This window comes from Xenopus tropicalis, chromosome 4 (assembly GCF_000004195.4).
Source record: "Xenopus tropicalis strain Nigerian chromosome 4, UCB_Xtro_10.0, whole genome shotgun sequence".
NCBI classification, from domain to species: domain Eukaryota; kingdom Metazoa; phylum Chordata; class Amphibia; order Anura; family Pipidae; genus Xenopus; species Xenopus tropicalis.
The window spans coordinates 10,674,651-10,963,008 of record NC_030680.2 but is presented as its reverse complement, the minus strand read 5'-3'; the positions used below and the strand labels follow the sequence as shown (position 1 = coordinate 10,963,008).

Sequence of the window (288,358 nt, the reverse complement as noted above, 5' to 3'; positions counted from 1 at the left end):
ATGCCCCCCCCCCCCCCCAGCAGAATAGTCTGCTCCAGTTTATGAGTTCTGGGTTAAGCAACAAAGATCACAAAGTTTAAACCAGGTCTAGTAACCCATAGCAACCAGATGTTCGTTCTAGACAGCTAACCAGTAAATGATTCCTGCTGATTGGCTGCTATCTGTGACTTCTATTACATTACTCTTGCCATAAAGCAAACCAGTTTTGCTGCAAAATGACACAGGAAACCTCAGTTGCAAAGAGACACCAAACACAGAGTAAGGTTGGAAAGGTCCCAGAACCCTCTCTGTCGGCGCCGCTCCATGGCGGTCACGTCCCTATGTGGTGTTTTTGTGCAACGGTCTCTAACACTCACGCCCGTGACTCATCTCCCATCTGCCCCGTGGGGACTGGAGCTAAAATCTGATTAGGCACTGGGCCCCGTCTCTTCCTCGTGGTTTGGCAATGGGCCCCGGGACATGTGACATTCCTCTGCCGGAATTCCCAAACAACTGGAAAATAAACACGGCCGGCTCTGTGTTTTCTGAGTCGCCATGGGAACCAGCGAAGGCACCGCCAGAAAGTGTCACGAACAACATGTTATTCCATTGTGTAGCAACTGGGGGGCAAATTGCATTACAATTTATTGAAATGGCAACTCCCAGGACAACACTGGGAGTTGTAGTTCAGCTCTAGGCCTAAGGGCATCATTCCCTGATGTAAAAGGGTTTCTTTTTTGCCAAAGCAGAGCTTACCCCCCAATATTATTGGGGTGCTCACTATTCAGTCTGTTTCTATCCAAATTGTGGCTGACAACTGAGGACACACCCTCCAACATTCTTAACAGCCTAGACCACTCCCCTAATTCACCCAGTTACAACCACATCCCAATCTGCACTTAAACCCCTCCCACTTCCCAACAAGCCCACCTCTTTTTGGGTCTGTGAATTTGGACTTTCCAGTTATTAATTATTATTATTATTATTAATATAATAATAACAATAATAACAATAATAATAACAACAACAATAATAATAATAACAATAATAATAATAAATAATAACAATAATAACAATAATAATAATAATAATAATAATAATAATAATAATAATAATAATAACAATAATAATAATAATAATAATAATAATAACAACAATAATAACAATAACAATAATAATAACAATAATAATAATAATAATAACAATAATAATAATAATACCAATAATAATAATAATACCAATAATAATAATAATAACAATAATAACAATAACAATAATAATAATAATAATAATAATAATAATAATAATAACATGTGTATTTATGTATGATTAATGATTACATATTTATTACTTATTTATTATTATGTATTTAATTATTATTATTAACATGTATTTATAAAGATCTATAATCTATAAGATTATAATATCTATAAGATAATGTCTATTTTTGTTACATTGGCGCTACGGTTCAACAGAACAGGAGGCGTGGCTTATCATAAAATGGGTGGGACTTATTTGAGTTGTGGGCGTGGCTTTGTGTTACAAAGGGCTTAATGGGAAGTGGCCTACAATTTTTAAATTGGGGATGTAGAAAAGTATAAACTCATACAAGTTGATCTGTACATGCTCCATGTTGATTGGTTGCTATGGGTTACTAGACCAGTAGAATAGTTTGCACCATTTATTCCCTGGCCGAGGGTAAATCTCTAGTCTTTTCCACTATGGCGTGTGCCTGAGCAAAGGATTCTGGGAGAGAACAGAATTCTCCATGAAGCAACGGGGTCAGAAAATACTTTCTAACAATAGAATCTCTGATATTCCATTGGCTGCCCCCCCCCCCCACGTTCTTGCTCTCTGTTTACCCCCACAAGAATTTTTCGGCAGCCTCGGTGTGTGTCTCTCGTTTCCATGGCGCTGAGGTTTTGCTTGAATCTCTTCCCAGATATGACACCATGGAGTATTCAGACTCCGGCGCTGCCATAACGCTCTGCCCCCGGGGGGGGGGGGGGGGGAACAGCCTAGGCAGCCAAATGGCTCACTAGTCAGACAGACTGGGAGAAAGGGCAAGTAAAACAAATCATAAACATTCTGGGGAAACTGATGTGCCAAAACCAATTAGAATGCAGGGATTGGTCACATGATTCACCGCCCTGTGGGTGAATGGGTGAGAGGTGACAAATAAGGGTGACGTTAGGCTTGATACGTCTGCTTTTGGGGCTCCAGGTTGCCACTTGTTCATTTTTGACCCAGATCGCCTGGTTTTCGGGAGGGTTGTCCGGGTCAATGTCGATGACATCAGGGGCAGGGTTATGATGTGGCGATTGGTCATTGGCTGATCATCACATCAATCTAACGGAGCCCTGCTCGGTTTCCCTAATTTTAAAAACCAGGCAGGGCTCCAGTAGATTGATGTGGTGATCGGCCAATCACCAACTGCCACGTCATAACCCTGCCCCTGATGTCATCGACCATGCCCACAACATCACCCCCATGATATCACTGCCCTGCCCAGGGGCGGGCCAAGCCGACCGGGCGCCCTAGGCAACGTTGTGCGCGGAGGGGGGGTTGCGATGTGATGGGTCATTGCCCCCACCACTAATGACAAGCGCCGGGGGCAATGGCAAAGAAGGAGGACTAGGGGTAGGCAATAAGGCTCCTACCTGGCGCCCCCTAATCGTTGCGCCCTAGGCAGCTGCCTCCAACCTGGTGGACCTGGCCCCACCTCCCACCCAGGTTTCCCACTCCATGAAGATGGCAACCCTACACCCGCAGTGGCTTTACTTAATGTTACTGGGCCCCAAAGCAAAATAGTTTTAGGGCCACAAAATAGTTTTTAGGGAGGTCCATTCTTATGTGAGGAGAGACAGCGGATTGGCTGCCCTTAGGAATACCCACAGGAGAAACAGTTTATGGGGGGGGCGGACTGGCAATCTGAGCCTTGTTTTCATTTACTCCCTCCCATGGTTTCCAGTTGGGATTAATCATGTGTATTCTATGGGTCACTACCATTACCAACACCCCACACAATCCCGCTCCCTAAACGGCCTCATTAGGTGTTTTGTCTTCCAGTATTGTCCCGTGTTCTGCACTTTGGTTATTAAAGTAATAAAGCAAATTTAAACTCTGAAACCAATGAACATAAAATTGCTCAGAGCCGCTCTTATGAGTACTATTGCAAGATATGAAGTTTTTACACTGCAAATATAATGAAAGTGAAACAACAGAGCCCCCTGCTGGTCATTTTGTCTGACGACGCAGTTGAAGGAAAATGAAGTTAGTGAGCAGGGAAAAGTTATCTCTGGTCAGTTCTAAGCAGAGCGGCATCACAAGACTTTCCTCTTCTCACTGTGTATAAGGACCATAGATTGTAAGCTCCTCTGGGGCAGGGGCAGATGGGAATGTGATAGGGACCTTAGATTGTAAGCTCACTGGGGCAGGGACTGATGGGAATGTGATAGGGACCTTAGATTGTAAGCTCACTGGGACAGGGGCAGATGGGAATGTGATAGGGACCTTAGATTGTAAGCTCACTGGGGCAGGGGCTGATGGGAATGTGATAGGGACCTTAGATTGTAAGCTCACTGGGACAGGGGCAGATGGGAATGTGATAGGGACCTTAGATTGTAAGCTCACTGGGGCAGGGGCTGATGGGAATGTGATAGGGACCTTAGATTGTAAGCTCCACTGGGGCAGGGGCAGATGGGAATGTGATAGGGACCTTAGATTGTAAGCTCCTCTGGGGCAGGGGCAGATGGGAATGTGATAGGGACCTTAGATTGTAAGCTCCTCTGGGGCAGGGGCAGATGGGAATGTGATAGGGACTTTAGATTGTAAGCTCCACTGGGGCAGGGACTGATGGGAATGTGATAGGGACCTTAGATTGTAAGCTCACTGGGGCAGGGACTGATGGGAATGTGATAGGGACCTTAGATTGTAAGCTCACTGGGGCAGGGACTGATGGGAATGTGATAGGGACCTTAGATTGTAAGCTCACTGGGGCAGGGACTGATGGGAATGTGATAGGGACCTTAGATTGTGAGCTCCACTGGGGCAGGGACTGATGGGAATATGATAGGGACTTTAGATTGTAAGCTCACTGGGGCAGGGACTGATGGTAATGTGATAGGGACCTTAGATTGTAAGCTCACTGGGGCAGGGACTGATGGGAATGTGATAGGGACCTTAGATTGTAAGCTCACTGGGGCAGGGACTGATGGGAATGGGATAGGGACCTTAGATTGTAAGCTCACTGGGGCAGGGACTGATGGGAATGTGATAGGGACCTTAGATTGTAAGCTCACTGGGGCAGGGACTGATGGGAATGTGATAGGGACCTTAGATTGTAAGCTCACTGGGGCAGGGACTGATGGGAATGTGATAGGGACCTTAGATTGTAAGCTCACTGGGGCAGGGACTGATGGGAATGGGATAGGGACCTTAGATTGTAAGCTCACTGGGGTAGGGGCTGATGGGAATGGGATAGGGACATTAGATTGTAAGCTCACTGGGGCAGGGACTGATGGGAATGGGATAGGGACCTTAGATTGTAAGCTCACTGGGGTAGGGGCTGATGGGAATGGGATAGGGACCTTAGATTGTAAGCTCACTGGGGCAGGGACTGATGGGAATGGGATAGGGACATTAGATTGTAAGCTCACTGGGGCAGGGACTGATGGGAATGGGATAGGGACCTTAGATTGTAAGCTCACTGGGGCAGGGGCTGATGGGAATGTGATAGGGACCTTAGATTGTAAGCTCCACTGGGGCAGGGGCTGATGGGAATGGGATAGGGACCTTAGATTGTAAGCTCACTGGGGCAGGGACTGATGGGAATATGCAAGTGCTCAGTAAATGAATGATAATGACACCTCCCAGCTCCATGGGCCTTTAGTAACTGCAGGCTGCCAGTAAACTGCCTTTGAGTGCCCAGAATTAGAGTGTAAGTTCTTGGAGACAGAGAGACAGAAGCTGCCGCCACACGTAACGGCAGAACGACTCCATGAAAGTTATTTTGGTCCCTTTGCAGGGAGAGAGAAGTGGCCCCTAGAGGGAGCCAGACCCGCCCCCCGGCCCCGGGGAGTCACCGCGCATCTGTCACTCAGCGGTCAGACTGCGATTGGGGATTCTCTTTTATAGTTGAACTGCTGCTCTCTGGTTCAGCGCTGTGTGTCACTGTGACCAGCTGGTGGCGCTACAGGGCCACGCAAGCCTCCGGCTCAGCCACGGAACTGACACACTTAGAAAGTATTAGGGGGGACATTAAGGGACAGATGTCTACCTTAAAATTACCCACAATTCATTGGAACACACCAGTGGCTCATTGAATACAATAAGCTCTGTAAGATTGGCACATAAAGTGCACTGTGGGTTCTCCCCGCTGGAAAAAGTTCCAGAACTCGTCAATCACAAAAGGTTTATGTTCTGCTTCATCTCCCCATCTGTCGTTAGAGAAACCCTCGCGGGGGCGGCCTGGGGGGGTGCAATTGGCACCAAGCCCGGACTGGCAATCTGTGGGTCTGGCAAATGCCAAAGGGGCTGCTGTAAGGTGCCACAGACACTCACTATTTATTGGGCTGGGGGGGGGCTGTTTGTGCCTCTGGGTACTGGGAATGCCAGGGGGGCTGTAAGGTGCCACAGACACTCACTATTTATTGGGCTGGGGGGGCTGTTTGTGCCTCTGGGTACTGGGAATGCCAGGGGGGCTGTAAGATGCCACAGACAGCCACTATTTATTGGGCTGGGGGAGCTGTTTGTTCCTCTGGGTACTGGGAATGCCAGGGGGGCTGTAAGGTGCCACAGACACTCACTATTTATTGGGCTGGGGGGCTGTTTGTGCCTCTGGGTACTGGGAATGCCAGGGGGGCTGCTGTAAGGTGCCACAGACAGTCACTATTTATTGGGCTGGGGGGGCTGTTTGTGCCTCTGGGTACTGGGAATGCCAGCGGGGCTGTAAGGTGCCACAGACAGTCACTATTTATTGGGCTGGGGGGGCTGTTTGTGCCTCTGGGTACTGGGAATGCCAGGGGGGCTGTAAGGTGCCACAGACAGTCACTATTTATTGGGCTGGGGGGGCTGTTTGTGCCTCTGGGTACTGGGAATGCCAGGGGGGCTGTAAGGTGCCACAGACAGTCACTATTTATTGGGCTGGGGGGGCTGTTTGTGCCTCTGGGTACTGGGAATGCCAGCGGGGCTGTAAGGTGCCACAGACACTCACTATTTATTGGGGTTCAATCTATAAAGTGGGCACTTAGTGCAGTGTAATGCCCCCTTGAGCAATTGAAGTCAATGAATGAAAACATTTTGTCCCTACAAATAATCCACTGTCTTATTCTGTCCTTTGTACTTGGGTCCCGTGGGCAGGGTCGGACTGGGCCGCCGGGCAGTTGCGGTGCCCCAATCCCTTTGCCAAGTTTAGACTGGCAGTTGCGGTGCCCAGATCCCTTTGCCAACCTTATACTGGCAGTTGCGGTGCCCAGATCCCTTTGCCAAGCTTAGACTGGCAGTTGCGATGCCCCAATCCCTTTGCCAAGCTTAGACTGGCAGTTGCGGTGCCCCGATCCCTTTGCCAAGCTTAGACTGGCAGTTGCAGTGCCCAGATCCATTTGCCAAGCTTAGACGGGCAGTTGTGGTGCCCGGATCCCTTTGCCAAGCTTAGACGGGCAGTTGCGGTGCCCCAATCCCTTTGCCAAGCTTAGACTGGCAGTTGCGGTGCCCCTGAGTTTCTGGATTGGTTGGCTGGGAATTAAAAAGAGAAGAAGCGCAGCAGCAGCGCCGCAACACCTCATTCAGGGAGATCACACACTGCAGCTATTTATATATCCGGATGGGTAAAACTGATAAATTAACGAGAGGAACTCAGCAGCCCCTGCCCATAGGGAATAACACAGCCGAATCTAATTGGCACTGCCACCGGTACCCTGGGCATGATACAGGAATGAGGGATTGGCTGGGAGTAATAGGCAGATCTATACAGGGAGTAGGAATGTACAGATATTGTTCATCCCCGTATCCGGCACTGCTTTATAAATATACCCCTACAGATGCCCTGTGATTGCGCTGATTAAACCCGACCCAAGCACATATCTCCCTGCCCCACACAAGCTGCAGTTCCTACCTGTGGGCAGAAGGGGGAGCTCTTGCTCTCCTAATAGCTCTCCTAATGGCTCCTAATAGGGAAATAATAAAGGAATGTGCAATAGGAGATCTGGTTATCTGTACTACAACTCCCAGCACTGCCCAGCAGCCAATGAATGAGCCAGCCTGGGCTGAACTACAAAACAGCACTCCCAGTCACAGACTGCAGGTACCCATAAAGTTCTGGGACAGCCATAAAGCGCCCCCATCCTGATTGGCTGAGCTTTTAGCTACATTTCCTATGCCAAGGGGCAGGAAGCCTGGGCTGATGCCCTTTCTACCCACTTCCCCCAGTTGTCACTATATGAAAACTGTGCCAATAGGGTATATGGTGCCCGCAACACCGACCCATTTCATTAACAGCAGGAGGGCTGCGGATAAAACACCTCTGTATTAGATTGCATGCTCACATGGAGAGAATGCCTCTCATGTCTGTACTGTAGAGAGTTACAGAACAATGTTACCAATAAATGATAGCAGGTACCATAGAGTGTAAGCTCTGTGGGACACAGGATCTCCATCCAGGTGGGAGTGCTACCAAAGAATAAATTGGGTGTTATAATACATGTGAGTGTGAGTGTGAGTGTGCTACTAAAATGATACAGTAAATGACATTTCCCTGACCTGCTTGAGCTGCAGTTCCCCTTGGGGGGCAGCAGGGGGCGCTCCTGTCCTCCGTTGCTTCCATGTGCTCGGCTCCCCCAAACAAATCCAGGGTCCTTATAGGGAAATAAAGAAGAAAGGGGGGTGGGTTGATTGGGAGGGAGAGTGATGTGCAAAGAATAACCTCTCATTAACCCTTTCCTGCAGCAGGGGAGGGGGGGGGATATATCTGCATAAATCAGTCCCTCTCCCATAATCAGGCACTGTATATACCTATAGCTGAAAATACCCACCATGGGGGGTAACAGGGCAGGTGTATAATCCCTAGGCCTTTGGCTGCCCTGCTCCTAATTGCACATCATCATAAGTATTATTAATATTATTCATTCTATATTTAGTGGAAACAAACAGAATAACCCTTGCACTGCCAGACTGAAAGGGTTTATCTATGCCCTGATGTTTGTGCCCCCCTCTTCCTGGCAGGGTAGGGGTTAACGATGCCCCCCACACCCCCTGGAGTGTCGGAGATGAAGTTCCATTATTACAGTAAGTGACAAAAGATTTGCCCCAGACTGAGGGCCAACCACGTGTAGTTGTACTGTCCCTTTAAGGGGCGGGGTCGGGGTGCTGGGGGGCTCGGGGGGGGGGGGTGTGGGAAGGAGCTCCATACCGAGGATGCACTGCTCAGCCCCGCACAGCGGCTCAGGGAGGCAGGGGAGCCGGGAGAGAAAGGGCATTGCGCTCTGAGTCCGGCCCCGACTCACGGAGGGACGCACTGGGACTGGGGGGGATTGACAGGCAGAGCCCCCTCAGCATCACCCCAGGGTGGGGTACAACAAAGGCTTCCATCCCCGGCAGGGGCAACCGGACTACAAAGCTCCATCCTAAGGATCCCCGGCATAGTGCAGAACTGCCTTTCTAAGGATTATTTACCCCAGGCTGGGGGTTATATGAGATCCCATCATTGTCTGAAGGATTTATCTGCCCCCCAGGATGGGGAATCTGGGGTAACAAGGCTGCTGTTTCAAGTATTGGCTGCCCCAGTCTGGGGCATATTAGATACGGAGAGAGTCACTTCTAAGGATTATTAACCCCACTTTGGGATGTATGGGACGCTTGTCTTCTAAGGATTATCTGCTCCGGGCTGGGGTATATTTAGATGCCACTGCCAAGTCTTATCTACCCCAGGTAGGGAGATACCAAGACTGACGCTCCCAAGACTTTAATGGGGCAAATGACATTCAGTAACCACTTATCTTCCCCAGGGAGGGGTATATAACACCCAAAGGCTGCGATACCAGAGGAGTACTTACCCCAGGGTGGGGTATATAACACCCAAAGGCTGTGATACCAGAGGAGTACTTACCCCAGGGTGGGGTATATAACACCCAAAGGCTGCGATACCAGAGGAGTACTTACCCCAGGGTGGGGTATATAACACCCAAAGGCTGCGATACCAGAGGAGTACTTACCCCAGGGTGGGGTATATAACACCCAAAGGCTGTGATACCAGAGGAGTACTTACCCCAGGGTGGGGTATATAACACCCAAAGGCTGTGATACCAGAGGAGTACTTACCCCAGGGCGGGGTATGTAACACCCAAAGGCTGCCATACCAGAGGAGTATTTACACCAAGGAGGGGTATATAACACCCAAAGGCTGCGATACCAGAGGAGTACTTACACCAAGGAGGGGTATATAACACCCAAAGGCTGCGATACCAGAGGAGTACTTACCCCAGGGAGGGGTATATAACACCCAAAGCTGCCATACCAGAGGAGTACTTACCCCAGGGAGGGGTATATAACACCCAAAGCTGCGATACCAGAGGAGTACTTACCCCAGGGAGGGGTATATGACACACAAAGAAAGCCATACCAGAGGAGTACTTACCCCAGGGAGGGGTATATGACACACAAAGAAAGCCAAACCCAGTGATTACCTGTTATACCCCTGGGAGAGGTATATGAAACAAAAGAACTGCTCTGCCCAGCACTTCCTACCCCGCAGAGGGGTATATACGGCTATGGATCACACACAGTAACAGCCCTCCCCCAGGGAAACAGATGGATAACAAAGGGGCACGCCTGGGCAGGGAGTTGCCCCCACAATAGGGGGGTATTTAGGTGCCAGCGCTCAGACACAATGAGGGCTGCGCTAACCCTGATCCTTTCCGGCTTCCTCCTCCTAGTGGGGGGCATGTTACTGAGCCGGAGGGAACCCCACCCCATTGAGCACCCCAAGGACCCTCCTCATCGATTCCCCCGCTCTGTAAGGACTCCCCCCACAGTAGGGGCCACTTTCCATTCTGCGGGTTCCCCTCCCCTTACTACTGGATATAAACCTACAGATAAGAGCACAAGGGCCCCCGCTGACTCCCCCCTGGAGCAGGGTATCTTCTGGCCCCCGGCGCTGGAGCAAGCCCTGCCCATGGGGTTCCCGCTGGAGGCTGCGGAGCGGTGGAAGGAGACTGCTCGCTCCGCGGGTGTCGTGGCTTTAGAGAGAGGCTGCGGAAGGAGCACTAACCGTATGGCGACCCTGTCCGACGGGAGTCGGGTGTGTGTGCGCTACGGGATCAACCCCGAACAGATCCAGGGGGAACTACTGTCCTACTACCTGTCCCGCCTACTGGGGCTCCGGGGGGTCCCACCCTGTGTGCTCTCACGGGTGGGCAGCCCTCAGTGGGCTCCTGTACAAACAGAACTAGCGGCCACAGGGTGGACCCAAGGAGCCCTGGTGAGCTTCACCCCCTGGCTGCACAATCTAAGCTCAGTATTGCCCCCTATGGCTTTACGCGCCCAGGATGGAAAGCTCCGCCCCCTGCGCACAGAGCTCGGCAAGGGCGGTGCCACCATGCTGGAGTTGGCGCAATGGGCAGACCTCATTTTGTTTGACTATTTGACTGCCAACTTTGACCGGCTAGTGAGCAATCTGTTCAGTCTTCAATGGGACCCGCACATTATGCTACGCGGTACCAACAACCTACACCGCACCCCGGATGGGGCCCTGGTACTGCTGGACAACGAGGCTGGCTTTGCTCATGGTTACAGGCTATTGGGTACCTGGGACAAATACAACGAGCAGCTGCTGGGCACCGTGTGCGTGTTCCGCCGGAGTGTGGTGCGCAAAGTGCGCGAAATGTATCTGGCGCGGAACTTTGCGCAGGAGCTGCAAGCGCTTTACCTACAGGAGGAGCCGCTGGCCGCGGAACTCGGTCTCCTCTCTGAGGCCCAGGCTCAGACTCTACAGGGCAGGGTGGGACATGAGTATAAACACATGCTAAGCTGTCAGGACAAGTACAGCTGAATGGGAGAGTGTGCGACTTACCCTTTAAAAACCAGAGGTAGCCAGTGCCAAGCCCATGTGGATAATGCTGGGTTACTGAGACATTTGTGTGGGTTGTAGGGCAGAGTTGCCTAAATGCTGCTCACTGTGCTATAGGGGAATGGTGTTAAGATGGGAGTAGTTAGTACAGAGAGGATACAAGGGCCCCTGGCTGGTATGTTGCCCAGACTAGGGTATTACAGCTGGGCAGACACTGATGGTATTTTGTGTAAGAGGGGTATTAAGGGTCCTGGAATTGGATGACGTGTGTCCAATCACTGGCAACCATTCAGGAAGGGTTTCAGGGGTCATGGAGCTGGATGAAGTCCGACCAATCACTGACAGCCATTTGATAATGATCTGAGTTAAAGGCAAAGCTATGCAGGGTGTTCGCCAGGGCATGCCCACATCAAAGACCAGCATTTCATACACAACATTACTCCCACTTCCTGTGCAATTAGCCCTGTCCTTTTCCCACACTCCCTTGGGCTGGGGGGGTATTAGCTAAATAATATAATTACAGGTCCAACCACAACAAATATGGGAGAGGGGTCAATTAACTCGGGGACTGGTACAACTGGGCAAGATAGGGTAGAACTGTGCCAAATAACGTGCCACTTGCAAATTAAAAAAGGGCGCAGCTGCCCCAGAACCTCTTGGGAGAGCAGAGGTGCCAACTTATTTCTGCTGATAAACAACAGCCCAATGGCTGCTCAGTGGCCTCTAGTGTTGTTATTTGTTTTAAAGGGGAAGCTAACCTAAGACATAATAAGACAAACAATTAGTCCTCATCTATATTGCATTTTTAAAACCTTTACATTTTTTCATGCACCCCAAGGATAAAGGCAAATCCAGTTGCTTAGAACTTTTCCACCTGCAACATATAATTATTTGATCTATAGGTAAGTTCCCCTTTAAATCGTTTAACCAATCCCTCCCTCTATCGCCTGCTCTAGGGGGCATATTGGGCTTCAGATGTTCCATATTATTCAGGAAAGGGCCCAGTAGCGAGTGCAATTGGACAGACAGGTGTAAGGGGTAGGGGGTTTGCTTTATCATCCACTTATTGTACAGCGCTGCGGAATATGTTGGCGCTTTATAAGTAAATGTTAATAATAATAATAATATCCAGAAACTGGGCAGCCCAGGGGGCCTTCTGACCCTCCACCCATTCCCTTGTCTCCCCATAAGCTGCTGTAGCACAGCATTGCCTTGCCATCTCATTTATTGCAGCAGGGGATTATGGGAGCTGTAGTTCTATAACAGCCAGAGCAGTAAACCTACCATAATGCTCCTGTATAAAAACCTAGGGACCAATATGACGGCGCCGGTACTCCGGCTGCGTAGTTTTATAGGCAATAAGCAGATTGCCTCAGGACCAAAAAGCCCCGTTAGTGCAAATGGTACTTTCCAAGGGGAAGTAAAATGTAGCATGATATTGATATTAATATATGTGTTAGATAGGGAAATCTTTTAAAGCTCCCATTGCTCCTTCTTTGTCCAGGGCTGGAGTTTGAGCCTCTCAGGTTCCAGGCTATGTAGCTGCTGTTGAACTGCAACTCCCAGCATCCTCAGCGCTGCAGTTCACCAATAGCTGGAGCATTGTAGGTTTAACATCCACTATATACTGAAACTATCTTATTAAATTGATATATAGTATAATATATGTCCCTAGTACTGTACATTCCCCCCCCCCCCCACTCTTTAGTGCCAAGGGCAAGTACCCTTTCTGCCCTACCCTAATGCCCACCCTGCCCAATACACAAATGCTGTGACAGATAATAATAAAGTGATGGCGTCGGTACTCCGGGCCCCTGGGGGACGTCGGTTGATGGACAGACGCAGGCTGCAGCGCAGTGTACAAGTTATTGACATTCCAGATCTCTGCGGCACAAGGGCAGGCATCTTTAAAGGGCAAGAACAAACTTTCCCTTTAACCCTTCAGGTCCTGGTGCTGTAATCCCCCCAGTAGCCAGAGGCTGCATCTGTCAGTTCCGAGAGTTGCAGTTCAACAACTGTGATTTCAATCACACTCAGCTTGCCTTTATAATGGGGGGGGGGTATTATAAATGTTTACTTCCCCTTTATCCGCAGGGCAAGATTATGTGCAGATAGGTAGAAAACACTGGATCGCTTACTGCTACACGGTGGCGACAGGTTGTGTCAGAGAGTTGTGGAGCCGAGCACAATAGGAACTGGATTTTTGCTCCCATCGCTATGCCGACAGGCTGTGGGGGTCCTGCCTTCAACATCATCCTGGGAATTCCCAAGTGTTGTTGGGTAAATTTGTTATCATTGTTTCCTATGGAGAAAGCCACACTGCCCACAGGAAACAATGAGAGCTACTTTTACATTCTAGAAATGTTTGTTTTTTTTGAGTTTCCTCCTTAACCCCTTAATAGGGCATATAGTGATGTAACTGTGTCACAGGGAGGGGCAGAAGGCAAGACCCCCAACTGTCAGCTGTATGGTTTCCCCTCCCCAGACCCTTTAAATAGGGGAGGGAGTAATTGGCATGCCTCAGGTTGTGAGTCAGACCACCCCAAAGCATTTTATTTTGCAGGGGGGGCAGTTCTGTTTAGTTATGCCACAACCCTAATCCACCCAGCCATGCCTGATTATTCCATAACCCATCCATGAAACACCCAAATTCACATTTTTGTGTCTCTTTGGGCCCCCCCGTCACATTAATAGGGTTCCCTTTACTATCAGCCACATATGGAATCTACATCCTGCATGGCTAGTTAGCAATTATATTAAATGCATTCTGCATGGCTGCATATAAATCACTTCAGTCTGCAGCATGAGTCTAAATTGATTGCTAGCCATGCAGGATCTGGACATGGGCAGCCTGCCAGGGAGCCCTTGTTGCTGGTAATTGTGGGGGAACAATTTTCCTTATGCAGCCACTGGTAATCTGTGCACTATAGGAAGTGATATGTGCACTCACAAAGCCTTCCCCGGGGCTGTTACACAGAAGCTGTAACAATGTAACTGTCTGAAAGTTTTCTTATAAAACAAGGGAAAGTGCCAGCAGCTTCCCCCCCCCCCCCCCATGGCCAGCCTGGGCTGGTATAGACCTAATAAATAGCTGTGTGCCCATTAACAGCTGTTAGTGCCACTGACCCCGGGGGCTGGCACAGGCTCGCTGAGTACAGAGACATCATTCATCTCTATGCGGAGCAGGTTACTGGGGTGATTTATGGAGTCTGCTGCGGTCAGGGAGCCGTATGTGGCGCAGAGAGCTCTGTCACCGGCTTGTCAGGGGGCTAATCTCTATGGGAAGGTGCATGGAAAGCATTAGCCTCCCTGCCCGAGGCTTTAGAGCTGCACCGTGACTCTTATTAACCCCTTACCATCATCTACTCCGCACACCGGGTATATAATATTATTATTAGCCCTTAGCTATATAGCACCGACATATCCCCCAGCACCGTACAGAGCTTACCCATCAGTCCTTGCCCAGCAGAGCTTACAATCTTAGGTCCCCATTAATAGGGGCAATTGTATCAGGAGCCAACTAACTAGCCTGTACGGTTTTGGAGTTTAGGGGGAACCCATGTACCAACAGGAATCACCCCGTGCCCTGGCTTTAGTGGAACCAGCGCCATTTTGGCTTTAGGTGGCACTTTACTAGGGCCCCAGGAGGCAGCAGATCCACTGTTAAATATGACCAATTACCTAACAGCTTAGATATTTTCAGTATATACTGAACTTGCCCAACCAACACTTGTCAACCTGTAAGGGCCCCAAATGTCCTGTATCCATAACGTAATATCAGCCATGGGGTAGAAGTGGCATGTAGGCCGAGCTGGCAGTGAGATTAATATGGAGATATATGGGGTTATGTAATAAAAGGCACTAAGTTTGCCCAGGTGCAGTAACCTATAGCAATCAGCAGGTAGCATTTACTGGTCACCTGTTTAAAAGCAACCATGTTATTGGTTGCTATGGGTTACTGGTCCTGGGCAAACTTAGTGCCTTTTATTAAATATGGGGGAACTAGCGTCGGCGGCTCGACACATACTTACACTGAAAGCCAATTTGCACTTTTATTGCGTCCCGACATTTTCTACCCGCGTTTATGTACAAAAAAGAACTTATCTGGGTCGGTTTATCTGGAATGTGCGGAGAATGTGCTGTGAGACCCGGAATAAACTCTGTGAAATTTGAATACAAATGAAGTCTCTGTTATCTGTCTCCTTCCTGGAATGAACACGAGAGATGGCGGATTTCATATCCGCTCCGATGGTGACGCCAAGGCCCTCGCCTGGCTGCCCCCGGCCACCGCCGCCTCGTGGGAAATCTGCTGTCGCAGCTGCAATTCTCTGCCTCGCTGGGTTATTGCTGAAGGGCTGGTTGGCCAAATGTTGGCCATGGGTGGATTATGAGCCTAAAATGGGGCAGCAAAGTGGGAGTAGAGACTTGGATCAGTGCCTGCGTATGGGGAAAGAGGCCAACGTTTGGTGACAGGTAGCTGATACCAATCTTCCTATGGGTCATAAGACTTAGCCATACATAGGCCAATATCTGGCCATAGGTCTCTGACCTAAACCATGCATAGATTTAGTCCCCCCCCACCCCCAGAAGAGCAGTAGTTGTAGTTAGAAGAATAGGGAAATGTGCAAAAGAAAGTACAGGTATGGGATCCCTTATCCGGAAACCCGTTATCCAGAAAGCTCCGAATTACGGAATGCCCGTCTCCCATAGACTCCATTTTAATCAAATAATTCAGAATTTTAAAACTGATTTCCCTTTTCTCTGTAATAATAAAACAGTACCTTGTAATTGATCCCAACTAAGATATAAATACCCCTTATTAGGGGCAGAACAGCCCTATTGGGTTTATTTAATGGTTAAATGATTCCCTTTTCTCTGTAATAATAAAACAGTACCTGTACTTGATCCCAACTAAGATATAATTACCCCTTATTGGGGCAGAACAGCCCTATTGGGTTTATTTAATGGTTAAATGATTCCCTTTTCTCTGTAATAATAAAACAGTACCTGTACTTGATCCCAACTAAGATATAATTACCCCTTATTGGGGCAGAACAGCCCTATTGGGTTTATTTAATGGTTAAATGATTCCCTTTTCTCTGTAATAATAAAACAGTACCTGTACTTGATCCCAACTAAGATATAATTACCCCTTATTGGGGGCAGAACAGCCCTATTGGGTTTATTTAATGGTTAAATGATTCCCTTTTCTCTGTAATAATAAAACAGAACCTTGTAATTGATCCCAACTAAGATATAATTACCCCTTATTGGGGGCAGAACAGCCCTATTGGGTTTATTTAATGGTTAAATGATTCCCTTTTCTCTGTAATAATAAAACAGTACCTGTAATTGATCCCAACTAAGATACAAATAATCCTTATTGGATGCAAAACAATCCTATTGGATTTAATTGCAGTTTTATTGATTCTTTGGTAGACTTAAGGTATGGAGATACAAATTACGGAAAGACCCCTTATCCGGAATACCCTTGGTCCCGAGCATTCTGGATAACGGGTCCTATACCTGTACCTATTTTTTTGCACTTTACACTCTGCCTTCCACGTATTAAATGAACCCCCCCCAGGCTTTTAATTAGCCTCCCCAATGCTACTATCACCTTGCACCTATGGCAATTGTGTTAGGAATTGAAAAAATATTAAATTAGATTAGCCTTCTCCTTTGTACAATGACTCCTTCAGCAGCTAATACAAGGAACAGGGGCTGCCATCAGGGGGTGGGGGGGGGTACTGCAAGACATGTAAGACTGCAATTTATATAAAGAAGGCAAGGCATGCAGGGAAGTGGGTGGAGTTTGTTGAATGGTGGGTGGGATTTACCGTATTTTGGGGCGTGACTGGGTGGATTAGGGGTGTGGTGGTGTCAATTTTTATTTTTTTTAAATCTGGGCCCCATCCTACTTATTGGCCTTGACCTCTGCCTATGGGCCTAGAGGGCTTATGGGTTAATATTTAGGGGCTTCCAAATGGCAGCCCTGAAGGGGGGTCACTGCTTCTGGACTCGGACTGTATGAGGTGGGTCTCACTATACAGAGCTCAATATCTCTCTTTGTATTAACTCTATTACTGGTTATCTGGAAATGGAATAGAATAGAATGCAAGCCCTTCGTCCAACATAGCAGTTCAGCGCTACGGGACAATGAATTCTCCCTGGGAACCCAACGGTTAACCTCAAGCCTTGCTCTCCCCTCTCTTCCTACACAATCTGTACATTGCATTTCATCATTTTATCCGCTCCTGGCAATCTCCCAAACACCTTCACCTCAATGCAGTCACTGGACGGGATGGGGGGGGGAACAAGTTCTGAATTTATTAGATCATTTGACTAAAAAAATGTCTGGATTAAATGGAAAGATTGGGTTCAATAAAACAAAAATGTGTATATGGTATTGCCACGATTCTCTTCTTACAGGGATCCATTCATCTCCATGTACCGAGAGGCAGTGACACATTCTAGCAATGTAAATATTACCCCCCCCCACCCTCGTACAAAGGGTGGGGGGGGGAAGAGATTAATCTGTGTGAGTCGGGAATGCATTATTTATATTCATAGCAATAACAGTTCCGAGTATTTATCCTTTTAAGAAGCGAGGACACGGGCGAATGACCGCACATTAGAGATGGGGATGATGGAGTTGGGTTTTGGACTAAAGACTCAGGGAAATATTGGCAGACAGATTAATAGCATTTGGTTTCATAGCCGGGTAAGTAACAATAGAACTGACACTTCAGTACTGACGAATCATATGCCTTCTCTATAGATATTCTCTGCCCCCCCCCCTCGTTTTATCTACCCACGTATAATAATATATATAAGTCAGACGTGCCCATGAATTTCTGTATTTCCCAGCAAGGAGGGTGCTGTACTTACCCTTATGCCTTGACTGCCTGTTAACTACCTACCTGCCGGCACCATAGATTCTACATTTCGGGTTTTCCCTTTAATGTATATGTAGGTTCTGTTATATAGTGGGAATAGGGGTTACTCTATGCAAAATCAAGGCAATAAGAGTCCTGTCAGGGGTACAGTGGCAGAAGGGGGCCTGGGCAGACTGGACCGCAAAAGAGGTGGGTCTTGTGGTGGGAATGGGTGGGGTTTGTAAAGACAGGGGGTGTGTTTTAGTGTAATGGGACATTGTCAGGCCTGCGCTCAGTGGCAAAAAACGTTGCCCCCTCCATGCTATGTAACATGCCAGTGGGAGCATGAATCTGACAACATGGGTGCAGGCAGGAAGCAGGGTCAGACTGGGCCAGTGGAAAACCATGAAAAAAATTCCCCGCTGCCATTGCTGCCCTCCGTCCCCAGATTGCGGTATGAGGTATGCACATTGGGGCTGGCTGTGGGTGAGCAGGCAGTCAGGGGCCCCAAGGTAGTAGCAGGTAGTAGTAGGTGGGCCTCACACACCCCAGTCCATACCCCCCAACTGTCCCGGTTTTTATAGCGCATCCCGCTGTCCCGGATAGTTCAATGAATGTCCCGCATTTCCGTAATAGATTACGGAAATGCGGGACATTCATTGAACTATCCAGCACAGCGGGATGTGCTGGCTGGAGCCAGGCGCTCTGGCTTCTTCTGCTGCTCTGCTTCTTATGCCGCAACTTGTACGCCGGCAACAGGCCGACAGGTTGCTCCCTGTGGGTAAGTGTGACGTCAATACGCACGGGGCGCAACCTTATAAAAGGGCCTGCCGCTGCCGTGCAAGGAACCGCATAAGGAGCAGAGCAGCAGAAGAAGCCAGAGCGCCTATGGGGGCTACTGTCTATGGGGGCTACTGTGTATGGGGGGTACTGTGTATGGGGGCACGGTGTATGGGGGTACTCTCTATGGGGGCACTGTGTATGTGGGGTACTGTCTATGGGGGCACTGTGTATGGGGGGTACAGTCTATGGGGGCACTGTCTATTGGGTCATTGGGGCACTGTGTATGGGTGGTACAGTCTATGGGGGCACTGTCTATTGGGTCATTGGGGCACTGTGTATGGAGGTACTGTGTATGGGGGGGCAAAACTGGTACATAGTTATAACTCACTTATAACTGACTGTCTTCTCTCTATATTTGTATTTTATATGTAGGAGTTGCTATATTGTTTTCCTTAGGCAGTACAGTATGAGGGTATAGCACATTTTGTGTCTGATCCCGCCATTTCAACTATATAAAAGGAGTATTTTTTTTTTTAATGGGGTGTGGTAATTGGGGAGTGGCCACAAAAGTGGGCATGGCCAAAACATTTTCAACTGTTGGGAGGTATGCCCCAGTCCAACCAGAGCCAGATTTCAAGACAGCGTGCCCCTAGGCTGGCTGCACTTTGCGTAAATAGGGGCACGATTATCAGTGTTTTAAAGGTGAATTAAAGTTGGATATAGCCCATAAGAACCCAGCACAGGCCACTGCTCTTCAACCACAGCCCTGTCCCTCTGTACCGGAACCCCTAACACAGCACAATGCAGCAGCTTCACCCTCATTCCCTGTTCCTGGTCATTCTCAGCAATGAGAAACATCAATAAACAGGGAATAAAATGCAATCTGCAAGTGAAAAGCTATTTCTTTTCTCAACCATTTTTCAACCTTTAATAAATCACCCCTGTAGTGTTAGCACCCCATTAAGCACAGCAAACAGGACAGGCTTTGAAGCTTATCGTATTGGTGTGCAGCGGCGCATCACAAATTCCCCCCAATATTGGGTCTGACTAGAGCACAGTCTCTGTCCCGCTCTGTTATTCCCATTCTACATTCTGTCTGGTTACATTATTAAATAGTGCAAGGCAATTGTTATCCGGCTCTACTGGGACTGGCTGCCCTTTCTGTAAGCAGTAATGGAGAGCGATTACAGCGATGAGCTGAATGCAACAAACCGTGCCAAAATGTCTAACGGTTTGTTAAAGGGGAACTCCACCCAAAACTGTTTTCTGCATAATGAAAGGAAATTAAATTCTAAAATTTGCACCAGGGCTCATAGGGCTATAGTTATGCTACTAAATTCTACAGTAATATAAATAGTGGGATTCAGAATAAGATCTGAGAAAGAATGTTCTGTGATTAAGATATCAACAATCTCAGCCATAAAGCAGGGCAGGACTGCTGCTTACAATGGGGGGATCAGATAGGATCTGTGCCACTGTGACAGAATGCTCTGTTATACAGATAGCTAGAATCTCAGCCATAAAGCAGGGCAGGACTGCTGCTTACAATGGGGGGATCAGATAGGATCTGTGCCACTGTGACAGAATGCTCTGTTATACAGATAGCTAGAATCTCAGCCATAAAGCAGGGCAGGACTGCTGCTTACAATGGGGGGATCAGATAGGATCTGTGCCACTGTGACAGAATGCTCTGTTATACAGATAGCTAGAATCTCAGCCATAAAGCAGGGCAGGACTGCTGCTTACAATGGGGGGATCAGATAGGATCTGTGCCACTGTGACAGAATGCTCTGTTATACAGATAGCTAGAATCTCAGCCATAAAGCAGGGCAGGACTGCTGCTTACAATGGGGGGGTCAGATAGGATCTGTGCCAGTGTGACAGAATGCTCTGTTATACAGATAGCTAGAATCTCAGCCATAAAGCAGGGCAGGACTGCTGCTTACAATGGGTATCAGATAGGATCTGTGCCACTGTGACAGAATTCTCTGTTATACAGATAGCTAGAATCTCAGCCATAAAGCAGGGCAGGACTGCTGCTTACAATGGGTATTAGATAGGATCTGTGCCACTGTGACAGAATGCTCTGTTATACAGATAGCTAGAATCTCAGCCATAAAGCAGGGCAGGACTGCTGCTTACAATGGGGGGATCAGATAGGATCTGTGCCACTGTGACAGAATGCTCTGTTATACAGATAGCTAGAATCTCAGCCATAAAGCACAGCCCAGGCCAGGGATATCACACACACAGTACATCCCTGCTGTAGTTGATCATGACACATATTTAGATATATTAGCTTTTGGCTTTACATTTTCTGACACTGCTGCACTGGGGTCTAACAAAATATTTTCTCACAGTTCCATGCATCTCCCGGTAATTATTTCATAGCAATGCCTGGGATGGTTTGTGGTGCTCTGCGGCCCGGCATTTTTATATTTGTGCGTTATTCCGAGGGGAGATGAAAATCGCAGTAACAAGCTGATTCCGTGACAGCAGAAGCTAATAAACACCCAGCCATTAGTCGTTCTGCTGGAGTCAGGTGAATGCACGGAGAGGGGCCGGGAAGCCAGACTTTATCACATAATTTACATTATCTCTGGCTCGGAAACTCAGAAATTGTAACTGGAAATAATATCCTTGCAGAGTGACCCCCGGGGGAACCAACACACGTTAACAAGGGGTTGCCATACTGTTATGCACAGTTTATAAGCTTATTTCCCCCCCAGATGGGTGGACAGGATAGATGGATGAGTGATGCTGAGGAATGGGAGCCAGATCCCACATCTGCCCTGAGACCCCATACTTGCCCCCCATACTGATCCAATAGAACACGCAGGAATTTGAAGGGCAGGATGGGTGAGTTCCGCCACAGCTGTTCCTCATACACCTCCATGTGGGTTAAGTTCCCCTTTACAGACAAGTGGAGATGCCCCTGTTTGTTTATGGATGGTGCCGGCTCCAGGGGGAGTCTTTGATCTCCACCTTTGACACCAGCACCTGAATTCCGGGCATTCCTGCAGCTCAATTTATGATATTGGGGGGGGGAGAGAAAAGGGGGTGACAGTATGAATCCTTCCATGTGTGCGGAAGTGTGAACACCCTCCAGATGTGGGGAGAGAATATTCCCAGCTTTGTGTACATGATACACTGGCCTATGGGAGATAGTGTGGGTCTGCAGCTGGGGCCATAATCTGATATATGGCAAATTCCCAGGACGCAAGCGAAATACTCCCAGTGACCTCTGTCACTCCTGCCTCACACTATTATCTCTCGCTCTGAGAGTTGTAGCTCAGCAACAGCTTGAGGGCCACATGGTGGAGGTCAGCAAAGTACTGACTCCATGAGAGCACATGTAATTAAAGGAGAACTGAACTTCAAAAAGGAATGAGCCTAGAAATGCTACGAGCCCAAGGCCCCCACAGCCCTTTAGCAGGGAAGAACTGTGCCCCTGAAGGTGCCCCCAGTAGCCCCCCATCTTCTTTTCTGGGCTGCTGGCACTTAGGGACCCATTCACAATATACAGTATATATACACTATAACTGTCACTATATACAGTATATATACACTATAACTGTCACTATATACAGTATATATACACTATAACTGTCACTAAATACAGTATATATACACTATAACTGTCACTATATACAGTATATATACACTATAACCGTCACTATATACAGTATATATACACACTATAACTGTCACTATATACAGTATATATACACTATAACTGTCACTATATACAGTATATATACACTATAACCGTCACTATATACAGTATATATACACTATAACAGGCACAATATACAGTATATATACACTATAACCGTCACTATATACAGTATATATACACTATAACAGGCACAATATACAGTATATATACACTATAACCGTCACTATATACAGTATATATACACACTATAACTGTCACTATATACAGTATATATACACTATAACTGTCACTATATACAGTATATATACACTATAACCGTCACTATATACAGTATATATACACTATAACAGGCACAATATACAGTATATATACACTATAACAGGCACAATATACAGTATATATACACTATAACTGTCACTATATACAGTATATATACACTATAACTGTCACTATATACAGTATATATATATATACAATATCTGTCACTATATACAGTATATATACACTATAACTGTCACTATATACAATATATATACACTAAAACTGTCACTATATACAGTATATATATATATATACAATAACTGTCACTATAAACAGTATATATACACTATAACTGTCACTATATACTGTATATATACACTATAACTGTCACTATATACAGTATATATACACTATAACTGTCACTATATACAGTATATATACTCTATAACTGTCACTATATACAGTATATATACACTATAACTGTCACTATATACTGTATATATACACTATAACTGTCACTATATACAGTATATATACACTATAACTGTCACTATATACTGTATATATACACTATAACTGTCACTATATACAGTATATATACACTATTACTGTCACTATATACAGTATATATACAATATAATGGGCACTATATACAGTATATATACACTATAACTGTCACTATATACAGTATATATACACTATAACAGGCACTATATACAGTATATATACACTATAACGGGCACAATATACAGTAAATATACACTATAACTGTCACTATATACAGTATATATACACTATAACAGGCACTATATACAGTATATATACACTATAACTGTCACTATATACAGTATATATACACTATAACGGGCACTATATACAGTATATACACTATAACAGGCACAATATACAGTATATATACACTATAACCGTCACTATATACAGTATATATACACACTATAACTGTCACTATATACAGTATATATACACTATAACTGTCACTATATACAGTATATATACACTATAACCGTCACTATATACAGTATATATACACTATGACAGGCACAATATACAGTATATATACACTATAACCGTCACTATATACAGTATATATACACTATAACTGTCACTATATACAGTATATATATATATACAATATCTGTCACTATATACAGTATATATACACTATAACTGTGACTATATACAATATATATACACTAAAACTGTCACTATATACAATATATATATATATATATATACAATAACTGTCACTATATACAGTATATATACACTATAACTGTCACTATATACAGTATATATACACTATAACTGTCACTATATACAGTATATATACACTATAACGGGCACAATATACAGTATATATACACTATAACTGTCACTATATACAGTATATATACACTATAACGGGCACAATATACAGTGTATATACGCTATAACTGTCACTATATACAGTATATATACGCTATAACTGTCACTATATACAGTATATATACGCTATAACTGTCACTATATACAGTATATATACACTATAACTGTCACTATATACTGTATATATACACTATAACTGTCACTATATACAGTATATATACACTATAACTGTCACTATATACTGTATATATACACTATAACTGTCACTATATACAGTATATATACACTATTACTGTCACTATATACAGTATATATACAATATAACGGGCACTATATACAGTATATATACACTATAACTGTCACTATATACAGTATATATACACTATAACTGTCACTATATACAGTATATATACACTATAACTGTCACTATATACAGTATATATACACTATAACAGGCACTATATACAGTATATATACACTATAACGGGCACAATATACAGTATATATACACTATAACGGGCACAATATACAGTATATATATATACTATAACAGGCACAATATACAGTATATATACAATACAAGGCTGATTAAAATTTAATTCACAGCCACAATACATGGCAACCCAAAAATCAGTGCCTTCTGCATCAGAATTTAATACTGAGCCCTTTAGCATCAGCTTCTATGTCAAATGTAACTTCACTTTCTGCTTGATGATTTCTCACCCCCTCCCCCCTAAGCTCAGCTCCTCCCCCAGCAGCCCACTGAGCATGTGCAGTGCCACTGACACACAAAAGATGGCCTAACAAGAGGCAAGATGGGGAGCTGCTGGGGGCAACTATGAAGACCTGGATCATTACGTTACAGGGCTGCTAGAGTACAGTAGGTATATTCTAAATTCTATATTTTAAATACAGCATTTCTACCTATTTTAGTTCTCCTAATTGCTAATCAGATCACCCTATATAGGGCTTTGTTCACACATGGGTTGGAATATGTTACAGTATTTTCTTTCTCTGGCTATGACACTATCTCCAGCACCCTTCCCTTAACACACCACAATCCACTCCTTAGAAATTCCTGGGATACCTGCTCCTCTCCCACATCGCTGGCTATCAGTCTCCCTCCCTGATCCGAACTGAGCGCAGCCAGCAGTGCATCATGGGAAGATCTCCTTGTGTTCAGACTTGTCTATAGAAAGACACATTCTTACAGAGTGACGGCACAATGGGGTGCTGACCCATAGCGTGTTGGTAAAAGAAGACTTGCTATATTGTTATTGCCCCAGGTGCCTATTGTATGACTGAATTCCTGGGTGGGGGGATGTTCCCAGCTATTCACTCCCTGCGCTGCTCATCTGATATCTCTTTCTCTCTATTATCTCTAATCTCTGCCGACTGTACAGTGATATATACTGTATATATATTTTTTTTCACCGCAGGCGATTCCCATGCATTGGTGGAGATAGATACATGAGACAAGGGAAGATTACTGCCTGTAGTCTTATCCCTTACTGGGGGAGGGATTATTATTGACATTTAAAGGGGAACTCCACCCAAACATAAGTAAACATCATTTGAAGCAACATCATATTCAGCCATTTCATGACTTTTAATGTAATAATATGGTTTGAAACAGTTCCCTAAGCCCCGCCCCCTGTTCCCCTGCTGATTGGCTGACTACTTTGAGACTCAATAAATTGTAACAGTAGTCGCCTTTCCTCAGCCTGCCTTCAGCCTGCCTCCTCCCAATCCCACAATCCCCTGCTGCACACGTGATGTCAATAAGGAAAGGAACATCACAATGCAATGCATTGTGGGTTATGCAGTTCCTGCATGCTGTCTGCAAGCTGTGGAGAAGGTGTTACAATATGTAACATCAGTGTTTTAGTCCCTCCTCCCCTGCCAGGATTTGAAATAATGTAGAAAGAGAAGAGCTGTTTTGCAGCTGGATTTCAGCATATAAAAATGGTGGTTTCCCTTTAAAGAACAACCCCACACTGTGGAGGGGATGTGGGCTCCACTGAACTGTTGGCAGTTTGGTGAGTAGGGTTGCAACCTTAGCCAGTAAAACACCAGCCAAGACCAGGGCCAGTATTAAAAATTCAATTTCAATCCACCATCCCACCCCATATCGCTACTGCCAGCCTCTTCCTGCCTGCCCCTCTATATCTCTTCCCTACCCTCCAAATTTCCTTCCATTTAGCTCTGATCTGCCCTTTTATGTTGATGTCCTACCCCGTTTTAATGCCACTGCCCCTCTCCTGTTATGTCACCGCCCCCATTCCAGCCCTGCCCCTTCCCCTCTTGGTATGGGCAGAAAGGTGGCAACCATAATAGTGAGGGTGAGGGGAATTCATTATTAATATAGGGGTCATTAAATAATCCGTAACTGTTTTAAATGTATTTAAAAATCTGAGCTGTCAATCTTATATTGCCTGCCCCGCCTCTATGCCGCAGGCGGGGCATAGAGGGCAGGAAATCCATTTCTCTTAGGGTGACAGTTTCCCTTTAAACACCTTTGCAGCCAGTCACAGACTATACGCTATGGTCATTGTGTTCCTGGGGTCACCTCAATTATATCCTATGCCAGCGTTGTTGTCATACGGCCAGCATTTTAATTTTTTTTTCCAATTTTGTAATGCTTTTTATAATAGATATCCCTCATACACTGGCATCACACAGTGCACAAGGAGACATTACACCCCCCCATAATGCTGCTCTTGCTGCAATTGCTCTTTGCATCTACAGAGAAGCAGCTTGTGCTACATGGCTACACTGAGGGACCCCCACGGTGCCTTTGTTTCTGGGGATTGTTCAGTAAGCGTGAGACAGAGGCACCCAGCGGGGGCAGTAGAGTACGGAAGGGCTGACATCATTAAGGGGGCAAGTCCTGAGCACTACTGGATTTATAGCAGAACTGATAATGCCCTTCATATCATAAGTGCCACGGCTTGCTTTAAGGGGGTGATAAAGGCCAAAAAATATAATTTTGCCCAATGATGAGTAATGAATGTATAGAATATATTTTTATTTCTTTGGCTTAAATTCATGTTTGGATTAGAGTCCAGTGGTGTAGCTATGTATACAGCAGGTCTGTTGTGCTGTAGCCCCCCTCTTCCCGGCATGGTTGGGGCCAGGAAGTGCGGCGCAGGAGGGCCAGGAGGGGCAAAGGGAGAGGAGGGGCTGGTTGTGCCAGCCCCCCTCAGAAGATATTTCTGCAGGGGGGCCCGGCTTAACCAAGTTATGCTGCTGCTAGAGTCCCTAATTTGGCCACAGGCTTTGGGAGCAGTTCCTGTATATTAGAGATCATTGTCCCATTGGTATGTGCAGGGCAGGAGGCTGGAATGTGGGCCCTCCTGCTCTAACCCCAGCTGATTCCATCCTGGGTCGGACTGGGGGGTGAAGGGCCCACCAAGGCTCCCGCCCCAAGGGCCCTGCAGGTGTCCCCTAACCCCCCCCCCCCCCCCGACGTCCTACCCTGAGCGTGTAAATTTAACGTGTCAGGGGAGGAGCGGTCAGGCAGGGAGATCGCTGAGTCGGGTCTGGGTTGCCAGGGCCCACCGGGATTTTTCCCGGTGTCCCAGCGGCCCAGTCTGACCCTGAATCCATCTCCTATCTCAGACTGGGCTGTAGAAAACTCACTGGGGGAAATTCACAAAAGTGTCGGTTAGCAAATTGTAAAAATGTCATAAGAGCGGCAAATGTGGTTTAATGGATTTGTTGCAATGCCACCAAATTTTGAAAAGCATCATATACCCGGTACAAAAATTCTTGTTATTGCGCTGTGAAAATGTCATTTGTCTGCCAAAAAGTTTTCTTTATATAGACTTAAGCCAAATTAACCTATAGACGTTCTTTCCCAACATTTTCACTATGGCGGAGACGTTTTGGCATAAAAAACATCAAAACTGTGGCTATGACTACGACTAATTCTCAGAAAGGTCATACACAATAGCCACGCCCACTTTGTGACAACGTGTTTTTGGTAATTGTTGGTAGAGGCAGAAAAATGACGGAAATTTAGTCTGCGAATAAGTCGGCGCACAAACGACATTTTTTTTACGACATTTTCCTTTACCGACATTTTGTGAATTGCCCCCTTTGAGTTTGGCTTCCGAGTTGGTTGTACTAAGAAATGAGCTTTACATTCTGCGGCGGTGACTTTATTTCTTTATGTGCCGCTGTGGGAGACGCGGAGCCAGCCAATCGTACCAAGATCAAGGCTGCGTGGTTCCAGCATCTGAGCGCAGAACAGAACATTTGTTTGTATTTACTGCAGAGACGTTCGGATTCTGCAATGTGATTTCTCCATTATTCACGCCGCTCCACTATTACACCCACATGTCTCTGTGATTTCCTGACTTCCCTGGCCCACTCACTCTCTGTACATCTGCAGCAACTCCGGTACAGGATTCTGATACTGGGACCCCCTAGGAAATTCTATTGTTGTGACCCCCCCAACCCAATTCACTCACCACCTGCATCCCTCATACGTATTTATTTAGTGCTACTTGCACAGGTCCATCAGAGAAAATGGGGTGCCATATTATTTAGGTGGCAGAGCCCTCCGCCCCAGGGAGCTATTAAGACACTGCCCACCCAGCAGTGCATAACTACTCTGTGCCAGAAAAATCTTTAGAAGTGCGCAACACTTGGGGGCCGATTCATTCATCAATTACGATTGAGTAGGAATGCTAAAAAATCATATTTTTTTAGAACTGTACATATTTTCTACGATATTTTCATTACTTAACGAGTACGAAAGTTTTGTTATTCATTCAAGCTTCGGTATCGTGACTTTCCTTGGGCCAGGTTGGAGCTGCAGGGTGCCATTGAGCCCTATGGGAGACTTTCCTTGGGCCGGGTTGGAGCTGAAGAGTGCCATTGAGCCCTATGGGAGACTTTCCTTGGGCCGGGTTGGAGCTGCAGAGTGCCATTGAGCCCTATGGGAGACTTTCCTTGGGCCGGGTTGGAGCTGCAGAGTGCCATTGAGCCCTATGGGAGACTTTCCTTGGGCCAGGTTGGAGCTGCAGAGTGCCATTGAGCCCTATGGGAGACTTTCCTTGGGCCCGGTTGGAGCTGCAGAGTGCCATTGAGCCCTATGGGAGACTTTCCTTGGGCCGGGTTGGAGCTGCAGAGTGCCATTGAGCCCTATGGGAGGCTTTCCTTGGGCCGGTTGGAGCTGCAGAGTGCCATTGAGCCCTACGGGAGACTTTCCTTGGGCCGGGTTGGAGCTGCAGAGTGCCATTGAGCCCTATGGGAGACTTTCCTTGGGCCGGATTGGAGCTGCAGAGTGCCATTGAGCCCTATGGGAGACTTTCCTTGGGCCAGGTTGGAGCTGCAGAGTGCCATTGAGCCCTATGGGAGACTTTCCTTGGGCCAGGTTAGAGCTGCAGAGTGCCATTGAGCCCTATGGGAGACTTTCCTTGGGCCAGGTTGGAGCTGCAGAGTGCCATTGAGCCCTATGGGAGACTTTCCTTGGGCCGGGTTGGAGCTGCAGAGTGCCATTGAGCCCTATGGGAGACTTTCCTTGGGCCGGGTTGGAGCTGCAGAGTGCCATTGAGCCCTATGGGAGGCTTTCCTTGGGCCGGGTTGGAGCTGCAGAGTGCCATTGAGCCCTATGGGAGACTTTCCTTGGGCCGGGTTGGAGCTGCAGAGTGCCATTGAGCCCTATGGGAGGCTTTCCTTGGGCCGGGTTGGAGCTGCAGAGTGCCATTGAGCCCTATGGGAGGCTTTCCTTGGGCCGGGTTGGGGTGCCATTGGCTGCAGGCATTGAGCCCTTGGGAGACTTTCCTTGGGCCAGGTTGGAGCTGCAGAGTGCCATTGAGCCCTATGGGAGACTTTCCTTGGGCCAGGTTGGAGCTGCAGAGTGCCATTGAGCCCTATGGGAGACTTTCCTTGGGCCGGGTTGGAGCTGCAGAATGCCATTGAGCCCTATGGGAGACTTTCCTTGGGCCAGGTTGGAGCTGCCAACCATTGCCATTGAGTCCTATGGGAGACTTTCAAAAACATGCACTGAAGGTTCAAAATCAGAACGTTTTTTGCGCCATTTACGATTGTTCGGATACAAAAATTTTGGAACTTTCGGATGGTACCACAATATTTTCGTACGACCACGATATGAAATTTTCGCGCTTTGGCGCACATCAGAAATTATCGGATTTAATCTGAATTTTTCTAATCGTACTTTTAAATGTCCAAAATTTGGATATATCAGCCCCATAGTAGCAAACGTACCCAGCCTCATCCAGCCCCCGACACATGATCCCAATGCATCATCCCTACACTATGACTAATTCCCTGTCCCCTCCTACACTCACCTGTAAATCCCCGGCCTGCCCACTTTATACCTGGGAGCCGACGTGGAGCAAGGATTTATATAAAAAATGGAGGAGGCAGAGTCCGTGGATCATCTCCCCCAGGTCTGTTTCCTCGCTTGTTACACCACTGACCCCCAGGCCCCCTGGTGAACCCTGCCAAACAGATTGGCTTGTGGCAACCTTGGTGTAGGCTGGGGCCCACTGGGTTATTCTCACCAGCCCAGTCCGACACTGCCCTTGAGCACACCATGTGCAATTACCCAATGACTGAATATCCCAGGCACAGGGAGAACTGAACCGACTCTATTAAATGTAAATTATTTGCTTTTGTATTGAAAATAGCACATGTGTCTGGTAAGGGAGCTTGTGCCCAAGTGTATAAATGTAGATGCATATTGCCTCCCTGCAAGTTGTGTCTGCATAATTCCATCCTTGCAGTACAGGTCACAATGTAATTGCAAATATGACTTTCTCCTTCTGGTTTTTGGCTGTTTCCATCTGTAACGTGTCCCCTACCGTGTATCCACCAAGTGACTTCTCTGTCCCTGCCTGGCGCCATTAAGTCGAGCTACCCGGCCGTCCCTAAATCACTTATTGAAACTAAATGAAGTGCAATCTATTTTCTTTTCCTGAAATGAAATGCTGTTCCGCTGCCTTCAGAAAGAGCCCGGCGGCTACAGATTTCTCATTTGTCGTTACTCGTATTATGTGACCTATTTAAGATACACCCTGTATACTCATATCAAAGGGATCCCATTAGAAGTGGAGCTGGTTTGGCAAAGATGAGAGAAATTGCTTTTTCTGTGCTACGTCAGTCTGGCTATTTCCCGGAGACAGCAGACATTAAAGGACATTTAAAGGGGGAAGATGTTATGTATTGTATAGGCAGTGTTTGTAGGCACTGAGGGGAGGTTAAAGGCCTTTGCTTCGCTGCTTACTTGGAACTGTTCTTTGGGATGTCAGTGGGAGTGGTATTATCGCTTGCCTTGCTTTAGGTGAAAAATAAGGGAAATAAACTGTAACTCCCAGTGGTTTAACTTATCTTTATCTTGCCCTGCGATCTCCATCTTGACCCATTGGTGCCATTTTGTCTTATTGCCTCCCCCTTGATCCACTCTCTCCATCCTGCATTACTAGGTCCATCTTGTCATTTTGTCCTACTGTCTCCTCCTTGAGCCACTCACTCTATCTTGACCCTGTTGCCATCTTGTGCTACTCCTTTCACCTTGACCTGATGCCTCCATTGTTTCCATTTTGTCTTACTGTATCGACCATTACCTACCACATTACTACTGTCTTCATCTTAAAGGTGGCCATACACCTTCAGATCCGCTCGCTTAGCGATGTTGCCAAGCGAGCGGATCTTCTCCCGATATCCCCCACCTACGGGTGGGCGATATCGGGAGAATCCAGGCTAAATCGATAGTTTGGCCCTGGGACCAAACGATCGAATTATAACGACGGGTATAGGCAAAGTCGGTTCGGGGACCACATCAACGAGACGATGCGATCCCCGATCCGACTAGATTTTTTAACCTGCCCGATCGATATCTGGCCAATTTCAGGCCAGATATCGGTCGGGCAGGTCCGTCGGTAGTGCCCATACAAGGGCCGATTAGCTGCCGAATCAGTCTAAGTGACCCATATCGGCAGCTAGAATCAGCCCGTGAATGGGGACCTTTACTTATTATCTTTAGTCATGCCCTGCTATGTCTATCTTGACACACATTTTGTACTGTACACATGAACTGCTACTGTCTCCATCTTGCTTTGCTGTCTTCTATTGTCTTTATCTTGCCCTACTATCTTCATCTTGCCCCACTGTCACTATTTTGCCTACTGCCCCTACCTTGGTCTTCTGTCTGCATTTTGCATTACTTCTGTCTTCACCTTGACCTGTTGTCCTCCTCTTTCTCTACGTTCTCCATTTTCAATCACTATCTCCATCTTGCATTACTGTCTTTACTTTGACCTTCTGTCTCTGCCCTATTGTCTTTATCCTGCCCCACTCCCTCCATTTTGACCCACTGTTGCTATTATTTCCTAATGTTTCTCCATTACTACTCTCCATTTTAACCTATTATCATTACCGTGCCCTACTACATACATCTTGACCCACTCATTGCCATTTTGTCTTACTGTTTCCCTTGATGTGCTGTGTACATCTTGTATTACTACTGTCTCTACCATGACCCACTGTTTCCATCTTGCATTACTGTCTTCTTTTTAATCTACTGTCTCTCTCTTCGCCTTCTGTTTTTATCTTGCCCTGCTATCTCCATCTTGGCCCACTGTTGACATTATGACCCACTTGCCATTTTGTCAAGTCATCTCCACCTTAATCTACTGTCTCCATTTTTACCCACTGTTGATATCTTGTCTTTCTCTTTCCATCTTAAACCTGATGTCTCTATTGTTTCCATTTTGACTTACTGTCTCAACCTTGATCTACTATGTCCTGCATACTACTGTCTCCATCATTACTTATTGTCTTTGTCATTCCCTACTATGTACATCTTTACACACTGTTGCCACTTTGTACACATCAGTTACTACTGCTTTGCTGTCTCCATCTTTACTTATTGTCTCTGTCTTGCCCTACTATCTTTATCTTGACCCACTGCCCCCATTTCGTCTCACTGTCCCCACCTTGGCCTTCTGACTTGCATAACTGTCTTCTCCTTTACCTACTGTCTCTGTCCTCACCTTCTCTTTTAGCTGACCCTGCTATCTCCATCTTCGCCCACTGTTGCTATTTGGACCCATTTGCCACTTTCTCAAGCTATCTCTACCTTTATCTTCTGTTTCCATTTTGACCCACTGTTTCCATTTAGTGCTTTTCTTTCCCTCTTGACCTATGATCTCCATCTCCCATCATGTCCCCATCTTGCCCTAATATATTTCTCTCCCATACTCTGACTAGCTCTTTTGAGGGGCCCACTACAGTCACCCCAATGGGCACACCCTAAAAAGAACTCTAATTGCCCAGATGCCTCTATTCATATCTGCCCAGATAACAGTTGGCAAATGGAAGTTTCCCAGAAAACTTTACGACAAATAAGCACCATCCAGACGTTGTCCAAATAAGCCAACTCCAGCGTTAATGCAGCTCATTACTGGGAAAAATCCCTGACTAAATAAGTTGGCTCTCTTTCCAGTAACTAATCAGCGATAGCTGCGCTCGTGAGAGGCAATTTTATTGTTATTGCTGCTCGTGAGCCGTAGGTAGCACCGGCAGGAATAGATGAGGAGGCATCTACAAGATTTGCTTTTTAATAAAGGAGTAATGATTTTCTTCTCCTTCGTGCTTCCATGTTGTGTTGCTTTGCTGGCAATAAAATTAATGCTGGTTAAAATGAAGATTATTACATAGATATTACCTCTCCTTCATCCATATTTAATAATGGTTTTTTTTTTGCTTGACAATATCAGCAAATTGTCAGCATGTTGGAATCCCGCCTGTTGTTGGACATCGATTTCAATGCCAGTCCTTTGCATCAGATGCTGAAACAAGGAGAACAGAAATAATTTACTGGTGATTGGGTGCCAGGAGTCCCCAGGGGCATAAACTTTGTGATGCTGCAGTTGGGGGAGATTAGAATACAGGGGGTAAAATATGCTTATAACCAATGGCTTAGGGGTAAGGGGGCGTCCTTTAGATTAAGGATTGAGTGGTTGGATATGGGGGTGACCCATCTATAGTGCCAGCCTATGGCCAACTTTATGCAGGGATCCCACGGCATTGGACTATTTCATAGCAGTACAGCCAGGCACCAGGGTGAATAGCAATCTTCTGCAAAAAGACAGGACTTTCACTTCTAACAACATATTTAAAAACACTGTCGCTTTAAAAAACTATTCATTTATATCTATATGTAAACTAGCAAATGCCAACTGGTATAAGTAGGGCTACAGCATTGATCTGGAGCTGGGCAGCATTGGTACCAGACACTGAGGGGTTCTGTGCCCATATAAAGGCACAAGGCTGCAGGCTGAGTTATACAGGGAACTCTGAGTATCACTCATGTATTATAAGGGATAATGTACCCCCCTACTGTAAATGATAAGGATATTAGCAGTCACTGAGGGGTTCTGTGCCCATATAAAGGCACAAGGCTGCAGGCTGAGTTATACAGGGAACTCTGAGTATCACTCATGTATTATAAGGGATAATGTACCCCCTACTGTAAATGATAAGGATATTAGCAGTCACTGAGGGGTTCTGTGCCCATATAAAGGCACAAGGCTGCAGGCTGAGTTATACAGGGAACTCTGAGTATCACTCATGTATTATAAGGGATAATGTACCCCCTACTGTAAATGATAAGGATATTAGCAGTCACTGAGGGGTTCTGTGCCCATATAAAGGCACAAGGCTGCAGGCTGAGTTATACAGGGAACTCTGAGTATCACTCATGTATTATAAGGGATAATGTACCCCCCTACTGTAAATTATAAGGATATTAGCAGTCACTGAGGGGTTCTGTGCCCATATAAAGGCACAAGGCTGCAGGCTGAGTTATACAGGGAACTCTGAGTATCACTCATGTATTATAAGGGATAATGTACCCCCCTACTGTAAATTATAAGGATATTAGCAGTCACTGAGGGGTTCTGTGCCCATATAAAGGCACAAGGCTGCAGGCTGAGTTATACAGGGAACTCTGAGTATCACTCATGTATTATAAGGGATAATGTACCCCCTACTGTAAATGATAAGGATATTAGCAGTTACTGAGGGGTTCTGTGACCATATAAAGGCACAAGGCTGCAGGCTGAGTTATACAGGGAACTCTGAGTATCACTCATGTATTATAAGGGATAATGTACCCCCTACTGTAAATGATAAGGATATTAGCAGTCACTGAGGGGTTCTGTGCCCATATAAAGGCACAAGGCTGCAGGCTGAGTTATACAGGGAACTCTGAGTATCACTCATGTATTATAAGGGATAATGTACCCCCTACTGTAAATGATAAGGATATTAGCAGTCACTGAGGGGTTCTGTGCCCATATAAAGGCACAAGGCTGCAGGCTGAGTTATACAGGGAACTCTGAGTATAACTCATGTATTATAAGGGATAATGTACCCCCTACTGTAAATTATAAGGATATTGCAAATCACTGCATGCATGTTGTCTTACTGCAAGCAGATATATTACTAAGCATTTGTATTTCTTGACACCATGAATCATAACTTCACAAGAGGACTAGGAAGCAGTGTGTTGGCAGCAGGGACATGCGTTGGCACAGCGTTGGTGCACCTGTTGTTAAAGGAACTTTATTATTATTATTAAAAATAACACAAAACTGTAAGGAAACCACCAGAGTTTCTGCAAATCTATACTTATCACATTCCCTTGTATCTATCCGCCTCCCACCCGTCACAGTACGGTTCTTCTCTCTCTTCACGCTGTATTTTAGCAGCCCAATTAGACTATTCTAGGAACGCAGCGGTACCGGGATGCGCCGCTCAAACAGCTGAATAGGGAAGATTGGTGTTTAATCATCACCATTGTGGGAAATAAACCCACCCCTGAAAAACCATTTGCACCCCCCAGGCTTCAGGGTGTAACAATAGGGGGAGCAGACCCATTGGTTTTCAAGGGCCCCAATAAGGTCCTCCAACCCCCCCCCCTGACAAATTTATAGGATACGGGGCGGAGCATAAATATTTGATGCTGGTGGAAGTTGCATTTTGTCCCTTTTCCACTATGTACACCCATACTGGGACTATCTCTGCCCTCCACATTGTACCCACATATTGGGCAGTGCCATAACTAGAAGTTATAGGACTCCACATCAGACTCTTTAACATACCCCCCAACTGTCCCGCTTTCCGCAGGACAGTCCCGGTTTTTAAAGCGCATCCCGCTGTCCTGGATAGTTCAATGAATGTCCCGCATTTCCGTGTATGGCGGGGGGGTTACTGTGTAAGGGGGCTACTGTCTATGGGGGCAATTGGGAGCACTTACTATGGGGGCATTGTCTATGGGGGCTAGTTGAGGCACTTACTATGAGGGCATTGTCTACGGGGGCTATTGTGGGCACTGTCTATGGGAGCTACTGTCTGAGGTTAATTGGGGGTGCTTTCTATGGGGGGCACTGTGTGTGGGGGTACTGTCTATGGGGGCACTCTGTATGGGGGGTACTGTCTATTGGGCCATTGGGGGCACTGTGTATGGGTGGGGCAAAACTGGTACATAGTTATAACTCACTTATAACTGACTGCCTTCTCTCTATATTTGTATTTTATATGTAGGAGTTGCTATATTGTTTTCCTTAGGTAGTACAGTTTGAGGGTATAGTACATTTTGTGTCTGATCCCACCATTTCATCTATATAAAAGGAGTATTTTTTGAAAAAAAAATGGGGTGTGGTAATTGGGGCGTGGCCACAAAAGTGGGTGTGGTCAAGAAATTTGCCGCGCTGCACGCACCAAATGTTTTTGTCCCTCTTTTTATTTTTAAAATGTTGGGAGGTATGTCTTTAAGGTGCCCCCAAAACTCTTGGAGGCACAGGGGGTTTACACTTTGACACAGGAGCCATCACTGGGACTTGAACCTAATTCTCTCTGGGTCAGATTTAATGATTATGTAATTTCTTCATCATAACTGGTATCATATATAACCTAAGGCATGAGCATCCACAAATAGGGGCAAGGGGGGCAAATGCCCTACCTCAGAGCTCACAGCCCCCTCTCCCAAATCACTGTTTAAATGTCACACATTGCCCTGCTTGTACTCAGTTCTTCCAAAATAGTTGTGTGTTCCACTGTGGGATGCACGTCCATCTTGGATTTTATACATGAGCCAGGGAGAGGGAGGGAGAGGGAGGGAGGGAGAGAGAGAGAGAGAGAGAGAGGGGGAGAGACAAGCAGCGAGAAAAGAACTCTGTTGTTGGGATTCTGCCTGTGCAAGTGTAGGTGAGGGAATGCTTTCAATTTATCTAGTTCTGCATTCATCTTACTGGAATGGCTGAAGTAGGGTTGCCACCTGGCCAGTTTTGACCCGAGCAGTCCATTCAATTTTGTATTTATCTTACTGGAATGGATGGAGTTAATGGAGTTCTCATTGGCCATTTCTGGGGTTAATATGCAGATTAACCATTTACTGTAATAATTATACTGGCAAGTCTCAGTTAATATTCTGTAGTAATTATACAGGCACATCTGGGGTTAAAATGCTCATTATCTATTTTATGTAGTTATTATACTGGCTATTGTGTGGTTAATATGCTCCCTATTCATTTTCAGTAGTAATTACACTGAGGGGTTCTGTGCCCATATAAAGGCACAAGGCTGCAGGCTGAGTTATACAGGGAACTCTGAGTATCACTCATGTATTATAAGGGATAATGTACCCCCTACTGTAAATGATAAGGATATTAGCAGTCACTGAGGGGTTCTGTGCCCATATAAAGGCACAAGGCTGCAGGCTGAGTTATACAGGGAACTCTGAGTATCACTCATGTATTATAAGGGATAATGTACCCCCTACTGTAAATGATAAGGATATTAGCAGTCACTGAGGGGTTCTGTGCCCATATAAAGGCACAAGGCTGCAGGCTGAGTTATACAGGGAACTCTGAGTATCACTCATGTATTATAAGGGATAATGTACCCCCTACTGTAAATGATAAGGATATTAGCAGTCACTGAGGGGTTCTGTGCCCCCCATATAAAGGCACAAGGCTGCAGGCTGAGTTATACAGGGAACTCTGAGTATCACTCATGTATTATAAGGGATAATGTACCCCCTACTGTAAATGATAAGGATATTAGCAGTCACTGAGGGGTTCTGTGCCCATATAAAGGCACAAGGCTGCAGGCTGAGTTATACAGGGAACTCTGAGTATCACTCATGTATTATAAGGGATAATGTACCCCCTACTGTAAATGATAAGGATATTAGCAGTCACTGAGGGGTTCTGTGCCCATATAAAGGCACAAGGCTGCAGGCTGAGTTATACAGGGAACTCTGAGTATCACTCATGTATTATAAGGGATAATGTACCCCCTACTGTAAATGATAAGGATATTAGCAGTCACTGAGGGGTTCTGTGCCCCCCATATAAAGGCACAAGGCTGCAGGCTGAGTTATACAGGGAACTCTGAGTATCACTCATGTATTATAAGGGATAATGTACCCCCTACTGTAAATGATAAGGATATTAGCAGTCACTGAGGGGTTCTGTGCCCATATAAAGGCACAAGGCTGCAGGCTGAGTTATACAGGGAACTCTGAGTATCACTCATGTATTATAAGGGATAATGTACCCCCTACTGTAAATGATAAGGATATTAGCAGTCACTGAGGGGTTCTGTGCCCATATAAAGGCACAAGGCTGCAGGCTGAGTTATACAGGGAACTCTGAGTATCACTCATGTATTATAAGGGATAATGTACCCCCTACTGTAAATGATAAGGATATTAGCAGTCACTGAGGGGTTCTGTGCCCATATAAAGGCACAAGGCTGCAGGCTGAGTTATACAGGGAACTCTGAGTATCACTCATGTATTATAAGGGATAATGTACCCCTACTGTAAATGATAAGGATATTAGCAGTCACTGAGGGGTTCTGTGCCCCCCATATAAAGGCACAAGGCTGCAGGCTGAGTTATACAGGGAACTCTGAGTATCACTCATGTATTATAAGGGATAATGTACCCCCTACTGTAAATGATAAGGATATTAGCAGTCACTGAGGGGTTCTGTGCCCATATAAAGGCACAAGGCTGCAGGCTGAGTTATACAGGGAACTCTGAGTATCACTCATGTATTATAAGGGATAATGTACCCCCTACTGTAAATGATAAGGATATTAGCAGTCACTGAGGGGTTCTGTGCCCATATAAAGGCACAAGGCTGCAGGCTGAGTTATACAGGGAACTCTGAGTATCACTCATGTATTATAAGGGATAATGTACCCCCTACTGTAAATGATAAGGATATTAGCAGTCACTGAGGGGTTCTGTGCCCATATAAAGGCACAAGGCTGCAGGCTGAGTTATACAGGGAACTCTGAGTATCACTCATGTATTATAAGGGATAATGTACCCCCTACTGTAAATGATAAGGATATTAGCAGTCACTGAGGGGTTCTGTGCCCATATAAAGGCACAAGGCTGCAGGCTGAGTTATACAGGGAACTCTGAGTATCACTCATGAGGGATAACGTACCCCCTACTGTATATGATAAGGATATTAGCAGTCACTGAGGAGTTCTGTGCCCATATAAAGGCACAAGCCCCCCCCCCCCCTCCGTGTGACTAAACAGGAAAGAGATGGGGGACACCAAATTTGTGAGGTAAATGTTCCCCTCAGCCCATGGTGTTTCTGTACTTCCGGGGTTTACATGACAGGCAGGCCATTTGCTGCGCTCCAGACTCAGGAAGGATAACAGGGCTGGGAAGAGAAAGCAAGAAGCCTGTTGGCTGCCCGCTGCTTGGGAGGGGAGGTAGGAGCCCGGGCTGAGAGGCAAGCCCAGCTGAGACTGAGAGAGGAAAGGGGACGGTGCTGCCGTCGGGGGCAAAGGCTGCAGTTGTGGGTGGCACCTCCAGTGAAGCGAAGAGACAGAGGCGGCGGAACTACAGGTGCAGCGAATAAACTGACCGGAATTTCCTGGTTCCGCTTATTCGAGGGAGGTCCTGAATAATTGGATCAGTCCGGGACACTCAGGAACTGACAGTGTCTGTGCGGCACCTATACTATCTGACAGGAGCCAGGGGGCAAAGAAACTCTAACAGGCAACTAGTTGCTGGTTTGGTAACTAGGCCCAAGCTGTGCTGGTATTATCAGCAGTAGGTAATATATAAACAACTAGTAGGTTATAGTTATTCTGGTCATAAAATGACCAATGGCATTAAAGTCAGCCTGGACTCTAAGTAGCAGATCTCTCTTTGGGGGCCAATAAGTTGCAGCTGATCATTGAGCCATTATTTTATATACAGTATACACTAACAAGTGTTAAATCTGACTAAATCACCCCAGTCAGCTGAGCAACCAATCAAAATCCAGCGCAAGTTTCAGTATGGCTTCTGAGAGAGATGAGGTGATCCAGCTGCCTCCCGATGGGACCTGCGACGCCTGCGAGCCCGACGAGGCCAAAGAAGCGGTCCGAATCTGCGACGACTGCCATTTCTCATACTGCGGCCCCCATGCTGAAGAACACCGGCGCAAGTACCGGGAGCACCGCCTGAAGGAATTCTCCCAACAGCCCCCTGTGCCGGAGAAAAGCGAGGAAAAGCCGGCAAGCGAGGGAAAGAAAAAGGAATACACAGAGAAGAGGTGCCAGATTCACCAGCAGGAGCTTACACTCTACTGCCAGGAGGACCAGAAAATTATCTGTGTGCTCTGCGCTGTCATGGGGGACCACCGGCAGCACCAGGTCATCACCCTCAATCAGGCGTACCAAGAAATGAAGGTAAGTCCGCTGTGCGCTGGGGCATGGGAAGACCAGACGATTGGATCCGAACAATCCGATATTGCCTACGGCAAGGTGGGCATAAAGGGAAAGATCTGCGACCTTGCCAAATGAGCAGATCTTTAATGTATGGCCAATGTAAGTGGGAGTTTCCCTGCTACCTGGTCACTAGGGCTGAACTACCCTAGCAACCAGGCAGCAGTTGGAAAAGTTACTAGTAGAAGACCTGAAAAGAAAGATCAGCAATTAATAATTCGAACAATCGGACACTCGTGATTGATCTGTTCTTTGGTTTCCAGGGTCAGTGACCCAGACAACTAGTAAACTATGTACAGGTATGGGATCCCTTATCCGGAAAACCCATTATCCAGAAAGTTCCGAATTACGGAAACCCCATAGACTCCATTATAAGCAAATAATTCTAATTTTTAAAAATGATTTCCTTTTTCTCTGTAATGATAAAACAGTACCTGTACTTGATCCCAACTAAGATATAATTACCCCTTATTGGGGGTAGAACAGCCCTATTGGGTTTATTTCATGGTTAAATGATTCCCTTTTCTCTGTAATAATAAAACAGTACCTGTACTTGATCCCAACTAAGATATAATTACCCCTTATTGGGGGCAGAACAGCCCTATTGGGTTTATTTAATGGTTAAATGATTCCCTTTTCTCTGTAATAATAAAACAGTACCTGTACTTGATCCCAACTAAGATATAATTACCCCTTATTGGGGCAGAACAGCCCTATTGGGTTTATTTAATGGTTAAATGATTCCCTTTTCTCTGTAATAATAAAACAGTACCTGTACTTGATCCCAACTAAGATATAATTACCCCTTATTGGGGGCAGAACATCCCTATTGGGTTTATTTAATGGTTAAATGATTCCCTTTTCTCTGTAATAATAAAACAGTACCTGTACTTGATCCCAACTAAGATATAATTACCCCTTATTGGGGGCAGAACAGCCCTATTGGGTTTATTTCATGGTTAAATGATTCCTTTTTCTCTGTAATAATAAAACAGAACCTGTACTTGATCCCAACTAAGATATAATTACCCCTTATTGGGGCAGAACAGCCCTATTGGGTTTATTTAATGGTTAAATGATCCCCTTTTCCCTGTAATAATAAAACAGTACCTGTACTTGATCCCAACTAAGATATAATTAATATTTATTGGTGGCAAAACTATCCCATTGGGTTTATTTAATGTTTAAATGATTTTTTTAGCAGACTTAAGTTTTGGAGATCCAAACTAGGGAAAGTTCTTATCCGGAAAACTTCAAGTCTCAAGTATTCTGGATAATAGGTCCCATACCTGTATTTGTAATATTTGCAGTTGCAGGCTTGAAACAGAACATCAGAATTCAACAAATTGGATCAGAGTTCCATCAGATGACTGATACGGTTGATACTGTAGCTTTGGCCCAATAGTCCATGTTAAACTGGATGGTCCAAACTTGCATCTGACATTAATAGAACTCGGTGGTACTGATCCGTGCAGTGTGTTTCATGTGATATCAACAACACCTGGTCCAACTGTAATCTTCTTAGCACTGCTGCTCTTGAGTCCTAATGCACAAACTAATCTCTATCATAAAATGAGTCTCTGTCACAGACACTGTCTAGAGTGGGCATTCTATAATACCTACTGGCTTCTAAAGGATTCTGGGAGTTGTAGTACAATAGCAGGAGAACAGCAGACACTTAGTTGCTCTGCTTGTAAACTAGTGATCCTTTGCGTTTTCAATTCAAGGAAGTAAGTTGTAGAGCTGAGCAATCAAGGCCGCATAAAGGGGAACTTCTGCTCCCATTTCAATCCAGTTACACCAGTTCTTAAAGGGCCAGTTTAGCTTAAATGAGATTAATCATGATGTAGAGTTTTATTCTGCAGGTTTTGAATAATTAAACATAATTATTTAAACTGATATTTTGGTTTCTAGGGTCCCAGTCCCCCAAGCAACCAAGCAGCAGCTTGAAAAAGGCTAAAAAGCATGTAAAAGGGGCTTAATCTGAGCATGCATTTGGGGGTAGTGTAAACGCCCAGTTGGCTGGATCACTAACAGTACTAGTACCATTGCTATGACCTTAACAAGAAGTGTTGTAGTCTGTATATCTGGTTGCTAGGGGCCAAATTACCTTAGCAACCAGGGAGCAGTTTGAATGAGACTGATATCTGAATATGAGAGGAACTGAATAGAGAAAAAAAAGGGGTCAGTGACCCCCATTTGAAAGCTGTGAAGAGTTAGAAGTAGATGGTTAATAATTTAGAAACTATAAGCAGGGTCGGACTGGGGGGGTGCAGGGCCCATCGGGGCTACCGCCCCAGCCTGCAGGTGCCCCCGCTGGCCATATCCCTCACACCCCCTAGGGGCCCCTGCTGCACCCCCCTACCCCCCCCCCCCCTCGCTGAGCCTCCCTAACCCCCCGACGTTCTCCCCTGAGCGCACGTAAATTTAACGCATCAGGGGAGGAACACCATTGGCCGCGGGAGTGCCAGCATGGGTCGAGTCTAGGCTGCCGGGACCCACAGGGTTTTTAACCAGTGTCCTGGCAGCCCAGTCCTACCCTGACTATAAGAAGAAAACAATGTAGGCCAATTGAAATTTGCTTAGGATTGGTCATTCTATAACATACTTAAAGTTAAATTAAAGGTGAACCACCCCGCTAAATGGAAGTGCACACTGAGCCGTGGTGTATCTCTGCCATTGTATGTGGCGCAGGTTATAGGGGCAAACTCTGGGATACTCTGCAGGGCATTTCCCATGGACTACAAGAGTAGGTGCCATTAGCGGCCCGCTGCACTCATTATGCTCTAAAAACAGAAATGAATGTGATTTTGGGTCGTGAGAAATGACCCCCAAAGGGCTGACAAGCTGTGTTATTACCCCCGCTGTTTGATGATCTCTATGTCTGCCTGACCCCTTGCTCTTCTTCTTTCTCTAGAACAGAAAACCTACTGACCTCAGACTGGCCATGGGCGATATGGTAGAGAGGTTAAAGGCAAAGTGCGTTGACCCCAGGGTAAGTGAACATTTGTCCTTTATTTCCGTTTTAATGTAATTAAAGGAAAACTATACTCCCAGAATGAATACTTAATCAACAGAGAGTTTATTATGTTAAGTGACCTATTAAAGACTCTCGCCAAACTGGAATATATATTTCAGCAAATATTGCCCTTTTATATCCTTTCCCTTGAGTCGCCATTTTGTGATGGGCTGTGTGCTCCCTCAGAGATCAGCTGACAGGAAATAATGCAGCTCTAACTGTAACAGGAAGTAGTGTGGGAGCAAAAGGCAGAACTCTGTCCATTCATTGGCTGATGGGGCCTAGCATGTATGTTTGCCTAGGCTTGTTTGTGTGCACTGCTATCCCAGGGGGCAGTTTTCTATTTAGGATTACCCAATAGCACATACTACTAAAAAAAGTATATTTTATGAAAATGGTTTATTTAGATGAATCAGGGTTTTACATATGAGCTTGTTTATGCAATATACATACCTCCCAACATTTGAAAAATTAAAAGAGGGACAAAAAGATTCGGTGCGCGCAGCGCGGCAATTTTTTGACCACGCCCACTTTTGTGGCCACGCCCCAATTACCACACCCCATCCATTTTTTTTTTCAAAAAATTCTCTCTAGTAGAAATGGCAGGATCAGACGCAAATGTGCTATACCCTCATACTGTACTACCTAAGGGAAACAATATAGCAACTCCTACATATAAAATACAAATATAGAGAGAAGACAGTGAGTTATTAGTGAGTTATAACTATCTACCAGTTTCCCCCCCATACACAGTGCCCCCAATAGCCTAAAAGACAGTACTACCCATACACAGTGCCCCCATACACAATGCCCCCCATAGAAAGTTCCCCCCATACACAGTGCCCCCAATTGAGACAGTGCCCCCCTTACACAGTGCCCCCAATTGAGACAGTCCCACCCCATACACAGTGCCCCCAATTGAGACAGTCCCACCCCATATACACAGTGCCCCCAATAGAGACAGCACCCCCCATACACAGTGCCCCCAATAGAGACAGCCTGGGGACTGGGGAAGAAGGAGCGCCAACGCATCGCGCTGTCCCGGGTAAGTCAATGAATGTTCCGCATTTCCGTAATTTATTACGGAAATGCGGGACATTCATGGAACTATCCGGGACAGTGGGATGCGCTCTAAAAACCGGGACTGTCCCGCGGAAAGCGGGACAGTTGGGAGGTATGAATATATACATTGTTTGGGGGGTATAGTTTTCCTTTAAAATATAATGTACTGTTGCCCTGCACTGGTTGACGTTTAGTTACGTTTTCCAATTGCATGGGCGGGGGGGGGGGGGGGGGGTATATTTTCTATTTTTCCTGTCGCTGCTTCCTTTCTGGCTAAAAAAGCTGCCCCACCTAATAGGTAGTACTGGCTCCATTTGACGCCAACCCAGACCTGATACCCTGCTGCCCCCTCCCTCAATCGCGGCAAAAGTAAGAATAAGGTGTGTATGGGGGGTGGTAGGGCTGACGGTGAGTGAGCAGGAGGGCAGTGGGGGCCCCAGACAGGGGTGTAGGGGCCTCTGGGTTTGCAGGTTGCTGCCCCAATGAGCCTCACACACCCCAGTCCGACCCTGCCCTAGTGCTTAGCCCTTATGCATAACCCCTTACTCGTCCAATATGCCAGCATCCCCTCCCCCCCAACCAGTGGATCACTAGCGCCACTTGCACCCCTCTTTTGCCTACTCCTTATTCCTGCCCTGAGGTCCGAAGTTTGTGCCAAAAGTGCTTACTTGTACCAGTGTTTTCTGACACCCTGTGCCAGTGTACCCATTGCACCTATCTCTGTGGCTGGGGCACAAGCAGTGCCCATTTTAAAAACAAAAGAAAGCTTTCTGCCCGCGTGGGTCATTGTGTTGTCTGGGTGATTAGAATATCAATGAGCCCAGGAAAAAATGTTGGAAATTGGCCATTGCCAGCGCGCCAGAGAATAACACCGTTCCATTCAAACTTGTTAAGCAATTAAACCACATTATATAATGGTGGGAAGGGGCAGCTATTATATGATGATACTATCCCTATAATTCTCATATTGTATGCTGGATACTATCATCCCATCCCTGCTCCTCCCACCCGCGGATATAATACTCAGGGTGTTTAACGCTCTTCTGCGTCCCTAAATAAGTGAAAAGCAATGCTTTTAGCGTTTCCATTCTCTTCCTTTTCACTTTGCTGCAGTTTTTCTTTCCCTCTGTATAATTAATGGGTTTAGTGGGGCATCGTTAATGCTGTCGCTAAGAAACAGAGAGGAGCCCTATCCAGCTGCCAAGAAATTCAGAATCCACAATGAGAGGAGCCCCGGCTGCTGCAAAGAGAGAGGGAAGCAGTTCGAACCCTATGACGAGCCTTACTTCTCTTAAAGGGAAAGATGCCAAGTTTATAAGTTGGCTTTTTCCCAATTATTTCCTTCCAAATGCTCAGCAGAGTGATTGTTGTGCACAGAGAGCTTTATGTAGCTACACATTTATGTTTATTGTATATGAGTGGGAGCTGCCATGCTGCATTTCTTTCTCAAAGAGGTTATCCACCTTTGAGTTAACTTTTAGAATTTGCAATTGGTCTCCTTTTTTTATTATAGTTTTTTTCACTTTTTGTTAAGGAGCTCTCCAGTTTGGAATTTCAGCAGCTATCTGGTTGCTAGGGTCAAAATTACCTTAGCAAGCAGGTAGTACAGGTATGGGATCCCTTATCTGGAAACCCATTATCCAGAAAGCTCCAAATTACAGAAAGCCCGTCTCCCATAGACTCCATTTTGATCAAATAATTCAGAATTTTAAAAATGACTCCCTTTTCTCTGTAATAATAAAACAGTACCTGTACTTGATCCCAACTAAGATATAATTACCCCTTATTGGGGCAGAACAGCCCTATTGGGTTTATTTAATGGTTAAATGATTCCCTTTTCTCTGTAATAATAAAACAGTACCTGTACTTGATCCCAACTAAGCTATAATTACCCCTTATTGGGGCAGAACAGTCCTATTGGGTTTATTTAATGGTTAAATGATTCCCTTTTCTCTGTAATAATAAAACAGTACCTGTACTTGATCTCAACTAAGATATAATTACCCCTTATTGGGGGCAGAACAGCCCTATTGGGTTTATTTAATGGTTAAATGATTCCCTTTTCTCTGTAATAATAAAACAGTACCTGTACTTGATCCCAACTAAGATATAATTACCCCTTATTGGGGGCAGAACAGCCCTATTGGGTTTATTTAATGGTTAAATGATCCCCTTTTCTCTGTAATAATAAAACAGTACCTGTACTTGATCCCAACTAAGATATAATTACCCCTTATTGGGGCAGAACAGCCCTATTGGGTTTATTTAATGGTTAAATGATTCCCTTTTCTCTGTAATAATAAAACAGTACCTGTACTTGATCCCAACTAAGCTATAATTACCCCTTATTGGGGCAGAACAGCCCTATTGGGTTTATTTAATGGTTAAATGATTCCCTTTTCTCTGTAATAATAAAACAGTACCTGTACTTGATCCCAACTAAGATATAATTACCCCTTATTGGGGCAGAACAGCCCTATTGGGTTTAATGTTTTATTGATTTTTTAGTAGACTTAAGGTATGGAGATCCAAATTACAGAAAGACCCCTTATCCGGAATACCCTTGGTCCCGAGCATTCTGGATAACCGGTCCTATACCTGGTACTTCTATATTTAATTGTCAGTGTTGCTGTGTAGTAATGAGGAATGGCTAAAGATAGGGCACTGTTGGAAGTCACATATGTCCTGAGAGTCTTAATTATATAAAGCTATAAAACTATTGAAAGATTTAATTTGACCCCGGTTCTGCCCAATTCAAAAGATATTTGTTAAGCTTTTTTTCATATCTCATTTTTCTGTATTAAGCGTGTATTACAGCACAGAGTACAGGTATGGGACCCATTATCCAGAATTCTTACCTTAAGTCTACTAAAAAAACAATAAAACATTAATTAAACCCAATAGGATTAATCATATCTAAGTACAGGTACTGTTTTATTATTACAGAGAAAAGGGAATCATTTAACCATTAAATAAACCCAATAGGGCTGTTCTGCCCCCAATAAGGGGTAATTATATCTTAGTTGGGATCAAGTACAGGTACTGTTTTATTATTACAGAGAAAAGGGAATCATTTAACCATGAAATAAACCCAATAGGGCTGTTCTGCCCCAATAAGGGGTAATTATATCTTAGTTGGGATCAAATACACAGCACTGTTTTATTTTTACAGAGAAAAAAGAAAACAATTTAAAAATCTGAATTATTTGATTAAAATGGAGTCTATGGGAGACAGGCTTTCCGTGCTTCGGAGCTTTCTGGATAACTTGTTTTCGAATAATGGATCCCATACCTGTACTTAAGACCCACTTACTATATTTTCAGTTTCTTATTTTTCCCCCTTTCTTATCACGTCCCTATTCTGTTATTACCCCATGACAAGAAGCTGTATTGGCTAGCAGACCAGGGCTGTGGTATGATGTTACTATGGGGGTGGTTAGCTAAACTGCCCATTGACTTTCTCCTAGTAATTAGAATTAAATACCATTAAAGCAGCATAGAAATTTCCTGCTGGGAAATGTAAGAGCTGGTGGCTATTTAACTGCATTACTGGGTCAAGTATTCGCATTATCTGCGCTCAGGCTGCGAGGAATGTTGGCGTTCAACTTAGTGTACGAGATTCTTCCGTTCCATTTAGTTATTGTTCAGTCATAGCTTTTATGATGCCCAAGGGCACATATAATGTGATACCCCCCTTTATGGAATCAGGAATCGTCCTGTGTGGCTGCAAAGCTTATATTAATTGGTAGGAAGATCTTCTACGGCTTAATTATTAAAGGGTAAATTAACCGTAAAATAAACTTTTAGTATGATGTAGATATTGATAGTCTGAAACAATTTGCAGTTAGTCTTTATTTTTAATTTTATTTTGTTTGTTTGGTTTTTTTTTAGTCGTTTAGCTCTCCAGTTTAATATTTCAACAGCTATCTGGTTACTAGGGTCTTATTTACCCTGGAAACGTGGCAGCGGTTTGAAAATGAAATTGGAATATGAATAAGAAAGGGCCTGATTGGAAAGATAAGTGATATAAAGTAACAATAATATTGTAGCTTCAGAAATCAATAGGTTTTTGGCGGCCGGGGTCGGTGACCCCCTGTTTGAAAGCTGGAAAGAGGCTGAAGAGGAAAGCAAATAATTTAACAACTATATAAAATAAATAATGAAGACCATTTGCAGAGTTGCTAGGAATAGGGCATCCTATAACATACTAAAGCATAAAGGTGAACCACCCCTTTAATACTACTGTATGTTTTTATGTTTTAGTAATACACCCTGTTTGTTTCCTACCCACAGATTACCCGCAGTGAGCTTAAGGCCTTTGTACAGAAGGAGTTTGAGCTCATGAGGCACCTGGTGCAGGAAGAGGAAATCAGGGCCCTTCACTACGTGGACCTACAGGAGGCCGTGGCCTCTGCTCACGTGACGGAGGTCTTGGCCGAACTTAACGTCCATATGGCCAAGCTCACGACAGAGATGGCGGAAATCACGCGGCAGCTGAACAGCTTTAATGACCTTGCAATGGAGAAACCAGAGGTACAAGAAGTCAAGCAACCGTCCCACCTTCTCTTTTCGGGGTCACCTTAGTAATTCATCCTTACCCCATGGCTTTCTTAAAGGAAAATTAAACCCCCAAACCATGTAGGTCTCTTTAAAAATATATTGCATAAACAGCTCATATGTAAAACCCTGCTTCATCTAAATAAATCATTTTCATAAAAATATACTTTTTTAGTAGTATGTGCCATGGGGTAATCCTAAATAGAAAATTGCAATTATAAGAATTAAGGGCCGCCCCCTGGGTTCATAGGATTCACAGTGCACACAAACAAGCCAAGGCACACATACATGTTAAGGTCCCCATACACGGGGCGATAGTAGCTGCCAATATGGGTCCCTTGGACCGATTCGGCAGCTAATCGGCCCGTGTATGGGCACTACCGACGGGCCTGCCCGACCGATATCTGGCCTCAAATCGGCCAGATCTCGATCGGGCAGGTTAGAAAATCTAGTAGGATCAGGGACCATATCGGCTCGTTGATGCGGTTCCCGGACCGACTTTTCCTATACCCGTCGTCATAATTTGATCGTTTGGCCCCAGGGCCAAACGATTGAATTACCCTGGATTCTCCCGATATCGCCCACCCATAGGTGGGGGATATCAGGAGAAGATCCACTCGCTTGGCGACATCGCCAAACGAGCGGATCTTATGGTGTATGGGGACCTTTAGGCCCCATCAGCCAATGAATGGACAGAGTTCTGCCTTTTGCTCCCACACTACTTCCTGTTACAGTTAGAGCTGCATCACTTCCTGTCAGGTGATCACTAAATGGCGGCTCAAGGGAAAGGATGTAAAAGAGCAATATTTACTGATATATATTCCAGTATTCATTCTGGGGGGGGTATAGTTTTCATTTAACGCCCCACTAAACTTACGCTACACAACAAATTTAATAAAAGCCACAATGTTTGCCCCAGGTCTAGTTGCCAATAGCAACCAATCAAATGTTCTCTTTCAAACAGCTGACCAGCTGCCTGCTGATTGGTTGTTAGTGGCTACTAGACTTAGGACAAACTTTGCACCTTTTATACATTACACCCTAGATGCTGAAGGCTAAGTAGTTCCAGTAGTCATTAATATATTACTGTTCTTCCCTCCCCAGCACCGAGAAGAAGAATCCAGGTAAGCAAATAATATTTTCATTCATTTAATTATGAGTTTAGCTAATTGTTGCTATGGGTTGCATTTATCCTTGTAAATATCATTACCTCCCTGGTGAGTTGTCCTTATGTTAGAACACCTGACAGATATATGGTATCTTTTACTCCATGTTTCCCAGGTAACCATATATTCAACATTGATTTTGCCCAATCCTGCTCTATTGTAGTGAAGTTGCTGGATGAATATATTCTATAAGTCTTGGTTGTTTAAAGGGGTCGTTCACCTTTAAATTAACTTAGGGGGGTAGAAAATTTACAATTGGTCTTCAGTTTTTATTATTTTGATCTTTAACCTATTAAGGTTTTTGTTCGACAGCTCTCCAGTTTGGAATTGTGGCAGCTATGTGGTTGCTAGGTTCCAATTTAACCTAGCAACCTGGCAGTGATTTGAAAAAGACACAAGAATGAATAGAGGAGGGCCTAAATAGGCAAATTAGTAATATAAAGTAACAATAACAATAAAATGGTAGCTTCATAGAGCAATAGTTATTTGGCTGCCGGGGTCAGTGACCCAATTTGAAATGATCAGAAGAGGAAGGCAATTATTTCAAAAACTATTTAAAAAATGAGGCCATTTGAAAATTAGGCTGTTCTATAACATATTAAAAGTTAACCTAAAGGGGAACAACCCCTTTAACTTGCAAATCTCCAGCCAGTGGCCCAAGGGTGGTGAAGTTGTTGGCCAACACAAGGCAGCACCAGATTTGGTATCTATCATTTATTAAACTGAGGATATCTCATTGTGGCCCTATTGGCAGCTCTATGGGTGGGGGTTATGTTTTCTAAAAGATGGGGGTGAGAGGACAGACAAGAGCTTGCTCATAGGAGCACCTTTTTTTTTAAATGCTCTGTGGGAGCTCCTGGAAGCTCTAAATGCTAGAGATCATGAGGTGAGTGGGGCAAAATATTAGTGCATAACTGAAGGGAGAGGGCAATAAATCAGTGGCCGTTCTCCAAGTACTATGCACCTCTCTGTGCTCATCCCATTCTTTTCTTTTCTAAATCATGTTTCTCAGAATTCCAGCCTAGAACAACTCCTGTCTGTTGGCTGAAGGTGCTGGGGCCAAAGCTGTGCCCATAGGAAGATCCTGCAGTTGTGGTTAGGAAGAGTATGAGTTATAGGTAGGGATGGATAGGATGGCATAGGCAGGAAAGGATAGGATAGTAACAGTAAGACAAGATTCCGTAAGAGTCTCATTTAATGTAACATCTTTAAGCCTGAAGAAGAGTAATACTATCATTTTGAAAGCTTGCAATTCTTACTTATTTTCAGCAATGTCCACCCTTCAAGGAAAAGTGAAGTTACAATGACTGGGGGATGCCAAAATGTTAGGCACCCCCCCCCCCCCCCAGTGATTGTAATCGCTTACCTTATACCTGCGAGACAGCGATCCTATTCTTTAACAAGAAAGTCTGCATTTTCACTCTACTCTATGTATGTGGATTCAAAAGAACAAAGATGGACAGAAGTGGATGGCTGTCTCACAGTTACCCCGGGCTGGTGCGGTTTTCTCCTAATAGGGGCACCAAGCTGGGGTATAAGGTAAGCGATTACAATCACTGGGGGGTGCCTAACATTTTGGCACCCCCAGCGATTTTACCTTCTCCTTTCAGCCCCTTAGCTATCCTATCAGCTGCTGTGGAGAATTTGCCCCTGCAGGAAACCTCCGACCCCGCAGCCCAGTAATAGTATCTCCAGCTGACCTATCCGTTCCCCCATCACCAGGACACTCAGAGCTGCGCTTTCCTCCTTATCAAAGTCTGTGCTAATCCCACTCGGTATCAAGCTGTGAGCTGTCAAAACCCCCGGGAGACACAAATTCTTGGTCTATATTTGTATCCCAACAACTGGACCTCGGCCAAAGCCGGAATCCCACAGCCAAACATGGGCTCGGAAGTGGGACCCGTGGAACTTTCCAAGGGTCGCTCTGTGCTAGCTGTTTAAAGGGACCGTTTTTATTTCTAGTTGTCCTTTATATCCTTTTGTCATGCCCAGCAGAACAATTCTCTTTGAGATTTTTGGCCACCAGTGGAAATCATGGAGCCACATACTACCTACCTATCAGGGCCTGCCGGCACAACTTAAACTAGCTTCTCTTGCGTCATAGTTAACTCCAAAGGGCACGGCTGCATAGTGAGTGGGACTGAGCCAGGTAAGGGGGCTGCCTAACCACATTGGCACCCTCATACATACATATAGCTAGCCTAGCTGTGCACAGGACCACCTGTAGGGGGCATACCCATGGGTTGTGGCAGGTTCACTATGACAGTCAGATGAATGCAGGGCTTATAGGGTAGGGCACAAAGGGCATTTGCTCAACCCCAGCATCACAGTAATTCTTTGGGATTTGGGCAACTTGGTCAAAAGAACAAAGGGCTTATTCTGTATCCTGCAAGGAATAGGGAGGTAGCCGAGAATTGTGCCTGGGGTATAAAGGCAGTTTGATGAATGTATGTTTATACTATGTTTTGAGGTATTTCATATTGTATGAGTGCAAATATGATTAAGATTCCAGCAATTGGCACATTGGCATTGGCAGTGCCACACAGGGAGATTGTCAGTGCTTGCCACCCACATATTTTCCAACACTGGAAACTTCCCCTCCATTGACTTTAAGGGGCGATTCACCTTTAAGTTAACTCTTTGTATGTTATGGAATAGCCACATTTTCAATTGGTCTTCATTTCTGTTTCAAATTATTTGCTTTCCAAGGGGAGTTACTGACATTCAAACAACTACTCCTCTGTGAGGCTACAATTCCATCATAACTGTTACTTTTTATTACTCATCTTTCTAATCGGACCCACTCCCATTTCCCATTTCAAACCACTGCCTGGTTGCTAGGGTAATGTTGACCCTAGCAAACATATAGCTGCTAAAATTCAACCTGGCGAGTCGCTAAATAATTAAAAAAAACCACAAGTAATGAAAAATGAAGACCAATTGCAAATGGTTTCAGAATAGCACGCTTTACAACATACTAATAGGTGATCAACCCCTTTAATGGACCCTGCCTGAGCAGTAGCCGGGCACAAGCGATCTATCCAGACAAATAAGGGCAGAGTGTGCATTATTCCCCTGCCCGCGTCTGACTCCAGCTAACTATGAGCTGTCAGTGAGTTTAATACCCCTTAGGTGAGATGTCCGGGAACCACGCAGACAGCGAGGAAATAATGCAAATGCGTCCAAGGGAAGCCAAAATGCCAGCGCGTGGATAGCTTTAAGGGTAACGCTTTAACTGCGGCCTTCGGTGACATTTCCCAGCCATTATTCCTCCTAAATGACAAGTAAAGGGAGAGCCGGCCGAGCGATGATTAATGCCACGTAGGTTGAGTTTTGATGGGGCCACGGGGTTGGTATCCGCGCATTCTGAATGAGTTCGGCTAATTACCATGGCACTGCTACTTGACTCTCAGAAACGTGCCTTCTCCCTGCTCGTTAGAGATGCCACGATACCAAGGGGCTCATCCACCGATACGGCTCTTCTTAACGAACCAGGCTTTTTTTTTATTTTTTTAATGAGATTAAAGTGGGTCATCAGTGTGAGGCTTCTGCTTTCTCTCTCTGCTCTTACACAGTCCTTATTTCAATTAATGTTTCACTAATTATTCTTTGTCTCTTACAGACAAAGACTTTCATCCTGACCTTTCTATTTTTTGCTTTTATTTAATACATTTATTATCAGCACCTGTTTTCTCAAATCATTGTAAGGATGAAGGTTCCTGGTTGGGGGCCCCCAGTTGACAGTTAAAAAGACATTTTGGAAGAGAAAAAAAAAGTACAGAGAAAGACAATTTATTTAATAAAGGGGACGAGGCTCTTTCTCAAAGCTGCTTGGCAGACGATATTGCATCTTCTTTATAAAACAGTAACTGTTGCCTTTCATTGGATCACGCTGTTACAGTCTCCTACTGGTTGTGGTGGGAGAGGGTATTGGGGTGGACCAAGGGCATAAATGTGCAGGTAAGTGGGGAATAACTGGGCAGAAGCACCAGGATTAACTAGCAGGGGCATTTCTGGGGCTGCATTATCTGCATTAGGGTTGCCACCATTTTAGAAAAAAGTTACCAGGCTGCAGAGGGGTGGTCTGTGAAGTCAAAGGGGGCAGGCTAATGATGAAAGGGGTGGAGCTATTATGACCCTGGTGACTCCAGGAGGATTGGGTAAGAGAAAATGGGTCTTCAGTTTTTATTACTGGTAGTTTCTTAAATATTTTACTTTTTGTTCCACAGCTCTGGTTTGGAATTTCAGAAGCTATCTGGTTGCTAGGGTCCAATTTACCTTAGCAACCAGGAAATAGTTTGAGAGAGTACGGTAACTAATATATGTATATTAGAGGGGCTGAATAGACAGATAAGGAATAAAAAATAACAATAAAACTGAAGCCTCACAGGGCAGTAGTATTTGGCTGCCGGGTCAGTGACCCCCATTTGAAAGCTGGAAAGAGACCGAAGAAGAAGGCAAATAATTCAAAAACTATAAAAGATAAAAAATGAAGACCAACTGAAAAGTTGCTTAGAATTGGTCATTCTATAACATACTTTAGTTAAAGGTGAACTACCCCTTTAAAGTTACCAGAGGGGGTTAATTTGCAACAGGTTGTTACCTTTCCTTATTATCGTAGCGACCCTGATAACCAACCATGGCCTTAGCAGGTTCTGACCCATAACCTCTTACAACCCAGTTATAGACAACTTGCAGTTGTTGAACTACAACCCCCATAACCGCACTTTCGGACTCTTTTAGTTTCTAGCTCAGAGCAGCTGTTTTGCAGCTGCAACAAATCCAGGGCTACAACGTTGCGCAGCTTGACACTTTATGCTTCCAGCTAACGTATTGCCGCCATTAGTCCAGTTTGGCCTCCGCAGTCCCGACCTTTTTATGTCCTCTAGCCATTAGCCGACGGAGGAGCTTTTGTGCCTCGGAAAGAAGACAAATAGGGTCCAGTAAATGAGAGAGGAATACGCTATTGTGTATCCCGGGATTTTATGACGCGAGGAAAGGAGCAAATCGGTTTCCCGTAGAGTTGATTTACGCTGGCGGTGCCGTGTATTCCGCCGCGCCATAAATAATATATACGGGATCCTTCCCATACGGAATGGTAACTTAGTGCCGGCCTTGCCACTAATGGACTCATGTTTTCTCCTTACTGTGACGGCGTTGTCAAAATAAAGCTTTTTTTTCCCTCTCCCAAATTGAAGACCTTGAAATGAATGGGCCGGGGAACTGCTCAGCCTGCCTCTTACTGTGGGAGCTAGAGAAATAGAACAAAAAGCCGGGAACCTGTTGAGGGGAAAACATGTATTTTTTTCAAAACCCATCAGTTAATAGAGCTTCTCCAGCAGAATCCTGCATTGTAATCTGTTTTTCCCATGGGGCTAGCCATATTCTTCATTTCCCAGGGTGCCACAGCCATGTGACCTGTGCTCTGATAAACTTCAGTCACACTTTACTGCTGCGCTGCAAGTTGGAGTGATATCCCCCCCCTCTCACCCCCAGCAGCCGATCAGCAGAACAATGGGAAGGGAGCAAGATAGCAGCTCCCAGTAGGTATCAGAATAGCACTCAATAGTAAGATATCCAAGTCCGGCTTGGGACTCCTCCAGTTACATGGGAGTAGGAGAAACAATAGGTTAGCTGAAAGCAGTTCTAATGTGTAGCGCTGGCTGAAAGCTCACACTCAGGCCCAATGCACTGAGATGGCGCCTACACACCAATATTACAAGTAAAAAAAATTAATTCAAGAATAGTTGGGTGTGGCCAAAAAGCAGCGGGTTTTGGTTCCCGAGAGGTTAATCTCTGTGTTATTTTCTTTCCAGGCTACAAGGTTGCAAAGCAATAATAACTAAGGATTCCGCTACGGACCAGCGATTACTCCTTTTTAACAGACATCTAGAAGCTGAAAGGGGCTCTCCAGATGCAGTTTTTGCTGCAGATTCCCATTAGCTCAAGCGTCTGTAGGGCCCCAAGGGGGTGGGGACCAGGTGCAATCGCACGCACCCCTGGCAGTTCCACACCTCCCTGTGCAGGGGTGGAACTGCCAGGGGAGTGATTACACCCAGGCCCCACCCCCTAGGAGCCCTCTGGACGCTTGCATTGATGCAAATCCACAGCAAAAACTGTATGTGGAGGGTCCCAAGGGGGTGCCTAGGTGCAATCACACCTCTGGCAGTCCCACCCCTGTGCAGGGAGATTAGTTGCCTGCGCTTAAATCTCACCTACCGTGGGCAACAAATCTCCCCAAAATGCCTTCCCATAAGAATTAAGTGAATTGCTGGTGGGAAGACATACGCAGTGCTTTGTTTTCCAAAAATCACCCAAAGTTTCCCCGCACATGAACTTAGAAATGAATATTAATACAGGTATGGGATCCCTTATCTGGAAACCCGATATCCAGAAAGCTTCGAATTACGGAAAGCCTGTCTCCCATAGACCCCATTTTAATCAAATAATTCAGATTTTTAAAATTGATTTCCTTTTTCTATGTAAAAATAAAACAGTGCTTTTTTATTTGATCCTAGCTAAGATATAATTACCCCTTATTGGGGGCAGAACAGTCCTATTGGGTTTATTTAATGGTTAAATGATTCCCTTTTCTCTGTAATAATAAAACAGTACCTGTACTTGATCCCAACTAAGATATAATTACCCCTTATTGGGGGCAGAACAGCCCTATTGGGTTTATTTAATGGTTAAATGATTCCCTTTTCTCTGTAATAATAAAACAGTACCTGTACTTGATCCCAACTAAGATATAATTACCCCTTATTGGGGCAGAACAGCCCTATTGGGTTTATTTAATGGTTAAATGATTCCCTTTTCTCTGTAATAATAAAACAGTACCTGTACTTGATCCCAACTAAGATATAATTACCCCTTATTGGGGGCAGAACAGCCCTATTGGGTTTATTTAATGGTTAAATGATTCCCTTTTCTCTGTAATAATAAAACAGTACCTGTACTTGATCCCAACTAAGATATAATTAATCCTTACTGGATGTAAAATAATCCTATTGGGTTTAATTAATGTTTTATTGATTTCTTAGTAGACAAGGTATGAAGATCCAAATTGCGGAAAGACCCCTTATCCGGAATACCCTTGGTCCCGAGCATTCTGGATAACAGGTCCTATACCTGTACACTGATTTCAATACTAATTCTAATTTATTAAACATTACAACTTGTTTGAAGGGGAAATAAGGATAAAGCCTCTTTATAAACAGAGTATTAGGAAAGGGTTGGTTTCAATGGGCTCAGGTTCTGGGAAAGCAGGATTTATTGCACTGGAGGTGGCTGCCGGCCGGCCCGCTAAACGTGCTGCAGATTGTCTCGCCGGTGCTACATGCATCAAGCTGACGTTTTCCTGAATCCGAGCTATAGATCATATAGTCACTCCCCATAAACGCCGTGTCCTTTAACTACGCAAGGTGACAGCGCCATTTAGCAAGATGGATGGAGACAGTAGAGCCAGTGCCGCGCCACCGGGGAAGCGCAGACTTCCGACCGCAGCCACCAAAATGCTTCTCAATGCAACTTTGTCTCACAGGGGATGCTGGGAATCAGAATCGCTGAGAAGCAAGCAGGGTTGGACTGGGGGGTGCAGGGCCCACCGGGGCTGCTTCCCCAGGGGCCCCACTGTGGCCCCCGCACCCAACATGGTGGGTTTTTGGGATGATCTTGGCTAGGCACTGTTATGTCCTGGCAACTACCCCAATTTTGCCCCCCAGCTCTGTTGTAAGTTCCCGGTATCTGAGGTCCTAGGGGGACTTTGGGCCTTTCCAGTTGCTGGAGGGGTGGTTCTCCTTTATGTTAACTTTTAGTAAGTTACAGAATGGCCAATTCTAAGCAACTTTTCAGTTGGTCTTCATTATTTATTTTATATGATTTTTTTTTTAATTATTTGCCTCCTTCTTCTGACTCTTCCCAGCTTCCATATGGGGGTCACTGACCCCGGCAGCCAGAAACCTATCGCTCTGTGAGGCTACAGTTTTATTGTTACTGTTGTTTTTTTATAACTTATTTTTCTATTCCCGTCCCTCTCCAATTCATATTTCCCTCTCATTCAAACCACTCCCTGGTTGCTAAGTTAATTTGGACCCTAGCAACCAGATAGCTGCTAAAACTCCAGACTGGAGAGCTGTGGAACAAAAAACAGAAATAATAAAAAGTACCAATAATACAAAATGAAGACCAATTGCTAATTGTCTCAGAATAGCACTCTCTACATCATACTAAAAGTTAACTCAAAGGCGAACAATCCCTTTAGCAACAGATCACCATCCCCTGCTCCCTGGTTACTTACACCAGGCTAGTTAGGGAGCGGCCGGGGAGGGGGGGATTTCTTAAAACTATAGATGAAGCAGACCCCGTGGTCTGGGTGCCCCCTATAGTTTAGCCACTGTGCCGAACTAATATATCACCTGATGCATGCAAGGGGTTATTGGTTATTTGAGGCTTATTGGTTTCTATGGGTTACTAGAACTGGGGCAAACACTATGCACGTTTTTATATTCCCCTGTAGTGTGACAATGTTTCTGGGCAGGGTCGGACTGGACCGACCCAGACCCAACCCTTGCCGGCACTCCGCCAGCCGACCATTCCTCCCCTGATGCGTTAAACTTACGCACACTCAGGGGAGGACGTAGGGTGGGGGATCCTGTGGGGGGTTTGGGGGGACGTGGCCGGCGGGAGCCCCGGTGGACCCTGCAACCCCAAGTCCGACCCTGTTTCTGGGTTATAGAAGATGAAAAGGGTTGCTTCATTCTGGGTAGATTAAAGTGGGTTGGGTGGGTAGGGGCGGGGCTTAGCAGATTAGTGGTCAAATGGTAGCAGAGATTGGGGAGGAACTTTTATATGAAATACTAAACAATATTCCTGTCTCCTTTTTAGGCTTTGAGTTTCAAAACTGTGGGAGGCACAAAACCCAATTGTGTTGTGTATAATCTGCTTATTTAGGGGCACATTTATCAAAATCCCAGAAACTTTGTTTTTTTCTTGATTCGTCTCAATGTGTGAAAAATCCCAAAGTGCCCTGTCTCTTGTTTTTTTTCTTACATTTACTATCACTGCGTTGGGTTTTCCGAGGTGCAAAGACGCCTAAGGTGGGCAATATTGGGCTGATCCGATTGTTTGGCCCTAGGGCAATTTTTGAAGTCCAAAACCGGACAGGTGGCAACCCTAGAGCAGGTAACGGGCGGACTATTTGTCGACCCTCGTATCACTACCTCAAACAGTCTCTTTGCTTTACCAGCTCTCCCTTTTGTCTCCTGAACTGCCGCAGACTACAATATATTAATATTATATGCAATGTTATTAATTATATAATATACAGTTTGGTCATTTCCCTATGGGACCAAACTGTAAATGATATCCTTATAAACTGTGCTTAGTGATGTCATCAGTTATAATCAGAGCTTAGTGATGTCATTTGTCACATGACTTACTGAAATTTGTATATAAAAATAAAGTACCCCCTGTTGTAAAACATGAGGATATTAGAAGTCACCTCGGAGTTCCATGACCTGTATAAAAGCACGAGCCCGAAGGCATGTTATAGTGCATAGCGTATTTCCACAGGGCAATTATAAATGGAGGACCCCCTAAAGGGATTTGCCAGAAACAGGGTGGATATAGGGGAGATTGTGTCCTAAATTGTCATGTGTGGGTTGGGACACAAATGCTTGGAGGTAATAGGCTAATGGTAGATTTTAACCCTAGGTGGTTGTTTTTCATGCAGTGTGTGCTTTCTGCTCTGTAGTGTGCCTGGGGGTGTGGCTGGAGTTTCAGGGGGTGTGGCTGCAAGGAAGGAATCTCTGGAGAGTTCTTCATGGAAAGGAGCACTGACAGAGTTAATATGGACATAGTATTGCCACATAATATATTAATAATAAATTACAGGGTGGCCTCTCCTTCAAACCCCCCTTTGCTATCACTTCTCTCTTACAGACATTTTCTGAGAGCAGTTCCAATAAATCTATATTTATCAAATTCATTTGGGGGTCTAAAAATCTTCTCCGTGTTACGCAAAAGATGCCCCCCCTGGGTACGGTCTCATAACATTTCAGTTCCACCCTCTCTTCACCGTACAGATTAGATAAATAACTATCAATTTCCCGGGAACAGGGGACGCTGCGCCGAAGCACTCGCTACAATATATATGTGTGCATATTCCCATGCTGAAGAGACCTCAATTACATGTAATGGAAACATTAGCAATTAGTTGGAACATCAGAGGATCACATATCTCCAGGGGAGAGGAATATTACTGGCTCTCAGAATCATTTTACATAAATGAGAGGGACCGCCAGTTGTGTGTGAGTTCGTCTCGAACAGCGAGTGCTCTCAGGGCAGGGATAGAGAAGGCAGATGTCCAACCTGCAGCCCTCTAGCTGCTACCCCTAGCCACCTTTTAATTCTGGGGGGTATCTAAATCCTTTATTTTCTGCCCCCCCCCCCCCCCCCCCCCTTGTTCTGTGTCTGTTTGCAGAGGTATTATACATATACAGGTATCGGACCCCTTATCCGGAAACCCGTTATCCAGAAAGCTCCGAATTACGGAAAGCCTGTCTCCCATAGACTCCATTTTAATCAAATAATTCAGAATTTTAAAACTGATTTCCTTTTTCTTTGTAATAATAAAACAGTACATTGTAATTGATCCCAACTAAGATATAATCAATCCTTATTGGATGCAAAACAATCCTATTTGGTTTAATTAATGTTTTATTGATTTTTTAGCAGACTTAAGGTATGGAGATCCAAATTACGGAAAGACCCCTTATCCTGAATACCCTTGGTCCCGAGCATTCTGGATAACGGGTCCTATACCTGTATATAGTTTTTCATTTTCTCATGTGTTCCGAGAAGTGTGATAGATTTATAATTGCTGTTTGGAAATGTATACAATGTCTTCAATGTTTTCTGGGGTATTATACATGGAATTGGCACTGTATTTATCCTGCCGTGTGTTCTGGGGTATTATACATGGAATTGGCACTGTATTTATCCTGCTGTGGGTTCTGGGGTATTATACATGGAATTGGCACTGTATTTATCCTGCTGTGTGTTCTGGGGTATTATACATGGAATTGGCACTGTATTTATCCTGCTGTGGGTTCTGGGGTATTATACATGGAATTGGCACTGTATTTATCCTGCTGTGAGTTCTGGGGTATTATACATGGAATTGGCACTGTATTTATCCTGCTGTGTGTTCTGGTGTATTATACATGGAATTGGCACTGTATTTATCCTGCTGTGTGTTCTGGAGTATTATACATGGAATGGGAACTGTATTTATCCTGCTGTGGGTTCTGGGGTATTATACATGGAATTGGCACTGTATTTATCCTGCTGTGAGTTCTGGGGTATTATACATGGAATTGGCACTGTATTTAGCCTGCTGTGGGTTTTGGGGTATTATACATGGAATTGGCACTGTATTTATCCTGCTGTGGGTTCTGGGGTATTCTACATGGAATTGGCACTGTATTTATCCTGCTGTGGGTTCTGGGGTATTATACGTGGAATTGGCACTGTATTTATCCTGCTGTGGGTTCTGGGGTATTATACGTGGAATTGGCACTGTATTTATCCTGCTGTGGGTTCTGGGGTATTATACGTGGAATTGGCACTGTATTTATTCTGCTGTGGGTTCCGGGTTATTCTACATGGAATTGGCACTGTATTTATCCTGCTGTGTGTTCTGGGGTATTATACATGGAATTGGCACTGTATTTATCCTACTGTGGGTTCTGGGGTATTCTACATGGAATTGGCACTGTATTTATCCTGCTGTGGGTTCTGGGGTATTATACATGGAATTGGCACTGTATTTACCCTCTCATGTGTTCTGAGGGTATTATGCATGTATTTGGCTTTGTATTTATCTGACGTGTTCTGGGGTATTATACATGGAATTGTCAGTGGGATACAATGAAGGAATCTGTGTAGGCAATGTCTTTAGCCCCCCAAACACAAAAATAACCCTCCTCCTGTCATATTGAGCCCCGCAGTGCTGAGATTGCTTTCCGCTTGTTCTGTCCCACCCCGGCACGCTCGCTTGGTTCTGGTTAGTTCCTGCCCATGGCTGCATGGCTCTCACTCTGTTATTCCATCATTCTGCTCCTATGCACCACACTATTTTCCCCCCTATTAACTACTACCTAAAGAGCGGTCTCGCATCGTGACTGCCCAGGCTTGCTGTGACAGCTCAAGCAAGCCTCTTCTGCTGAATCAGAGCCAAAACACCAACCACCCACAACCCTCATTTTCTAAGACTTTTTTTTATTTTGTGTGATTTTTTTAATAATTCCACTTTTTGTTCAGCAACTCTCCAGATTGGAATTTCAGCAGTTATCTGGTTGCTAGGGTTTAAATCACCTTAGCAACCAAGGAGTAGATTGAATGAGAGACAGGTATATGAATAGGAGAGGCCTATAAAGTAGGAATAAAATAGCTGCTGCCTCACAGGGCAATAGTTTAATTGGGCTGATGGGGTCAGTGACCCTCATTTGAAAGTTGGAAGAAGAAATAATTAAAAAAAAAAAATATTAAAAAGATAATAGAAAATGGAGGCCTAGCCTTGCCACACTTCTACTTCTACTACTTAGCCTCCCAAATCTACTACATACACTGGTGCCTTGCTCCCAATCCATATAATCCCAATACACAACTTCAAGCGTCCATCCTCCACTCAATAGAAGGCCTAAGCACCTATCCTTATAGACACCACACAGACATGACCAACCTACCACATACGCTACTGACTCCACATAAAGCATGGACCACAGCCTTGAAAAATATGCACCATCCTTGGCCACTCCTCTCACCCCAACTTCCACTCTGGGCCAACTCGCTCCTACCCGACCTACAGGAACTACAGGACTACACCTATTGGCCACGACTGGGTTTTAAGAAACTTGGAGACCTAACACTTGGTCCTCAGTTTCCCACATACCAAGACCTACAAGACAGAGCTCTGGGAAAGCAGATACAATTTTATAGATACCTCCAACTTAGGCACGCCTTTCACGCACAATTCCACACCCTTCCTCCCACAATAACCACAGTAACCCTAGAGGACATCCTGCTCTCTCCATCTCCAGCCAAACTACTATCTAGGCTATACAAAGAGATTATGACAACAATTAAGCCACCCTTTGATCGAGCCTACCGTCTTTGGACGCAAGACATCCCAGAACTAGCACAAGACCAATGGGAGGAAGCCACAGAAAATGCCTATGATTTCCTAATCCCAATAAAGGATAGGCTCATACAGTACAAATTTCTGCACCAAACCTACATAACACCCCTCAAACTGATGAGATTTGGGAGAAGACAGGATGACCTCTGCCCAAGATGTAAATCCCCCGGGGCCAATTTCTTCCACATGATTTGGTCCTGTCCCCCCATACACGAATTCTGGTCCAAAATAATGGAAACACTAGCAAGTGAACTGGGTACACCGCAGATAGTAGACCCAATAACTTGCCTATTAGGAGTCATAGATGGAATAATATGCACTAACGTGGCCAGAGTCAGACTGCGTACGCTCATGTTCTACGCCAAAAAAACAATAATTATGCACTGGATGGGAGACACCCTCCCCTCCCAAACATTCTGGAGAAGGCTGGTGGATGGAGCTCTCCCCCTTATCAAATTAACCTATGAAACAAGGGGTGCTTATGACAAGTTTGACAAGATCTGGGAAAATTGGTATAATCAAGACAATCTGGACACATAACCTACCCCTTCACACTAAATGTGACTGATCTGACAGAACTAAACACACTCACCTACACTGTGATAACTACAACGCCTAGTAATAGCACCCTTGACTGTATTGGCCTAAACCTGACTCGACACCATTTCAATCTTAATGTCAATATATTATACACTGTTTTGTATTTTTGTTTTGTGATGTTGTAAAACCAATAAAAAATTTACCTATAAAAAAAAAAAAGATAATAATGAGGAACAACTGAAAGGTTGCTGAGAATTGTCCATTCTATAACGTACTAACAGTTACCATAGAGGTGAACCACCCTTGAGTTAACTTTTAGTATAATGTAGAATTTATTATTCTGAGACAGTTTGCAGTTGGTCTTCATTTATTATTACTTGTAGTTTTTTAGTCATTTCATTTTCTGCTCAGCAGCTCTCCAGTTTTGATTTTATTCAGTTATTTGGTTGCTAGGGTTCAAGTTACTTTAGCAACCAGGGAGTGGTTAGGATGAGAAACTGGTATATGAATAGGAGAGGGACTGAGTAAAAAAGAAAGTTACATAAAGAAACAATAACAATAAAACTGGAGCCTCACAGAGCAATAGTTTCTGGCTGCCGGGGTCAGTGACCCCCATTTAAAAACTGGCAGAAGAAGGCAAATAATTCAAAAACTGTAACAAATAAATATTGAAGAACTGCCCCTTTAAGAATTCGGCAGGGGGTTGACATGGGGTCTTAAATGAAACTTTCCAACATATATGAGGGGCCCAGACGCGGCCCCTTGCGCGGCTCTATGTCAGCAGGAGTACGGGTTGTGCAGAGAGAGGTTTATATATTTATATTGTACATCAAGGCGAGCGCTGTGGCTTCTCTCAGATTAAAAGCAATGGCCTGAAGAGGATTAGACTTTGGTGCATCTTCCCCTCAAGAGGCAGATTGTGGCGGCTGCTTTTTTATCTGCGCGGCGCGGCACGTCTCCGGCGCAGCTTGATCTCGCCCATCTCATACCGACACTGAATGAAAGTAAAGCCCCATGCATTTCATTCCCCCATTAACAATTCCCTGTCATTTTCCTCCTCCTCGTGTCACAGCGAGAGCCAAGAGCGGGAAAGGCAGCGCTTCTGCTCCCTGAGATAAGATGGAAGGCGGCCGGGCAGGGAAAGGGCTTCGCCGCGGCTAAGAAATCGCCCCTCAGAGTATTCATTGTGCTGCGGCTATCAGCCCCGTGCAGGGTTGGGCCCATGGCCACTTCTGGGCTTGGTTATTAAACTTATTATGTGATTAGAAGTCTGTGGGCTATTGCATGTTTAAAGAGACATAATGCAATTTCCCACATTTGTCATTAGCAGCTGGCTGTCTTATACCTACCGGAGGAGCAATGGGGGGTGCATCTCCCCTTGGGCTTCTCGGACCCCCTGGCAATGCTCCGTGGAACCCTACAGATTACATGGTTTCTTGCATGCAGGGTAGGACTTGGGGTTGCAGGGCACACCGAGGGGGCATCCCCTAACCCCTCCCCAGCAGGGGCCCCTCTAACCCCCCCACAGGGTCCCCCACCCGATGCCCCCCTTGAGCGCACGTAAGTTTAACGCGTCAGGGGAGGAACGGCCAGGCAGGGGGAGCACCGGCAAGTGTCGGCTCTGGTGTCCCGGTGGCCCAGTCCAACCCCGCTTGCATGGGGTGACCCGGAGCAAAGGTAGTGCCCCCCTGGGCCCAGTTGCCTCCTCCAAGTGCCCCCCCTCCCCATGGCTTTGAGCAGAGAAAAGATGGCAGCAAAACACAGTGGAGCAAAGTTTCCTTTTCTTTTCACTACTTGGCTGGAGTTGTATTTTTTTTTTTTCACCCCCGCAGGCAAAATGTTTTGACAAATAACCGTTAATTGCAGGGAGAGGAATGTTGTTTAAAAAAAAAAACATAAAAAACAGGAAGGGATTTATTTTTTGCCCCCAAGGTGGAGAATATTTTTCCCAGGGTTAGAGTGTCCCCAGCGGCCCCGGGCTGTCATACTCAGCACGGATATATTTCCTGATCTGCCCGTGACACTGTTATAGAAAGGGATCGCGTTACCTCGTTAAATCCCAAATTAACATTTATTAGTGATTTCCATGTTCACCCTGGTGATCCGACCCCTGTTCCCTCCCTGGCTCTCTTCCGCTTTCCCAAGGCATTCCTTTCACTCTCCCTACCTGCAACTGCTGCGCTCTGGGGCCCCGCCCTCTGTGGAACAGTCTGATGGAGTAAAATGTGCCATATTTGCTCAGGTTTGGTCACTTTGGCCAATTTTGCCCAAAGAGGAAACGCATATCTGTGGCTCCTCCTCACTTCCTAATGTTTTATACTTCAGAGGGCCACATCTGGCCCGCAGGCCTCCAATTGGATAGCCCTCCATTAAATGATCTGCTCATTTGATATGGTCCCAAAACAAGTAGATCTTTGCCCGATTTGGCCACCTATGCATGGAGCCAAGTCATGCAGATTGGCCTGGGGCCACTGATTGGATTACTCCAGGCCCATTGGGCAAGGGCCACATCACTTAGCAATGCAGATTCCAGCAGGATTTGCAACCCGGCCTGATAGATATCTAGCTGATTTTCGCCCACGTTTATATAGATCAGGGGTGGGCAAACTACGGCCCGCGAGCCAAGTCCGGCCCGTTGGTCTTTTTTAATCTGGCCCACCGACTCCGCAAGTATCATAACGCAAGACTTGGTGTCTGGGGACTGACAAGCGGAAACGGCGTAAAGTCAATGTGGCCCCTGAGCCAAAAAGTTACCCCTGATATAGATCATCAATCCAAAGCGTTCCATACATTGGCCAATAACCATCTTTTATTGGCCTGTGTCTGGCCAGTTGTACCGCTGCTTTCCAATCAGAGCCGATTGCTGATTGGTTGCTTTTATATCATATCCTATTATCAGTACAATCATTTTAATTGCATGCTGTTCAATCTCGACTGTACTTTCTCTTTGAAGGGAGGACACGAGCCCACCCGATTCCGCAGCCAATAGCAACTCCAGCTCCCGATTTCACGGCCTTCCAAAAGGCAACGGGCCCTGGTGAGGAGGTGCGGATTACAGGACTGACAACCTTACGGGTAAGTTTGAGACCTCAAACCTTCTGAGTAGAATAAGGATAGCCTACTTGCCGGCCATTGGCAGCCACGCGGGTCACTAATTTCGAGATGGAGACCTTCTGTGTGATGTCACTTTGCTCCTGCGAGCAAGTGACATCATGATCGATTCTCCATTACAATTGTGCTGATGGGCTCCCTGCACTCTATAGACAGACTGAGCGGTTCTATTGTGTGAGCCGAATACAAATAGAGAGAATGGGAGACCCCTGACCCTGTGGCTACTGGGCTGTAAGTGGGGGAGGATGGGACGAGGCTCAGAGCCGTCAAGGAAAAATGCGTCCTATTTATATATAAGCCAAGCTCATCTTCCCTTTGCTTTCCCTTTTGTTGTATATCTTGTTACATACTGGCATTTAGAGCTGCCATGTAGCTCCCCCAGAACCAGCACACTCTCCATTAAGCATACGCTCCATAATCTTTAGATCTGACCGAATCTCAAAAGGCCAAATGAACCCCTGAATTTTAAAGGGACACTGTCATGATTTCTAAATGACACTGTTACACAGCAAATAATTCCCTCTGCCATTTAAGCTTTTATTCTTGAACCAACAAATGTATTTGTAGCTGTAATATTGGTGTGTAGGCGCCATCTCAGTGCCTTGTGCCTGAGTCTGAGCTTTCAGCCAGCGCTACACATTAGAACTGCTTTCAGCTAACCTATTGTTTCTCCTACTCCCATGTAACTGGAGGAGTCCCAAGCCGGACTTGGATATCTTACTATTGAGTGCTATTCTGATACCTACTGGGAGCTGCTATCTTGCTCCCTTCCCATTGTTCTGCTGATCGGCTGCTGGGGGGGAGGGGGGATATCACTCCAACTTGCAGCGCAGCAGTAAAGTGTGACTGAAGTTTATCAGAGCACAGGTCACATGGCTGTGGCACCCTGGGAAATGAAGAATATGGCTAGCCCCATGGGGAAAACAGATTACAATGCAGGATTCTGCTGGAGAAGCTCTATTAACTGATGGGTTTTCCATTGACAGAATTCCTTTAACCCACACCTGTTCTCTTCACAACAGTGCCCCTAGTGGCCGCTCATTGATCAGCAAAGAAACTAAATGACATAATTCCAATATATTTTCCCTCGTTCCCTTGGCACCCACATCGCAGTGCAAGAATAACATCCCTGCAGGCAGCCCGCAGGTAGCGCATACGCCAGCCGTAATTACTTTCACACATCTGTCACCATTCCCTTTATAGGAAGCTCTATTTCTATTTCTGTAATTAGTGCAGACTCCAGTCATCAGGCAAGGCTGGCACTGGGGATACGGGGAGCCTGTTTGTGCCCATATTACACTGATTGCGCCATTGGCCCGTATCCGGGATATCGGGCGCAAAGCTCTGCGTGTCTCTGCAGATAATTTCACTTTTTTATTGAAAGGAATACTGTCACCCCGTGGGTGTATATGTGTAGCCCCATGAGACATCCCAAACAGCTGCTCTCTGAGACAGAGTGTGCCCTGGAGCGGTCTCTGTGTCCTATCAATAGCGTCTGTCACTGTGCATTGCTATAGCCTCAGCTGCCCCTGCGTCTGTCTCCCTACTGAAACCTCATTATATGTGCCCAGACATGGGCCAGTCTAGGCATATACAGCCACCTTAAAATCCGTGATCTGTGCTCTGATAAACTTCAGTCACACTTTACTGCTGCGCTGCAAGTTAGAGTGATATCTCCCCCCCTCACCCCCAGCAGCCGATCAGCAGAACAATAGGAAGGGAGCAAGATAGCAGCTCCCAGTAGGTATCAGAATAGCACTCAATAGTAAGAAATCCAAGTCCAGCTTGGGACTCCTCAAGTTACATGGGAGTAGGAGAAACAATAGGTTAGCTGAAAGCAGTTCTAATGTGTAGCGCTGGCTCCTTCTGAAAGCTCAGACTCAGTCACACTTTACTGCTGCGCTGCAAGTTGGAGTGATATCCCCCCCTCTCACCCCCAGCAGCCGATCAGCAGAACAATGGGAAGGGAGCAAGATAGCAGCTCCCAGTAGGTATCAGAATAGCACTCAATAGTAAGAAATCCAAGTCCGGCTTGGGACTCCTCCAGTTACATGGGAGTAGGAGAAACAATAGGTTAGCTGAAAGCAGTTCTAATGTGTAGCGCTGGCTGAAAGCTCAGACTCAGGCACAAGGCACTGAGATGGCGCCTACACACCAATATTACAGCTACAAATACATTTGTTGGTTCAAGAGTAAAAGGTTAAATGGTTTTGGAATTGGCTCCAGGTTAAAGGAAACTTGAGCTAGCCATAACGGTTGATTAAAGCTGTCTCTCTGGACCAGGGATCCCCAACCTTATATACTTGTGAGCGACATTCAAATGGGGAAAAAGTGTTGGGGAGCAACACAAGCATGAAAAAAGCTCCGGGGTGCCAATTAAGAGCTATGATTGGCTATTTGGTAGCCCCTATGTGAAATGAAAAAATAAGCAGCTACTTTGAGGCCCCTGGGTGCAAAATCCAAGGGGTTGGTGAGCAACATGTTGCATTTGAGTCACAAGTTGGAGACCAACCCTCTGGGTCTGTAACTCCTGGCTATTGGCCACTGTAGGGTGCTGGTAGTTCCTCAGTAGCTGGAATGATACTGGCTAGACATGGCATGGAATAATAGGCTGGTAATCCTAACTCAATCCTCATCCTCACTGAACCTGACAACCGCCCCCCAACCAACGGCCCCCACTACTTGGCTCCATGTAAATCATGGCTTTGTATTCGCTGATCCCTCACATCCTTCCTTCCCCCTTGTGTCCCTTTTCTCTCCCTCCCTCTCTCTGGGCCCAGAACACAATGCAAGATCTGCTCCTCCACATGCCTCAGTCAAACCGTTGGTTACGGGCCACCCCTGAAGGTCACCCTTGTCCCACTCCCGCTGAAGGCTGCACAGATGGTGTTTTGTCCTCTCTGGGTTATGTCATTGAATTCCCATTAGTAAGATTCTCATCGCCCACTGATAAAGTCTTAACGTCTCCTTTATTTTTCAGATGGCGGCGGATTTCTGCTCTTCGCATGGTCCCCTGCACCCCCTAGTGTCTTCCTGCCACCTTCCATAGCCCTACGGGTCTCAGCTCCTCTTCACTCAAAACCCACTGCTTCCTAGAACCCCTTCAATCATGGGAAAAAAAGAAAAAAAAAAAACGGAAAAAAAAGGAATTTTTGTAGTTGGTTTGGAAGAGGTTGAATGTTTAAAAATCCCAATGGCAGTGAATTCAGGGGACTTAGATTGTGCGCAGCCCGGATGGTCTGTATGGCTTCTCTGAGGATGTTTAGTGCATTGAGGCTTCATGGCGAGGGCACCACCTGGGGAATAGCGTCTTCTATAGCAAGTACTATTTTATGCATTCGATTTGTGTGTTCCTTCTGTCTTGGGGATTTTTTTTTGTTTTATTATGTGTTTTTAGTGGAACTTTTCTTTAAAACACTGTATGTGGAGAAATGATTAAACAAAAGATGTAGCAAAACCTGATTGAAGGATCTCACAGCACTTCCCATTTCAATCAGTGCTTGGGTGGCAAACTGGGTGCACACTACAATGGGGTAACAGTCACCCTGCTATAGTTCCAAGGGTACCTAGGGCACAAATAAGCACTCACCCCAAATCCCCCCTAACTGGCCTTCAGGCTGGGCCCCCTTAGCCCATAACAAGGTTACAGATATATAGAAACATTGGGGTAACAGTCACCCCACTATAGTTCCAAGGGTACCTAGGGCACAAATAAGCACTCACCCCAAATCCCCCCCTAACTGGCCTTCAGGCTGGGCCCCCTTAGCCCATAACAAGGTTACAGATATATAGAAACATTGGGGTAACAGTCACCTCACTATAGTTCCAAGGGTACCTAGGGCACATATAAGCCCTCACCCCAAATCCCCCCTAACTGGCCTTCAGGCTGGGCCCCCTTAGCCCATAACAAGGTTACAGATATATAGAAACATTGGGGGTAACAGTCACCCCGCTATAGTTCCAGGGGTACCCAGGGCACAAATAAGCACTCACCCCAAATCCCCCCCCTAACTGGCCTTCAGGCTGGGCCCCCTTAGCCCATAACAAGGTTACTGATATATGGAAACATTGGGGTAACAGTCACCCTGCTATAGTTCCAGGGGTACCCAGGGCACAAATAAGCACTCACCCCAAATCCCCCCTAACTGGCCTTCAGGCTGGGCCCCCTAGCCCATAACAAGGTTACAGATATATAGAAACATTGGGGTAACAGTCACCCTGCTATATTTCCAGGGGTACCCAGGGCACAAATAAGCACTCACCCCAAATCCCCCCCTTACTGGCCTTCAGGCTGGGCCCCCTTAGCCCATAACAAGGTTACTGATGTATGGAAACATTGGGGTAACAGTCACCCCACTATAGTTCCAGGGGTACCCAGGGCACAAATAAGCACTCACCCCAAATCCCCCCCTAACTGGCCTTCAGGCTGGGCCCCCTTAGCCCATAACAAGGTTACAGATATATAGAAACATTGGGGTAACAGTCACCCTGCTATAGTTCCAGGGGTACCCAGGGCACAAATAAGCACTCACCCCAAATCCCCCCCTAACTGGCCTTCAGTCAAACAGCAGAGCTGAAAGCCGCAGACATATCTGGGATGTCCTAGGATGCCCCCATGTGACGGGAGGAATGGTGACCTTCTTTATATAAATAGAAATGATTACTTTCGGTAACAGGTGTTTTACAGCTTGTGTGATTGTGCATAATTAGCACTTTACCTCCCTAATTGGCTGTGGAGCATGGATGATAATTAACAGTTTTCCTATTAGGGATGGGATGCCATATTGTAAGGAAAGTCCGACAATAGAAAAAATGAGTCTTGGGTCGCTCATGTTTGCAGAGACCTCGATTATATGTCATTAGGGCTGGGCTTAGGCAACTACTGCAAACTGCTGACTACAAATCCCAGCATCCTTTGAAAAACTTATAAATACTTATTTTCTGCCCTAAATATTCCCGGCACTATGGCAATGTTTTAATATAACTGTTAAATGATTATTAAGCCATGGGTGCCCCAAACCAGTGTGGGAGCTCAAGGAGGGGGGTCTCAGCCTACATCGGGGCATTCCATTCCAGATATTGTGTAATAGTGTAACTATTTATCTGCCCATTATCCTACACTAATCAGATGTTGTATTATTCCATCTGCATTAGACCAGTAACCAATACCTACCAATCAGGTGCCTGCTTTCATTATTTTAACTGGGCTAGACCAGTAAAAGCTAAATGCTGATTAGTTCCTGTGCCTAGAGAACCCCGAGTTACATATAAGGTAAGTACACTCACAGGGCAGGAGGTGCAACTGTACTGGGGTTCAGCTTGGGAGGCACACAGCCCTGTAGTGGGGGCCAGTGGGGCCCCATAACCCCCTCGTTATGTCTCTGAAGCATTTATTTGTTAATTATGTGTTGCTTTTGGGTTCTTGTCTTCCTTTTTGCTCTGAAAACTGCGTATCAATTAAAGCTGCTTTTCAAAAAAGTTCATTTTTTTTTTACATTTATCACACTGATGGGGGCGGGGTTAAGCTAAGGGGGTGTGGTCTGCCCATATCTGCCATAGGCTGTACATAAACTGGCTAGCATATGCCTTCCTGTAGTCGGAGGGCACCTGTGGCCCAGACCCTATGGAATTTCCCCCAGAAACAATATACTCAATTGAGTTGGCCCCGAGCTCGGCTGCAGGATTAAGGGCCCAGACTTGCAGGATCGCACACATTCCTGAAAATATGAACTGGCAGGCAGTAGCCCAAGGGGCCGGCTCTGTGGGGCCCCCTGTATCAGTGACAGAGGCCGAGCACCTGTCTGCAGATTAGCCGGGCGCCCGGGGCTCCAATTAACTTGCACTCTAAACTGGAGGGATAGGGTTAACTGACCACCATGGTATTTCCCCAATGACTTATATCAGGAATGTCCAACCTGTTGTTGCATGGCAACCCAGCTACACCCCCCCCCCCAGTAGCCTTTGGCTCGACCAGACTGAAGGGGGTAGGGGGGGAAGTATGTACATCACAGGTGGATTTTGGTAAATGGCTAAGGGTGGAAATAAATATCTCTAATATTAAACACTTTCTAAGCTGTCATGTCAACAGTTTGTTTAAATATTAACTTCCCCTTTAATATATCAAATCTAAAAAATGCAAGCCTTATTTACTAGATGTCCAGTTATAACCCTCCAGCCATGATTCATTACATATTTCCACTCCCCCCTACTACAGGGTGATGGGAGTTGCAGCAGAATTGCCCAGGGAATAGGTAGGAGTTAAGGTGCCCATACACCTTAAGATCCGCTTGCTTGGCAATGTCGCCAAGCGAGCGGATCTTCTCCCGATATCCCCACCTACGGGTGGGCAATATCGGGAGAATCCAGGCTAATTCGATCAAATTATAACGACGGGTATAGGCAAAGCCGGTCCGGGGACCACATCAACGAGCCGATCCAACTAGATTTTCTAACCTGCCCGATCGAGATCTGGCTGATTTCAGGCCAGATATCGGTCGGGCAGGCCCGTCGGTAGTGCCCATACACAGGCCGATTAGCTGCCGAATTGGTCTAAGGGACCCATATCTGCAGCTACAATGCCCGTGTATGGGGACCTTAAGTATTGTGGCTAAAGCATCATTACATTGTATTTATCCATACAGGCATTAAACATTCCATTCCCCAGGTGTCGGGGTGCCCCATTCCTGCCCATAACAGTGTAACCCTACCCGCCATTAGGAGAAAATACAGGAGTTATTTTTATGCAACTAATGAGCCACATCTTCCCTTGCATTCCTACCCCCCCCCCCCCCCCCCCCTTGAAAGAGCAATTATCTGCTTCCCCTGATAATATGCCCCCCTGTCACTCAGTGCTGGGCAGCTGGGGGGCTGAGTGATGATTTGCTTTGTGTTTGCGGATCAGAGATTCTGGGAGGGGGGAACCAACAGTGCACAGACACTTGTATTAGTAAAGGGCAAGTACTGCCTCATATCTCTAATGAAAGGGCAGGGTTTGGGGTATAACAGAGCAATGGCACAATATGGGGGTTTCTTTTTTAATTGTATTTTCCTATTCCATTTTGCTTAAGTTCATAGAATATCAGAGAGGCCTCATTCTTGGATGTGCACTTACAAATTTTTTTTCCTGTTTTCCATGGAATGTCACCCTATTTTTAAAGGACCACCCCACTCGTGGGAACCAGCAGCAAAGCCGATATTGTGAAAGGGTCAGTTGAAGAAAAAAAAAAGGGGGTCAGAAAAAAACAGGGAAATATTGGATGTGCCCTAAGCAGGAAAGCTTCCTGGACCCAAAGCAGGGAATGCTGGGAGCCCTTTTTTTGAAGGTCAGTTTGTTGCAAAGTTGCAGGTAATCACAATTTAATCACAACTTCAAAGTTTGCTCATAGCCTGTACAGAGAGATACCATAAAACTATGGCACATAGGGATTCCCCTGTACTAAGCACAATTCAGCAGGAACAGCCCCCTAAGTTTGCCCATAGCCTGTACAGAGAGATACCATAAAACTATGGCACATAGGGATTCCCCTGTACTAAGCACAATTCAGCAGGAACAGCCCCCTAAGTTTGCTCATAGCCTGTACAGAGAGATACCATAAAACTATGGCACATAGGGATTCCCCTGTACTAAGCACAATTCAGCAGGAACAGCCCCCTAAGTTTGCTCATAGCCTGTACAGAGAGATACCATAAAACTATGGCACATAGGGATTCCCCTGTACTAAGCACAATTCAGCAGGAACAGCCCCCTAAGTTTGCTCATAGCCTGTACAGAGAGATACCATAAAACTATGGCACATAGGGATTCCCCTGTACTAAGCACAATTCAGCAGGAACAGCCCCCTAAGTTTGCTCATAGCCTGTACAGAGAGATACCATAAAACTATGGCAGCATAGGGATTCCCCTGTACTAAGCACAATTCAGCAGGAACAGCCCCCTAAGTTTGCTCATAGCCTGTACAGAGAGATACCATAAAACTATGGCAGCATAGGGATTCCCCTGTACTAAGCACAATTCAGCAGGAACAGCCCCCTAAGTTTGCTCATAGCCTATACAGAGAGATACCATAAAACTATGGCACATAGGGATTCCCCTGTACTAAGCACAATTCAGCAGGAACAGCCCCCTAAGTTTGCTCATAGCCTGTACAGAGAGATACCATAAAACTATGGCACATAGGGATTCCCCTGTACTAAGCACAATTCAGCAGGAACAGCCCCCTAAGTTTGCTCATAGCCTGTACAGAGAGATACCATAAAACTATGGCACATAGGGATTCCCCTGTACTAAGCACAATTCAGCAGGAACAGCCCCCTAAGTTTGCTCATAGCCTGTACAGAGAGATACCATAAAACTATGGCACATAGGGATTCCCCTGTACTAAGCACAATTCAGCAGGAACAGCCCCCTAAGTTTGCTCATAGCCTGTACAGAGAGATACCATTATACTATAATAGCATAAGTATTAGCCTGTAGTACACTCATAAGCAGGACAGTTTGAGGGTAGTGTCCCTTTAAAGGAGTCCGTATCAGTCCTGAGTGGACAAAAGAGCTATCAGGATAACACCCAGCAGCCGTGTTGGCAGATAACTGGGGCAATGGTGTCAATTTACCCCAAATAAAAAACAGTCTGAGTGTCTCATGTGCAGGATGGGGTGTCGGGTAACATCCAAAGAATCTCTAGGATATATCTGTTAAGTGAGGGGATCATTTCAGCAGCACAGACCTACCTCTAATTAACCCAAACATGACCAGCGAAGAGAGAAACTGTGAGCAGGGCTTGGGGGTGGGTTTAGAGAGGAACTTTAGCATTCAGACCCCACTTCTCATTGTACTGCTGTATCGCACCACTAGGGGGCACAGTTCAGTCTGCATGAATGGGATATCCTATCCAACTATTGTAAACATAAACTCTGTAGAGGCCTCATTCACTACCTTATTGCAGAATTCCAGTGCTTTAATGGAGCCTCTAAACTCTAAGCTAGCAGGGCCCTCCCCCCATAGGGTTCCAACCTGTGAATCACTGTTTGCCATTTCCAGGCCCCCCTCTGCCATGGGAGCCCCTGACTGCAGTACCCCCTGTAACCCCTGCATATACTACAGGCATAGTTGGGGCATATTAAAGCAAAAGTCTAGAAATATTTCTCTCTGTGGAGCTTGGTTGGTATTCCTAGGGAACCTCTGTACCCAGGCAAGTCAGTGCCAGGATGCCAGTGTGTATGTGTCCTCACATGAACTCACATCAAACATTTCGGACCCCAGATCCAAAGGGTTAATTTCCTTCTGCTCCCTCTGGGCAGCTTGGTGCCTTAATACCAACAGCAACTCCCTCCTCCCGGGACCCAGGCCAGGAATCCTGCCAGAAAAACCTGCAGATGTAGTGGCTGTTCCCACCCACGTACTATGGTATGAGATCCATTATCTGGAAACCCATTATCCAGAAAGTTCAAAATTACATGAAGGCCTCTGGGAAGGGACTGTGGCTGTGAGATAGCAGGTATAGTAGGGAGAGATGGTGCCTATAGTAGCAGTGGGGGGATAATAGCCTCTGGGAAGGGACTGGGGCTGTGGGATAGCAGGTATAGTAGGGAGAGATGGTGCCTATAGTAGCAGTGGGGGGATAATAGCCTCTGGGAAGGGACTGTGGCTGTGGGATAGCAGGTATAGTAGGGAGAGATGGTGCCTATAGTAGCAGTGGGGGGATAATAGCCTCTGGGAAGGGACTGGGGCTGTGGGATAGCAGGTATAGTAGGGAGAGATGGTGCCTATAGTAGCAGTGGGGGGATAATAGCCTCTGGGAAGGGACTGGGGCTGTGGGATAGCAGGTATAGTAGGGAGAGATGGTGCCTATAGTAGCAGTGGGGGGTAATAGCCTCTGGGAAGGGACTGGGGCTGTGGGATAGCAGGTATAGTAGGGAGAGATGGTGCCTATAGTAGCAGTGGGATAATAGCCTCTGGGAAGGGACTGGGGCTGTGGGATAGCAGGTATAGTAGGGAGAGATGGTGCCTATAGTAGCAGTGGGGGATAATAGCCTCTGGGAAGGGACTGGGGCTGTGGGATAGCAGGTATAGTAGGGAGAGATGGTGCCTATAGTAGCAGTGGGGGGATAATAGCCTCTGGGAAGGGACTGGGGCTGTGGGATAGCAGGTATAGTAGGGAGAGATGGTGCCTATAGTAGCAGTGGGGGATAATAGCCTCTGGGAAGGGACTGGGGCTGTGGGATAGCAGGTATAGTAGGGAGAGATGGTGCCTATAGTAGCAGTGGGGGATAATAGCCTCTGGGAAGGGACTGGGGCTGTGGGATAGCAGGTATAGTAGGGAGAGATGGTGCCTATAGTAGCAGTGGGGGGATAATAGCCTCTGGGAAGGGACTGGGGCTGTGGGATAGCAGGTATAGTAGGGAGAAGATGGTGCCTATAGTAGCAGTGGGGGATAATAGCCTCTGGGAAGGGACTGGGGCTGTGGGATAGCAGGTATAGTAGGGAGAGATGGTGCCTATAGTAGCAGTGGGGGATAATAGCCTCTGGGAAGGGATTGGGGCTGTGGGATAGCAGGTATAGTAGGGAGAGATGGTGCCTATAGTAGCAGTGGGGGGGATAATAGCCTCTGGGAAGGGACTGGGCTGTGGGATAGCAGGTATAGTAGGGAGAGATGGTGCCTATAGTAGCAGTTGGGGGATAATAGCCTCTGGGAAGGGACTGGGGCTGTGGGATAGCAGGTATAGTAGGGAGAGATGGTGCCTATAGTAGCAGTGGGGGGATAATAGCCTCTGGGAAGGGACTGGGGCTGTGGATAGCAGGTATAGTAGGGGAGAGATGGTGCCTATAGTAGCAGTGGGGGGATAATAGCCTCTGGGAAGGGATTGGGGCTGTGGGATAGCAGGTATAGTAGGGAGAGATGGTGCCTATAGTAGCAGTGGGGGATAATAGCCTCTGGGAAGGGATTGGGCTGTGGGATAGCAGGTATAGTAGGGAGAGATGGTGCCTATAGTAGCAGTGGGGGATAATAGCCTCTGGGAAGGGACTGGGGCGGTGGGATAGCAGGTATAGTAGGGAGAGATGGTGCCTATAGTAGCAGTGGGGGGATAATAGCCTCTGGGAAGGGACTGGGGCTGTGGGATAGCAGGTATAGTAGGGAGAGATGGTGCCTATAGTAGCAGTGGGATAATAGCCTCTGGGAAGGGATTGGGCTGTGGGATAGCAGGTATAGTAGGGAGAGATGGTGCCTATAGTAGCAGTGGGGGGATAATAGCCTCTGGGAAGGGATTGGGCTGTGGGATAGCAGGTATAGTAGGGAGAGATGGTGCCTATAGTAGCAGTGGGGGATAATAGCCTCTGGGAAGGGACTGGGGCGGTGGGATAGCAGGTATAGTAGGGAGAGATGGTGCCTATAGTAGCAGTGGGGGGATAATAGCCTCTGGGAAGGGACTGGGGCTGTGGGATAGCAGGTATAGTAGGGAGAGATGGTGCCTATAGTAGCAGTGGGGGGATAATAGCCTCTGGGAAGGGACTGGGGCTGTGGGATAGCAGGTATAGTAGGGAGAGATGGTGCCTATAGTAGCAGTGGGGGGATAATAGCCTCTGGGAAGGGACTGTGGCTGTGGGATAGCAGGTATAGTAGGGAGAGATGGTGCCTATAGTAGCAGTGGGGGGATAATAGCCTCTGGGAAGGGACTGGGGCTGTGGGATAGCAGGTATAGTAGGGAGAGATGGTGCCTATAGTAGCAGTGGGGGGATAATAGCCTCTGGGAAGGGATTGGGCTGTGGGATAGCAGGTATAGTAGGGAGAGATGGTGCCTATAGTAGCAGTGGGGGGATAATAGCCTCAGGTATAGTAGGGAGAGATGGTGCCTATAGTAGCAGTGGGGGATAATAGCCTCTGGGAAGGGACTGGGGCTGTGGGATAGCAGGTATAGTAGGGAGAGATGGTGCCTATAGTAGCAGTGGGGGGATAATAGCCTCTGGGAAGGGACTGGGGCTGTGGGATAGCAGGTATAGTAGGGAGAGATGGTGCCTATAGTAGCAGTGGGATAATAGCCTCTGGGAAGGGACTGGGCTGTGGGATAGCAAGGTAACATGACTAAGTACAGCCGGGTTAGTGTTGCACACAGATGAGACTCCTGAGCGGGTGTAGGAAGGAGACAGACACAGGCAGCAGGTAATTGGATCAGCGCTTGGCTCGCCCCGGGCCGCACATCAGCCCTATCATTAGCTGAAAGCAGACACTGGATCCTTCCTCCCTGTGACACTGAGCTTCCCACAGGCAGCGGCCCATCTCTCTGCTCCTGGGCTCGGGGAATTGAATATCTTTCTTTGAACAAACAACACAGGAAATGAAGAAAATAGCAAAATATTTGGCGCTGGTATCGGTCGCCAGTATCACGGGGGGGGATGTTCCGGCCGCCTGTGGATTGGTTACATATTTTGAAGTTCCTGTAATAAACAAGCATAACTGCATATAAAACTGATACATTCCTGTCTCAATATAATGGGGATTTTGGGATAATAACTGGCGCCAATGTATCCTTTTGGGAAAGGGAAACAACGCCCAAATATTTAAAAACATGAAGCAACTTTGCAAAGTGCATTCATTAAAAATCCATTTCTGATAAATGGGGCCATAGCGGCTCCCCTGCCACCAGCGCTGAGAGGGTTAATAGACTGATCCCTGCACCCCCGGTTCTGCCTAAAAGCGACCAGTTGTACTTGCCAGGATTCATGGGCTGGTTATTTATATTAATAGGCACCGGAGGGAGGAACAGCCATCTGCGCGCTTGTTCCTATATCGATCCGGCGTGCACTCTTTTTATTCCATCGCCCCCCAAAGGCCTCATTCTGTAGCTCATGGTGGGGGATAGATAGCTAGAGCTGCTCTGCTGGGATTGGCGAGATGGGAGGAAAGGAAACAGACCATAAATTAAGCTGAGACAAATAAAACGAGGAATAGTCAATGTGGCGGCGGTTCCGGCCTGATGTGGCGCAGAGGGTAATTTATTTGGGCCCTGCTGTGCGGCACGCATTACACCGTTGCTGAGCTTGTAGAAGTGGAGCACTTAACACAAATACAATTAAAGGCACAAACATTTTGCCCAGGTCTAGTAACCCATAGCAACAAGGTTATTTTCTTCAAGCAGTTGCCTAGTAAATGGCAATAGCTGATTGGTTGCTATGGAATTCTTTTATTACATTAGCCTACTGGCCCATGTATGGGGGCCCGCAGACAAGCCTGCCTGGCCTATATCTGGCTGGCAAAACCTGCCGAGTATCTATTGGTCAATTGGTTTGGCCTGATATTACCCACATTAAAGAAGACATATCAGTCAGACTGGGCCAGCAGAACACCATGAAAAAACCCAGTGGTCCCCGCCGACCTAGACCCAATCCCTGCTTGCTCTCCCCTGTCTCTCCCCCAATCACAGCAAAAGTAAGTATAAGGTGCACTTAGGGGGGTGGGGCTTGCCCCTAGGGTAGCAAACCCGGTGGGCCTCACACACTAAATTCAAACCCTTGTGGATCGTTACATGTTTGGACAACTTTATAATTGTCCTGGTTTTGCTACAAGTAAAAATGTATTAAAAGATTCTGCATTCAGCCACTAGGTGGAGCATCTGGCGACACCGAGCAGTGACAATTTTCAGCTGACATCCTTGGAAAATGACATTGCTGCAAAGACTCTGGTGAAACCAGAGAAGCAGGAAACACCCACAATCTCTGTGTAAGAAGAAAGCACTTTGTACATGATGCCATCTAAGCCGTGTAAATCCACACATTCCTATTGGACTTTTCAACGGTTACATTTTTTTTGCAGCCATAGGGTATGGTGCTCTAAATTACAGAAAAGACCCTTTATCTAAAAAACAAAAACACCTCCTAGACGTTCCTGACTAGATCCCACGCCTGTACTTTTTTTGGGGGGGATTTTGGAAAGAGTTAATCCGGCAGCTCCTTATGTGTGCACCTCCATAACATTCTGTGCTAGACCAGACTAGTCTCTTCATGCTGCCTCGTTTATTCATTCCTTAATTGCCATAAAGCAGTGTTTCCCAGACTGCGGGGGAGGAAGTTAGGGTGAGATGCAAGGGAATGCCTATTTGATGCCCTGGATACTCCTGAACCCCCAGCAGGAAGGTTAATTAGGGTGATAAATGGCTGACACAGCAGTACCAGTAGCCTGGAAACAAACTAAGGGGGCTCTGCCCCTAAACCTTTAGTGAATGTCTTTTTACCCTTTCCACCAACCAAAACATTGATATGAAATATCCCTTCCAGCAACTACTCCTGACTGGTGATGGCGGAAAAAAAGAAAGCTTAGCAGAGACAGCACAAACAAAACCACTGTACTTGTGGGTTCCTTTCCAACAAGCACATTATCTATAAGGAGGTATCATAGGATGGGCAGTTTCCGTCGGATTTGCAGACTGACAGGGTGCTCTTGTATTGAGCAGTTCCCAGGTACATAGAGAAGGTTCTGTGCTTTGTTGTTCTATTGTTTGTTCTATAGAGTATTTTTAGACACATTACTGGGGTGTGAACTGTCAGCAGCTATTGTAATGGCTTGTGTTGCTCCATACATGGTACAGGGCTGGGACAAAGCCCTACCCGGTTAGATAACAGGGCTGGACCAATCTGGGATCTGCTTGAAACCCCGGTCGACCCATACTCCAGTGGATTGGCCTATGGGCCAAACAGAAGGGGCCATACCCTTGCTTGAAGGAGCAGTATAGTATATTCCAAGGCATAAGAATATAGGACAACAGCAATGGCGGAAAGGGGGATATTACACAGAAAGATCCTACCAGAACCAACCTGTGATCTTTCAGTTTTAGTAGAACTGTAACTCCCAGATCCCCTCAGCAGCCCACCAGTGCCAACCTGTGATCTTTCAGTTTTAGTAGAACTGTAACTCCCAAATCCCCTCAGCAGCCCATGGGTATGAAAGCGTGGTTGGGCCCTGGGCATAAGGAGTGAAAGAGTTGAGGGTATGCTCCCAGCTTCTTCTGGTTACTAGTCAACCGGGATTGGATAGGCTAGTCGGAAGAGAGCATGGGGTGTGCGGGGGCCCCCAAGGCCCGGCCACTGCCAACCCCACTGTCCCAGTGTGCATAGTTCATACTTACCTAGGCATGATCAGGGGAGGGGGGCCAGTGGGGAAGGGAAGATGCTTCTGGGACAGTGAGGCCCCACCCCGTGTCCCGCCGGCCCAGTCCGACCCTTAACATGCCCGGTTGGCCTGTGTATGGCCTCCCTAAGGCTCACTGAGTAAAGCCTGATCAAAGTGCAATTTTTAGACATAAATTAATTGTTTTGGTAAATTTTTAAATAAAAATTAGTGTCCATTTTGGTAAAAAGTTGTGGTGCGCCCCTTTCCCCCTACGTTTCAATTGGAATTACTTCCAGTTGGTGCCATTAGATCCCCATTCCCTTGGCACAAGCCATGGGCCCAGTTCCAGGGATCCCTTGTGTCAGTGAGTGTTCTTGCACAGGGTCTATCAGCGCCGGTTGGAGGGGTGCGTTGGCACAATGGGTCTATGCATGGGTGCAAGGGCCTCTCTGAAACCAGTTTGTGCCCATAGTGGTGCCATAGCGGTGCCCATAGCTGTGCTCATAGCAGTACCCATAGCTGTGCTCATAGCAGTACCCATAGCTGTGCTCATAGCAGTATCCATAGCTGTGCCCATAGCTGTACCCATAGCTGTGCCCATAGCTGTACCCATAGCGGTGCCCATAGCTGTGCTCATAGCAGTACCCATAGCTGTGCTCATAGCAGTACCCATAGCTGTGCTCATAGCTGTACCCATAGCTGTGCTCATAGCGGTGCCCATAGCTGTGCCCATAGCGGTGCTCATAGCAGTACCCATAGCTGTGCTCATAGCAGTACCCATAGCTGTGCTCATAGCAGTACCCATAGCTGTGCTCATAGCGGTGCCCATAGCTGTGCCCATAGCAGTACCCATAGCTGTGCTCATAGCAGTACCCATAGCTGTGCCCATAGCTGTGCTCATAGCAGTACCCATAGCTGTGCCCATAGCTGTACCCATAGCTGTGCTCATAGCAGTACCCATAGCTGTGCCCATAGTGGTGCCCATAGCTGTACCCATAGCTGTGCTCATAGCAGTACCCATAGCTGTGCTCATAGCAGTACCCATAGCTGTGCCCATAGTGGTGCCCATAGCTGTGTTCATAGCAGTACCCATAACTGTGCCCATAGTGGTGCCCATAGCTGTGCTGGGTTGTAGACATTTTCTTTTTCTCCTTCATCTCTGCTGATCACTTCTCCCTTTAAGCCCCTATAGCACTGATCCCCAGCCAGTGACTCGGGGGCAACATGTTGCTCCCCAACCCCTTGGATGTTGCTCTCAGTGCCCCCAAATCAGGGAGTTATTTTTGAATTCCTGACTTGGGGGCAAGTTTTGGTTGAATAAAAACAAGATTTCCTACCAAATAAAGCCCCCTGTAAGCTGATAGGCTGCATAGAGGCTTCCTAATAGCCAATCACAGCCCTTATTTGGCTCCTCCATGAACTTTTATGGTGCTTGTGTTGCTCCCCAAGTCTTTTTACATTTGACTGTGGCTCCCGAGTAAGAAAGGTTGGGGACCCCTGCCCTATAGTGTAGCGGACACACAGCCCTTCCTGTCATGTGGGGCCCGGGCTTCTCTCCCCCTTCTCCCCCTGCTCCATTCTCCTCTTCCTCTTCCTGTAAAACAAAAACAAGGTTAGCACTGGAGTCATGTGTGTTTTTCCTTTTCAGCCCATCAGTGTTACCACTCCTCCCTGGGTCCTATTGCCTATCTGTACCGCCCCGGCTCCTCCCCCTCCTCCCCCTCCCCCCCTTTCTGCTTCTGCTGCTGCCTGTACAAAGGCCCTGATGGAGCCTCGGGAGCAGTGTCTGTGCTTGCCCTGATTACATGCCCAGGATGTGTGTGCCCGGGATGGCACAGTATGTGCCCAGGATGTGAGTGTCCCAGTGGCCCCTGTCTGTCTGTCTGTCTGCCTCACACTCTCTTGCTCACACTCACAGGGGAGATCCTGAGGAAGAACAGAGATGACTGGGTGGCTGCATTTGAATGGGTGCTTCTCTCCCTAAGCTGCACCGTGACCCCCAGCAGGAGCAGGATTGTGCCCGTACCCTGAGTGCCTGTCAGCCTGAGGGTTCTGGAGTACCTGCCCGAGCAACCCCGCGTGGGTCCCCAAGAGCTGCTGTGCTGGGATATGTGGCTCCTGTACCTGATCCTGGGCTCCGTGGGTGAGTAGCCCTGTTGAGGGGCATTCTGGGGTATCAAGCTGATGGTTCTGGAGGAAACAACATGGGGGGAAGTAGCTAGGGCAGGTTAGAGTCTGCTACAGAGAGTTTGACAGGCAGGGGTGCTGCACCCAATGATCAGGTCATTTATGCATGTGTGTGTATAACTTTATTTATAAAGCGCTACAAGGGTAGCCAATTTATTAAGACTGTGTCCCACAGTTCCGCCATCCTTTTTTATTGTTCTGTACTATTTTCCAAACTCACAGGCTCTGTGTTTGGGCAGTTACCCTCTCCTACCCTCTGTTTGCCCAGTTACCCTCTCCTACCCTCTGTGTTTGGGCAGTTCCCCTCTCCTACCCTCTGTGTTTGGCCAGTTACCCTCTCCTACCCTCTGTGTTTGGCCAGTTACCCTCTCCTACCCTCTGTGTTTGGCCAGTTACCCTCTCCTACCCTCTGTGTTTGGGCAGTTACCCTCTCCTACCCTCTATGTTTGGCCAGTTACCCTCTCCTACCCTCTATGTTTGGCCAGTTACCCTCTCCTACCCTCTGACCATTGGGAGCTTCTGTCAAGGATTAAGTCTCTTTTATTTTGCACACGTGGGACAATTGCACATTGCACTTTTCGCACACTGCGAAGTTGAACTGTAACTCTTGCACATTATCATGCCAACTATTTGGCCATGGTTCTACATTGCACTACATACATTTCAATGATTGCATTATTGTGTTCATTTATTTTATTCTTTTTATTCTTAACTTCTTATATTCTATATCAGTGCTGTCCAACTGGCAACCCCCCTCGGTGTGGCCCCCCACCTGTCTGGCTGCTTTGACGGCTTACTCTTGTGTAAGATTTAAATGGTATCAGTACTGAGATTAACTGCCCCCCTGCATGGTTCTCACCTCAGATTCAGGCTGTAATCAGGCTGTATTGTTTAAATATGTAATCCCCTGTGTTGTTCACACCTTTTAATCTCTGTATTGTTCACCCCCTGCAGTGTTCACACCTCAGGCTGTAATCACCCCCATTGTTCCCCTGTTCACACCTCAGGAGCAGTAGAAACCCACAAATAATCCCTGCATACAACAAAAAGAACATATACTGAGGTGGTACTGCAATTAAAAAGTTTTTTAATATATAGTTATTGTGCAGACTGTAGGAGCAGTGCCAGCATTGTGTCACTGTAGGCTGCCTGTGTGTGCCATACACACAGGCAGCATAGGGCAAGCAGAGTATGGCACACACAGGCAGGGTTGGGAAGGCAGAGTATGGCACACACAGGCAGGGTAGGGAAGGCAGAGTATGGCACACACAGGCAGGGTAGGGCAGGCAGAGTATGGCACACACAGGCCAAGTATGGCACAAACCAGCCAAGAATGGCACACACAGTGAAAGTATGGCACGCAGGCAGGGTAGGGCAGGCAGAGTATGGCACACACAAAGGCAGGGTAGGACAGGCAGAGTATGGCACACTCAGGCAGGGTAGGGAAGGCAGAGTATGGCACACACAGGCAGGGTAGGGAAGGCAGAGTATGGCACACACAAAGGCAGGGTAGGACAGGCAGAGTATGGCACGCAGGCAGGGTAGGGCAGGCAGAGTATGGCACACACAAAGGCAGGGTAGGACAGGCAGAGTATGGCACACACAGGCAGGGTAGGGAAGGCAGAGTATGGCACACACAGGCAGGGTAGGGAAGGCAGAGTATGGCACACACAGGCAGGGTAGGGCAGGCAGAGTATGGCACACACAGGCCAAGTATGGCACAAACCAGCCAAGAATGGCACACACAGTGAAAGTATGGCACGCAGGCAGGGTAGGGCAGGCAGAGTATGGCACACACAAAGGCAGGGTAGGACAGGCAGAGTATGGCACACACAGGCAGGGTAGGGAAGGCAGAGTATGGCACACACAGGCAGGGTAGGGAAGGCAGAGTATGGCACACACAAAGGCAGGGTAGGACAGGCAGAGTATGGCACGCAGGCAGGGTAGGGCAGGCAGAGTATGGCACACACAAAGGCAGGGTAGGGAAGGCAGAGTATGGCACACACAGGCAGGGTAGGACAGGCAGAGTATGGCACACAGGCAGGGTAGGGCAGACAGAGTATGGCATGTTTTTGCTGTACTACAACCATTAATATGGGTATGGTCATGTGATAACATGGGTGTGGTTTCAAGTGGGTGCAGTTTCAAAAGGGGGAGTGGTCAAAACTGGCTTCCATTATCGGCCCTCCACCACGTAGGTTGGAAAAATTCCGGCCCTAGGTACAACAGAAGTTGGACAGCACTGTTCTATATTATTCTAATTTTGAGGTCATAAATAGTAGTCGTCTAAGCATTTCACTGCATATCATAATTGTATGACTGTGTATGTGACAAATAAAATTTGAATTTGAATTTGATTTGTGTTTGGGCAGTTCCCCTCTCCTACCCTCTGTGTTTGGGCAGTTCCCCTCTCCTACCCTCTGTGTTTGGGCAGTTACCCTCTCCTACCCTCTGTGTTTGGGCAGTTCCCCTCTCCTACCCTCTGTGTTTGGGCAGTTACCCTCTCCTACCCTCTGTGTTTGGGCAGTTACCCTCTCCTACCCTCTGTGTTTGGGCAGTTACCCTCTCCTACCCTCTGTGTTTGGGCAGTTACCCTCTCCTACCCTCTGTATTTGGGCAGTTACCCTCTCCTACCCTCTGTGTTTGGGCAGTTACCCTCTCCTACCCTCTGTGTTTGGGCAGTTACCCTCTCCTACCCTCTGTGTTTGGGCAGTTACCCTCTCCTACCCTCTGTGTTTGGGCAGTTACCCTCTCCTACCCTCTGTGTTTGGGCAGTTACCCTCTCCTACCCTCTGTGTTTGGGCAGTTACCCTCTCCTACCCTCTGTGTTTGGGCAGTTACCCTCTCCTACCCTCTGAGTTTGGGCAGTTACCCTCTCCTACCCTCTGTGTTTGGGCAGTTACCCTCTCCTACCCTCTGTGTTTGGGCAGTTACCCTCTCCTACCCTCTGTGTTTGGGCAGTTACCCTCTCCTACCCTCTGTGTTTGGCCAGTTCCCCTCTCCTACCCATTGGTTTGGGCAGTTACCCTCTCCTACCCTCTGTGTTTGGCCAGTTCCCCTCTCCTACCCATTGGTTTGGGCAGTTACCCTCTCCTACCCTCTGTGTTTGGGCAGTTACCCTCTCCTACCCTCTGTGTTTGGGCAGTTACCCTCTCCTACCCTCTGTGTTTGGGCAGTTACCCTCTCCTACCCTCTGTGTTTGGGCAGTTACCCTCTCCTACCCACTGTGTTTGGGCAGTTACCCTCTCCTACCCTCTGAGTTTGGGCAGTTACCCTCTCCTACCCTCTGTGTTTGGGCAGTTACCCTCTCCTACCCTCTGTGTTTGGGCAGTTACCCTCTCCTACCCTCTGTGTTTGGGCAGTTACCCTCTCCTACCCTCTGTGTTTGGCCAGTTCCCCTCTCCTACCCATTGGTTTGGGCAGTTACCCTCTCCTACCCTCTGTGTTTGGCCAGTTCCCCTCTCCTACCCATTGGTTTGGGCAGTTACCCTCTCCTACCCTCTGTGTTTGGGCAGTTACCCTCTCCTACCCTCTGTGTTTGGGCAGTTACCCTCTCCTACCCTCTGTGTTTGGGCAGTTACCTTCTCCTACCCTCTGTGTTTGGGCAGTTACCCTCTCCTACCCTCTGTGTTTGGGCAGTTACCCTCTCCTACCCTCTGTTTTTGGGCAGTTTCCCTCTCCTACCCATTGGTTTGGGCAGTTTCTCTCACATAACTTTGGGAAGTACTTCTCTGTTCAATAACTCATAACAACCAATAAGATGTTTGCTTCTAAACAGATGACCAGTAAATGCTACCTGCCAACTGGTTGCTATAGTTGATCAGACCAGGAGAAAACGTAACACCTTTTATTACATAACCCCAATGTTTTGCTCAGTTCCCCCCAATATCATTAATGTTGCATGTCCCCCAAGTATCTGTCCAAATCCAGTATTCCAGTTCAGCTACCTCCTTCAGGCAGGCCATCTCTCCTGTGCTCCTGTTGTAGCGCTAATTACATGTAGACATCATATAAGATAATGGAGGACACCTGACAATGCAGAGCTTTGCTGCAAATTAGTGTTTTTCAAGTGAACCTTGAAAAAGGGTTTTGCCCGAAACAAGTAGTGGCACACACTAATTAACATGTTGGGAGGGAGTTTTCTGGACCGTTATGTGGGACTGGGGAAGGTGGGCTGCAAGGTGCAGATCTGTGCTGTCCCTATCCCATGTCCCCTACTCACAGTGCCAAGCTACACAGCCAGAGCAGAGGAAGTGCCCAGCTATACAGGAAGGCCAGGATGGCAAGCTCGTGGGTATTACTGGGGTGCAATGTTGAGCCCATGTTGGTAAAGTACAGTCCTTATGTTCCTCAGGCTTCATGAGGCACTGAATTGAGCAGTTGGATTTCCAGACTGGGATTGGTTTATCTTGTTATAAAGAGTGTGGCACAAGTGTGACTACTTAATGCTGCTGACTGCACTGTTTTTGAGCAGCCATGCTGTATATATCTGCAGTGTCTCAGTGGGCAATAGCCTTGCAGTGCTGCAGTGCTGGGTTCAGTCCCGGCCTGTGCCTTCCTGGTGGGCTTTGTGTGGTCTCTCCATGGGTTTCATCCCACACCCTAAAATCAGGCAGGCTATGAATTCCTAAGGAGATTTTACACTGGGGCCCAGTAGTCATTGCCACCATTGTCTGTGTCCTGTAGGACTCGTTTGTAACACTCTGTAAATTCACTGTGTGTCTTTACTTTAACCTTTTATTATTCCTCATTGTCTCCTGCTCAAGTTCTGCAGCAGCTGATTCATATTTACATTTAAGTGAATCACTTTAAAGTAAGTCACTTACTTGAACTTACATAAGGAAAATCAGCAGTCCTGCCCTGCTTTATGGCTGAGATTCTAGCTATCTGTATAACAGAGCATTCTGTCACAGTGGCACAGATCCTATCTGATCCCCCCATTGTAAGCAGCAGTCCTGCCCTGCTTTATGGCTGAGATTCTAGCTATCTGTATAACAGAGCATTCTGTCACAGTGGCACAGATCCTATCTGATCCCCCCCATTGTAAGCAGCAGTCCTGCCCTGCTTTATGGCTGAGATTCTAGCTATCTGTATAACAGAGCATTCTGTCACAGTGGCACAGATCCTATCTGACCCCCCCCCATTGTAAGCAGCAGTCCTGCCCTGCTTTATGGCTGAGATTCTAGCTATCTGTATAACAGAGCATTCTGTCACAGTGGCACAGATCCTATCTGATCCCCCCCATTGTAAGCAGCAGTCCTGCCCTGCTTTATGGCTGAGATTCTAGCTATCTGTATAACAGAGCATTCTGTCACAGTGGCACAGATCCTATCTGATCCCCCCATTGTAAGCAGCAGTCCTGCCCTGCTTTATGGCTGAGATTCTAGCTATCTGTATAACAGAGCATTCTGTCACAGTGGCACAGATCCTATCTGATCCCCCCCATTGTAAGCAGCAGTCCTGCCCTGCTTTATGGCTGAGATTCTAGCTATCTGTATAACAGAGCATTCTGTCACAGTGGCACAGATCCTATCTGATCCCCCCATTGTAAGCAGCAGTCCTGCCCTGCTTTATGGCTGAGATTCTAGCTATCTGTATAACAGAGCATTCTGTCACAGTGGCACAGATCCTATCTGATCCCCCCATTGTAAGCAGCAGTCCTGCCCTGCTTTATGGCTGAGATTCTAGCTATCTGTATAACAGAGCATTCTGTCACAGTGGCACAGATCCTATCTGATCCCCCCCATTGTAAGCAGCAGTCCTGCCCTGCTTTATGGCTGAGATTCTAGCTATCTGTATAACAGAGCATTGTGGTTTAAAAGGGTCTTTTCCTGTAAAGTTTAATTCCCCCAAATTGCTCTGTGCTGGGGAAGAGATGTCCCACTGTTGGAAATGCAGTTCCTCGTTAAAAACTCAACAATAAGCCAAATTGTTTCCAGCAGAACTGGGATCATTCATTCACACATGGGGGGCATGTGACAAACATTAAAGGATCGGGAGATATTAATATTCAGGGTCGGGTTTCGCCCTTCGATGAAGTTTCCCTTGTGAGCCCCCGCCGCTTATTCTATAATGTTCTGGTTACACGGCCCGTGACACGTAATAAAAGGCACCAATCTGGCCCAAGCCTAGCAGCCTATAGCAACCAATCAGATGTACTAAACGCTATATACTGCCTGCTGATTGGTTGCTAGGACCTGTAGCACGTTAGCACCTTTTATTACATTACAAAGAACCCAGTCTGGGTTTATTCAAAAGACAGTGGCTGGCATTGAAACTGTATTCATGAAAGGGAGGCAGGGGGAGGCTGGCAAGGGTCACATAATGGGGACAAAGGGACACATGACGGGGCAAAGGGACACATGACGGGGCAAAGGGACACATGATGGGGCAAAGGGACACATGATGGGGCAAAGGGACACATGACGGGGCAAAGGGACACATGACGGTGCAAAGGGACACATAATGGGGACAAAGGGACACATAATGGGGACAAAGGGACATATGATGGGGCAAAGGAACATATGGCACGGGTAAAGGGACACATGAGGGGGCAAAGGGACACATAACAGGGACAAAGGGACACATGATGGGGCAAAGGGACACATAACAGAGACAAAGGGACACATGATGGGGCAAAGGAACACATAACAGAGACAAAGGGACACATGATGGGGCAAAGGAACACATAACGGGGACAAAGGGACACATGATGGGGATAAAGGGACATATGATGGGGCAAAGGGACATATGGCATGGGTAAAGGGATACATGATGGGGAGAAAGGGACACATGGCGAGGGTAAAGGGACACATAACGGGGACAAATTAACACATGACAGGGACAAAGGGACATATGATGGGGCAAAGGAACATATGGCAGGGGTAAAGGGACACATGACAGGGGCAAAGGGATATATGACTGGTCCAAACAGACATATAACACAGGCAAGGAGACATGACAGGGGTGAAGGGACATATGACAGGGGCAAAGAGACATATGACAGGGGCAAAGGGACATATGACAGGTACAAAGGGACATATGACAGGGGCAAAGGGACATATGATGGGGCAAAGGAACATATGGCAGGGGTAAAGGGACACATGACAGGGGCAAAGGGATATATGACTGGTCCAAACAGACATATAACACAGGCAAGGAGACATGACAGGGGTGAAGGGACATATGACAGGGGCAAAGAGACATATGACAGGGGCAAAGGGATATATGACAGGGGCAAAGGGACATATGACAGGGGCAAAGGGACATATGACAGGGACAATGGGACATATGACAGGCGCAAAGGGACATATGACAGGGGCAAAGGGACATATGACAGGTGCAAAGGGACATATGACAGGGGCAAAGGGACATATGACAGGGGCAAAGGGACATATGACAGGTGCAAAGGGACATATGACAGGCGCAAAGGGACATATGACAGGGGCAAAGGGACATATGACAGGGGCAAAGGGACATATGACAGGGGCAAAGGGACATATGACAGGGGCAAAGGGACATATGACAGGGACAAAGGGACATATGACAGGCGCAAAGGGACATATGACAGGGGCAAAGGGACATATGACAGGGGCAAAGGGACATATGACAGGGGCAAAGGGACATATGACAGGGGCAAAGGGACATATGACAGGGACAATGGGACATATGACAGGCGCAAAGGGACATATGACAGGGGCAAAGGGACATATGACAGGGGCAAAGGGACATATGACAGGGACAATGGGACATATGACAGGCGCAAAGGGACATATGACAGGGGCAAAGGGACATATGACAGGGGCAAAGGGACATATGACAGGGGCAAAGGGACATATGACAGGCGCAAAGGGACATATGACAGGCGCAAAGGGACATATGACAGGGGCAAAGGGATCATCACCTTGCCCCTGATTAGTAATCCGATGTATGGTGCAGCGTACAGTCAGGACCCAGTACCCGTTGTTGCTCTTGCACCAAGGGCTTTGTGAATGCCCCCTAGCAAGTTTGGTATGGTAAGATGGCAGCAGTTGAACCAAATGGTGCCAGTAATGCCCAATGATGATCATCCCATGGCACTGCAGCTCTTATTACAATACAGTACAACTCCCTGCGCCTCCTGACAGCACAGCAAGGGTAAAACTGCCAGCTGGGTAATTACTTTACTGTTTGTCAGTTCTGTAACGGATACCGGATGCTGCCTGGGGATGCGGGGATTCCCACGCTTGGAGCCTACCTTGCCTCCCACCTGGCAGCTACCTGGGGAAGGAGCTCGGGCTTGTTAGCCGCATTAGTAATGAAGAGCAGAGCCGCCGGGATTACTGTCTCCTTTCTCAGGGTGATGGATTAGGGCGCCCCAGACAATGGGCCATTCTTTCTATCTCTCAGTTTGTGCAATAGGTCTCACGTTAATGTTTGCACAGGGATACAGTTCCGTGTAACTAAAGATTAGGCTACAAATGATGTATCCCATGTATAGCGCTGGGGGTACAGCAGCCCTCTGGCAGTAAAGGCCAATGCCATGTTTGCTACAAAGGCTTATGGAGTCTGAAGGGGGTCATCTACTGTAATACCGGCAGTGTGCAAAGTGCAAAAAAGGGTGCGTTTGGGCACGGCCTCCCATAAATGTAACATTGCGGGGGGGGGTGACGTAAGGCGTCGAGCCAAGGGGCCACAGATTGTGGATTTGTGGCTGCCTTAAAGAAATGATAGATCTAAGGTGGTCGCAGAGGGGCCAACTCAGTTCCTTCAGACCAAGTTGCCAGCTTATTGGCCCATGTATGTGGTCCACCATCTGGCAAGTTTGAAAATCTCATACTAGTCTGGCAACCTCCCCAAACATGGTTGGACTGGGCCGCTGGGACACAGGGACAAATCCCGGTGGGCCCCAGCACTGGTGGGCCCCATTGGCCCCGACCCAACCCTGTTGCCGCTTCCCCTGGCTGCCGATGTCCTCCTCTGATCTGATGTGTTTCACATACATGCATTCAGGGGAGAACATCGGGTGGGGGGGGGTTAGGGGTGCGCAGCGGGGGCCCATGCAGGGGATGCGTCCGGCGGAGGTACCTTGGGTAGCCCCAGTGGGCCCTGCACCCTCTAGTCCGACCCTGTCCCCAAACAACTGGATCTGACAGTGTATGGCCAGTGTTAGCCTTTAAGGTGGCCATACACAGGAAGATTTGCTCAACTGGCGAGGTCGGTCTATCGGGCTAATTCAGTCGTTTGGCCCTAGGCAGGCTTAGGCACCAGGTGTGCCCATACAGGGGGCAAATAGGCAGCTAAAATCTGCCGGTGTATGGCTACTTTAAAGTTATATTTTGAATCCTTTTGAGACGTAGTGACAGAGCACTACAGAGCCGTCAGCGGCCGATGGTTGGCAGTTAGTGGCTGGCAGCAATAATGTGACCATGCTGAATATACTAGTGTGGCCCTGCTTACTTTGGACCTTAGGAGAGCAGGGCAGCAGGTAAGGGGATGTCAGGGCCTATTTCCCAGCAAGGCTGGAGCAGCCAATCACTCGTACCGATCTGCCTCTAGGTGAGATATAATAAGCCTCATCTTCCCAGTGAGTTGCCGCCGGATACGGCCCAGTGCAAGGGTCTTGGGGGACCACAGCCGCATATTTGGTAATGTTGCCTGGGAAATCACCCCAGAAAAACCTGACAGAAGCCTTAGGCACTTGTGTCTTTAAGAGTGAACGCTCCATTTTCATTCGCTGACAGCGCCTGCCTTGGGAGCAACATTCGGCAGACGAACCCCACAGTCATTTGGATTTTAATTGCTTCTCTCCCTCCCACATGGTACCACTGGGCTCATCAGCCCAACAACAGGAGGCCCTGCTCTGCCTTAAATTTGTCTCCCTGTGACTTTGGGACCTTGGCTCAACCCCCAGTTCTGACGTGCCTGTCTGAGGCGCTACAGCAGATTCAGCCTCTACTAGGGTTGCCAGGAAAACACCGCCAAGACTGGGGCCATTATTACAAATTTACTGCCAATTTAGTTGCTGGTATATTTTTTAATACCTTTTTTACCCGATCCTCTGCATAACTCTTCCTCTATCAGTGCCTTTGTCACAGGTTCCCCCCCCACTAGCCGGTAAAAATAAATTAGAAAGGTGGCACTGGCAACCCTAGCCTCTACTGAGCAACCCTAGCCTAACTGAGCAACCCTAGCCTCTACTGAGCAACCCTAGCCTAACTGAGCAACCCTAGCCTCTACTAAGTAACCCTAGCCTAACTGAGCAACCCTAGCCTAACTGAGCAACCCTAGCCTCTACTGAGCAACCCTAGCCTAACTGAGCAACCCTAGCCTCTACTGAGCAACCCTAGCCTAACTGAGCAACCCTAGCCTAACTGAGCAACCCTAGCCTCTACTGAGCAACCCTAGCCTAACTGAGCAACCCTAGCCTCTACTGAGCAACCCTAGCCTAACTGAGCAACCCTAGCCTCTACTGAGCAACCCTAGCCTAACTGAGCAACCCTAGCCTAACTGAGCAACGCCTAGCCTAACTGAGCAACCCTAGCCTCTACTGAGCAACCCTAGCCTAACTGAGCAACCCTAGCCTCTACTGAGCAACCCTAGCCTAACTGAGCAACCCTAGCCTCTACTAAGTAACCCTAGCCTAACTGAGCAACCCTAGCCTAACTGAGCAACCCTAGCCTCTACTGAGCAACCCTAGCCTAACTGAGCAACCCTAGCCTCTACTGAGCAACCCTAGCCTAACTGAGCAACCCTAGCCTCTACTGAGCAACCCTAGCCTAACTGAGCAACCCTAGCCTCTACTAAGTAACCCTAGCCTAACTGAGCAACCCTAGCCTCTACTGAGCAACCCTAGCCTCTACTGAGCAACCCTAGCCTAACTGAGCAACCCTAGCCTCTACTGAGCAACCCTAGCCTAACTGAGCAACCCTAGCCTCTACTGAGCAACCCTAGCCTCTACTGAGCAACCCTAGCCTCTACTGAGCAACCCTAGCCTCTACTCAGCAACCCTAGCCTTTACTGACCAACCCTAGCCTACCTGAGCAACCCTAGCCTCTACTGAGCAACCCTAGCCTCTACTGAGCAACCCTAGCCTCTTCTGAGCAACCCTAGCCTCTACTGAGCAACCCTAGCCTCTACTATGCAACCCTAGCCTCTACTGAGCAACCCTAGCCTCTACTGAGCAACCCTAGCCTCTACTACGCAACCCTAGCCTCTACTGAGCAACCCTAGCCTTTACTAAGCAACCCTAGCCTTTACTGAGCAACCCTAGCCTCTACTACGCAACCCTAGCCTTTACTGAGCAACCCTAGCCTCTACTACGCAACCCTAGCCTCTACTGAGCAACCCTAGCCTCTACTGAGCAACCCTAGCCTTTACTGACCAACCCTAGCCTACCTGAGCAACCCTAGCCTCTACTGAGCAAACCTAGCCTCTACTGAGCAACCCTAGCCTCTTCTGAGCAACCCTAGCCTCTACTGAGCAACCCTAGCCTCTACTGAGCAACCATAGCCTTTACTGACCAACCCTAGCCTCTACTACGCAACCCTAGCCTCTACTGAGCAACCCTAGCCTACCTGAGCAACCCTAGCCTCTACTGAGCAACCCTAGCCTCTACTGAGCAACCCTAGCCTCTACTGAGCAACCCTAGCCTACCTGAGCAACCCTAGCCTCTACTGAGCAACCCTAGCCTCTACTGAGCAACCCTAGCCTCTACTGAGCAACCCTAGCCTAACTGAGCAACCCTAGCCTCTACTGAGCAACCCTAGCCTCTACTGAGCAACCCTAGCCTCTACTGAGCGTGCAAGTGACTACATAAATTGACTCCTCAGCTTAGTGGGTAAAATATCAGCCAAGGCCAGGGCTGATATTAAAAAATTACCAGAAATATACTTGCTGGTAAATATGTAATAACTAGTCTTTCAACCCCGGCATGCCTATGGTTTGCCCCAAATTCCCTTACAATCCGCCCCAAATTCCTTATCCAAGCTCCCCCTCTACATGCTAAATTCACATATTCCCCTCTGATAGCAATCCTGATGGCAAGGCCCCATCCCATTTCTGCAATCAATAATGTATTGGACAAAATGTAAGAACCCTATCGGAGGGACTTCAGTAAGGGGGCCCATGGAAGGGGGGCCCAAGAAACACAAAGCTCCAATTCACAAGTGGGAAAGTGGGTGAGGCTTGTGTGGGAGCAGGCAGGGTTTGGGAGGATGATGGGGGGGTTTGGGTGTTACTGGTGTGGCTGGGTGGATCAGAAGCATGCAGTTTACTTTCAATTACTGTCAATGGGGACCATTCTAGTTAGTTGGCAGAGTCTACTAACCAGGGGGCCCAAGCGGCTAATCATCCAGCAACCTGGCAGCTTGCTACTGCTAATCATGTGTTATTATTACACCACATAAAAAAGAGTGGTGGGGCAACTTCAAGCCTTTTATCTCCCACCCACCCAGGTACAAAATGCTCACAATTCCCCCGTTTGCCCATAAGCAAGATGTCCTCCTGTTGTTTGCCAGAACAGAAATGGAAACCTTCACATGTGCAACAGGAAACAGATTCCCCCATGCAAGAACCAAACGTGCCAATAACTTTGAAAGCAGTAACAGCAGAACCCCGTCCCAGGGCCACACATTGTATGGCAACGTTTCAGCGCACAGTAACCACTTTGTATTCCGACTCCTGAATCCCTTTCAGTCGCCAAGAAAACATAAAGCCACATCCTGCCGGCGTTATGGGCCGTGCATCACTTCTTGGTTTCCAAATTAAAAATTCATGCCTCAACTAAAAAGTGCGGCGTCTGCTCGTAGAACGCATTTAAGCGCCGGCTGCCATTTGCACCGCTGTGCAGGGGAGACATCTGTTACCCAGACTGCCCGAAACCCAGCGAATACGCCCTCCTTCCCTCGCGTTTCGGATGAAAAAGAAGGGTTTTTAATGTCACCACGCGACGCCAGGCGCTTTTTATATAGTCGGAATCAGGCGAGATGGGGAACGAACGCGCCGTAATTTACAGCCGCGCTAAGTGCTTTTATCTGCCCATAAAAATATTATGTTGCAAATTAAACCTTAAAAAAAAAAAAGAAAAAGTAGGACGAAATAATAAAAAAGAAGAGCAGTGAATGTTTTCATAGCGTTCCAGAACCGCTCCGGGGGAAACCGATCCGGAATGTGAACAGAGACTCGTCTCTTCAGAGCTTGTGACTCTGTGCGCCGCTGTTAATCGCCCTGCCTGCCTGCGGGGAATTCATTATGGCACGGACTTATTCATTGATTGTGCTGGGAGAGCCACGGCTCTTAGATTGTAATGGGCAGAGAGGCGAAAGGGCGATACGCTTGGCACATTGGCGGCTTAATGGTGCTCTTTGTGGTGCTTCTTAGCTGGCAGAGATGTCTGTACATCCCGGAATTATCTCCGGACTGATATTCAGTGGCCCTAAAGGTGGCCATACACGTTAAAATCCGCTATGTCGTCAAGCGAGCGTATCTTCTCCTGATATCCCCACCTACGGGTGGGCGATATCGGGTGAATTTAGGCTAATTCGGTCGTCAAATTATAACGACGGTAATGGGCACCATCGGTTCAGGGACTGCCATATCGGGCTAATTCGGTCGCTTGGCCCTGGGGCCAAACTATGGAATTAGAACAACGAGTATAGGCGTCCAGATCTCGATCAGGCAGGTTTGAAATTTAGTCAGATCGGGGACCGCATTGGCTCGTAGAGGCGGTCCCCGATCCAACTAAATTTCAAACCTGCCGATAGATATCTGCCCAATTTCAGGCCAGATGTCGGTTGGGCAGGCCCGTCGTTAGTGCCCATACATGGGCCAATAAGCTGGCGAATTGGTTTAAGGGACCCATATCAGCAGCTAGAATCGGCCCGTGTATGGGGACCTTAAGTCCTGGCATATTTTGAGCCCGTACACCTTTAGGAAGAAAGATGTAGGTTGGCATGTATAGTGGGCAAGATGGGGTGGGGCTCATTTACAAACAGTATTACCCATAATGCACTGTTTTCTTCCTACAGTCCCCCCATCCGGCTAAATTTCAAAACTGCCCAATCGAGATCTGGACGCCTGTACTCGTCGTTCTAACTCGATATTGGGCGACTGAATTAGCCCAATATCGCCCACCCGTAGGTGGGGATATCGGGAGAAGATCCACTCGCTTGGCGACCTCACCAAGCGAGCGGATCTTAGCGTGTATGGCCACCTTAAGTCGTTATTTTTTTCGTTTGCATAGTTTTCTGAACTATTTGCCTTTGTATTCTGACTCTTTCCAGCTTTCAAATGATGGGGGGGGGGGGTCAGTGACCCCGACAGCCAAATAACTGTGGTTATTGTTACTTTTTAGTACTTATCTTTTCTATTCTGGCCCTTTCCTATTCATATTCCAGTGTCTCATTCACACCACTTGCCTGGTTGCTAAGGTAATTTAGACCCTAGCAACCAGGTAGGTCCTGAAATTTCAAAACTGAAGAGTTGAACAAGAAGCTAAATATTTTCTTTAAAAAACGAAGACCAATCGCAAATTCTCCTAGAATATCACTTTCTATATCATACTGAAGGTGAATAACTTGTTTACAACACGCACCAACATCTATTATTTGCCGTCTTTTTTTAACTCTTTGCAGCTTTCAAAACGGGGTCACTGACCCCCGCAGTGAACAAACGATTGCTTTGCGGGGCTACAGTTTAATTGTTATTTTTACTCTATATATTACTTATCTTTCTATTCAGCCCCTCTACTATTCATATATCAGTCACTCTCTCTAACCACTGCCTGGTTACTAAGGTAATTTGGATCCTAGCAACCACATAACTGCTGAAACAGAGATGCTGAACAAAATCTGAAATAATTAAAAATCAACAAATAATAAAAAATGAAGACCAATTGCAAATTGTCTCTAAATATCGATCTTTACATCATTCTAAAGGCACGTTAACCTCTATCTATAAATGGCCATAATGGAGCCCTGATTGGTGCGTGGTTGGTTCCGGCAGCCGGTGGGTTAAGCCGCTGTATAAGCAGAGCTCCATCATTCATGCGGAGGAGGATGAGGAGATGCCCCAGGTGCCGAGCAGAGTGGGCTGTCAGGTCTAATAAGCCTGCGATCTCTCTTGTGCCGCCGCTGCCGCTCTCTATATTAAAATATTAAACTTATATTCATGTATGCGCCGACTCCTGTGGGATGTGTGTGCTCCGGCTGAACTCCGTCATTTCATATCCATACGCTCTGTGCTATTCCATGAAGCAGTCTTTCCTTCAGAATCATTTTTTAATATCTATTTATAAAGAATATTTCAAGATCCTTGACAAGAAAAATTTCTGTAAGAAAATAATGCACAGACCGGCCATACGGTCCCGCCCCCTCCCTCTCTATATACAACTGCCCAACACCCAACATAAAATTGTTATTATGGATATTATCCACCATACAGGTCCCTGTATAACTCAGCCTGCAGCCTTGTGCCTTTATATGGGCACAGAACCCCTCAGTGACTGCTAATATCCTTATCATTTACAGTAGGGGGTACATTATCCCTTATAATACATGAGTGATACTCAGAGTTCCCTGTATAACTCAGCCTGCAGCCTTGTGCCTTTATATGGGCACAGAACCCCTCAGTGACTGCTAATATCCTTATCATTTACAGTAGGGGGTACATTATCCCTTATAATACATGAGTGATACTCAGAGTTCCCTGTATAACTCAGCCTGCAGCCTTGTGCCTTTATATGGGCACAGAACCCCTCAGTGACTGCTAATATCCTTATCATTTACAGTAGGGGGTACATTATCCCTTATAATACATGAGTGATACTCAGAGTTCCCTGTATAACTCAGCCTGCAGCCTTGTGCCTTTATATGGGCACAGAACCCCTCAGTGACTGCTAATATCCTTATCATTTACAGTAGGGGGTACATTATCCCTTATAATACATGAGTGATACTCAGAGTTCCCTGTATAACTCAGCCTGCAGCCTTGTGCCTTTATATGGGCACAGAACCCCTCAGTGACTGCTAATATCCTTATCATTTACAGTAGGGGGTACATTATCCCTTATAATACATGAGTGATACTCAGAGTTCCCTGTATAACTCAGCCTGCAGCCTTGTGCCTTTATATGGGCACAGAACCCCTCAGTGACTGCTAATATCCTTATCATTTACAGTAGGGGGTACATTATCCCTTATAATACATGAGTGATACTCAGAGTTCCCTGTATAACTCAGCCTGCAGCCTTGTGCCTTTATATGGGCACAGAACCCCTCAGTGACTGCTAATATCCTTATCATTTACAGTAGGGGGTACATTATCCCTTATAATACATGAGTGATACTCAGAGTTCCCTGTATAACTCAGCCTGTAGCCTTGTGCCTTTATATGATCACAGACAGTAGGGCACTGTGACAGAGATGGATATGGGAGTGATTGATATGACAGTAATGCTCTATACTGGGGGTTAACCATACTGCACTGTTAGAGAATCTCATGACATTGCCAGGGGAGACTGTATATTATTTTACACAGGAGTCAAACTCAAATCCCTCCTAATGATACAAGATTATACCCAGAAGCCTTTGTGTTTTTGTTAAAGGGCCCCCAGAACAAAGGGAGTTTGTTTAAAGGAGAAACAAGGCGCTGGCTCTTTAGCCAGGGAGGGGGGATTGAAAGAAGCGGCAGATAATGGACACAAGTTCCGCTTGACAGAGAAAATCCTCCAATTACAGTCCTTTTAAAGGCTGAATTATTAATGCGGGCTGGGGGGGGGCTGGCTAATGGCCAAGATGAAAGGATCTGTCGCTCAGGCGGCTGAAGTGTTGGGTCAGTGAAGGGAAAATGGTGGAATTTCAGGGGGGCGGGGGGGGTTCCTTACTGTTTGTCAAACACGGTCTCAGTGCCACCTTCCTATCTCATGTTTATAATATTTATATACAGCTGTAACTATACCCCCCCCCCAGCATATGCACCACATCAAAGCGCACGTGCTCCGCCAGGGACTCGTTGAACTATCATTCCCCCCCAACGGCCAAAGGGAATTGTAGTTCAGCAACAGTCGAAGGGCTGCTGAGCGCTACATTACACCCTTGTGCAGACGCCATGGAGGGGCCAGTAAAGGGCAAGTGGCAGCAGATTTTTATTTTGCTTTATTTATATAGTGGTGCCAGTTGTTCACACAAGTCCCTTCGGCAGTGGAGCTTACACTCTAATTTTGTGTCTCCTGAGGGGGTCCAGCTCCTGTGCTAATACCACTTGCTGAACCCAACACTGATTGGGCCGTACTCTAGCTACCATTATGCTTCGGAGAGGGATTAAGGACTGGTACCACCAATAAACTTGGCTTTATAGGCCTGTGTAGGTGGCCAAAACCAAGGCCAATGTGAACCATATTTGGTGAAAGCCTGGCCATGTATTGATTCTTCTTAAGGTTCTCCCTACAAAAGTCCAATTGTTGGCCAAGGGTCCCATCAACTGGGTGACCTTCCAACGTATGGCCAGTGTGACTCAAGCAAAGGACTAGATTGGAACACTCCCATGACAGCTTACAGGTAGGGTTGCCGCCATCTTTAAAAAAAAATAATACCAGCTGGTATCAGGCCCGGATTTTAAATCTTCACGCCCATAGACCAGGCACCTTTTGCTGCCCTCCTGCTGCCACCCCAACATTACCCACCACCTCCAATGTGGCACCCTAGCAATATGGAAATTAGCCACCCTAGGCCCAGGTCTTTGTGGCCTTCCCACAAATCCAGGAGAAAGGGCAATCAGTGATGCAAGGGGGCAGGGTGATGATGTCATGGGGCAGGCTATGATGTAATGGGCATATTGATGACTTAGGGCTCTGGCACACGGGGAGATTAATCTTCGCTGGTGGGATGGCATTTCGGGGAGATTAGTCGCCCGCGAACAGGGAGATTTGTCGCGGGTGACTAATCACCCTGAAATGCCATCCCACCAGCGAAGATGTAAATCGCCAGTGGGATGGCATACGCGGCAGCGCGATTTCACTGACATCGTGGAAGTTTCCTCTCAAGGCAATGATGATGATGTCATGGGGCAGGCTATGAAGTAACGCACATATTGATGACATATTGATGACTTAGGGCTCTGGCACACGGGGAGATTAGTCGCAACAAATATCCCTGTTCGCGGGCGACTAAATCTCCCCGAAATGCCATCCCACCAGCGAAGATGTAAATCGCCGGTGGGATGGCATACGCGGCGGCGCGATTTCACTGAAATCGTGGAAGTTCCCTCTCAAGGCAACTTCCGTGATTTCAGTGAAATCGCGGAAGCCGCCGCGTATGCCATCCCACCGGCGATTTACATCTTCGGGGGAGATTAGTCGCATGCGAACAGGGAGATTTGTCGCGGATGGCTAATGTCCCCTTGTTCCAGAGCCCTTAAGGTGGCCATACACGGGCCAATTGTAGCTGCCGATATTGGTTCCTTTGACCAATTCGGCAGCTTATCGGCCCGTGGAGGGGCACAAACGTCGGGCCTGCCCGATCGACATCTGGCCTGAAATCGGGCAGATATCGTTTGGGCAGGTTAAAAAATTTCATCGAATCGGGGACCGCATTGGCTTGTTGACGCAGTCCCCGAACCAATGGCCTGAACCGTGGCCTGAATTCACCCAATATGGCCCCCCCGTAGGTGGGGGGATATCAGGAGAAGAACCGCTCGCTTGGCGACCTCGCCAGGCGAGCGGATCTTAACGTGTATTTAGGTGGGTGGAACATGGCGCAGATCTTTGATGGGTTGGAACAGAGAAGAGGTAAGGTGCCATTATTGGGAGCAGGAGTTGGGACAGAACCTAAGTATATACAAATGGCAAAAGTCAAAGGATTTAGTTACCCTTTAACTGTCTCATCATAACCACAAGTGGTGATACGGTAAATAGCGGCGAAACGACTTCGTACGTATAACAGCGCCTGTAAAATCTGTTGAGCATGGGTGTTTGGGTAGGAGGAAGGCTGAAGCTGCTATTTTGTCACTTTAACTGACGACAGATGGGCAGCAAACAGTTTGTTCCAGAAACCTCCATCTTAACTTACATCCTGTAAAATATTCATGCACTATAAAGCGGCGCGCTCGCAATATAGTGTGCAACAGCTTGCATGGTAATGATTAAATGAGGCATGGCTTGTATTACTTAGGCTCAATTTCTCCTTCTTTTTTATTTCTTTTTAATTTTTAGGTCTTCCTTTAAAAAAAAATGTTTAGAAATGTGTAAGTGCCCTGAGAGCGGGAAATGTACGAAAATAGTGTGTGATGTACAGTTGGGCCGCTGTCCTTCCTGCTGGGGGGGGCACCGCCGAATACTCACAGCCATTTCTATCAATATGCAGCCTAATAGCAAATGTCAATCTTGGGGTCTCCAAAAATGTGCTGATTTAGCACGGTGCTAAAAGCCTGTTAGGCCATAAACACTTTGCCATGAACCTTCCCCCCACCCTTAGGTACTACCTGCAGCCATAATGGCATAATGGCACGCCATTAACATCAATGTACAAACAGGATTCAGAACATTTTTACCTCATGAACCTTTCCAACAGTTTCCCGCCAAAATTCCCCAAACCACTTGTCTCTCTCTCCCTCAGTTAGAGTATCATATACTTGTGTTACCCCTCACCCTGCGCTAAGGGGGCCCAGCCTAAAGGCCAGTTAGGGGGGGGATTTGGGGTGAGTGCTTATTTGTGCCCTGGGTACCCCTGGAACTATAGCAGGGTGACTGTTACCCCAATGTTTCTATATATCTGTAACCTTGTTATGGGCTAAGGGGGCCCAGCCTGAAGGCCAGTTAGGGGGGATTTGGGGTGAGGGCTTATTTGTACCCTGGGTACCCCTGGAACTATAGCGGGGTGACTGTTACCCCAATGTTTCTATATATCTGTAACCTTGTTATGGGCTAAGGGGGCCCAGCCTGAAGGCCAGTTAGGGGGGGATTTGGGGTGAGTGCTTATTTGTGCCCTGGGTACCCCTGGAACTATAGCGGGGTGACTGTTACCCCAATGGTTCTATATATCTGTAACCTTGTTATGGGCTAAGGGGGCCCAGCCTGAAGGCCAGTTAGGGGGGGATTTGGGGTGAGTGCTTATTTGTGCCCTGGGTACCCCTGGAACTATAGCAGGGTGACTGTTACCCCAATGGTTCTATATATCTGTAACCTTGTTATGGGCTAAGGGGGCCCAGCCTGAAGGCCAGTTAGGGGGGGATTTGGGGTGAGTCCTTATTTGTGCCCTGGGTACCCCTGGAACTATAGCAGGGTGACTGTTACCCCAATGGTTCTATATATCTGTAACCTTGTTATGGGCTAAGGGGGCCCAGCCTGAAGGCCATTTAGGGGGGGATTTGGGGTGAGTCCTTATTTGTGCCCTGGGTACCCCTGGAACTATAGCAGGGTGATTGTTACCCCAATGTTTCTATATATCTGTAACCTTGTTATGGGCTAAGGGGGCCCAGCCTGAAGGCCAGTTAGGGGGAGATTTGGGGTGAGTGCTTATTTGTGCCCTGGGTACCCCTGGAACTATAGCAGGGTGACTGTTACCCCAATGTTTCTATATATCTATATTTTGGGAGAGTGCTTGTTTTGTCCTACAAGAAAGAACATTCTCACATACACCTTATTAGGAAAGTTTCTTTGCTTGGCCCTCAGTAATTCCCATAGGGTCACTAACCTGCAAGCATTTTACAGGGATTACTAAGGATTAGAACCTGACCCGTTCTCGACAGAGGCCACAGCAATATCATTATAAAACGGAGTATTATGTATGTGGCGTATTCAGGTCACTGGAAAGTCTCAGCCAAGAGAAGCATTGATGGGAACCATAGACGCATTATTGTACTTGTCAGAAGCAATCAGTCTGTTAATTGGAATTGGAATCTGAATTTCATCTTGTTCGTTAAAACATAGAAATTCCAGGTGTATTAAGGTGGCCATACACAGGCTGATTTCATTTATCTGCCTGTGGGTACCAGGGGCCTCACAGACTGACATCTGGCTTTTGAATTTGGCCAGATTTCGATCGGACAGGTTTGATAATTAATCCTTCAGTGTGTAATGATAAATGTTAAAGTTTTTCTCTCCCTACTATACCTGCTATCCCACAGCCCCAGTCCCTTCCCAGAGGCTATTATCCCCCCACTGCTACTATAGCCACCATCTCTCCCTACTATACCTGCTATCCCACAGCCCCAGTCCCTTTCCAGAGGCTACTATCCCCCCACTGCTACTATAGGCACCATCTCTCCCTACTATACCTGCTATCCCACAGCCCCAGTCCCTTCCCAGAGGCTATTATCCCCCCACTGCTACTATAGGCACCATCTCTCCCTACTATACCTGCTATCCCACAGCCCCAGTCCCTTCCCAGAGGCTATTATCCCCCCACTGCTACTATAGGCACCATCTCTCCCTACTATACCTGCTATCCCACAGCCCCAGTCCCTTCCCAGAGGCTATTATCCCACTGCTACTATAGGCACCATCTCTCCCTACTATACCTGCTATCCCACAGCCCCAGTCCCTTCCCAGAGGCTATTATCCCACTGCTACTATAGGCACCATCTCTCCCTACTATACCTGCTATCCCACAGCCCCAGTCCCTTCCCAGAGACTATTATCCCACTGCTACTATAGGCACCATCTCTCCCTACTATACCTGCTATCCCACAGCCCCAGTTCCTTCCCAGAGGCTATAATCCCACTGCTACTATAGGCACCATCTCTCCCTACTATACCTGCTATCCCACAGCCCCAGTCCCTTCCCAGAGGCTATTATCCCCCCACTGCTACTATAGGCTCCATCTCTCCCTACTATACCTGCTATCCCACAGCCCCAGTCCCTTCCCAGAGGCTATTATCCCCCCACTGCTACTATAGGCACCATCTCTCCCTACTATACCTGCTATCCCACAGCCCCAGTCCCTTCCCAGAGGCTATTATCCCCCCACTGCTACTATAGGCACCATCTCTCCCTACTATACCTGCTATCCCACAGCCACAGGCCTTCTTAGACAAATAACTCAGAGAGGCTACTGGGAATTGTAGTTTACAGTAAAAGCAGGACTTTTGCTAACAGACTACCCTTGTCCATTTTCCTACAGAGAGCCAGCTTTTACCCGGCAATAACCACACCACAGAGTGTAACATCCCGGGCAACTTTATGTGCAGTAACGGGCGCTGCATCCCTGGCGGCTGGCAGTGCGACGGGAACCCAGATTGCTTTGATGAAAGCGACGAGAAAGAATGCCGTAAGTCACCACAACCTATTCCCTTTCAGTGGTTGTGTTTTGCCTTTACAGTTGGAATCCCCACTTCCCCAAGCCCCGGCATTGGTCTGTGCTTCCAGTTACTGGGCTGCTTTCTTCCCATGGTCCATAGGGGACTGGTCATAGTCCCGGCTGAAAAGAAAATTTTCTACTACACTGCTTCTTATCGGTAGGGTATGGTAGTTTGGTTGAGTATGTTGATCAGGCAGGACCTCAAGCGTGCCCTGTATGTTCAGGCTTCCATAGCAGGGCCCAGCACCCATGGGATCCAGTTAAGTTAGAAAGCTAATATCCTTGGCCTTCCCAAGGTACGCCCCATGAGTTCTGATGGTGGCCCTGGGTCTTTTACTAGGCCCAATTCAATTGGACCTGGTACTAAAAAAAGCCCCCTGTGAAATACTATAGTAATGGAAAGGGAGTTTAGCCAGGGACTAGGCTAGGAAGCTGATAGACACTTGGAACTAGGTGCATTGTGCAGTATCTTTAATTCACCTATACAATGGTTACATTTTATTGTACCCACTGTTCTCCCATTACAGTGCAGTCATTTTTCCCCCTACTGCTCACTTCCTGCCCATGTACTGCTCACTTCCTGCCCATGTACTGCTCACTTCCTGCCCACGATATTACATTTGCCAAGGTACCACAGGAAATGACTGCAGATATAACCTTTTACTTCCTGCCTGCTAAAGCTTTTGTAAATGGTAAAATACCAAACCTGTCTTATTTAAGCTAAAAAGGGCTGTGTCACTGAAAATAATAAAGGGCACAAGCTATAATATCATCAAAATATTATAGAAAAAGAAAAAATGATGACATTATTATTATACTAATACTCGGCTGCAGAAAATGTCTAGTCATTTTCTTACATATATATCTGAAAGTCTAAATGGCATGTAATATTATATTGTTTGTGCCCATATTTTGGAATAATATATCTGTGCTAGTGCAATCATTTCAGCCTGAGCAGCGTGGAAGGCACATGCTTCTACTGCCCCTTCTGGTCAAGCTCTGAATTGCAGCTGAGCTGCACACACTACTATACATACTGCAAACACTGTATATATATATATATATATATTCTGTGCTTCCCATACTACTATAAGCAGTGATATCCATTAAGATTTAGAGCCACGAGAGGAGCAAGATCCCTGCCCCGTAGAGCTTGCAATCCAACTGAAAGTAACCTAGAAGCGGCTGCTGGTTGGCCAGCTGAAAGGGTTAAAGAGTTGAATATTCAGTGATAGTTGCTTAAATTTAGCATGCATTCGGGTGTCGTTCTGAGCAGATGGAGCCTCGGCAGGAATGCATATAAATTCCTATGATTTAGTCTACGGGGCAAAACCACATGCTATTCCTCTGGGGCAGGTTGCATATTGCTATATTTAGCAATATTATATATTATGTACAGGTATGGGATCTGTTATCCGGAACCTGGTTATCCAGAAAGCTTAGAAGGAAGGCAATTTGGATCTACCTTAAGTCTGCTAATATTAAATAAACCCAATAGGGCTGTTCTGCCCCAATAAGGGGTAATTATATCTTAGTTGGGATCAAGTACAGGTACTGTTTTATTATTACAGAGAAAAGGGAATCATTTAACCATTAAATAAACCCAATAGGGCTGTTCTGCCCCCAATAAGGGGTAATTATATCTTAGTTGGGATCAAGTACAGGTACTGTTTTATTATTACAGAGAAAAGGGAATCATTTAACCATGAAATAAACCCAATAGGGCTGTTCTGCCCCAATAAGGGCTAATTATATCTTAGTTGGGATCAAGTACAGGTACTGTTTTATTATTACAGAGAAAAGGGAATCATTTAACCATTAAATAAACCTAATAGGGCTGTTCTGCCCCCAATAAGGGGTAATTATATCTTAGTTGGGATCAAGTACACGTACTGTTTTATTATTACAGAGAAAAGGTAATCATTTAACCATTAAATAAACCCAATAGGGCTGTTCTGCCCCAATAAGGGCTAATTATATCTTAGTTGGGATCAAGTACAGGTACTGTTTTATTATTACAGAGAAAAGGGAATCATTTAACCATTAAATAAACCCAATAGGGCTGTTCTGCCCCCAATAAGGGGTAATTATATCTTAGTTGGGATCAAGTACAGGTACTGTTTTATTATTACAGAGAAAAGGGAATCATTTAACCATTAAATAAACCCAATAGGGCTGTTCTGCCCCCAATAAGGGGTAATTATATCTTAGTTGGGATCAAGTACAGGTACTGTTTTATTATTACAGAGAAAAGGGAATCATTTAACCATTAAATAAACCCAATAGGGCTGTTCTGCCCCCAATAAGGGGTAATTATATCTTAGTTGGGATCAAGTACAGGTACTGTTTTATTATTACAGAGAAAAGGGAATAATTTAACCATTAAATAAACCCAATAGGGCTGTTCTGCTCCAATAAGGGGTAATTATATCTTAGTTGGGATCAAGTACAGGTACTGTTTTATTATTACAGAAGAAAGGGAATCACTTTGAAAATTTAGAATGATTTGCTTATAATGGAGTCTATGGGAGATGGCCTTTCCGTAACTTGGAACTTTCTGGATAATAGGTTTCCGGATAATGGATCCCATACCTGTAAGCAAATAATTCTAATTTTTGAAGATTATTTCCTTTCTCTCTGTAATAATAAAACAGTACCTTGTACGTGAGCCCAACTAAGATATAATTAATACTCACTGGAGGCAAAACAATCCTATTGGGATTAATGTTTAATTTATTTTTTAGTAGATTTAGGGTAAAGACACACAGAGCTACTAGTAGCAGCTACTTGTCACGGCTACTAAAATAGACAATGCTGATCATTTACTGATAATTGTCTCTACGTGTGTTTTAGAAGAGGCAATTCTCAGTATTGTCTATGGCAGGGGATTTTAGTAGCCGTACTTAGTAGCTTAGTGTGTCCTCGCCCTTAAGGTATGGAGACCCAAATTACAGAAAGACTCCTTATCCGGAAAACCCTAGGTAGCCAGCATTCTGCATAACAGTTCCCATACCTGTAATTATATTATGTACCTACCAATGTTAAAATGTTTTCTATCCTGTAGGAACAATGTGTGCTGCATGTCGGAACAAAATTAGCTCAGTCTGCAGCATTCCCCTTAACTCACTTTTAATGCAATGTGATATCAGATGAAGAATAGATGAATGCACTGTGACCACACTGATCCCCCGAGGGATTCGTTTATGCAGAGGTCATGGAGAAGGGCAATATCCTTCATGTTACAAATACGAAGAAGGTCATATAATGAGCAGCTCTGGATTACTGTCCCCTGGCCTACACTGATCTCAAGTTATTGTCTGTTTATTATATTTCAAGCTGAAAATGGAAGAATTTCGTTAAGACACACACACAAAAGTCTGTGCAGCGACGCATTTCTTGCATGTAGGATATCTGTCACTGCCCTGGGCTCGGTGTCTCGGGCTCAACTAACATCACTCACTTCCAATTCTTCTCTTTCCTCTTTGTCTTTATCTGGGTCAGCGACAGAGGCACAACGCAAGCGAATCAGATCAATGCTGACAGGTGAATAGCCTCCCCCAGATCTGTGTTCACATACAGCAGGCCTTATTACAATTGCATGGCTTTTATTGTTTGTACTGTACCATTCGGCCCTTTCCTGCACATAACCCTGCATGGCTTGTCTGCAAAATGACTGTAAATTGCACCCTGGCTGTAGGTAAATTGTATGTATTGCTTTGCATTTGCCTTATATCTCTATAGAAGCTGCCATATTGTACAGTACAGTATGGGGGTACAGCCTATTGTGTGCCCAGAACATTCTTTTTCTGTATATTTGTATTTATAGATATGGGTAGGAGGTGCCATAGTGTTTCCCTTAGACAGTACAGTATGGGGGTACAGCTTATTGTGTGCCCAGAACATTCCTTTTCTGTATATTTGTATTTATACATATGGGTAGGAGGTGCCATAGTGTTTCCCTTAGACAGTACAGTATGGGGGTACAGCTTATTGTGTGCCCAGAACATTCCTTCTCTGTATATTTGTATTTATACATATGGGTAGGGGGTGCCATAGTGTTTCCTTTAGACAGTACAGTATGGGGGTACAGCTTATTGTGTGCCCAGAACATTCCTTCTCTGTATATTTGTATTTATACATATGGGTAGGAGGTGCCATAGTGTTTCCCTTAGACAGTACAGTATGAGGGTACAGCTTATTGTGTGCCCAGAACATTCCTTCTCTGTATATTTGTATTTATACATATGGGTAGGGGGTGCCATAGTGTTTCCCTTAGACAGTACAGTATGGGGGTAGAGCTTATTGTGTGCCCAGAACATTCCTTCCCTGTATATTTGTATTTATACATATGGGTAGGGGGTGCCATAGTGTTTCCCTTAGACAGTACAGGATCTGGGTACAGCTTATTGTGTGCCCAGAACATTCCTTCTCTGTATATTTGTATTTATACATATGGGTAGGAGGTGCCATAGTGTTTCCCTAAGACAGTACAGTATGGGGGTACAGCTTATTGTGTGCCCAGAACATTCCTTCTCTGTATATTTGTATTTATACATATGGGTAGGGGGTGCCATAGTGTTTCCCTTAGACAGTACAGTATGGGGGTACAGCTTATTATGTGCCCAGAACATTCCTTCTCTGTATATTTGTATTTATACATATGGGAGGGAGGTGCCATAGTGTTTCCCTTAGATAGTACAGTATGGGGGTACAGCTTATTGTGTGCCCAGAACATTCCTTCTCTGTATATTTGTATTTATACACATAGGTTTAGGAGGTGCCATATTGTTTCCCTTATTTTGTGTTCCTTATACAGTACAGTATGTGAAAGCCCCACCCCTTTCTGGACTCTAGCCTATACTCCCGTGATGGCTGCCGTGTTATATGTTCACAAAACAGAGGATTGATCAATGCACACATTTTACCCAGCAGCAGCAACCAATCAGATATTTGCTTCTTAAGGGCTGACTAGAAAGATGCATCCTGCTTATTGGTTGTTATGTGTTGCTAGGCCTATAGCAGGCTTGCTCGCCCCCTATAGTTCCCTCATGAATCACGCCATTGCCAAGTCACAATACTTCACATAACCCCCATATGGCTGCCCTAACTATTTACCTCAGGCGCCCACCAACTTTGCAGGATGCCCATTACAGCCACCCTTGTTTGGACCCCCCACAGGCACCTCTGTTTGTATATAGATAAAACCCTGGGGGCTGAGACCCAGGACCCCTTATAAACAGCAATGAATGTAGTGTTTATTTGCAGGGTCATATTTATGGCACTAGAGCCGCCATTGCTGGTCAGCAGGTCATGGCATCATAAATGACTGCAGAGCTGCTGCCTGGGACTGGCCTGAGGGCAAGGAAAAGTTTCATGAGGGAAAGTCTCTGGGGAAGGTATTTCACATAAGGAGCCCATGTGAGGCTTAACTGATTTATGATGCCCCCCTCAGAAAGGCGGCTAAGCCCAGATAAACACTTCATGTTGGTACAGTGTCATGTGACCTGGCAGACATGTTAGCTCCAGGCTTTGTGTCTGTCACAGCGGGGGAAGGATTAGCATTCTCTGACACACAGAGACACTCAAATCCAACAGAGTCAGGACATCAAAGGACACTGAGATCCCCCCCCCCCCTGTATAGAAATGGGGGAATCCCAGTATCTGGTCTCAGGCAGAGGGGCTCAGGCCTTCATCTTCCCAGTGGACATGAGGGAATGGCGATGGCAAAATAACTTCATAGCACAATGCCAGCCTCCGGGGTTTTCCCTCATTACATGACAGATACATGGATTATCTAGAAAGGTGCAACTTTCACAATGGCTGGGGGGGCAAATCACTGAAGCAAAGAGCCTTATAGTGGCATAATGACTTAATAGCCACACAGCCGGTCGTGCCGAATGCTCAGTAAGAAATCTATTAGCTGAGCATATTACAGACCTATAAGCCTTAGGTTGGATTCTAGTAACTGTTGTTTCACCAAAAAAACAATCTTTTAGTCATCTAATCAGCATATGTGCTCCCCTGCACTGATCACTGCTCTGTATACGTAGCCAAAGGGAGATGTTGCCCCAGTACTGCCACCTATGTCTTGCCCTAGGTATTTGCTGTAGTCAGCAGTGGAATATCAACACCTTCCAAACTCTAAAGCAGTTGTTCCCAAAATGTTGGATTTGCCCCTCTAGTGGGGGGCTTCAAGCAGTGGCAGGGAGGGCTCAGCCTGAAGGCCAGTTAGGTTCCAAACTGAGGAGAACGACCATCTGCCCTCCTAAATACACCTGAAAGTCCAGCTTGAAGTACAGGTATGGTCAGGACTGAGGAGAATGACCATCTACTCTCCTAGATAAACCTGAAAGTCCAGCTTGAAGGACAATTAGGGTAAGAATTGAGGAGGATGGCCATTTGCTCTCTTTACTATGGCTGATACATTAGATAGCTTCAAGAAGGGGTTGGATGGGTATTTAGCAAGTGAGGGAATACAGAGTTATGGGAGAACTTAGTACAAGCTGATCCAGGGACTGGTCCGATTGCCATCTTGGAGTCAGGAAGGATATTTTTCCCCTCTGCGCAAATTAGAGAGGTTCAGATGGGGTTTTTCTGTATCAACTAGCAGTTAGGCAGGTTATATATATATAGGCATTATGGTTGAACTTGATGGACGTATGTCTTTTTTCAACCTAATTTACTATGTTACTATGTTACTTACAATGTAGATGCACCTGAAAGTCTAGGTTGAAGGACAGGTAGGGTGAGAATTGAGGAGAATGACCATCCGCTCTCCTAGATATAGCTCAAAGGCCAGCTCGAAGGGACAGTTAGGGTGAGAATTGAGGAGAATGACCATCCGCTCTCCTAGATATAGCTCAAAGGCCAGCTTGAAGGGACAGTTAGGGTGAGAATTGAGGAGAATGATCATCCACTCTCCTAGATATAGCTCAAAGGCCAGCTTGAAGGGACAGTTAGGGTGAGAATTGAGGAGAATGATCATCCGCTCTCCTAGATATAGCTCAAAGGCCAGCTTGAAGGGGCAGTTAGGGTGAGAATTGAGGAGAATGATCATCCGCTCTCCTAGATATAGCTCAAAGGCCAGCTTGAAGGGGCAGTTAGGGTGAGAATTGAGGAGAATGACCATCTGTTCTCCTAGATATAGCTAAAAGGCCAGCTTGAAGGGACAGTTAGGGAGAGAACTGAGGAGAATGACCATCCGCTCTCCTTGATATAGCTCAAAGCCCAGCTTGAAGAGACAGGGTGAGAATTGAGGCAAATGACCATCATCTCTTGTAGATATATCTCAAAGGCCAGCTTGAAGAGACAGTTAGGGTAAGAATTGAGGTAAATGACCATCTACTCTTCTAGATTCACCTGAGAGTACAGCTTGGAGTTAGGGAGAGAACATGTGGGGAATATGTATTTGATGCCTATGAGTTCATAGAACTATGGCTGAATGGCTGATATACCCAAAATCTGTCCTCTTTTTATGACTGGGGCATTGACCAAAGGTTGAAGTGTTTGACAACCACTGCATAATGGGTTGGAGGATACTGTTGCTTTTGGAATTTAGTAGCTAATTTGGGATCCAACAATTGGCCAGGGTACCTGTCTTCTTTTAGATAAAAGAAAGCATTCTAACTCCCTGTTGGGCTTCAAGCTGGGCTTTTGGGCTTCTTCAAGCTGAACTACACTCAGGTGTATCTGGGAATATCCATCAAAGCATTCTGGGAATATCCAGCAGAGCAAATAAACATTCACACCAACTTTACTTTCCCTAATGTCTACAGGGTTTCTAAAGGCATCTCCTACCCGCTGTGTAAATAAAGAACTGCAGAGGTGGAATGGGCACATAATAAGCCATAAACCTTCAAGCTGGGCTTTCAAGAGTAGATAGTAGATAGGGAGCAAATAGGCATTCTTTCTAATTGGCCTTTAGTCTGGAGCTAAGGTTCTGGGTACCCCTAGACTGGCAGCCCCACAATTAGGTAACTTTTAATATAAACCCATGCCACACTTATGATATTTCAGTGGCAGATTTCAGATTTGAAGCTCTACTGAGACACCTCAGGAAGTATTTGGTTGCTCTTACTTGGATCTGTTCTTATTATTAGAAAAGGCTCAGTCCTTGTATGGCTCCGAATTAGCAATTCTGGCTTCCTCTAAAAGAGAAATTTGGCTTCCTTCTCCTTCCCTCGGCCCCAATCTCTGTCTCCTTTTTTCATCGTATTAAGAGGTCAGCGGATTGTGAGAGCTGCAGCTGCGGCTAAAGCCTTGCATGAAAGTGATCTCTGTCCTCTTCTCTGTGATCCAAACAGAGCTCGCCAGGGCCTTGTTTTCTCTCTCTCTTTGCGGTTTGGTGCCAGAGCAAATAAGATGAGGCACTGAAATGCGTCCAAGTTCCAGAGAAAGAGAGAGAGACAATGGGCTCGGAGGAAGTGGGGCAGTAAATGGCATTTTATACATTCAGCAGCCGCTAAACATAAACAGCAAGGGCAGGTGCCCCTCTTTAGATGTGAGGGTGCAGACAAGAGACCCATAGGGACATCTCTATGTTTCTCCTTTTCTGTCTTCCGATTGGTTTTCCTTCTCTATCCTTTTATAATGCTCAGCCGTCTGTTCTTGTCCCCGCAGCGAGAGCCAGATCAAGGTGCGGACCGAACTTTTTCCCATGCACGAGCGGCATCCACTGCATCATTGCCCGGTTCCAGTGCAACGGTTTCGAGGACTGCCCCGATGGGAGCGACGAGGAGAACTGCAGTGAGTGAGGCCGATAGGAAGATCCACGCATTTCATACAAATGTGGGGAAAGATATATAGGGGCTTAGTTATCAAAGTACACCACTCGACCTCTTTATGAGACACATTTTATGCCCTCAGTTGGGACGAGTAGTTCTGCAGTATTCATTAAAGGGGTGGATCAACTTCAGGTTAACTTATAGAATAGCTTATTCTTCACAACTTTTTAATTGGACTTCATTTTGTCATTTTGTATTGTTTTTTAATTATTTTCCTTCCTCTTCTGACCCTTTCCAGCTTTCAAATGGGGGTCACTGACCCCGGCCACCCATAAACTACTTTTTATTACTATATCTTTTATTTAGGCCCTCCTCTATTCATAGATTAGTCTCTCATTCAAACTTTAGTTTCCCTAATGGCTAATGGGTGTCTAAAGGCATCTCCTACACCCCACTGTACAAATAAAGAACTGCAGAGGTGGAATGTTCTGGGTGCATAATAAGCCATAAACCTTCAAGCTGGGCTTCCAGGAGTATCTAAGGGAGCAAACAGGCATTCTCCCTGAGTCTTACCTTAACTGGCCTTTAGTCTAGAGCTAAGGTTCTAGATACCCCTAGGGGGGCAGCCATACAATTTGGTAACAACTAGTATAAACCCATGCCATACTCATGATATTTTAGTGATAGATTTCAGATATGAAGCGCTACTGAGACACCTACGGAAGTATTTGGTTGCTCTCACTTGTAGCCTCTTGTATCTGTTCTTATAATTAGAAAAAGCTCAGTCCTTGTATGGCTCAGAACAGAATTAGCAATTCTGGCTTCCACTAAAGGAGACATTGGGCTTCCTTCTCCTTCCCTCGGCCCCAGTCTATATGTTATTGTTACTTTTTATTACTTGTCTTTTATATAGGCCCTCCTCTATTCATAGTCCAGTCTCTCATTCAACCCAATGCCTGGTTGATAGGTTAAATTGGACCCTAGCAACCACATAGGTCCTGAAATTCCAAACTGGAGAGCTGCTAAACAAACTAAATAATTCAAAAACTGCAAATGAAGGCCAATTGCAAATTGTCTTTAAATAGCAGTCTCTACAAAACTTATTTTCAAGGTGAACAACCTCTTTAAGAGTTGTTGAGTTATACAGAGAATGTTTTGGTCTGATCAGTCCCTGCTTCAGAGGCACTTACAGCCTACGTGAACCCCCACCCTCTGGTTTGTTTGGAGGGGTAACTTGGCTGTCACCAACGGGCTTGTAAATTGCTTTGGGAGCCAGTGGTTTAAAAGCTCTTTGTTAAAGGGACATAAAAGTCCCAAAACAATTTTGCCTGCACGCCTTCAATTAATAAAGTGCTCACATCCACAGGAGCTCTGTGCAATGTAATGGAATCCCTGCACTGCTCCAGCAGCCTCTGTGATATCCTGTGGCCCCGCAGGTGCCAATCACCTCTCCATATGCTCTCGACAAGGGTTCTAAGTGCTTTATGTACTAGTGCCACTAGTTTATTAAGTGAGGGGGAGACCATACTGCGTAGGGAAGGACAGGCATTGCTGCACATACAGCACATACAGCAAACTACTGAACCACGGGCCCTTGTACTAAAAAGAAACAGCCCCCCCCCGCCCAACCAGTAGATGTGCCTTTAAAGGCATTTTTGCCCCCTAAGGGAAAAGCATAAGCCAAAACAAATACATGCACTGATGCTGTGCAATAGCCTCTAAGATTTCCTGGACCTTCAACTCCAAGAATATGCAGCGTAGCTTAAGGCAGAGAAACAGAGGTAGGGTTGCCACCCAACCAGTATTATACCAGCTGGTAAAATACCAGCCAGGGCCTGGGTTGGTATTACAGATTTACTGGCAATGTAGTTGCCTGTACATTCCACCTCCTATGTCCCTCTTCCAGCTCCCTTTCTAATCTGCCTTGCTCCCTATGTACCCTTGAATTTGGCCTCTAACGTCATGTCCTGCCCCCACTTACATCATAACCCCGCCTCAACATAAGGGCCCACCCCCCCTTGTGGACCTGCCCTCTATCCTGGCCAGTAAGAACATTGACAAAAGGTGGCAACCCTAAACACAGGCCGAGAATCAGCCGCTACGCTGGCATCAGCCTTTCCCTGCGCCTTCCTTATTGCTTTTGCATTGGCCCAGGTGGAGTAGATTTTAGCCCCTAAGCACACGAGTATGGGTTTTGGGGGGGCAAATTCCACTCTGTGTGCACCCAGCGAAGAAACTAATCCTTGGTCTGTATTTATCCATAGGCTGAGATTCATCTCATGTGGCATTAGCCATACACGGGCCAATTTTAGCTGCCGATAATGGTCTTTTAGACCGTTTAGGCAGCTTATCTGCCTGTATATGGGCATGAACGGCAGGCCTCTCCGACCAACATCTGGCCTGAAATCGGGCAGAATTCTATCGGGCAGGTTTGATTTTTCCACCGGATCAGGGACCATCGGCTCGTTGATGTAGTCCCCGGACCGGATGTTTTAATTAGATCATTTGGGCCTAGGACTGATTTAGCGCAATATCGCCCACCCGTAGGTGGGCATATCAGGAGAAGATCCACTCGTTTGGCAATTGTCCCAGACAAGGAGACCTTACAGTGTATGGCCACCTTAACACTTAAAGATCTGCTTCATTGGCAAGGTCACTAAATAAGCAGATCTTTACCCAATTTAACAACCCAAACATTGGGTCAGTTAATCAGGCTGATTTCATTGTTGGCCCGGGGAACCTGTTGGGTGAGGACTGCATCAATGCATGCATGTGGTCTTCATCCAATGGGATTTTCAGACCTTCTCTATAGCTATCTGGTTGGTTGTCCCAGCAGATATAGGTGAGGTAGACTCTTCCAACAAACAAAATTTGCTTCCCTCGGGGGTGACAACAGCAGGGATCTACAGTATGTGTATCTTAATATCAGGGGTTGGACTGGATCTCTTAGGACCCACTAGAGAACCATACAGCCAGGGCCCACTATCACAAAAGTAAGACAGTGCCAAATATTATAGATGTTTCTGTATATATATATATATGTCTGTGGGGGAGAAGGCCAGGTGGATGCTCTTACTTTCTGGCTGGTCACTCCGACCCTGCTTAATACATTTTTCTGAAGGCGTATCCGGCGCTTTAAGCTCAGTGTCCCTTACACAGACCATTACTAATCCCTCCGGCTACCACCCAGCGAGTTCTGAACGCCCACAGGCAAGTACAGACATGAAAGCCGGCAGTCATTTCTTCTTCTGATCTATGAGCTGGGGATTATAGAGCAGAGGCAAAACCACTCTTTCTTATGGATCTGCAATACGCAGCATCCCCTCTTGCTAAACTGCAGCTCTCAGCATTGGCCAAGTCTATGGGAGATGATCTTTCCATAATTCAGAACTTTCTGGATAATGGATTTCCAGATAAGGGGTCCGATGCCTGTACTAAAAAGTATATTTTTATGAAAATTGTTTATTTTGATGAAGCAGGGTTTTAATTATAAGCTGCTGAGAACTACCTTGTACAGTATCCGTTATCCTGAAAGCTCCAAATTACAGGAAGGCCATCTCCCATAGAATCCACTTTAATCATTTTTTTAAATGATTTCCTTTTTCTCTGTAGTAATTAAACAGCACCTGTAACTGATCCCAACTAAGATATAATTACCCCTTATTGGGGGCAGAACAGCCCTATTGGGTTTATTTAATGGTTAAATGATTCCCTTTTCTCTGTAATAATAAAACAGTACCTGTACTTGATCCCAACTAAGATATAATTACCCCTTATTGGGGGCAGAACAGCCCTATTGGGTTTATTTCATGGTTAAACGATTCCCTTTTCTCTGTAATAATAAAACAGTACCTGTACTTGATCCCAACTAAGATATAATTACCCCTTATTGGGGCAGAACAATCCTATTGGGTTTATTTAATGGTTAAATTATTCCCTTTTCTCTGTAATAATAAAACAGTACCTGTACTTGATCCCAACTAAGATATAATTACCCCTTATTGGGGGCAGAACAGCCCTATTGGGTTTATTTAATGGTTAAATGATTCCCTTTTCTCTGTAATAATAAAACAGTACCTGTACTTGATCCCAACTAAGATATAATTACCCCTTATTGGGGGCAGAACAGCCCTATTGGGTTTATTTCATGGTTAAACGATTCCCTTTTCTCTGTAATAATAAAACAGTACCTGTACTTGATCCCAACTAAGATATAATTACCCCTTATTGGGGCAGAACAATCCTATTGGGTTTATTTAATGGTTAAATTATTCCCTTTTCTCTGTAATAATAAAACAGTACCTGTACTTGATCCCAACTAAGATATAATTACCCCTTATTGGGGGCAGAACAGCCCTATTGGGTTTATTTCATGGTTAAACGATTCCCTTTTCTCTGTAATAATAAAACAGTACCTGTACTTGATCCCAACTAAGATATAATTACCCCTTATTGGGGCAGAACAATCCTATTGGGTTTATTTAATGGTTAAATTATTCCCTTTTCTCTGTAATAATAAAACAGTACCTGTACTTGATCCCAACTAAGATATAATTACCCCTTATTGGGGGCAGAACAGCCCTATTGGGTTTATTTCATGGTTAAATGATTCCCTTTTCTCTGTAATAATAAAACAGTACCTGTACTTGATCCCAACTAAGATATAATTACCCCTTATTGGGGGCAGAACAGTCCTATTGGGTTTATTTCATGGTTAAATGATTCCCTTTTCTCTGTAATAATAAAACAGTACCTGTACTTGATCCCAACTAAGATATAATTACCCCTTATTGGGGGCAGAACAGTCCTATTGGGTTTATTTAATGGTTAAATGATTCCCTTTTCTCTGTAATAATAAAACAGTACCTGTACTTGATCCCAACTAAAATATAATTACCCCTTATTGGGGCAGAACAGCCCTATTGGGTTTATTTAATGGTTAAATGATTCCCTTTTCTCTGTAATAATAAAACAGTACCTGTACTTGATCCCAACTAAGATATAATTACCCCTTATTGGGGGCAGAACAGCCCTATTGGGTTTATTTCATGGTTAAATGATTCCCTTTTCTCTGTAATAATAATTGGGTTTAAATAAAGTTTAAATTATTTTTTGTTAGACCTGAGGTATGAAGATCCATATTATGGAAGTACCCATTATCCAGAAAACCCGAGGTCCCAAGCATTCTGGATAACAGGTCCCATGCCTGTATTTCTCCCTGTTCTCACTGATTGATTTATAGATCCCCCCACATAATAGCACTGAGTTCTGTAGTCCAGGCCGTGTTAGAGCTGCAGCCATGTCAGAAGCCATGCAGTCAGTGAGAGCCCGCCCCCTGCAGGAGAAGTGGGAGGAGCACAGGCACAAATAGTGATATAAAGCAGATAAATAACACCCCCCCTTTACTCGGAACATAACTGTCTCCTTACTGTCTCTTTCAGCTGCTCACCCCTTGCTCTGCTCCAACTCCCGCTTCCACTGTAAGAACCACCTGTGCATCGATAAGAGCTTTGTGTGCGACGGACAGAACAACTGCCTGGATAACAGCGATGAGGAGCACTGCCACAGCCCACAAGGTACTGACATCCTTAATGCCAAAGCTCAGCTCGTATTGTATACCAGTCAGTAGGCTCTTACCCATAATGCTTCTGTGCATGCAACATGGATAGTATGTCTCAGGGCATCACAATCAGTAAATATGAAAATGCGGCCTCTCTTTCATCGCTGACAGCCTCTCTAAATGGAATCTCCTCGTCAGCGTCGTGTCTCTGGCCTCCTCTTTGATAGCTTTCGCTCGGCTGAGAGAATATGATAAAGAAGGTTATTACCCGGAGTCCCTAACCGCCACCGCCTCAAATGTCTGAGCACTTATAAGTCAAAAAGCAGGTTATTACGGCTAATTCCCTCGAGTCGTTTTAGGCTTCTGATGAAGGCAGGTTATTACCCAGAATCCCTTGCTTCCGTAGAGGTGACATACACGGGTTCATTATGCACCAAAGCCATTTTATTCCTAATTTCCAAGAATCCATGGCTTTTATAGAATGGCTATCCGTGCGCTTAAAGGTGGCAAAGCAGGTTATAGTCTGTAATCAGTCAGAGCGGTGCCATTCTAATGATCCGTGAGGGGACGGGCACGGCGGGTCATTACCAAGAACCCCTGGTACGTTAGCGCAATCACAATAACTTATCCGCAGGTAATGCAATAGATTTCCCATTTCAAGGGACTCTTTATCTTGCCTAATGATAAGCTAAGGTAATTACCCAGAATGCATAGCCTTGGCCAGGCGATCTAATGCCCAAGGGTTCTCTGAAATCTGCATTCTCATGTTGCCAACTACAAACACTGACACAAAACAGGCTATGCACTTGGTCTTTTAATTGGGACCAGATCCGGACTGGGATACAAAATAGGCCCTGGCATTCCCAGTACCCAGAGGCACAAACAGCCCCCCCAGCCCAATAAATAGTGACTGTCTGTGGCACCTTACAGCCCCCCTGGCATTCCCAGTACCCAGAGGCACAAACAGCCCCCCAGCCCAATAAATAGTGATTGTCTGTGGCACCTTACAGCCCCCCTGGCATTCCCAGTACCCAGAGGCACAAACAGCCCCCCAGCCCAATAAATAGTGATTGTCTGTGGCACCTTACAGCCCCCCTGGCATTCCCAGTACCCAGAGGCACAAACAGCCCCCCCCCAGCCCAATAAATAGTGAGTGTCTGTGGCACCTTACAGCCCCCCTGGCATTTCCAGTACCCAGAGGCACAAACAGCCCCCCCAGCCCAATAAATAGTGACTGTCTGTGGCACCTTACAGCCCCCCTGGCATTCCCAGTACCCAGAGGCACAAACAGCCCCCCCAGCCCAATAAATAGTGACTGTCTGTGGCACCTTACAGCCCCCCTGGCATTCCAAGTACACAGAGGCCCAAACAGCCCCCCCAGCCCAATAAATAGTGACTCTCTATGGCCCCTTACAGTCCCCCTGGCATTTGCCAGAACCCACAGATTGCCAGTCCGGGGCTTTTGGGAACTATACCTTATTATGTCTGGTGTACAGTTTGTGTGCCTAGAACAGGGGCGTAACAGCTGCACTCTGTGCCCTTGTACATCTGGCATATGGCAAAGGACATAAAGGTACCTGGGGCAGGGAAGTCCTGTGCTTGAAGCCTGCCATGAGTGTGCCCCATACTCCTGCAGCCATAACCTACAGGAAGGGTACTGTGCAATTTGCTGTCCATGCCAGAGGGGCAAGTAGTTGAAACTAACAACAGTAGGCACTGAGTGGGGTGGTAATAGAGGAGGGGGACTGAGCTGATAAAGGGAATCAAAGATGGCAGTTAAGAAGGAAGCCTGGCCAAGTTGGCATTCTTTAGATTAGAAAAAAACTATTTAGGGAGAGGATATGAGCACTGCAAATAAATGTTATGTGCAGAGGGCACAAAGGCATCCCTTGGGATTAGAAAGAATAACTGGGACTGTTACAGTGAGGGCTGAAGTGGTTGTAATGGCAGATACAGTAGATGGGTTTAACAAAGGGCTGGATGATTGTAAGTAACAGACTGCAGGCATTACCTTTTATAATACAGGTTGTGTCAAGTAAGAAATTGGGGGGGGGGGGAATCTAAGTTAAAGCTGCGTATTTTGTCTGCAGGAGGAGAGGAGGTGAGGCCGCAAATCTGCATTTGGGGGGCTTAACTTCCAGCCTATTCCCTAGAAGTGATTATTGCTCTCATTATCGTTTATAGCGCAATGTATGAGACTCGGGTAGAAAACGAGACGGGAAGGAAGGGCACATCATTCTCCCCTGAGAGCAGGGTGCCTGGGAGAGACAGGGGTGCCAAGGCTGAGCAGGGTACCCATAGGGCGATTGTGCCAGTATCTCTCTGCCAGCAAAGATACAGTAAACATTAACCTAAATTTTCCTCTCTTGAGCACTTGGATATCATTTTGTACAGTAAGGGCCCATCTCCCCCAAGGGACTCTCTCTTTCCCTTTATCCCCCCCCCCCCCCCCCCCCCATTGCAACAGAGACACCATTTACCGCTTCCTTTTGTCGACTGCAATTAAAAGCTTTCTTTGTGCAGAATGAGGCGCCTCAGAATGGGACGCTCAGAACCAGGTAGAAAGGAGCCAGATATTACAACCAGCCAATGAGAAGTGACCCTAAATTCTGGGGTGCTGGAAGACTTACTTCATATATATGTAACCCCCATTCTTGGTTTTGATGCTTCCATACACACCTACCGGGGGCACCGAGGAGCAGCACTGGGTGTCCAGTACATCCCCAACAGGCCAGTCCGACCCTGGAGTCATGAACAATGAATTCCCTCTCTTTCAAGACCATTAAGTTACTATTCAAACTCATATCTTCTTTCTCAGCGTTACTATTTACCTTTAAATAGGAACCCTACCCACTCCCTAGCATTAATAGCCTGTAGTTCTACTCTGTCACTGTGCCCGGCAGCGCCTGTCATTCCAGCTTTTCCCCTAGAGACCCCAGGATTGGCACACAGCTACTACTCCCTCTCGCAGTGTGCCAACTGTCTCTTCTCATTGGGAAGAACTGATAGTGAGTGTGGCAGCTCCTCTGATCTAGTGACAGCGGGAAGTGCCAGAGAGGGAAGGATATCTCAGAAAGGCATTAAAGGGGATACAAAACCACTGAAATGAAGGCTGAGTCATATATACCGCTCCATAGAATCTCAGTGGGAGTCCATTCTTCAGTACCTCATCCCTGATATATGAGCCAAAACGTAGTTTATATATATGCAAAATCTGTCATTTCCCCACACTGCTGGATACAACTACTTACCCTCATGACTTATGGAGAGGATTTAGACTGATACCCAGGGCTATATGAATCAGGAAGGCTTATCGGAGGCTGTGGGCAGGAATGACTGCGCTTCTGTGTTTCCATTATGATTTTATAAACTTGAGCCCTGGGTTGCTGAATGGATAACCAGCACAAAGCATTTTAAAGGGGAAATATATCCTGTTCAAGTGTAAAGACTTGCACGGAATGCTCCTTGGGGCATTGCTGAAGCAACAGATCCCTTTATATTGCTGGTGGATGTGGAAACTAGGCAGGTCATTGGTATTCTCTTGACCAATGAGCTTTTGAGCCACTACATAGATCATTTGTAGGGTCCATACATGTAATATTGATCACACAGTTTCAGACTGGGGTGGTCAGGGCCCAACATGGGACCATAAGAAGTCTGGGGGGGCTAATATCCTACTACTACATGATCCCAGGGTGCCAGTTAGGCTATCATAGGGACTGAAGAGACAATCCTTTGCTGTGATTGTGGTTCCAAAAAATGGCCCTTCATTGACAAGTGGAAAGGGGCGAGAGCGATGGGGCTTGTGGGTAATGTTGGTCAACTGGCCCATTGGACCTTGGAAGAACTAAATGAACTGGGTAGGAGGACATCTTTGTTCCAGCAGATAGTCGCTCAAACCATTGGTCGGATTGGGGGCCATGTGACCCATAACCATGTCACTTATCCAACCTATCAAAATAGTGACCTATTATGACATATCCAACCTATCAAAATAGTGCCCTATTATCACTTATCCAACCTATCAAAATAGTGACCTATTATCACTTATCCAACCTATCAAAATAGTGACCTATTATCACTTATCCAACCTATCAAAATAGTGACCTATTATCACTTATCCAACCTATCAAAATAGTGACCTATTATCACTTATCCAACCTATCAAAATAGTGACCTATTATCACTTATCCAACCTATCAAAATAGTGACCTATTATCCAACCTATCAAATAGCGACCTTTACAGAAGGGGGCTAATAGCTGAAGGGGGCTAATAGCTGAAGGGGGCTAATAGCTGAAGGGGGCCAATAGCTGAAGATCTGATGATGCCCCTTATACATTCTGACATAAGCCAAGGGCAGGGGAAATGATCTGTCCAGCCAGACAGACTGCACCCTGATGGCATCACAGATTGGTCTATGGAAACTGCCTCAGTGCTTCCCATACAGACACAGAAGGTAGGGCAATTTATTAAAAATAAGCCCCCCCACACCAAGTGTGCCCATGAACAGCTATAGAACAGACTTGCAGCAGGGAAAACATGAAATATTACAGTATCTGTAATGCTGGCTGTGTGCTCCCTGTGTATGTGCGCTTGTGTACAGCAGCCCCCCGACTGGGACAAAATGAATGTTTCGCTTCCTCTCCTGCTCCTTGCGTGACCTTATTAAATTGTAATGCGTCTTTCTATTTTCATATCTGACACATGGGGCTGCGTTCCTGGCCAGGGAAAGCCTTTTTCTACACGTCTGGATCGCTTCCAAATTGCCCCAGTTACCATGGAAACAGCTTTTTTTTTTTCGTTTTTCGTTTTTGCAGCCAATGGGAAATTAAGGAGCGTTCCACTGGGTCCTCCCGTGGTCTGTCAGGTCACCTTTAAGATGCAGATTTATCCATGATCTTATTAATCAGAACAGTGATGATTGTGTATTTATATAGCGCCGACATGTTCCGCAGCGCTGTACAGAGATTATACATCAGTTCCTGCCCCAGTGGAGCTTACAGTCTAATGCCCCTATCACATTCACACACACTGTTACAAAGAGAGGCCCAGCACATAAGTAACCCCCCCCCCGCCCCCCATCCCATTTACTTTGTGGATTTCCATTAATCTTATTGCTGCCTTTGCCCCCGCCAAGGGGTTAGATGCTATTGATTTTGTTCATTGTTCCACAGTCTCCGTGGGGATTGTAATACAGAGATAGCAATGTGTTCCGCTCATTCCCAAGGTATGGGGGAGGCTTGAAAGTCAATTCTGTGATTTGCTATAACAATTCTCCCAGATACAGACCGTGTGTCCCAACATTTCATGGCTTTCATTGTGACAGTCGCCACTGTGACAGAATGCTCTGTTATACAGATAGCTAGAATCTCAGCCATAAAGCAGGGCAGGACTGCTGCTTACAATGGGGGGATCAGATAGGATCTGTGCCACTGTGACAGAATGCTCTGTTATACAGATAGCTAGAATCTCAGCCATAAAGCAGGGCAGGACTGCTGCTTACAATGGGGGGATCAGATAGGATCTGTGCCACTGTGACAGAATGCTCTGTTATACAGATAGCTAGAATCTCAGCCATAAAGCAGGGCAGGACTGCTGCTTACAATGGGGGGATCAGATAGGATCTGTGCCACTGTGACAGAATGCTCTGTTATACAGATAGCTAGAATCTCAGCCATAAAGCAGGGCAGGACTGCTGCTTACAATGGGGGGGGGGATCAGATAGGATATGTGCCACTGTGACAGAATGCTCTGTTATACAGATAGCTAGAATCTCAGCCATAAAGCAGGGCAGGACTGCTGCTTACAATGGGGATCACATAGGATCTGTGCCACTGTGACAGAATGCTCTGTTATACAGATAGCTAGAATCTCAGCCATAAAGCAGGGCAGGACTGCTGCTTACAATGGGGGGATCAGATAGGATCTGTGCCACTGTGACAGAATGCTCTGTTATACAGATAGCTAGAATCTCAGCCATAAAGCAGGGCAGGACTGCTGCTTACAATGGGGGGATCAGATAGGATCTGTGCCACTGTGACAGAATGCTCTGTTATACAGATAGCTAGAATCTCAGCCATAAAGCAAGGTGGGACTGTTGATTTGTGAGAGAAAGGAAGGAAGTTTAACCAATTTCCAATTTATGTTATGGTGGTAGTGACCATGTGTTTTTACTAAGAATGGCCATGGCAAAGTGGACGCTTTGGTCCCAGGGCCAAAATTCTCTCTGCTGTACTCTAATATCAGCGCTGAGCTCTGATAACGTATTTGGAGCGCAATGGGTTATTCCCCAATAGATTCTGTTCCAGGGGAGAATAAGTTGTGTTTCCAATTACCCAGCCTCCCGCGGGGCATGGGGATACCGACTGCAACATAATTAACATCTTTGCTACATTGTATCCAGGAAAGACAGTAAGCTCTGCAGGGAAACCGGACCGGCACCTCTCCAGCTTTGCTCTGCAGGGAAACCGGACCGGCGCCTCTCTAGCTTTGCTCTGCAGGGGAATCGGGCCAGCACCTCTCTAGCTTTGCTCTGCAGGGAAACCGGACCGGCACCTCTCTAGCTTTGCTCTGCAGGGGAATCGGGCCAGCACCTCTCTAGCTTTGCTCTGCAGGGAAACCGGACCGGCGCCTCTCTAGCTTTGCTCTGCAGGGAAACCGGACCGGCGCCTCTCTAGCTTTGCTCTGCAGGGGAATCGGGCCAGCACCTCTCTAGCTTTGCTCTGCAGGGAAACCGGACCGGCACCTCTCTAGCTTTGCTCTGCAGGGGAATCGGGCCAGCACCTCTCTAGCTTTGCTCTGCAGGGGAATCGGGCCAGCACCTCTCTAGCTTTGCTCTGCAGGGAAACCGGACCGGCGCCTCTCTAGCTTTGCTCTGCAGGGGAATCGGGCCAGCACCTCTCTAGCTTTGCTCTGCAGGGAAACCGGACCGGCACCTCTCTAGCTTTGCTCTGCAGGGGAATCGGGCCAGCACCTCTCTAGCTTTGCTCTGCAGGGGAATCGGGCCAGCATCTCTGCAGTTTTTGGGTAGCGCTGCCCTCGGCCTGTTTATTTTCTATTCTAATACATTTCCTCTTGTTCTCAGGAGTTTTGGGGCCACTGGTACCCACAGCGCAAGCAATTCTGTGCACTCACAACCTCCCCAGACACGTTTTACTCAGTCCTCCCCTGTAGTGTTAAAAGCTTTCCATTACCACAATCAGCAATGCAGAGCTTGGTTGTTCTGACTCAGGAGCAGAATTAGCATGAAATCGATGCAGCATTCGGCACTGTTTGGATTCTCTTCCTTCCCTAATTATGGGGATACCAGGCATCGGGAAGTGCTGCCAGCCCCATATTCACTTGTTTGTTTGTCCCTATCCGCTCACACATTGTGCCTTTCATACCACACAGGGCCGAATGCTCCAGTAATCACTCTCTGCCAAACCATTCCTCCTGCACCCCTTGCCTACATGGGCGTCCACAGAAGGGGGCAAGAGGGGGCACTTGCCCCCCCCTGGAAAAGTAGCAAAAAAACCTTACTTTCTGCACTGTCTCCTCAAGCCCGTTTTTGCTGTGCTCCGATTGGATCTTTCTTCTTGTGGATTCTCCAATCAGAGCACAGCTTCCTTGACAGACAGTAAAATTGACCAATCAGAGCACAGATGCACACAGGGATCGGGAGATTTTGCAAACTGGAAACAAATGAAGACTGAAAAGAAGAATCTGCAGCTGTAACTTTACCTGAGAACCAACTCTCAACTTTTGCTGCAGATTTCATCCCACAGGCACTATACACAGGTACTATACACAGGCACTATACACAGGTACTATACACAGGTACTATACACAGGTACTATACACAGGTACTATACCCAGGCACTATACACAGGCACTATACACAGGTACTATACACAGGCACTATACACAGGCACTATACACAGGTACTATACCCAGGCACTATACACAGGCACTATACACAGGCACTATACACAGGTACTATACACAGGTACTATACCCAGGCACTATACACAGGCACTATACACAGGTACTATACCCAGGCACTATACACAGGCACTATACACAGGTACTATACACAGGTACTATACCCAGGCACTATACACAGGCACTATACACAGGTACTATACCCAGGCACTATACACAGGCACTATACACAGGTACTATACACAGGCACTATACACAGGTACTATACACAGGCACTATACACAGGTACTATACACAGGTACTATACACAGGCACTATACACAGGCACTATACACAGGTACTATACACAGGTACTATACACAGGCACTATAAACAGGTACTATACACAGGCACTATACACAGGCACTATACACAGGTACTATACCCAGGTACTATACACAGGCACTATACACAGGCACTATAAACAGGTACTATACCCAGGTACTATACACAGGCACTATACACAGGCACTATAAACAGGTACTATACACAGGTACTATACACAGGCACTATACACAGGTACTATACACAGGTACTATACACAGGTACTATACACAGGCACTATACACAGGTACTATACACAGGTACTATACACAGGCACTATACCCAGGCACTATAAACAGGTACTATACACAGGCACTATACACAGGTACTATACACAGGTACTATACACAGGTACTATACACAGGCACTATACACAGGCACTATAAACAGGTACTATACACAGGCACTATACACAAGCACTATAAACAGGTACTATACCCAGGTACTATACACAGGCACTATACACAGGTACTATACCCAGGTACTATACACAGGCACTATACACAGGCACTATAAACAGGTACTATACCCAGGTACTATACACAGGCACTATACACAGGCACTATAAACAGGTACTATACCCAGGTACTATACACAGGCACTATACACAGGCACTATAAACAGGTACTATACACAGGTACTATACACAGGCACTATACACAGGCACTATAAACAGGTACTATACACAGGCACTATACACAGGCACTATAAACAGGTACTATACCCAGGTACTATACACAGGCACTATACACAGGTACTATACCCAGGTACTATACACAGGCCTCTGTTCTGCCTCTATACAGATTTCAAATGGGGGCCAAAAATATTGCTCTGTGAGGCTACAATTTTATTATTATTATAATTTTGTATTACTTATTTTTCCAAGTAGGCCCCTTAACTATTCATATTCCCATCTCTTGTTTAAACCACTACCTGGTTGCTAGGGTAAATAAGACCCTAGCAACCAGATAGCTGCTGAAATACCAAATGGAGAGCTGCTGAACAAAAAGCTAAATAACTGAAAAACCATTAAAAATAAAAGTGAATTTGAATGCGAACTAGCCCTGATCACAAACACAAATGTTTGCAGATCCCCTCACAGAAATGCGCATATAAATACTTTAACATACTAAACATTTTAGGGTAAAAACAAAAAAGCCCCCCCCGCACTTTTGTACAGTATCCCTGGGAGTCAGTGGGAACGGCAAGAGGTAGTTGGGAGGTTAACTTTTTACGCCAGCAGCGAATCCACTAAGTGTCACATTAGCTGTAGGTCAGTCTGTGTATGGGCCATCTTTAGCCTCCCCTAGAATCATCCTGCAAAAAAAATATATATATTTATATATATATATATATATATATATATTTGTCTGTTGCAGGATGATACTAGCTTACTTGCCCCCCCTTGGAAAATTTTCTGCGGACGCCCATGCTTGCCTAGTAGGAGTAGGAGAGATAAAAAAGGAAAAGTTCAGCTTACATTGCTGTAATTAGCATTGCTGCTTTACAGATCTGGGGTCTTTGGTCCAGTTCTGACTTTGTTCTGGGAGTTTGCATGTTCTGTGGGATATTTAAAATGAGAGCGTAGGCTGGAGGATAGACTAAATATTAAGTCATAAAGTTGGAGACCAAAGATTAAGGCAATAATATGGCAACAGTAGGGCAAAATGAAGACAGGAAAACTGTAGACAGTAGGAAAATATGGAGACTGAATAGCAAGATGGAAAAAGTAGGTCAGTAAGGCAAGGGGGAGACAGAAAAGCAATATGGAAACAGTAGGGCAACTTGAAGACTGTAGGGCAAGGTGGAGACGGTAGGACAAGATAGAAACAGAAAGGCAAAGTAGAGACATTAGGGTAAGATGGAAATGGTAAGGCAAGGTGGAGACAGGAAAGCAATATGGAAACAGTGGGGCAAAATGGAAACTGTAGGGAAATGTGGAGACAGAAAAGCAATATTGAAATGGTAAAATACAAGGTGGAGATAGTAGGGTAAAAGGGAAACTCTAGGTCAAGATGGAAACAGTAAGGCAAGGTGGAGACAGGAAAGCAATATGGAAACAATAATGCAAGGTCTCCACACAGGAGGGCAAGGTGGAGACAGCAGGGCAAGATAGAATCAGTAGGGCAAGATGGAGACAGTAGGGCAAGATGGAGACAGTAGGACAAGATGGAATCAGTAGGACAAGATGGAGACAGTAGGACAAGATGGAATCAGTAGGACAAGATGGAATCAGTAGGACAAGATGGAGACAGTAGGGCAAGATGGAGACAGTAGGACAAGATGGAATCAGTAGGACAAGATGGAGACAGTAGGACAAGATGGAATCAGTAGGACAAGATGGAATCAGTAGGACAAGATGGAATCAGTAGGACAAGATGGAGACAGTAGGACAAGATGGAATCAGTAGGACAAGATGGAATCAGTAGGACAAGATGGAGTCAGTAGGGCAAGATGGAGACAGTAGGACAAGATGGAATCAGTAGGACAAGATGGAGACAGTAGGACAAGATGGAATCAGTAGGACAAGATGGAATCAGTAGGACAAGATGGAATCAGTAGGACAAGATGGAGACAGTAGGACAAGATGGAATCAGTAGGACAAGATGGAGACAGTAGGACAAGATGGAATCAGTAGGACAAGATGGAATCAGTAGGACAAGATGGAGACAGTAGGACAAGATGGAATCAGTAGGACAAGATGGAGACAGTAGGACAAGATGGAATCAGTAGGACAAGATGGAGACAGTAGGGCAAGATGGAATCAGTAGGACAAGATGGAGACAGTAGGACAAGATGGAGACAGTAGGACAAGATACAGACAGTAGGGCAAGATGGAGACAGTAGGGCAAGATGGAGACAGTAGGGCAAGATGGAATCAGTAGGACAAGATACAGACAGTAGGGCAAGATGGAGACAGTAGGGCAAGATGGAATCAGTAGGACAAGATGCAGACAGTAGGGCAAGATGGAGACAGTAGGACAAGATGGAGACAGTAGGGCAAGATGGAGACAGTAGGGTAAGATGGAATCAGTAGGACAAGATACAGACAGTAGGGCAAGATGGAGACAGTAGGGCAAGATGGAATCAGTAGGACAAGATGCAGACAGTAGGGCAAGATGGAGACAGTAGGACAAGATGGAGACAGTAGGGCAAGATGGAGACAGTGGGGCAAGATGGAGACAGTGGGGCAAGATGGAGACAGTAGGGCAAGATGGAGACAGTGGGGCAAGATGGAGACAGTGGGGCAAGATGGAGACAGTAGGACAAGATGATGATGTTAAGGAGAAGATGTTAAATACCTCTGACGTATAGCCAAGGCTGTGCCAAGTATTTCTCCCTACATCCCATGGGCTATTATAGCAGAGTTTCTGGTTGCTATGTATTTCATTGACAAATGTCAGTAAACCACCCAGCAGATTGGAAGGGGTTAAAGTAACGCCCACACACAGCCTATTGTTCCCACCTCCCCGCTAACATGGCAGCAGGGCTGGCTTCTTCCCTTGCACCAGGAATAACTGGAGACACCCCACCAGGGACCCGGAGAGGATTATGTATATATATATATATATGGGGATGAGCAAAGGTTCTATAGAAATCTGTCTGCTGATAGAGGATGCTGGGAATTGTAGTTCAGTAACACAGGCTAGCCAGTCCTTACTCTCAGGTTTCCATTTTCCGTTTATTTTGCCTTTCCTGGTTAAGACTTCGATGTCTCCTTCATATTTTATGAGTGAAACAAGACTCGTCTTTACGAGGAGCAATTGCACCTTGGCCCCGGCAATCACCGAGCCGCTTCCTCACTCGCAGCCCGTGGGCTCGGCGCCATTATTCAGCCGCAATTACACATGACTGCAAGGTAGAAACAGTATGACAAGATGGAGACAGTAGGGCAAGATGGAGACAGTAGGACAAGGTGGAGACAGTAGGGCAAGATGGAGACAGTAGGACAAGATGGAGACAGTAGGACAATGTGGAGACAGTAGGACAAGATGGAGACAGTAGGACAAGATGGAGACAGTAGGGCAAGATGGAGACAGTAGGACAAGATGGAGACAGTAGGACAAGATGGAGACAGTAGGACAAGATGGAGACAGTAGGACAAGATGGAGACAGTAGGACAAGATGGAGACAGTAGGACAATGTGGAGACAGTAGGACAAGATGGAAACAGTAGGGCAAGATGGAGACAGTAGGACAAGATGGAGACAGTAGGACAATGTGGAGACAGTAGGACAAGATGGAGACAGTAGGGCAAGATGGAGACAGTAGGACAAGATGGAGACAGTAGGACAAGATGGAGACAGTAGGACAAGATGGAGACAGTAGGGCAAGATGGAGACAGTAGGACAAGATGGAGACAGTAGGACAAGTGGAGACAGTAGGAAGATGGAGACAGTAGGACAAGATGGAGACAGTAGGACAAGATGGAGACAGTAGGACAAGATGGAGACAGTAGGACAAGATGGAGACAGTAGGACAAGATGGAGACAGTAGGCAAGATGGAGACAGTAGGACAAGATGGAGACAGTAGGACAAGATGGGAGAAGTAGGACAAGATGGAGACAGTAGGACAAGATGGAGACAGTAGGGCAAGATGGAGACAGTAGGACAAGATGGAGACAGTAGGACAATGTGGAGACAGTAGGACAAGATGGAGACAGTAGGACAAGATGGAGACAGTAGGACAAGATGGAGACAGTAGGACAAGATGGAGACAGTAGGACAAGATGGAGACAGTAGGACAAGATGGAGACAGTAGGGCAAGATGGAGACAGTAGGACAAGATGGAGACAGTAGGACAAGATGGAGACAGTAGGACAATGTGGAGACAGTAGGGCAAGATGGAGACAGTAGGACAAGATGGAGACAGTAGGACAATGTGGAGACAGTAGGACAAGATGGAGACAGTAGGGCAAGATGGAGACAGTAGGACAAGATGGAGACAGTAGGACAAGATGGAGACAGTAGGACAAGATGGAGACAGTAGGGCAAGATGGAGACAGTAGGACAAGATGGAGACAGTAGGGCAAGATGGAGACAGTAGGGCAAGATGGAGACAGTAGGACAAGATGGAGACAGTAGGGCAAGATGGAGACAGTAGGGCAAGAAGGAGACAGTAGGGCAAGATGGAGATAGTAGGGCAAGATGGAGACACCCCACCAGGGGCCCGGAGAGGATTATGTATATATATATATATATGGGGATGAGCAAAGGTTCTATAGAAATCTGTCTGCTGATAGAGGATGCTGGGAATTGTAGTTCAGTAACTCAGGCTAGCCAGTCCTTACTCTCAGGTTTCCATTTTCCGTTTATTTTGTCGTTCCTGGTTAAGACTTCGATGTCTCCTTCATATTTTATGAGTGAAACAAGACTCGTCTTTACGAGGAGCAATTGCACCTTGGCCCCGGCAATCACCGAGCCGCTTCCTCACTCGCAGCCCGTGGGCTCGGCGCCATTATTCAGCCGCAATTACACATGACTGCAAACAGGTCACATTTGCCCGAGCAATTCCGGTGATTCCAGCAAGTCCCAAGGGGACATAAATCCACTCGGAACAACTTAAGCGTTGCCTCTGGGTCATTAATGAAACCGGCTTTGTTCTGTCGTAACTGGATGGCGCTGTCGCCGGGGCTGGCACGGCAACGGCTACCTGGGATATAAGGAGCTTAAAGGGACACTGATTATGTATGGTTTAGGAATCAGAACCTATTAAGCAAGACTTTTTACCTCTGTTCCAGGCGTCTTATCATAATCTGCCCCCTAGAGGTCACTGTTTCTGAATAGTTCTTCCATATCTGAGCAATCATGGCTGCTTCCTGCTTGTATAAATACACACAAACATCTAGATAGATATGACTACCTGTGCACAATACCCTATGACCTATGCCGAAATATTTAATATATATACAACTGGGTTATAATTAGTCAATGCAAACCCTGATTTTAATTAACCCTTTAAATTTCGACCAGGCTAGGAAGAGAATATTATGGCAATCCCACTCTTCTAGGGCGGAATCACTTCCACTTCCAACTTCCACAATCAGCAAAGCAAGGAAGTAAAGAACATTGCTAATTCAATTTATACTTATGAGTGGGAGCGGCCATATTGCTTGACACAGACTCTCGATTCTGGGTAGAAACATGCAGAATTGAGCCTGAAATTGTATAAGTAAATGATTCCTAAACATAAACCCCCATTTTTTTAATGAAATCACCCATACCTGTTATAAAGGTATTTAAAAATCTGAGCTGTCAATCATATATTGCCTTGCCCCGCCTCTATGCCTTCGGCATAGAGGCGGGGCAGGCAATATATGATTGACAGCTCAGATTTTTAATTACAATTACTTTAACTTTCCATTCAGCACTTCCTACATGGCAAAGGCATAAGATTTCTAAGATTAAATAACATTGTTCACAAAATGGCGGCGGCCTGCTGGCTGTGATTGTCAATTCCAAGCCTGAAGGGTTAAAAAATGAAATCATTTATACAGTGTAAGTAAAGTTTATTTTGCTCTACTAACACGATAGAAAAGGATTTGGAATTATTTATTAGGGTGACAGGTCCCCTTTAAGTCATAATGAAACACTGCTTTATGACAGTGGCTTCTGTAGTTCAGCTGCCATTTTGTATCGACCGAAGCCCTATTACATAAGCCAAACACGAGGCTCTTACTAAACATTTAGTCACCGACGTTCTGGCCAATAAATCAGCTACTGTGCCCGATCCAAGGACACCTGCCAACCCCCTCCGCACACAAGACATTCAGGAGTGTTGTTTGGTTTAGTTTTCCCTTGTTTCCACAGTCACTGCTTCTGATTCTTACCTTTTATTGGTTAAGCATTTAGGTGTCCTAAGTCTTGCCCCTCCCACGGGGTCAGTGGGGTAATTGAATAGGCATTTCCTTTTCGCAGAGGATATTGTTGAATTCTGCATTGTATTAAGATATTAAGAGGAATGTGTTCTGTTAGTATGAATTAAATTTCTTACAACAGCGCCACCTGCTGGTGGGTTTCTGATCCTGATCATGTTCTGATGTTTCCTAACCAGAAGAACGTCTGATCAACCTTCTTTCTTTCTCCTCTGCAATATTGTGGTCGGAAACTGCCCAGCAGGTGGCGCTGTTGTAACAAAAATTCATATTAACAGTATATATTTCCCTTAATATCTTGGAATCTAAAAAAAAAAAATAATGAATGTAAATTGCAAAAGTGCTTAGAATAGCACTCTCATCAATTTTACATTCACTTAAGCACAATTCAGCAGGAACAGCCCTCTAAGTTTGCTCATAGCCAGTACATAGAGATACCATAAAACTATGGCAGTATAGGGATTCCCCTGTACTAAGCACAATTCCGCAGGAACAGCCCCCTAAGTTTGCTCATAGCCTGTACAGAGAGATACCATAAAACTATGGCACATAGGGATTCCCCTGTACTAAGCACAATTCAGCAGGAACAGCCCCCTAAGTTTGCTCATAGCCTGTACAGAGAGATACCATAAAACTATGGCAGCATAGGGATTCCCCTGTACTAAGCACAATTCAGCAGGAACAGCCCCCTAAGTTTGCTCATAGCCTGTACAGAGAGATACCATAAAACTATGGCACTTAGGGATTCCCCTGTACTAAGCACAATTCAGCAGGAACAGCCCCCTAAGTTTGCCCATAGCCTGTACAGAGAGATACCATAAAACTATGGCACATAGGGATTCCCCTGTACTAAGCACAATTCAGCAGGAACAGCCCCCTAAGTTTGCTCATAGCCTGTACAGAGAGATACCATAAAACTATGGCAGCATAGGGATTCCCCTGTACTAAGCACAATTCAGCAGGAACAGCCCCCTAAGTTTGCTCATAGCCTGTACAGAGAGATACCATAAAACTATGGCACTTAGGGATTCCCCTGTACTAAGCACAATTCAGCAGGAAACAGCCCCCTAAGTTTGCCCATAGCCTGTACAGAGAGATACCATAAAACTATGGCACATAGGGATTCCCCTGTACTAAGCACAATTCAGCAGGAACAGCCCCCTAAGTTTGCTCATAGCCTGTACAGAGAGATACCATAAAACTATGGCAGCATAGGGATTCCCCTGTACTAAGCACAATTCAGCAGGAACAGCCCCCTAAGTTTGCTCATAGCCTGTACAGAGAGATACCATAAAACTATGGCACATAGGGATTCCCCTGTACTAAGCACAATTCAGCAGGAACAGCCCCCTAAGTTTGCTCATAGCCTGTACAGAGAGATACCATAAAACTATGGCAGCATAGGGATTCCCCTGTACTAAGCACAATTCAGCAGGAACAGCCCCCTAAGTTTGCTCATAGCCTGTACAGAGAGATACCATAAAACTATGGCACATAGGGATTCCCCTGTACTAAGCACAATTCAGCAGGAACAGCCTCATTGTTTACATGTAAAAATTATATAGTAAGCATAATCCATAAGAAACATTTTAGGTACAACACAACAGACTTTGCCTGGCAGTACAGAAGGGACGTATTGTATTTTCCTGCAGACTCCCATGTCCCTGAACCCATGTGACAGCTGAGGGTTAAACCCTGCTCCTTTAAACAAACTGGATTCATTAAAATACCTCCCACTAGGATCTCAGGGTGGGAGGGGGTTAGAGTTGCACATCAGCCGGCTCATTAAAGTTACCAGCTACACTGACATGTAAAGAGAAAATAACCCTGTTTAGAAGCAGGGACTGTAATCATGTTATTTCTCCTTACACAAGCAGTAACGTATACGGCACGGGTCATCGTGTGGGATATTCCCTCCCTGCGCATTTATGTGTGTATGTATCAACTGGAGATGCCTTATTTCTCTCTTTCCCTGGCCCAGGCAGGTCCAACAGCAGCTGGAACCGTCCCACCCAGCTCATCCCAGGATCTGAATTTATAGGCCTGGATTTGCTTAGTCCCCCCTTTAGCCTTCAGTTAGGCAGGAACCCTGAAACAGGGCAGCAAATAGGCACTCACCCCAAATCCCCCCCTAACTGGCCTTCAGGCTGGGCCCCCTTAGCCCATAACAAGGTTACAGATATATAGAAACATTGGGGTAACAGTCACCCTGCTATAGTTCCAGGGGTACCCAGGGCACAAATAAGCACTCACCCCAAATCCCCCCTAACTGGCCTTCAGGCTGGGCCCCCTTAGCCCATAACAAGGTTACAGATACAGGGGTACCCAGGGCACAAATAAGCACTCACCCCAAATCCCCCCCTAACTGGCCTTCAGGCTGGGCCCCCTTAGCCCATAACAAGGTTACAGATATATAGAAACATTGGGGTAACAGTCACCCCGCTATAGTTCCAGGGGTACCCAGGGCACAAATAAGCACTCACCCCAAATCCCCCCTAACTGGCCTTCAGGCTGGGCCCCCTTAGCCCATAACAAGGTTACAGATACAGGGGTACCCAGGGCACAAATAAGCACTCACCCCAATCCCCCCTAACTGGCCTTCAGGCTGGGCCCCCTTAGTACTATTTAGGTAGGACAGTTCTGGACCCTACAGATTGCTAGAAGTCGCTGGGGAGAGGTGGAAATACAGATGCCCCTTTGTGTCCCCTTTAGGGGGAAGGGTTCCCCTAATTCAAATGCCTGCAAGTCTCTTCCATGTGGGTTCCCCTAATTCTCGGGGTGCCATTGATACCCTGATTTGCTTGCTGGCATTGGGATGGTTAACACAGTCTGTTTGGCTGTAGGACGACAGGAACCAACGGCCCCCGGGATCGGAGCCAAATCGTTCTGATTAGGAAGAGGCTGGGGGTGCAGAGCCAACACTTAATTAGAGCATTGGGGGAGGGTGCGGGGAGCAGGCACAGGTGTGGCAGAGACAGTACTGAGAGAGGGGTTACCTGAGCAATGTAGCAGGGGCTGGGCCCATATTGTAGCGGCTCATTAGGAATACGGCCCATTCGGCCTGTTCTGTCTGGCCTAGCTTAGCGGCTGTGCAGAACAGCGACATTGAAAACACTTTCTCTTTCTATAAGGCTGGGGAACAGGCAGTCACTGGGGGAAGGTGCATCTTTAATCCCACCCCTGAGATGCTCTGCAGCTTATCTCCCTCCCCTGAGATGCTCTGCAGCTCTTCTCCCTCCCCTGAGATGCTCTGCAGCTCTTCTCCCTCCCCTGAGATGCTCTGCAGCTTATATCCCCCCCTGAGATGCTCTGCAGCTTTACTACCTCCCCTGAGATGCTCTGCAGCTTTTCTCCCTCTCCTCAGATGCTCTGCAGCTTTACTCCCTCCCCTGAGATGCTCTGCAGCTTATCTCCCTCCCCTGAGATGCTCTGCAGCTCTTCTCCCTCCCCTGAGATGCTCTGCAGCTTATCTCCCTCCCCTGAGATGCTCTGCAGCTCTTCTTCCTCCCCTGAGATGCTCTGCAGCTTATCTCCCTCCCCTGAGATGCTCTGCAGCTTTTCTCCCTCCCCTGAGATGATTTGCAGCTCTTCTCCCTCCCCTGAGATGCTCTGCAGCTCTTCTCCCTCCCCTGAGATGCTCTGCAGCTTATCTCCCTCCCCTGAGATGCTCTGCAGCTTTTCTCCCTCCCCTGAGATGATTTGCAGCTCTTCTCCCTCCCCTGAGATGCTCTGCAGCTCTTCTCCCTCCCCTGAGATGCTCTGCAGCTCTTCTCCCTCCCCTGAGATGCTCTGCAGCTCTTCTCCCTCCCCTGAGATGCTCTGCAGCTCTTCTCCCTCCCCTGAGATGCTATGCAGCTCTTCTCCCTCCCCTGAGATGCTCTGCAGCTCTTCTCCCTCCCCTGAGATGCTCTGCAGCTTATCTCCCTCCCCTGAGATGCTCTGCAGCTTATCTCCCTCCCCTGAGATGCTCTGCAGCTCTTCTCCCTCCCCTGAGATGCTCTGCAGCTTATCTCCCTCCCCTGAGATGCTCTGCAGCTCTTCTCCCTCCCCTGAGATGCTCTGCAGCTCTTCTCCCTCCCCTGAGATGCTCTGCAGCTTATCTCTCTCCCCTGAGATGCTCTGCAGCTCTTCTCCCTCCCCTGAGATGCTCTGCAGCTCTTCTCCCTCCCCTGAGATGCTGTGCAGCTTATCTCCCTCCCCTGAGATGCTCTGCAGCTTATCTCCCTCCCCTGAGATGCTCTGCAGCTCTTCTCCCTCCCCTGAGATGCTCTGCAGCTCTTCTCCCTCCCCTGAGATGCTGTGCAGCTCTTCTCCCTCCCCTGAGATGCTGTGCAGCTTATCTCCCTCCCCTGAGATGCTCTGCAGCTTATCTCCCTCCCCTGAGATGCTCTGCAGCTCTTCTCCCTCCCCTGAGATGCTCTGCAGCTCTTCTCCCTCCCCTGAGATGCTCTGCAGCTCTTCTCCCTCCCCTGAGATGCTATGCAGCTCTTCTCCCTCCCCTGAGATGCTCTGCAGCTCTTCTCCCTCCCCTGAGATGCTCTGCAGCTTATCTCCCTCCCCTGAGATGCTCTGCAGCTTATCTCCCTCCCCTGAGATGCTCTGCAGCTCTTCTCCCTCCCCTGAGATGCTCTGCAGCTTATCTCCCTCCCCTGAGATGCTCTGCAGCTCTTCTCCCTCCCCTGAGATGCTCTGCAGCTCTTCTCCCTCCCCTGAGATGCTCTGCAGCTTATCTCCCTCCCCTGAGATGCTCTGCAGCTTATCTCCCTCCCCTGAGATGCTCTGCAGCTCTTCTCCCTCCCCTGAGATGCTCTGCAGCTCTTCTCCCTCCCCTGAGATGCTCTGCAGCTCTTCTCCCTCCCCTGAGATGCTCTGCAGCTCTTCTCCCTCCCCTGAGATGCTCTGCAGCTCTTCTCCCTCCCCTGAGATGCTCTGCAGCTTATCTCCCTCCCCTGAGATGCTCTGCAGCTTATCTCCCTCCCCTGAGATGCTCTGCAGCTTTTCTCCCTCCCCTGAGATGCTCTGCAGCTTATCTCCCTCCCCTGAGATGCTCTGCAGCTCTTCTCCCTCCCCTGAGATGCTCTGCAGCTCTTCTCCCTCCCCTGAGATGCTCTGCAGCTCTTCTCCCTCCCCTGAGATGCTCTGCAGCTTATCTCCCTCCCCTGAGATGCTCTGCAGCTCTTCTCCCTCCCCTCAGATGCTCTGCAGCTCTTCTCCCTCCCCTGAGATGCTGTGCAGCTTATCTCCCTCCCCTGAGATGCTCTGCAGCTTATCTCCCTCCCCTGAGATGCTGTGCAGCTTATCTCCCTCCCCTGAGATGCTCTGCAGCTTATCTCCCTCCCCTGAGATGCTCTGCAGCTTATCTCCCTCCCCTGAGATGCTCTGCAGCTTATCTCCCTCCCCTGAGATGCTCTGCAGCTTATCTCCCTCCCCTGAGATGCTCTGCAGCTTTTCTCCCTCCCCTGAGATGCTCTGCAGCTTTTCTCCCTCCCCTGAGATGCTCTGCACGGCCCGTTTCATTGCTCCTTCCCCGCTCTGCGCCCCCAGTCAGTGCGGAGCCCACAAGCGCCACAAGCTAACATTTGCTTTGCCGTATTGCCCGTAGAGGCAGGGCTTTATGAGGCGTGTGGGGATGGCAGCGCTGCACAGAGAGTGCCTCTCGGATAATTAATAGTGTAATTAAATACAGCAGTAAAAGCAGAGCAGCTCTCGGAGCCTCGGCGCACTCGGCAGGCTTCATTTCCATTGTCTGGCGATCCGGTTTCTAGAGACGCCGGGTAACTCTTTCCGCTCTACGCCGCCGGCTGCGCAATTCAATGTAGGTTAGAGATACAGTTCTGGGCCGTGTCCAAATGGATTAATGGATTGCTTACCTTCCGCTGACTGGGCTGTGAGCCCCGGGGAAGAACTGTGCCTAAAGAGCTGTCTCCAAACAGCTTGCTTAATAGAGCGTCAGCTCCTGGGGAGCACAGTGCCTGTACAATGCATTCAATAGGTTAAAGTGTCTCAGTAGAGGTTCAAGTAAGTTCAGCTTTCCTAAATGAGGTGTAATGTGCAGTGATTGGCTGCTAAGGATGCAATGAGGCTGCGGTGCTCACCGGATTTCAGTCACTGCCTCCTTGCCCCAATTCCTGGGTAGGCAGGAACTGTCGGGCACTGATTGGCCTCCACTCCTGAACCATGGGGGTCATTAAACCTTCTCTAACACTATAACTAATGTTTCTGCCCACCTTCCAATGACTTCATGGCTTATTTATGGGGATTCCTAGGGTGACCCCATGTCTGGTTTTATGGTGGCCAATGGGTTGGAGCTGTTAGTGGAGCTGAGCAGGTAGAAATGCTTGGTTTGTAGGTCTGCTGGTTGGTTGTGGACCTGAGCGAGTAGAAATGCTTGGGTTGTAGGTCTGCTGGTTGGTTGTTGACCTGAGCGGGTAGAAATGCTTGGGTTGTAGGTCTGCTGGTTGGTTGTTGACCTGAGCGGGTAGAAATGCTTGGGTTGTAGGTCTGCTGGTTGGTTGTTGACCTGAGCGGGTAGAAATGCTTGGGTTGTAGGTCTGCTGGTTGGTTGTTGACCTGAGCGGGTAGAAATGCTTGGGTTGTAGGTCTGCTGGTTGCTTGTGGACCTGAGCAGGAAGAAATGCTTGGGTTGTAGGTCTGCTGGTTGGTTGTGGACCTGAGCGGGTAGAAATGCTTGGGTTGTAGGTCTGCTGGTTGGTTGTGGACCTGAGCGGGTAGAAATGCTTGGGTTGTAGGTCTGCTGGTTGGTTGTGGACCTGAGCGGGTAGAAATGCTTGGGTTGTAGGTCTGCTGGTTGGTTGCAGGTCTACCCTGTTAGACCCATGCCTTGAGTAGAACATGTTCTGACCATGTTGGTGGTCCATTGGTACTAGGGTTGTTACCTTTTGGCAACCATAATAACATCTGGTGATGAAAGGGGAGCAGTTATGGCACAAATGGGGCAGAGGATACTTTCATGAGTAGGGGGGCATCTGAGAGCTAGAGGGGGACCTGGGAGAGGGGATCGGGGATGGATATGAGGTGTGGCCAGGGAAGGTAAGGGTTGGACCAATCCCGGCCAGTGCTGTCCTGGGCTGTAGATCTCCCTCCCTGATGCACTGAAGGTAAGAATAAAGTATGGATTTTAGGGGGAGGGGGTTAGGCAGGCATTGGGGAGGTGTAGGGGCCATGGCAGGGGCCACTTGTGGCACCCCCCCCCCCAGTCCAACCTGCGGCAGATGACTAGTAACTAAAAATTCACCAGCAAGTACATTGTAATACTGGCCTTGGCTTGTTTTGTACCTGCTAGGCCACTAAAATACCAGCCTTGTGGCAACTGTAATTGGCACCCAAGGGAATCTGCCCATTTGTTACCTGGGTGCTTCACCTCTGGGAGTGACATCAGCGGTTTTAGGTCAGGGTTAAAGTTAACCCCTGCTGGTAGGGTCAGGTAGTGGGTGTAGGGCAGGTATAGATCTGCCTAATCAGACCTTTCTCAGGACTCGACTGTTCCGCTTTCTACTTAGGTTTCAAGCTCCCCCTGCTGGTCGGTACAGGGCTTTGCAGCTACAAGTAACTAGCATTATTATGGTAGCTTCCTGATCCAAAAAGATGGAAACACAGGTTGGTTGTTTTAAAGGAATCATCTACCCAAAAAGGGTGAAAATCGAACTCAAGGCACTTTCCAGTATACGGCAAATAAATATCTTCTATGGTTTTAAAGTTACATGAATGTAACTGCTATTGAAAGCAGTCGTTGTGCATTCTGGCTGCACTTGCCCTTTAATCATGGCATTTGCTTAAGATGAAATGAGCCCCGATGGGAGCAGCCAGATGGCATTCTGCGCCTTCCCCGCATCCATGTTTCCCTCGCCGGACCCAGCAGTGATCAGACGGCGTTGCTCATTCACATCTCGCTCAGTTCTGAACATGCAATCAATATGGCGGCGAAAGGTCACTCATTAAAAGCAGTAATCTGCGCGTCTCGCCACTCACTGATGTTACTGCTGAACTAGTCAAGCAGAACCGCACGTAATTCTGATTGGCCGACACTGAGGGGCAGAGTACTGGGGAATTTTCTGCTTTTCCGTGCCCCCCCCCAGTGCCCCCAGGCTTCTGCCACAGATACAAACCTATCATTATTCCTTCCAGCCGGCGCACTGCTGTTTGTATGTAAGAACATAAACACCGCGCACAGCGAATTCCGACTCCCCATCAAATTGAGATGAAAAGCCGCAACTTCATGGTGCCATTTAGATAAGAGCCTGGACAGAAATAGATATATATGCTTCGCTCTAATACCAGGGATTGGCGGCGACCGTAGCGCAAACGGGCCGAGCAGAAATAGGCAACAAAAGGGAAAAAAAAAATACGTCTGAGCTTTATGGGCCAGATAGAAATAGAAACAAAATGGGGAGTGTAACCATTAGCCCATAGCCGGACATTAGAGAGCGACTGCCACCTGTGCATGGGCGACATGGTATTTCCCACTGGGGCGGGACCGAGGGCAGAGCATCTTATTGGGAGGGTTTTGTTCAAATTATGGTACATTTATTTTATTTACATTATTATACATTTATTCCTTAGATAGACATGAAGTTACAACATAGACGGGCTATTTGGTGTCTTGGAAGGGAGATACAGCCATGTTATTCAATGGGGATGAGGCTATATCCTTGGTAAAGCAATGTTACCCAATGGGAATGAGGCTATTTGCTTGGTAATGCAATGTTACCCAATGGGAATGAGGCTATATCCTTGGTAAAGCAATGTTACCCAATGGAAATGAGGCTATTTGCTTGGTAATGCAATGTTACCCAATGGGAATGAGGCTATATCCTTGGTAATGCAATGTTATTCAATGGGGATGAGGCTATATCCTAGGTAATGCAATGTTACCCAATGGGAATGAGGCTATTTGCTTGGTAATGCAATGTTACCCAATGGGGATGAGGCTATATCCTTGGTAATGCAATGTTACCCAATGGGAATGAGGCTATATCCTTGGTAATGCAATATTACCCAATGGGGATGAGGCTATATCCTTGGTAATGCAATGTTACCCAATGGGAATGAGGCTATATCCTTGGTAATGCAATGTTACCCAATGGGAATGAGGCTATATCCTTGGTAATGCAATGTTACCCAATGGGAATGAGGCTATATCCTTGATAATGCAATGTTACCCAATGGATATGAGGCTATATCCTTGGTAATGCAATGTTACCCAATGGGGATGAGGCTTTATCCTTGGTAATGCAATGTTACCCAATGGGGATGAGGCTATATCCTTGGTAATGCAATGTTACCCAATGGGAATGAGGCTATATCCTTGGTAATGCAATATTACCCAATGGGGATGAGGCTATATCCTTGGTAATGCAATGTTACCCAATGGGAATGAGGCTATATCCTTGGTAATGCAATGTTACCCAATGGGAATGAGGCTATATCCTTGGTAATGCAATGTTACCCAATGGGAATGAGGCTATATCCTTGGTAATGCAATGTTACCCAATGGGAATGAGGCTATATCCTTGGTAATGCAATGTTACCCAATGGGAATGAGGCTATATCCTTGGTAATGCAATGTTACCCAATGGGAATGAGGCTATATCCTTGGTAATGCAATGTTACCCAATGGGAGTAACTCCATATCTGTTGTTATACAATGTTACCCAATAGGAGTGAGGCCATGCTCTTTTGTTGTCTAACAGAACCTGCTATGGTATCAGTGTTGCTCAGTAGAGGCCGGTACCTCCCACTGGACCCATTGCAGTACCAGAACCAGTACCAACTTTTGCCCATTTTGCCTGATTAGGAGCCCATGCTACGTACTTACCTGCCTTCTCCAAACCAATTAGATTATTAAACGGAGTCTTCCTGTTGTTTATCCCTGACTCCCCTAATAATGTGCTAATACACATGTACCCCCCGCCCCCCCATTCTAATGACAAGACGCCCCTAAAGACTTGCCCACCCTATACAAATACTGCCCCCGGGGGTGGGTATCTGAGTGCAGTAGAAATCAAACCATCTCAAAGTTTAATTAAATCCCGTGCATCTCATACATATTCACCCTAATTACGCCTGAACCCCCCCCCGACTAATTATCTTACACGCCTGAACCCCCCCCCCCGACTAATTATCTTACACTCAGACCTATTTTTGCAAACCCAGAATTTTCCTATAATTACAGCAGAGATTAATTGAAGTTGTTTCATTTCGCACTGTCTCCGGCACGGCCCAATGGAAACCCTGGTTTATCCCCCCCCCCGTATCGCCACGTCCCCTGGGGAAAAGTTTAACCCTTTTGGCTCAAGATAAACAGAAGAGAAATGCGTTGTCTCAGAATAAAGCTCAGGATGTGTCTAATCAGTCTCGGCGGGCGCGTTGGGGGGGGGGAAAAACGCCTTTTTACAAAATAGAAAGAGATTTTCGCTGATTCCTACAGTTCTTTTCTTCACTCATTTCGCTCTGCGCGGAGGACGCAACACTTTTCTTCCATCATCACAAAAGAACGAGGGGGGGAAAAAAACTTCAAACGTGATGGAAGACATGAAGGGGCCCCTAATACTGCTGAGTTTGTTGTTCCCGGTTATACGCCCCCATGCGTGGGGTTCGGCTACAGCGCTGGAGAAATCGCCGATCGCCGGAACACAACCGTCTGTGGTCTCTTTGCCCCTTCATTGAAAACAATAAATATTCCCATGGTTACTTTTAAGGGGAAACTCCACCAAAAAAATGATTTTTGCCTAATGAAACAAAAAATCTAATATTAAGCAACTTTTCTATACCCATTGATTCAAAATTCTGGAAAAAGTATAGAGTAAAAGAGAAAAATTAAAGGAGAACTGCGTCCGAACGCTGTTTTTTGCCGAATGAACCAAAAATGTCATTCTGAGCAGCTTTTCAATACACATTCATTAAATATTTTCATCGGTTTTCAAGTTATTGGTAAATGTACAGTAATTGCTATTGAAAGCAGCACCTGTTTGGCCACGCCTCCGGCTACTGCAACAATGTAACAAAGGTCAGCTGATTCCCAGACCTGGGGAACTTCCCATTTCTGTTACATTGTTTCAAGTGTTTGAATCAGGAAACAGCAATGGACACACTGGCACTGCTTTTAATATCAGTTTCATTTACCAATAACTTTAAAACCAATGTAAATATTTAATGAATGTGTATTGAAAAGCTGCTTAGAACTACATTTTTGTTTTAATCGGCAAAAAACAGTGTTTGGATGCAGTTCTCCTTTAATTTTTTTTTTTTTTTCCGCTCTATACTTTTTCCGTGCCACGTTCCCGTAGCCATGGGTGCCTTTCCAGTCAGTTCCAACCTTCTTGTTTTTTGAACAGAGGATAAAAAACAAAAATGAAGATGATGATGATAGGGAAATACTCATAGGCAGTTTCCAATAGCAACCAATTAAGGAGAGCAGCATTGGGTACATTATTCCCTACATAAAGCCCCATACATTGCACCTTAGCTTTCCCTTGGCTTTTGTGTGTGTCTGCAGTTTAACAGGCTTCAAACCTGTGCATTTAATGAGCGGATTTTGCTTCTCGTTGGCCCAGAGCGTGGCGCCCTGTGTGACACCGGCGGTGCCGATAATGAGGTTCCGGGTGTTGCTATGGGCTGTTCTGCTTGTTACACAGGACTGTTCCAACTGCCTCCCTCCTGGCATCAGGGACAGAGACAGAAGGGACCCCGACACTGGGAACGGTATGGGGGTACAGGCAAGCAGGGGTTACAGGCACTGGGTAGGGTATGGGGGTACAGGCAAGCAGGGGTTACAGACACTGGGTAGGGTATGGGGGTACAGGCAAGCAGGGGTTACAGGCACTGGGTAGGGTATGGGGGTACAGGCAAGCAGGGGTTACAGGCACTGGGTAGGGTATGGGGGTACAGGCAAGCAGGGGTTACAGACACTGGGTAGGGTATGGGGGTACAGGCAAGCAGGGGTTACAGACACTGGGTAGGGTATGGGGGTACAGGCAAGCAGGGGTTACAGACACTGGGTAGGGTATGGGGGTACATGCAAGCAAGGGGTTACAGGCACTGGGTAGGTTATGGGGTACAGGCAAGCAGGGGGTTTACAGACACTGGGTAGGGTATGGGGGTACAGGCAAGCAGGGGTTACAGACACTGGGTAGGGTATGGGGGTACAGGCAAGCAAGGGGTTACAGGCACTGGGTAGGGTATGGGGGTACAGGCAAGCAGGGGTTACAGACACTGGGTAGGGTATGGGGGTACAGGCAAGCAGGGGTTACAGGCACTGGGTAGGGTATGGGGGTACAGGCAAGCAGGGGTTACAGACACTGGGTAGGGTATGGGGGTACAGGCAAGCAGGGGTTACAGACACTGGGTAGGGTATGGGGTACAGGCAAGCAGGGGTTACAGACACTGGGTAGGGTATGGGGGTACAGGCAAGCAGGGGTTACAGACACTGGGTAGGGTATGGGGGTACAGGCAAGCAGGGGGTTTACAGACACTGGGTAGGGTATGGGGGTACAGGCAAGCAGGGGTTACAGGCACTGGGTAGGGTATGGGGGTACAGGCAAGCAGGGGTTACAGACACTGGGTAGGGTATGGGGGTACAGGCAAGCAAGGGGTTACAGGCACTGGGGTAGGGTATGGGGTACAGGCAGCAAGGGGTTACAGGCACTGGGTAGGGTATGGGGTACAGGCAAGCAGGGGTTACAGACACTGGGTAGGGTATGGGGGTACAGGCAAGCAGGGGTTATAGGCACTGGGTAGGGTAATGGGGGTACAGGCAAGCAGGGGTTACAGACACTGGGTAGGGTATGGGGTACAGGCAAGCAGGGGTTACAGACAACTGGGTAGGGTATGGGGGTACAGGCAAGCAGGGGTTACAGGACACTGGGTAGGGTATGGGGTACAGGCAAGCAGGGGTTACAGACACTGGGTAGGGTATGGGGGTACAGGCAAGCAGGGGTTACAGACACTGGGTAGGGTATGGGGGTACAGGCAAGCAGGGGTTTACAGGCACCTGGGTAGGGTATGGGGGTACAGGCAAGCAGGGGTTACAGACACTGGGTAGGGTATGGGGGTACAGGCAAGCAGGGGTTACAGACACTGGGTAGGGTATGGGGGTACAGGCAAGCAGGGGTTACAGACACTGGGTAGGGTATGGGGGTACAGGCAAGCAGGGGTTACAGACACTGGGTAGGGTATGGGGTACAGGCAAGCAGGGGTTACAGACACTGGGTAGGGTATGGGGGTACAGGCAAGCAGGGGTTACAGACACTGGGTAGGGTATGGGGGTACAGGCAAGCAGGGGTTACAGGCACTGGGTAGGGTATGGGGTACAGGCAAGCACAGGCATGGGGTGCAGGCAAGCAGGGGTTACAGACACTGGGTAGGGTATGGGGTGCAGGGGTTACAGGCAAGGTTACTGGGTAGGGTATGGGGGTACAGGCAAGCAGGGGTTGCACTGGGTAGGGTATGGGGGTGCAGGCAAGCAGGGTTACAGGCACGCAAGCAGGGGTTACAGGGTAGGGTATGGGGGTGCAGGCAAGTAGGGGTTACAGGCACTGGGTAGGGTATGGGGGTACAGGCGTTACAGTGTGGGGGTGCAGGTGTTACAGTATGGGGGTACAGGCGTTACAGTGTGGGGGTGCAGGCGTTACAAGTGTGGGGGTACAGGCGTTACAGTGTGGGGGTGCAGTGTTACAGTATGGGGGGTACAGGCATTACAGTGTGGGGGTACAGGTGTTACAGTGTGGGGGTACAGGCCGTTACAGTGTGGGGGTACAGGCGTTACAGTGTGGGGGTGCAGGTGTCACAGTATGGGGGTACAGGCGTTACAGTGTGGGGTACAGGCGTTACAGTGTGGGGGTGCAGGTGTTACAGTATGGGGGTACAGGCGTTACAGTGTGGGGGTACAGGCGTTACAGTGTGGGGTGCAGGGTGTTACAGTATGGGGGTGCAGGTGTTACAGTGTGGGGGTGCAGGTGTTACAGTTGGGGGTGCAGGTGTTACAGTATGGGGGTACAGGCATTACAGTGTGGGGGTACAGGTGTTACAGTGTGGGGGTGCAGGTGTTACAGTATGGGGGTACAGGCATTACAGTGTGGGGGTACAGGTGTTACAGTGTGGGGGTACAGGCGTTACAGTGTGGGGGTACAGGCGTTACAGTGTGGGGGTGCAGGTGTTACAGTATGGGGGTACAGGCGTTACAGTGTGGGGGTACAGGCGTTACAGTGTGGGGGTGCAGGTGTTACAGTATGGGGGTACAGGCGTTACAGTGTGGGGGTACAGGCGTTACAGTGTGGGGGTGCAGGTGTTACAGTATGGGGGTACAGGCGTTACAGTGTGGGGGTACAGGCGTTACAGTGTGGGGGTGCAGGTGTTACAGTATGGGGGTACAGGCGTTACAGTGTGGGGGTGCAGGTGTTACAGTATGGGGGTGCTACTCAGGATGCTCAGCACGCGCAGCTCCGCACAATCACACAGGGAAGCTGCACTTCTCTAATGAACGCTCTGAGTAATGATGTTAAACATCTGCATAATGAGCCCGAGCGCTCCCTGCTGAACGCTGCACCTGCAGTATATATATATATCCAGTATATACACATAGGGGGGTTAGGGATTGGGGCTGTAGAACAGAATGGGGAATCCACATGCACCCCCATATTTGCTAGGAGGAACTATGCCTACCCAACCTCATATGCCGACCATGTTTACTGGCTAATGTCATCCAGAGGAATATTCAGCGTGGCCAATGAGTGAGCCCCAATAATGGCTGAGGAGGCCATTACATCAGCAAATAAGCTGCCAAATCAGGAGTGGCCAAGCTAGAGGGCAGTAGGGGGGTCACAAAAAGAGGCCACAATCAGCTGTGGGCCAAAAAGATCTGCATCTTTCCCCATGAATATGGCACAGACTGTATTAGTCAGCACAGTATTGGTGAGGGGTGGGAATGGGGGGGCTCAAAGCCATCACCCCTAGTGCCCCATACCCTGACTTGTGCCCTTCTAACGCATGGGGCAGAGCCAACTTATCCTGGGGAGCAAGGGAGCTATGCTCTTACACCCCTTAGCAATCAAGCATTTGGGCTACGGACAGGTCGGACTGGGCCGCCGGGACACCTGGAATATACCCGGCGGGCCCCCTGGTCCTGGTGGGCCCCAGCAGCCCAGACCCGACCCTATTGCTGTTTCCTCTGGCCTCCGATGTCCTCCCCTGACGCGTTTCACATACACATTCAGGGGAGGACATTGGACAGGGGCCCCTGCAGGGAGGGTTTACGGGTGCACGGTGGGTGCACGGTGGGTGCCCCTGTGGGGGGGGTTTGGGGTTCAGGGGAGGACATTGGACAGGGGCCCCTGTGGGGAGGGTTTACGGGTGCACGGTGGGTGCACGGTGGGTGCCCCTGTGGGGGGGGTTTGGGGTTCAGGGGAGGACATTGGACAGGGGCCCCTGTGGGGAGGGTTAGGGGTGCGCGGTGGGGGGCGCGGACGAAGGAGGCACCTTGGGTGCCCTGCACCCCCCAGTCCAACCCTGGCTATGGAGCAATGTTAATTACCCCAAATGTCTGATCACTTCATATAGACCCGATCCCAGGTGGCATCAACTAGTCCAGGGGTCCCTTGAGCCACATTCCAATATGAAAGGATTTGGGGGGCACCTGGGGGCGCCAAATAAACGTTGTAATTGCCTATTTGGCCAATGGTGCCAAATAAGAAAATGTAATTCCAAGCACCTTCCCAATAGACATTCGCTGCACATTTAGATTTATCTGTGAATGTAATTCCTATTGGCTGCAGCACCTGTCCATCCTCTCTGCTCCCGGCTCTGCCCTTATAAACAATAAAACCCACACAGGCCGGTTACTCGGCTGCTTCTGCTACATTGTTCCACGTACAGAGGGTAAAAGCAGCCATAGCAACTCCATGTACCCATCACTATAACCCCAGGGTAATACTTCTGTATTGGAGAGTTGCTTAGAATTCTGTATTCTTTCTTTGTGGGTTGATGTCCCCTTTAAATAAAAACAATTGGCAGTGTTAAACCGATGAGTAATAAGCCCCCTGTACAAGAAATGTCGCGCCGACTGAATAAGTGACGGAACACAAAGGTACGGAACAAGGGCTTTGATTCACCAGTCTCTCCTTCAAGTGCCTTTGGCAGCTGTGGGAACGGCTGAATGGAAGGGCAATTATACCTTCCCCCTCGGGCAGGCGGTTATGTGTCTGATACCAGGAGATTTCCAGCTGCTTCCCATATCTTTCTGTGTGGGCTCCTTCTCCCACGGAACAGCCCATTCGTATTGTCTGCCATGTCCCCCCATCGGGGGCAGAACGGCCCTATTGGGTTTATTTCATGGTTAAATGATTCCCTTTTCTCTGTAATAATAAAACAGTACCTGTACTTGATCCCAACTAAGATATAATTACCCCTTATTGGGGGCAGAACAGCCCTATTGGGTTTATTTAATGGTTAAATGATTCCCTTTTCTCTGTAATAATAAAACAGTACCTGTACTTGATCCCAACTAAGATATAATTACCCCTTATTGGGGCAGAACAGCCCTATTGGGTTTATTTCATGGTTAAATGATTCCCTTTTCTCTGTAATAATAAAACAGTACCTGTACTTGATCCCAACTAAGATATAATTACCCCTTATTGGGGGCAGAACAGCCCTATTGGGTTTATTTAATGGTTAAATGATTCCCTTTTCTCAGTAATAATAAAACAGCACCTGTACTTGATCCCAACTAAGATATAATTACCCCTTATTGGGGGCAGAACAGCCCTATTGGGTTTATTTAATGGTTAAATGATTCCCTTTTCTCTGTAATAATAAAACAGTACCTGTACTTGATCCCAACTAAGATATAATTACCCCTTATTGGGGCAGAACAGCCCTATTGGGTTTATTTAATGGTTAAATGATTCCCTTTTCTCTGTAATAATAAAACAGTACCTGTACTTGATCCCAACTAAGATATAATTACCCCTTATTGGGGGCAGAACAGCCCTATTGGGTTTATTTCATGGTTAATGGTACCACACACACACAGTGAATGGGCACAAGTATCCCTGGGAAAGAGAATTATGCACCTGGGGGAAATACGGAGAAATAGGGAAATTATTAAAAAAAAAGGCTAATGTGCCCTTTACAAGACGTTATGTAATGAACGACTATAAAGGGGAGCCTGAAGTCTATAAAACACCCCCTCCCTGTAGAGATGAATCTAAGACAACAGTCCTGTTGGAACCAAGTGTCGACCCGTGAGAGGAGAGCAGCCCAAGTAGGGAGAGTCACATGACTGCAGAACCATTTAGTGTTGGATGCAGCTCGGATGATCGGGGTTGGGGTGGGCGATTCTGCTGGGGCTACTGGCCTAAAGCTGATAAGGTGACCCCACAATCCCTACTGATATCTATGTACCATGGATGTTGGCTGCTTCTATCCAAGGCAGAACATTCCAGCTCCTCCCCACACCCACAATGAATCACCTGATTTACCCTAATGCCCTGATACCCTCCCTACAGAGCTAGCCCTACGCACCTGCCTCTCCTGCCTTCATCATTTCTTCTGTTGGCCCCAATGCATGGAACAATAGAAAGATCTATAGCTCCTCATACGTATCCTTTATATACTGTGGATGACTCTGAATATACTTTGGATACAGTATTAGGGGCCAAAGATCTTTCTATTGTTCCATGTGTTTGGGCCAATAGGCAGAACAGTGTTGTGACTTTGGCTCTTCCTTATGTGACAATGCACCGATGGCCGACATGGCGGATAGCCAGTGACTACTTTAAAATGCGCAAAACTCCCCCAATGAGAATCCCAGCTGATCTGTATAAATCCGGCTCCATGTTCTCTGTTCCTGCAATTGGAGTTGGGAGCATTAAACCCAGTTTCCCAGCACTGAACAAGTCTGCCCTTATCCCCATGTCTGATTCCTGTGCCATATAATGAGGGGAAAATGCCATCATTATCTCTATATGTAAGGTACCAGCAAGGGGCCTGACACAGTGCTGGGAATCAGCATTCTCATTGGTCACTTCTTCTGCATTTATAATGAAGTTTTTTATCAGTAGAATTCTCATTGGTGAATTTTCTTGCATCTATAATTATATTTTTTGGCAGCTTCTATAGCAAAACTGGGGGGCGCAGTGGGACAGCATCATGGCTGGGTTTATATCCCCTTGGAACAGAAATCCATTGTAGATAAGAAACTTCAGGAATAATGAGGGCTTTGGGCTGGTTGTGCGCCAGAATGGCGGCTTACGGCTGATATACAATAATACGGTTCATTTCCTTATCTGCAGCAAAGCCGCTAATACGGCCGGATCGCTATTATTGCAAAATAAAGCTCCATTTGCTAAAGTGACAGAAAATGAGAAGCCGTTTTAATCGCACGTGGCTCAATTTTATGTGTCATTCCGGGAGGGGGGCGCGGGGGGCGCTCAGTGAGAGCAGCCGCTAAAGCCTCTCCCCCAAACTGCGCCTTTGTACTATTCCTATTTTAACCCATGCGTGGGATCAGAAGCCGAGGGGCAGGGAGACCGCCGACTGATCCCAATCCGAGGTGACGATGAATGGAATTCACTTAGAGAAACTGCCTTTGTGTTTCTCTTTTAGTCGCCCAGCAGCGCAGGAACTGAATTCCGCAAACTCAAAGTGAATGGAAAGTCCCCACAGTCAGCGTTTTCTATTCTCAGTGTTATTTGGCCTTTAAATTGCCCAGTGCGCATCTATCTGTGCCTCTAATTCCTTCTATTATCCCTGTATAACTCAGCCTGCAGCCTTGTGCCTTTATATGGGCACAGAACCCCTCAGTGACTGCTAATATCCTTATCATTTACAGTAGGGGGTACATTATCCCTTATAATACATGAGTGATACTCAGAGTTCCCTGTATAACTCAGCCTGCAGCCTTGTGCCTTTATATGGGCACAGAACCCCTCAGTGACTGCTAATATCCTTATCATTTACAGTAGGGGGTACATTATCCCTTATAATACATGAGTGATACTCAGAGTTCCCTGTATAACTCAGCCTGCAGCCTTGTGTCTTTATATGGGCACAGAACCCCTCAGTGACTGCTAATATCCTTATCATTTACAGTAGGGGGTACATTATCCCTTATAATACATGAGTGATACTCAGAGTTCCCTGTATAACTCAGCCTGCAGCCTTGTGCCTTTATATGGGCACAGAACCCCTCAGTGACTGCTAATATCCTTATCATTTACAGTAGGGGGTACATTATCCCTTATAATACATGAGTGATACTCAGAGTTCCCTGTATAACTCAGCCTGCAGCCTTGTGTCTTTATATGGGCACAGAACCCCTCAGTGACTGCTAATATCCTTATCATTTACAGTAGGGGGTACATTATCCCTTATAATACATGAGTGATACTCAGAGTTCCCTGTATAACTCAGCCTGCAGCCTTGTGTCTTTATATGGGCACAGAACCCCTCAGTGACTGCTAATATCCTTATCATTTACAGTAGGGGGTACATTATCCCTTATAATACATGAGTGATACTCAGAGTTCCCTGTATAACTCAGCCTGTAGCCTTGTGCCTTTATATGGGCACAGAACCCCTCAGTGACTGCTAATATCCTTATCATTTACAGTAGGGGGTACATTATCCCTTATAATACATGAGTGATACTCAGAGCTCCCTGTATAACTCAGCCTGCAGCCTTGTGCCTTTATATGGGCACAGAACCCCTCAGTGACTGCTAATATCCTTATCATTTACAGTAGGGGGTACATTATCCCTTATAATACATGAGTGATACTCAGAGTTCCCTGTATATCTCAGCCTGTAGCCTTGTGCCTTTATATGGGCACAGAACCCCTCAGTGACTGCTAATATTCTTATCATTTACAGTAGGGGGTACATTATCCCTTATAATACATGAGTGATACTCAGAGTTCCCTGTATAACTCAGCCTGTAGCCTTGTGCCTTTATATGGGCACAGAACCCCTCAGTGACTGCTAATATCCTTATCATTTACAGTAGGGGGTACATTATCCCTTATAATACATGAGTGATACTCAGAGTTCCCTGTATAACTCAGCCCCCAATAAGGGGTAATTATATCTTAGTTGGGATCAAGTACAGGTACTGTTTTATTATTACAGAGAAAAGGGAATCATTTAACCATGAAATAAACCCAATAGGGCTGTTCTGCCCCAATAAGGGGTAATTATATCTTAGTTGGAATCAAGTACAGGTACTGTTTTATTATTACAGAGATAAGGGAATCATTTAACCATGAAATAAACCCAATAGGGCTGTTCTGCCCCAATAAGGGGTAATTATATCTTAGTTGGGATCAAGTACAGGTACTGTTTTATTATTACAGAGAGAAGGGAATCATTTAACCATCTCTCTTTGCCTAACCGCCCCCCCCATCTGCTCCCTGAGGCTGATGAATAGGGGTCCCTCTCTAACAATGGGGCAGTTTGTGTGTTTTTGGATGCAAACAGAATTTAAATCACCCCCCCCCAACTGTCCTTTCTTTATATGATTCACCCCAACACATTTCTTTACACCCAGCCCCCCGGCATCTGTGCCCTCAAAGGCTTTCTGACTTTGAAAAAATGTCACGATTCCTCCCCTTTATCTGCTCTTCTCCAAACTGCCCTGAGAATGCCAACGTCTGTAGGTGCCAGTCCCCCCTCTGTTATCTCCCCCAAGCAGAGCTCATTAGTGCCGGGCACTTCCACTGGGTGTAAGCAGTTCCTTTATGTGCATTACCTGATGGCTGACATTCTGTCCACTTATACAGAGTGCTAGAATATCAGCCCTAATATAGAAGTTTTTTCCATGAAAACCTTATTTTTATATATTTCTAATTTTTGTTGAAGGGGATATAAACCCTGCTGCACAGCACGGCTCAACCAAACTTTACTCGGTTGTTGCTGGACTACAAATCCTGGATCATAACTGGATTTATCAGCTGGGGGGCTAATGGGACTGAGCATGGAATCTGCCTCTGTCTGTTCCCTGTCAGCTACTGAATCACCAGGGGCCCCTTCTCCCCTTCTGGGCCTGTCAGTAGGCCTTTGATCCATCGTAATTACAGGGACTCATGAGCTTGGAATAATTACACAGAGTAATACAGATTGTTGGATACGAGTGTGCGCCGCAGTCATTTGCAAGTTGTTTAGCCCTGGGGGCCCTAAGCGGAAGGGCGAGACGGCCAGTCAGTGTGAAATTGGCATGGGGGGTGCTATAGATGTCTGGGATATCTCTCCATGGCACATGTAATGGCAGATACCTCTCCGTGCCAATACGCACATGTTCCTCTGCTGGTACCAATACCTCTCCATGCCAATATGCACACGTTCCTCTGCTGGTACCAATACCTCTCCGTGCCAATACGCACATGTTCCTCTGCTGGTACCAATACCTCTCTGTGCCAATACGCACCCGTTCCTCTGCTGGTACCAATACCTCTCTGTGCCAATACGCACATGTTCCTCTGCTGGTACCAATACCTCTCTGTGCCAATACGCACCCGTTCCTCTGCTGGTACCAATACCTCTCTGTGCCAATATGCACACGTTCCTCTGCTGGTACCAATACCTCTCTGTGCCAATATGCACACGTTCCTCTGCTGGTACCAATACCTCGGTGCCAATACGCACACGTTCCTCTGCTGGTACCAATACCTCTCCGTGCCAATATGCACACGTTCCTCTGCTGGCACCAATACCTCTCCGTGCCAATATGCACACGTTCCTCTGCTGGCACCAATACCTCTCGGTGCCAATACGCACACGTTCCTCTGCTGGTACCAATACCTCTCCGTGCCAATACGCACACGTTCCTCTGCTGGTACCAATACCTCTCTGTGCCAATACGCACACGTTCCTCTGCTGGTACCAATACCTCTCTGTGCCAATATGCACACGTTCCTCTGCTGGCACCAATACCTCTCTGTGCCAATATGCACACGTTCCTCTGCTGGTACCAATACCTCTCTGTGCCAATATGCACACGTTCCTCTGCTGGCACCAATACCTCTCTGTGCCAATATGCACACGTTCCTCTGCTGGCACCAATACCTCTCTGTGCCAATATGCACACGTTCCTCTGCTGGTACCAATACCTCTCTGTGCCAATATGCACACGTTCCTCTGCTGGTACCAATACCTCTCTGTGCCAATATGCACACGTTCCTCTGCTGGCACCAATACCTCTCTGTGCCAATATGCACACGTTCCTCTGCTGGCACCAATACCTCTCTGTGCCAATATGCACACGTTCCTCTGTTGGTACCAATACCTCTCTGTGCCAATATGCACACGTTCCTCTGCTGGTACCAATACCTCTCTGTGCCAATATGCACACGTTCCTCTGCTGGTACCAATACCTCTCTGTGCCAATATGCACACGTTCCTCTGCTGGTACCAATACCTCTCCGTGCCAATATGCACACGTTCCTCTGCTGGTACCAATACCTCTCTGTGCCAATATGCACACGTTCCTCTGCTGGTACCAATACCTCTCTGTGCCAATATGCACACGTTCCTCTGCTGGTACCAATACCTCTCCGTGCCAATACGCACACGTTCCTCTGCTGGTACCAATACCTCTCCGTGCCAATATGCACACGTTCCTCTGCTGGTACCAATACCTCTCCGTGCCAATATGCACACGTTCCTCTGCTGGTACCAATACCTCTCGGTGCCAATACGCACACGTTCCTCTGCTGGGTACCAATACCTCTCGGTGCCAATACGCACACGTTCTCTGCTGGTACCAATACCTCTCTGTGCCAATACGCACACGTTCCTCTGCTGGTAACCAATACCTCTCTGTGCCAATACGCACACGTTCCTCTGCTGGTACCAATACCTCTCTGTGCCAATATGCACACGTTCCTCTGCTGGTACCCAAATACCTCTCCGTGCCAATATGCACACGTTCCTCTGCTGGTACCAATACCTCTCTGGTGCCAATAATGCACACGTTCCTCTGCTGGGTACCAATACCTCTCTGTGCCAATATGCACACGTTCCTCTGCTGGTACCAATACCTCTCCGTGCCAATACGCACACGTTCCTGCTGCTGGTACCAATACCTCTCCGTGCCAATATGCACACGTTCCTCTGCTGGTACCAATACCTCTCCGTGGCCAATATGCACACGTTCCTCTGCTGGTACCAATACCTCTCGGTGCCAATACGCACACGTTCCTCTGCTGGTACCAATACCTCTATGTGCCAATATGCACATGTTCCTCTGCTGGTACCAATACCTCTATGTGCCAATATGCACATGTTCCTCTGCTGGTACCAATACCTCTATGTGCCAATATGCACACGTTCCTCTGCTGGTACCAATACCTCTCCGTGCCAATATGCACACGTTCCTCTGCTGGCACCAATACCTTTCTGTGCCAATTTTCCACATCCCAGATACCTCTCAGTGTCATTTAATCCCAACAGAGCTATAGATGTTACCACTGAGTGAAAATCCCCAGCATGGCTTCTATCTTATTCCCCTTTATGGCTCTCATGAGTCGGAACTGGCAGGGAAAGCACAGACAGTTATTCTTTGCATGGCAGATGGGCTGCTCCCCCCCATTATATCCCAGTTTACACTTACTCTGAAAACATTATCACTCCTGACACAGAGAATTTGGCACGGCACATGCTGTTACTGGATTCCGACTCTGTAGCTAAGGAGACGTCTGAAGGCTTCATGGGGAACAAATCCAGGGAATGTCAGCAATGGTGTCCTGGGTGCATGGAATCTTGTCCCAACCGCTTACTTACTACATTCTCTGTTTGTTCTTTGGGTCAGGGCTATAAATCAGAGGTAAAAGGTCCTATATATCAGTTCTGCTACAAGGCTGCATTCTGACATTGACTCTCCTGAAGGCTTAAGTTTCCCCCCATGAATCCTTCAGATCTGTTTCTAATTTCGTTAGTTCATTAAAACTTTGCAAGTTCGTGCTCACTAATTTCATATCAAGCTGCTCGGCAAGATGTCTCCAGATGGTTCCTTCTCACACAGAAGATTTCCAGTGGAGACCCAAACGTAAACCATATAGTCACTTCCATGGGAATAACTGCAGTTAGATCTGAGCTGCCGTGGTGCACTTAGCACTGCTTAGTCAGACTGGGCCTCTGTTATTTATAGGAAAACTGTCCAACGTTTAGGCTTCAGTTGGTCATTGGAGCTGAAAGTTGTTCTCAAGCAAATATGGTAATAGGTTGGGCAACACTGATACTTACTATAGGCACCATCTCTCCCTACTATACCTGCTATCCCACAGCCCCAGTCCCTTCCCAGAGGCTATTATCCCCCCACTGCTACTATAGGCACCATCTCTCCCTACTATACCTGCTATCCCACAGCCCCAGTCCCTTCCCAGAGGCTATTATCCCCCCACTGCTACTATAGGCACCATCTCTCCCTACTATACCTGCTATCCCACAGCCCCAGTCCCTTCCCAGAGGCTATTATCCCCCCACTGCTACTATAGGCACCATCTCTCCCTACTATACCTGCTATCCCACAGCCCCAGTCCCTTCCCAGAGGCTATTATCCCCCCACTGCTACTATAGGCACCATCTCTCCCTACTATACCTGCTATCCCACAGCCCCAGTCCCTTCCCAGAGGCTATTATCCCCCCACTGCTACTATAGGCACCATCTCTCCCTACTATACCTGCTATCCCACAGCCCCAGTCCCTTCCCAGAGGCTATTATCCCCCCACTGCTACTATAGGCACTATCTCTCCTTACTATACCTGCTATCCCACAGCCCCAGTCCCTTCCCAGAGGCTATTATCCCACTGCTACTATAGGCACCAATCTCTCCCTACTATACCTGCTATCCACAGCCCCAGTCCCTTCCCAAGGCTATTATCCCTCACTGCTACTATAGGCACCATCTCTCCCTACTATACCTGCTAATCCCACAGCCCCAGTCCTTCCCAGAGGCTATTATCCCCCCCTGCTACTATAGGCACCATCTCTCCCTACAATACCTGCTATCCCACAGCCCCAGTCCCTTCCAGAGGCTATTATCCCTCACTGCTACTATAGGCACCATCTCTCCCTACTATACCTGCTATCCACAGCCCCAGTCCCTTCCCAGAGGCTATTATCCCCCCACTGCTACTATAGGCAACCATCTCTCCCTACAATACCTGCTATCCCACAGCCCCAGTCCCTTCCCAGAGGCTATTATCCCACTGCTACTATAGGCAACCCATCTCTCCCTACTATACCTGCTATCCCACAGCCCCAGTCCCTTCCCAGAGGCTATTATCCCCCCACTGCTACTATAGGCCACCATCTCTCCCTACTATACCTGCTATCCCACAGCCCCAGTCCTTCCCAGAGGCTATTATCCCACTGCTACTATAGGCACCATTCTCTTCCCCTACTATACCTGCTATCCCGCACATCCATCCAGCCCGTCCTTCCCAGAGGCTATTTATCCCCCCACTGCTACTATAGACACCATCTCTCCCTACTATACCTGCTATCCCAACAGCCCCAGTCCCTTCCAGAGGCTATTATCCCACTGCTACTATAGGCACCATCTCTCCCTACTATACCTGCTATCCCACAGCCCCAGTCCCTTCCCAGAGGCTATTATCCCCCCACTGCTACTATAGGCACCATCTCTCCCTACTATACCTGCTATCCCACAGCCCCAGTCCCTTCCCAGAGGCTATTATCCCCCCACTGCTACTATAGGCACCATCTCTCCCTACTATACCTGCTATCCCACAGCCATAAATGTTAATAAACTGGAGAATGAAATAAAATGAAACATATCTGAGACGTATAATTTACCTTTCTTTCTTCCTCTCTGTTTCCCAGAGCCGGGCAGTGAGCAGGATTACGTCTCATCGGAGAACCAGCTGCTTTACTACCCCAGTATCACCTACACCATCATTGGAAGCTCCGTCATCTTTGTTCTGGTGGTGGCTCTCCTGGCACTGGTCCTGCACCACCAGAGGAAGCGCAATCTGATGAGCCTCCCGGTGCATCGCCTCCAGCACCCGCTGCTTCTCTCCAGACTGGTGGTACTGGATCACCCCCACCACTGCCGGGTCACCTACAATGTCAACAATGGCATCCAGTACATGTCAGGCCAGGGCTACCAGCAGCCGGTGAGCGTGGAGTCCCCACCCTCGTACACGGAGGCTGTGCTGGACCATAGGTGGGTGCCTGAAAGCCTTTCCCTTGGGTACAATCTGGTTATGTAGCACCTTGCAGCACCCATTTATCCATAGCAACCAATCAGCAGTTTTAAGTCATCCACAGTAGATAGAATCAGAGAATTCAAACTGGGTGAGCAAACCCCTATATTGTACCCCAATAAGGAGTCCCCACCCCCCATGGGGGGGGGCTACAGCCTGGTAACCAGAGTTCTATATCAAGGTTTCAAATATGAACCCCTAAAGCCTTTGGCTATTGGTTGGTGCTGAAGGGCCACAGGTAGTCACCATCTTGACCTACTATACCTGCTGTCCCCCCCACTCTCCGGCAGCCACCCCAATTTGCACCTTCTGGGGGCTATTTTATATTTCGCACCCTGAGTTCTGTATTAAGCACCCAAATAGTTTATATTGTACACCCACCTGTCACTGTTTCTCCTTTCAGCTCTCGCCCACCTTGGTTTGACCTGCCACCTCCTCCGTACCCCTCTGATATGGAATCCGTCAGCCAAACAGAGCTGCCTCCTTACCGCTCCCGGACAGGCAGTTCCGCCAGCGCTGGCAGCACCGAGCATCCCCGGGGCACCCCCTGCGGCACAGAGAGCCCTACAGAACCACAGGACCCAACAGCTGCACCGAGTGATGATCTTCCAAGCACAGAAGTAGATGTTTAGGCTCGGCGGTGCTGCCGGCATCATGGGTCGGCCTGCTGCAACTCCTTACCCGCAGAACTATTCCTTCTATTTTTTTATAGATCCCAGATGTTTATTTTTTTAGCGTTTTACTTCCCCTTTATTTCTATATATATTGGCCGTGCCGGATCCCCGGCAGCGAGGCACTATTACTATGCAGCAGGGGTGCCGGTGACGCTTGGCTTGTTTGCTCGGTGGCAGAAGCCATTATCTGGGAGAAAGGATGGAGCGCTGCAGGGGGGATGAACCTTTACAGAAACACATTGCGACCCATTAGCATTTCTCATTGGCAGAACCCAGGCGTAAAGGCCCCTCCCTGCTCCCTATTCAAGGACAATGCCTTCATCTGATTCGTTTGCAATTGCTCAGCCGAGCAACTCAGGAGGGTTCCGATCTCACCGAGTATTAGCTGATGGAAGGCGCCGTACATGGGCCAATCAGCTGCAGGGACAATCTGAGCTGGCAGTTTTTATTGGCCAATGTATGATCAGCTACCTGCAGTACTTACCTTCTTTCTATCCCTGTCTTTGTGCTTGGCTTCCTGGTTGAGGCTGATTCAGACTCCGCCTCCTGTAGGGCCTGGGACTGATCATTGGCTTGCTGGCTTTTAGCAGGCAATGAATAGATCCATATAGGCCATAACTGCAGCCCCACACACAGGCCAACGAATCAAAAGTAGCCAAGTGTACGGCTTATATTATTCCTGTAGGTAGAGCTGTGCTCCATCTGCTGGACGGCACTGGTGACTGCAAATAAAAGGAACAAAATGGCAGCTCCCTTCCCCACAGAGTCAGAAAAACAAAGAAGCTGCTCGTAAGGAACAAAGTTCATATAAAATAATCCAAGGGGTAGGAAATTCCGTAATATTAAGGGCTTTTCTTGTATTAATGACTTTCAGGCAGATGTTACTATCCCTTTAATCACCCTGCAATCAGTATGTATAAAACACAAACTGGGTCCAACCAAGTCTCAGAAGCATCTCAGCTGATGGAAGTTTTTTCTGGTCTGTAATGGCGGCTCCTTCACAGACGTGCCTCACCCTAACTCGGATTGGTCACTTTGCCCATATACTCCAGTCCCAGGAACTTGTTGTGCCTTTTCTGCCCCAAAAGGGGTGGGCTATATAGACCTTGCCCTGACCCACAGCCTTTGGGATAACCATAAGTAGCCTACTGACCCCGCCTTGGTAACCGGCCAACCCGTGTGAGGAATATTGTTGCACTTATAAAGCATATTATTGAGTAACTATGCAGCATAGTGAAAGTAGCTGTCATGCGAGGATGCTGGGAGTTGTAGTCCACGTCACTGATGTAATGTTCTCTCTCTGTCTGTCGGTTTTCATGTTGTGTCTAATGTTCCATCACGTTCCTGATCAGATGCTGGAAAGGAATGAATTCCCAGTGTGGAGACAGTTACCGGGTCATGTGACAGCTCAGGGAGCCTTCTAGAAAATGCAGATGGCAGGGCTAATTGGATGTTATTTAATAGAGTCTGTTCCCAATCAGAGCGGCCCTGCAATCTGCATTCATTAGAATCGCCCCTGGTACTTCCATAGGCCCAGTAACATCTCCCCCTCTCTCTTCTCTTTGTGCCTAATAGTCCTTTCATGTTCCCGATCAGATGCTGGAAATGGCGGGTTCTCTGCTCCACACGGAACCACTGGAGCCCAGGAAAGGAGACTGCCTTATTCTCAATACATGATATATATATATATATAACTGATTCCCAGGGAGTACACCGGCTTTATACAATAAAGGTGATACAGAGTTATACCGCTGAAGCCTCAGTAACTTTGTGTCCTTCCATCGTCTCCCAGGATTCCTGCTCATGGGCGATTATCAGTGGCACGGGACTGTGGCCGTAAGATAATAATGCCATAAGAGTACTGCAGAAAATGGATTCAGAGCATTGCATTAGCCCCAGACATGCCAGTAAGCTCACTGCAGAAAATAGATGAGCCTCACATTAACCTCAGATTTGCCAGTAAGTTCATTGCAGAAAATTGATTCAGAGCATAGCATCAACCCCAGGCATTCCAGTAAGATCACTGCAGGAAACATAATAAACACTGCATCAACCCCAGGCATGCCAATATGATCACTGCAGAAAACATATAATGAGGACTGCATCAACCCCAGGCATGCCAGTAAGATCACTGCAGAAAATAGATACGCATCACATTAACCTCAGATATGCCAGTTCATTGCAGAAAATTGATTCAGAGCATAGCATCAACCCCAGGTATGCCAGTAAGATCGCTTCAGAAAACAGATAATGAGCACTGCATCAACCCCAGGCATTCCAGTAAGATCACTGCAGAAAACATATAATGAGCACTGCATTAACCCCAGGCATGCCAGTAAGATCACTGCAGAAAACATAATGAACACTGCATCAACCCCAGGCATGCCAATAAGATCACTGCAGAAAACATATAATGAGCACTGCATTAACCCCAGGCATGCCAATAAGATCACTGCAGAAAACATATAATGAGCACTGCATTAACCCCAGGCATGCCAGTAAGATCACTGCAGAAAACATATAATGAGCACTGCATCAACCCCAGGCATGCCAATAAGATCACTGCAGAAAACATATAATGAGCACTGCATCAACCCCAGGCATGCCAATAAGATCACTGCAGAAAACATAATAAGCACTGCATCAACCCCAAGCATGCCAGTAAGATCACTGCAGAAATCATATAATAAGCACTGCATCAACCCCAGGCATGCCAGTAAGATCACTGCAGAAAACATATAATGAGCACTGCATCAACCCCAGGCATGCCAGTAAGATCACTGCAGAAAACATGAGCACTGCATCAACCCCAGGCATGCCAGTAAGATCACTGCAGAAAACATATAATGAGCACTGCATCAACCCCAGGCATGTCAATAAGATCACTGCAGAAAACATAATAAGCACTGCATCAACCCCAAGCATGCCAGTAAGATCACTGCAGAAATCATATAATAAGCACTGCATCAACCCCAGGCATGCCAGTAAGATCACTGCAGAAAACATGAGCACTGCATCAACCCCAGGCATGCCAGTAAGATCACTGCAGAAAACATATAATGAGCACTGCATCAACCCCAGGCATGTCAATAAGATCACTGCAGAAAACATAATAAGCACTGCATCAACCCCAAGCATGCCAGTAAGATCACTGCAGAAAACATATAATGAGCACTGCATCAACCCCAGGCATGCCAGTAAGATCACTGCAGAAAACATGAGCACTGCATCAACCCCAGGCATGCCAGTAAGATCACTGCAGAAAACATATAATGAGCACTGCATCAACCCCAGGCATGCCAGTAAGATCACTGCAGAAAACATATAATGAGCACTGCATTAACCCCAGGCATGCCAGTAAGCTCACTAAAGAAACTAAATTCAGAGCATTACCATAGCCCCATACATGGCAGTAGGGTCTCTGCAGAAAAGGATAATGAGCACTGCATTAACCCCCGACATGCAATAGAAATCACTGCAGAAACCAAACTTACACGGATGAAATTTTCTCCCTCCTCAGTTACTTGTCAATTTCATTAAGGGTCTTGCAAAAGAAATTAACGATGGTCATGAGTTCCACAGTGGAAGTCACATACATGGAGAAGCCCCACAATTAAATGAAAAACAACTGGGCAGTGGGCCACAAGCACATGGGGCTGCTAACACTTGGGTCCTAAATTGCCCTTATGCCAGCCCTAATCCCACCCCCATGTACCCGGGGCTTCTGGGCTTCCTAGTAGGGAAAGAACCTGCTCCTAAAGCAATACCTGCACCCACAATGCAGTGCTTTACATGAACAGTAAACAAAATGCAAATGGCTTTATATAACAGAGCTGCTGGTAACATTCACAGGCTCTCGGAGCTAAATATATCCGCCATCAGGCTCAGCGCACAACATAATAAGGCAATTTTCTCTGTTCTCGTGCTAAGTCTCCTGCGGGAGTCTCCCTGAGCCTAAAATGACCGATGGGAAGTAAAGCTATGGTAAGTGTCACTCAACCCCTGCCGGGGATTAGTAAGTAAATGTCCCTGTGTGGCCATGTCAGGCTTGTCCAAGGGGCACAGACGTTGTTTTATCAGTAGAATTCTCATTGGTCACTTCTTCTGCATTTATAATGAAGTTTTTTATCAGTAGAATTCTCATTGGTGAATTTTCTTGCATCTATAATTATATTTTTGGCAGCTTCTATAGCAAAACTAGGGGGCGCAGTGGGACAGCATCATGGCTGGGTTTATATCCCTTTTAATTGAGAAGGATTTGGGGGTTATTTTGGATAATGGACTGTGCAACTCTAGGCAGTGTTACTCAGAGGCAACCAGAGCAAATAAAGTACATTGGCTTGAGGGATTCAAGTATCATTAATATAACTATGTCTCTATGGGTCCCAGGTAAGACTTGAGTATGCTGTGCAGGTTTTGGCCCCAGAAGGAGACTAATGAGCTGGAACGGATGCAAAGACCTTAGACCGATTCAGCAGCTTATCGGCCCGTGTAGGGGCACAAACGAGGGGCCTGCCCGACCAATATCTGGCCTGAAATCTGGCAGATATTGATCGGGCAGGTTAAAAAATCTAGTTGGATCGTCAGATCGAGGACCACATCGGTGTTCTCGCTAAGCGAGGGATCTTCATGTGTATGGGGGCCCGTAAGGTGGGTTTGGCTCCCCTAGCAAAGGGACATGACCTCTTTACAAACAGGTCACAGGACATTTTGGATTGTGGGGCATTTTTTGGGTAAGATGCCAAACCTTTAAAACTGAGGAACCAAATTTCCACCTTAACACAAAGGGTTATCCACCTTGAGGGCAATGGGGCTGAGATGGCAGATTCCATTGGTGCCTTCAATAAGATCTTCCTGGAGAGGCAACATATCCAAGACTACCGGCTATTCCAAGGCAAATTACCATTAGTCTTCATTTGCCTTCTGCAAAGTCTCCAACTGCTACCGCGTTGTTTGGGCTTAACTACCCTAGCAACCAGGTAGCAATTTGGAAGTCAGAACTGACGATCAACAGGACCTGAAGAGATTCGCAACTTAACCCCCGGCAGTTTGCTTTTATGGTTGTTGGAGTCAGTGACCCCCCTTGACAACCAGACAAAAAACCATAATAGGTCAAAATAAAATACAAAAGAAATAATAAAGCCCAATTGAAATTGGGGAATATGCTGTTACTATTGAGGGAATGATCTCTGTCCCCATTGACCCAGAAGAACGGGTTTCTGGCAGCGCGGAACTGGAGCCCCTATGTATTTCCCCTTAATAAAACTAAAAGCTTCACGGCGTGGGCATAATAAAGGCCGGAGAGGCAGCGGCCCCCAGACAGAAAGCCCCTGGCACAGACAATAATAAAGGTGCAGCCGTCAGTGCCACATTGCTCTATTTGTCTGTGGAGCCGCGACCAACTGGGAACGTCCATCACCCCTGTCAGAATAATCCGCTGACGGTGGGAGACTGGGAGAAAGTGAGCATATTACAGGGAAGGGGCTGAGAAATGTTACTCGGAGAAATGAAAAATATCCCTCGGTGGAACCAAGGACGTCGGGTTCTATTATAGCGAGAAAAGAAAAAACTATTGTAACTGAGAAAGCCGACAATAATTATCTCTATATGTAAGGTACCAGCAAGGGGCCTGACACAGTGATGGGAATCAGCATTCTCATTGGTCACTTCTTCTGCATTTATAATGAAGTTTTTATCAGTAGAATTCTCATTGGTGAATTTTCTTGCATCTATAATGATGTTTTTTGGCAACTTCTATAGCAAAACTAGGGGGCGCAGTGGGACAGCATCATGGCTGGGTTTATATCCCCTTTAATAAACAAAGCCCCTGCAGATATATATATATATATAGAATGAGATCTATAGTACAAAGTGCAGAGGGTTTGGAGCCCAATGAGCCAGAGAGGCCCATATGGTGCCGGTTTCCGTATGAGAATCTATACAGTGAGGGCTTATTGGGAGCTGAGTTTGCTGCTGTAGTTGCTGCGGGGGCCGAGGGGCCGAGGGGTTACACTGAACTCGGCTTCAGCACAATGAATTATTTATATTCCCATAATTACAGAATTTATCCACCCGGTCACACCAAAGGAAAAAGCTGCAGAATCAGTGGGGGGGGGGGGGGGGGGGGGTTAAGCGCTGGGGATTTGCACGGCTTTAATAACTCTTTGTGCGGCCCGTGACCCAACCTCACATTGGAACAGCACAAAAGTTGAACAGGGCAAAGAGAACGGATTTAATTATATCTCATTTTCTTTCAGCAAAAGTGAATCACAGTCGCTCAGGCAGCGGCACAACAGTCATTCCAAAGCCCCCCCCCCCCCATTTATTAGAATTGCTTATTTTCTACCCCACTCCTATTTTTTTTTGAAAATGCACCATCCTGGGGTACTTTTCACTGTTAAATTCTTCGCCCCCTTGTGGCCATGATGAAGATGCTGAAATTCTAGGAAAGAACACTGCATTGTGGGAAAAAATATGGTAAATGTCCATATAGTTCTGGTCAAGTGATCTCGGCAAGAGCGTCAAGGACTAAAAGTCAAGCAGCCAATCACAGCAGTGCTGGTAGAAGGAGCAGGGGCATCCTGGGGTGTCTGAGAGAGGAGGAGAGGGGGAAGGGGATGAGGGGGGAGGAGGAAGAGAGGGGAGGAGGATGGGGAGATGGAGGAGGAAGGGGAGGAGGAGGAGGAGGGGAGGAGGAGGAGGAAGGGGAGGAGGAGGGGGAGGGGAGGAGGAAGGGGAGGAGGAGAAGGAGGGGGGAGGTGGAAGAGGGGGGGAAGGAGGAGGAGGGGGAAGGGAAGGAGGAGGGAGGAGGAAGAGGGGGGGAGGAGGAGGAGGGAGGGAGGGGGAAGGGGAGGAGGAAGGAGGGGAGGAGGAGGGGGAAGGGGAGGAGGAAGAGAAAGGGGAGGAGGAGGAGGAGGAAGGGGAGGAGGAGGAGGGGGGGAGGAGGAGGAAGGGGGAGAAGGGGGGAAACATGGTGGGGGTCTTTCTACACTGCTGGGTGCAGCCCTCCTCCTCTTCCTCTAAGGTATCACATTTACTTTATGGCATCAGGGTCTGACTGGCCCATTGGGGTATTGGGGTACTTGCTGAGCCCCAGCTTTGTCCAGTGGCCCTCAACATAGTTGTCACTATTTCCACCTGTCGCTACCTACTGCCCCATCTAGTCCATAGCACTCAGGGGGGCCTTCAGGGAAAGTTCTTGGTTGAAGCCCAGGGGCCCCAGCACACTTGACCTTTATGTGCCCCCCCCCCCGTACCCCGCATCCAGGTGCAGAAACAGAACCCTGCTGGTTAAACTTGGATGGGGGTCTGTATACCCTAAAAACAGCCCTATGCTGTAATACCAGTAAGCTAAAACTCTACTTCAGGCTTTGCTTGCCCTTTAAAGGGTATACTTTCCCTTCAATAACTGTTTCATTATATTTTCTTTAGAAGTCTCAGAATATATATATAAAAAATACAGCCCCCCCCCCCCCCCCACCAGGAACCTTCTATTGAAACCAAAAACTAGCATTTGTATAGAAAATCAGACTCAGTGATTTTTCATATCCTGATGTTATTCTATTGTATTTATGAAGCTGCGCCACATCCCTGATTCCGGCGGCGCCGCCGAGAGCCGTTCCACCCGGGGAGCGAGAGGCCGGCAGCGAGAGCCCATTCTTCTGCGCACACATTTAATCAGAAAGAAATTTCTTAAACCAATGAAATTGGGTAGGAACGGCGGCCCGGCCGCGCACTAAATATATTGTGGGCTCCGAGACGCCGCAGAAAATAATTTACATTTCAATTCTTGGCAGACAAAAGAAATGTTCTCCGAGAAGCTTTGAATTTCTCCGTGACTTTCAATCCATCAGCACCTGTGCCGGCACAATAAGGCTCAGATTGGGGGACCAAGTCACTCACATCCCACTGAGTAATATAATGTTCCAGAAATAGCATTGGGGGGAATTGGCACATTCTTGGCACTCACTCATAAACCAACCATTTAACCATGTATTCCTTCAATAAACAGCACATAAAGGGATGTGGCTGTGGGAGGTATAGTAGGGAGAGATGGTGCCTATAGTAGCAGTGGGATAATAGCCTCTGGGAAGGGACTGGGGCTGTGGGATAGCAGGTATAGTAGGGAGAGATGGTGCCTATAGTAGCAGTGGGGGGATAATAGCCTCTGGGAAGGGACTGGGGCTGTGGGATAGCAGGTATAGTAGGGAGAGATGGTGCCTATAGTAGCAGTGGGGGGGTAATAGCCTCTGGGAAGGGACTGGGGCTGTGGGATAGCAGGTATAGTAGGGAGAGATGGTGCCTATAGTAGCAGTGGGATAATAGCCTCTGGGAAGGGACTGGGGCTGTGGGATAGTAGGTATAGTAGGGAGAGATGGTGCCTATAGTAGCAGTGGGGGGATAATAGCCTCTGGGAAGGGACTGGGGCTGTGGGATAGCAGGTATAGTAGGGAGAGATGGTGCCTATAGTAGCAGTGGGGGTATAATAGCCTCTGGGAAGGGACTGGGGCTGTGGGATAGCAGGTATAGTAGGGAGAGATGGTGCCTATAGTAGCAGTGGGGGGATAATAGCCTCTGGGAAGGGACTGGGGCTGTGGGATAGCAGGTATAGTAGGGAGAGATGGTGCCTATAGTAGCAGTGGGGAGATAATAGCCTCTGGGAAGGGACTGGGGCTGTGGGATAGCAGGTATAGTAGGGAGAGATGGTGCCTATAGTAGCAGTGGGATAATAGCCTCTGGGAAGGGACTGGGGCTGTGGGATAGCAGGTATAGTAGGGAGAGATGGTGCCTATAGTAGCAGTGGGGGGATAATAGCCTCTGGGAAGGGACTGGGGCTGTGGGATAGCAGGTATAGTAGGGAGAGATGGTGCCTATAGTAGCAGTGGGGGGATAATAGCCTCTGGGAAGGGACTGGGGCTGTGGGATAGCAGGTATAGTAGGGAGAGATGGTGCCTATAGTAGCAGTGGGGGGATAATAGCCTCTGGGAAGGGACTGGGGCTGTGGGATAGCAGGTATAGTAGGGAGAGATGGTGCCTATAGTAGCAGTGGGGGGATAATAGCCTCTGGGAAGGGACTGTGGCTGTGGGATAGCAGGTATAGTAGGGAGAGATGGTGCCTATAGTAGCAGTGGGGGGATAATAGCCTCTGGGAAGGGACTGGGGCTGTGGGATAGCAGGTATAGTAGGGAGAGATGGTGCCTATAGTAGCAGTGGGGGGATAATAGCCTCTGGGAGGGGACTGGGGCTGTGGGATAGCAGGTATAGTAGGGAGAGATGGTGCCTATAGTAGCAGTGGGGGGATAATAGCCTCTGGGAAGGGACTGGGGCTGTGGGATCTCAGTATATGATGGAACATACAGTTAAATAACAGCAGGAGTTTATCCCATAAATGAGCGGTTTGGCAGGATACTGAGTTCATTTGTAGAGCAGCTTTTAATCTTAGATAAGTTTACACTGCCTTTGGGCCAGAAATAATCAATCAGCGCCCCCTGCAGGCCATACAGAGGTAGAAGACAGTGAGTGCAGGGATGGGAGCAGAGGGAGTGAGGAAGCAGAGAGGTATCTGCCCCGGGGGGGAGTGGAAGGCGCTTCTGTCTCTCATTGTTCTAAGGCAGCAGTGCAGGAAATGAGCTGACAGCGCCACATACGGAGCGGAACCTTCCCTGAGCCGATACAATTAGTTTTATGTGTCTGTGTTCCACACGTCTTCCTCACAGCGGATCCCCAGACTAAGCCGTCGCTCTGCGCTGAGTGGGGGGGTTTCATTGCGAATCCTGCCAAAGTGCTGTGTGCCCCCCCCCCCGGTGCGCTGTGGGGCATAGAAAGTGCCCTCGGCCCTGATATCGTTACACTCCATTTATATCAGATTTACCTAATGGGAATATTCATTGGGAAATGTATCATCATTTGCCCCCGGTTCCTGTGGATCAGTTTCTGCCTACACTGCCCCTATTTCCCTTCCCATAGCCCTACTGTTGTGTTATAGCCTGATTAGAGCAGAGAAACAGAGACAGTTGCCAAAAACATAATTATAGATGCAAGAAAATTCACCAATGAGAATTCTACTGATAAATAACTTCATTATAAATGCAGAAGAAGTGACCAATGAGAATGCTGATTCCCAGCACTGTGTCAGGCCCCTTGCTGGTACCTTACATATAGAGATAATGATGGCATTTTCCCCTCATTATATGGCACAGGAATCAGACATGGGGATAAGGGCAGACTTGTTCAGTGCTGGGAAACTGGGTTTAATGCTCCCAACTCCAATTGCAGGAACAGAGAACATGGAGCCGGATTTATACAGATCAGCTGGGATTCTCATTGGGGGATTTTTTCGCATTTTAAAGCAGTCGCTGGCTGTGGGGATTTGGGGAAAAGTTTTATTGTGCAATATTGCTTTAAGAATGCAGCCCTGATGTTGCTGGACTACAGCTCCCAGCATGCCCCAACCTTCATTATATGTTACATTATTGTGGGATTTGTAGTCCAGCAACAACTGAGTAACGTTTGGTTGAGCAGTGCAGCAGGGTTTAGTATCGCCGGACAGGAACCCAATGGTACAGCCCTGAATCTCTGTAGAGAACAGCAGTCTCCCTGTGTTTGATAACAGTAATGTCACTGACTGTCGGAATCAAGGCAACTCATTGGTCAATCTTCTTGCATTTGTAATTAAGCCTGAAGCTGATTTCTATAGCAGAGCTTGTGGACACAATATTTACGTTTTTCCATCCCAATTAAAACTTCTTCTCTAGTTTCCCATGGTTTGAGCCAAACACGGGAAGGTCACGGGGCGTTGCTGCTGAACTATCAGCCGAGCTGGGTCATACCACTTCTCATAGGATTTTATTTATTCCAAATGGAAAGATACAAATCTTATGGGTGTGGAGGTAGTTTGGGAGCAACACACCCACATATGTTGAGGGTGCAGATCTGCATCATCATCCCCCCCCCCCCCAGTCCATATTAGTCCATCCCGGTGATTGCTGCTCTCTGACAAATAAACTGCTGTCTCTTTAAAAAGACCCCAAAGGATGCGATGGCTAACGGCAAGCAGATGTCTGGGCTAGTCACTGGATCCCAGCAAGCCGATTGGTGCTGGAATGTACATACAGGAATGCTACTGGTCCCCAGAGAGGCCAATCCTAGCTGTAAATAATAATGGCATGGGAAAGAGGGGTGTAGAACAGAATATACCATTGGGGCAGGGCTCCCACCTTGAGAAATAAGTCTGGGTGATCAGGAATGTCCAACCCTGCCCCTCCAGACTTATTAACATGGGCCCTTCCAACATTCTGCCCCACCGTCTATCATGTGACCCAAAAGGTGCCAATCATCCTATCTATACGAGCCTACGCTTTCCCTATATGAGAAGGAGCCTAGAAAGCATTTATAAGCTTAATGAGCATTTTGTAGTCTCATTTCTCAAGGTGATTAAAAAAAATGTGAGTTAATTAGCGCAAGGCAGCTTATTAATAAGTCATTACGGAACATGTGAATGTGGGTTTGTATTGCGGGTCGAGTGCGATTCCGTGGCAGTTGGCACAGCTGGCACATCCAGGGGCGCAGCAGATAGTGGGGAGTAAATACAGGTGGGGCCCTATATTACTTGAATAGTGGGCCCTGCTAGATTAGTTGTATGGGGCCCCATGATTACCATCGAGGGGGGGTACATGGGTTACAGCAGTAAGCAGCCCCAAGGCAGAGGGAGGCCCCAAATTTAAAAAAAAAAAATGTGATTTGTAGGTCCTGAAGGGGACAGGACTGGGATGTGGGAGTGGATTTGTTGGATAATAGGCGGAGTTTTGACATAATTGGGGAGTGGCCATGGAGGTCAGGGGCGTGGGTCTTTTTTTTCCATTGGGGCACCATTTTACTTGTTAGTGGGGCCCTATGGCGAAGGGGAGGCTGCAACATTTGCTGCATGGGGTCCTATGATTTCTGCATTACTGCTTTGAGGATAGAACCCTGATGTTGCAGGACTACAGCTCCCAGCATGCCTCATCCTTCATTCTATGTTTCATTACTCTGGGAGTTGTAGTCCGGCAACAACTGAGTAAAGTTTCGTTAAGAAGTGCAGGGCAGCAGGGGTTAAATACTGACCCAATCAAAGGGATGCTGGGTGATGTAGTTCAGTGCCAGCCGGTGCACAGTAAGCTGCCTATCAGGTTCATATAAAAGAACTGAACATGGTGGGGGCCCTTTTTTGCTACATTTTCCAATTATATATGACCTTTGTATTCTTTAGAGAAGAGAGGGGGCCCCCACATTGGGCAAATGGGGATCCAAACAACCCAGAGGGGGCAGATGAAAGGGAGGGAGATAATTCCATTTAATTCGCCGAGACACAAGAGAACCCCAGCAGGGTGGGACTGACCTCTCCCAAGGTCGGACACATCAATGTGCCCCCGGCCAATGCGTTGTGACGTGGAGCCCGGCAACCATCAGAAACTCCCCGCTACCTTCCTCTGCTGTGATTGGCTCCCATTATCCCTTCAGAACTATTATTTTTTTGGTCTCTGAAGTCCCAGTCTCCTCAATTAATATATCGATCTAACAATGTGGATCGGGCCCTCGCCAAAGGGCCCTGTTCAAAGTGATCAGATGAATGGGAGAAGGGTCAGGTACCTCCCCCCGCAGCCTTTCATATTGGGCCAGTGTGCGGCCTCATTACGCGCGGTTACGGATGGCGCTGCCTACACGGTACCGTTTGAAGTCACAGCTGGCAAAAATTCACATCCAGCAGAAACCTGAGGATAAAATGTGGGCTGGGGGGGCATGGCTAATAAACCCCAATGATTCTATACCATCCTTGTTTTATTAAAGGCAAACTAACCCCTTTATTATAAAGATAGATTTAATGGAGAGGGGTGTAAAAGGGAAGATGGGAGCCAGTCAGAGGGGTCACTGGGCATCAAGTTTCTGTTATGACCCAGAGTCAGACTCTCTCATAAGATGTTAGCAGCAGTTGGTAGAATTTCCACAAACCATTAAAAGGTTAAAAATTAAACCTGAGCCCTTCTGTGTTACTGGGAAACCCCTGAGTAAGTGAATCCAACCTGTTTTACTGTAATTCCTGCTGCTGGGCTGCTCTCCTTCCAATGGTCAGATGGGAAAAGGTGATAGGGGAACGCCTATTTCAGGATTAAAAAATGAAAACAGTTACATTAAATGACATACCACTTCATGCAGCGCTCCCATTACTATTGAGGCACAAGTCCCAGCATCCCCCAATAGCCTTCCGCTGCCGCTGGTGGGGGATTCTGGGAGTTGTAGGCCATATTTGGAGATGTGCAGAGAGTCGTATCTAGAGCTATTTCCTTCTGTTACCCATAATAGTCAGTATCAGCGCCCCATATGTTACAACCCACCCCCCCTCCTACCGTTCCAGTCATTTCACACACAAACTGCCGGCCGCTGATGCTCTTAGAGAGGGAATTGAGGTTATCAGACAGAGAGGAAATCTCCCACTCCGTATTTTAGATGTGGGATGTGGCACCCTGGCACTTGTGAAATGCACCCAACTAAAATAAACCCAAGGCACAGAGACAGGCAGGCAGATTTAGATTTTGTCTCAATACAGGATTCACACATTGGGTGACTTGTTTTACTGATATCTGTATAAAGGAGATATAAACCCAAAAATACCATTTTCCCAAAGGAAAGAAAATAGAATTCTAAGCAATTATACATCATAACCATTCATTATACAGGGCACTTGTTATTCTCTGTATCCACTGCTGGTTCTGACTACTGAAACGATGCAGCAGAAGCCAGTCCAGCTCCAGTTCCTACAATGCCTTGCCAGCTGGCTTCTGCTGCACTGTTCAATTGAACAGCTTCACTGATCCAACCCAAAATGCAAAGGGGCAGCTGGGAATGAAGACATATCAGTCATAGAAATGCTGTACCCCTTCAGCACAAGGAAGCACAGTACAGGAGATAGAGCAAGGGCAATACATGTAATCAACCTACCAGCACACAGCATGATCACATGTATACTGTGGAAATAAAGGACAATATTTTGTTTTACTTTTCCTTATTTATCCACTTATTCCCCAGGGGTCTTACTAATTATACTCCGCAGTTCTCACAATACAGTTCCATCTTCCAGTCGGCTTGTGGCAATTATTCATTATAAATGGTCACAGAAAAAGAAATCCCTTTATCTTCAGGGTAATTAAGCCTAAAATATTGATTATTATTTACCATCTACGGGAACGCACTATAACTAGGCTTCAGGCTAAAATTTCAAAAGCAAGACAGCACCCCCTGGTGGATAAATAGAGGCATATTCAGCACAGGATAATTCCCTGCAAGTTTTCGGAATAACGATTTATTAATTAAGTGCAGCTCCATTTAAATCATGGGCAGAGATGTGTCGGGAAGAGACGGGCGGCTACATCGCACAATCCATGAATTATATCATGAAGTTTGGAGCTTTTATCAAAATGAGGACAGCCCCGATGTTAAATATTATGGCGCAATAAAAAAAAAAACTGTACTGTAAAACATATACAAAACATTATCCCCCATTTATAATAAAAGGCACTAAGTTTGCCCAGGAGCAGTAATCCATAGCAACCAATAATGTGTTTGCTTTTAAACAGGTGACCGGTACATGCTGCCTGCTGATTGGTTGCTATGGGTTACTGCTCCTGGGGAAACTTAGTTCCCATTTATTACATAACCCCCCATTTACCATCAGGGATGTACCTGCAGTCCTCCAACCCTTTAACAAATTCCCAGCAGTCCGCATATATCCACTAGGGAAGGCTATAGGCTGGACACTGTTGACCCACATTATATAGCAGAACCTGCCTTTATATCTATAGATCAGCTGATGCCGGGAAGCAGTGTCTGTCTGGCCTCTCTGGAAGCCTAGGAGTAATGCAGATGTCTCTGCCGCTTGTCCTACTGCTGTGCATTTGGGGGAGGCTGAAGGCTACTTGTTAGCAACTGCTGAAAGCTGGTCCCGTATCCGCCCAAGACCGTCCAGCATCGTGTCCAGGGTTTCTTTGCTTAACTCCATGGTGACAGTGGAAACAGACTGCTCTGAACCACACAGCTCGGCATTCTCTTGGATCTGGAATAAAGTCCAAACAAAGTAAATTGTTAGCCCCATTCAAAAAAAAAAATCCTTCTCCCTGGAGTACCCTGTTCTTTTGGGCAATACACATCTCAAAACCCAAAAGGTAAGTGGGCTGAGATAGCGGCTCTGTCTATGGCCGCATAACGAAGAACAGTTATAAAGCTTTGCCTTTAGCATTAGTTGCCCTTTAATAATTATACGCATATAAATGCCTATTGTGCTCCAATATCCTCAGAGTAGAACCCATGACTTACGCCCCACAACTGTGCACTCTGCTTACCTTCATCTGCAACAAACATGTCGGGACGGCCATCCTAGAGACGGAATCCGAGGAGGCTTTAATGTCCACTCTCCAGTCCAGGTCGACTAAACGTGGTAATGAGACTAAAGGGAAAGCGAGGTTCGTTAGTCACCGGGATCTCCACCACCGAATGAATAAGATACAGAGTTTTGGTCAGCTGTCCTACCTCCAGTGTTGTGCTGGGGAGACTAACAATGTGGTTCGCCAGGCCAAGCAAGTGTGGGGATGTGTAGTTAAGTCTACTGGGCACAGTAGGGATCAAATAAAGTGTAACAGCACCAATATGTATAATCCGCTTTCCCAGCATGCCGCAGGTTTAACCACAGGCTCTATCTGCACTGCCTGCACCAACAGAGTCAGCCAATTAGGATAATTAGTGTGTAAAGTTTCAGGGAGGTTCTGCCTTACCAAGTGCAACAGAACATCAGGTTCAAATCCCAAACAGGGGGGTCTGGTAAGAACTATCTGTGCAACGAGGGGGAGTTAAGTTGTAAACCCAACCATGATGCTGCCCCACTGCACCCCCTAGTTTTGCTATAGAAGTTGCCAAAAAATATAATTATAGATGCAAGAAAATTCACCAATGAGAATTCTACTGATAAAAAAAAATTCATTATAAATGCAGAAGAAGTGACCAATGAGAATGCTGATTCCCAGCGCTGTGTCAGGCCCCTTGCTGGTACCTTACATATAGAGATAATGATGGCATTTTCCCCTCATTATATGGCACAGGAATCAGACATGGGGATAAGGGCAGACTTGTTCAGTGCTGGGAAACTGGGTTTAATGCTCCCAACTCCAATTGCAGGAACAGAGAACATGGAGCCGGATTTATACAGATCAGCTGGGATTCTCATTGGGGGGTTTTATGTGTTTTAAAGCAGTCGCTGGCTGTGGGGATTTGGGGGAAAGTTTAGGAAAAGTTTTATTGTGCAATATTGCTTTAAGAATACAATCTGATGTTGCTGGACTACAGCTCCCAGAATGCCTCTACCTTCATTACATTACCACCTATAACAACACCAAGGGTGTTGGGGACATCCTCCTAGTATAGTTATTCTTCTAATAAAGTGGAAGCTCAGTGTTTATTGTGCAACTTTGAACCTTAAGGGGGCAGCTAACCTTGACATGTAGTTTTAGCATGATGCCAACAAGCAGAATTTGTGGTAATAAACATACAAAAAAATAAAATAAGGAAGAACAAGTGAAATGTTCCTTTGAATAAATACTAAATAAATAAACTATTTCTAAATTTTCTGTTTTTTTCTGTTAAGACAATCTCCCTCTTATGTTGTTAAACGAATGCCCATTGGCCAAGGACACAGATCACTGATCATCTGCAAGTAGCATTATCCACCATGGAATGCTGGGAGTGGTAGTCTAACAGAAGGTAAGTGGCAGGAAGGACATTACCAGTCTCAGCTGCTGAGAAAGAGGGTAGTTCTGACTTACTCTGAGAGTTCAGTACGTCATTTCTCCAGGCCGACCTGCAGGAACAGGAAATACAGAGTCAGAGGAACACAAGGAAACCCACTCACTTTACTGCTACCAACACCTTCCTATTTGTTGTTCATTCTTTTCTGTGTGTGGCTTCAGGAGGCCCTAAAATGATTGTTTTGGAGGAGAGTTACTGTTCCTCCACTGACCAAAGAGCTTATAACCTCCCCCCCCCTTTTACATTTATTATTGTGGTAATGATACCAGCCCTAGCTTGGCCAGGATGTCTTTAAAGTAGAGACCTTCCATTCCCTTTTATCCCTTATATTATTTTAGTTTCCATTCTCTAAATTCTTCATTTTAACTATTCTTAAAGGGGATGTTAACCCTGCCAACACTGCACTGCTCAACTAAACGTTACTCAGTTGTTGCTGGACTACAAATCCCAGAATAATGTAACATATAATGAAGGGTGAGGCATGCTGGGAGCTGTAGTCCAGCAACATCAGATTGTATTCTTAAAGCAATATTGCACAATAAAACTTTCCCCCAAATCCCCACAGCCAGCGACTGCTTTAAAATGCATAAAATCCCCCAATGAGAATCCCAGCTGATCTGTATAAATCCGGCTCCATGTTCTCTGTTCCTGCAATTGGAGTTGGGAGCATTAAACCCAGTTTCCCAGCACTGAACAAGTCTGCCCTTATCCCCATGTCTGATTCCTGTGCCATATAATGAGGGGAAAATGCCATCATTATCTCTATATGTAAGGTACCAGCAAGGGGCCTGACACAGTGCTGGGAATCAGCATTCTCATTGGTCACTTCTTCTGCATTTATAATGAAGTTTTTTATCAGTAGAATTCTCATTGGTGAATTTTGCATCTATAATAGCAAAACTAGGAGTTGCAGTGGGACAGCATCATGGCTGGGGTTATGTTCCCTTTAAACACTAAGGGGCACATTTACTAACCCACGAACGGGCCGAATGCGTCCGATTGCGGTTTTTTCGTAATGATCGGTATTTTGCGATTTTTCGGAAAATTGTCGCAACTTTTTCATAGCCATTCCGAGAGTTGCGCAAAATCTGGCGATTTTTTCATAGCGTTAAAACTTGCGCGAAAAGTCGTGCCTATTTCGTAGCCATTCCGAAAGTTGCGCAAAATCTGGCGATTTGCGCGAAAAATGCGACTTTTTCGTTGCCATCCCGGGCCGAATGCGTCCGATTGCGTTTTTTTCGTAATGATCGGTATTTTGCGATTTTTCGGAAAATTGTCGCAACTTTTTCGTAGCCATTCCGAAAGTTGCGCAAAATCTGGCGATTTTTTTCGTAGCGTTAAAACTTAAAAGGCGCGACTTTTCGCGCAAGTTTTAACGCTACGAAAAAAATCCCCAGATTTTGCGCAACTTTGCCCGGCCTGGCAACGAAAAAGTCGCGTTTTTTCGCACAAATCGTATTGGTAACGAAAAAGTCGCGACAATTTCCGAAAAGTCGTAAAGGCGCCGAAAAAAATCGCAAAAAACACGAAAACGTCGCAAAATGTTCGTTTTCCAATCGGAATTTTTCCAATTCGGATTCAGATTGGTGGGTTAGTAAATGTGCCCCTAATTGTTAACTATGATAATATATGGAGGGAAAGAGGAAGGTCAGCAGCTCCAGGCTAGCCATACTCTTTATGCTGAGCACCATGCCAACATCTTGTTCCAGCCGTCCTGGCATCCACACACATAATGTACAAAGGGTCTGTGTATTTTATTTTTATTTAATAAAAGTCTGTGTAATATATGGGCCTCCCTCCAGAGTCCCCCCCACACAAATCACTTGGGACCCCCTTAACAAGGCTCTTCCGGTGCCTGAAAAGTCAATGTACATGTCTGGCAGGTCCCCAGTGGTGCAGTCCAGGAGGGCTCTGGAGATGGAGCCACTTATTACTCATGCCTTAGTTCCCCTTTAAAGGGGAACTAAAGCTATACTAGGGCAGAAATGTTGTACATTATATTTTGGGCTTCTGTACCAGCCCAAGGCAACCACAGCCCTTTAGCAGGGAAGATCTGTGCTTCCAAAGATGCCTCCATCTTCTTTTGTGCTGATTCCCAGCACATTCTCTGTAATGCTTTTAGTTACTGAGCTTAGGGACCAACTGCATAAATATTAGGGATGCACCAAATCCCGGCTTTTTTGAGGGATTCGGCTTCGGCAGAATCCGCGGTCCCAGGTGAACCGAATCTGAATCCTAATTAGTTAACTGGTCAGGGGGAAAAAAATTTAACCCCTTCCGATCCTAATCAGCATATGTTAATTAGGATACAGTTTCGGTTCAGGATTTGGGCGAATCCTTCAGGGTGGGTTTGGGGGTTCGGCCGAACCCAAAAAAGTGGGTTTGGTGCATCCCTAATAAATATCTATACAGAATATAAGTGTCGCAATATAAGGCATTTGTTCTGACTCCAGTTAGGCACAGACACCCATACTCACAGATTCTCTAGGATGAGCTTGGTCAGTAAGTTCTTCAGGTTCTGATGGAAGTTTTCCGGGAACACGGGGAGAATTTCCTCTGCGGTAGCCAGACCCTTACATACCACGTGCCGCGCCAGGCTATGCACAGCCTGCACTACCTGGGAATACAATAGCAATCGGTATCACATGCAAACCCTCTTTTTCAGATCCTATATTTTCAATGACTGCTCTGACAGGGAATGCTGGCAATTGTAGTTATAAAGCAGCTGGAGGGAAATATGGATTTACTTACCTGGGAAGCTTCCTCAGAGCTGACGGACAGGCTGGACGAAGTCCTTTCAATTAACTGCACAGACCCAACCGCAGACTTGGGGAAAGCGTCTCGGCACAGACCTCCAACCACATCCTTGGAAGGAGCCTGAGACAGAAAGTGCATGGTTAGAGCACCAAGGCTGTACAACAGCTGGCCAATAGAGCATGCTGGGTATTGTAGTCAAGCTAACATGGTAAATACAGAGCAACAATTATTTATTAGTATATTAATAATTTCTAAGTAACTATGTCCTGACTCAGTAGCCCCAGGTACAGTGCAGTGTAGACAGGACACACAAACCTTCAACAGCAGCAGCAGAGCAGAGAACTCCTTCTCCCCTAGAGAAGACATCTTTCCCGTCACGTGATCTTGCGCCGATCACATGATCAAACTCACGGCTGGACGCGCAGTGCGCTCTGGGAAAGGCTGCTTTCGTTACTATGACGACAAGTTTCAATCTGTGGTCTGGACAAGTTACTCCCGCCTGAGGGGGTAAACGTGGTCCTGTGCCTTTTGCTGTTATATAATAGCTTAGCCCACAAGAATAATGTAGAAATATAAGTGGGGTTGTAGATATGTAGAAATGATTAGGGTGCCCTTACTACTAGCGGGCCTTGCCAGGAAGCAACATGGCCGCCAATGAGAAGCAAAACGCTCAAGTAGAATGTATCTATATGCTATAACCCTCATGTCTCCATCCTCAGCTCTTTGCAGTTTATCCCTTCCTCCTTAGATGAACAAACCGCCAAGGTACAGTTTTAGGCTATTTTGTGGAGAGTTGGCGGGTTTGTAGTTTGAAAGTTTTTTCCTCCTAGTGTGCCTGTCCCACTGCATGCTGGGTAATGTAGTTTGTAGCTAACAATTAGCCCACAGCTAGGATTAATATAAAACTACAATACCCAGCATGCAATTGGACAGTCCAGCGCTTCGATTTTCTATTCCTTTTTGCTCTTTGGGGTTATTGCAACTTTCTGGATCTATTTTTATAGTTTTAAATGATTTGCTTTCTTTTTCTGACGCTTTCTAGATTTCTAATGGGGTCGCTGACCCCGGCATGCTACACTTTTATTGTTATTGTTACTTTTTATTACTCATTTGTTTATGAAGGCTATCCTCTATTCATACTTGTGTCTCTTTTTCATATTTGTGTCTCTTAGGTTAAATTGGACCCTAGCAACCAGATAGCTGCCCCAATTCCAAACTGGAGATCTGCTGAACAAAAAGTTAAATAGTTCAAAAACCTCAAATAATAAAAAATGAAGACCAATTGCAAATCATACTAACAGTTCATTTAAAGGTAAACAACCCCTTTAAATTGTGAGCTCTGACCCATCCTATCCACTACGTTTGGCCAGACCCACACCTGACACTAAGGAGACCCCACATAAAGTGGCCATTGCTGGAAGGCAATGGCAAAAGATTACAGTATCTGATACCGATACCTATTATACTGGTAATATGGCGCAGATGAAGGCAAAGTAAAGGTGAATTTTCCCATGAACAGTGGCCAGTCTGTAACCTTAGATCAACTCTGTCATTTCTCTCATAGGGTTATATGACTTTTGTCCCACTAGGCACATTAATTCCATGGCTGTTAAGCTGTGTATTTAGGTTGGATTACATGATCCTGCAACCAAAATAAATACCGTCTGCACCTGTCCTCACTTACCAATCAAGCTTTGCCATTGCCATAGATTGCCACTAGGTGGTAGTAGCCGGTGTCAAAAAAATAAGGCAGCTGTATGCTGAAGAGCTTGATTTTCACCTCATATTGATGCTTTCAGAAATTAGCAGATGGTCTTTGTTTAGTGTATTTTTATTTCTGTAATAAAAGGTTACTGAAGACAAAGGTGGGCCAGGGTTCTGCGTTGTTGCTTGTTGAGCTGCAATTAAATGATTGTGTATCAAGTTACATATTTAAGTTGGGTTGAAAAAAACCAAAGTCCATCAAGTTCAACCCTTCCAAGTGAAACCAGCACATAAATCTAAACTGACCTATATATACGCTCACATACTGTGCATAAACTATATATATACCAACATCTATGCTAAAGTTTTAGTCACAATAGCCTTCGATGTTATGCTTGTTCAAGAAATCATGCCTATGCTGCCATAGTTTTATGGTATCTCTCTGTACAGGCTATGAGCAAACTTAGGGGGCTGTTCCTGCTGAATTGTGCTTAGTACAGGGGAATCCCTATGCTGCTATAGTTTTATGGTATCTCTCTGTACAGGCTATGAGCAAACTTAGGGGGCTGTTCCTGCTGAATTGTGCTTAGTACAGGGGAATCCCTATGTGCCATAGTTTTATGGTATCTCTCTGTACAGGCTATGAGCAAACTTAGGGGGCTGTTCCTGCTGAATTGTGCTTAGTACAGGGGAATCCCTATGTGCCATAGTTTTATGGTATCTCTCTGTACAGGCTATGAGCAAACTTAGGGGGCTGTTCCTGCTGAATTGTACTTAGTACAGGGGAATCCCTATGTGCCATAGTTTTATGGTATCTCTCTGTACAGGCTATGAGCAAACTTAGGGGGCTGTTCCTGCTGAATTGTGCTTAGTACAGGGGAATCCCTATGTGCCATAGTTTTATGGTATCTCTCTGTACAGGCTATGAGCAAACTTAGGGGGCTGTTCCTGCTGAATTGTGCTTAGTACAGGGGAATCCCTATGCTGCCATAGTTTTATGGTATCTCTCTGTACAGGCTATGAGCAAACTTAGGGGGCTGTTCCTGCTGAATTGTGCTTAGTACAGGGGAATCCCTATGCTGCCATAGTTTTATGGTATCTCTCTGTACAGGCTATGAGCAGACTTAGGGGGCTGTTCCTGCTGAATTGTACTTAGTACAGGGGAATCCCTATGTGCCATAGTTTTATGGTATCTCTCTGTACAGGCTATGAGCAAACTTAGGGGGCTGATCCTGCTGAATTGTGCTTAGTACAGGGGAATCCCTATGCTGCCATAGTTTTATGGTATCTCTCTGTACAGGCTATGAGCAAACTTAGGGGGCTGTTCCTGCTGAATTGTGCTTAGTACAGGGGAATCCCTATGTGCCATAGTTTTATGGTATCTCTCTGTACAGGCTATGAGCAAACTTAGGGGGCTGTTCCTGCTGAATTGTGCTTAGTACAGGGGGAATCCCTATGCTGCCATAGTTTTATGGTATCTCTCTGTACAGGCTATGAGCAAACTTAGGGGGCTGTTCCTGCTGAATTGTGCTTAGTACAGGGGAATCCCTATGTGCCATAGTTTTATGGTATCTCTCTGTACAGGCTATGAGCAAACTCAGGGGGAAATGTGTATAATGCAGTCCATTTCCTTTATCATATGTTCTTCCTTTTTCTTATTAATGTAAACATTTTTTTTTTAACTTTCCCCATTTCCTGCTTTTCCCTGCCGTCCATTTCAGTTTCCTCTCTGCAGCTGTAATTAGGAATTGGCTTTCCCCTTCCTGCATGAAAATAGTAAACAAAGAGGTAAAGTAATCATATCAGCAAAACTTGTTTCCAGGTCTAGTAACCCATAGCAACCAGCCAGATTTTTGCTTTTAAACATCAGACAACTGAGTGCTTCTACAGGTTACTAGAAGTGAAATAAGCTTTGCATCTGATGTTACACACCACCACCACCCGGTGTTCTTTTAAAGGGGAAGCTAACATCAAAACACCCCCATTTCCAGTATTCTTTAGCCGGAGCAACCTCTGTCATCAGCAATTGGATCAGAAAAATTGGCCAATGTCTGCTCAGCTAATTCTTGACATTTTGTGGGGCTTATTTCCAATTCTGATTTTTAGCACAGAAAAAAAAAGTTGAGACTGCAACTTTTCCTGCAAAGACCTTTTCATTTTAGGTTTTTAGTAACAGACAGACATTCGTGGAAAAGAGTTATTCAAATTTTGAAATAAACAACAAAATTAATAAAAATGAGGGGATATAAACCCAGCCATGATGCTGTCCCACTGCGCCCCCTAGTTTTGCTATAGAAGCTGCCAAAAAACATAATTATAGATGCAAGAAAATTCACCAATGAGAATTCTACTGATAAATAACTTCATTATAAATGCAGAAGAAGTGACCAATGAGAATGCTGATTCCCAGCACTGTGTCAGGCCCCTTGCTGGTACCTTACATATAGAGATAATGATGGCATTTTCCCCTCATTATATGGCACAGGAATCAGACATGGGGATAAGGGCAGACTTGTTCAGTGCTGGGAAACTGGGTTTAATGCTCCCAACTCCAATTGCAGGAACAGAGAACATGGAGCCGGATTTATACAGATCAGCTGGGATTCTCATTGGGGGATTTTTTGCATTTTAAAGCAGTCGCTGGCTGTGGGGATTTGGGGAAAAGTTTTATTGTGCAATATTGCTTTAAGAATACAACCCTGATGTTGCTGGACTACAACTCCCAGCATGCCTCACCCTTCATTATATGTTACATTATTCTGGGATTTGTAGTCCAGCAACAACTGAGTAACATTGGGTTGAGCAGTGCTGTGCAGCAGGGTTTACATCCCCTTTAAATAGTGAAACTGAGCCAGTGTGGTTATGGGTAATATTTAGACTGAAGAGTTTATATTTACAGACTCCCTGCTAGTAAGGGGCTTAAAGCAACATCTTATGACTTTGCTGCTCATCAGAAAACACTGCTCACTTTCATGTGTGGAGACGTCCCATACGTTTGGGCCTAGTGCAATAAAACCGATGGCGGGTGTAGGAAACATCTGCCTGCCCCCCTCCTCTCACACATCTCCGCCAATCTGTTACACGTCCCTCACTTCCCTTAGGCGCGGGGGTATGTGGGGGGCACCAGACCCTGGCACTGGCGGCCGGACTTACTGACAGGGATGCAGGAGGGAAGAGAAAACTTCCTTCCTGAGGGGAAGACTGAGGATTCTCATGTCCCTCTGTCAGTAAACCCCAGAGTGACTAGAGCCCACATACACACACTACATAAACACATAGACCAATATCATTTATCCACCTGGGATAGCTTTAGTAGTGTGTTTTTATTTACAGATCTCCATTTTGCTTATTTTTTTTTACCACACAAAACCTTAAGCCACCATTTTATTATAGTCTGTGTGTTATTTATTGACACCTGACAGGAACAAATGCAGGTTGTTACTTTAACAGGAAGAACTGTGGGAGTAAAAGACCCGCCTCTGTCCATTGATTGGCTGGTGTAACCTAGCATGTATGCATGCCCTTGGTTTGTGTGTGTGAGCATAGTGTATTCATACAAACCAGAGGGGCAGACTTTAGTAGTCAAAATGGCAGTGTTATGTTATAAGATTATCCAAAGGCCTAATAATATATATATATTTTCTAAGGTTGCCAATGGGCCAGGATTTTACCGGCCTAGCTGGTAAATCACCTGCTAAGACCAGGCCGGTATTACAAATTTATCTGCAACTACATTGCTGGTAAATCTGTAATGCCCGCCTGGCCTTAGCAGGTGCTCTTAAATTGGCCCCTGGCCCACCCCTCATCTGCCCCAATCTGCCTAGAACTAACTTTATATCTTCCTGGATGATATATGAAGGCCAGTATTTTTTCCCAGAAAGGTCAGCAAAGCAACCAATGGCAGAACTGCAAGTTGCTGGGCCCCCTCGCAAAAAAAAATCTGTGGAGGGGCCAGTGCACACAGCAAAATCAACCCACCACCCCCACAGTCATTGTTATTAAATAGTAAATAAACATCCCTATCTCCATTTGTGCTTATCTGCCCCTGTATGGGCACACCTGACGGGCCTACCCCGTTAATTTGTGGCTGAAAATTGGCCAGATCTCGATCAGGCAGGTTTGATATTCCTGTCAGATCGGGACTGCAACGGCTCATTGATGTGGTCCGACGGTGCCTATTGCCCTAGGGCCAAACAATTAATTTAGCCCGATATTGACCACCTTTAGGTAGGCATATCGGGAGGAGATACCAAACGAGTGGATCTTACCATGTATGGCCACCTTTAGACTGTAATATCTGCAGTGGCTTCTTTCCTTCTCTGATTCTGCATTAGGGCATAATAACATGCAGCATATTTATATTTTTATTGTGATATTTCAATCCATATTCTTCATGTTATGGGGTTAATACATGAGCATGGAAAATGCGAAACAGTGGCGTGGAGTGAGGGGGGGGGGGCTGGGAACATAGCTGGTGATATATTCACACACGCAGGACGCGGTTCCAGGGTTTCCGCAGTAAAAGGAAGAATTTCTACGGATGCCTTAGGCCTGTAATATAATATTTGCCACTTTCTCTGGCCTCCTCAGGGTTCGTTTAACTTGGAGCGTAACTTTTATACCTCCCATAAAGTATATGAACTGTTTTACAGTCTGTGCCCAACCCAGTGCCATTCAAGGACTTTAACAGTGGCAGTATCATCATTCCTGCCTATGGGGGATTAGGAGGATACAGCGGATCGCGGGAGCGCCCTGGGGGGATCATATCTGGGCCACTAGGGCCAGGGCCCACCAGTTTTTTTCCCAGTGGCCCAGTCCGACACTGTAGGGTACTCCTCATAGCCCTCCTGTCTGTCCCCAACTGATTTTTTAGGAGTTTTTTTGGGGGGAATATCTAGGTAAGCAAATTTTTAAAATTTTAAATGATTTGATTACAGTGAAGTCTATGGGAGATGACCTTCTCATAATTTGGAGCTCTCTGGATAGTGGGTTTCCAGATAAATGATCCTATACCTGTATTATAGTATAAAATATACATATTTGTTTGATCAGAAGTTATAAGGTTGACATACATATACATTAGATAGATAAATACAGTAGATAAGTAGATAGATAGATGGTACATCTCGATCCCCAAGCGATAGATAGATATATTGATAGATAGATGGTACGTCTCAATGCCCAAGCGATAGATAGATGATAGATAGATAGATAGATAGATAGATAGATAGATGGTACGTCTCAATCCCCAAGCATAGATAGATGATAGATAGATAGATAGATGGTACGTCTCAATCCCCAAGCATAGATAGATGATAGATAGATGGTACGTCTTAATCCCCAAGCATAGATAGATAGATAGATAGATAGATAGATAGATAGATAGATAGATAGATAGATGGTACGTCTCAATCCCCAAGAGATAGATAGATAGATAGATAGATAGATAGATAGATAGATAGATAGATGGTACGTCTCAATCCCCAAGCATAGATAGATGATAGATAGATAGATAGATAGATAGATAGATAGATAGATAGATGGTACGTCTCAATCCCCAAGCATAGATAGATAGATAGATAGATGGTACGTCTCAATCCCCAAGCATAGATAGATAGATAGATAGATAGATAGATAGATGGTACGTCTCAATCCCCAAGCATAGATAGATGATAGATAGATAGATGGTACGTCTTAATCCCCAAGCATAGATAGATAGATAGATAGATAGATAGATAGATAGATGGTACGTCTCAATCCCCAAGCGATAGATAGACGATAGATAAATATATAGATGATAGATAGATAGATGGTACATCTCAATCCCCAAGCAGCAGGCTGACCATTGCCTTAATGAGATAACAGGATGGATGGGTTAAGGCTCTCAGGGTTGCTATATATAGTTAGGGCTAAAGTACCAAGCTGTTCCATTAATCCCACAAGGAGCCAATTAGTTTACCTGTTGTAGGGCACATCCTGACAGTGCGGGGGGTACCCAGGTACAGTACATTACATATTTGAGCATTAGGATAAGATCCGTGTAACCTTTCCTACCAAGTTAAATTCGGCAAATCATGGGCTGGTTAATGTAGGTCAGGGATGTCCGGCTTGTATTCCTATCTCATTAAAGACCTCCAGCTAATGGGTAGGCAGCAAAGCTTACATGTATTTGAATGGTCAGTCTGTCATAGGATCCCAGGCACAAACTGACTCTGTCTTTGGCCACCCATATTGATCAGTTTGCCAGCCATATATAAACATAGAACCCATGGTCTTATCGTATCATCTGCCTCTAATGTAGTAATACTTTGTGCCCTTATTACCTAACAAAGTGGAATTATGAATGATCTTCATAAAGCACATCTTAGCCAAAATGGATTCTTTGTCAATAAAAAAAACCCTTGCTATGCTGATGATAAACTGCATTTCTTTTAGGTCTGTGTCCCACCTTAGAGTAAAAAATGTAAAAAGAGAAGGAAAAAAGTTCTTAATTTTTACGAAGTAGTAGGGCATTTCCCACTATGTGATAAGCCCTTTGGGCAACCTGATATGGGGTCAAGGAGCCACACACAGGGCTTATAGTACATATACTCTTATGGAGTGAATGTAACTCTTAGAGCCAAACCTGTTTTACATAGGAACTAAGGCCTAGAAGAGTAAAGTGATCTCTCCATTATAGCAGGCAACTGACAACTTTCTCCCATCCATTGAGGTCAATAGAAACTGGTTGGGATAGCCAGCTTTGCCACATCGGCCAGCAATGGCCAATATCACTTGTTTAAGATATTAATATTTCATGAACACCCTATCGATTTGTTATGCACATTATTTAAGTATAGAGTCATTTTTATTTAAGAGATTACTAAGGGCAACTTAATAACATCTGAGAGTTCTACCATCCATGGTCCAAGGGGGTCCAGGAGGCTCCACAAGGAGGCACGTTGAGATCTGGGCAGAGTTTGAGAAGGACCAGGCCATGTTTGGGAGTCTAACCTCATGTGCAGTAACCATGCCTGCCCCCCCCAGTCCTTGCATCCCTCCCTTTTTCATACCTCCAAATAGTCTTATTTTTTTTCTGCTGCCCTGATTCACAAAACACAAAAGGGGCACAGCTTACTGATAAATGGATGGCATTTTGGGTTGATTGAGGCATTAGTTGTTGTGGATACGTCTGTCTGGGGGGTGTCTAAAACATTATCCCAATCTTGGTGACTCAAATGCTTGGGGAAAGCATTTTACATTCAAAAATTCAAATGGAATGTACCCCATCCCCAGACTATCCAGGCCACGGGCCACCAGTACAAGTACAAACAACACTGTCCATTTTCTGGAACAGTCTGACCCCTCTGGGCACACACTTGGCACGGCACTGAGGCTCTGCGTATAGTTCAGCTGCTGATGCACTGATTATACAATATCCCACATTTGACACATATATACATTGTATTGGGGCAGTTCTTATCTGCAGACTTGGCTACACACATGCAGAAACATCTGCCGTTCAGTCGTATACATTGCACAAAGCCACAGAGGAGACAAAGTACCTATTATTTTGCCAACTGTTTCATTTGGGACTGGAATTTCTCCAAAGGATTCTTGAGAATAAAATGTTAATTACTGTGCCAAATAACTCACCCCCGAGTGCAATAACCAGGCGGCTAACAGTACAGAGCTCTACAGGGTCCCAGCATATAGGTTTCCCAGTTTCCCTTTCACAATCATTCCGTGTGGGGCCCATGGATATTTTTGGGTTCTGCTTATTCAGGACCCAATAAATGTTGCGCATACCATAGCTGTCACTGTGCACCTATAAAAACACTCATTTTCCTAGGACATTCACTGCGGGCAAGCATGGCTGAATAGCAATAGGCCATACACATGTAATAACATATAATTAATTACACGTTGTGCACCCCAGCAGGGCCACGAACCCCCTCAATTTTTCAGCAGAATTCTTCTTGGTACAAAAGATTACCTATGCTGGCACAGTGTTATGGATTCTCTCTGTATGGGTTTTATCAAATTCCGATGATTTGGAATGCAATTACAGCCTTGTTAAGCTGGAACTCCATCCAACACTCAAGATTTTTTAAAAAGTAAACATAATTTCAAGCAACTTTACAATATAGATATTTAAAAAATATTCAGCCTTTTCATGATGTTTAATATAATAATCTGGTTTGGAACAGTTCCCTAAGCCCCGCCCCGTGTTCCCCTGCTGATCTGGCTGACTACTGAGACTAAAATTAAATGTAACAGTAGTCGCCTGTCCTCAGTCTGCCTCCTCACAATCCCACAATTCCCTGCTGCACACGTGATTTTATAACATCAGTGTTTTAGTCCCTCCTCCCCTGCCAGGATTTCAAATGAATCAGAAAAACTGTTTTGCAGCTGGATTTCAGCATATAAAAATGGGATTTATTTATACTTTTTGAAGGAACAGGTTACAGTGATAGGTATTTTCAGGGTTTCTATGTTGTGTGGGGCTCTTTATCACATTAACCCCCTGTTTGTATTAATGTATTCTACTGTACAGCGCTGCGTACATAAGTAGCGCTTTATAAATAAAGATATACATACATACATACATTTTAGTTCGGAAGCCGGAGTTCCCCCTTACGAAGACCAAACCCCAACAATGTCATACCATGCTTCTTTGATCCCCATGACAGCCCCTCCTGGTTTCTTGTGACGGAATGATGAAGACAATAGGAACACTGTGGGAGGAGATAAGGAGTTTACGGGCTGCCTGTCTGTATTAAAACAATGGCTGCTTAGGCAATGGCTGCAGGGAGCTTCAGGGGCTGATCTATGAATATAGGTGCCAAAACTAGTTATTATTTTTACTGTTGACAGCTTAACTATTATCAATAAAGCACTCTAGGGTGATCACTGTGGTTGCTGGGGTTCACATAAATCATGTATTATTACATGTTCACATCATGTGTTATCTTGAAGATAATGTCCCATAGGATATGAAGGGTGTTAAGGTGGCCATACATGGGCCAATTTAACTGGCAATATCAGTCCTTTAGATCGTTTCGGAAGCTTATCTATGCATGTATTTATGGGCACGAACCAGGGGCCTCCCCGACCGACATCTGGCCTGAAATCGGCCAGATCTCTGAGAAGTTGATAATACCATTGGAAGGGGAACCATATTGGCTCATTGATGCGGTCCCTGAACCAATGGCACCAATACCCACCGTTTTAATTCAACCATTTGGCCCTAGGGCCAAACGACCAAATTAGCCTCATATCACCCACCCGTAGGTTGCCAAGCGAGTAGATCTTTCCGCGTATGGCAAGCTTTACACAGTAACAAGAGCAAAGTACTAGCATGTCCAGTAACTCATAGTAACCAACAGGCAGTTAGCTTTTAATTGCCTACCACAGTTGGAATCATGAAACGCACAATCTGATTGGTTGAGTTTAGCTACATGATTCTCAACTAATTTCAGCCCTCAGCAGAAGAGCAGCATGGCAGCTTTCAGACAGTCATGGAGTCTGCTGTGTGGTTCATTCTCCCCAGAATGTGCAGAGTGGGGGCCCCCAAAGATTGTTTTTTGGGAGGGCCCGGCTCTTTGTCATTACACAACTGCACCAATAAATAAAACTATGCCAAGTGTGCAAGTTGCCCTTTGCCTTTGTATTTTATTGCAGGTTCACAGCGTTATAACTTGAAGGTAAATTCCACAAGATAATGTCTTGCCTTAAACATTAAAAAATTCCTAGCATCAGTATCCTTGCTATTTAGCGATATGTAAAGAAATACAGCATTTATAGGCAACATTAATGAATGACAGCATAATGCAGACATGGGATTCTAAAGCAGCGGGCAGTTGGTCTCTTTTATGGTTTGAGGTTTTATTCTGCAGCCTCCATTTTAGAATAAACCCCTTAAAAGGGTGGTTCACATTCAAATTAACTTTTAGTATGTTATAGAATAAGCAACTTTTCATTTAGTCTTTATCTTTTATAGTTTTTGCATTATTAGCTTTATTCTTCCAACTCTTTTTAAATGGGGGAAGCCAAAAAACAATTGCCCTATGAGGCTACAATTTTGTTATTGTTCTATTTTCTTTCTTAGCTTTCTATTCAGGACTCTCCTATTTAAATTCTAATGGTTCACCCACACAACTGCATGGTTGCTAGGGTAATTTGAAGCCTAGCAACAAGATAGCTGCTAAAATTCCAAACTGGAGAGCCGCTGAACAAAAAGCTTTATCATTCAAAAACCACACATAATTAAAATGAAGACCAATTGCAAATTGTATCAGAATATCACTCTGTATTATTAGAAGTTACTCATATTAGAATTTAATTCAAAGGTGCCACAGATTAACGAATCTACGGCATTGACACAGAACTCAAATGGTTAAAATGTCTATCTGGCTGAATGTTGGGGACCAAAAACACTATTGCTCTGTAAGGCTACAATATTATTGTTACATTTTATTACTTATATTTCTTTCAGGCCTCTCCTATGCATCTTCCAGACTCCCATTTACACCACTGGTTGCAAGGGTGAATTGGACCATAGCAACCAGAAAGCTGCTGAAATTCCAGACTGGAGAACTGCTAAATAATTAAAAAAAAAACAACACAAAACATAAAAATAGTATTGCAAATTGCCTCATTGACCCTCATCACAGGCAACTAACTCACTCCATAGAACATTAGCCTAAGGGGCAATGGCATATATTAAGATTTGTTGTCCATGGTCCACGGCTCCATTTTTTTGGAGATTTGTCAGCCACAGTAGCACGGTGAGCCCTAAGGTGTTACTTGCAGGACACAAGCCTGTGGCAACTATTAATTTAGTTGGTGGTAGTTCCAGGGTTCCCCAATATTATATATAGAGCGTCCTAGTACTTGGTCTTCAGTATTTATTTTTTATAGTTTTTGAATTATTTGCCTTCCTCTTCTACACTTCTGTAGCTTTCAAATGGGAGTGACTGACCCTGGCAGAAGACACACTGGGCTACTAGTAGCAGCTACTTGTCACGGCTACTAAACTCCAGAAAATATCCTTCCATAGACAATACTGAGAATTGCCTCTGCTAAAACTCACACAGAGACAATTGTCAGTAAATGATCAGCATTGTTTTTTTTAGTAGCCACAACAAGTAGCTGCTACTAGTTGCTCTGTGTGTCTTCACACAGAGTGATTTGCCAAAGTCGCGGAAGTTTCCTTGCAAGGCAACTTCCACGACTTCGGCAAATCACAGCACCGCGTATGCCATGCCACCGGCGATTTACATTGTAGCCAGTGGGATGGCATTTTGGGGAGATTTGTTGTGCCGCAACTAATCTCCCTGTGTGTCACAGCCCTAAAGCTCGGCGAGGCTACAATTTTATTGTTATTGTTACTTTTTATTCCTTATCTTTCTATTGAGACCCCCTTCTATACATATTCCAGTTTCTAATTCAAAACACTGCCTGGTTGCTAAAGACCCTAGCAAACTGGAGAGTTGCTCAACAAAAAGCTAAATGACTGAAAGCGACGAGTAAGAAAAATGAAAACCAACTGCAAATCCCGGAATATCATTGTCTACATCATACTACAGTTTAAATTAAAGGTGAATAACCCCTTTAAGAGACACTTTCTCTGATCCTGGGTGTGTATATCTAGAATCCGTACCGTAAAGAAAGACAGAGCTGCTGTTTAGTTGCTAGGAAGGAAGTAGTGTTAGTCACCTGCTTGTACAGTGTGGCCTGGCTGATTTATTGCTTTATTTCCTATTCCTATCTGAAGTTGCAATGCTTCCTGTTGTCCAGCAGGTGGAGCACTTATTGAATGTCATTTCTGTCACAGATTGAAGCTGTATGATCCATTACATATCCAATACCAAAAGCCAGACTGAGAAGTGGGTAGGGATCAGCACACAGGCAGGAAGAAGCGCCGATGAGAGCGCGGTATAGAGTTTGGTGATGTAACAGAGATGAATACAATGACTATGACTAACACGTTCCATGTGGATGTTGCAAGGTATAAGCCAGTGCAGCGATAAATACATCAATAAAGTCTTATTGCACCCATGACAACATTATATTATAACTGGTCCCAGCAGGACACTTACTGGTTTAATGTGTTTCAAGCTCTGGCTCTTGATCCTACGGCGGTTCCAGGCCTATAATTTGCTCGAGTGCGTGGTATGTGCCTATGTTCCCAGCTCAGACATACAGCCGATAAAATGTAAACAGCTGTTTTCTGGCTCGGCACATCATGTGCTGCGCATTATGGGGAATATAAACGTCAATGTGTATGGCAGCCCCACCATTCTGTGGGTAGAACCTTGGAAGGGGGAGTCAAAAATGAATCCTTTTCTACAAGGGGTCATTAAGATGAACTATATCTCTCACACACACTCTGACCCCCCCTCATTAAGATAGGTGTCAGCTGGGGAATTCTAACCTCAAACTATTTGCCCTGTCTGTCTGTCTATCTGTCTGTTACTTGCTACGTCTCCTTCATTGGTCCTTCATGGTCACCTTTGGACCCCTCGACTGAGGCCTAGCTCCACCTTAGGCCTTCTGGCAGAATTCACTCCTGCTAAGATGAAACTGGCCACAAGGTCCCTGAGGCCAAATGGGAAAACCCTCACTCCCACAGGACATTGGTGACAGAAGTGACACCTTCTGAGCAGAAGGGGAAGGTTAACCCTTTAGGTCACCTAAGCTAGCTTCCATATTTACCTCACACATGCTTTGACTGGAGCTAAACACTAACTTGAAGGTCCCTCTTCCTGCATCCCATTCTGGGGACTATATTGTAGGGACCTGGCTTCACCTCCCTCACTCAAGCCTTCTGCCTCAGCAGCTTCCATTCCTCCACAGAAAGTAGTCCGTGAAAGAAGGGCCGTTCCTCCATTTTCCTACCATGGATTACCCATAACTGCTTTGGGCCAGTAGGAACTAATCCCTCACACAGCATAGGTTTTATTCACATCATGGGAGGAGAGGAGGTTACACTCCTACATGGGCACACGTCAACTTACATGAGGCTCCAAGAGACACCCTGATTTGCCCCCACCTCACCCGGTTGCCCACCATAACAACCCAGTTATCCGCTCCCTGTCATTTTCACAAAATTACCTCAGAAAACGGATATGAGCATTTCTGAATCTGTGGAATATGAAGAGCAAATATTAATGGAGGGTGCTACATGCTGCCAGTAGCCCTATGCCGTGGATATGTGGGAATTCTCCCTCAAATGGATGGTTAATAAACAAAAGCCAATAGCACCATGTCATGAAGTTATATGGGTTATAAAGGGTACATATATTGCAGCACCACGGTTGTGGGCATCAGAGCAGGGAAAGATGGCTGCATCGCTAGTGCAGTGAGTGTTAATAGAGCTTTCTGTACTGATAAAGCGAAAATTCTGATTTAAAGAAGGAATAATGTCACTTAAAGTGCTTGGAATGGAGTTTTGCTTCCCCTGACAACCTGCAGGGCACTGCCACCTGAGGCTTCTCAACTTGCTTCATGGCCGAATGTGGCAGCCTCCCTGCTTGGACCCCCTAAAGGCGGCAGACAGTGACATGCAGTGTTCTCTAGCCATACTGACAGCTGTCTGCGTGACCTGGCCCCAAACCATTCTGTGAAAACTTGTTCTCTGGTGATACATTCCCCTTAAACGTGTCATGACTGGTCCCTGAAATGAGCGCATATCGCTCCATAAATCTAAATGTATGGGTTACAGCCAGATAATACACAAGAGCCATGATTATCTTGTAAATTATATCCTTATAAACGGTGCTTAGTGATCTCATCAGTTATAATTGGTGCTCAGTGATGTCATTTCTGTCACACGACTCACTAATACTTGTGTTATAGTGAATAATGTAATCCCCATTATAAAATATGAGGATATTAGAAGTCCCTTTGGAGTTCAGTGACCTGTATAAATGCATTCAGCCATTGGCCTTGTGCTTATATAGGGTCAGGGAACTCCTTAATGACTTATAATATCCTTATATTTTATGATAGGGGGTACATTAATCACTATATTATTCCTTTGCTCGCTTCTTTTAAATCTCGTTGTTTACTATGTGACAATGACAATAAAGATATATTCTATTCTATTCTTTGCGGCTGGTTATATCAGTGATCTAATAGTCTGAGTTGTATCATTATTCACTATGGATCCCAGTAGAATAAAGGATCATTGTCGGATCACCAATCATGACCAAATACACTCATATGAGGGAATTTATTTAATTGTGAAATATTCTTGCAACAAGTACAGAAAGCTTTAGAATAGAGAACCATCCTGCACCAATCAGAAGCCTCCAGCATATATTGAATGGTTTAGTATCCCCTTTAAAATACCAGGACTGGATGGTGATCTGGTTCTTGCAGTTTTCTCTGCTTTAATTGAATGTTAAACATATTACCACCATGATGGCTTTGCTTTCCGTGCTTCCAGTTGCTCCATGTGACAAACCGGGCAAACATTCCTCATACACATGACCCTAAATCCAATAAAGACAATTATGATCTGGACACGAAAAATGGCGGTCTGGCAGCTCACATTAGTTCCACTAGCTTAGCCGACTGCCTGTGATTTATCCAGACAGCAGTGTAACGCAGCTCGGACACACAGGCACCCCCTGATATAAAGGAAATATAAAGTGAGCCAATCTGCTGAGCTTTATACAACAGCCCCGACAGACAGGCCCTTGGGAAGGCAAATATATCACTCATTTCATAGGCAGTTTTGAGTGATTGGAGCGGGTGGGGGGGTTCTGAACTTTTAACCCACAAAGACCTCGGGCGGAATCTCTGCAAAGATGGAAGCCAGGGGCATGCTGGGAACAGTCTGAACAGGATCAAATTAAAGGCTCAGGAGGCTTAGCTGCCCAGAGAGACACCAGACAGGTATATAAATAAAAGCTTATTTTACCCGCCTCAGACTGGGGCCCCTGGCACTCTGCCATTGCTGGGGGCCCTTTTCTTTATTAAATGTAGCCCTGATGGGTAGCAGGGAGTTACTCACAATGGGAATGCCGCTGCTTTATATATATATATATTTCTGCATGCCTCTAACTTAGTTAAGTCAATGGGGGGGGGGTCTGTCTATATAATCAATTTACACAGCTTTTCCCTTGTACAATATAATCAATTTGTTAATGAGTTTTGCCTGACTGGGATGGGTTTAACCCCAGCAGTGCCAGGGAAATAAGCTATAGAGTGTGCAGCATGCAAGGATGGCACAGGTGGTCCTGGCATCACAGGGAGGGCTCAGCTTAGTGCTGGCATCATGGTACTGTAATGAAGACTATAACATTGCAAAATGCAAACTTTTGTTTTTGCAATTTTATTTTTTTGTTAACAAGGGCAGCAGCACTGGGGGGTCCCAAGTAGGGGGGGGGGGCAGTGGGCATTATTTGCTAAGCAATATATTATATGTTTATGAAAAATATATTTTTCCAAAGTTTATGGGCCCTAAAATGATTTTTACGTGGGGCCCAAAGTAATTTCTAGTTCTGGGTTGTAGAGGTCAGTTTGTTTTCAGGAATAAGAGAGAGGGAGTGGCGCATATTGGCAGGAATGAGGGGGAATTAGAGCAGTGAATACGGCGGCCACCTGGATGGTATTTTACTGGCCTGGCAGGTAAAATTGTTGGTTGATGCCAATGTTATTAATAGGCAAAATACATAAAATTCTGGATGGCTGATCAACCCAATATTTGCAGGAATAGCAGGAGAGAGGGGATGATGTGTATTTGCATTAGAGGGTATGGGGGAAGTGCAAACTGGCAGGGACTGGGGCACACTGGGAAGTGCAAATTTGCAGAAATGGAGGGGTAAGGGGAAGAGTATATTGGCAGGAATCTAGGAGAGGGCTTGGTGTATGTTGGCAGGCACGAGGGGACATGGAGCAGTGTATTTTGGCAGAGATAATAGAGAAGAGGGGGGCAGTGCATGTTTGTGGAAATGAGGGGGCATGCAGCACTTTATATTGCCAGGAATCTGGGAAGAGCGGCCAGTGCATATTGGCAGAAAAGAGGGGATATGGGGGCAGTGTATATTAAAAGAAATGAGGGGGAGAGGGGTTAGTGCATATTGGCAGAAAAGAGGGGATATGGGGCAGTGTATATTGGCAGGAATCAGAGGGGTTAGTGCATATGGGGAGAAATGAGGGGATATAGGGGCAGTGTATATTAAAAGAAATGAGGGGGAGAGGGGACAGTGAATGTTAGCAGAACTGAGGGGGGATAAGGTAATGTATATAGGCAGAAATTAGGGGATATGGGGGAAGGGTATATTGACAGGAATCAGAGGGGTTAGTGCATATTGGGAGAAATGAGGGGATATGGGGCTGTGTATATTGACATGAATCAGAGGGGGAGAGGGGTGAGTGCATATTGGGAGAAATGAGGGGACATAGGAACAGAGTATATTAAAAGGAATGAGTGGGAGAGGGGGCAGTGCATGTTGGGACAGAATTGAGGCAATTCATGTTGGCAGAAATGAGGGGTATAGGCGCAGTGTATATTGGGGGAATGAGGGAGCTGAGGGTCAGTGCAGGTTGGCAGAAATGAGGGGTATAGGGGCAGTGTATATTGGGGGAATGAGAGAGCTGAGGGTCAGTGCAGGTTGGTAGAAATGAGGGGTATAGGGGCAGTGTATATTGGGGGAATGAGAGAGCTGAGGGTCAGTGCAGGTTGGTAGAAATGAGGGGTATAGGGGCAGTGTATATTGGGGGAATGAGGGAGCTGAGGGTCAGTGCAGGTTGGTAGAAATGAGGGGTATAGGGGCAGTGTATATTGGGGGAATGAGGGAGCTGAGGGTCAGTGCAGGTTGGTAGAAATGAGGGGTATAGGCGCAGTGTATATTGGGGGAATGAGAGAGCTGAGGGTCAGTGCAGGTTGGTAGAAATGAGGGGTATAGGCGCAGTGTATATTGGGGGAATGAGAGAGCTGAGGGTCAGTGCAGGTTGGTAGAAATGAGGGGTATAGGGGCAGTGTATATTGGGGGAATGAGAGAGCTGAGGGTCAGTGCAGGTTGGTAGAAATGAGGGGTATAGGCGCAGTGTATATTGGGGGAATGAGAGAGCTGAGGGTCAGTGCAGGTTGGTAGAAATGAGGGGTATAGGGGCAGTGTATATTGGGGGAATGAGAGAGCTGAGGGTCAGTGCAGGTTGGTAGAAATGAGGGGTATAGGGGCAGTGTATATTGGGGGAATGAGGGAGCTGAGGGTCAGTGCAGGTTGGTAGAAATGAGGGGTATAGGGGCAGTGTATATTGGGGGAATGAGAGAGCTGAGGGTCAGTGCAGGTTGGTAGAAATGAGGGGTATAGGGGCAGTGTATATTGGGGGAATGAGGGAGCTGAGGGTCAGTGCAGGTTGGTAGAAATGAGGGGTATAGGGGCAGTGTATATTGGGGGAATGAGAGAGCTGAGGGTCAGTGCAGGTTGGTAGAAATGAGGGGTATAGGGGCAGTGTATATTGGTGGAATGAGGGAGCTGAGGGTCAGTGCAGGTTGGTAGAAATGAGGGGTATAGGGGCAGTGTATATTGGGGGAATGAGGGAGCTGAGGGTCAGTGCAGGTTGGTAGAAATGAGGGGTATAGGCGCAGTGTATATTGGGGGAATGAGAGAGCTGAGGGTCAGTGCAGGTTGGTAGAAATGAGGGGTATAGGGGCAGTGTATATTGGGGGAATGAGGGAGCTGAGGGTCAGTGCAGGTTGGTAGAAATGAGGGGTATAGGGGCAGTGTATATTGGGGGAATGAGGGAGCTGAGGGTCAGTGCAGGTTGGTAGAAATGAGGGGTATAGGCGCAGTGTATATTGGGGGAATGAGAGAGCTGAGGGTCAGTGCAGGTTGGTAGAAATGAGGGGTATAGGGGCAGTGTATATTGGGGGAATGAGAGAGCTGAGGGTCAGTGCAGGTTGGTAGAAATGAGGGGTATAGGGGCAGTGTATATTGGGGGAATGAGGGAGCTGAGGGTCAGTGCAGGTTGGTAGAAATGAGGGGTATAGGGGCAGTGTATATTGGGGGAATGAGAGAGCTGAGGGTCAGTGCAGGTTGGTAGAAATGAGGGGTATAGGGGCAGTGTATATTGGGGGAATGAGGGAGCTGAGGGTCAGTGCAGGTTGGTAGAAATGAGGGGTATAGGGGCAGTGTATATTGGGGGAATGAGGGAGCTGAGGGTCAGTGCAGGTTGGTAGAAATGAGGGGTATAGGCGCAGTGTATATTGGGGGAATGAGAGAGCTGAGGGTCAGTGCAGGTTGGCAGAAATGAGGGGTATAGGGGCAGTGTATATTGGGGGAATGAGGGAGCTGAGGGTCAGTGCAGGTTGGTAGAAATGAGGGGTATAGGCGCAGTGTATATTGGGGGAATGAGGGAGCTGAGGGTCAGTGCAGGTTGGTAGAAATGAGGGGTATAGGCGCAGTGTATATTGGGGGAATGAGAGAGCTGACGGTCAGTGCAGGTTGGTAGAAATGAGGGGTATAGGCGCAGTGTATATTGGGGGAATGAGAGAGCTGAGGGTCAGTGCAGGTTGGTAGAAATGAGGGGTATAGGCGCAGTGTATATTGGGGGAATGAGGGAGCTGAGGGTCAGTGCAGGTTGGTAGAAATGAGGGGTATAGGGGCAGTGTATATTGGGGGAATGAGGGAGCTGAGGGTCAGTGCAGGTTGGTAGAAATGAGGGGTATAGGGGCAGTGTATATTGGGGGAATGAGGGAGCCGAGGGTCAGTGCAGGTTGGTAGAAATGAGGGGTATAGGCGCAGTGTATATTGGGGGAATGAGAGAGCTGAGGGTCAGTGCAGGTTGGTAGAAATGAGGGGTATAGGGGCAGTGTATATTGGGGGAATGAGGGAGCTGAGGGTCAGTGCAGGTTGGTAGAAATGAGGGGTATAGGGGCAGTGTATATTGGGGGAATGAGAGAGCTGAGGGTCAGTGCAGGTTGGTAGAAATGAGGGGTATAGGGGCAGTGTATATTGGGGGAATGAGGGAGCTGAGGGTCAGTGCAGGTTGGTAGAAATGAGGGGTATAGGCGCAGTGTATATTGGGGGAATGAGGGAGCTGAGGGTCAGTGCAGGTTGGTAGAAATGAGGGGTATAGGCGCAGTGTATATTGGGGGAATGAGGGAGCTGAGGGTCAGTGCAGGTTGGTAGAAATGAGGGGTATAGGCGCAGTGTATATTGGGGGAATGAGGGAGCTGAGGGTCAGTGCAGGTTGGTAGAAATGAGGGGTATAGGCGCAGTGTATATTGGGGGAATGAGGGAGCTGAGGGTCAGTGCAGGTTGGTAGAAATGAGGGGTATAGGCGCAGTGTATATTGGGGGAATGAGGGAGCTGAGGGTCAGTGCAGGTTGGTAGAAATGAGGGGTATAGGCGCAGTGTATATTGGGGGAATGAGAGAGCTGAGGGTCAGTGCAGGTTGGTAGAAATGAGGGGTATAGGCGCAGTGTATATTGGGGGAATGAGGGAGCTGAGGGTCAGTGCAGGTTGGTAGAAATGAGGGGTATAGGGGCAGTGTATATTGGGGGAATGAGAGAGCTGAGGGTCAGTGCAGGTTGGTAGAAATGAGGGGTATAGGCGCAGTGTATATTGGGGGAATGAGGGAGCTGAGGGTCAGTGCAGGTTGGTAGAAATGAGGGGTATAGGCGCAGTGTATATTGGGGGAATGAGGGAGCTGAGGGTCAGTGCAGGTTGGTAGAAATGAGGGGTATAGGTGCAGTGTATATTGGGGGAATGAGAGAGCTGAGGGTCAGTGCAGGTTGGTAGAAATGAGGGGTATAGGGGCAGTGTATATTGGGGGAATGAGGGAGCTGAGGGTCAGTGCAGGTTGGTAGAAATGAGGGGTATAGGGGCAGTGTATATTGGGGGAATGAGAGAGCTGAGGGTCAGTGCAGGTTGGTAGAAATGAGGGGTATAGGGGCAGTGTATATTGGGGGAATGAGAGAGCTGAGGGTCAGTGCAGGTTGGTAGAAATGAGGGGTATAGGGGCAGTGTATATTGGGGGAATGAGAGAGCTGAGGGTCAGTGCAGGTTGGTAGAAATGAGGGGTATAGGGGCAGTGTATATTGGGGGAATGAGGGAGCTGAGGGTCAGTGCAGGTTGGTAGAAATGAGGGGTATAGGCGCAGTGTATATTGGGGGAATGAGGGAGCTGAGGGTCAGTGCAGGTTGGTAGAAATGAGGGGTATAGGGGCAGTGTATATTGGGGGAATGAGAGAGCTGAGGGTCAGTGCAGGTTGGTAGAAATGAGGGGTATAGGGGCAGTGTATATTGGGGGAATGAGAGAGCTGAGGGTCAGTGCAGGTTGGTAGAAATGAGGGGTATAGGCGCAGTGTATATTGGGGGGAATGAGGGAGCTGAGGGTCAGTGCAGGTTGGTAGAAATGAGGGGTATAGGCGCAGTGTATATTGGGGGAATGAGGGAGCTGAGGGTCAGTGCAGGTTGGTAGAAATGAGGGGTATAGGCGCAGTGTATATTGGGGGAATGAGGGAGCTGAGGGTCAGTGCAGGTTGGTAGAAATGAGGGGTATAGGCGCAGTGTATATTGGGGGAATGAGAGAGCTGAGGTCAGTGCAGGTTGGTAGAAATGAGGGGTATAGGGGCAGTGTATATTGGGGGAATGAGGGAGCTGAGGGTCAGTGCAGGTTGGTAGAAATGAGGGGTATAGGCGCAGTGTATATTGGGGGAATGAGGGAGCTGAGGGTCAGTGCAGGTTGGTAGAAATGAGGGGTATAGGGGCAGTGTATATTGGGGGAATGAGGGAGCTGAGGGTCAGTGCAGGTTGGTAGAAATGAGGGGTATAGGCGCAGTGTATATTGGGGGAATGAGGGAGCTGAGGATCAGTGCAGGTTGGTAGAAATGAGGGGTATAGGGGCAGTGTATATTGGGGGAATGAGGGAGCTGAGGGTCAGTGCAGGTTGGTAGAAATGAGGGGTATAGGGGCAGTGTATATTGGGGGAATGAGGGAGCTGAGGGTCAGTGCAGGTTGGTAGAAATGAGGGGTATAGGGGCAGTGTATATTGGGGGAATGAGGGAGCTGAGGGTCAGTGCAGGTTGGTAGAAATGAGGGGTATAGGGGCAGTGTATATTGGGGGAATGAGGGAGCTGAGGGTCAGTGCAGGTTGGTAGAAATGAGGGGTATAGGGGCAGTGTATATTGGGGGAATGAGAGAGCTGAGGGTCAGTGCAGGTTGGTAGAAATGAGGGGTATAGGCGCAGTGTATATTGGGGGAATGAGGGAGCTGAGGGTCAGTGCAGGTTGGTAGAAATGAGGGGTATAGGCGCAGTGTATATTGGGGGAATGAGGGAGCTGAGGGTCAGTGCAGGTTGGTAGAAATGAGGGGTATAGGCGCAGTGTATATTGGGGGAATGAGGGAGCTGAGGGTCAGTGCAGGTTGGTAGAAATGAGGGGTATAGGGGCAGTGTATATTGGGGGAATGAGTGCAAGTTGGCAGGGGCTGCGGGCAGTGAGGGGGCACACAGTGCCAGTTGGCAGCGGTACAGAGTGTATCTCAGTCACAGTGCGACTTCCCTGCGCGCTAGTTCAGCAGAGGGCACAGGCGAGTGCGAACTTCCTGAGAGAGAGCAGCCAGCAGCGAGCAGATGAGCGGGGAGGAGAGTGCGGCCCGGCACTGGGGGAGGAGAGCGGCTGCACAGAGAAGGGGACGCGCTGGGATTCCAACTGGAGCCTTTCCCTGTCCCGGGCATTGTGTGCGCTGTGGGTAAGTGCAGCCCTGGCACCAACGGAACCCTGCGGGTACGGGGTGGGACCCCTGGCACTGGGGAGAACCCTAGCTGGCACTCTGAGCTGTGGGACTGGGGAGAACCCTAGCTGGCACTCTGAGCTGTGGCACTGGGGAGAACCCTAGCTGGCACTCTGAGCTGTGGAACAGGGGAGAACCCTAGCTGGCACTCTGAGCTGTGGAACAGGGGAGAACCCTAGCTGGCACTCTGAGCTGTGGTACTGGGGAGAACCCTAGCTGGCACTCTGAGCTGCTGTGGCACTGGGGAGAACCCTAGCTGGCACTCTGAGCTGTGGCACTGGGGAGAACCCTAGCTGGCACTCTGAGCTGTGGCACTGGGGAGAACCCTAGCTGGCACTCTGAGCTGTGGCACTGGGGAGAACCCTAGCTGGCACTCTGAGCTGTGGCACTGGGGAGAACCCTAGCTGGCACTCTGAGCTGTGGCACAGGGGAGAACCCTAGCTGGCACTCTGAGCTGTGGCACTGGGGAGAACCCTAGCTGGCACTCTGAGCTGTGGCACTGGGGAGAACCCTAGCTGGCACTCTGAGCTGTGGCACTGGGGAGAACCCTAGCTGGCACTCTGAGCTGTGGCACTGGGGAGAACCCTAGCTGGCACTCTGAGCTGTGGCACTGGGGAGAACCCTAGCTGGCACTCTGAGCTGTGGCACTGGGGAGAACCCTAGCTGGCACTCTGAGCTGTGGCACAGGGGAGAACCCTAGCTGGCACTCTGAGCTGTGGCACTGGGGAGAACCCTAGCTGGCACTCTGAGCTGTGGCACTGGGGAGAACCCTAGCTGGCACTCTGAGCTGTGGCACAGGGGAGAACCCTAGCTGGCACTCTGAGCTGTGGCACTGGGGAGAACCCTAGCTGGCACTCTGAGCTGTGGCACAGGGGAGAACCCTAGCTGGCACTCTGAGCTGTGGCACTGGGGAGAACCCTAGCTGGCACTCTGAGCTGTGGTACTGGGGAGAACCCTAGCTGGCACTCTGAGCTGTGGTACTGGGGAGAACCCTAGCTGGCACTCTGAGCTGTGGTACTGGGGAGAACCCTAGCTGGCACTCTGAGCTGTGGCACTGGGGAGAACCCTAGCTGGCTACTCTGTTGCAGTGGGCAAGTTGCTACATGGACTCGCACATAGTGGCACATACACTGGGTAGGGGGCAGCCGGGTCACTGTTAATGTTTGTGTAGAAAGTTTGTGTGTGGCAGCCCCGGCAGCGGGGAGTTGTTCCATCTGAGCCTCTCTGTACTGTAATAGTCACCAACCTGTCACCCTCATCTCTCTTCTTACTGTGCTGCTATATTCTGCATCATGCTGCATGGGGGTGATGGTGGTACATGCTTACTGGGTGCATGGGGTACATGCTTACTGGGTGCATGGGGTACATACTTACTGGGTGCAAGGGGTACATATTTACTGGGTGCATGAAGTACATTCTGGGTACATGGGGTACATACTTACTGGGTGCATGGGGTACATATTTACTAGGTGTATTGGGTACACTGGGTTCATGGGGTACATACTTACTGGGTGCATGGGGTACACTGGGTGCAAGGGGTGCATATTTACTGGGTGCATGGAGTACATTCTGGGTACATGGGGTACATACTTACTGGGTGCATGGGGTACATACTTTCTGGGTGTATTGGGTGCATGGGGTACATACTTACTGGGTGCATGGGGTACATACTTACTGGGTGCATGGGGTACATACTTACTGGGTGCATGGGGTACATACTGGGTGCATGGGGTACGTACTTACTGGGTGCATGGGGTACATACTCGGTACATGGGGTACATACTTACTGGGTGCATGGGGTACATACTTACTGGGTGCATGGGATACATACTTACTGGGTGCATGGGGTATATACTTACTGGGTGCATGGGGTACATACTGGGTACATGGGGTACATACTTACTGGGTGCATGGGGTACATACTGGGTGCATGGGGTACATACTTACTGGGTGCATGGGGTACATACTGGGTGCATGGGGTACATACTTACTGGGTGCATGGGGTACATACTTACTGGGTGCATGGGGTACATACTGGGTGCATGGGGTACATACTTACTGGGTGCATGGGGTACATAGTGGGTGCATAGGGATGTTATACTTAATGAGTGCATGTAATGCATATTGGGTGGGTGAATGGGGGTACATATTCAACGGGTCCATGGTAAGAAATATTTAGCAGGTGGGTGCATATTTAGTGGTGCGTGAGTGGACATATTTATTGGGTGCATGGGATGACATATTTAGTGGGTGCACGCAGGTACATACTTTGTAGGTGCATGGGGTACATATTTAGTTGGGGGTGCATATTCAGTGCATGGGGGTGCATAAGGTTTCATATTTAGTGGGTGCACAGGATAACAGATTTATGATTATTAACACATGCTTATTAAGCACCCACATATTCTGCAGTTCTGTACAGTAAATGGGAGCGTGCACCAAACCTAGCGCTTTTATCAGGATATAATTAGTGGTGGCAGGGGGTACACATTTAGTGGGTGCGTGGGGGTTATATTTAGTTGGATCATATGTGATCTATCACGTTTATTGAGTGCAAAGGATTATTTAGACCAATCTAGCCAGCATTCTCTAGCTCTGTACAACGGCCTAGCCATGCGGAATATATAAATGGTAAGTGAAATGTATGTTAATACGATTTAATGACTGAAAATATCACTTCCCCAGATTTCCGTCTGCAGTAGAATTTAGCGGCTGTTTGCTGAAACCGGACCCCCCCCAGGTGCAGCGGTGCTTCTGGGAGTATAAATAGCCGTGGGTGTCCCGTGGGTTCCCTGGCTGCAATGAGAATTACAGGGGTCAGACTTTAGTATGTTATAGAATGGCCTATTCCTAGCAACTTTTCAGTTGGTCTTTTTATTTCCTATAGTTTTTGAAATTATTTGCCTTAGTTTTGTGGCTCTCAAAAGGGGGTCACTGACCCCGGCAACCAAAACCCGACTGCTCAGCAAGGCTATAATGTTATTGATATTGTTACTTTTTATTACTTATCTTTCTATCTAGGCCCTTCTCCTTTCATATTCCTGTCTCTCTTTTAAACCACTGCCTGGTTGCTAGGTTAAATTGGACCCCAGCAACCAGATAACTGCTGAAAACCCAAACTGGAGAGCCGCTAAACAGAAAGCTAAATACAGGTATGGGATCCCTTATCCGGAAACCCATTATCCAGAAAGCTCCGAATTACGGAAAGCCCTTCTCCCATAGACTCCATTTTAATCAAATAATTCAGAATTTTAAAACTGATTATCTTTTTCTCTGTAACAATAAAACAGTACCTGTACTTGATCCCAACTAAGATATAATTACCCCTTATTGGGGCAGAACAGCCCTATTGGGTTTATTTAATGGTTAAATGATTCCCTTTTCTCTGTAATAATAAAACAGTACCTGTACTTGATCCCAACTAAGATATAATTACCCCTTATTGGGGCAGAACAGCCCTATTGGGTTTATTTAATGGTTAAATGATTCCCTTTTCTCTGTAATAATAAAACAGTACCTGTACTTGATCCCAACTAAGATATAATTACCCCTTATTGGGGCAGAACAGCCCTATTGGGTTTATTTAATGGTTAAATGATTCCCTTTTCCCTGTAATAATAAAACAGTACCTTGTACTTGATCCCAACTAAGATATAATTACCCCTTATTGGGGGCAGAACAGCCCTATTGGGTTTATTTAATGGTTAAATGATTCCCTTTTCTCTGTAATAATAAAACAGTACCTGTACTTGATCCCAACTAAGATATAATTACCCCTTATTGGGGGCAGAACAGCCCTATTGGGTTTATTTAATGGTTAAATGATTCCCTTTTCTCTGTAATAATAAAACAGTACCTGTACTTGATCCCAACTAAGATATAATTACCCCTTATTGGGGCAGAACAGCCCTATTGGGTTTATTTCATGGTTAAATGATTCCCTTTTCTCTGTAATAATAAAACAGTACCTGTACTTGATCCCAACTAAGATATAAATAATCCTTATTGGATGCAAAACTATCCTATTGAGTTTAATTAATGTTTAATTGATTTTTTAGTAGACTTAAGGTGTGGAGATCCAAATTACAGAAAGACCCCTTATCCGGAATACCCTTGGTCCCGAGTATTCTGGATAATGGGTCCTATACCTGTAACTCAAAGCTAAATCATTTTTTACATAATAAAAAATGAAGACCAATTGCAAAGTGCATATAACAACCCCCAATACCTTTCTATTTTAGTTTCATTGGGTATGTGCAAAGGAATTCATTGTAGAAAGTGGCTTATTTCTCTTGTAGCAGTGGCCAAAGTAGGAAAAACAGCAAGGATTCTGGGAGTACCCAGAATGCTGAGTGTCCCAATCAGCAGCCCTATAATAACTGCCATATCCGTATGTAGAGTCACCTCTTCCTATTCTGGATTCCGTTAGAATTTGCGTAGGAAATCGTATTTGTATAATTTGAAGAAATAGCTCTAAATGGGAAATGAAACAAACAGGAACTGTCATTTAGATTAAAAAACAATAGTGATAATTCAGCGCTCCGCCCGTTGCAGTTTGCTCGTTATCTTGATGAGAATTGAAGTTGCATAATGTATTTCACGTGCAATTAATGTGTTAACCCTTCTCTTCTGGGTTTCCCTTCATGTATCACCAAGTGGAATTTCCTCTTCTGTGCATTTAATAAGCTTCAGGCTCATGTCCCTTCTGGGCCTTCTAATCTCTATGGGGAACAGAGGGATAATAGGAATTCCTATCACAAATATGGTTCATATTAGTGTGATAAGTATATGGATTTATACAAACATTACCAATAAAACACTGGCCTTTATATATATATATATATATATATATATATATAGACAGACTGATAAATTGGATATTAGCAGTCACTGAGGGGTTCTGTGCCCATATAAAGGCACAAGGCTACAGGCTGAGTTATACAGGGAACTCTGAGTATCACTCATGTATTATAAGGGATAATGTACCCCCTACTGTAAATGATAAGGATATTAGCAGTCACTGAGGGGTTCTGTGCCCATATAAAGGCACAAGGCTGCAGGCTGAGTTATACAGGGAACTCTGAGTATCACTCATGTATTATAAGGGATAATGTACCCCCTACTGTAAATGATAAGGATATTAGCAGTCACTGAGGGGTTCTGTGCCCATATAAAGTCACAAGGCTGCAGGCTGAGTTATACAGGGAACTCTGAGTATCACTCATGTATTATAAGGGATAATGTACCCCCTACTGTAAATGATAAGGATATTAGCAGTCACTGAGGGGTTCTGTGCCCCCCATATAAAGGCACAAGGCTGCAGGCTGAGTTATACAGGGAACTCTGAGTATCACTCATGTATTATAAGGGATAATGTACCCCCTACTGTAAATGATAAGGATATTAGCAGTCACTGAGGGGTTCTGTGCCCATATAAAGGCACAAGGCTGCAGGCTGACATCACACAATGACATCATGTGGCCGGAGTGTTACATCACTGCTTTGGATCTGTCGTTAGGCTGATGATGGTTATTGTTTCAGATCTCCATGTGAGTATTATGCAGACAGGCGATTTTGTCATTTTTTCCACATAGAAATCAGACACCTCACTTCAGTCATTTTGGGGGTTTCCCTATTCGGAAATGTCTGTGGTTTGGTGCCTGTTGTGAGTCAGAACTAAAGAACCCTGCTTGAAATTGGTGCAAAAGGACTGTACCGTAACGGCATCTCTGTTTATCGGCCCAAACTCTTCTGCGTTCTGAAACTGCACGTGGTATTCGTTAGCACTGGGTGTATTCTATCCGGGGGCGGATGTATAGAGTCCCATCCAGCCCAGCATGGGGGTTAAAGGGGATATAAACCCTGCTGCACAGCGCGGCTCAACCAAACTTTACTCAGTTGTTGCTGGACTACAAATCCCAGAATAATTTAATATATAATGAAGGGTGAGGCATGCTGGGAGCTGTAGTCCAGCAACATCAGGGCTGTATTCTTAAAGCAATATTGCACAATAAAACTTTTCCCCAAATCCCCACAGCCAGCGACTGCTTTAAAATGCATAAAATCCTCCAATGAGAATCCCAGCTGATCTGTATAAATCCGGCTCCATGTTCTCTGTTCCTGCAATTGGAGTTGGGAGCATTAAACCCAGTTTCCCAGCACTGAACAAGTCTGCCCTTATCCCCATGTCTGATTCCTGTGCCATATAATGAGGGGAAAATGCCATCATTATCTCTATATGTAAGGTACCAGCAAGGGGCCTGACACAGTGCTGGGAATCAGCATTCTCATTGGTCACTTCTTCTGCATTTATAATGAAGTTTTTATCAGTAGAATTCTCATTGGTGAGTTTTCTTGTATTTATAATTATTATTTGGATGCGTGTATCCCTTTAAGTGTCACAGTGCATTTAAAGGAACAGGCCGACCTATGTCACGGGAGGATGTGACCTCTCCTTTTATGTGTCAGTCCTTTGGCAGTTATGAGAGTGGGTGGGGGCTGGTTACCCCCCAGGTCAACTGACGCTGACCCTAATCCCAAATGTTGGGCAATTATCTCCCCCCCTTCCCTGTGCCCCTGTGGGACCCATCTGGGATCTGGCACATACAGATGCCTTTCCCTCTCTTTGTCAATATCAGTGTAAAGTTCATGGGTCTGAGGGCCCCATTGCAAAACTCTGGCTGACTGCACCATTAACCTCCTCACTGCTGGGTCTGTCACTCATCATAGGAAGATGCCTGGGGCTGAGCATATTACCTGTCTGTCATTAATACCCCCCCCCCCCCAATGTGGTGTAAATAATACCTACCTCTCTGTGTGGCTATTGGTATTCCTTTGGGCACTCGCACTGCCTTCTGATCTTGTATTTACTCTTTTTATTTCAAAAGTGGTTTCTGCGGTGTTTTGAATATTTTTAAAGGGGAAGTAACCCACCTTTAGCTGATTTAAGTAGTGGGCATGCCATTTCTTCTTTCTTGTGCTTTTTATGATAAGGATAAATAGGAGATTTGAGGACTGAAGGTGCCCATAGAGAGACAGATTTAGTGGAAGAATTGGCTACAGACTGGTCTTGCCTAGTGAAGCCTTAAGTTCTGATTGGCTACAGACTGGTCTTGCCTTGTGAAGCCTTAAGTTCTGATTGGCTACAGACTGGTCTTGCCTTGTGAAGCTTTAAGTTCTGATTGGCTACCGACTGGTCTTGCCTTGTGAAGCCTTAAGTTCTGATTGGCTACTGACTGCTCTTGCCTTGTGAAGCCTTAAGTTCTTATTGGCTACCGACTGCTCTTGCCTTGTGAAGCCTTAAGTTCCAATTGGCTACCGACTGCTCTTGCCTTGTGAAGCTTTAAGTTCTGATTGGCTACCGACTGCTCTTGCCTTGTGAAGCCTTAAGTTCTGATTGGCTACCGACTGCTCTTGCCTTGTGAAGCCTTAAGTTCCAATTGGCTACCGACTGCTCTTGCCTTGTGAAGCCTTAAGTTCTTATTGGCTACCGACTGCTCTTGCCTTGTGAAGCCTTAAGTTCTGATTGGCTACAGACTGGTCTTGCCTTGTGAAGCCTTAAGTTCTGATTGGCTACAGACTGGTCTTGCCTTGTGAAGCCTTAAGTTCTGATTGGCTACCGACTGCTCTTGCCTTGTGAAGCCTTAAGTTCTTATTGGCTACCGACTGCTCTTGCCTTGTGAAGCCTTAAGTTCGGATTGGCTACAGACTGGTCTTGCCTTGTGAAGCCTTAAGTTCGGATTGGCTACAGACTGGTCTTGCCTTGTGAAGCCTTAAGTTCCAATTGGCTACCGACTGCTCTTGCCTTGTGAAGCCTTAAGTTCTTATTGGCTACCGACTGCTCTTGCCTTGTGAAGCCTTAAGTTCTTATTGGCTACCGACTGCTCTTGCCTTGTGAAGCCTTAAGTTCTGATTGGCTACAGACTGGTCTTGCCTTGTGAAGCCTTAAGTTCTGATTGGCTACAGACTGGTCTTGCCTTGTGAAGCCTTAAGTTCTGATTGGCTACAGACTGGTCTTGCCTTGTGAAGCCTTAAGTTCTGATTGGCTACCGACTGCTCTTGCCTTGTGAAGCCTTAAGTTCTGATTGGCTACAAACTGGTCTTGCCTTGTGAAGCCTTAAGTTCTGATTGGCTACAGACTGGTCTTGCCTTGTGAAGCTTTAAGTTCTTATTGGCTACCGACTGCTCTTGCCTTGTGAAGCCTTAAGTTCTGATTGGCTACAGACTGGTCTTGCCTTGTGAAGCCTTAAGGTGGCCATACACGCTAATATCCGCTCACTTTGTGAGGTCACCAAGCGAGCGGATCCCCACGTACGGGTGGGCGATATTGGGCTAATTCGGTCGTTTGGCCCTGGGGCCAAACAATCGAATTAGAACAACAGGTATAGGTGCCCGACTAATCGGTCTAAGGGACCATGTATGGCCCCCTTTACTTTCTGATTGGCTGCAGCCTAGTCTTGCCTTGTGAAGCCTTACGTTCTGATTGGCTGCAGACTGGTCTAGCCTTGTTATGTAATCTGCCCCTGTTTGGGCCTTGCGGTGTATACCCAGATGACCATATTGATTCATTACTGTAAAAACTAACCAAGTCTTTATATATATATATATATATATAGTAATAGAGAGTGTAAGTTATGGACAGTTATACTATGCAGGTTATATATTCATTTTTAAAAATTACCCTAGTTATAGCCTGATGTCGGCCTGTATGCACTGGTCTAATCTGGCAGGATAAGGGTTATTGGGCTTGGATTTTGGGTGAAAGGTACAGCGCTGGCCTTTTCCTTTGCACAGTATATGGCCCAGCACAGTCTGTAGGGTGGCAGGTTCCTGAGATCAGTTCCGCCCAGTTCCAGTTCCTCTGCTCGTATAAAAAGATGCTGCTCCGCCGCAAGTCACTCCGAGGGTTAATAGTTAACCTATGTAAAAATAAGAATCGATAACCGAATTCTTGCAAAAAGTACAACAATGAAAGTTATATCGCCTCCCTCTGTGGCACTCCCAGCACACTGACACCTTGCTGGATTGCACCATGACTGAACCCCTTCTGCCCTGTGTGGAGCATTCCTGCTGCTGACTGAATCCCCTCGCCCATTCCCATATTGTCCCCGGAGAGACTGCGCCGAGAGACTACATGTGTGTGCAAGCGAGTGAGTGGGGAACTAATTAGGGCACCTTGTTAAAGGGATACTGGCATAGTTATGGTTAGAATAGTATTATATATTTATATGTTCATACATTCACACCAGTGCCTGTGCAGTGAAAGTTTGTAATTTAAATTCTTTATATTGGTTTCATCAGAAAGTAAATAACATACTTGTCTATTTGGTGTATCCATAAGAGGCGACTGTAGCAAACACAGCTGAATGCCTGTGAAGTTCCACATCTACTGGGAGTTGTAGTTTATCCTTCAGTCTTTCAGCTAATGTACATGGAATTGGCCCTCCAATTGGAACTGTATTTATGTGCCGTGTGTTCTAGGTTCTTATACATGTAGTTGGCACTGTGTTTATGCTGACTTGTTCTGGGGTATTATACATGGAATTGGCACTGTATTTATCCTGCCGTGGGTTCTGGGGTATTATACATGGAATTGGCACTGTATTTATCCTGCCGTGGGTTCTGGGGTATTATACATGGAATTGGCACTGTATTTATCCCGCTGTGGGTTCTGGGGTATTATACATGGAATTGGCACTGTATTTATCCCGCTGTGGGTTCTGGGGTATTATACATGGAATTGGCACTGTATTTATCCTGCTGTGGGTTCTGGGGTATTATACATGGAATGGCACTGTATTATCCCGCTGTGGGTTCTGGGTATACATGGAATTGCACTGTATTTATCCCGCTGTGGGTTCTGGGGTATTATACATGGAATTGGCACTGTATTTATCCTGCCGTGGGTTCTGGGGTATTATACATGGAATTGGCACTGTATTTATCCCGCTGTGGGTTCTGGGGTATTATACATGGAATTGGCACTGTATTTATCCCGCTGTGGGTTCTGGGGTATTATACATGGAATTGGCACTGTATTTATCCTGCTGTGGGTTCTGGGGTATTATACATGGAATTGGCACTGTATTTATCCCGCTGTGGGTTCTGGGGTATTATACATGGAATTGGCACTGTATTTATCCCGCTGTGGGTTCTGGGGTATTCTACATGGAATTGGCACTGTATTTATCCTGCTGTGTGTTCTGGGGTATTATACATGGAATTGGCACTGTATTTATCCTGCTGTGGGTTCTGGGGTATTATACGTGGAATTGGCACTGTATTTATCCCGCTGTGTGTTCTGGGGTATTATACATGGAATTGGCACTGTATTTATCCTGCTGTGAGTTCTGGGGTATTATACATGGAATTGGCACTGTATTTATCCCGCCGTGGGTTCTGGGGTATTATACGTGGAATTGGCACTGTATTTATCCTGCTGTGAGTTCTGGGGTATTATACATGGAATTGGCACTGTATTTATCCTGCTGTGGGTTCTGGGGTATTATACGTGGAATTGGCACTGTATTTATCCTGCTGTGGGTTCTGGGGTATTATACGTGGAATTGGCACTGTATTTATCCTGCTGTGGGTTCTGGGGTATTATACATGGAATTGGCACTGTATTTATCCCGCTGTGTGTTCTGGGGTATTATACATGGAATTGGCACTGTATTTATCCTGCTGTGAGTTCTGGGGTATTATACATGGAATTGGCACTGTATTTATCCTGCTGTGGGTTCTGGGGTATTATACATGGAATTGGCACTGTATTTATCCTGCTGTGTGTTCTGGGGTATTATACATGGAATTGGCACTGTATTTATCCCGCTGTGTGTTCTGGGGTATTATACATGGAATTGGCACTGTATTTATCCCGCTGTGTGTTCTGGGGTATTATACATGGAATTGGCACTGTATTTATCCCGCTGTGTGTTCTGGGGTATTATACATGGAATTGGCACTGTATTTATCCTGCTGTGGGTTCTGGGGTATTATACATGGAATTGGCACTGTATTTATCCTGCTGTGTGTTCTGGGGTATTATACATGGAATTGGCACTGTATTTATCCCGCTGTGTGTTCTGGGGTATTATACATGGAATTGGCACTGTATTTATCCTGCTGTGGGTTCTGGGGTATTATACATGGAATTGGCACTGTATTTATCCTGCTGTGAGTTCTGGGGTATTATACATGGAATTGGCACTGTATTTATCCCGCTGTGTGTTCTGGGGTATTATACATGGAATTGGCACTGTATTTATCCTGCTGTGGGTTCTGGGGTATTATACATGGAATTGGCACTGTATTTATCCTGCTGTGGGTTCTGGGGTATTATACATGGAATTGGCACCGTGTTTTGATCTCTTTGATAGGGAGAATTTTAGTCTGTGATACTAATTTACCAAAACAAAGGGCACCGTTATACTAAAACCTGTAGGTTGTTAGTAGGTTAATTAAAAAAAAAATGTTTTTAACATTGCTTTGTACTGCACTGAGAGGTGGGACTTCCTCATTGCACTGGGAGCACAAATCATAGACGGTGCATACAGAAAGCCCCATCTACTCAGGGGAGGTGTTACCTCAGTGGTTGGCTTGATTGTTTGAAGTTCAGTTCCGCCCTCCCATCCCAGGAACAGCCCCCTAAGTTTGCTCATAGCCTGTACAGAGAGATACCATAAAACTATGGCACATAGGGATTCCCCTGTACTAAGCACAATTCAGCAGGAACAGCCCCCTAAGTTTGCTCATAGCCTGTACAGAGAGATACCATAAAACTATGGCACATAGGGATTCCCCTGTACTAAGCACAATTCAGCAGGAACAGCCCCCTAAGTTTGCTCATAGCCTGTACAGAGAGATACCATAAAACTATGGCACATAGGGATTCCCCTGTACTAAGCACAATTCAGCAGGAACAGCCCCCTAAGTTTGCTCATAGCCTGTACAGAGAGATACCATAAAACTATGGCACATAGGGATTCCCCTGTACTAAGCACAATTCAGCAGGAACAGCCCCCTAAGTTTGCTCATAGCCTGTACAGAGAGATACCATAAAACTATGGCACATAGGGATTCCCCTGTACTAAGCACAATTCAGCAGGAACAGCCCCCTAAGTTTGCTCATAGCCTGTACAGAGAGATACCATAAAACTATGGCACATAGGGATTCCCCTGTACTAAGCACAATTCAGCAGGAACAGCCCCCTAAGTTTGCTCATAGCCTGTACAGAGAGATACCATAAAACTATGGCACATAGGGATTCCCCTGTACTAAGCACAATTCAGCAGGAACAGCCCCCTAAGTTTGCTCATAGCCTGTACAGAGAGATACCATAAAACTATGGCACATAGGGATTCCCCTGTACTAAGCACAATTCAGCAGGAACAGCCCCTAAGTTTGCTCATAGCCTGTACAGAGAGATACCATAAAACTATGGCAGCATAGGGATTCCCCTGTACTAAGCACTATTCAGCAGGAACAGCCCCCTAAGTTTGCTCATAGCCTGTACAGAGAGATACCATAAAACTATGGCACATAGGGATTCCCCTGTACCAAGCACTATTCAGCAGGAACAGCCCCCTAAGTTTGCTCATAGCCTGTACAGAGAGATACCATAAAACTATGGCACATAGGGATTCCCCTGTACTAAGCACAATTCAGCAGGAACAGCCCTCTAAGTTTGCTCATAAATTGTACAGAGTAAGGACTGATGGGGGGGGGGGGTCAGTCAGTGAGTTGAGGCTATTGTTTCTGATATACAGGGGACACAGCAGGGTGATCCTAATGTACTTTGCATTTTCACACTTGGGGGGGGGGGGGGGAATACACATCTATTTCCTCCCAGGCCCCACAGTAAGCTCAGTTGGTTGGGGGAGGAGCAGCGATGGTGTCTCAGGGAATGTTTGTAAGTATTTGTAAGTCCCAGGTCGGTATCATTCAGGGAGGAACAGCAGCAAATTAACGCTACTTTCTGCCTCTTTCTCACAGTTTATTGCCCGTACCCCTTACTCCGTCGCTCCGCTTTCCTGCGCTGAGCCCGTCCGCCCTGCTGTACGTATGACCGGGAGCCAGACCCTGCTGCCGTACTTTGCGGTCCAGTTCAACAAGATGGGCTCATTCAAGCGACCCAGGCCGCGCTTCATGAGTTCCCCTGCTCTCAGCGACTTGCCCCGGTTCTACGCCGGTCGCCAGCCGTTACAGCTGAACTCCAGCGCCATGTGGAACAGGTACCGAACCCAATCTACACCTTTATGCGACTCTCTGCAATGTAGAAATCCGTATTGTCTGTCCCTGATTCGGAATCGATTCTTTAGAGATAGGCAGGCACTCCGGAGTTCCAATAGAGTTGAATTGCAGCTCAGGTATTGAGTAAAATCATAGTAATTTTATTGATAAGTACACATATGTGCTAAGAAGCCTTATGCGTTTCGTACCTTTCTTGGTACTTAAGGTCCCCATACACGGGCCGATTATAGCTGCCAATATGGGTCCCTTGGACCGATTTGGCAGCTTATCGGCCCATGTAGGGGCAGAACCGAGGGGCCTGGCCGACCGATATCTGGCCTGGAATTGGCCAGATATCGATCGGCCAGGTTAGAAAATCCAGTCGGATCAGGGTCCGCATCGGCTCGTTGTTGCGGTCCCCGAACCGACTGCCCCAAACTATCGAATTCACCTACATTCCCCCCGATATTGCCCACCCGTAGGTGGGGATATCGGGTGAAGATCCGCTTGCTTGGCGACATCGCCAAGTGTATGGGGACCTTAAATCATAGGCCTATGATTAAGTACCAAGAAAGGTATGAAACGCGTAAGGCTTCTTAGCATATATGTGTACTTATCAATAAAATTACTATGATTTTACTCAATACCTGAGCTGCAATTCAACTAGTGAATTCCTAGTTGGCTCCCCAATGCTGAGGGTCTGGGGCACCTGGACCATCCATTTACAATGGGTAAGCAACTCTCTACTTGTTTTGCTTAGCACTTTATACCTTTTGTAAATGTCCCTGATTCGGGCCAAGGTTCCCTCTAACGTTTTGGGCTCAAAAAGATCAAGGCAACCTGCTGTATTAGTTATAAAATAACCCCTGCAGCTCTCGAGGGGGCATTTACAATGTGCAGGGCACTAGTCCTAATCAGTTCCTCAAGGTTTGTGGCCCCTATAGTTAAACCAGTGGCCCCGTGATGTCTCCGCAGTAAGCATGGCTGACTATGCCTGTCTTGGGGGGGGTTTATTTACAACGCTAAGTGATCTGATTTTGTAACCTTGTTTTTATTTGCCTCTCGTTGACTTCAGAGCACACAGGCTAATCCCACCCAGCATTGTGGCACCAAATGCCCTGAAAGTAACCTTATCTCATAGGATTAAGATAGGATTTTACCAATAAATAACGTCTTTTTTTAGCCCAAAATACAGACAGAGCCGACATGTGTTAATCTGCTGATACCGACTACTGAATGACGGCTCTTTACAATACAAAAAAAGGCAGAATCAGTGCATTTAATGTGAAGATTGTTGTTAAAAAAGGGGAACTCCGCCCAAAAATAAACCCACATTTTTGCCTAATGAAAGAAAACAGAAGTCTGAACAACTTCCCAATATACATTTATGACATAATTTCAATGGTTTTAAAAAGTAAATGTCAATGGCTATGAAAGCAGCGTCTGTCTGTTTATATTCTCTGCACTGCTGGTTCTGATTCCTGAAGCAATGTAGTAGAATCCAGCTGAATCACAGAACGGACTTCTGCTGCATTGTTTCAAGAGTTCCAACCAGGCAACAGAAAGGGGCAAATACTGCCCCAGGGGCCAGAGGAAAGCATTCTATGGTCCCAGCATGGAAAAAGTTCCTGGGGGTGCAAATAAGAGCTATAATTGGCTATATAAAGCCCAGTGTAAAGCCTTCTATAGGTTGCCAGTCCCCATAGGGGCTACCAAATAGCCAATTATAGCTCTTATTTGCTCCCAGCATGGAAAAAGTTCTTGGGGCTGCAAATAAGAGCTATAATTGGCTATATAAATCCCAGCGTAAAGCCAAACAGAGCCTTCTATAGGCTGCCAGTCCCCATAGGGGCCACCAAATAGCCAATTATAGCTCTTATTTGCACCCCCAGGAACTTTTTCCATGCTTGTGTTGCTCCCCAACACTTCTTCCATTTGAATGTGCCTTGTTGGTATGAAAGTTTGGGGACCCCTGGGCTAGGGTCTGTAGTCAGTATCCGGTGCTTTCCCACAGTCGCAGCTTGGTGGGTGTCTCTGCTCTCTCTGTACGTGGGGCTTTGATGTAGGAGCTGGGATGCGACAAGCTGAATAAGCAGAGGTTTTCTCTCCCCGCAGCGTGCAGACGGCGGTTATAAACGTGTTCAGAGGAGGGGGCCTGCAAGTCAACGAACTCTACACTCTGAACGAGAACATCAGGTTAGTGTATGCGCGCTCCAACCAGCAGCCTGCTGCATTCCGACCACAATCCAACACACAGGTGTCCCTTCTCACACCCCCCTGCGAAGGCACCCACCCAACTGCTACATAATGGTCCTACTTACTCGCCTTGTGCCTGTGGCTTGTAACTGGGGTGCCGCACCCCATGGCCAGTGCCCATTCATCACCTTGCCCATCACCTTGCCCAGGCACAAACATATTGGAATTGTGCAACATGAGGATATGTGGGAGGTGGTGGCGGGGACCCAAGATTTGTTTTTAACCAGGCAAAAGGTGGCCATACACGGGCCAATTCTAGCTGCCGATATGGGTCCCTTAGACTGATTCGGCAGCTTATCGGCCCATGTAGGGGCACTAATGACGGGCCTGAAATCGGGCAGATATCGATCGGGCAGGTTAAAAAATGTAATCGGATCAGGGACCACATCGGCTCGTTGATGCATTCCCCGAACCGACTGTGCCTATTACTTGCTTTCTAATTCGATCCGACCGAATTATCCTAAATTCACCCTATATCGGCCACCCGTAGGTGGGGGATATCGGGAGAAGATCCGCTCACTTTGCGACCTCGCCAAGCGAGCGGATCTTAACGTGTATGGGCACCTTAACTCCTGCAACATTTTGACCTGGCTGAGTCAGGGAACGGCGATTCACAATTCAAAAACATACAGGAATGTTAAAGGAGAACTAACCCTCCCCTATACAGTCCCCATAGAGCTCCATGCCCTCTCTCCAGCCATATTGGTGGCACCTTAAGAAACCCAAGGGATCCTTGCCTGTATATGCAGAGCTGTGTAGCAGGGTTGCATCACATTTGTATGTATGTATATCTTTATTTATAAAGATCTGGGTAGGAGAATGCCTACTGGAAGCTGTACCTGGATTTAGGTCCCTCTTTAATAGGATTTTGATTAAACCACCCACATGTGCAGGGCCACCATCAGGAATCACAGGGCCCCATACTACTAAATTAGCAAGTGCCCCTCATCCTTAGAGGGCTTGAATTGTTAATCCTTGGTCATGTAAGTGGGGGACCTTAGAAACATATAGAATGGGTCTACATGGTCCCCATTATGCTTTAACTTTACCCACACTGACCCAGACCCTACCCACTGTCCCACAAACCTCCAACTCCTCTGTGGGTTCTGGCCAATGCCAGAGGGGCTGCTGTAAGATAGACAGTCACTATTTATGGGCCAATGGAGGGGCTATTTGGGCCTCTGGTTCACAGGCCTGCCTGGGGGCCCCCATTGCCATGGGTCCCCTGACTGCAGTACCCCGGGGAGGGGGTGCTAGGCACATACCTCTTTCACCTACCACTAGTCCTGGCCCATATCCCCCTCATCGCCCGCATTACCTCCCTCCTCCCGTCTTCAATGCGGCTGTGCGCACTCCTTCACGCATGGCTGACTGGGTTGCCCTGATACTGCATTACCCCCCCCCCCCCATAGGGGTACTGTATAGGTGTGTCTGGGGTAGAATAGATTGTAAGCTCCACAGGGACTGATGGGCAGGACTAAACCATCTCTCTTTTCTTTTCCTGTGTTTCAGGCACTTGCTGAAAAGTGATCTGGGGCCATTTATTACAGATTACTTTCAGGTAAATAGAATAATTATGTTTTATACTTCCGTGCAGACTCGCCGCTGCAGTTGCACCCTGTAATTTCCCCGGCGGAACAGGCTTGTGCCGTCGCTCTCAGCCATTATGAATCATCAGACTGTGTAACTGCTAGTTGGCTCTTAACTGCCGATTTGCCTAATTGCACCGTGGGCCTGTTTATTTGCCCCTCAAGCATCTTTAAAGGGGAGATAACAATTATTTGCTTACAAATTATGCAGCCAACTTGGATTCTAGCCGCTCAGTTGTTTGCATTGAGAAAGAGGGAACCTAGCAAGTGAATTCATTTCCTTTCCCCCCCAGCCGAAGGGTTAATTCTGATTAACGCCCCCTTTTGTCTGTTTGCAGAACCAGCTGCTGGCTAAAGGTCTGACCTACATGGAAGAGAAAGTGAAGCTGTATGAAGGTGAGAGCGGTTTGGGGCAGGAAGATTTCTGCTTATTTTTGGTAACAAAGCTGCAGCCACAAAATAAGTCAGAACTCTGCTGCAAAACTGATGGGAGGGGGGGGTCACCTACAGCCAGAAAGCAGCGTTACGCTGCAAAGTGGAGTTCTGCAGAAGCAGGCGTGTCTATGGATGGCTTAGTTCCCCTTTAGAATAATAAAGCCTTTTTGTACCAAGGACTCATTTGCTTATCAAAGGCAGCACTCGGGTTATAGGAGACTGCACACATGACTGGCATAGACATTACATCATGATCAACTTTCCAATATAAATTCATTAAATGGTTCCTGAAATTGCTATTTTTCTGCCTGCACTTCTGGTTCTGACTCTTGAAACGGCATAGTAGAAGCCGGCTGATTTCTGCTACATTGTTTCTGGAGTCAGAACCAAAGAACAGGAATGGATAACACTGCTTTCAACAGCCTTTGCATTAATAAATGACCTTGAAATTGTTGGATATTCTTTGTAATGTCTGTATATTGGGAATTTGCCCAGAATCACATTTTCTTTTATTGGGCAAAAAGCTAAAAAAGTCACTTACGTTGCAATTGTTTCTTTATATTTAAGGTGAAAACCGCATTGCGATCCTGTCTGAGCTGTGGGATCACTTCTTCACGGAGATCCTGCCCACGTTACAGGCCATATTTTACCCCGTTCAGGTGAGTTATTATGGAACCAGGCAACAGGAAGGGCAGAAATGGGAATCATGGGAAAGTTTAACCCTTCTTTCACTACCCATGCCTTTCAGTTCTGAACTTTCACTTATAGCCCCCCATGTAAACACACTGTGCAGGAAAATGGCCCCTAAGCTGGACCAGAGCAATCTTTTGGGGGGCTGTTTTGGGTTCTTTGAGTACTGTGTTTTTTCAGTAGGCAAAACATGGCACCCAAAACAGTCCTGTGTGCCCTTAGGATAGGAAATATGCTGCTACTTCTGGAGGGGATGGGGGGTACAGTCACCAGTGGTGCACTTTGGGTAATGGCACACAAGGCTTTTTTGGGTGCATTAAAAGGGTTGTTCACCATTGAATTAACTTTTAGTATGATGTAGTGAGTAATATTCCAAGACAACTTGCAATTGGTCTTCATTTTCTTATTATTTGTGTTTTGTTTTTTAAATTATTTCACTTTGTTCAGCAACTTTCCATTTTGGAATTTCAGCAATTAACAGGTTGCTAGGGTCCAAATTCCCTTGGCAACAATTTGAACGAGGAACCACTCTATTTATAGGAGAGGGACTGAATACAAAAATATGCAATAAAAAGTAACAAGAACAATACAATTGTCGCCTCACAGAGAAATAGTTTTTTTTGGCTGCCCGGGGTCAGTGACCCCCATTTAAAAGTTGGAAAGAGTCAAAAGAAGAAGAAGGCAAATAATGAAAAAACTATAATAAATAAACAATGATGGTCAAATAAAAAGTTGCTTAGATTAGGCCATTCTATAACGTACGAAAAGTTAATGTAATGGTGAACCACTATTTTAGTAGCCTGAAAACATGGTTCCAAAGTGCGAGAAGCAACCACTTTTAGGCTTTATTCGTAATAGCCATTTATGCCTATAGTGATCGCCAAGCGAGCGGATCTTCCCCCGATATCCCCACCTATGGGTGGGTGATATAGGGGAGCTTGAACTTAAAAAAAAAAAAAACAGCCCCCCCAGCCCAATAAATAGTGACTGTCTGTGGCACCTTACAGCCCCCCTGGCATTCCCAGTACCCAGAGGCACAAACAGCCCCCCCAGCCCAATAAATAGTGACTGTCTGTGGCACCTTACAGCCCCCCTGGCATTCCCAGTACCCAGAGGCACAAACAGCCCCCCCAGCCCAATAAATAGTGACTGTCTGTGGCACCTTACAGCCCCCTGGCATTCCCAGTACCCAGAGGCACAAACAGCCCCCCCCCCAGCCCAATAAATAGTGACTGTCTGTGGCACCTTACAGCCCCCCTGGCATTCCCAGTACCCAGAGGCACAAACAGCCCCCCCCAGCCCAATAAATAGTGACTGTCTGTGGCACCTTACAGCCCCCCTGGCATTCCCAGTACCCAGAGGCACAAACAGCCCCCCCAGCCCAATAAATAGTGACTGTCTGTGGCACCTTACAGCCCCCCTGGCATTCCCAGTACCCAGAGGCACAAACAGCCCCCCCAGCCCAATAAATAGTGACTGTCTGTGGCACCTTACAGCCCCCTGGCATTCCCAGTACCCAGAGGCACAAACAGCCCCCCCAGCCCAATAAATAGTGACTGTCTGTGGCACCTTACAGCCCCCCTGGCATTCCCAGTACCCAGAGGCACAAACAGCCCCCCAGCCCAATAAATAGTGACTGTCTGTGGCACCTTACAGCCCCCCTGGCATTCCCAGTACCCAGAGGCACAAACAGCCCCCCCCCAGCCCAATAAATAGTGACTGTCTGTGGCACCTTACAGCCCCCCTGGCATTCCCAGTACCCAGAGGCACAAACAGCCCCCCCAGCCCAATAAATAGTGACTGTCTGTGGCACCTTACAGCCCCCCTGGCATTCCCAGTACCCAGAGGCACAAACAGCCCCCCCAGCCCAATAAATAGTGACTGTCTGTGGCACCTTACAGCAGCCCCTCTGGCATTTGCCAGAACCCACATATTGCCAGTCTGACCATGACAAGAACCTGAAATTACATTATTAGGACCCCAAAGGGAAAATGACTGGGGGTGGATCTTATAGGCACACACATTTCCATGTTTCAGGGGGCATTTGAAGGGGCATTAGCATCAATAAAAATGATTAGATGAATAAGAGTTAAGAATAAAGTACTTTATCCAGCTGCACCCAGGCACTGACCTATAGAGAACTTGCTGTTTTTATCAAGCACACATGAGCGGAACGCGTGCCGGCGCTTCCCCATTGATATGGCTGTGGTTTCAGTGGGAAGCCAGGTTCTGTATATTGGTGCTCCCAATATACAGAAGCTCCCAGCCCTGTACATACAATATGCGCTCGCTGCACGCCGTGCTCATTAAACTTCCTTGTAATGAACAGAACTCGTGTTCTGTCAGCAAGACGGTGGTTTCCATCTCCGTCCCGGAACCGAAATTGGGTCTCCGGGGATCTGAGATTAAAAGGAGAAGGTTTAGAGAACAGAAAGTGCTGTGGGCTGGTTGGCTGGCAGGGTCCTGGCACAAGTGAGAGTGGCTGGAAAGTGATGGGCCATCGTGGGGGGGGGATGTCTTTTGTGCACCAGAAATGACATTTTAATGGAAAGATAAATTCAGCAAAGCATATTTACCCTTTAAACTGCTCATTATATCCAGCCCGGAAGATATTACCTTCATTAATGACTTTGTTTGTGTTGACCTGAGTTATTAATTAACACTAAATCATATTTTTTCCCCCGCGAGGCTCCGGTGTAACAGCCGCATTTCCCCCCCTTATACATTAATGATTAGCAGCCGAAGTAAACACTAATTACCCTTCCCCGCCATGGGAATTATAGTGCCAGCCTGCTCACCAGAACAAATACAGGCGCCGGTGCCTTGTGAATCCCGGCAGCCACGTATCTTGGATGGAAGAACAGCCACAGGTCGTGTCTGACTGGGCCATCTAGGGCCACCAGAGATCCTGGCATCCGGGGCCACTCTCACAACTGTTGGATGGAAATAGTGGCAAATGATATATAGGCTTATGGTGGGAACAGGAAAAGGCTGATGGGAATTGTCCTTCTAGGTTCTGGGCCCACCAGGAGATCCTCTGTGGAAGCCAGTCTGATAGATTGGGTAGGACTGGGATACTGGGAATAATCCAGGTTGGCTCTAAACCTATTGGACCCTGCCACCCGTCCCCTGCCACCATGGCTACCCAGCTCCACTACGAAATCCATAGCCATCTTTCATTTTTAACAGCAAAGTAAGTAGTGGAGCAGGGAGCCCTGCACTGGGGAGACGGGGCAAGCCCCCATGGCATCAGTTCTGCCACCACAGGGTGTCCCGGTGTAATAGGCAGCACTCTCAAGCCATGGTAGCCACAATACTGGGCATTTAGGGCCAAAGTCCCTCAGTGCTTTTACTCTATCTATGGTATCCAAAGCACTGAACGACTGGGCCTGCCCAACATTTGTATCCATGAGCCCAAGCAAGAATAGATGGTAAATGCTTAAATAAATAAATATAAATAATATTAATATATGTGCCTTTGTATTTAGGTGCCATATATAAACCCATATGATTCCAGTATCTGCTTGTCTTCCAGGGGCAGGAATTAACCATCCGGCAGATCGCCCTGCTCGGCTTCAGGGATTCTGTGGTGCTGAAAGTGAATCTGGGCAAAGCGCTGTCAATGGCGTCATCCCAGCTCCCCCCCTCTATCCTGCAGATGCTGCTGGTCCTTCAGGTGGGGCATAATAGCATGTAAGCACAATGGGGGCAGATCCTGAGGGGGGCAGTATAGCTCTATAGGGGTTGTTATACGCGGCAGTGCTAAATAGAATGATAAAGAATAACAATGGTGCATTCTGGCTGGCAACCCCCCTCCCTGCGCATTGCCGTGGCCCCTACAGATTGGGAAGCTTTGCTCTAAGCATTCCCTAACACTAATTTATTTATTATTATTATTTATTTAGTAGAATTCAGCAGCACACCCCACCCCCATTCTCAGCCACCCATGACTTGCTAAGGATGCTGGGATTTGTGGGTGCTGCGGTGCTGACATCTCTGCCTGGTGTTTACGTCTCTCTTACAGAGTGTACATGAGCCCTTGGGCCCTAACGAGAGTTACCTGAGGCTGGAAGAGCTGGTGAAGATGGTGGTGTCGCCGTACGTGGGTGCCTACGGAGACAGGCACTGCAGCAATATGGCCGCCTCTGGTATCCATGGTAAGTGCTTTCTCTCCCAGATTAGATTTACTTAAATTGCCCGTTCCAGCAGAAACGTCCCGGCCTATCACACGATACAGCTTTGTCGGGGAGAGTCTTTTGTATTTGGGCCAAATAGCAGGGCAGTCGTAATTGTTTAAGGGGCCCAGGGCTATCCAGTGCAGGGCACCCATATTATTATTAACATGTATTTATAAAGCGCCAACATACCCCGCAGCGCTGTACAATAAGTGGGTTCCATACATTGGACATACAGAGTAACATAAACATAAATAATCAGTAACCGATACAAGAGGTGAATGAGCCCTGCCCAAAAGAGCTTACACTCTACAAGTTGATGCAGTAATCCCACTGTACAGGGCCGAGGGCAGCTGCCCCTGTTTGCCACCCCATAGGCTTTGATTAAAGGGCAAATAAACCTAGCTTGCCCCTGTATCTTTATAAGAAATGGCCTGGTTGCCGAACCCCTTTATTTCTTTTAAAGGGGAAGTAAAGACCCTTCCATAGGAATCTCACCAGCCCAGGGTACTCCCTTGGATTGCCATGTTGAATGGAATTACCCCCCGGGGCAGGTGTTTGTGCAGATAGTACTTTCCGCCTGGGCTTGTTACGATACTTACCCAGAATGCCAAGCTGCAAAATGAAAGGGTGTAAGAACTTGCTCAAGGTATCACTTAGCTTCATTCCAAGGTCCAGTTCAAAAAAAGCTTTAAGTTAACCAGTGACACATTTACCACCATTGCATTATGGCATATGTTGTTTCCCATCCTTCCCCCCCCCTCCCCTCCCCTCCTGCCCCCCCCCCTCCCCTCGCCTTCTGCCCCCTGGGAATTCAAAGAGAATCTCCAGACTGTTTTCTTAACCAAATAATGATGTTATTAAGGGATTCAAGTGTTCCTGTCATTACAAACCTTCCTTTTTCTGCGGAATGCGCGGAGCAGGGAGTAGTTACCCTTTAAATTCCTCGCTAGGCCGCGGGGCAGTAGAAATGATTTCTGTGAGATTCCGTATATTAATATATACATTTGTGCCCCGGGGGGGGGGGGGGGCGTGGATGTTCTCATCCCATTAAAACCTTTTTCCATTAACTGCAGTGTAGTAAAGAAAAAGGCAAAGTGGCTGCTTTGTGCTAATTACTGAGAAATAATTAGCCAGCTCAGTGCTGCGGAACGTTCATGGCCCAGGGGTGACGGGAAGGTGTGTGGGAACGGGCAGAGAGGGACACGGTGTTGGCTCAGCTGCTCGGATTAAGGTTATACAGGTCACTTGGGTTTTTTAGGGGAGGGGCAAATGTGACTTATAAACCCACCCAGGGTCTGAGCCTCCTGGGCCACCATCTGGGGTGGTACTGCCTATGGTGGGGGATCAAGAGACAAGCATGCCCTGCCATAAGGGACTGGTGTATGGGTTATACAGTACAGCAGCCCTATACACTGAGACACACTCACAGTTTTGTGGAGGTTTAAGTTCCCCTTAATTATTCTTTAACTCTCAGGCAGATAATTGCCCCCCCCCCATACAGTTCCCTACCTGCAGGCTTGTCCGTACAGGAGAAAATCCCCCGGAATTTCGCTTTTCCCGCAGTATTTGGACACGGTGCCTGCAGGCCGGCGGCTGGGTTGAAGAGTTCATTGTTTGTGACTTCTGCTGCAACTTCACTTAACTTACCCTTTAGTTTTTTTTGCACATTGTTCTCCCTGCCGTAAGGTAATGGCAGACGGGGGGTGTATGGGGGGTGAATTTGTTATAGTATGTTAGAAGTACAAGTATGTTATAGAATGATCTATTCTAAGCAACCTTTCAATTGGTCTTCATTAGCTGTTTCTTATAGTTTTTGAACTATTTGCCTACTTCTTTGAGGTTTTTAAATGGGGGTCACTGACCCCGGCAGCCAAAAAAACTATTGCTCTGTGAGGCTCCAGTTTTGTTATTGTTACTTTTTGTAACCGTCTTTTCTATTCAGTCCCCTCTCCTATTCATATACCGGTCTCTCATCCAAGCCACTGCCTGGTTACTAAGGTAACTTGGACCCTAGCAACCAAATAAACTCCAGAATGGAGAGCTCCTGAACTGAAAATGAAATAACTAAAAAAACTAGAAATAACAAAAAATGAAGACCAATTGCATATTTTCTCAGAATATTACTCTCTATGTCATACTAAAAGGTAGCTCAAAGGTGAACAACCCCTTGCTTTATATAGTAATTAGCCGGCCATAGGCTTTCCTATTGCCGCCCATAGCCATCCTATTGTGTTGGTGAATGCTCTAGTGGTCCAGGCTGATCATCTTCCATCACAGGAGGCGTGGCCATACAGACCAGTAATGGAATCCTACAGACGGGGCAACAGGTCCCACCTGGAGATGGAGCCCAGTATAACGGCACCCCCCCCAAAATAACCATCTTTGCTTTGTGTCCCCCCCAGAGTCTCGCATGTCCCGGAGCCACCCCAGAGCAGAGGCCATGCCGTACTCGCCCCACGCTACCAGCTCCTTGGCCAGCCAGCGCTCCCTCTCGCCCCTCACCGAGCAGGAAGGGGAAGCCTACTTGGAGAAGTGCGGCAGCATTCGGAGGCACACGGTGGCCAATGCCCACACAGACATTCAGCTTCTGGCAATGACCTCCATCATGCACCCCGGCAGGTCGGAAGAGGCCGAGCTGGATGAACAATGCCTGTTGCTACAGCCCACCTTCACCCAGCGACAGTGTAGCAGTGAGCCCAACATAGCCGAGGCCCCCGCCGAGCTGCTCGGCGCCTCCCCGGAACAGATCTCGGAGCAGACGTGCCCGGCCACCAGCTGACGGCACCGCTATGGGGACTGGCACAGCAAAACTTCAGCTGTGCGAGAGAAACATCGCCCCCTGCTGTAGGAGTTGGAGCATCAGAAAGGGGCATATTCAGTGGCCACCTAGTGCCCATTCTGATTGGCCACCTAGTGTCTCCTTAGCACCAAGTAAGTGTAGTCAGGCCAAGGTAAAGCAATACAGGAAGATTGACACTTGGTCCCCTAAATCCTATTATGGGGCTGATACACACTATATTGCACCTACTAAGCCTACAAAGCAAACATCTGATTGGATGCAGTTGGGTAAATGCCTTGGGGCAGTGTAACAGCCCTAATGTTTGTTTAGAGAGCGCCCCCACCTGGAATACTGAGGCAGCATTATATCACCCATAGCTTTTCCCATGATTCCAGTGAGGGGTGGGAGTTGTAGTCCGGTTTTCCTATTGGCCATTCTGCTCCCTCTACCAATCCAATGTCTGCCTCCCTTGTATCTCCTCCTGTGGCATCTCCATCCTATGCTGATGTGGCTATTGTGTATAAGAGGGAATGCTGGGAGGGTTACAGAGGGGCTGGGAGGGTAACGGAGAGTGGGCAATGCTCAAGAGAAAATAAAGGGCAAGGAAGGAAGAGATTGGATTGGCTGGAAGATGGAGGATACCAGCGGGTAAAGCTAAAATGACTGACACGGGTACTAAGCATCCCATGATTCAATGCAGCCAGGAAGAAAAGGGATGGGATAAGAGAAGATGCTCCTGCATGGGGTTGGCCCCCTCCTCTCATTGGCTAATGGCTGTTCCTGCTGAATTGTGCTTAGTACAGGGGAATCCCTATGTGCCATAGTTTTATGGTATCTCTCTGTACAGGCTATGAGCAGACTTAGGGGGCTGTTCCTGCTGAATTGTGCTTAGTACAGGGGAATCCCTATATGCCATAGTTGTATGGTATCTCTCTGTACAGGCTATGAGCAAACTTAGGGGGCTGTTCCTGCTGAATTGTGCTTAGTACAGGGGAATCCCTATATGCCATAGTTTTATGGTATCTCTCTGTACAGGCTATGAGCAGACTTAGGGGGCTGTTCCTGCTGAATTGTGCTTAGTACAGGGGAATCCCTATATGCCATAGTTGTATGGTATCTCTCTGTACAGGCTATGAGCAAACTTAGGGGGCTGTTCCTGCTGAATTGTGCTTAGTACAGGGGAATCCCTATGCTGCCATAGCTTTATGGTATCTCTCTGTACAGGCTATGAGCAAACTTAGGGGGCTGTTCCTGCTGAATTGTGCTTAGTACAGGGGAATCCCTATGTGCCATAGTTTTATGGTACCTCTGTACAGGCTATGGGCAAACTTAGGGGGCTGTTCCTGCTGAATTGTGCTTAGTACAGGGGAATCCCTATGTGCCATAGTTTTATGGTATCTCTCTGTACAGGCTATGAGCAAACTTAGGGGGCTGTTCCTGCTGAATTGTGCTTAGTACAGGGGAATCCCTATGTGCCATAGTTTTATGGTATCTCTCTGTACAGGCTATGAGCAAACTTAGGGGGCCAGTGGGAAAAAGTAACCCTATATTGTCCATAGCAGCCAATTGGAATATGAGGGGTGGGGGGTACAAAGCCCCCCTACAATAAAGATATATTTATTTTAAGCCTTGAAGTCAGACTTATTTATTCTGAGCTTGCTATTGCTTTATGGGTGTGGCTAATGGCACACATGGTCACGCCGGTGGAGAAGGTCCCCTACGGAGTGCTGGGCTATAAAGGAACAGACCCTGGACTACTGGGTTTCTGCTTCCCCTCCCTGGCTGCTCTCTTCCCCCAGGACAGCATGAAGGCGGAGCTTGGTCAAACTGAGGGTCAGTAAACCGCATTCTGCATTGCCATGGGGTTGTTGGATTGGATTCAGCTGATGAGAGAATTTACAGATGGGTTCAGCCCCCCCTGGACTATAATTATTCTGTCGCTGTTTCTTTAAGAGAAGCACAGTTGCAATGAGTAATTGTAGTAGTATTTGTGGTTGTGCAGCAGTGAGTGCATTCAGCAACGCGGCTCAGAACCCACAGGCAAGTGAAAGAAACCACAAAACATAACATGAAAACATCTCCGAGTGGGGAGCTAGCCCATTCTCACGGAACCGGGGCCCCCGCCTGCGCTCACAAGTCATTGCTTCTAACGCACTATCATTAAACCAATCATTTGCCGCCCGTAATGGCCGATTTGTTTTGTGATTTAAAGGGGAACTAAGCCCAGTCAATGTAGGATAACTGCACAACCTTGCTCTGCTAAATAGCGCTGCTCCCCCAGAGCTGCCATGTTTAGGCTATTCACTCCGCCCCCTTGGGCCGATGTCCAATAAGAGGTAAGCGCACCAGAGACCAGGGCAAGATCCAATTGCACTCCAGGCAGCAAGGAAGCAGCCAAACATGGAGACCTCCGACTCATGGGTTCTACTGTATAAACCTGATACAGGCCATCTGGCTCCTCCCATTCCCTTGTGTCAGTGGCACTGCACATGCTCAGTATATGCCAGGTTCGCTTCGGAGCTTGCTGGGCACTTTCCTGTTTCTTTATATGTTAAGCCAGGATAGTGGGTTCCAGAAAACTGCCCCCAAAAGATTCTGTAGATAAAGGAGGGGCAGAAATAGAGAGAACACAGGCTCTGCAAATTCTTGGGGGGGGGGGTATATGGGGGCCCACTCAGTAATGTTTATGAAAAATGTCCCAAAGTGGAGGGGGCCCTGAATTGATTTGCAAGGCGGCCTCTTGACCTCTACTTTGGCCTCTGTGCAGGGGTATAGCTGGGGCAACAAAATGCCAGACTTGGCAGCTTCACTTTTTTCTCTGCCCCGGGGGTAAGTGCTAGGGGCACAATAAATATAATCCCTGCATTGAGAAATATAGGCCTGCACCATAGACATATGAGCCCCCCACAGCCCTTTAGCAGGAAAGATCTGTGCTTAGCTCCTCCCCCAGAGCCCACTGAGCATGTGCAGTGCCACTGACACACAAGATCCAAGATGGGGGGCTGCTGGGGGCAACTGTGAAGGCCTGAATCATTACTGCTGTAGGGCTGCTGCCCCAGGATATAAAATACAGCAAACTGGGCTTCTCAGCAGCCATGAAATATTAAATACAGTGAGTTTTTAAGTTTAATAATGCAATTAAACATGTATATCCAGTATATATATACACTGGGGGTACAGAAGGTGGGATACACAATCCACAGGAAACGACATTGGTTCTCGTAATTGGTGCAGATAAGATTCTGCTGCGGTTTGATGACATTTCAATCTATATAAATATTTTGAGATGCCGACTTCCCCTCAGATGAACAAATAGTCTCGCCTTTCCTGTTTGCGGGGTGTTGTGCACCGTTGCAGCCTGCAGCTCGCTCCCTGATAATGTGCTAAAGGCAAGTGATAGGGCCCAGGGGGGGGACAGCGTATTCCCCCCCCCCCCCCCACAAAGTGAAGCAGAACCAGGTATCCACTTCCCTGCTGGTTCCGACTCCGTATATGAATTTAGCACTGCTGTCTGGGCATGCTCAGTACTGACTATGTATGACCAGTGATGCCGCCATTTGGCCGGACTGTCCCAAGTCCCAGAATCCCAAAGGGGGCTTCATAGAATGTGTGGGGGGAAGGGTTGACATTGTGCCTGGGTATTACCGGGCATGGATCAAGGGTGGGGCCTCGGAGGAGACATATTGGGTGAAAGACGAGAACATGCCAGTGCATTATACGCCTCTAAATATAAAAATATATAAATTCCCACAAACTAGCCCCGCCCATCTGTTCCACTTCCTGCTGCCTCATTTCCCAGGCGGCACTTAGGAGTGATGTGTGGGTCGACCCGAACCCGCTGCTCCACCACCTGACTCTACCCTGGCACGCCTCCAAATTTATAGACCCAGGTCCGCCCTGCTATGATGTCACAGAAGGGGGTGGGGCCAAGCAGGCGCAAGTCTATAAAAGGTGCTCACTAGAGGCGGAAGTAGGTGGGGAGAACAAAGGGAAGAGCTTAACCTGAACCCACCGATGGCCCAACAATAATGTGCGGAAGTTGGCCGGAACCCACCCAACCCACGGGTCTCAGGGCCGACCCCCACATCACTAGCACTCAGCACACTGCACTGAGGGGTAGGAACCAATCAGCAGCTAGGGTGGTCTTTTGGGGCAGGGCTATGATGTAAGGGGTGGAGAAATGGGCAGGCTGGGCGATGAAATGGGCAGGCTGGGCGGGGAAATGGGCAGGCTGGGCGGGGAAATGGGCAGGCTGGGCGATGAAATGGGCAGGTTGGGCGATGAAATGGGCAGGTTGGGCGGGGAAATGGGCAGGCTAGTTGCGGAAATGGGCACGTTGGGCGGGGAAATGGGCAGGCTGGGCGGGGAAATGGGCAGGTTGGGCGGGGAAATGGGCAGGCTAGTTGCGGAAATGGGCACGTTGGGCGGGGAAATGGGCAGGCTGGGCGGGGAAATGGGCAGGTTGGGCAGGGAAATGGGCAGGCTAGTTGCGGAAATGGGCACGTTGGGCGGGGGAAATGGGCAGGTTGGGCGGGGAAATGGGCAGGCTGGGCGGGGAAATGGGCAGGTTGGGCGGGGAAATGGGCAGGCTGGGCGGGGAAATGGGCACATTGGGCGGGGAAATGGGCACATTGGGCGGGGAAATGGGCAGGCTGGGCGGGGAAATGGGCAGGCTAGTTGCGGAAATGGGCAGGTTGGGCGGGGAAATGGGCAGGCTAGTTGCGGAAATGGGCACGTTGGGCGGGGAAATGGGCAGGCTGGGCGGGGAAATGGGCAGGCTGGGCGGGGAAATGGGCAGGCTGGGCGGGGAAATGGGCAGGCTGGGCGGGGAAATGGGCAGGCTAGTTGCGGAAATGGGCACGTTGGGCGGGGAAATGGGCACGTTGGGCGGGGAAATGGGCAGGCTGGGCGGGGAAATGGGCAGGCTGGGCGGGGAAATGGGCAGGCTAGTTGCGGAAATGGGCAGGCTGGGCGGGGAAATGGGCAGGCTGGGCGGGGAAATGGGCAGGCTGGGCGGGGAAATGGGCAGGCTGGGCGGGGAAAAGGTAGATGGGGCCAGGAAATGGGCGGGGTTATAAGTGGAGCAGAGAGTGGCTATAAAGGCTGATTGCAGGGTCAGGGAAGGGGGGATTCATAGGTACATTAGGGGGGACCCTGTGTCCCGGTATGTTCTGCGCCAATGGAAAAGCTGCTATAAGTTCCCATGGGAAGCCATGTAGGGCCCGCCTCCTTTCTGCAGTAGCCCTACGTACAATAATATACCCCCCATGCCCCCGGCTGGTGGGGTGCCCCAGCCAGTCACAAAGCAGAACCCAATGCAGCCCCCTCCAGGCTGCTGCTGCTGCACAGTCAGATTTAGGGATAATGGGGATTTTGTTTCTCAATCTGTGTGTCCTTTCCCACTTCCAAAACCAACAGCCCTTAGCAGCGACCTGCAGGGAGATTTGGGGGGGCTGGGGCCGCCCAAGCACAGGAATGGGGCACTGTGCGCAGCTGGGGATTAGCAACACAACTAATACACGGAACAGGGAAAGGAACAGCTGGAATGAGAGGGGCCGGGGGGTCGGAGCTCACAGGCTTTTATTGCCCATCTGCTGCCCCCACAGCTCTCAATTCCCCCTGCAAACTGGGGCCATGGAAAGGCTGAGGGTACAGTGGAGTGAAGTGACTTGCCCGGGGTCCCTAGCCTTTAGGGCCCCATCTCCAGGAAAATGTCTTTGTAAAATAAGGACTACAATTCCCCCAAGCAATACAGAAATCATTGCCCAACCTGCAACCCTCCAGCTTCTGTTCAGTTACAGCATCCCTTGAGAGCCAGAGCCATGCTGGTTAGTTCTAGTTCTGGGGTATTATACATGGAATTGGCACTGTATTTATCCTGCTGTGGGTTCTGGGGTATTATACATGGAATTGGCACTGTATTTATCCTGCTGTGTGTTCTGGGGTATTATACATGGAATTGGCGCTGTATTTATCCCGCTGTGTGTTCTGGGGTATTATACATGGAATTGGCACTGTATTTATCCTGCTGTGGGTTCTGGGGTATTATACATGGAATTGGCACTGTATTTATCCCGCTGTGGGTTCTGGGGTATTATACATGGAATTGGCACTGTATTTATCCCGCTGTGGGTTCTGGGGTATTATACATGGAATTGGCACTGTATTTATCCCGCTGTGGGTTCTGGGGTATTATACATGGAATTGGCACTGTATTTATCCCGCCGTGTGTTCTGGGGTATTATACATGGAATTGGCACTGTATTTATCCCGCCGTGGGTTCTGGGGTATTATACATGGAATTGGCACTGTATTTATCCCGCCGTGGGTTCTGGGGTATTATACATGGAATTGGCACTGTATTTATCCCGCCGTGGGTTCTGGGGTATTATACATGGAATTGGCACTGTATTTATCCCGCTGTGGGTTCTGGGGTATTATACATGGAATTGGCACTGTATTTATCCCGCCGTGGGTTCTGGGGTATTATACATGGAATTGGCACTGTATTTATCCCGCCGTGGGTTCTGGGGTATTATACATGGAATTGGCACTGTATTTATCCCGCCGTGGATTCTGGGGTATTATACATGGAATTGGCACTGTATTTATCCCGCCGTGGGTTCTGGGGTATTATACATGGAATTGGCACTGTATTTATCCCGCCGTGGGTTCTGGGGTATTATACATGGAATTGGCACTGTATTTATCCTGCTGTGGGTTCTGGGGTATTATACATGGAACTGGCACTGTATTTATCCTGCTGTGTGTTCTGGGGTATTATACATGGAACTGGCATTGTATTTATCCTGCTGTGTGTTCTGGGGTATTATACATGGAACTGGCACTGTATTTATCCTGCCGTGGGTTCTGGGGTATTATACATGGAATTGGCACTGTATTTATCCCGCTGTGGGTTCTGGGGTATTATACATGGAATTGGCACTGTATTTATCCCGCTGTGGGTTCTGGGGTATTATACATGGAACTGGCACTGTATTTATCCTGCTGTGGGTTCTGGGGTATTATACATGGAATTGGCACTGTATTTATCCTGCTGTGGGTTCTGGGGTATTATACATGGAATTGGCACTGTATTTATCCTGCTGTGGGTTCTGGGGTATTATACATGGAATTGGCACTGTATTTATCCTGCTGTGGGTTCTGGGGTATTATACATGGAATTGGCACTGTATTTATCTGCTGTGGGTTCTGGGGTATTATACATGGAATTGGCACTGTATTTATCCTGCTGTGTGTTCTGGGGTATTATACATGGAATTGGCACTGTATTTATCCTGCTGTGGGTTCTGGGGTATTATACATGGAATTGGCACTGTATTTATCCTGCTGTGTGTTCTGGGGTATTATACATGGAATTGGCACTGTATTTATCCTGCTGTGGGTTCTGGGGTATTATACATGGAATTGGCACTGTATTTATCCCGCTGTGGGTTCTGGGGTATTATACATGGAATTGGCACTGTATTTATCCTGCTGTGGGTTCTGGGGTATTATACATGGAATTGGCACTGTATTTATCCTGCTGTGAGTTCTGGGGTATTATACATGGAATTGGCACTGTATTTATCCTGCTGTGTGTTCTGGGGTATTATACATGGAATTGGCACTGTATTTATCCCGCTGTGGGTTCTGGGGTATTATACATGGAACTGGCACTGTATTTATCCTGCTGTGGGTTCTGGGGTATTATACATGGAATTGGCACTGTATTTATCCTGCTGTGGGTTCTGGGGTATTATACATGGAATTGGCACTGTATTTATCCTGCTGTGGGTTCTGGGGTATTATACATGGAATTGGCACTGTATTTATCCTGCTGTGTGTTCTGGGGTATTATACATGGAACTGGCACTGGGATTCTATGCTATGAACCAACAGGACAGTGTGACGTAATGTAAAGTGGGTGGGGGTTATTTAACCTTTGGCATTTGCTTCCCGTTACTTTTGCTTTTACAGTGCGGATGCCGCAAGATGTCAGTTTGTCACACCGGTGGCCACAGACTAGTCTCAGCCCATTGGCCAAACCCTCACATCCTGTGCCACGCTGTTATTACAGGGGTACCACCGCCTAACTCACAGCCTTCCCAACATTTTAAAGGGAAAATATTCCCTAATTATAAAAAATATATATTGTTATAGGCCATAGTCTTTATGCCCACATTTGTGTATTTGTAGGGTGGGACTTGCCATTTTATGATTTAATATACAATATAATCCCTAGGGGCTGTTGGTAGGGTGCCCTAAATGGCCAAAAACTTGGGGTACATTGCAGAAATGGGTTGTTATGGGGGGGGGGATTTCTAATTTCTGCAGACACAGCCGCACACAACATCCTCTCGTCGCGCGGGGTTTGCAGGTTTCTCCGAAACAAACGAGTAGAAGGGAAATCCAGGGCCGGTTTATCTGATGCTCGACCTTTATTTGTGGTCTTGTAGCATTTCCTGCTCCTGAAAGCCGAGCCAACCGACTGCCGCTAAACACAGCAGCGTGGCTAATAGCGAGAGAGGTGGGAGGGGCCGTTACTATTAGATGTTTGTACTGGTGTCAAGGTATTATAGTTAGCAAGGAAGGGGTTAATACAGGGGTGTCACTAACTTCAGAATTTACAGTAGGGGGTACATTATCCCTTATAATACATGAGTGATACTCAGAGTTCCCTGTATAACTCAGCCTGCAGCCTTGTGCCTTTATATGGGCACAGAACCCCTCAGTGACTGCTAATATCCTTATCATTTACAGTAGGGGGTACATTATCCCTTATAATACATGAGTGATACTCAGAGTTCCCTGTATAACTCAGCCTGCAGCCTTGTGCCTTTATATGGGCACAGAACCCCTCAGTGACTGCTAATATCCTTATCATTTACAGTAGGGGGTACATTATCCCTTATAATACATGAGTGATACTCAGAGTTCCCTGTATAACTCAGCCTGCAGCCTTGTGCCTTTATATGGGCACAGAACCCCTCAGTGACTGCTAATATCCTTATCATTTACAGTAGGGGGTACATTATCCCTTATAATACATGAGTGATACTCAGAGTTCCCTGTATAACTCAGCCTGCAGCCTTGTGCCTTTATATGGGCACAGAACCCCTCAGTGACTGCTAATATCCTTATCATTTACAGTAGGGGGTACATTATCCCTTATAATACATGAGTGATACTCAGAGTTCCCTGTATAACTCAGCCTGCAGCCTTGTGCCTTTATATGGGGGGCACAGAACCCCTCAGTGACTGCTAATATCCTTATCATTTACAGTAGGGGGTACATTATCCCTTATAATACATGAGTGATACTCAGAGTTCCCTGTATAACCCAGATAGCAGCAGCCCAGCCTTACATTACGGATTATTTTGTTCGCTTGGTGCCCCCCCTGTAAGGCAGCGCCTGGGCTAAAGTTCTGATCATAAGACGCACATTACATGATGGGAAGACAGAGGGAGCATTAAAGCGCTGAAGCCCCCGTCAGGGGGAACATTATTATGACTGTAATATCAGCTGCATAAGCGAATGGGCAGATAAATGCTCTTTTGTTGAGTTCATTATGTCCAATGGCTCACCCAGCACATGTAAAGGGGCAATAAACCCTCCCTTGTACAACATGAGTGCAATGAGGAGGGTTAGTGCTCAACTAACAGAGAAGCTCCTCCATGTTTGATCCCTGCGAGGTAGAAGATTCGATTCCCAAGGCACAGATAAACCCCTGCTAAGGCTGATGCCACACGGGGCAAAATAAATAAATAAATAAAACAATTCAGGCCCCTCTAGGTGTCGGCATGAGTGAGAGGATCAGCTGACTAATTTTCCCCAACTGAAGATCCCACATAAGAACAGCTGATTGGTTAATTACACTAGAGAGGGTGGAGCTTTGACAAACTAAACATGGCTGAACCCAGGGCTTCTTCTAATCTCCCCGAAATGCCATCCCACCAGCGAGAATGTAAATTGGCAGTGGGATGGTATACCTGGCATGGCGATCAGCAAATCGCGGCGCTGCGTATGCCATCCCACCGACAATTTACATTCTCGCCGGTGGGATGGCATTTTGGGGAGATTAGTCGCCCGCAACAAGGGAGATCTGTCGCGCAGCAACTAATCTCCCCGTCTGTCACAGCCCGTAAGGGCAAGGGCACACTGTCAGCCAGCGGGTAAGTGCAGGCTGTGTCCCTTGTCCTAACAACACAGGGAGTCTTTAATAAACACAACACAGAGTTTACTTCCCCTTTAATTAAGGCTAGATATGGTTTGTACCAGGGCAAAAGCTGAAGGAGCTGCCCCCCCCCCCATATATCGGAATGGAGTGCCACAAGTACCACAGTAAATGTATGGAGGCTACAGTCCCACTGAGGAACAGGAGAATCCCATCCTGCAGCTCTCTATTAGAAAGCAGCAACTGTATAACTCTCTCATTCCCAGTACAGCACGTGGTGGGATGGGGGGGGGGCAGTGGAAAATACGGGTGTCTGTGGGCAGCCCTGCTGGCAATAAGCAGTGTTTTGGTGCCATTACTTTTTCCAGTGCGAACTGTGAGTGACTTCAGCCTTGTGGTATGGTCTTTAGTCAGAAAAAAGCTGCTGCAATCCTGACGCATTACTCAAGGGGGTACAGAATTGCGCATATAAAACTGCTGCCAGTTACTGCCCAGTTGCCCCTTTAAAACCAAAGACATATTAAATGCACAGCCTGATGTACACTGCATGGCTACACAGAAACCAGTGCGGTCAGCAGCATGCATGTCTATCATTGGCTGATTAACCACTTAAGATATTGAATTCATGCGTATGTTAAAGGGTGGGGGGGGGCAACTATAACATATTGGGGGGGGGTTGTATTTGTACAATAGTTGGGACATTGCTGGAAAATCTCACCACAATGTTGTTATCTGCTGCCCTCTGCAGGCTGAATGTGAAACTGCAGCAGGCTGAAATATAAGGAGAAGGAAACACAGAATATATAAACCAATATATTGTAGCTATATAAACGGAAACAGTATATATCCTTACAATATATCGTGGGCTGTGACATGAAACCATTTTGCTTTAACCAGTTAAATGCCAATACATGGTAATGTGCCCACAGGGCCCCACTTGGTCTGATCAGGTGACACAGGAGGCTGCACAATGCCACTAGCACAGACTGAATATTATGGCCTTATGCTTTACACATTTCCCACCCAGACTGATCAGAAAAGTGAATTACTGTGACCCAGAAATGGGCTAATTGCCTGCAAATTTGGTCAAGTAAGTCCAAATTAGCAGCCAATTAGCAGGGCCTAAGGCTTTGGATTCCCTGTGCTTACAGAGGCTGACGCCATTATCTCATGATTGCTCTTATTAATAAATCCCTTTCCGTTTCATACAAGCTTTAATAACACATTAATAATGCTGCCACGGTTCTCTATGACTCCCCCATAAGCCACAGAGCTCCCCGTGCTGTAAATGAGCCTTATTGTGTTCCGCCAAGGAACCCTGTAGTAGATCATTTCCAATGAGAAAGATAAATCCCATGTAGGCGCCGGTGCCAGGCGGAGGGCCCATTCCAGCAGAAGAATGTGTTCCGTCCGTACGCTAGCAGCCCCCTATAGTACATGGCAGCAGACAGCAAGAGGAAATACCCTTTAGACCCCACACTGGTTACCAGTAGAAATAAAATAAAGCTGTATTCCATGTAAAATGGGCCACTCTGATTTAATTGGGTTTGTTCGGTTCGGAGAATTCAGTCTACAACTCCCTGCATAGCAAAGCCACGTGCCAGGCGAGTCAGCTCGAGAACTCAGGATCATGTGACTGCACCTCGGTCCAAGACTATAGGGCCCCGTCTCCGCTGCGTGGCTGGAAGCCCTCCCGGCGGGGGCTGATCAGATCCAGGTGAGTAGTCACTGAGCAGCGCACGAGGAGGGTGTCGTTTTTCACGTATTGCCGCTGCTTTAACGCCTGTAGGTGCATGAAGGTGACGTAGCCGAAGCCCTTGGGGTTTCTCGCCACCGTTGGCCTCTGGAAGGCCAGCAATTCTGGCTTGGTGTCCATCACTTCCTCTTGGTCCTGCATAGCGACTCCTTCTGATTGGTCTAGGATAGACAGACGGATGGTTCCCTGGAGCGGCCAAGGTAGGAGGCTATCGTACTCGCCCTGCATTGTGTGGACAAACAAGGAGATGTAGTTGGCGCATCGCTGGGCGCTGGGAAGCTGGAGGTGCAGCCTTAGGCAAAGCTTATATCCAGGCTTCCCGGTGTAGAACCCTTGGCTGTGAATAACCACCGGCCGCTCCTCTTCTTGGTTCTTCAGGAGTGAATTGAAATTGTTGATCCTCCATATAAAGATCCCACTGCACTGCTGCGACTCCATCTCGCCCAGTCTGTTGTCCAGAGAACGGATGGTGTGTTTGAGTTCATTCACGTAGGTGCACTGAGTCTCCATCTTGGCTATGAGCTCGCGGATCTGGTGGTCCTGCCTCACAAGGCGGCCTTCCAGCTGCTCAATGGTCTCCCGGAGGTTCCTGGTCTCCTGTGTACAGTCATTCTGGGACGGCGTATGGGTGGAGTGGACAGTGGCCACGGATGGGGGGGCAGGCTCAAACTGGCTGGGGTCACAGAATGAGATATCGGGCATGTGGCTGGTTGGAGTTACGGAGCTGCTGAAGCTGCGCAGGGTCTGGGCCATCATGCGCATGTGTGCCTGGGTGAACTCCTGTAGGTGCCGGGCCAGATCATTCCTCTGCATCTAAACCAAAGAAAGAGAAGGAAAGTCAGTGGGACAGCAAAACCAAGACAGATGCAATACTGACACTTGTCCATAAGGTGGCACTCATGTTCCACTTAATGAACTTTTATACAATGCTAACACTACTGATCAGATTCCTAACCAAAATGAGTTCATATGAATGTCATTTAATGTGCTGCCTCTAGTGGCCAGAGAAAAAATAACTGCAGGATTCATATGAAAAGCGGAACTTATAAAGGGTAAATGTACCTTTTCTGTACATCCAAACTCATAGTACATGCAGGGGATGGGAGCCATGGTGCAATCCATACTGTAGTGAGCTGGCATCTGAAACACAAAAAGTAACCCAATATCTGTAAGCAGAATGGAAATATACAGAGTTACACGGAACATAAAGCAAGGGGTGGGGGGGGGATTTGGAGTTCTTGTAATTTTTATGGTTGAACGTGATGGACGTATGTCTTTTTTCAACCCAACTTACTATGTTACTATGTAATGCAAAGGCCACATTTATTCCTGAACTGTAAAACCCCCAACAAGGGATCTGGGCATTATGTAGAGAGCCCAGGGGCCCTACAGAAGTGGGCGAGGTTATATAGGCATATTATATGGTGTAAGCTCCCCGGCCAAAGTCTTCCGGTGCGTGTGGTCTCTACCTCTGCTTTACAAGAATCTTGGAATGCTGCCGTACATCTATAGGGATCCAGCACTGTGGCATAATTTAAAGGGCAAGTGCAACTGGGAAATTAATTCAGAGTTATCAGTGAATTGCTAGAATAGCAAACCTTACTCATGACTACTGGGAAGGAAAAACTGAATATGCCTTCAGCCATCTGAGGCCAATAAATGGCAGAGTAATTCAATATAAATCTTCCAACCACCTGTATAACTCCTATTAGGCTCAAACTAATGGGACGCAGTTGTGCCTTACATGCAGACAGACTACGGGCGACTTCTTTCATATGACAGGGTTATGGCCACCAAAGATGCAGCTGACTTTCTAGCCACCAACCTGTAGTTTCCTGCTCCCTCCAGGTGCCTCCGGGGGTCCCGGCATAATACCCCTGCTTCACATCAGACTCAGATCCCTTATTATTCTATGCAGGTACCCATACCTAGGCATCGCGCTGGTACCATCTCCTAAGGTCTGGCTTCAGCTTGCTAATAACGCCGTCCTGCTCTTCAGCTTAAGGTGGCCATACACACTGCAATCTGCTCGTTTGGTGAAAGAAGTCGCCTCTAGTCTATCTACATGTAAGGCACCAACTGCGTCCCATTAGTTTGAGCCTAATGGGAGTTATACAGATGGCGGGAAGTTTCATATCGAATTATTCTGCCTTTTATTGGCCTCAGACAGCTGTAGGAATATTCAGTTTTCTCTTCCCAGTAGTCATAAGTAAAAGTGGCTGTACATGAATCAGCTCGTTTGGCAAGGTCACCAATTGAGCAGGTCTTTTCCCGATATGCCCGCCTAAGGTGGGCAATATGCCTAGGCCCAAATGTTTGAATGAAAACAGCGGGCATAGGCACCCTCGGAGCCTACCACCAATGTGGTCCCTGATCCGAAAGAAAATCAAACCTGCCTGATCAAGACATGGGGCGGTTGGGGGTGCCCATAAAGGGGCAGATAAGCTGCCGAATCGGTCTGAAGGACCCGAATCAGCAGCTGAAATCTGCCCGTGTATGGTCACCTTTACCTATAATTCCAAAGGAAGAGCTTCTAAATTTGACAGGTTCTTGGTGTGTACTAGATCTAGCTCTTAGCTTCGACTTCCCATACCTGTAGCAGCAGTATCTGGAAACCCATTATCCAGAAAGCCCTGAATTAAGGGATGGCCCTCTCCCATAGACTCCATTTTAATTAAATAATTCATATTTTTTAAACTGATTTCCATTTCTCTGTAATAATAAAACAGTACCTGTACTTGATCCCAACTAAGATATAATTACCCCTTATTGGGGGCAGAACAGCCCTATTGGGTTTATTTAATGGTTAAATGATTCCCTTTTCTCTGTAATAATAAAACAGTACCTGTACTTGATCCCAACTAAGATATAATTACCCCTTATTGGGGCAGAACAGCCCTATTGGGTTTATTTAATGGTTAAATGATTCCCTTTTCTCTGTAATAATAAAACAGTACCTGTACTTGATCCCAACTAAGATATAATTACCCCTTATTGGGGCAGAACAGCCCTGTTGGGTTTATTTAATGGTTAAATGATTCCCTTTTCTCTGTACTAATAAAACAGTACCTGTACTTGATCCCAACTAAGATATAATTACCCCTTATTGGGGGCAAAACAGCCCTATTGGGTTTATTTAATGGTTAAATGATTCCCTTTTCTCTGTAATAATAAAACAGTACCTGTACTTGATCCCAACTAAGATATAATTACCCCTTATTGGGGGCAAAACAGCCCTATTGGGTTTATTTAATGGTTAAATGATTCCCTTTTCTCTGTAATAATAAAACAGTACCTGTACTTGATCCCAACTAAGATATAATTACCCCTTATTGGGGCAGAACAGCCCTATTGGGTTTATTTAATGGTTAAATGATTCCCTTTTCTCTGTAATAATAAAACAGTACCTGTACTTGATCCCAACTAAGATATAATTACCCCTTATTGGGGGCAGAACAGTCCCATTGGGTTTAATTAATGTTTTCATGATTTTTTAGTAGACTTAAGGTATGGAGATCCAACTTATGTAAAGACCCATTATCCGGGAAACCCCAGGTCCTGAGCATTCTGGATAGCTGCATTTAGATTGTATAACAGCCAATGATTTTCCCTGTTTGTGCAATGTGCAGGCCAGGTACTTACCTGCTCGCGGATGAGATTGGTCTGACAGTATTCACATGTCACGTAGGCCAAAGGGCAGGTTTGATCGTGATTCTAAAACACAGGAAAAACAAAAGGGAGAGAGGAAACCAATGGAGAGAATGAAGAGCGCCCCCTGTGAGAGTGTCGCACAAGCACACAGGTTTATTTGCAGCACTGCTGCCTGCAGAGGTCTATGACTGATTTATCTTCAACTGTAGAAATAGCAGGACAGCTTGTGATTGGGCAAACATGACCACCGAGAATCTGCTAAATACAGTGGGGCTCATTTATCAATACTGGGCAGATTAGTCCATGGGCAGTAGCCCATAGCAACCAACCAGCAACTGGCATTTCTCAGGCAGCTGCAGGTAGAAAAATGAATACAACAAAGTGATTGGTTGCCATGAGTTACTGCCCATGTGCAAATTTGCCCAGTGATAAATGACCCCCAGTGAGTGGAACACAGAGACGGAGTATCAGAGCTTTAGCCCCACCCATGATCAGCTACATTAAAGGGTTGGTATACCTTTAAGGTAACTTCAGTATGTTATGGAATGTCCTATTCCTAGCAACTTTGCAATTGGTCTTATTTATTTTTTTATAGTTTTGAAATTATTTGCCTTTCTCTGCCCCTTTCCAGCTTTCAAACGGGGGTCACTGACCCCGGCAGCCAAACACTACTGCTCTGTGAGGCTACGGTTTTATTACTTCACTTTTATATGCAGGCCCTCTCCTATTCATATTCCCATCTCTTGTCTAAACCACTGCCTGGTTGCTAGGGCAAATCAGACCCTAGCCACCAGGGCTAAAGGGAGAGCTGCTGAACAAAAAGCTAAATAGCTGAAAAAAAAGATGACCAGCTGCAAATTGTTTCAGAATATCAATGTTAACATCATATTAAGAGTTAATTTAAAGGTGAACTACCCCTTTAAATCGCCTAAAAAGTACATACCAACTTGTCTTCAAGCGCCATTGCCACAGCACAATTTTCGCAGAATATCTGGCGCCTGGGACATTCCTCGAACTTGTGCTTCTGCAAGGAATACTTCGGGAAGGAGCTCTGGCACTGGGAGCATTCGACGCCGGCAAAATCGCACCGCACCAAGTGACGCTGCAAAATGAATTCATACAGATAAGATACAAAAAATACAAGTATCGCCCTATGTAATATAAGGCACTAAGTTTCCCCAGGAGCAGTAACCCATAGCAGCCAATCAGCAGGTAGCATTTTGTCGGGGCGGCGGCCTGATCGAACTCAAGAAGAGAACCAGCCAAACGGTTCAGCATCTCTACAGTAATGAGCCAATAATTTAAAGTCGTTACAGGTGGTCTCCACACTAGAATCTATTAGGAGTGTCAGTGGCACTGCACATGCTCAGTGAGCTCCGGGCTGCTGTTGAGAAGCTGAGCTTGGGGGTTGTGGGTAATTATCAAGCAGACAATGAGGTTTGTCTCTCATAGCGGTAAGTAAACAAAAGTGATGCTACGGGGCTGATTATTAATTTCTGATGCAGACTGCATTGGTTTCTGAGCTGCCATGCAGTAATAATCTGTGTTATATTATTATATTGTGACAATTATATTCTATATATAGTGAATGGGTCCCATAGTGCAGGTAAGTGCCAGCAGCCCAGAGTATGTGCCGGGAATCAGCAGAAAAGAAGATGGGGGGCTACTGGGGGCATCTTCAGGAGCACAGATCGTCCCTGCTAAAGGGCTGTGGGGGCCTTGGGCTGGTACAGAACCCCAAAACTTAATGTACAACATTTCTAGACTAATTCTTTAGTTAAGCTTTAGTTTCCCTTTACGTTAGCAAGTCAGAAGACATCCCCTGATGCTTCCCTGCTTCGTGTTATACTGCTCCTGCCATAGTTGCCACCCAGACAGTAGAGCAACGGGTGTTCCCAATGCAGTTCTGCAAAAAATGCCCAATTCTTTACTTGTCTTCATTATTTCTCTTCCTCTTCTGCCTCTTTCCAGTTTTCAAATGGGGGGGCCCAGCATTTGAAAAGACGGAAATAGGCAGAAGAAGAGGGCAAATAATTTAGAAACATTAAGTGAAATGAAGACCAATTGAAAAGTTGCTAGGAATAGGGTATTCTAGAACTTACTAAGAGGAGTATTAAAGGTGACCTACCCCTTTAAGACGCTTCCCCAGGGCTAAAGGAGTTAAAGCAAGTATTCAGACTGGCTTTCTTACCTCTAGATGCCTGAGCTCCATGGTCTCTGTGCAGCCCTGGCTGGGGCACTTCACCCTTAAAGAAAGAATTTCCCTTTTGGCAAAATTGTCCGGGAACAGCTGGTTCTCCATGAGACTCTCATTATCCACTGGGCACTTGTGACCTGCGTCCCTGAAACAGATAATCAGAAGCTGGAAAATGGAGAGGTCTAACAGTGCCCAGCGCCTGGATTCTGCGTAGCCCCCCACCCCCAGAGTATTGTCATCCCCCCGAGCGTAGTCACCCCCCCGAGCGTAGCCACGCCCCAGACCGTAGCCACGCCCCAGACCGTAGCCACCCCACCAGAGCATAGTCACCCCCCCCAGAGCATAGTCACCCCCCCCAGAGAGAGCATAGTCACCCCCCTTCAGAGAGAGCATAGTCACCCCCCTTCAGAGAGAGCATAGTCACCCCCCCAGCGAATAGTCACCCCCCCCCCCAGAGCGTAGCCATCCCCCCCCAGAGCGTAGCCACCCCCCACAGAGCGTAGCCACCCCCCCCACGAGCATTCATAAATTCACACCAGCGTCCTTGTGTACAGAGGTAAATTCGCTTGCCGAATGTGCAAAGTAAAGTAAAGTTCAAGGGCAAGTTCTGTTGTGTTTGTGACTGTTGCAACAGTATTTCATAAACCTGTTATGTAACTACTGGGGGGCGTGGACACATTTTAAATGGAAAAGGGAGGCTCTAAAAAATTATTGGCTCTAGGTCTGTGGCATCTTACAGCAGCCCCTCTGGCATTTACCAGAACCCACAGATTGCCAGTCTGGCCTGAGTATTCCCCAGTGCTAAGCACAATTCAGCAGGAACAGCCCCCTAAGTCTGCTCATAGCCTGTACAGAGAGATACCATAAAACTATGGCAGCATAAGGATTCCCCTGTACTAAGCACAATTCAGCAGGAACAGCCCCCTAAGTTTGCTCATAGCCTGTACAGAGAGATACCATAAAACTATGGCACATAGGGATTCCCCTGTACTAAGCACAATTCAGCAGGTACAGCCCCCTAAGTTTGCTCATAGCCTGTACAGAGAGATACCATAAAACTATGGCACATAGGGATTCCCCTGTACTAAGCACAATTCAGCAGGAACAGCCCCCTAAGTCTGCTCATAGCCTGTACAGAGAGATACCATAAAACTATGGCACATAGGGATTCCCCTGTACTAAGCACAATTCAGCAGGAACAGCCCCCTAAGTTTGCTCATAGCCTGTACAGAGAGATACCATAAAACTATGGCACATAGGGATTCCCCTGTACTAAGCACAATTCAGCAGGAACAGCCCCCTAAGTTTGCTCATAGCCTGTACAGAGAGATACCATAAAACTATGGCACATAGGGATTCCCCTGTACTAAGCACAATTCAGCAGGAACAGCCCCCTAAGTTTGCTCATAGCCTGTACAGAGAGATACCATAAAACTATGGCACATAGGGATTCCCCTGTACTAAGCACAATTCAGCAGGAACAGCCCCCTAAGTCTGCTCATAGCCTGTACAGAGAGATACCATAAAACTATGGCAGCATAAGGATTCCCCTGTACTAAGCACAATTCAGCAGGATCAGCCCCCTACGTTTGCTCATAGCCTGTACAGAGAGATACCATAAAACTATGGCAGCATAGGGATTCCCCTGTACTAAGCACAATTCAGCAGGAACAGCCCCCTAAGTTTGCTCATAGCCTGTACAGAGAGATACCATAAAACTATGGCACATAGGGATTCCCCTGTACTAAGCACAATTCAGCAGGAACAGCCCCCTACGTTTGCTCATAGCCTGTACAGAGAAATATCATAAAACTGTACCCACAGAAAGATGGCGGCAGACATTTGCTTGCCTCCCAAGAACAGCTCAGACAGTTGACCCACCTGATAGATTTGAGGATACAGGCCTTACAAAACCTATGGCCGCAGGGTGTCTGTACAGCTTCCCGCAGAGCCATGAGGCAGATGGGGCACTCGTACTTGCTTTCTAAGGGAGGATCAAACTCCACGTCGTAGCCCTGAACGTCCTCCAAAACCAGGCTTTGTGGGGTCCCGCTGGGGGATCCGGCTGAGGGACTCTCACCATCTTCCTTGGTGTTCACGCAGCAAGCGCTGGCCATAGCCCCACAGCAGGCGTCGTCCGTATCTACCCCGTCGAAACTGGGCCTACAGTTCAGGATACTCATAGTAATGGGGGGGCAGGACTCGTCAGCTGGGGGGGGGGACAAAAATCAGATTATAAACAAGCTGTAACATCAGTCCTAAATGCAGGAAGAGTATGTACAGGCTGTTAGGAAGCATAGGGATAGGATTTTGGGTTATAACACAAGAGGAGGGCTATGGGTGGGACTAAGGATGGCTATGGCCAGTCAGCCTGAGACAGTAGCAGTTTAGACATGGGGATTTTTATCAAAGTGACAGTTCACCTTGGTCCTAAATTCCTATATAAGTGCATAGAGAGCTGTGAGATGTCCCTGTACTGGGCTCAAGTTTCACTCCATAAAGAGACAAAGCCATTGTGTTTGCAGTGCAGCCTGGGAAGCCAAAGCATTCCTTACTACATTCCTGTGCCGTGAAATCCCCTAGCTAGTGGGACATAGGCACAACCTGTAGCTCTCCGTGTATTGCTGAACTACAACACTCACAATGTCTCTGCTACATAAGCATCAGGACATGCCTTCCCTAGAGTGCTGGGCTGGGGAAGCTCTCGCCCCTGCTAATTACCTACCTGGCACAGTCCCCGGGTGGATCAGTAACTGGAATTGCAGCACGTGCTACGGGTGGGTGTGGAGTTCTGGGATCGTCCTGTTTGGCCGCACGCGAGTGGGTGTGTGAATAAGGGAGATTATATATATATATATATATATATATATATATATATATATATACTGTGGGGTGGGGGGGGCAGTACAGTGAGGTGCTAGTGGGTGCTACACGGGTGCATTATTGTATATGAAGCAAGTGTTGTTCCTGCCAGTGTGAGCTGCACGTATTCCTGTGCCCGGTGCATAGTAGCACTCAGTGTACAGTAGCACCCGGTGCATAGTAGCACTCAGTGTACAGTAGCACCCGGTGCATAGTAGCACTCAGTGCATAGAAGCGCCCGGTGCATAGAAGCGCCCGGTGCATAGAAGCGCCCGGTGCATAGTAGCACTCAGTGTAAAAGAAGCGCCCGGTGCATAGTAGCACTCAGTGTAAAAGAAGCGCCCGGTGCATAGTAGCACTCAGTGAAAAGAAGCGCCCGGTGCATAGGAGCGCCCGGTGCATAGGAGCGCCCGGTGCATAGGAGCGCCCGGTGCATAGGAGCGCCCGGTGCATAGAAGCGCCCGGTGCATAGTAGCGCCCGGTGCATAGTAGCGCCCGGTGCATAGAAGCGCCCGGTGAATAGTAGCGCCCGGTGCATAGAAGCGCCCGGTGCATAGAAGCGCCCGGTGCATAGTAGCACTCAGTGTAAAAGAAGCGCCCGGTGCATAGTAGCACTCAGTGTAAAAGAAGCGCCCGGTGCATAGTAGCACTCAGTGAAAAGAAGCGCCCGGTGCATAGGAGCGCCCGGTGCATAGGAGCGCCCGGTGCATAGGAGCGCCCGGTGCATAGGAGCGCCCGGTGCATAGTAGCGCCCGGTGCATAGTAGCGCCCGGTGCATAGTAGCGCCCGGTGCATAGTAGCAGCTTGGTTATATTTATATATGCCGCTGCCTGCCCATTACTGATTTACGGCTTTCCCTGTTACTGGCTTTCCTCTGCTTCTTGGGCTTGGGATCTGGAGCTCCTATTACTGTCAGTCACACACAGGGCTTGGGATCTGGAGCTCCTATTACTGTCAGTCACACAAAGGGCTTGGGATCTGGAGCTCCAATTACTGTCACACACAGGGCTTGGGATCTGGGGCTCCTATTACTGTCAGTCACACACAGGGCTTGGGATCTGGAGCTCCTATTACTGTCACACACAGGGCTTGGGATCTGGAGCTCCTATTACTGTCAGTCACACACAGGGCTTGGGATCTGGAGCTCCTATTACTGTCAGTCACACACAGGGCTTGGGATCTGGGGCTCCTATTACTGTCACACACAGGGCTTGGGATCTGGAGCTCCTATTACTGTCACACACAGGGCTTGGGATCTGGAGCTCCTATTACTGTCACACACACAGGGCTTGGGATCTGGAGCTCCTATTACTGTCACACACACAGGGCTTGGGATCTGGAGCTCCTATTACCGTCAGTCACACACAGGGCTTGGGATCTGGGGCTCCTATTACTGTCACACACAGGGCTTGGGATCTGGAGCTCCTATTACTGTCACACACAGGGCTTGGGATCTGGGGCTCCTATTACTGTCAGTCACACACAGGGCTTGGGATCTGGAGCTCCTATTACTGTCACACACAGGGCTTGGGATCTGGAGCTCCTATTACTGTCACACACAGGGCTTGGGATCTGGAGCTCCTATTACTGTCACAAACAGGGCTTGGGATCTGGAGCTCCTATTACTGTCAGTCACACACAGGGCTTGGGATCTGGGGCTCCTATTACTGTCAGTCACACACAGGGCTTGGGATCTGGGGCTCCTATTACTGTCAGTCACACACAGGGCTTGGGATCTGGAGCTCCTATTACTGTCAGTCACACACAGGGCTTGGGATCTGGAGCTCCTATTACTGTCACACACAGGGCTTGGGATCTGGAGCTCCTATTACTGTCAGTCACACACAGGGCTTGGGATCTGGAGCTCCTATTACTGTCACACACACAGGGCTTGGGATCTGGAGCTCCTATTACTGTCACACACAGGGCTTGGGATCTGGAGCTCCTATTACTGTCAGTCACACACAGGGCTTGGGATCTGGAGCTCCTATTACTGTCACACACAGGGCTTGGGATCTGGAGCTCCTATTACTGTCAGTCACACACAGGGCTTGGGATCTGGAGCTCCTATTAATGTCACACACAGGGCTGGGGATCTGGAGCTCCTATTACTGTTACACACACAGGGCTTGGGATCTGGAGCTCCTATTACTGTCACACACACAGGGCTTGGGATCTGGAGCTCCTATTACCGTCAGTCACACACAGGGCTTGGGATCTGGGGCTCCTATTACTGTCACACACAGGGCTTGGGATCTGGAGCTCCTATTACTGTCACACACAGGGTTTGGGATCTGGGGCTCCTATTACTGTCACACAAAGGGCTTGGGATCTGGAGCTCCTATTACTGTCACACACAGGGCTTGGGATCTGGAGCTCCTATTACTGTCAGTCACACACAGGGCTTGGGATCTGGAGCTCCTATTACTGTCACACACAGGGCTTGGGATCTGGAGCTCCTATTACTGTCACACACAGGGCTTGGGATCTGGAGCTCCTATTACTGTCACACACAGGGCTTGGGATCTGGAGCTCCTATTACTGTCACACACAGGGCTTGGGATCTGGAGCTCCTATTACTGTCACACACAGGGTTTGGGATCTGGGGCTCCTATTACTGTCACACAAAGGGCTTGGGATCTGGAGCTCCTATTACTGTCACACACAGGGCTTGGGATCTGGAGCTCCTATTACTGTCAGTCACACACAGGGCTTGGGATCTGGAGCTCCTATTACTGTCACACACAGGGCTTGGGATCTGGAGCTCCTATTACTGTCACACACAGGGCTTGGGATCTGGAGCTCCTATTACTGTCACACACAGGGCTTGGGATCTGGGGCTCCTATTACTGTCACACACAGGGCTTGGGATCTGGAGCTCCTATTACTGTCACACACAGGGCTTGGGATCTGGGGCTCCTATTACTGTCACACACAGGGCTTGGGATCTGGGGCTCCTATTACTGTCAGTCACACACAGGGCTTGGGATCTGGAGCTCCTATTACTGTCAGTCACACACAGGGCTTGGGATCTGGAGCTCCTATTACTGTCACACACAGGGCTTGGGATCTGGGGCTCCTATTACTGTCAGTCACACACAGGGCTTGGGATCTGGAGCTCCTATTACTGTCAGTCACACACAGGGCTTGGGATCTGGAGCTCCTATTACTGTCACACACAGGGCTTGGGATCTGGAGCTCCTATTACTGTCACACACAGGGCTTGGGATCTGGGGCTCCTATTACTGTCACACACAGGGTTTGGGATCTGGAGCTCCTATTACTGTCACACACAGGGCTTGGGATCTGGGGCTCCTATTACTGTCACACACAGGGCTTGGGATCTGGGGCTCCTATTACTGTCAGTCACACACAGGGCTTGGGATCTGGAGCTCCTATTACTGTCACACACAGGGCTTGGGATCTGGAGCTCCTATTACTGTCAGTCACACACAGGGCTTGGGATCTGGAGCTCCTATTACTGTCACACACAGGGCTTGGGATCTGGAGCTCCTATTACTGTCAGTCACCACACAGGGCTTGGGATCTGGAGCTCCTATTACTGTCACACACAGGGCTTGGGATCTGGAGCTCCTATTACTGTTACACACACAGGGCTTGGGATCTGGAGCTCCTATTACTGTCACACACACAGGGCTTGGGATCTGGAGCTCCTATTACCGTCAGTCACACACAGGGCTTGGGATCTGGGGCTCCTATTACTGTCAGTCACACACAGGGCTTGGGATCTGGAGCTCCTATTACTGTCACACACAGGGCTTGGGATCTGGAGCTCCTATTACTGTCACACAAAGGGCTTGGGATCTGGGGCTCCTATTACTGTCACACACAGGGCTTGGGATCTGGAGCTCCTATTACTGTCACACACAGGGCTTGGGATCTGGAGCTCCTATTACTGTCACACACAGGGCTTGGGATCTGGGGCTCCTATTACTGTCACACACAGGGCTTGGGATCTGGGGCTCCTATTACTGTCAGTCACACACAGGGCTTGGGATCTGGAGCTCCTATTACTGTCACACACAGGGCTTGGGATCTGGAGCTCCTATTACTGTCACACACAGGGCTTGGGATCTGGAGCTCCTATTACTGTCACACACAGGGCTTGGGATCTGGAGCTCCTATTACTGTCAGTCACACACAGGGCTTGGGATCTGGAGCTCCTATTACTGTCACACACAGGGCTTGGGATCTGGGGCTCCTATTACTGTCACACACAGGGCTTGGGATCTGGGGCTCCTATTACTGTCAGTCACACACAGGGCTTGGGATCTGGAGCTCCTATTACTGTCACACACACAGGGCTTGGGATCTGGAGCTCCTATTACTGTCTGTCACACACAGGGCTTGGGATCTGGAGCTCCTATTACTGTCACACACACAGGGCTTGGGATCTGGAGCTCCTATTACTGTCACACACACAGGGCTTGGGATCTGGGGCTCCTATTACTGTCACACACACAGGGCTTGGGATCTGGGGCTCCTATTACTGTCACACACACAGGGCTTGGGATCTGGAGCTCCTATTACTGTCACACACACAGGGCTTGGGATCTGGAGCTCCTATTACTGTCACACACACAGGGCTTGGGATCTGGAGCTCCTATTACTGTCACACACACAGGGCTTGGGATCTGGAGCTCCTATTACTGTCACACACACAGGGCTTGGGATCTGGAGCTCCTATTACTGTCACACACACAGGGCTTGGATCTGGGGCTCCTATTACTGTCACACACACAGGGCTTGGGATCTGGAGCTCCTATTACTGTCAGTCACACACAGGGCTTGGGATCTGGAGCTCCTATTACTGTCACACACACAGGGCTTGGGATCTGGAGCTCCTATTACTGTCAGTCACACACAGGGCTTGGGATCTGGAGCTCCTATTACTGTCACACACAGGGCTTGGGATCTGGAGCTCCTATTACTGTCAGTCACACACAGGGCTTGGGATCTGGAGCTCCTATTACTATCACACACACAGGGCTTGGGATCTGGAGCTCCTATTACTATCACACACAGGGCTTGGGATCTGGAGCTCCTATTACTGTCACACACACAGGGCTTGGGATCTGGAGCTCCTATTACTGTCAGTCACACACACAGGGCTTGGGATCTGGAGCTCCTATTACTGTCAGTCACACACAGGGCTTGGGATCTGGAGCTCCTATTACTGTCACCACACAGGGCTTGGGATCTGGAGCTCCTATTACTGTCACACACACAGGGCTTGGGATCTGGAGCTCCTATTACTGTCAGTCACACACAGGGCTTGGGATCTGGAGCTCCTATTACTGTCACACACAGGGCTTGGGATCTGGAGCTCCTATTACTGTCAGTCACACACAGGGCTTGGGATCTGGAGCTCCTATTACTGTCACACACACAGGGCTTGGGATCTGGAGCTCCTATTACTGTCAGTCACACACAGGGCTTGGGATCTGGAGCTCCTATTACTGTCACACACACAGGGCTTGGGATCTGGAGCTCCTATTACTGTCACACACAGGGCTTGGGATCTGGGGCTCCTATTACTGTCAGTCACACACAGGGCTTGGGATCTGGAGCTCCTATTACTGTCACACACAGGGCTTGGGATCTGGAGCTCCTATTACTGTCACACACAGGGCTTGGGATCTGGAGCTCCTATTACTGTCACACACAGGGCTTGGGATCTGGAGCTCCTATTACTGTCAGTCACACACAGGGCTTGGGATCTGGAGCTCCTATTACTGTCACACACAGGGCTTGGGATCTGGGGCTCCTATTACTGTCACACACAGGGCTTGGGATCTGGGGCTCCTATTACTGTCAGTCACACACAGGGCTTGGGATCTGGAGCTCCTATTACTGTCACACACACAGGGCTTGGGATCTGGAGCTCCTATTACTGTCTGTCACACACAGGGCTTGGGATCTGGAGCTCCTATTACTGTCACACACACAGGGCTTGGGATCTGGAGCTCCTATTACTGTCACACACACAGGGCTTGGGATCTGGGGCTCCTATTACTGTCACACACACAGGGCTTGGGATCTGGGGCTCCTATTACTGTCACACACACAGGGCTTGGGATCTGGAGCTCCTATTACTGTCACACACACAGGGCTTGGGATCTGGAGCTCCTATTACTGTCACACACACAGGGCTTGGGATCTGGAGCTCCTATTACTGTCACACACACAGGGCTTGGGATCTGGAGCTCCTATTACTGTCACACACACAGGGCTTGGGATCTGGAGCTCCTATTACTGTCACACACACAGGGCTTGGGATCTGGGGCTCCTATTACTGTCACACACACAGGGCTTGGGATCTGGAGCTCCTATTACTGTCAGTCACACACAGGGCTTGGGATCTGGAGCTCCTATTACTGTCACACACACAGGGCTTGGGATCTGGAGCTCCTATTACTGTCAGTCACACACAGGGCTTGGGATCTGGAGCTCCTATTACTGTCACACACAGGGCTTGGGATCTGGAGCTCCTATTACTGTCAGTCACACACAGGGCTTGGGATCTGGAGCTCCTATTACTATCACACACACAGGGCTTGGGATCTGGAGCTCCTATTACTATCACACACAGGGCTTGGGATCTGGAGCTCCTATTACTGTCACACACACAGGGCTTGGGATCTGGAGCTCCTATTACGGTCAGTCACACACACAGGGCTTGGGATCTGGAGCTCCTATTACTGTCAGTCACACACAGGGCTTGGGATCTGGAGCTCCTATTACTGTCACACACAGGGCTTGGGATCTGGAGCTCCTATTACTGTCACACACACAGGGCTTGGGATCTGGGGCTCCTATTACTGTCACACACACAGGGCTTGGGATCTGGAGCTCCTATTACTGTCACACACACAGGGCTTGGGATCTGGGGCTCCTATTACTGTCACACACACAGGGCTTGGGATCTGGGGCTCCTATTACTGTCACACACACAGGGCTTGGGATCTGGAGCTCCTATTACTGTCAGTCACACACAGGGCTTGGGATCTGGAGCTCCTATTACTGTCACACACACAGGGCTTGGGATCTGGAGCTCCTATTACTGTCAGTCACACACAGGGCTTGGGATCTGGAGCTCCTATTACTGTCACACACACAGGGCTTGGGATCTGGAGCTCCTATTACTGTCACACACAGGGCTTGGGATCTGGGGCTCCTATTACTGTCAGTCACACACAGGGCTTGGGATCTGGGGCTCCTATTACTGTCACACACACAGGGCTTGGGATCTGGAGCTCCTATTACTGTCACACACAGGGCTTGGGATCTGGGGCTCCTATTACTGTCACACACACAGGGCTTGGGATCTGGAGCTCCTATTACTGTCACACACAGGGCTTGGGATCTGGGGCTCCTATTACTGTCACACACAGGGCTTGGGATCTGGAGCTCCTATTACTGTCAGTCACACACAGGGCTTGGGATCTGGAGCTCCTATTACTGTCACACACAGGGCTTGGGATCTGGAGCTCCTATTACTGTCACACACAGGGCTTGGGATCTGGAGCTCCTATTACTGTCACACACAGGGCTTGGGATCTGGAGCTCCTATTACTGTCACACACAGGGCTTGGGATCTGGAGCTCCTATTACTGTCACACACAGGGCTTGGGATCTGGGGCTCCTATTACTGTCACACACACAGGGCTTGGGATCTGGAGCTCCTATTACTGTCACACACAGGGCTTGGGATCTGGAGCTCCTATTACTGTCACACACACAGGGCTTGGGATCTGGAGCTCCTATTACTGTCACACACACAGGGCTTGGGATCTGGGGCTCCTATTACTGTCACACACACAGGGCTTGGGATCTGGAGCTCCTATTACTGTCAGTCACACACAGGGCTTGGGATCTGGAGCTCCTATTACTGTCACACACACAGGGCTTGGGATCTGGAGCTCCTATTACTGTCAGTCACACACAGGGCTTGGGATCTGGAGCTCCTATTACTGTCACACACAGGGCTTGGGATCTGGAGCTCCTATTACTGTCAGTCACACACAGGGCTTGGGATCTGGAGCTCCTATTACTATCACACACACAGGGCTTGGGATCTGGAGCTCCTATTACTATCACACACAGGGCTTGGGATCTGGAGCTCCTATTACTGTCACACACACAGGGCTTGGGATCTGGAGCTCCTATTACTGTCAGTCACACACACAGGGCTTGGGATCTGGAGCTCCTATTACTGTCAGTCACACACAGGGCTTGGGATCTGGAGCTCCTATTACTGTCACACACAGGGCTTGGGATCTGGAGCTCCTATTACTGTCACACACACAGGGCTTGGGATCTGGAGCTCCTATTACTGTCAGTCACACACAGGGCTTGGGATCTGGAGCTCCTATTACTGTCACACACAGGGCTTGGGATCTGGAGCTCCTATTACTGTCAGTCACACACAGGGCTTGGGATCTGGAGCTCCTATTACTGTCACACACACAGGGCTTGGGATCTGGAGCTCCTATTACTGTCAGTCACACACAGGGCTTGGGATCTGGAGCTCCTATTACTGTCACACACACAGGGCTTGGGATCTGGAGCTCCTATTACTGTCACACACAGGGCTTGGGATCTGGGGCTCCTATTACTGTCAGTCACACACAGGGCTTGGGATCTGGAGCTCCTATTACTGTCACACACAGGGCTTGGGATCTGGAGCTCCTATTACTGTCACACACAGGGCTTGGGATCTGGAGCTCCTATTACTGTCACACACAGGGCTTGGGATCTGGAGCTCCTATTACTGTCAGTCACACACAGGGCTTGGGATCTGGAGCTCCTATTACTGTCACACACAGGGCTTGGGATCTGGGGCTCCTATTACTGTCACACACAGGGCTTGGGATCTGGGGCTCCTATTACTGTCAGTCACACACAGGGCTTGGGATCTGGAGCTCCTATTACTGTCACACACACAGGGCTTGGGATCTGGAGCTCCTATTACTGTCTGTCACACACAGGGCTTTGGGATCTGGAGCTCCTATTACTGTCACACACACAGGGCTTGGGATCTGGAGCTCCTATTACTGTCACACACACAGGGCTTGGGATCTGGGGCTCCTATTACTGTCACACACACAGGGCTTGGGATCTGGGGCTCCTATTACTGTCACACACACAGGGCTTGGGATCTGGAGCTCCTATTACTGTCACACACACAGGGCTTGGGATCTGGAGCTCCTATTACTGTCACACACACAGGGCTTGGGATCTGGAGCTCCTATTACTGTCACACACACAGGGCTTGGGATCTGGAGCTCCTATTACTGTCACACACACAGGGCTTGGGATCTGGAGCTCCTATTACTGTCACACACACAGGGCTTGGGATCTGGGGCTCCTATTACTGTCACACACACAGGGCTTGGGATCTGGAGCTCCTATTACTGTCAGTCACACACAGGGCTTGGGATCTGGGAGCTCCTATTACTGTCACACACACAGGGCTTGGGATCTGGAGCTCCTATTACTGTCAGTCACACACAGGGCTTGGGATCTGGAGCTCCTATTACTGTCACACACAGGGCTTGGGATCTGGAGCTCCTATTACTGTCAGTCACACACAGGGCTTGGGATCTGGAGCTCCTATTACTATCACACACACAGGGCTTGGGATCTGGAGCTCCTATTACTATCACACACAGGGCTTGGGATCTGGAGCTCCTATTACTGTCACACACACAGGGCTTGGGATCTGGAGCTCCTATTACGGTCAGTCACACACACAGGGCTTGGGATCTGGAGCTCCTATTACTGTCAGTCACACACAGGGCTTGGGATCTGGAGCTCCTATTACTGTCACACACAGGGCTTGGGATCTGGAGCTCCTATTACTGTCACACACACAGGGCTTGGGATCTGGGGCTCCTATTACTGTCACACACACAGGGCTTGGGATCTGGAGCTCCTATTACTGTCACACACACAGGGCTTGGGATCTGGGGCTCCTATTACTGTCACACACACAGGGCTTGGGATCTGGGGCTCCTATTACTGTCACACACACAGGGCTTGGGATCTGGAGCTCCTATTACTGTCAGTCACACACAGGGCTTGGGATCTGGAGCTCCTATTACTGTCACACACACAGGGCTTGGGATCTGGAGCTCCTATTACTGTCAGTCACACACAGGGCTTGGGATCTGGAGCTCCTATTACTGTCACACACACAGGGCTTGGGATCTGGAGCTCCTATTACTGTCACACACAGGGCTTGGGATCTGGGGCTCCTATTACTGTCACACACACAGGGCTTGGGATCTGGAGCTCCTATTACTGTCACACACAGGGCTTGGGATCTGGGGCTCCTATTACTGTCACACACACAGGGCTTGGGATCTGGAGCTCCTATTACTGTCACACACAGGGCTTGGGATCTGGGGCTCCTATTACTGTCACACACACAGGGCTTGGGATCTGGAGCTCCTATTACTGTCACACACAGGGCTTGGGATCTGGGGCTCCTATTACTGTCACACACACAGGGCTTGGGATCTGGAGCTCCTATTACTGTCACACACAGGGCTTGGGATCTGGAGGTCCTATTACTGTCAGTCACACACAGGGCTTGGGATCTGGGGCTCCTATTACTGTCACACACAGGGCTTGGGATCTGGAGCTCCTATTACTGTCAGTCACACACAGGGCTTGGGATCTGGAGCTCCTATTACTGTCACACACAGGGCTTGGGATCTGGAGCTCCTATTACTGTCACACACACAGGGCTTGGGATCTGGAGCTCCTATTACTGTCAGTCACACAGGGCTTGGGATCTGGGGCTCCTATTACTGTCACACACACAGGGCTTGGGATCTGGAGCTCCTATTACTGTCACACACAGGGCTTGGGATCTGGAGCTCCTATTACTGTCACACACAGGGCTTGGGATCTGGAGCTCCTATTACTGTCACACACAGGGCTTGGGATCTGGAGCTCCTATTACTGTCACACACAGGGCTTGGGATCTGGAGCTCCTATTACTGTCACACACAGGGCTTGGGATCTGGGGCTCCTATTACTGTCACACACACAGGGCTTGGGATCTGGAGCTCCTATTACTGTCACACACAGGGCTTGGGATCTATAGGGGTTCCCCTCTGACAGTGCCCCAGCCAATAAGAAGACTATTGCAGCCCATGCCAGTAACTCCCTATCACATTAATGAGCAGTCAGAGTGCAAAGTTCATACGGACAGGCTGCCATGAGTATAAGGAGCCTATCGCCTCACTCACCGGCCTCCAGAACTATCGCTCCGTCACATTTCCGGACCTTTGTCCATTTCCTTCACTCTCCCGGTGCCCCACGAAAACTTTTCCCAGACGTCACGCCCTGTTCATTCCGGAAGTGGCGCCGTTCAGCTTCCTCCCTCTTCCGCTGAGTGCGAAATTATTTTCCAGTGCAATTTCCGGTATCTGTTCTACGGACGGAACTGTACCCGCCAGAGCTGAGGGACTTTGAGGAAGTGGTGATGTCAGAGACATGTGACCGGAGTGTACCGAGAGCCCCGCCCGCTGGGAGGAGCCTTATGACGTCCCGGAGGATAGAGAGTGTGTGGAGTTTTCTGCGGAATTGGGAAAAGAGAGGGAGATGCTGCAAGGGCTGAACGGGTGTCTGAGCGCAATGTGATGTGTGTGTGAAATCCAGAGCTTGGGGGAACAGCACTGTGTTATGTTATATAGATATGGTTATGTGTGGGCTGTATCTCTGTGCCGCTATGTTCCTGCTGAATTGTGCTTAGTACAGGGGAATCCCTATGTGCCATAGTTTTATGGTATCTCTCTGTACAGGCTATGGGCAAACTTAGGGGGCTGTTCCTGCTGAATTGTGCTTAGTACAGGGGAATCCCTATGTGCCATAGTTTTATGGTATCTCTCTGTACAGGCTATGGGCAAACTTAGGGGGCTGTTCCTGCTGAATTGTGCTTAGTACAGGGGAATCCCTATGTGCCATAGTTTTATGGTATCTCTCTGTACAGGCTATGAGCAAACTTAGGGGGCTGTTCCTGCTGAATTGTGCTTAGTACAGGGGAATCCCTATGTGCCATAGTTTTATGGTATCTCTCTGTACAGGCTATGAGCAAACTTAGGGGGCTGTTCCTGCTGAATTGTGCTTAGTACAGGGGAATCCCTATGTGCCATAGTTTTATGGTATCTCTCTGTACAGGCTATGGGCAAACTTAGGGGGCTGTTCCTGCTGAATTGTGCTTAGTACAGGGGAATCCCTATGTGCCATAGTTTTATGGTATCTCTCTGTACAGGCTATGAGCAGACTTAGGGGGCTGTTCCTGCTGAATTGTGCTTAGTACAGGGGAATCCCTATGTGCCATAGTTTTATGGTATCTCTCTGTACAGGCTATGAGCAAACTTAGGGGGCTGTTCCTGCTGAATTGTGCTTAGTACAGGGGAATCCCTATGTGCCATAGTTTTATGGTATCTCTCTGTACAGGCTATGAGCAAACTTAGGGGGCTGTTCCTGCTGAATTGTGCTTAGTACAGGGGAATCCCTATGTGCCATAGTTTTATGGTATCTCTCTGTACAGGCTATGAGCAAACTTAGGGGGCTGTTCCTGCTGAATTGTGCTTAGTACAGGGGAATCCCTATGTGCCATAGTTTTATGGTATCTCTCTGTACAGGCTATGAGCAAACTTAGGGGGGTGTTCCTGCTGAATTGTGCTTAGTACAGGGGAATCCCTATGTGCCATTGTTTTATGGTATCTCTCTGTACAGGCTATGAGCAAACTTAGGGGGCTGTTCCTGCTGAATTGTGCTTAGTACAGGGGAATCCCTATGTGCCATAGTTTTATGGTATCTCTCTGTACAGGCTATGAGCAACTTAGGGGGCTGTTCCTGCTGAATTGTGCTTAGTACAGGGGAATCCCTATGCTGCCATAGTTTTATGGTATCTCTCTGTACAGGCTATGAGCAAACTTAGGGGGCTGTTCCTGCTGAATTGTGCTTAGTACAGGGGAATCCCTATGCTGCCATAGTTTTATGGTATCTCTCTGTACAGGCTATGAGCAAACTTAGGGGGCTGTTCCTGCTGAATTGTGCTTAGTACAGGGGAATCCCTATGCTGCCGTAGTTTTATGGTATCTCTTTGTTACTACCCTGCTCCTAACAACATGCCATCATACTGGTCAGAACAATTCTAGAGAATATGGGAGAATGTTTTAAACTGAGTTCAATAAACATACGTGATACATAACATTGTGTGTTATTCACTTCTCAATGTATTACCTGCAGCCCCTCCCGGAAGGGAAGCTGCCATGTTGCTGGTCGCTCCTAATGGCAAAAAACATTCATGCACAACTTGCAGCAAACTTGGGCTTTTCAGATCCAGTTAGTGGATATAATGCCATAACCAAATCACAATAATACCACCTTAACTCCCCCCACCAGGTGTGTGTTGATGATTGATGCAGCCCCTTGTGCTGCCAGCATGGAGAGGAGGGGGAAAGCTCCCCCATTGTCAAGAAAAATGGTCTATTCTACCCAACACTAAGTAATGGGACAGTCCCAAAATCTCAAATGATATGGGGGGGATATGTAATAAAAGACACTAAGTTAGCCTAAAAGCAGTAACTCATAGCAACCAATAAGATGTTTGCTTTTAAACAGGTAAAGAGTAAATGCTACCTGCCGATTGGTTGCTATGGGTTACTGCCTCTGGGCAAGTAATACATACGGGGGATGGTGTTTTATAGAAATGAAACTGTAATTTACAGCTGGGATGGAAGCAGAAGTCACAGATTAGATTGGCCGAGGCAGGTGTAGGATGATAGGTTGGATATTGCCCAATAATTTTCTCACACCGGGAACTTGGCCAGGTTAAGGTGGAGTCGGAGTATCAAGAAACACCTGTAAAAGACTTCTGCACAATATATGCACAAGGGGTGATCCACTCATATCCAGACAAGTGTGATGCACCCACCTACAGATCCAAAGTAACAGTGCAATGTATTTTAGGGGACAGACACAGCAGCCCTGTGGTTAGGATTGCCACTTGGACAGTATTTTACTGGCTTACCCAGTAAAACACCTACCCTATGCTGCCTGTGTGTGTCATACTCTGCCTGCCCTACCCTGCCTGTGTGTGCCATACTCTGCCTGCCCTACCCTGCCTGTGTGTGCCATACTCTGCCTGCCCTATGCTGCCTGTGTGTGTCATACTCTGCCTGCCCTATGCTGCCTGTGTGTGTCATACTCTGCCTGCCCTACCCTGCCTGTGTGTGCCATACTCTGCCTGCACTATGCTGCCTGTGTATGTCATACTCTGCCTGCCCTATGCTGCCTGTGTGTGTCATACTCTGCCTGCCCTATGCTGCCTGTGTGTGTCATACTCTGCCTGCCCTACCCTGCCTGTGTGTGCCATACTCTGCCTGCCCTATGCTGCCTGTGTGTGTCATACTCTGCCTGCCCTATGCTGCCTGTGTGTGTCATACTCTGCCTGCCCTACCCTGCCTGTGTGTGCCATACTCTGCCTGCCCTATGCTGCCTGTGTGTGCCATTCTCTGCCTACCCTATGCTGCCTGTGTGTGTCATACTCTGCCTGCCCTCCCCTGCCTGTGTGTGCCATACTCTGCCTGCCCTACCCTGCCTGCCCGTGCCATACTCTGCCTGCCCTATGCTGCCTGTGTGTGCCATTCTCTGCCTGCTCTACCTGTGTGTGCCATACTCTGCCTGCCCTATGCTGCTTGTGTGTGCCATACTCTGCCTGCCCTATGCTGCCTGTGTGTGCCATACTCTGCCTGCCCTATGCTGCCTGTGTGTGCCATACTCTGCCTGCCCTACCCTGCCTGTGTGTGCCATACTCTGCCTGCCCTATGCTGCCTGTGTGTGCCATACTCTGCCTGCCCTATGCTGCCTGTGTGTGCCATACTCTGCCTGCCCTATGCTGCCTGTGTGTGCCATACTCTGCCTGCCCTATGCTGCCTGTGTGCCATTCTCTGCCTGCCCTATGTTCCCTGTGTGTGCCATACTCTGCCTGCCCTATGCTGCCTGTGTGCCATTCTCTGCCTGCCCTATGTTCCCTGTGTGTGCCATACTCTGCCTGCCCTATGCTGTTTGTGTAGTCATACTCTGCCTGTGTGTGCCATACTCTGCCTGCCCCCCCAATTCACCACAGTATGCCCCTGGCGCATATACTTAAACCCACTATTTGCCCTAGAACTCGCCCCAAATTTACCCTATTATCTGTGATGTCATAGTTCCGCCTTCTTGTCATCACACCGCCCCTCCTATGTCACAGACCGCCCCTTTTGTTGCTGGTCCTACCGCTGGCCAAGTGGCAACCCTACCTGTAGTCTGGGCCTTCTACTAACTGCCTGGCAACCTGCAGAGAGCAATAACCCCAGGGGGGCGCTTTTTCTTCCCTTAGTGCACTTGCACTAGAGCCCCCCAGGGTTGCAAATGACCCCTTAGGAATCATTTACTATAAACTCAACTTCAGTAATAGAGCAATAAGGGGAACAAAGGCATGTTTCATTCAAACCAGTGCCTGGTTGCTAAGGTAAGCAGGACTCTAGCAACAGTTTAGACTCCAGATTGGTTATATCATTAAAATTTCAAAGTGATTTGTCTGACTGGGGGGGGGGGGCGTGCAGGTCCTATTGGTGCTGCCACCCCACGGGCCCCCGCAATGTGCCTCTGTGCAACCAAGAGTAGCGCTGGCAGTGAAAGGGTAAAGTCTGTTTGTCCTGGCATTCAAGGGTCTGTTGACAAAATGTCTGACCCACAAAAACAAAAAACATTGTGTGTTTTTGAAGTGGCACCGAATAACACAGCTGTGGGGGTCACGCACTGCCTCCCCGCCCCCCCCCCCCGGCAATGGTAGCGGCGCTCTGTCGGTTAACCACAATGATCCTTCAAAACAATGCGTCCCAGGTGCACCCAAGGGGGCCCAGAGAGGGGGCGGGGCACTGTGGGCCCCACTGGGCCATTTGTATTGGCTGCTGGGGACAAGGAGCAGTGCTGCGCCATTTGGCACTTTATTATAAATAGGGGGTCATTTACTCCTGAGAGACAGACAAGGTGGGAGCTTATTATCCAGAGCTGGGAATCAGTGAGACTGTTGAGCCTGAGCAGTGACAGCCTGACAGCAGGTAATGTATCTCTCTCTCTACTCCATCCATTGCTCCCTGTCACTGCCTTATGTACTGGGGATTTACTTACATGCTGATAAAATGAAAGTCTCTTTTGTGCTTGTAAAATGTAATCAAATGGTTAAGTCTGCTTCCCTTTTTTTGAAAAAGCAGCAGTCCTGCCCTGCTTTATGGCTGAGATTCTAGCTATCTGTATAACAGAGCATTCTGTCACAGTGGCACAGATCCTATCTGATCCCCCCCATTGTAAGCAGCAGTCCTGCCCTGCTTTATGGCTGAGATTCTAGCTATCTGTATAACAGAGCATTCTGTCACAGTGGCACAGATCCTATCTGACCCCCCCCATTGTAAGCAGCAGTCCTGCCCTGCTTTATGGCTGAGATTCTAGCTATCTGTATAACAGAGCATTCTGTCACAGTGGCACAGATCCTATCTGATCCCCCCCATTGTAAGCAGCAGTCCTGCCCTGCTTTATGGCTGAGATTCTAGCTATCTGTATAACAGAGCATTCTGTCACAGTGGCACAGATCCTATCTGATCCCCCCATTGTAAGCAGCAGTCCTGCCCTGCTTTATGGCTGAGATTCTAGCTATCTGTATAACAGAGCATTCTGTCACAGTGGCACAGATCCTATCTGATCCCCCCCATTGTAAGCAGCAGTCCTGCCCTGCTTTATGGCTGAGATTCTAGCTATCTGTATAACAGAGCATTCTGTCACAGTGGCACAGATCCTATCTGATCCCCCATTGTAAGCAGCAGTCCTGCCCTGCTTTATGGCTGAGATTCTAGCTATCTGTATAACAGAGCATTCTGTCACAGTGGCACAGATCCTATCTGATCCCCCCATTGTAAGCAGCAGTCCTGCCCTGCTTTATGGCTGAGATTCTAGCTATCTGTATAACAGAGCATTCTGTCACAGTGGCACAGATCCTATCTGATCCCCCCATTGTAAGCAGCAGTCCTGCCCTGCTTTATGGATGAGATTCTAGCTATCTGTATAACAGAGCATTCTGTCACAGTGGCACAGATCCTATCTGATCCCCCCCATTGTAAGCAGCAGTCCTGCCCTGCTTTATGGCTGAGATTCTAGCTATCTGTATAACAGAGCATTCTGTCACAGTGGCACAGATCCTATCTGATCCCCCCATTGTAAGCAGCAGTCCTGCCCTGCTTTATGGCTGAGATTCTAGCTATCTGTATAACAGAGCATTCTGTCACAGTGACACAGATCCTATCTGATCCCCCCATTGTAAGCAGCAGTCCTGCCCTGCTTTATGGCTGAGATTCTAGCTATCTGTATAACAGAGCATTCTGTCACAGTGGCACAGATCCTATCTGACCCCCCCCCCCCATTGTAAGCAGCAGTCCAGCCCTGCTTTATGGCTGAGATTCTAGCTATCTGTATAGCAGAGCATTCTGTCACAGTGGCACAGATCCTATCTGATCCCCCCCATTGTAAGCAGCAGTCCAGCCCTGCTTTATGGCTGAGATTCTAGCTATCTGTATAACAGAGCATTCTGTCACAGTGGCACAGATCCTATCTGATCCCCCCCATTGTAAGCAGCAGCCCTGCCCTGCTTTATGGCTGAGATTCTAGCTATCTGTATAACAGAGCATTCTGTCACAGTGGCACAGATCCTATCTGATCCCCATTGTAAGCAGCAGTCCTGCCCTGCTTATGGCTGAGATTCTAGCTATCTGTATAACAGAGCATTCTGTCACAGTGGCACAGATCCTATCTGATCCCCATTGTAAGCAGCAGTCCTGCCCTGCTTTATGGCTGAGATTCTAGCTATATGTATAACAGAGCATTCTGTCACAGTGGCACAGATCCTATCTGATCCCCCCATTGTAAGCAGCAGTCCTGCCCTGCTTTATGGCTGGCTGAGATTCTAGCTATCTGTATAACAGAGCATTCTGTCACAGTGGCACAGATCCTATCTGATCCCCCCCATTGTAAGCAGCAGTCCTGCCCTGCTTTATGGCTGAGATTCTAGCTATCTGTATAACAGAGCATTCTGTCACAGTGGCACAGATCCTATCTGACCCCCCCATTGTAAGCAGCAGTCCTGCCCTGCTTTATGGCTGAGATTCTAGCTATCTGTATAACAGAGCATTCTGTCACAGTGGCACAGATCCTATCTGATCCCCCCCATTGTAAGCAGCAGTCCTGCCCTGCTTTATGGCTGAGATTCTAGCTATCTGTATAACAGAGCATTCTGTCACAGTGGCACAGATCCTATCTGATCCCCATTGAAAGCAGCAGTCCTGCCCTGCTTTATGGCTGAGATTCTAGCTATCTGTATAACAGAGCATTCTGTCACAGTGGCACAGATCCTATCTGATCCCCATTGAAAGCAGCAGTCCTGCCCTGCTTTATGGCTGAGATTCTAGCTATCTGTATAACAGAGCATTCTGTCACAGTGGCACAGATCCTATCTGATCCCCCCATTGTAAGCAGCAGTCCTGCCCTGCTTTATGGCTGAGATTCTAGCTATCTGTATAACAGAGCATTCTGTCACAGTGGCACAGATCCTATCTGATCCCCCCATTGTAAGCAGCAGTCCTGCCCTGCTTTATGGCTGAGATTCTAGCTATCTGTATAACAGAGCATTCTGTCACAGTGACACAGATCCTATCTGATCCCCCCATTGTAAGCAGCAGTCCTGCCCTGCTTTATGGCTGAGATTCTAGCTATCTGTATAACAGAGCATTCTGTCACAGTGGCACAGATCCTATCTGATCCCCCCCCCATTGTAAGCAGCAGTCCTGCCCTGCTTTATGGCTGAGATTCTAGCTATCTGTATAACAGAGCATTCTGTCACAGTGGCACAGATCCTATCTGATCCCCCCATTGTAAGCAGCAGTCCTGCCCTGCTTTATGGCTGAGATTCTAGCTATCTGTATAACAGAGCATTCTGTCACAGTGGCACAGATCCTATCTGATCCCCCCATTGTAAGCAGCAGTCCTGCCCTGCTTTATGGCTGAGATTCTAGCTTTTAGACCTTTCAGTTCAAAGGAGTCAGAGTTTTGTGGAGTGTGATTCTATGATTTATGGTAAAAAAATACTGCCCAGTACTAATTAAAGGGGAAGTTCACCTTTAAATTACTGTTTAGTATTTTATATAGAAACTTTTCTAAGAAAACTATGTGTTGGTCTTTAATATTTATACTTGTTTTTGTTTTTAACTATTAGCCTTTTCTGTCTCTTTTACAGTTTGCTGACTGTTTGTCGGGGTCACTGACCCTGACAACCCAGTAAACAGGCTTTCATTTTATAGTCATTATATATTTTTCATGTAGATGATAATAAATGCTTTTAAAAAAATGATTGTAATGGTGTTGGGAACTGTAGATCATCCTAAGACTCAGATCAACCTAAGGCTGAATAGCAGTGTGCTTAGAGCTTTTCTCATGGCAGGTTAATGGTTAATAATAATAAGTGTAACTTGCAGAGATGTTTTTGCACTTACAGCCTGTGCTGTTTTTAGCCCTGGACCCCTGACATGTGTGGGGCCCCTCAGGGTACATGTATGAGTGATGCCCGACCAGCAGCCAAACAACTGTAAGGTTGGAGACCCTTAGTTCCGGCCTCCAGTGTGGGGTCCTAAGAAGGAGTATACAGATACAGAATATACAGATACATGCTGGGTACTAGGAATCTGCGTGTTTTAAAACGGCGCACAAACGAGTTCACTTTCTGGAGCTCATCTATCTATCTATCTATCTATCTATCTATCTATCTATCTATCTATCTATCTATCTATCTATTATCTATCTATCTATCTATCTATCTATCTATCTATCTATCTATTATCTATCTATCTATCATCTATCTATCTATCTATCTATCTATCTATCTATCGTCTATCTCAGTGTTTTTCAACCTTTTTTGGGCAAAGGCACACTTGTTTCATGAAAAAAATCATGAGGCACACCACCATTAGAAATGTTAAAAAATTTAACTCTGTGCCCAGCAGCAGTGCCCCCCTAGTACATTGGTGCCAAGAGCAGTGCCCCCCTAGTACATTGGTGCCCAGCAGCAGTGCCCCCCTAGTACATTGGTGCCAAGAGCAGTGCTAGTACATTGGTGCCCAGCAGCAGTGCCCCCCAGTACATTGGTGCCAAGAGCCAGCCCCCCTAGTACATTGGTGCCCAGCAGCAGTGCCCCCATAAGTCAGTGTGCCCCGTGGCCCCCCCTAATACATTGGTGCCCAGCAGCATTTTACTCTTCGGCGGCTTCAGCAGCATCTATCTATCTATCTATCTATCCATTTATTATCTATCTATCTATCCATCTATCTGTCTATCCATCTATCTGTCTATCTATCTATCAAATATCTATCTATCTATCAATCTATGTATCTATCTATCTATCTATCATCTATCTATCTATCTATCATCTACCTATCTATCTATCCATCTATCTATCTATCTATCTATCTATCTGTCTGTCTGTCTGTCTGTCTGTCTGTCTGTCTGTCTATCTATCTCTATCTATCCATCTATTATCTATCTATCTATCTATCTATTATCTATATGTCTGTCTATCTATCTGTCTGTCTATCTATCTATCTATCTATCTATCTATCTATCTATCTATCCATCTATTATCTAACTATCTATCATCTATCTGTTTGTCTATCTATCTGTCTCTCTAATATCTATCTATCTATCTATCTATCCATCCATCACTCTCTGTCTATTTATTTATATTTCCATTTATTAATACATCTGTCTGTCTGTCACAATCAATCTATCATCTAATGATATTTACCTGTTCACAGAATATTTAGACATAAAACTAAATAAAAATGCTAAATATTCAGATCTCTATGATCTGAATTATCAATATTTAACTGCTAACAAATATTTAGATAACTATTGACAGATAAGAGATGATAATTAACAGAATATAAGATAAATATTTGCCTATCTATCTATCTATCTATCAATCACTCTCTGTCTATTTATTTATATTTCTATTTATTAATACATCTGACTGTTTATCACAGTCAATCTATCATCTAATGATTTTACCTGTTCACAGAATATTTAGATATATTTATAGATTATAGATAGTTTAGTATTAGATACTGATCTAAATATTTAGCTGTCTATGATCTGATTTATCAGTATTTATCTGTTAACAATTATTTAGATATTTAGATAAATATTCATAGATAAGAGATGATAACAGAATATTAGATAAATATCTGCCTATCTCTGTATCTATCTGAATATCATCTATCTGTCATGTCTATATCTGTATGTACTGTCTTGACTTACTAAACTGGTTAATTATGCAATTTGTTTTTGTTTGTCTTATTTGGGATCAGTATAGATAGGGTTCTTGTTAACTAATAGTTGTCTTAGTTCAAGCCTCATTAACTCATAGCTTATAACAAGGTTACAGATGTAGGACAAAGCATTTGCGTACCAGTTACTTAGCCATAGTTCCAGGGGTACCCAGGGCACAAATAAGCACTCAACCCAAATCCCCCCCTAACTGGCCTTCAGGCTGGGCCCCCTTAGCCCATAACAAGGTTACAGATATATAGAAACATTGGGGTAACAGTCACCCTGCTATAGTTCCAGGGGTACCCAGGGCACAAATAAGCACTCACCCCAAATCCCCCCCTAACTGGCCTTCAGGCTGGGCCCCCTTAGCCCATAACAAGGTTACAGATATATAGACACATTGGGGTAACAGTCACCCTGCTATAGTTCCAGGGGTACCCAGGGCACAAATAAGCACTCACCCCAAATCCCCCCCTAACTGGCCTTCAGGCTGGGCCCCCTTAGCCCATAACAAGGTTACAGATATATAGAAACATTGGGGTAACAGTCACCCTGCTATAGTTCCAGGGGTACCCAGGGCACAGATAAGCACTCACCCCAAATCCCCCCTAACTGGTCTTCAGGCTGGGCCCCCTTAGCCCATAACAAGGTTACAGATATATAGAAACATTGGGGTAACAGTCACCCTGCTATAGTTCCAGGGGTACCCAGGGCACAAATAAGCACTCACCCCAAATCCCCCCTAACTGGCCTTCAGGCTGGGCCCCTTAGCCCATAACAAGGTTACAGATATATAGACACATTGGGGTAACAGTCACCCTGCTATAGTTCCAGGGGTACCCAGGGCACAAATAAGCACTCACCCTAAATCCCCCCTAACTGGCCTTCAGGCTGGGCCCCCTTAGCCCATAACAAGGTTACAGATATATAGAAACATTGGGGTAACAGTCACCCCGCTATAGTTCCAGGGGTACCCAGGGCACAAATAAGCACTCACCCCAAATCTCCCCCTAACTGGCCTTCAGGTTGGGCTCTTTAGCTCATAACAAGGTTACAGGTTATCTATCTATCTGTCTTGTCTGTCTATCATCATCTATCTATTATCTAATGATATTTACCTGTTAAGCATATTTACATACATAATATAAAAATTAATAGATTAAATAATAGATGGATAAATATATAGATACTGATAAATATAGTAACATTAAACCTCTAGACTGTTAGTAACACATTTAATTATTATTATTTTTGTTTTTTGTTATGACCCATTAATCATGTTGTTGGATTTATTATCTGATTCTGCTTTATATAGGTTTGTAACATTTTTGTGATTTTTGTTTTCTAGGTCCTGGGAAAATGGAGGTGGCATTGCCTAATGTGCCAACCGAAATACACCGTCCATTTACTAAATTCTCAGAATGGAAGTTCAAACTGTTTCGAGTGAAATCCTTAGAGAGGAGACCATCTGAGGAGGAAACAGAGGGGAGTGAGGTCTCATACAGCAGCTCTCAAGAGACATCCCCTGAGTCTACTGTGGTTTTGGAGGATCTTAGTTTGGGGTCTACACCACAGTCACCCTCAAACTTCAAACCACAGGAAGCAAGCGAGAAATCAAATGAGGTTGACAACAATGAGACAGACCTAAAAAGTCTGGGAGAAGAGACCCACATTACCGCCATACAGCAACTTTGCCGCATATGCGGCGCCTCTTTTAAAATGGATCAGCAGAACCGGAGCTATCCCGTCCATGGACCGGTGGACAGCGAAACTCAGGATGTCCTAAGAAGAAGAGAAAAGAAAGTCACCTCTTGGCCTGAGCTCATCTTAAAGGTCTTCAAGACCGACGTGAGAGCTGATGTAGATACCATTCATCCCACTCGCTTTTGCCACAATTGCTGGACTATAATGAATCAGAAGTTCAGCCACAATTCCAGTGAAGTGTATTTTCCCCATAACCAAGCTGTGGAGTGGACGCCTCACTCAGCCACCTGTCATGTGTGCCACTCATCCAAACCCTGGGGCAAGAGAAAGGGTGCACCCCAGCTGAACCCACACAAGATGAAAAGGCGCAAAATGGGGTCCGAATTTGCCAAAAAGTCCAAGGCCTCCTCGAACCACTCAATCCAGCGGAACAGCAGTAAAGCTTTGAACCAGATGAAGGACAGCTGCAAGAAAATCCATCTTGACACCAATCTCCTGGTGGTGGACTATCCATCGGACTTTGTAAAGTCAATGTCTTGCCAAGTGTGTGAGCACATTCTGTCTGATCCAGTGCAAACCTCATGCAAACATCTCTTCTGTAGGATTTGCATCCTGAAATACATAAAGCTCATGGGGTGCTACTGCCCATCATGTAAGTACCCATGCTTCCCTACAGACCTCACAGTGCCAGTTAAATCCTACTTTAATGTCCTGAATGCCTTGTTGCTGAAATGCACTGTGTCTGGCTGTGACGAGGAGATCCCTCTAGGGAAATATTCTCACCATATCTCCAAGCATAAAGAAACCAAGGGAAAGGAGGCGTATGCCCACATTAACAAGGGCGGCAGACCCAGGCAACACCTTCTCACCTTAACACGGAGAGCACAAAAACATCGTCTCAGGGAGCTTAAGATGCAAGTTAAAGCTTTTGCTGATAAAGAAGAAGAAGGTGATGTGAAATCAGTGTGTTTGACACTTTTTCTTCTGGCTCTTAGAGCACGGAATGAGCACAGGCAAGCCGATGAACTGGAAGCCATCATGGAAGGAAGAGGAGCAGGACTTCACCCGGCTGTCTGCCTTGCCATAAGAGTCAACACTTTTCTCAGCTGCAGTCAGTACCATAAGATGTACCGAACTGTTAAAGCCACGACTGGGAGACAGATCTTTCAGCCTCTACATGCTCTCAGGAACGCAGAGAAGGCCCTTCTACCAGGTTATCATAGCTTTGAGTGGAGACCACCTCTAAAGAACGTTTCTACCAGAACAGATGTTGGAATTATTGATGGACTCTCAGGGCTGAACCGATCAGTGGACGAGTACCCGGTGGATACAATCTCCAAGAGGTTTAGGTACGATGCAGCCCTTGTCTCTGCTTTGAAAGACATGGAGGAAGATATCCTTGAAGGCTTAAAGACACAAGGCCTAGATGACTACATGAGCGGTCCTTTCACAGTGGTGGTTAAAGAGTCCTGTGATGGGATGGGAGATGTGAGTGAGAAACATGGCAGTGGCCCAGCAGTTCCGGAGAAGGCCGTGCGTTTCTCTTTCACTGTTATGAATATCAGCGTTGCCAACAACAGTGGCCAAGTTAGGATTTTCGAAGAGACAAAGCCAAATTCTGAACTGTGTTGCAAGCCTCTCTGCCTGATGCTAGCAGATGAATCTGACCACGAGACCCTAACAGCCATATTGTGTCCTCTCATTGCCGAAAGGGAGGCTATGAAAACGGCTGAACTGTTGCTGGAAATTGGAGGTATTCTCAGGAGTTTCAAATTTATGTTCCGCGGCACTGGGTATGATGAGAAGCTGGTGCGAGAGGTAGAAGGACTTGAGGCCTCGGGCTCTATCTATATCTGTACATTATGCGATTCCACCCGTCTAGAAGCTTCCCAGAACTTGGTGAACCATTCCATAACCAGGAGCCACGGTGAGAATTTACAGCGCTACGAGACGTGGAGGAGCAATCCGCACCACGAATCAGTAGATGAGTTACGTGATAGGGTCAAAGGTGTCTCTGCCAAGCCCTTTATTGAAACCCTGCCGTCCATTGATGCTCTACACTGTGACATTGGAAACGCAGCCGAATTTTACAGAATATTTCAGCTTGAAATAGGCGAGTTCTATAAAAACTTCAGCGCCACCAAAGAAGAGAAAAAGAGGTGGCAGGCCACTCTTGACAAGCACCTCAGGAAGAGGATGAACCTGAAGCCCATTATGAGAATGAATGGGAATTTTGCCAGAAAACTCATGAGCAAAGAGACAGTGGAGGCAGTGTGTGAACTGGTTCCCTGTGAGGAACGGCAAACCGCACTGACAGAACTTATGGACTTATATCTCAAAATGAAACCAGTTTGGCGCTCTTCTTGCCCTGCCAAAGAGTGCCCAGAACTGCTTTGCCAATACAGCTTTCACTCTCAGCGTTTTGCGGAGCTCCTGTCCACCAAGTTCAAGTACAGATACGAGGGTAAAATCACCAATTATTTTCACAAAACCCTGGCACACGTGCCAGAAATCATAGAGCGCGATGGCTCAATTGGCGCCTGGGCCAGCGAAGGCAACGAATCTGGGAACAAGCTATTTAGGCGCTTCCGAAAGATGAATGCCAGGCAGTCGAAGGTCTACGAAATGGAAGATGTTCTGAAACACCACTGGCTGTATACATCCAAACACCTCCAGAAATTTATGAATGCACATATTAATCTGAAAAACCAAGGGTTCACTGTAAATCTAGACAATCCTGACCAAATGGAAAGGTTAGAAAGTTCTATGGAATCTTTAGAATCAGTGGAATTCTGAGGTTAGCTTAGAGAGTTTTGGTCTCCTGTATTCTCCTGTAGCACTCATACAAAAGATGGGTGTTTTAATGGAAACAGTTGTGGTCAGCTACCTTCCTACAGGTCTAGTGGCCGCTAGAGGTCCATGTAAGACAATTATGCCGGCAGCTCTGGTATTATTTCTAGCTCTGCCGTCAGAGTTTAGAAAGAGAATAGTACAGAGTATAGAAAGTGGTTGATGTAAATTAGCAATCAACGTTGAAGGTAGTAAGACCTTGTGGTTCTACAGAGGCAGAAGATATTCAGGCAAAGATGCCTTCAAAATATAATTGTTAGCTGTGTGGAATGCCACTATGGCATCGTTTAAATGAAAATGTACATTTTACATAAATAAATTCTTTGAGAAAGTTGTACTTTAGGAACATTTTGGTAATATAGATATAAGGATTGTTGATACTGTATCAGATGTCAGACTTTAAGCCTGCATTGAGGCCCAGCATTTGGCCAAGTCCCAAGGTTGCATCAGCCATTTAGGCATAGGTCCAAGAATATGTAGGACATAAAAGAAGCATTTACCCTACATCATTCTATTATTGATCTCCAAGATGGGTTTCAAGAGTTTCTAGGAGAGGATTCTCTAATCTGGAGCATTCTAATCTGTTCCTAACTGTCCTTCAGGCTGAGCCCACCATCCCATAGAAGGGGACATAGCCACAGTTTGGGAACCATTGAGTATATATTGGAAATTTTGTTGTTCATGGCCTGACCATGGTTCGGTGGTTAGGACAAATCAAGCTATAACTCATGATACACAGTTCCAGTGATGATCTGGAGAGTAATGGGAATCAAGTGGTGGTCTAGACACATACTTACATGATGGGGTAGGCTGGGAATCTTTTACTCAAGCAGTGGGCCGAGTTAGAACGTTCCAAGCTTTCAGATGTAGCACCAATGTACACGGAACAGTTTCCTGTTTACACAATTCATTATTCACTTTATCAATAGATTCCAGTATAGAAGCACTTTCTACATGCAAACAGTAAAACGTCAGAATTAATCTATATGGTTCATTGTAATTGGAGTGTAAAGGACTGTACTTTTGGCTGCATAGCCGACTTTAATGTTTTTGGGAGCATTGCAATTTATTTAGACTCTACCTCTTTTTTGTTGAAACCTATTTCATTTAAAAAAGCTTTATATTCTCTACCTCATCCTAACCGGTATTTACTTATTTTGTGGTTTGCGAGATGCTGGCAGCACTCTGATCTGCATTTCAGTTGGTGGCTAGAGACAGGTGGATAAGGAAACGTAGACTTTATGGTTTTTGGTTGATACAGTTGGTACATTCTGTAGATAGCCATATAAGTCTAACAAGCTGCCCCGGCTCCCTGTCTTTCAGTCCTTTAGGGTGAAGACACACAGAGCTACTAGTAGCAGTTACTTGTCATAGCTACTAAAATAGACAATGTTGATCATTTACTGATAATTGTCTCTACGTGTGTTTTAGCAGAGGCAATTCTCAGTATTGTCTATGACAACGTATTTTATGGTGTTTAGTAGCTGTGACAAGTAGCTGCTACTAAGTAGCTCTGTGTGTCTTCACCCTTATAGGGTTGGCCAGCTAAGGCAAATGCTCTTATATTATTTATGTGGCAGATAAACAAGAACACGTCTCAGCTGTTCAATCCCTTTGGATTTCCAGAAGTGAATGTCATCAACGAATCTAGCCTGAAATTGTAATTTAATGGGATACTCTTGGGTGCCATTATGTCAAAGGATGAAAAAAACAAATCACCACCTCTAAGAATCAGGTATAGGATCCATTATTCAGAAACCCTTTATCCAGAAAGCTTTGAATTAAGGGAAGGCCATTTCAGACTCCTTTATAATCAAATAATACAACATTTTAATAATAAAACAGTACCTGTACTTGATCCCAACTAAGATATAATTACCCCTTATTGGGGCAGAACAGCCCTATTGGGTTTATTTAATGGTTAAATGATTCCTTTTTCTTTGTAATAATAAAACAGTACCTGTACTTGATCCCAACTAAGATATAATTACCCCTTATTGGGGGCAGAACAGCCCTATTGGGTTTATTTAATGGTTAAATGATTCCCTTTTCTCTGTAATAATAAAACAGTACCTGTACTTGATCCCAACTAAGATATAATTACCCCTTATTGGGGCAGAACAGCCCTATTGGGTTTATTTAATGGTTAAATGATTCCCTTTTCTCTGTAATAATAAAACAGTACCTGTACTTGATCCCAACTAAGATATAATTACCCCTTATTGGGGGCAGAACAGCCCAATTGGGTTTATTTAATGGTTAAATGATTCCCTTTTCTCTGTAATAATAAAACAGTACCTGTACTTGATCCCAACTAAGATATAATTACCCCTTATTGGGGCAGAACAGCCCTATTGGGTTTATTTAATGGTTAAATGATTCCCTTTTCTCTGTAATAATAAAACAGTACCTGTACTTGATCCCAACTAAGATATAATTACCCCTTATTGGGGCAGAACAGCCCTATTGGGTTTATTTAATGGTTAAATGATTCCCTTTTCTCTGTAATAATAAAACAGTACCTGTACTTGATCCCAACTAAGATATAATTACCCCTTATTGGGGGCAGAACAATCCTATTGGGTTTATTTTATGTTTAAAATAATTATTAGTAGACTTATGGTACGGTGATCCAAATTATGGAAAGACTCCTTATCCGGAAAACCCCAGGTCCTGAGAATTCTGGATAACATGTCCCATACCTGTGCAAGCCAATAGAAAGCTCTGGAGTTTCCCTCTGGGGAATTCCATTTCCACCCTTTGACATACATGCCCCTTGGTTTCTTTTCTAAGTAAAACTAATGAGTGCTAAAACATTTTTTAAATTCTACTTTTTAATCCTTGGGTTCCAAAACATGAGGAACAAAGTTTTCTCTTTAATTTTTTACTTACCTCAAGTTTTCACTTTATTTTGAGAATATTATAGAAGATAAATAACCTCAGGTTGACTATTTTTTTTAGTTGTTAAGACGTTTAAAAGCATTATATACTATTTTACATTGAAGGTTGTTTTGGGCTATTATTATATATGTTATAACGTTTATGGTTATGTGCTCAGGGGATTTTTATATAATAAATATACAGATATTAAAGTGACCCTTTCGCTTTCATTATGTGTTTATATGGATCAATATCATGTTTCAGTATCTTATAGGGATGCACTGAATCCACTTTTTCAGATTCGGCTGAACCCCCAAATCATTCGTAAAGGATTCGTCCGAATACCGAACTGAATGCGGTTTCAGAATGAGACATTTCAATTTTTCATGTGATTTTTAGGATTCGGTTCAGCCAGGAATGTTGATTTGGCCGAATCCTGCTGAAAAAGGCTGAATTTTGGCCCAATCTCGAGCCGAATCTGCGTTTGATATTTTTGGGGGGGATTGACGTGAATTCATAATATTTGCTTTACAGCAGTTGAAGTTTTAAAATAAACCTGAAACATTTTAGACTTGATATTGTGTAATTGTGTTTTATTATTGCAGTTTAACCCCCTTTTGGTGGGTATTGAACGATATAACTATTACCTTTTTCCAGTTATTTTTATACTTGTTATAATTATATTTCTAATTGAAAATCTTTGAGGGGTTTAAACCAGACCTAGTTTTGAGGGATTTGGTTTCATAATTCCTTTTTGAAGGGGGTTGTAGTGTTTTAAATGACCTTTTAGTATTGTGTAGATCAGGGGTCCTCAGCCTTTTGTTTTTACTATTGAGCCACATTCAAAAAGAGTTGGGAAGCAGCAATAAGTTCCTGGGGGTGCTAAATAAGGGCTTTAACTGGCTGTTTGGTAGCCCCTATGTGGACTGGCCACCTACAGAAGGCAGTACATCTGAAATTCAAAAATAAGCAGCTACTTTGAGGCCATTTGGGAGCGACATCTAAGGGCAACATTTGTTCCCGAACCACTGGTTGGGGATCAACGGTGTGAACAGTGACATTGTAAGGGGGAAGACACACGGAGTTACTTAGTAGCTGCTTGTCACGGCTACTAAACACCAGAATATCCCCTGCCATAGACAATACTGAGAATTGCCTCTGCTAAAACACACATAGAGACAATTATCATTAAATGATCCACATTGTCTATTTTAGTAGCTGTAACAGGTATCTGCTACTAGTAGCTCTGTGTGTCTTCTCCCTAAGACAGTTTGCAAGTGATTTTCTTTCATTCATATTTGTTCTGCATCTGTTAGGCTTTGAATCGAATCTGTTATCTATGCACTAGGAACCAGGGAACAGATTTGAAGTCTTAAAACAGGTATCAGATCCATTATCTGGAAACCCATTATCCAGAAAGCTCCTAATTCAGGGATGGCCATCTCCCATAGACTCCATTTTAATCATTTTTTTCTCTGTAATAATAAAACAGTACCTGTACTTGATCCCAACTAAGATATAATTACCCCTTATTGGGGGCAGAACAGCCCTATTGGGTTTATTTAATGGTTAAATGATTCCCTTTTCTCTGTAATAATAAAACAGTACCTGTACTTGATCCCAACTAAGATATAATTACCCCTTATTGGGGGCAGAACAGCCCTATTGGGTTTATTTAATGGTTAAATGATTCCCTTTTCTCTGTAATAATAAAACAGTACCTGTACTTGATCCCAACTAAGATATAATTACCCCTTATTGGGGGCAGAACAGCCCTATTGGGTTTATTTAATGGTTAAATGATTCCCTTTTCTCTGTAATAATAAAACAGTACCTGCACTTGATCCCAACTAAGATATAATTACCCCTTATTGGGGCAGAACAGCCCTATTGGGTTTATTTAATGGTTAAATGATTCCCTTTTCCCTGTAATAATAAAACAGTACCTGTACTTGATCCCAACTAAGATATAATTACCCCTTATTGGGGCAGAACAGTCCTATTGGGTTTATTTAATGGTTAAATGATTCCCTTTTCCCTGTAATAATAAAACAGTACCTGTACTTGATCCCAACTAAGATATAATTACCCCTTATTGGGGGCAGAACAGCCCTATTGGGTTTATTTAATGGTTAAATGATTCCCTTTTCTCTGTAATAATAAAACAGTACCTGCACTTGATCCCAACTAAGATATAATTACCCCTTATTGGGGCAGAACAGCCCTATTGGGTTTATTTAATGGTTAAATGATTCCCTTTTCCCTGTAATAATAAAACAGTACCTGTACTTGATCCCAACTAAGATATAATTACCCCTTATTGGGGGCAGAACAGCCCTATTGGGTTTATTTAATGGTTAAATGATTCCCTTTTCCCTGTAATAATAAAACAGTACCTGTACTTGATCCCAACTAAGATATAATTACCCCTTATTGGGGGCAGAACAGCCCTATTGGGTTTATTTAATGGTTAAATGATTCCCTTTTCTCTGTAATAATAAAACAGTACCTGTACTTGATCCCATTTAAGGTACAATAAATTCTTATTGGAGGCAAAACAATCCTATTGGGTTTAAATAAATACATTTTTTAGTAGACTTAGTAAGTATGGAGATCCAAATTACCAGTAAAAAAGTGTTTGATGATTTTGTCAAAACTGTGAAAACGCTGATGATTTATAATGCTCCAGAATGCAGTATGGCAAACTTTCATTAAATCTTTCATGATTTCTTGCTGAGACAGAGCACAATCTCACTATGAAATGTTGTCTAACTGTATTTGTTATTGCAAGGTTGTTGCATGTTGGTTTTTTTTCAATAAATATTTGAATATATTTGAATTTGTACTTGTATTGTGTCACACATTTACATGAACAGGTATGGGATCTGTTATCCGGAAACCCATTATCCAGAAAGCGGAATTACGGAAAGCCTGTCTCTCATAGATTCCATTTTATTCAAATAATTCAGATTTTTAAAATTGATTCCCTTTTCTCTGTAATAATAAAACAGTACCTGTACTTGATCCCAACTAAGATATAATTACCCCTTATTGGGGGCAGAACAGCCCTATTGGGTTTATTTAATGGTTAAATGATTCCCTTTTCTCTGTAATAATAAAACAGTACCTGTACTTGATCCCAACTAAGATATAATTACCCCTTATTGGGGGCAGAACAGCCCTATTGGGTTTATTTAATGGTTAAATGATTCCCTTTTCTCTGTAATAATAAAACAGTACCTGTACTTGATCCCAACTAAGATATAATTACCCCTTATTGGGGGCAGAACAGCCCTATTGGGTTTATTTAATGGTTAAATGATTCCCTTTTCTCTGTAATAATAAAACAGTACCTGTACTTGATCCCAACTAAGATATAATTACCCCTTATTGGGGGCAGAACAGCCCTATTGGGTTTATTTAATGGTTAAATGATTCCCTTTTCTCTGTAATAATAAAACAGTACCTGTACTTGATCCCAACTAAGATATAATTACCCTTTATTGGGGGCAGAACAGCCCTATTGGGTTTATTTAATGGTTAAATGATTCCCCTTTCTCTGTAATAATAAAACAGTATCTGTACTTGATCCCAACTAAGATATAATTACCCCTTATTGGGGGCAGAACAGCCCTATTGGGTTTAATTAACGTTTTATTGATTTTTTAGTAGACTTAAGGTATGGAGATCCAAATTAGAGAAAGGCCTCTTATCTGGAATAACCTTGGTCCCAGTATACCTGTACTAAAGGAAAGTGGGGAATGAAAAGCACATACAGATATGGGATTTAATATCTGGGTTTTGTTGGGTCTTCAAGATAAACTGACTTTCTAGAATGTGAAGTGCACACAATCAGGGTCAGACTGGGCTGCCAGGATACTGCGAAAAAAAACGCTGGTGTCCTCCCCTGATACATTGTCAGGATGTTGGGTGGGTGTCAGGGGGTGTGGCTAGTAGGGCACCTTGGGGGGTAAGGGGCCCCTGGGGCGGAAGCCCCGGTGGGCCCTGCACCCCGCAGTCTGACCCTGCACACAATGGTATTACTAAATAACACTGGGACCCCCCTCATAAAAAAATCTTTGGAGAAGCCCAGCACACACTGCAACCCCTACCCTAATTCTAAATGATTCCCTTTTAATTTGTAATAATAAAAGAGTACCTTCTACTTTATGGTAGCTAAATGGCAAAACGATCCTATTGGGTTTATTTCATGTTTTAAAGATTTTTAGCTGGCTTAAGGTATGGAGATCGATATTATGGAAAGATCTGTTATCTGAAAAACTCCATGTCCCAAGCATTCTGAATAATAGATCATATACCTGTATTATTAATGTAAATAGGACACTATGGGAAATGGCCATAATTGAGCACTGTCTGTGTAATAGATCCCATGCCAGTCTAAAAGGCTTATATACTACCTTAAGTTGTACATTTCCAATAGCTAATCAGTAATTAGATTTGGCCAGGCCAGTACATGTAAGAAAATGAAAGCAAAGATCTGATTGGTTTCTATGGGTAACTATACTTGCAAGTGACCCACTTGGTGTATTTGGGATCTTGTTGTATCCACACCTATCACTTAACTTCTTCACCATTTGGTGGACAATGTCTTTGTTTTCACTGGGTCCTGCTCCGGTTGGGCATCCCTGAGAGAAACTTTGTATATACTGTATTATTTATAAAATGGACAACATACTATTTTTTCTACAGTCCTAACAATTCTACTTTACTGGCAAATGTTAACTGATTAGTTAGTGATAAATGTAGATAAAGGTCCAGGCTACACCTAACAACAGAGCTGCTGAATGTATCTGGAGTTACAGCAGCCATAGCACAAGATTATACTACTTGAAGCTCCTCCCATACCCAAAACACCCAGAACCCCAGTGGACCTTCCTATCTTTATTTTGGAATCATCACTCTTGAATATGTTCAAGTCACTATGCAAAAACACTATGAGACCCATAAACACACAGAATTCTTGTTTACACACACAATTCATTTTATTCAGATCCCCCCCCCCCCAACAAATTCCAAAAGGTCCAAAAAGCAAAAATAATAAATATCTACACAGATTCTGGGCTTGTAGCCTCTGCACGTGGTCAAGCTTCCAGCCAACTGTTCCTCCTATATCTGCTAAGACGTAAATGCAATGCCAAGCAAATTGCTATGGACTACAGTTCATCCAGGTCCAAAATGTTGTCTACACACATAGGTTCTATCTATGATATATTTATCTACTGTATAAGAAGCGAATATGGGGCAGAATCAAGTTACTATGGCAAAAATTACTTATACAATAATAACCTTTATACTGTATGTAGGCTACACTAGTGTTGTCCAAATGGACATCCATGGGCATCTATTCTGGATATTTGGCCCACCATGTGGAAAAAGAACTGCTCTAAGCAATGTACCATACTCAACTTACTCAAACAGGCGCCTAAGGAAAGATTTCTTGACTGTTGAAAGTCTATTTATCGTTGTTCTCTTGCGAACTGATTTCATTGAAGGCTTTTTTACAGCTGGGGTCTTCTCTGGCGTTTGCACCCCCCTCGCTACCTCAACATGGTCATTGCAGAAGTACTTGACGTTGTTCTCAGACAGGTATTTTAGCATGGTCTCTGACAGATCCATGCACTGTGAATGCACCCAGTGGCCACCATCTTTGGAGCAGAAGATCATAGATGGCTTGTTGAGTTCTGTGGAATAGAAAGGCACCCAAGTGTTTATGTCAATATCACAGTCAGAACAACACTTGATCCAGTATCCAGTTTCTGACTCGTCGTCTTCGTCATCTTCATTGTAAGTATCTTCGTCAAAAAGGTTTCCGTCCCTGTTGAATGTAAATTCTTCAGAGTCTTCAAGAGGCATGGAATCCTCTTGTTCTTCTGTTGATCCCTGGCTACACGTCTGCACCACAGGATCACTATCCCCAAAATTGAGTACATAAAAGAAAAAGCTACAGTCTGTGCTTTGGTGCTTATTGTCTACTGGGATGCCAAATAACACTGCCCCTTTGCCCATATCAGCACCAAACCAGGTCTTGCTGTGTTTAATTTCCCCTGTCCACTCTGGGGTCTCTATTTCCTGAATGTCAATGGTGTCATCATCTAGAAAAATGCCATTGCAACTGAACCTTTTCTGGCTGTCAGACTCGTATCCACCCACAATGACAAACTCATCAGGGCTGGTCTGGGTCACTATGGAGCTAGAGAAGGACAGCTTGTTGTGTATGACTGTGCAAGACACGGCTGGGCTTCCAAGTGGCAGATCCACTTTTATCTTGTACACATTTGGTGGCCTAAAATTATTCCCCATTGAATGACCACCAAAAATGTAGACTGTATCATTTCTTGCTAAAGAAACATGAAAGGAAATCCCATCCTGAAGCTCTCGAAGGTTAAAACTGGTGGAACACCCAAACTGGAGATCAATAAGGTAAACCAATGGTTCACAGTCAATGACATTATTCCAGTTTTCTGTGGTTCTTTGATTTAATGGCACATAGGACCTTCCACCGAACATCACAACTGCAGTCTTACCCTTACTAAAAACTACATTCATAGAATGACCATACCTAGCTTCAGGGACATCGCCTTCTAGATCCTTTTCTGAGCAACAGAGGGAAAATCTCCTATTGACTGAAGATGCCATAGCCATGATGTATAATTTGTGCGATATCTCATTATTTGGGGTCTTCCCTCCATGAATGAGGTATTGTGTGATCTCCCCACCTTGACTGGCTGGTAAGCTACACACGGCTGGGTGTCTAAGTGGAGGCAGATAGCAGGAATCATTGGTAAATATGGTGGGCCGAAGTCTCAACTCATTGTTTTTAAGATCTACGAGGAAAACCCCAGTGGGGCAGGAACGTTTAGGCCAGCCTTTCTGCCCTAAGAAAAACACATGGCTGCCAAAATGAAGCAATGAGAATCCTGGCTGGATCAGTGATGTGCTACTCCCAGGCGTTACTATCTGGAGGGTCATCACAGCAACCGTCTAGGTCTGCAAAAAGAAAAAAATAATCAAGAACCTCAACATTTTTTAGATAGACATCAGAATCTGCAGGCCATGTGGGGAGGCAGTTTCATTTCGGTGTGAGGGGCCCAGGCAGGCCTGGATTAGGATTCAAAATAGACCCTGGCATTTCACGTACACAGAGGCCCAAACAGGCCCAACGAGCAGCATTGGCCAGAACCAACAGATTGCCCAGGCCCGAGCCCAGGCCAACAATGTTCCACCACTGCTACCCAGGGGCAGGT

General features: G+C 46.6%; 8 protein-coding genes and 1 long non-coding RNA gene across 12 annotated transcripts; 5 read left to right on the top strand and 4 right to left on the bottom strand.

Annotated features, from left to right (window-relative positions):
• Window positions 1-8,386: 8,386 nt before the first annotated feature.
• On the top strand, window positions 8,387-15,221 carry fjx1 (four-jointed box kinase 1). The gene has a single exon (XM_012962094.3). The coding sequence runs from the start codon at window positions 9,863-9,865 to the stop codon at window positions 11,021-11,023; it is 1,161 nt and encodes a 386-aa protein (XP_012817548.1). The 5' UTR covers window positions 8,387-9,862; the 3' UTR covers window positions 11,024-15,221.
• A 24,464-nt stretch (window positions 15,222-39,685) lies between these two features.
• trim44 (tripartite motif containing 44) lies at window positions 39,686-70,928 on the top strand. Its single transcript, XM_002937293.5, has 6 exons — window positions 39,686-40,774; window positions 43,728-43,805; window positions 49,185-49,424; window positions 50,553-50,572; window positions 67,309-67,430; window positions 70,447-70,928. Exons 1-5 carry the CDS (start codon window positions 40,382-40,384, stop codon window positions 67,394-67,396), a joined length of 819 nt encoding a protein of 272 aa, XP_002937339.1. The 5' UTR covers window positions 39,686-40,381; the 3' UTR covers window positions 67,397-67,430; window positions 70,447-70,928.
• A 13,402-nt stretch (window positions 70,929-84,330) lies between these two features.
• On the top strand, window positions 84,331-165,126 carry ldlrad3 (low density lipoprotein receptor class A domain containing 3; the record flags this gene model as incomplete). Its single annotated transcript, NM_001102860.1, is given in 6 exon segments — window positions 84,331-84,707; window positions 106,847-106,993; window positions 115,643-115,768; window positions 121,188-121,322; window positions 162,324-162,666; window positions 163,110-165,126. Coding segments are annotated over 6 exon segments (1,014 nt in total). The 3' UTR covers window positions 163,339-165,126.
• Window positions 165,127-177,699: 12,573 nt separating this feature from the next.
• commd9 (COMM domain containing 9) lies at window positions 177,700-183,354 on the bottom strand. Its single transcript, NM_001114206.1, is given in 6 exon segments — window positions 177,700-178,465; window positions 178,752-178,855; window positions 180,225-180,259; window positions 182,685-182,824; window positions 182,959-183,084; window positions 183,280-183,354. Coding segments are annotated over 6 exon segments (597 nt in total). The 5' UTR covers window positions 183,331-183,354; the 3' UTR covers window positions 177,700-178,324.
• Window positions 183,355-199,425: 16,071 nt separating this feature from the next.
• prr5l (proline rich 5 like) lies at window positions 199,426-232,411 on the top strand. Of its 4 annotated transcripts, none has more exons than XM_031900434.1 (9): window positions 199,426-199,554; window positions 219,399-219,637; window positions 221,751-221,831; window positions 223,404-223,452; window positions 223,819-223,876; window positions 224,483-224,574; window positions 228,141-228,281; window positions 228,630-228,762; window positions 231,186-232,411. In XM_031900434.1, the coding sequence occupies exons 2-9, from the start codon at window positions 219,468-219,470 to the stop codon at window positions 231,560-231,562; spliced, it is 1,101 nt and encodes a 366-aa protein (XP_031756294.1). In that variant the 5' UTR covers window positions 199,426-199,554; window positions 219,399-219,467; the 3' UTR covers window positions 231,563-232,411. The 4 variants fall into 4 exon arrangements, with proteins under 4 accessions (XP_031756294.1, XP_004913404.3, XP_004913405.2 ...); XM_004913347.4 differs by lacking the exon at window positions 199,426-199,554 and adding an exon at window positions 206,077-206,362; XM_004913348.4 differs by lacking the exon at window positions 199,426-199,554 and adding an exon at window positions 215,316-215,553.
• Window positions 210,556-224,542, bottom strand: LOC116410242. The gene is made up of 3 exons (XR_004222196.1): window positions 224,457-224,542; window positions 215,085-215,322; window positions 210,556-211,123 (listed from the first exon to the last, which is right to left on the bottom strand). It is a non-coding gene; the product is annotated as an uncharacterized LOC116410242 (long non-coding RNA).
• Window positions 232,412-242,540: 10,129 nt separating the features above from the next.
• traf6 (TNF receptor associated factor 6) lies at window positions 242,541-263,694 on the bottom strand. The gene is made up of 7 exons (NM_001008161.2): window positions 263,489-263,694; window positions 251,226-251,553; window positions 249,339-249,489; window positions 248,091-248,249; window positions 247,139-247,210; window positions 244,559-244,636; window positions 242,541-244,309 (listed from the first exon to the last, which is right to left on the bottom strand). The coding sequence occupies exons 2-7, from the start codon at window positions 251,525-251,527 to the stop codon at window positions 243,395-243,397; spliced, it is 1,677 nt and encodes a 558-aa protein (NP_001008162.2). The 5' UTR covers window positions 251,528-251,553; window positions 263,489-263,694; the 3' UTR covers window positions 242,541-243,394.
• Window positions 263,695-268,095: 4,401 nt separating this feature from the next.
• Window positions 268,096-279,585, top strand: rag1 (recombination activating gene 1). Its single transcript, XM_002937292.4, has 2 exons — window positions 268,096-268,357; window positions 275,008-279,585. Exons 1-2 carry the CDS (start codon window positions 268,129-268,131, stop codon window positions 278,157-278,159), a joined length of 3,381 nt encoding a protein of 1,126 aa, XP_002937338.2. The 5' UTR covers window positions 268,096-268,128; the 3' UTR covers window positions 278,160-279,585.
• A 6,535-nt stretch (window positions 279,586-286,120) lies between these two features.
• Window positions 286,121-288,126, bottom strand: rag2 (recombination activating gene 2). Its single transcript, XM_018093263.2, has one exon. The coding sequence runs from the start codon at window positions 288,081-288,083 to the stop codon at window positions 286,521-286,523; it is 1,563 nt and encodes a 520-aa protein (XP_017948752.2). The 5' UTR covers window positions 288,084-288,126; the 3' UTR covers window positions 286,121-286,520.
• Window positions 288,127-288,358: the final 232 nt, after the last annotated feature.

Bases quoted from the DNA above. Each gene is read 5' to 3' on its own strand.
- fjx1 (XM_012962094.3), top strand. From the start codon at position 9,863: ATGAGGGCTGCGCTAACCCTGATCCTTTCCGGCTTCCTCCTCCTAGTG.
- trim44 (XM_002937293.5), top strand. From the start codon at position 40,382: ATGGCTTCTGAGAGAGATGAGGTGATCCAGCTGCCTCCCGATGGGACC. The intron at 40,775-43,727 runs GTAAGTCCGCTG...TTCTTTCTCTAG, and splicing joins AGGCGTACCAAGAAATGAAG to AACAGAAAACCTACTGACCT. The intron at 50,573-67,308 runs GTAAGCAAATAA...TTCTCTTTGAAG, and splicing joins CACCGAGAAGAAGAATCCAG to GGAGGACACGAGCCCACCCG.
- prr5l (XM_004913347.4), top strand. From the start codon at position 206,078: ATGAGTGCAAGTTGGCAGGGGCTGCGGGCAGTGAGGGGGCACACAGTG. The intron at 223,877-224,482 runs GTGAGAGCGGTT...TTTATATTTAAG, and splicing joins GAAAGTGAAGCTGTATGAAG to GTGAAAACCGCATTGCGATC. The intron at 228,763-231,185 runs GTAAGTGCTTTC...TGTCCCCCCCAG, and splicing joins GGCCGCCTCTGGTATCCATG to AGTCTCGCATGTCCCGGAGC.
- traf6 (NM_001008161.2), bottom strand. From the start codon at position 251,527: ATGAGTATCCTGAACTGTAGGCCCAGTTTCGACGGGGTAGATACGGAC. The intron at 249,490-251,225 runs GTGGGTCAACTG...TATCTGTTTCAG, and splicing joins TGTATCCTCAAATCTATCAG to GGACGCAGGTCACAAGTGCC. The intron at 244,310-244,558 runs GTACATTTACCC...TCTTTGGTTTAG, and splicing joins AGTTTGGATGTACAGAAAAG to ATGCAGAGGAATGATCTGGC.
- rag1 (XM_002937292.4), top strand. From the start codon at position 268,129: ATGCGTCCCAGGTGCACCCAAGGGGGCCCAGAGAGGGGGCGGGGCACT. The intron at 268,358-275,007 runs GTAATGTATCTC...TTTGTTTTCTAG, and splicing joins CAGTGACAGCCTGACAGCAG to GTCCTGGGAAAATGGAGGTG.
- rag2 (XM_018093263.2), bottom strand. From the start codon at position 288,083: ATGACCCTCCAGATAGTAACGCCTGGGAGTAGCACATCACTGATCCAG.